Here is a 244,899-nt window from a genome sequence, read left to right as displayed (position 1 = left end):
TGGCTCTCACCCCCTCACTGGCTCTCCATGCTCGTTGGCCCCTGGCCCCCCCGTGACCAGGTCGTTCCCTCTCCCAGTGTCCGTGGCAAGCTGCTTGGGCTCCACGATGTCACAGTGGGGGGGGGGGCAGGCTCAGCCCTGACCGCCGCCACTGGGGGTCCTGCTGTAGGACCCACCTGGCCACTTGGAGGAAAGGAGAGGACAGAGGCCCATCGGGGCTCTGAGGAGCAGGGAGAGTGGGGCCCACGTCTGTCTATGCAGCTCCCTTCAGCCTGCCGCTGCTGGAGGAGGCCACTGTGTGCAGGTGCCCAGGTGGGCAGTCCAGGCCCTCCTGGGCCCCCCTGCCACTGCGGAGCACGGGCTCCAGACACAGCCCCCGCAGCAGCAGGCCCTCGGGGAGACGCTCCCCACCACATCCGCTGCTGGGCCGGGGACGCCTCAACCCCCTCAAGCCCAGGGTCTCCAGGACTCAGACTCCTGCGGGGGAAGGTGCAGGCCGGCTCCCAGCGTCCCCCCAACAAGCACACCTGCCCCAATCTTGAGACTCCCCTGCCTCGGAGAGGGGCTGGGGCACGTGGGCCAGGATCCAGTCTGGCCGGGGACTGTCCAAGGCAGAGCGGGGTGGCACTCGGTGCTCCGTGGCACACAGCAGGGTCTGGCCGTGCTGCTCTGGATGCTGGGGCACAGGCAGGGAGTGGGGGACAGTCCCTGCAGCTGCACATGGGCGGGGCCGGCCTCGGGCTCAGCCTGTACCACGGAGCCTGTGCTGGTGGCCCTGTAGCTGGTGGCAGGGGTGTAGCTGGTGGGGGGGTCAGGGTCCACAGCCAGCCGAGGGCCCACAGGCTGCTGAAGGAGAACAGCTCCCACCCTGGCCCAGCACGGCCTCCACCCCGCCCAGCACAGCCACCGTCTGCTGTCCTCCCGGGGGGATCCCTGGTCTGTGCACCTGTGCGTCTTCCCGCCCGATGCAGACCGCATCGTCACTGTCGTGGACAACCCAGCAGAGGTCACACACTCTGCCGACATGTGCTACTGAGCAGATCCTCATCACAGAAGGGGAAAGGGAGGCGCAGACAGGACCCAGGGTGGTGCGGGGCCTCCCCCCGGCTGCACCTTTAGGGTCCACCTGCGCTCTTGCTACTGACCGCCCCACCTTTGGTCATCTGCCTCCAGCCTCCCAGATTCGTTCCCATGGCTGCTGGGAACCTCTCACTAACCCTGTGGCTCGTCCGGGGGGACCTGGGGAGCCTGCACACAGGTTGCACCCCCAGCACCCTGGCCTGAGCCTCCCTCCTCTCCTCCCTGGGTCACCACTGCACTAGCCTCTTGTTTTCGTCTCCCTCTGACACGCCTACCCAACCCTACTGTCCGTCCTCAACACAGAGGGCAGCGGAGCCTTGTGAAGTGGTGCCCACAGCTCCAGCTTAAGCCATGGGAAAAGCCAGAATTACTCAGTAAAAGCCAAAGTCCTTTGGGGGCCCTGCCAGGCTTGGCCTGACCAGGTCCCAATCCCCTCTCTGTCCCCACCCTCCCTGCACTCCCCCTGCTCAGCCAGCTCCAACCTCTTTCCGTAGAGTAACAGACACTCCCTTCCTCAGCACCCAAGCATGGGCCTGTCCCTCTGCGGGGATGGGCCTCTCAGAGCCCCCGGCTACCACCCCCTGGCTCCCCTCAGCGCACTCTTCTTGGTAGATTTAACTTGACCCTAAAGTCCCTAAGGATTGGAGCGCATTGAGGGCTCAGATGATTAACTGTCTGTCTTTAGCTCAGGTCATGACATCAGGGTCCTGAGATGGAGCCCCCCACTGGGCTCCCTGGTCAGCAGGAAGCCTGCTTCTCCCTCTCCCACTCCCCCTACTTGTGTTCCCTCTCTCCCTGTGTCTCTCTATCAAATAAATAAATAAAATCTTTTTTTTTAAAGATTTTAAAAATTTGTTTGACAGAGATCGCAAGTAGGCAGAGAGGCAGGCAGAGAGAGAGAGGAGGAAGCAGGTTCCCCGCTGAGCAGAGAGCCCAATGCGGGGCTCGATCCCAGGACCGTGAGACCAGGACCCAGAGACCATGACCTGAGCCGAAGGCAGAGGCTTTAACCCACTGAGCCACCCAGGTGCCCTAAATAAATAAAATCTTAAAAAAAAAAAAAAAAGTCCCTAAGGTCCTTTGACTTGCTTGGGCCCCATCCAAGGCCCCCACCTCCACTTCATAGTTTTCGTTTCTAATGATTTTTCTTGACGTGAGCTCGGTAAATTGCGTGGGCTTCCTGTTCTACACCCTGCCTGCCCATGTCTTCTCTTGTCCTAGAGCAGATCACCTTTCACACACTGTCTCAGGCGTGTCTCGCACCCCAGCCCGCGGCCAGGCTCCAAGCCTGTGCCAGAGCAGGTCCCACCGCGACCAGGGGGCTAAGTTTTCCAGGATTTTTGTGGATCAGCTGTCACACTGGTGACCGCTGGGAACCCGCCGTGAGGGGCAAGTCTGTAACACCAGCAGGAGCGGAGTCAGCTCAGGGCTTCCCCAGCTACCCCTGGTCTTGCGGTGGGCCAGCGCGCCATGGGTCGGGAGGGAGCATTCTCCGAACCACTGCGGGTCTGGGGAGGGCCACGAACAGGGCCTCCAGGCACTGCGGCCCAAACCGACCGGGCTGCGGCAGTCCGCCGGCCCCAGCAGCACTGCAGGAGTCCCGGGAAGAAGCTGACTTGACCTACGGCCGCGGCGATGACGCGGGGCTGAGAAGGCCACCTTCACCGTCCGAGAGGATGCGGTGAGGACGCAAGACATAGCAGGTCTAGTGTGGTCTCAGTGACTTGGCGGGAGCGGGGCGGGGGCGCTCAGCGGGGAAGGCCCGCAAGTTTAGGAGAGCCCGCACGAAAGGGCCAGAGAAGAGGGAGAGCGGGGTTTGAAGACCAGCGCAGCCTGGAGTCTCGGGCAGCGCGTCCCAGGCTCCGGAATGCACTTCCAGCTCCCCGAACCCAAGCGGCCAGGCCGGGCCTCTGCCTCCAGGGTCTTCAGCCCCCGCGGCCCAAGCCTGCCCTTCCGCGGACAGTGGGGGACGCCGGGCGCCGCCTGGGGCTCGGAAAGGAGCCAGCACGGCGGCCACAGCGGGTACGACCCAACCGCGAGCAGCCCAGAGCTCCCGGTGCAGCCCCGGCCCGCAGCCCGGCTCCACCGCCTCCCCGCCCCGCCCCGCCCCCAGGCCCCGCCCCGCCGCCCAGGCCCCGCCCCGCCCCGCCGCCCAGGCCCCGCCCCGACACCGGGCCCGGCTGCGTCTCCGCAGCCGCAGGCCCCGCCCCGGCCCCGCCCCGGCCCGGCCCCCGCCCAGGCCCCGCCCCGTCACAAGGCCCCGCAGCGTCTCCCGAGCCGCAGGCGCAGGCCCAGCCGAGCCGGCCGCCGAGCGGGTGCGGGTGTGGGTGCGGGCGCAGCGGCCATCGACCGCGCGGTCGCGCACCGGACACCGTGCGCACCGTTCCGGAGGCGCCCCGCGAGTGGTGAGTCCCTGGCCCGAGCGCAGCGGCGCGGCTACCCGCTCGGCCGCTGGGCCGGCCGCCCCCGCGCGGGCTCTGCGCAGCCGAGCGGCGTCGCGGAGGGTCAGTCGGTAGGTCCCGCCGGGGCGCCCGGCCCGCTTGGGCCCGGCGCGGCGGCGGGCGGCGGGCGGGCGGGCGGCTGGCCGGCGGGCCGGCGGAGTAGGGGGCGGGGGCGGGGGCGGCAGCGACGAGACCCGCGTCCCGAGCGCCCCCTGACCGGGCAGCGGGACCCATCCGCCCTCGGTGCGGGTTCCGTGGCCGCCGCCCCCATCCGCCTCGCCGTCTCGCCCGCTTTGTTCCCCCGCACGCCCTCTGGTCGCTTCCATCCCCCACACGCCCCCGCACCCCGCTGTTCCTGGCGTGCCCTCCTGGCAGGCGCCCCGACAGCCGACCCAGGCCTGCTGCCCCCCACCTTGGGAGCGAGGGACGGTCCGGCCTGCATTTGGACAAGGGTCAGGACTGTCGCTGCTCACAGATGGCCTGGGGATTTCCTGGGATAGAAATAGCCTCGGGCTCTGGCCCCTTAAAGCTGCTTAAGGGGAGGGCGGCGAAGGGGAGGTCCGGGCGCGCCTCCACACCTTCCTGACCGCGCCCCAGCCCCGACCCGTGCTGAGCTCTGACCTGGGAGACTCCGCCGCCGCGGTCACAAAGCTCCCCCATTTGCTGTTAAGAAACAACCAAAACCAAAAATCGCGGAGCTGGCGAAGTCATCCTCTTGTCTGTCCCCTCCTCCACTTTTGGGGTGGTCTTAGAACGGCCTCTTCCAAAGCCCCACAGCCTGCCAACCACTCCTCCATGGCTTTGCGGTCCTTCTGCTCACGGGTTGCCAATGGCCCTGGGGGCAAAAGTCATGAATGCCCCCTTTTGTGTCCTGGTTCCCTGCAGCAGGTGGGGCGGGGCAGCGGTGGCTGCTTCCGGGGACTTGTCACTGCGGGGCTGACTTTTCTCTCTCTCTCCTCTAGGGGGAGACCACAGAATCTGAGGCCATGCCCCATGAAAAGAGTTTCTTGGTGTCTGGGGACAGCTATCCTCCCCCCAACCCTGGATACCCTGGGGGACCCCAGCCCTCCATGCCTCCCTACCCTGGAGCCCCTTACCCACAAGCCCCTTTCCAGCCTTCTCCGTATGGCCAGCCAGGGTACCCCCAGGGCCCCAGCTCCTACCCCCAAGGTGGCTACCCGCAGGGCCCCTACCCCCAAGGGGGCTACCCCCAGGGCCCTTACCCTCAAGGGGGCTACCCTCAGGGGCCATATCCACAGAGCCCCTTTCCCCCCAACCCCTATGGACAACCACAGGCCTTCCCGGTACCGGACCCTGGCTGTGAGTATGAGGGGTGAAGCTGTGGGGGGAGGGGCAGGGGCTCCAGGTGCCCAGTTGAGCTGCTGACCCAGCTCCCCGCCCCCCCCCGCCCCTCAGCACCTCAGCACGGAAACTACCATGAAGAGGGCCCCCCATCCTACTACGACAACCAGGACTTCCCCGCCACCAACTGGGACGACAAGAGCATCCGCCAGGCCTTCATCCGGAAGGTGCGGAAGGAGGCTGGGGGCAGGGGAGGGGGAGGTGCGGAGGCCCCTCACGGCGGGCTCTGAGCCGGCTCCCACCCTAGGTGTTCCTGGTGCTGACCCTGCAGCTGTCTGTGACGCTGTCCACTGTGGCTGTGTTCACCTTCGTCGGGAAGGTGAAGGGCTTCGTCCGGGAGAACGTGTGGACCTACTATGTGTCCTACGCTGTCTTCTTCGTCTCTCTCATCGTCCTCAGCTGCTGTGGAGACTTCCGGCGCAAGCATCCCTGGAACCTTGTTGCCCTGGTAACCCCAGCGCCCGGCCTGCCCCTCCCCCAGCGTCCTCACCTGCTGCCCCCCTCTTTGCAGCCACAGAAGGGTGGGGATGGGGCAGGGTGGGGGTGGGGAGCCGCTGCCCCCACACGAGGCTCTGTGTCCCCACAGTCGATCCTGACCATCAGCCTGTCCTACATGGTGGGCATGATCGCCAGCTTCTACAACACTGAGGCGGTCATCATGGCTGTGGGCATCACGACGACGGTCTGCTTCACGGTGGTCATCTTCTCCATGCAGGTGAGGGGCTCTTGAAGGCCAGGCTGCTGGCCCCGCGGGCCCAGACGCCTTCCGGGCCGGCACCCAGACCCCTGTCCCCCCCCCCGCCCCGTACCCACAGACCCGCTACGACTTCACGTCGTGCATGGGCGTGCTGCTGGTGAGCCTGGTGGTGCTGGTCGCCTTCGCCATCCTCTGCATCTTCATCCGCAACCGCATCCTGGAGATCGTGTACGCCTCGCTGGGCGCCCTGCTCTTCACCTGTGTGAGTGCTGGGGGTGGGCGAGGGGGGGTCAGGGGGGGCCAGGGGCGGGCCAGAGGGGCAGCGAGGCGGCAGGTACGTGTCCCTCACCGGCCTGCCCTCCCCTCCAGTTCCTGGCTGTGGACACCCAGCTGCTGCTGGGGAACAAGCAGCTGTCCCTGAGCCCCGAGGAGTACGTGTTCGCCGCGCTGAACCTCTACACCGACATCATCAACATCTTCCTCTACATCCTCACCATCATCGGCCGCGCCAAGGAGTAGCCGGAGCTCGGGGCCCCACTCAGGCGGCGTGGCGGGCCTGGGTCCTGGCCCTGACGGGGCAGCGCCGTCACACCTCCCCTTGCGCCCCCGCCTCCTGCCGGCCACAGCCCAGGACCGAGGGACCCCCCTCCGACCCTCCCATGTGTAACTGCAGATTCTCCTGTGTGGACCTGCCGTGGCCAGCATGGCCCCTTCTCGCCCTCCGGCCCCGCCCAGGGCAGTGGGGCCCGGTTCCCAGGCCGCCACCTGCTCACTCACTGTTGCATGAGCCGTCTGCCAGCCCGCCCCAGGGTCCGGGGGCCACACCAGGTCTTGGGGAGAGGGTGCAAGCCAAGGGGTGAGGGTGCACGTCTCCCTTCCCGTTCCAGCACCCCCCCAAGCCTGGCCTAGGGTTCCCCTTCCCCTACCCCTCCCCCGCCCTGGAGCGCTGCCCTCTGGGGGCCCTGAGGACTGAGGGCCTTGTCCCCCCCGCGGAGCCCTGAGGGCAGAGAAGATGAGGCTATTTCAGGGGGAGGGAGGCCTTCCTCTGTCTTGCTGTCTTTAAAATTCCAATAAATGGGCCCTTGTGCTCTCCACGTTGTGATCCCTCTCCTGGCCGCGTTTTCTGGGGAGGGGAGGAGCCTGCGGGCATCGCCAGGGTAAAGGGAGCAGGAGCAGGAGAGCCTGCTGGGGGGGGCAAGGACAGGGAGAGCGGCCAGGCCGCCTCCGTGCACAGTGCACTGCCCTTCCCGGCGCCTTCCTGAACTCCGTCTGAGGTACCCCGCGGGGACGGGGGCAGGGACCCGAGGCCTCCGGAGCTTCATTGTGGCGCCGGGTTTGCAGGGTGGTGAATGGCCTGACCTTGCCACTCGCTCCTGGGAACCGCACAGCGTGGCGGAGGGTCTTACGGGTCCCCTGGGTCTAGGGACAGCGTAGGTGACTGACTGGCCCCAGAGCAGACTTCCCCCAGCTCTGCCCATCAGTGGGCACCTGATGTTGCCCCCTGGGCCTGGCTCAGACAAAGCCCTGCAGATCGCTCTGCTCCCCATGAGGGGCTGCAGACTGGAGCCTCTTGAGGGAAGCTGGACAGACTCCGAGGGCTTGGCCCCCTCAGCCTGCCTCTAGCACCTTCCCCCAGCCTCACCTCGGTCCTCTGTTCTACGTGCCCTCCTGCTGTCTCTCCCAGCCGGGCTCTAGGGGCTGCATTCCGAGGCCAGCCAGAGGCCAGCCGGCTGTCCATACCCTCGTCCTCCCCACAGAGGGGCCCCTGCACTGTCTGGAGTCCAGCTCTGTCGGGGGACCTCCCTGCCCTTGGTTGTCTGCGGCCTTCCCCCACAGGACCCCCACCTCCTGAAGCTCGAGAACCCTCTCCCAGGGCCCCTTGCCCCCCCCAACCCCACCCATCAACCCAACCCTACAACTGACCTATGACCCCAGTGTCTCCAAAGGGACTCACTGCCCACAAGCCAACGTCCCTGCCGAGGTCTGCCAGCACCTCTGCTGTGTCCCCCGCCCACCGTCCATTCTCCCCACAAACCTGCTGCTGACGTGTCCTCTCCATCCATGGTCTCTGCCCCACCGCCCCTGCCAGAACCAGGGCTGTCTTCTCTCCTCCCTGCCCTCACCCGCCCCTGCACAGAAGGCTGCCTCGTGCTCACCCGTCCACTCACACCGCCGGCCTGCTTCCTGCTACGTCTATTTCCAAACGCAGATCACCCCACCCCCATCTGCTTCAAACCCTCGAAGAGTTGCTGGTGGAGGAACTGCACATTCTTGGCCTGGCCCATGGGCCTGCCATCTGCCACTGGCTGCTTAGCTGGCCTCCCACTGTCCCCTAGCCGCTCAATGCCCAGGCCTGACCTTGCACCGCCTGAGACCCAGGCAAGCCCGACTGCTCAAGGCACGGACGCACGCACCCCTGGGCCCTTCCTGGAGTCCACCTCGCTGCGCCCCGTGGCTGCTGCTGCACCATCTCCCTTAGCCATGTCCACATGCTAAGCATGAGGCAAGCAGTACAGGTCCCCTCCCCGCCCCTCCCCTTGGTGGCTGGCTCCTCGAGCAGGGGCAGCTCCCTGCCCAAGACTCCCTGCCTGGCCTGTGGCCTAGGCATGCCGGCGTCTGGTCAGGGTCCGCTCACAAACCCACCAGGGACCCGTACTGGAAAGAGCCCCAGAGTGCTGACATGCTGGGGGGAACATCGGTCATGGCGGGGAAGCTCAGAATGTCGTGAGTGCCACGCGCAAGGACAGTTTCCTCGAGAGGCTCCAAGAACACAGCCGGGCTCTCGGCTAAGCCAGCCCTGGGGCCGGCTCCCTGGGGATGGCCAGGGTCCGGACGTTGGTGCAGGAGCGTGGCGAGGGCCGACCGGCCAGGGGACAGGGAGAAGAGGCGTCTGCCGCCAGAGGGAACGCCAGGGCCGCACACAGCTGAGGCCCCGAGGTAAAGGGGTCTCTGGCAGGGGAGCCCAGCAACAGAATATCCAGGAGACGGCGTGGGGTGTGAACAGGTGAGGTGAGCGGGGAAGGAACCATGGAGATGTGCGGAAGAGGGGAGTCGGAGCAGCTATGGGCCTGCGGCCGCGGCGCCAGGAGGCGGCCGGGGGCGCCCCAGAGGGACCAGGCTAGGCCCGGGGCAAGGCCAGCACCACATCTCTTTTCTTTCTTTCCTTTTTATTTTTTGTAATTGATTGATTTTGTCTGAGAGCGAGCGAGCCTGCTGGGAGGGGCGGGGGGAGACCGTGTCAAGCAGACTTCTTGCTGAGCACGGAGGCCTAGACGAGGCTCGATCCCACGACCCTGAGAGGATGACCTGAGCTGAAACCAAGACTCAGACGCCTACCCGCCTGCGCCCCTCTACCGCACGCAGCCCTGCTGGGGCATTTCTGCTAACCCCACCCAGGTTAGAGAAGGAGAGGCAGCTTGGGACCGGAGCTGTGGAGCCGCGTGGAGAAGGCGCTCGTGTGGGCTCGGGGAGCAGCTGGGGGTGAAGCGCTGTTGCTTTTCCAGGTGAGGAAGGAAGCAGCCTCTGACCTGGGGGGCAGGCTTGCTCCTCTGCGCAAAGCCCTCGCGCTGCAGGAGCTGGCCCAGCGCAGACCCAGGCGCTGGTGGCCTCCTGGTGACAGACAATTTCATGCCACACCCGTGTCACAGCAGGCGGTCTGGAGTGGGTCCCCTCCGTGACCACATATGGACACAGACAAGACATAGCGTCGTCCAGGCGCAGGAGACCCACGGCGCACGGTCCTGCTTACTGACAGCTTTCCTACCTCTGGCCTGTCCTTCCAAAGAAGAGGTGTTGAGACACCCAGGCCCAGGCCACCCGCTTTCCTGCCAGCATGCAATCTGGAGTGTCTTCCCAGTTCACCGGAGTGAGCCCAGCCCTCTCACAGGTCCTCTCTAGCACCAGTCCTGTGACCCCCGTCACCTGCCCATCATGACCTGTCCATCGCCAGGGGTCCCCTCAGCGCAGTGAGCGGTAAGCCCAGCCCAGTGGGCTCAGTAGGCTTCCATTGGAGGGCACCAAAATGGCTACTAACTATACTGAGGCCAAAGGCGGCTAATGTTTTCTTCAACCAAAATGTCTATCTCCATAGGCCATCGTCACATCCATTCTCCTTTTCAAGATGAAGAGACACAAAGTGTGCACACCTCCATCACACTCCTTGCCAAGGAACACGGCCGTGCTGCACAGAGTCATACTGGGAGGCTGGCCCAGGACACCTACTTGCAGAACACCCAGGCCAGCACCCCAACCCGGGCCAGGTACACCATAGGTCAACTGTGGAGTCAGTGAATGAGCTTCATGTCCCGGAGCCAGGGACAGAGTGTTAAGACTTCAGGACCACGGCTCAGTTTCAGTGCTAGTGGGAAATCGTCCTGGGAGTGTGGACAGCAAAACTCAAAGCCCAGGAGAATGCGCAGGTCAGGGGAAACCAAGTGGAAGGAAGACACATGAAGAGTCTTGAGTGGTCAAGGCCTGGTGTGGAAACCCGAGGATGGGCAGCCCCAGAGTCTGCTGTCCTCCAGGGAAGCGCCTGGGAGTGGTTTGAGTAAAGGCAGGAAGATCAGTAGTGTCTGTCCTGATGGCACAGGCGGAGAGAGCCCTAAACAGAGAGATGTACCATGTTCATGGATCAGAAACCTTAACAACATCAAGGTATCGATTCTCTCCAAATTGATACAGAAATTCAACAACACCAATCAAAATCCCAGCAGGCTTTACTGTATATGGAAACGTATATGGAAAATCTTAAAACGTATATGGAAATACAAAAGATGTAGAAAATGCAAAACAATTTTGAAAAGAAAATAACAAAGTTGGAGAACCCACACCATCTGATTTCACAACTTAGCGTAAAGCGACAATAATCATAGGGAGGAACACGCGGGTCAGCGGAACAGAGCGCGGGATCCGGAACTAAACTTATGCACACATTTTTTAAACAGATGGGAATGGGAAACTGGGTACCACGATTAAAGAAAAAGAAAGAACCTCGGCCCGTACCTTATATCACACACAAAATTAACTTGAAACAGATCCTAGACTTAAATGTAAAAGCCAGATTAAAAAAAAAAAAAAAAAACTTTATTTAGGTGAAGACTTAGGTGATATCATCAAGTCCCTAGAGGAAGCAGATTTCTCAGCTAAGACACAACCAACATGAACCACTAAAAAAAACCTTTGATAAACTTCAAAGCTTTTGTTATTTAAAAGACACTGCTAAGGAAATGAAAAGGTAAGCCGCAACTCGGAGAAAATACTTGCAATACACTTGTTTGACAAAGGCTTGTGTCCAGACCAGAGAGGTGCTTCTACAGTTTCATAATTAGAAGATGCTTAACCGTAGTTTCAAAAATGGTCGAAAGACTTTAGGAACCCTGTAAAAAAAGAAACACAAATGGCCAAAAAACACATGTGAACGTTTTCTTTTCTTTCTCTATTTTTTTAAGATTTTGTTCATTTGAGAGAGAGCACAAGCAGGCTCCCCACTGGGCGGGGAGCCCCGTCTGGGGTCACGACCTGCGCTAAAGGCCGACGCTTGACCTATTGAGCCACCCAGGCACCCCGCACAGGAATATTTTCAATGTCATTTGTCATCAAGGACATGCAAATGAAAGTACAATTAATGCCAGTCCACGTTCACTAGAAAAGCGAGAACGGAAACATTTACAATAACAGGCACCGGCGAGGACTCGGGGCCGCTGGCGGAGGAGCGCGATGGTACAACCATTTGGGAAAACAACTGGGCGGTTTCCTGTAATGTTAAACAGTTACTTACCACAGGACCCTGCAGAGCCGCTCCGAGATTTTCATCCAAAGACTGGAACACAGTTACTCACAGCGGTTTTATTCGTAATCGCCAGACTTGGACGTGACTGAAATGCCCACGAGCAGGTGAACGGAGAAGCCAGCCGTGATGGCTGTGGAGGGAGCCCTCCTTGGCCATGAAAAGCAGCACAGTCCCTACACACGCCGCAGGAGTGGGTCTCTAACCCACACGCTGAGCGGAAGGAGCCGGACACTAACGGACACTGAAATACTTACAGGATGATGCAGGTGGAGGTGGGGCTCGCTGGAGCGCGGCACACGGAAACTCTCAGGGTGACGGGAACGTGCGGACGTTGCTGCAGCAGCGGTCACGCGTGTGCAGGACCGTGACAGCTCACGAAGCGCAGGATGGTGAGATCCCGCCCCACGTCAGGCTCCCTGCGCAGCCCCTTGTCTGCTTGATGTCCCTTCTCCCTCTGCCTCTGCCCCTCCTGGCTGGCTCTCTCGAAAATAAATAATCTTTAAAAAGAAAAACTCAAATTGTTCACTTAAATTGGGTACATTTTATTGCATGAAAATTATACCTCAATAAAGGTGACTTTTCTTTAAAAGATTCTATTTATTTATTAGACAGAGAGATGAGGCGAGAGAGGAACGCAGGCAGGGGAGCTGCAGAGGGAGAGGGGAAACAGACCTCCTGCTGAGCAGGGAACCCGCTGCGGGGCTCGATCCCAGGACCCTGGGACCATGACCTGAGCCGAACTTCACTGACTAAGCCATGCAGCTGCCCCTAAAAGTGACTTTTAAAATATGACTGTGAAGGGGGTGCCTGGCTGGCTCAGTCGGTAGAGCGCGTAACTCTTGATCTCGGGGTTGTGAGTTCGAGTCCCACATTGGATGCTGGGTGTGGAAATTACTTAAAAATAAAATCTTGGGGCCCCTGGGTGGCTCATGGGGTTACACTTCTGCCTTCGGCTCGGGTCATAATCTCAGGGTCCTGGGATTGAGGCCCGCATCGGGCTCTCTGCTCGGGCAGAGAGGGCGCGCCACCGAAGAGGAAGCAGAAACGGCCATGCGCCGCCCCTCAGTCCTCCAGTCCTCTCTCTGCCTGCCTCTGCCTGCTTGTGATCTCTGCCTGTCAAATAAATAAATAAAATCTTTTGGGGGATGCCCTTGTGGCTCAGTCAGATAAGCGTCTGCTTTGGCTCAGGGTCCAGAATCGAGCCCCGTGTCAGGTTCCCTGCTCGGTGGGGAGTCTGTTTCTCCCTCTGCCTCCGACCCTTCCTCTTCTCAGGCTCTCTCTCTCTCATTCTCTCTCTTAAATAAATGAATAAAATCTTTTAAGAATAAAATAAAATCTTTTTTACTTTTAAATTTTTTTTTATGATTTTATTTCTCTATTTGAGGGTCGGAAGGAGAAGCAGCCTCCCTGCCACGCAGGGAGCCGCTGCGGGACTCGATCCCGGGACTCCAGGATCATGACCTGAGCTGAAGGCAGTCGCCCAACCAACTGAGCCTCCCAGGTGCCCAAAATAAAATCTCTAAAAAATAAAAAATAAATGACTGTAAAAAAATGATAATAAAATAGGAATGTGGGCAAAAGATGAACAAAGCCCTTCCTGCTTCAGCTTGGAGTCCGACCGGCGGCGGCCTGTCCGGCTGCGTTCGTCGGGCAGCCGCACGGAGGCAGAGTGCCAGGGCCTGACCAGGCAGCGTGGCCCGCGGCAGCCGTGGCCGCCTGGGCCGGGAGGAACTGCGCGCGGCTCTGAAGGCCGGAGCTGAGCTCCCTGCGAGTGGAAGTCCCGGAAGCCGCGTGTGTGGAGCCGTCCCAGGACACGTGACTCCCGGGAGGCGGGAGTTTTGGGGACCAGGCACCTGTCACCCCGCCCAGTGTGGACCTCAGCGGCTCGCGTGTGAGCTGCCCTGTGGGTCTGGGCACATCCACTGGCTGGCTCCGAGGCTCCTTCAGAAAAGCGACCGCGGGCTCCGTCTCCGGCCCCGTGAGCAGGCGACAAGCTCCCGGTCACCTCACGGCTGAGCCTGGGTGTTCCGCGGGCCAAGACCCCCTCGACGGACACCGCGACGGGCGCGCCACCGAAGAGGAAGCAGAAACGGCCACGCGCTGCCCCTCAGTCCTCCAGAAGAGCGAGGCCAGGCAGGGCCTGGCACAGGTGCTTGCTGACGGACTGACTGGCATCCGGCCCACGCGGAGACCCCAGGGAACATCCGCTCAATTGGAAGAAACCAACACGTGTGAGGACAGCAGGTGTCGGGGAGATACCCGGCGGCGGCGGCGCTGCGGCTGGGAAGCGGGTCCGTCGGTCCATCGAGCTCTCTTGCGAAGCTTCTACGACCTGGAGCTGTGCTCCGAGGCTTCCCGAGCTCGACCCTTGGGCAAGTCCTCCCGCAGGCGCGCTGACGGCTCCCAGGGCGGCCATCTGGGCAGCCGAGCCTCTGAACAGCCCCGGCGTCTGCCCACGAGACGGTGCTCGCACGGAATGCAAGGCTCCTCCGACCCTGCTCCCCCTCGCGGGCAGCTCAACTGAAAAGGTCTCAGGGAGGTAAAAACGCATCTGGAAACAGAAAGACCGCTGGCGGCACCCTGAAGGTTTGGTGTTTCTCGGCAGCGACTCTGCCCCGTCTACGCAGGATGGCGGGACCGCGCAGTCTCCGCCCTGACCCCAAGTCCTTGCGAGACAGGAAGAGCCAGCACAGCCTTGCCAGTGTGGCCCCCTGGTGACAGCCACGGCCCCGCCACAGCCCCCTGCAATCACCACTCGGGATGAGGTCCACGTTGCGAGGGGTCCCCAAGGCCTCTGCTGCCGCCCCCACCGGCCTCCTACCCGCCCCCACTGCGCGCGCTCGCCGCGCCTCACTCCCTCCACTCCGGGTCCTGGCACGGTCCCCTCAGAGGCCCACCTGACATTCCTCTAACTGGGATGGGGTGGTGAGAAGTCTTGCCCCTGGAACGCTCCCCTGACCCCCAGCAGCCAGGCCAGGCCCCCTCCCTCATAGGCCTCGCCCACCGCGTGGTGGCTCCTGTGCGTTGGTCCGTCTGTCCGACTCCACTATAATTTTCCGTAGCTCGTGGGGTACGACCATGGCCACCTCAGTGCCCAGATGACATAAGGCACGAGACCGGCGCTCAGCACATGCGGCACTCGCTGTGCGGCCTTGCGAGGAACAGAGCAGGCGGCACTGCCTGAGCCCACTGAGGGGTACCTGCGGGAGCCGGGAGACCCCTCGAGGGTCTGCGACCCCAGAGGAGACAAAGCAGCCTCCCACCGGTGACTTGCTCACGGCCGCCGATCTTCCAGAAGGTTTTTTACCTCGTGTGAAAGAAGACGGTGGTTTTCCACTTCCGACTCACAGCGCCACTGTCTTGGTTGAGACCTGCATCGCCTCCCAGGGAGCCCCGGCCTCTCGGTCACCAGCCGCCCCGTCTCCAGTCTTGAACCAGACAAACATCGATGGATGGACGTCACTCCCAGATTCACGCCCTCCGAGAGCGGCCCAGCCGGCACTAGTCTGAGCGGCGGACTGCGGCCAAGTCCCCTCTGGCCCTGGCCTTGCTCCCATGTGTTCACCCGCCACCACACCATCCCCCGACGACAGTGAGCTGAGGGCATATGTCCCCCCTTGACACTCGAGCTGCTCAGTATAGGGCTTGGCCTGAGAAGCAGCTGAGAGGGGACCGGGGAACCTGGAGGGGACCGCAGCTCCTGCCAACATCTGACCGCCTCCTCCTGGGGGTGCCCTTTCTGGCAGCGTCTCCAAGTATCCGTCCACTGTCTGCCCTTGTCCGTCGGCCCATGGACGCACCCGTTGGAAGGTCCCGGCCTCTGTGCCCCTCCAACCTTCCACCAGACTTCGGAGCCCCTCGCAGCCCGCCCCCGGGCCTGCTCCCTCCTCTGCCTCCTCCGGTGCAGGCCCCTCCCCTCAGGATTTCATCCTCCTGCAGGTGCCCCCACCACTCTGCTGGATCAGGCACCCCGTGTGTGTGCCTAGGGTTTCGTGCACATCTGCACAGGGCTGGGACAGGCCCAGGTCACGGGTGGCTGGGCAAAGGGGCAGACGGGGAGGTAGAGGGAGGACTGCGGCTCAGGGAGGAATCCACGGCTTGTGGCTGTTAAGGGACTGCCAGAGCCATGCAGCCTGAGGAGGGGGGCTGACCAGCCAAGAAAACCCAAAGACTGGTGAGAAACTCAGGGCGAAGGGCGGGCCGCCAGCCCTTCATCAGCCACCGATGGTGGGAGCCGAATAAGCAGGGTGGGGGGCAGGTTGCAGACACCGGGGCGTGGTGTCTACTGGAAGACCAGCGCTGCGGGAGGAGGGCGTGGGCTTGCGGCTGGAGTTGGGGAAGTTGTGACATGGGGCAGGGCGAGGCCCGGCATGGCTGGGGCCCAGGGACTCGGAAGGAGTCGGAGGACAGAGCGTTTTGCGGTCCGTTCAGCGCATGTGATTTTTGCTGTTCTCACATTTCTCTGGGACATATTTGCACATAAACAAACCAAACCTGCCTTATGCTCCAAATGCTCCCACAGACACGGATCCCACTGACACCGGGGCGCTGCTGACTACCCAGGATTCTCTCGCTCAGCCCAGCAGTACCAGGGGGAGAGGCTTAGGGCAGAGCTGGAAGCCCAGGACCAGGGGGTGGGGCCGCAGTCCGGGAAGGCTGGGGCCGGCCTCACCTCAGCCTCACACCCCCAAGCCTGTCACAAGACCTTCGCCCCGAGCTCCGCTTCCTCCCCACCAAGCTGGTGCCACCAGCAGCCCTGCTCTTACCAGAAGCCTAGAGGCTGTCCCTGCTTTTGCCCACACCCCAGATCTCTCCGTCTGGCCACTAAACTTTGCTCAGCTTTCCCGGCCTCCACGGCACCGCCCATGGCTGCTTGGGTGACCACAGTGACCCCTTCCTGCCCAGCAGCTCTTCCCCACCAGGCCATCCCCATGCTGCCTTCCTGGACTGCGCAATGGCCCTCAGGATGGAGAGGACCTTGGGGCCATGCTCGGGGCCTGTCCCTACCGCCCCTTCCTCTCGGGTTCCACCAGCAGGTCCTTTCGGGGAGGCCTGCCCTGCAGGCCCGAGAGCCCTCCCCACCCAGACACCCCCCCACCAACTCCTCCACAGGCATCCACTTGGGGTGCTGCTCAGGGTCAACCCGCTGGAAGCCGCCGCTAGGCTCCCCCCACCCTGCACAGTAACCCCATGTCCAGCTGCTCCCCACACTGGGCCAGGGCCACAGGGCACAGACGGTGCCTGGACACCGTAGGTGCCTCTTCTAGTTTTTAAATGTTTTATTTCACCCCCAGTGCGACACATCGTGACTCTAAGGCAGTGTGGCCACGCGGCCACGGCTCGAGAGCCGGGGTGCAGAGGACAGACGTGCTGGTACCCATGGGGCACGTCAGTCAGATGTCTTGCGCGTGTAGACATTTATTTTAAGGAACGGAATCTTAACGTTGCCCATATCCCAGGCCAGCAGCCTGGACACTCAGGCTGGTCTCCAGGACAGCCCCGAGGCCACCACCTCCTTCCCTGGAAAACCCTGGCTTTCTGCTCTGAAAACCTTCACCTGCTGAGACGAGGTCCCCCCGTGACTGAAGGTGACGACCTTGACTTACAATCCACAACTGTAGGTGTTAATCCCTCTACAAAATGCTTCCACAGCAGTGTCTGAGCCAGTGTGTGACCGAGCACGTGCGCACCCACCCACACTGCTCAGTTCAACCGGCCCGGATGCACGAACCCCAGGAGCCCAACAGGGCGGCCATGCTGGGTGTTCCAGGTGACCAGAAGGCCATGGGAGGCGTGTTTTCCCACGCGGGAGGAGGGCCTGTGAACAGCAGAGAGGGGTGAAGGGCTGCGGGCCGGCCCCCAGGGCCCAGGTGACTCTGCCAGGATTAGGGTCTAGGGCCTCGGCGGAGGGTGGGGGCGGCCCCATTGTGAGGTCCCAGCGGAATGCTGCAAACCCGTCCGCACCGCACCTGTCAGGAGCGCACCCTTGACCTCGACCTGGGTCTCACTGTCCTGAGCCAGGGGTGATGCCTGGGACTCTGCCTCACTGGACTGCCAAGGTGAGGCCTGCCGAGATCTGCACGTAGACCGCTCTTCACGAGGGGCGCGGCGCAGACACACAGGTCCGAGTTCTCGGAACCTGACAGTCTGACGAGGGGCACGTCGTGGGTGCTCTAAGGCCCACAGTCTGGAAAATTCAGGAAGTCAGAGAACAGGGGTGGGGGTGCAGAGGGCTGCCACGGGGGACTTGGACTAGGGGAGCCTGAGTCACCAGAACTGGCAAATCTAAGCTATAGGGAGCCAGATGCTGGGACAAGGGAGCCCCTGGACCAGCAGTTAAAGGCTTTGAGCCCGAGGGTTGGAAGAAAGTCTGGCCACTGTCCAGGTATCCAAGGTAGAATGTCCCCAGGAGAAGGCTGACAGGCTTAACCCAGGCATGCCCGACCTCCCAGGAAAGGGCCCCTTCGCCAGGAAGGTGGGCGATGAGCTTTCTTTCTAGATTTCTGCACTGATCACCTATCCTGCCATGCACTTGGGCCTGCTGCCGGCTGCTGGGGTGGTGCCCAACCCCCAGGCTCACAGCAGCCCTGGCAGCTCCGGGCACAGTGGGCAGGGGGAGTGCCGTGGGGATGGCATGGCCGCAGGGGAGGCTGGAGACAGAGGTGAGCTTGCTGGGCTGCAGGAAGCTGGACAGAGCAGGCGCCGGTGGGGCGAAGGAGGCCCGACAGAGAAAGGGTCCGTGCATTCCAGCTAGGGAGGGCCAGGGCACAGCCCGGAGGCATGGAGAGCAGGGGCTAGGAGAGGCACAGCCTCTGACCTCACAATACCCAGAGCCCACTGGGCCCGCCTTGTAACTTGCAAAGTCCAGCGGCCTCCTCCAACCCGGGCACGGCCCGGGGCCCTGGGCAGCCTCCAGGCGCGGCGCCCTCCCTCGGGCGCCACCTGTCCCGCCGCCCCGGGGCATGTCTCTACTCACCAATTATGAGGGGCTTCGGCACCAGATCGAGAGGCTGGTGAGGGAGAACCAGGAGCTCAAGAAGCTGGTGCAGCTCATTCGGGAGAACCACGAGCTCAAGACGGCCATCAAGACCCAAGCAGGCGGCCTGGCCATCAGCGGGTTCAGCTCGGGGCTCGGCGAGGCGGCGACCAGCCCCCCTCAACGCCGGGGAAACTGTAAGACGGCAAGGGGGCGGGCGGGGTCTCGGGAAGCCCCAGAGAGAGGGCACAGACAGTGGCACGGGGCTGGGCCCTAGAAGGGGAGGGAGGGCACGCACGCAGGGCCACGGGATGGAAGTGCCACCCACCCCAGTGGTCCGTGGTCAGAGCCCCGCCACTCCTCGCCCCTCCGCCGGACTTCCAAGCAGCCCCAAAGACTGTGAGTGTCCCAGCTCTGGAATCCAAATGTGCTACCCTAGCGGGTCCACCACGCCACCCCGGTGGGCCTCCCTCGCCCTCCACCCTCCCCCGCAGCACCCCCATTCCTCTGTGCCCGGGGGTGGCCCGGAGGCAAATGCCAGCCCAAGTCCAGGGGCCAGGGTCAGAGTCCAGGACAGGAGCTGAGGTCTGGGAGCCATGAGTATGTGACCGAGCCCTGGGACCGCAGAACCTCTCCCGGCGGGGGGCGGGGGTGACGGGGAAGAGGCCGAGGAGCCACGGGGTGTGCGTGGGGACCGAGCCAGGACGGCTCCCGGGGAACGCGGAGCGGCTGGGGCTGTGATAGGAACAGGGGCTGCGGGCAGGGCGGAAGCCGGGGCTGAAGATAACAGAGGGACACTCTGGCGGTGGCCACCGCGCAGGGTGCGGCCGTAGGGGTCGGCGGCTGACAGCGCATCAGCGAAGGGGACACAGGGTGCTGAGCTGGTGACAGAGCCCTGCAGCTGTGACACCCCACGCTCCCTCCCTGCAGCAAGCCTCCTGTGCCCTCTGTTCCTGTCCCTGGCCCCTGTGGCCCCCGGCAGGCCTGGAACCACCCTTGTTCCCTGAGAGGAGGCCTCGGCTTTTCTCTGCCCACGAGGCCTCTGGAGCCCAGCGGTGGACCCCGACACTCAGTGGTAGTGGTTCTAGCAAGGTCACGGGCGGCTTTCCAAGTGCCGCATCCTCTACACCTCTGCACGGACTTCGGGACTGACAATCCCCCTCCTGCGCCAGCATCTGACCCCGCATGCCCTCAGGGCCCAGCGCTCCCAGGCTGGCCCAGGCCTGCCCTCCCCCCCGCTGCCCGCCCGCCACTCTCGCCCGCCACACCAGAAGTGCAGCTCCCTTCACGGGGAGCCTCGGCCACCCTGCACTCAGCTCAGTCCCAACCACAGTGTTTCTGACCAAGACCTGGCCTCTCCAATGGGACGCTAGACCCCATCGGGTGTGCGCTCCTGCCCCAACAGTCCAGCTTCTGGCTCAGAGCCCCTTCCCCTTCCCCTCGAAGCCTGCCACCTCGGACCCCTTCCCTTCGGCTTCCCTGCAAAGATAGCACCGCAGGCAAAGTAAAGACCAGGGGAGGAGCAAAATATAAGAAACCCCAAAGTTTAAGAAAAAAGTAAGCCTAGAGCTTGATTCTTTTTTTTTTTTAAGATTTTATTTATTTATTTGACAGAGAGAGATCACAAGCAGGCAGAGAGGCAGGCAGAGAGAGAGGAGGAAGCAGGCTCCCCGCTGAGCAGAGAGCCCGACGCGGAGCTCGATCCCAGGACCCCGGGATCACAGCCCCAGCAGAAAGCAGAGGCCTTAACCCACTGAGCCCCCCAGGCACCCCTAGAGCTTGATTCTTAAAAGAACCCTTGGACCACCTCCTGAAGGTCCTGGCTTAGGGGGTTAGGAGGGCTAGCCCCACGCGACAGGAGGGCCTTCCAGGACTAGTGGCAGCTCACGCAAAGGGCAGGGCCAGGGGCCTGCGCAAATGTGAAACCAGAGCGTGGTTAAAGCCCAGGCTGCGTGAGTGTGCGTGTGTGCCCGTGAGTGTGCGTGTGTGCCCGTGAGTGCGTCTACCTGCAAGTGAGTGTGTGTGCCCATGAGAGTGTGTGTCTGTACCACGAGTGGGCGTGAGCGTGCGTGCCCGCGTGTGAGTGTGAGTGTGTGTCCCGTATGAGGGTCTGTGTGGTCGCGCTCGTGCGCGCGGGGCTGGCATGGCCCTGAAGGTGATCGCGTAGCAGGGTCAGCAGAGGTCAGATGAGTAAGGACAGTGGGGACCAGGCTCCTGGACGCAGCAGTGCCCGGCAGCTCCTGGCAGAGTGGCTGCGTCTGTGCTTCGGCCGCGGTGGGAAAGGGACCCGAAGAGCTCTTGCCGGAGGGTGAGGCAGGGAGCCGGGGAGCTCTTGCCGTCATCCGGGTGTGAGGCGGGGGGGACAAGGAGCGGCAAGAAATCAACTTGAGTCATTCAAGAAAACAAAGAGCTTGGACATGAAGGATGAAGAGGGGGTTCCAGCAGAGGTGGTCACGTCACGGGGGCTGGGACCCCCTGCGACTGCAGGTGTCCATCTGCTTGCCTGGCCAGGGAGCGCCCCCCCGTGGCCTCACGGGAATTTCATTCTGCCTGCTCCCCTGCTCCCCTGCTCACTCCTTGTGACTTGCCTTCCTCCTGGAATGGGGTTCTTTTTTTTTTTTTTTTAATATTTTTAAAATTGATTTATTTGACAGAGATCACAAGTAGGCAGAGAGGCAGGCGGAGAGAGAGGAGGAAGCAGGCTCCCTGCCGAGCAGAGAGCCTGATGCAGAGCTTGATCCCAGGACCCTGAGACCACAACCTGAGCCAAAGGCAGAGGCTTTAACCCACTGAGCCACCCAGGCGCCCCATGGAATGGGGTTCTTGATCTGCGCTTGTGAACGCAACCCCCAGTTCCTCTTCCTGGGATCCCCTGTGCTCTGTGTCCTCCAAAACCCAGGGGTTCCTAGCTCTGCCCTCCCCCACCCCCCGCAGAAGGTCCGCAGAAGCAAACACAGCCTGGGCTGGTAGGTACCCCTGAGCAGCATGAGACCGCCCGGCTGGGAACGCGTGGGACACCTTCAGGAGCAACCACAAATCTGACTCTCTGGGAGATGGCAGGGCCAGAGGGAGACGGTTCAAGAGAACTGATCGCCGAAGCCCCAGCAGGGGTGAGGCCAGCTGGAAGGGGCAGCAGAGCCGGCCCAGGAGAGATGCATGGAGCGGAAACCTCAACGGGCAACGTCTCGGAGGCACAGCTTCAAGGGGACAGAGCATCAGCAGAGTAACAGGTGGGGGGAGGTCAGGCAAGACACGTGCCGAAGACATGGGGGGCCTCTGAGGAGCCGGTGGGGATGAGCCTGCTTAGACTTGAACCCCAGTACAGACACAAGAGGCCCACACGGTGCGGGCAAGAGCGAGGCGGCCGGAGGGAATGGGAGCAGAGGGGCCTGGCCGCGGGCGGGCGGGGGCTGGACAAGTTTCGCAGCCAAGCTGAGAGAGAGAGAGAGAGAGAGACAAGGCAGAGACGCAGAGACGGGAGTTTGTTACCCGGAGGCGGGAAGAAGCCAGAACAGCACAGGAAGGTGCCGAAGAGAATGGGGCACTTCCCAGAGGGGAGGAGGACAGCTCATCCCCTGCCCTGGATGGGACGAGGGCCGGAGGCCGAGAAAGCTCCAGAACCATGGCTTCGATTTTCCTTGTAAAAATGGCATTGTCTGCAAGCCAAGATGAGGAAGGTCTGAAATAGAGCGAGCACGACGGAAGAACTGAGGGGGAGCCTGGTCCCTCTGTCTGGCTGCGTAGGGAGCTCCGGGGCTGGGGGCATCTGTGGATCCTAAAGGCAGCGGCCCCAACCTGCCCCAGGAGCACTTGCTGGGGACAGGGGCGGGGGAAACCGAGCTGCTGATGGGGAGAGAAGCAGCATTCCGGCCTGCCGGTGTGCACAGCTTGGCATGCCGTTCTGAGCAGGGCAGCGTGGGTCATCGGAGCAGGGGGCCACGACACTGCAGCTGTGGGCTCGGGATCGCAGGCAACAGACAGGGGCTGAGCGGTTCAGGCCTTGGCCCCAGCGAAGAGCCAGGACGCGATGAGGATGGCCTCCTGCTCCCACCCTCCCCCCTGGGGTGAGCCGGCCTGGATGGGAAGTCGGGGCAGTGCGAGGACAGACGGAATGAGACCCCGCCAGTGCTCAGGTGACTAGAACAGGGGCGGCTCCTGCCCCACTGGTCGGGCGAGGCGGATCCACACAGACGTTTTAAGGCCCAGACAGGCCATAGGGCCGGGAAAGGCTGTGGGGCGGGGCTGGGGGCCGGGGAAGGGCTCTCTTGCTCTTCCTACCTGGACCCTCCCCCCACTCCCCCTCCACCTATGGCCGCCCCCGCCCCCACGGCCTGCTGCCCCTGCCGTCCTCTCTCGGGGATGCAGGCTGCTGGAAGCTTCGGGAGGCAGGGAGCGGCCTAGTTCGGGTGTCCAGAAGGGCCCCGCCAAACCAGGGGCTGCCTTCCCTCTCAGGGCCTTCTCCCACCGCCCGCCACCCCTCACCCCAGGACCCCTCCGTCCTCCCTAAGAGCCCAGCCAGCCCCCCCGAAACCCTGCTCACACTCCCTCAGGACCAGGTCCCCAGGAGCGGACGCTCAGCATCCCAGACCGTCCTCCCAGGACCTGTCGCCCCTCGGGACCCGCCAGCCTGTCATCAGGGCCTGTCATCAGCCCCCTCGCTCTTTCCCCCTTCCCGCCGCCTCAGCCCCCTTGGAACCGTCCGAGCACCGTCTAGGGCCCCTGCGCTCGCCGGCCGCCCGTCTGCGGGCCCAGCCGCCCTCTCCGTTCTCCCGCGTCGAAAGTCTCAGCCCCGGCTCCGGCCCCGCCCCCTCGCCAGCCCCGCCCCACGCCAGCCCCGCCCCCGCCGCGGACTCCGGCACGCTGGGGGCGGGGTCCGAGGCTGGAGGGCCCGGGGCGGTGGGCGGGGCGGGGCGGGGCCCGTGGAGGAGGGCTGCGGCGGCGGGCGGGGCCGGAGGCAGAGGGCGGGGTCGGAGGCGGGGTCGGCAGGCCGGGGGCGGGGCCCGAGGGGGAGGACAGCGGCGGTGGGCGGGGTCGGAGGCCCGAGGGTTGACAGTGGGCGGGAGGCAGGTGTGCCGCGACCTTCCGCCCCTCCCCCGCCGCCACCCAGTCCGCCCGCCCCGAACCCGCGACCCCAGTGGGGCGGCGGCGCGGAGCTCGGGCTTCCGCTGGGAGGAGCGGGTGGGGGGCGTCAGACGTCGTCTAACTTGGATCGTCCCAGGTAACACACTTCCTGGACCCTACCTGAGTCTTACGTGTGAAACAGATGAAAGGCGGTGAATCTAAACCTCTCCTTAGGGTTCTAACAGCGCACCCAAACCTGGGAGGGTTCGCCCCACAAATCTAAATCTATTAAATACAATTTGCGAAGGGGTGCAGGGGGCTGGTGGGTGGCCCAGGGGTGGAGCACGTGACTGGTCTGGAGGTTGTGAGCTTAGCTGCCTGTTGGATGTAGAGATTAAAAACAAAATCTTAAAAAAAAAAAATCCCTCAGGACCTGGGTGGCTCAGTTGGTTGGACGTCTGCCTCCGGCTCAGGTCATGATCCCCCAGTCCTGGGACGGAGCCGCATCGAGCTCTCTGCTCCAGGAAGCCTGCTTCTCCCGCTCCTGCTCTCCCGCTCTCTCAAATAAATAAAATCTTAAAAAAAAAAAAAAATCCATCAGGAGCCTCTGAGTGGCTCAGTCAGTCACCCTCAGACTCTTGGTTTCGGCTAAGGCGTGGTCTCTGGTGGTGGGATCTGCGGGGCGCTCTGCTCAGGGACGAGTGCCCTGGAGAGTCTTTCCCTCTGCCCCTCCCTGCATGGGTGCGTGGTGCGCTCTCTATGGATTTTTAAAAATCAACCAATTAAATAGAAATTTTAAGAAGAGTAAACATCACAGGTACATTTCGCGTTAGAGTACAAAGATGTGGGCCGGAAACATCTAGTGGTTTTTTTTTTTTTTTTAAGATTCTATTTATTTATTTGACAGACAGAGATCACAAGTAGGCAGAGAGGCAGACGGGGGGAGCGGGGGGCTGAGCAGAGAGCCCGATGCGGGGCTCGCTCCCAGGACTCTGGGATCATGACCAGAGCTGAAGGTAGAGCCTTTAACCCACTGAGCCACCCAGGCACCCCAAATGTCTAGTTTTTATTTAGAGGCCAGTACTTGGCATACGGTGTCCTGTTAGGCTCAGGTGCACAGCCCACGGATTCCACACTTCCACACAACCCCTGTGCTCCTCACAACAGGTGCACCCCTTAACCCCCATCCCCTCCTGAACCCATTCCCCACCCACCTGCCCTGTGTCACCACCAGGGGGTTCTCTACCCTTAACAGTCTGCTTGTCGGTTTGCCTTTCTCTTTCTTTTTGCCTTTGCTCATTTGTTTTGTTTCTTAATTTCACCCATGAGTGAAATCAGATGGTGTTTGAGATGGAAATCTCTCAAACAGCAGCCAGTTGCGGACCCCTGGCTCACATCATGGCTTCAGTGTTACTGGTGCTCCCCAAACTCATCAGATATTTCTGCCAGGTGGCTCCTGGGATTCTCATTGGTGACCCCGATGGGTTGCAAACCCTATGAAGCCCGTGTCTGTGGCTGTAGCCACAACAGTCGTCGCCCTGAGCAGCGGGACATCTGCTCCTCCGTGATCTGTGGATGCATTTAATCGGCCTCTGAACCATGAATGTTTTTCTTGCAAATCTAAATGCCTGTGACCCCAATGAATCATTTTTAAAATAACAACTTTATTGGGATGTAATTCACATACCATGCAATTCACCCATTTAAAGTGTGCGATTCAATAGTTGTTCATATACCCATGGGTTTGTACAAAGATCACCAAGATCTTAGAACATTTCCATTGTCCCAGAAGGAAACCCTTCAGCTATGATACTCCTACCACCTAACCCTCCACAACTCTCAGCAGCCATTCGTCTACTTTCTGTCTTTACAGATTTGCCTATTTCTTACACAGGAAATCATATATATGTGGCTTTTGGGTCTGGTTTCCTCCACCCTGCACAGTTCAGGGTTGCCCATGCTATAGAGTGAGTCAGGATTTCCAGTTCGTATTCGTTGTTTGCTGTTGTTTCATGGATGAATAATATTTCATTAATGGATAGGCCACATTTTGTTTATTCATTCAGCAGCCGAAGGACTCTAGGGTGGTTTCCTCTTTTGGGTCATTATGAGTAACACTGCTATAAACATCCATATAGGAGTTTTTGGGTGGATTTATGTTTCCATTTCTCATGGGTGTGTATCTAAGAGTAGAATTGCTGGGTCATATGGTGACTATATGTGTAACTGTTTGAGGAACTGTCAGGTTGTTTCTCAAGGTCGAGCTCTCTTGTTCATTCCCACCAGCAATGTGCAAGTGTTCCAATTTCTCCATATCCTTACCCATACTTATTATCTGATTTTTTTTATAGCCATCCCAGTGAGTGTGAAGTGGTTCTGATTTGCCTTTCCCTGATGCATAATAAGGCTGAGCATCTTTTCTCTGTTAATTGGCCATTTGTATATCATCTTTGAGAATGCCTGTTCATGTCCTTTGCCCATTTTTAAGTTGGGAAACTAATTTTTTTATTATTGAGTTGTAAGAGTTCTTGAAGGATTCTGTTTAGATGTCTCGTACCTAATGTGTGACTCGTGAACGCCTTCTCCCATTCCATGGGTTGCCTTTTTACTTCCTTGATGGTGTCCTTTGAGACACAGAAGCTTTTACATTTGATGTAAAATGTATTTCATTTGTTGCTCACAGTTTTGGGGCCACATCTAAGAATACATGGCCAAATCCAGGGTCATGAAAATTTTCCCCAATGTTTTCTTCTAAGAATTTTACAGTTTTAGTTCTTACATGTAGGCCTTTGATCCATTCAACTTTTGTGTATGTTGTGAGGCAAGTGTCCAACTTCATTCTTTTACACATGGATTCCAGTAGTCCCCTCACCATTTTTCGAAAAGATTATTCTTTCCTTCATTGAATTCTCTTGGCCCCCTTGTTGAAAATCAGACCACAGATACATGGGTTTATTTCTGGGCTCCTATATTATTCCATAGACCTATATGTTGCTCACTATGCCAGGGCCACATAATCCCGATTGCTGTAGCTTTGCAGTAAATTCTGAAATCTGAAACTGAGTCCTTGAACTTCCTCCCTCCTTCCTTCCTTGCTCTCTTCTCTCTCTGTCTCTTTTTTTTCTTAGGTAGTATAAGGGGAGAAGTGCAGGGTGACTAAGTGGCACCTGTAACAATGGCTTCTTGCTTTTAAAATGTGCCTTTGGCCATTCTGGGTCCCTTGCAATTTGTTGTGAATTTGGGGATCGACTTGTCAGTCCCTACAAAGAAGTCAGTCTGGATTCTGACAGATTGCACTGACTCTGCCGGTGAACTTGGGGAGTATTATTGTCCATGGGATTCTTTCCCATTTACTTAGATCTTTAATTCCTTTCAAAAATGTTTGCAGTTTTCTTGGGGAACCTGGTTGGATCAGTTGATTAAGCATCTGCCTTCCGCTCAGGTCATGGTCTCTGGGTACTGGGATGGAGCGCTATGTCCAGCTCCCTGCTCTGCTGGGTGGCCGCCTCTCCCCATGCCCTCCATTCATCTTGTGCTGTCTCTCTCTCAAATAAAAAAAAATCTTAAAAAAGAATTAAGTTTCAAGACATCTTGCCACACATTCTATAGGGTGTCTCACGGGCATAGATTTAAGCAAGAAGCCTGGAGACTTCCGAAGGAATGTAAGGATGCTTCTGGGAGTCTTAAGGAGGGTAGATTTAGCCATGTGTGCTAAAGACCACTGGAATGTCTGTTTTGGGGGGGGGAAATCAATAATAAAGATTTATGTAGTCAACATCACTCATCTTCAGGGAAATACAAATCAGAACCACACTGAGATACCGCCTCACACCAGTCAGAAGGGCTAAAGTCAACAACACAGTAAACAACAGGTGTTGGCGAGGATGCAGGGAAAGGGGAGCCCCGTACACTGTTGGTGGGAACGCAAGCTGGTGCGGCCGCTCTGGAAAACAGCATGGAGGGTCCTCAGAAAGTTGAAAATTGAGCTACCCCATGACCCAGCAATCGCACTACTGGGTATTTATCCAAAGAATACAAAAACACTCATTCGAAGAAATGCATGCCCCCCAGGCTTGTAACAGCATTATCTACGATGGCAAAGATATGGAAGCAGCCCACGTGTCCGTGGACAGGTAAAGGGATGAAGATGTCTCTCTCTCTCTCTCTCTCTCACACACACACACACACACACACACACAGTGGAATATTACTCAGGCATAAAAAAACGACATCTTGCCATTTGCAACAATGTGATGGAACTGTAGAGAGTATTATGCTGAGCAAAATAAGTCAGAGAAAGACAAATACCATATGATTTCACTCATTTGTGGAATTTAAGAAACAAACAAGCAAATGGAAAAAGAAGGAAAGAAAGAAAGAGAAAGGCAAACCAGGAAACACAATCCGAACTCGAGAACACACTGGGGGTCGCCGGGGCGGGGGACAGTTGGTGGGGATTAGGGCATGCACCTGTCCTGACGAGCTCCAGGTGATGCCTACAAGTGTCGAATCACTACAGCGAGCCCTGAAACTCATCATGCGGTCCGTGTTAACGACGCTGGAATTAACATTTAAAACCTAATAAAAAAGATTTGTGTAGTAGAATTATTTGTCATGGGGAAAATTGGAATCAATTTGATTGCTCAAGGGTTGGAAGAGGCTCAAGGAAGAGAGGCGCCTGCGGGACCCCGGGCCACCACCCTGAGCGAGGGTCTCAGAGAGAAGGGTTGTGCTGGAGGCAGTCCAGGAGGAAGACAGGGAGGCCAGACGAGGCCGCCTCCTCTGGGTACGAGGTTCTGCAGCTAAGAACGGAGTTTGCTTTTTTTTTTTTTTTTTTTTTTTTACGATTTTACTCATTTATTCGACAGAGAGAGACAGCACAAGCAGGCAGAGAGACAGGCAGAGAGAGGGGGAAGCAGGCTCCCCACTGAGCAAAGAGCCTGATGTGGGGCTCGATCCCAGGACCCAGAGATCCTGACCCGAGCCGAAGGCAGATGCTTACTCACTGAGCCACCCAGACGCCCCGGATTTTACATTTTTAATGGTTAAAACAAAATCAAAAGAATGCTATTGCCGGACATGCCAAAAGTCCACGAAATTCAGACATCAGTATCTCTGAATCGAGTTTTGTTGCCACAGATCCACGTTTGTCTCCGCATTGTCTGCAGCCTCTTTGCCAGTCCCTGGCCCGGCCGAGTGTCAGCACAGAGACCGGGGGGCCTGCAAAACCCGGAATATTTACCACCAGCCCTTGATAGGAAAGGTTCTCGACCCCTGATCTAGAAAGTCTTCAAGGCAACACGGAGCTCTGTACTGCGACCACCCGCTGGGGAGGGGACGACCGCGTTTCTAATCCTGGCTCCGTTCCCTGTTCTCTACCCTGAGCTAATGGCTCTTGGTAGCAGTTTTCAGTTAAAACCTTCCCTGCGCCCTCCCCCGAGCTTCTGCACCCCCAGGGGCCTTCTCCCCCACAACAGAGGTCATTCAAGGGCACTGACCTCAGGACCCCAAGGAAACGGCCTCTCTGGGCTCTCTGCCTACACAGGGACTAGAGCGTGAGGGCCCCAAGGGCCCAGCACCCGGGAGGTGAGGCTGTCCCCACAGCAGCAGTGGACAGGAGGCCGGGACCCACTGCTCCCTGCCGGGGGATGGACGGGGCAGCAGGGCAGCCCGGGGGACCAGCCACCAGGAGACCGCGGGCAGCTGGGGAAGGGCCCTCTGGCTTGGTGGCAGGTGGGTGTTCAGAGAAGTGGGCCCGGAGGAGCAAGACTCCTTCATAAGATGTGGACAAAGGGCCGGACCCACATGAGGGATCTGCGGAGGCGCCCCACAGACCGCCCCCAAAGGGAAAGGACCATCATCTGGGCGGCCTGGGAGAAGAGGCTCAGGGTTGGTCTGCTCCGCAGAGGGAGACAGCACCTGGGCCCAGGCCCCTTCCTCGAAGAGCCCGCCTGGGGTGGGTCTCAGTGTTTTCTCTGTGTCCCCCAGGTGTGTTCCTGCCCCCGTCCCCGGCAGCAGCAAACGAGCCTCTCCTGGATGAAGTGGGGATCATGACTCTGGCACCCCTGGCCGACATGCTAAACAGCCCGCAGCCCGGCGCCACGGCACGCCCAGCCACCAACCCCCTGACCGGCCCCCTCAGCCCCCTGCTGCCTGGCCCGGGCTCTCTGCCACAGAGCGGCACGCTCACCAGCCTCCTGACCGGCCCCATGGCGGTGTCCCCGGGGGGCACGCTGACCAGCTCCCTGGGCCTGCCCTCAACTGGCCCCCTGACTCCGAGCGGCCACCTGACCGGCCCCATGGCGGTGTCCCCGGGGGGCACGCTGACCAGCTCCCTGGGCCTGCCCTCAACTGGCCCCCTGACTCCGAGCGGCCACCTGACCGGCCCCATGGCGGTGTCCCCGGGGGGCACGCTGACCAGCTCCCTGGGCCTGCCCTCAACTGGCCCCCTGACTCCGAGCAGTGCCCTGATGGCCCCAATGACAGGCGCAGTGGCCGTCTCTCTGAGCAGCCCCCTCCTCACCTCCACAGCCGCCCCTCTAGGTGTCTCTCAGAACCTTCTGGCCAACCCCATGGGCAATCTGGTGCTGTCAGATCCGCTCCGGGGGTACCCTTCCGGACCCCATCCCTCGGCTGGAGCAGGGCCTGTCGCCACCCCGAAAGGTAACTGGCTCGGGGAGGGACCACAGCTCCCCTCCCCACGGCCAGGCCAGTCCTTGGTCCTGCTCTGATCCGCCTTCTCTCCTTTCTGCCCCACCACGTCACTAGTCCCAATCTCCACTGAGCATCCCCAGCCGACCCAGGACCTGGAGCCCTTCAGCATGACGTTTGTGGGTTCACCCATCCAGGCCTCCACCCCTATCGGGACCAGGGGCACACCTGACCCCATGACCACCTTCTCCTACAGCAGCTCAGAAGCCCAGCCCCAGCCCAGTGCCCCTCAGGGACAAGCGGGTCCTGCATCTGTCCCCACTACCCCAACCCCCTCTCCGACTGCCGCAGTCCTCGCCCCTACCCCTGCTCCCGCCCCCCAACCCACCACCAACTACACTCCCTCGAGCACCACCCACATTGTCCAGTGCCCCCCTCAGTCTCCCACCCGGGGACACCACCCTCCCGCCCAGCCCTTGCCCACACCCCACTCCCCTCCACGAAATCCCCACTCCCCGCCCCGAACCTCGTCCTCCCCGGCTACAGTCAGCGATGCCCGGGGTCCACGTGGCATGGAGACATCTCGGAAAAGCATCCTAGAGCTGGAACGGAAGATGGCCCATCGAAAGGCCAGCAAGTTCCCGGACAGCCCCCGAGGTCAGTGACACAAGTTCAGCATGAGGGGGGTGGTCTCCCCTGATGCCTGATGCCCTTATAGACCTCCCTGGCACTAGCCTGGGCTGCTGACCATGGCCACTGACCAGTCCTTCTCCCCTTGCTGTCCCAGAGTCAAAGCAGCTAGCCTGGGAGAGGCTGGTGGGGGAGATTGCCTTCCAGCTGGACCGCAGAATCCTGTCCAGCATCTTCCCGGAGCGTGTGCGGCTCTACGGCTTCACTGTCTCCAACATTCCAGAGAAGATCATCCAGGTGAGTGGCTCCCACCTCCCACTCAGAGGACCTGCCCCCTCACCTGTCAGGGATGGGGTGCATGCTGGCCTTGGAGGAGCTGCTGGGGGGCCCTAGACTCTAACCCGGGCAAGACATCAGAATCCCAGGCCCCCCTGGAATGGAGGAAGCCTGGCATTCCGTCCGAGTGGCCTGAGGGTGTCCAGGGCATCTGGTGTCAGGAACCTGTGGCCTTGGCCTCGTGGCCTCCCCAGAGGATAGGGCAGAGGACGGTCCTGACCACGGTTGGGACAGCCCTCTCCTCCTTCGCCCCTGCGATGGCCTCCAGATGGCCAGCCCTCACGCCCAGGGGCCCTCCCCACACTAGCCGAACTGACGCTTTCCCCGCCCCACTGGTAGCCTCAAGGGTCGCTATGGTGGCAGAGGGGAGGCAGGTCCCGCAACCTGTGGGCAGCTGGGGGCCTCAGGCCACGCTCATTCCAGTATATTCTTAGCATGCCGTCACTGGTCACTGAGGCCGTTCCTTCCGTGGAGGGACCCGAACCACAGCGCTTCCCGAGGTGCTTGGGCACGTCTGCCTTGCCACACCGCGCGGGCGCTCGCCAAGGCAGTGGGACAGGAAGTAGTCATGGGATGCTGTGCTTGGCTGGATGCCCAGAAGTGCGTCCCAGAAGGAGGGACAGTGCGCCCCTCCCCTGCTAACGCGCCAGCTCTGGGTGGGACCCCGGGCCAGGATGGGGGAGGAGGGCCATTCCGGCTTTCTTTGGAGAACAGCCCTCTGTGCTCCCGGCCGCCTTCTCTCCGGCATCTTTATCTCTAGACTACAGACCTGGCGTGTAGCCCGTGGGAACAGTGGCCCACCGGCTGCTGGTGCGCGGTCCCCGCTGGCTGTGAGGGAGCCTGTTTGTATTCAGGTTTGAGCTTCCCTCTTCCTTGACTCAGCGTGTCCTGGGGTTGGCTTTTTCGTTTTCACGTGGTCAGAACTATCTCCTTCCCTCGGCAATGACCGGGGCTGCCGGGGGCCACACACTTGGCACCCAGGCTCCTGAGAGCGGCCCCACCAGAGCCCACCTGCAAAGAGGCTCTGGGCGCTGGGCAGATGCCGCCTGGCTCGGGGCCGGGCAGACCCTGCCTGGCTCGCCCTCCGAAGAGCCCATAGCAGGCTGAACGCGTCTGGTTCCACCTGAGGAGCCTAGAGATCTGCCTGATCTCACGGCCACCCATCCCGCCTGCTTGGCTGGCCCACTGTGGGCTCCTACCAGCACCCAGTTCCACTTTGCCCGGATTTCTGTTTCCCTTCCTCCGAACATCTTGTGTTTCTGCACGTTGGACCCGGCGTTGGTTGTTGCTAGAATCCCTCGATTCTATCCAGACCCACGAAACCTGCTGTCCTGGCAACCTGCTGTCCCACTAAACCCGAGCTCCAGTCCTGGCTCGCTGGCTTTGTGGACACTGTGTAGTTGGCCGCCGACAAGCTCTAACAGAGCCTCATCACTGAACGGGGTCTTGTGGACTATTTCCTCTGACCCTGGCCATCTGCTTTAAGGTTCAGTGGCCTATGCCATCTTTTAAGCTCAACTAAAAGTTGTCCCAATGCCCAGACCTGTCACCTCTTCTGCCCAGCTGCAAAGGCCTTCTGCTGGGGGCGTGGCTCTCAGCCTTCCTTTCGGGTCCCAATCCTAGCAGACCAGGAGCCCAGCCGCACCCGTGTGAGGGTACCTCGTGGCGTACCCCCCCACCCAGGGCCCGGGGCCCTTGGTGCTCTCTGGGGCCCCACTCGCTGGCCTGCACACATGGTTTTGGTTTTTGCGCAATGGTTTGTTTCCAGGTGCCAAACCGTTGGTCTGGTTCTCACGGCCTGTGTATCATGTTGGCCCTTCCGTGCACAGTCATATCGTACACTACTTAAAGGAAGCAGCGATGGGACAACCTCATCATGCTTCCCACTAGGTAGGAACACACGCTTCGTGTCTGCGTGATGTGTGCTGTGCGTCCAGACTTCTCACCTTCTCAAGTCCCAGGTCTTGGTTGCAGGGAACAGAAGCCACACGAGCTGATGTAACCAGGGGCTTTGCTGTCAGTGTTTAGGTGAGAACCCGAAACTGGGCACAGATGTTGGTACCGGGTCCCAGCTGCCGCCTCTCCCCAAACCCGAGCGCACCTCGCCCCTGGGCCTCCGCTTCACCACTGCCCCACCCCCCGGGGGCAGAAGCACAAGCGCTTTGGAAAGAGGCACCGCGAAGCCCGAGGACGCCCTCAGCACCTGCCACGTCATGTGGGGAAGCTCTCCCTCATCCTCATTTACGGAGAGCTCCTGGCGGGCCCTCCGAGCCTTGAAGAAATTGGTTTCTTTCTAAGAATGTATTTTCTCTTTCATTGAAAAGATCGCATGAGTTTTCCCTCCCGGTTCCCGCATCTCGAGGTGCGGGGAAGGCATCCCGGTGGTGAACGCACTTCCCCGGTGGTGTTACGTCCCGGGACGGCGTTCGCGGCGGCTCAGGACTTGGAGGGCACGCCCGGGCGCCGGGACGCAAACGCAGCGAATTCTCCGCCGGACCCTGCGGTCCAAGTCCCGGCAGGTCGGGGGTCGGGGCCTCCCGGACTCGGCCGGGGTCGGGGCCCCGCAGCCGCAGCCTCACCCGGTTGGCTCGAGGGTAATGACGTCAGGCCTGGCTGCGCGAGCGCGGTCCCCCACCCACCCCGCGCTTCCCCCTTCCAGGGAAAGGGACAGTCCGGCCCCTTTGCCCCGTCTGGTCTTGCTGACCGTCCCTCCTGAGCCTTAGGAGTCCGTCGGTCCGTCTGTGCGTCCGCGTGGCCTGCGTCTCTCTCGGGCTGAGCGCTCACGCGGTCCCACTTCACGGCTCTCGCTGGTAAATACCCTCGGGGCGGAGAAGCGCCCTCCAGTCCGGCAGATACGCCAGTTTGCCACCAGCGGAGCGTCGGGAGCCAAAGCCCGGCGGACCCTGGCGGAGGGAGAGGGCGCGGAGGTTTGCGCGCGGCCGCGGAGAGGCGGCCCCCCCCCCCCCGCAGCGCCCCGGGGCGTCGCTTCCCCCCCCCCCCCCCCTCCGCCCGCCTCCCGCGGCCTCGCCCCAGGTGGGCGGCTGTGCAGGTAGGTGCGCGTAGTCGCCAGCTGCGGCGCTGCCCTCCCGAACCGCGGCGTCCGTCGGTGCGCGTCTCCCGTCTCCGTCATCCGACGGCCCTTCCGCCGCCTCGGTAGTGCGGGTGTCTGAGCGCTTGCCCTCTGCTCCGAGGATGACGCCTGAACCACACGACTCCGTTACACTTGCTGCCACCTCCCTGTCCCTGAGCACGTGGCCAGTGTCGGAATGGAGGACTGGGTGGTGCGCCCCGGGGCTCCGTCCCTCCAGGTGCGCGCGTGTTTGGTCACACCTGTTCCCTCCTCCCCCGCTGATCCAACACCAGGCCCCCCGCTGATCCTCCTCTCAGGAGGTTTCCCATGGACACATCTGCACCTACACTTAACTACCCCGGGCCAACCTGCGGCACCCTTCTGCGCCACAGCTGCCCTTCCCCTCCATGTAGTCACTCCCACTATGGGGCATTCAGCGCCTACCAAGTTCATGCCAAGCAGACCGTCTCTGCCCTCGGGGAGCTCACCGGCGCCTGGGAGGCCTTCGATAAGTAACAAAAGACATTTATGCTAGAGGTTGGGGGGGGGGTGATTCACGCTGTGAGGGTGTGAGAGCGCCGGGCTGGGTTGGCCTGGCTGTGTGTCCCCCCTCCCCCGCACTCCCCGTACTCTGGCTCCTATATCGTGGGAGAGCCTCTCTCTCCTCTATTCCTTTGAAACACAATTCTGCTCAACGCGAGAGCCCACTGATGTGTCCTGCGGAACTGGGGGCCCCTTGCGGTGGGGCAGAGCAGCCCAGATGCTGTGCTCATCACCCCTAGAGACATTTCCTTTCATCTTCAAAATAGCTGCCAGGCAGTCTGGTTTCCCTCATGTCATAGCAGGGAAACAGAGGCTCAGCCCCAGTACGGTGAGAGAAGCAGCCACTGAAACCGGCTCTCCCGCGTGGGCCCCTTGCTCCGTGCCCCGCCTCCTGGCACTTCCATGCTGTGCACACTGTTCCTTGTCCCGGAGGTTCCTTTGCTCCGGTTGTCCTCATCCTTCAGGCACCAGCCCTGCCATCCCCTCGTCTGCAGCGCGTCCCTCCCCAGGCTCCCCATGGCAGCCTCTTCCTGCCCGGTCTTTTCATCACTATAAACCCAGAGGGCTTTGCTTGGACGGGAATCCTATCACCAGCGACAGTGCCCCACGCAGGGGACGGCTGAGAATATCTGTGGGATGGATGGACAGAATCCTCACCCTCTCTTGCGCTTCTGTCCATCTCCTTATACGGTCAGCATGATCTTTTAGAACCACAATGCCAATGGACCAGAAATCTCTGACCCATTAGGACAGAGCCTTCAGCCACACTCTGCTCAGCCCTGCCTGCTTCTCAGTGCCCGGAAGGTGTGGCAGGGACCCATGCCCACGGCTCCCTGGCTTCCGTGGGGTGCCTTCCTGCTCTTCTCACTCACTCCTCTCCCCTGTCCCCCCGCGGTCAAGGGGCCACCTCTTTGCGGCAGCTCTGGCCTTGTCTGTGTGAATGCACCCGCACTCCTCCCCTCTGTCCCGTGCTCTGGCGGGGTGGGTGCGGTGGGCCCCCTGCCGACTTCAGCTCCAGTCTGGAGCTCCAAGCCCCCAGTGCAGCACCCAGGGAGCGCTCAGCCACAGCCCCAGGGTGAGTAGAGGATGGGTCCTGACATCCCCAGGGGGCCTAGGCTTAAAGCTGTGCGCCCCCCCACCCCGCTCTGGGGCATTCAGCATGAAGAGTCACGTGCTCGCTCAGTTTGGCCGAGCTCTTGCCATCACCGACACGGGGCACGGGAACAGTCAAAGGGAGGAGAAGGCTTAGCAGCCTAGAGGAGCCTCGAGTCCAGGAGCCAGGCTGGTTCTGCTGCTAAGTGTGCACCCAAAGTCCAAGCACGGGGCTCTGGGTGCGTCTGGAGAGGTCAGGGGTTGCTTTAGCTGAGCCCAGCCGCCGTCCGAGTGCTCTGTTCACATGACCAGAGGGGAGGGCAGAGGATTTTCCTGGAGGGGGTGAGGACCCAGCTGGCACTCAGGACCCAGCCTGGTGTGTATCCAGGGAAAGGCTGGAAGGTGGGGCCGCGGCCAGTGCGGGGGGCTCAGGCAGGGAGAGACCCCCTCCAGCTACTTCAGACCTGTCATTCCCGGGGTCTGGGCACGGCCACGCCTGTGATAGCTACATCATTTGCAAGACTCGGTGCAAATGAAAACAGGGCTCCTTGTTCAAAAATTATAAAGAACTTCAAGATGGCCACAGCAGAGCATTGGCTGGATGTGGGTCCTCCTGAGCGGGGGCCCCGAGTCAGTGTGCACGTCACGTGCCCCAGAGGCCATGGCGGGAGTGGAGAGGAGGCGCTGACTTCCCGCTTCCTGGTGAGCTGCTGCGGGACAGGACGCAGTCACGGCCTGGTTGGGGGGCACAGGGGCCCCTCCTCGCTGCCAGTGCCCAGGAGGGGTCGCAGAGGGGCAGCAGGCCCCCTGGTGCCGACAAGGAGGGTGCTTGGCTCGGGGCCTGGGCGGTCAGTTCCGCATGAGGGCAGGACAGGGCCTCCCTGAAGGAGGGGTACGGGTGCTGGGTGCTGGGGAGGCAGCGCGGGGCGACAGAGAAGCGACCTGGAGAGGCTGGGGAGGTCTCAGGGCAGGGAGCCAGCGGGGTGCCTGGGCAAGGCCCCCAGGGGTGTGGGCCCGCCGGGACCCCTCCTCTTTCCTACACCTCCAGGCTCCCAGCTGAGCTCTCTGTGGGCTGCTCCTAGCCTCAGCTCCAGAGTCCCTGCTGGTGGGGGGAGCAGGCCGCGGGGAGGGAGTCTGGGGAACTCTACCCTGCAGCTCAAGACCCTCCAGAGCCTCTCCCGGGACCTCCAGGCCCCCTGCCCCCAGCAGCTCCCGCACCCACAGCCACATCTGCCCCTCTCCTGCCCTGTGCCCGTGCGGAGCAGAGGGGCCTGATGGCCGCTGTCCCCTCAGGCCTCCTTGAACCCCAGCGACCACAAGCTGGACGAGGAGCTGTGCCAGACCCTCACACAGCGGTACGTGAGCATCATGAACCGGCTCCAGAGCCTGGGCTACAACGGGCGGGTGCACCCGGCGCTGACGGAGCAGCTGGTGAACGCATACGGCATCCTGCGCGAGAGGCCAGAGCTGGCGGCCTCGGAGGGCGGCTCCTACAGCATGGACTTCCTGCAGCGCGTGCTGGTGGAGACCGTGCACCCCAGCATGCTCAGCGACGCGCTGCTGCTGCTCTCCTGCCTCAGCCAGCTGGCGCACGACGACGGCAAGCCCATGTTCATCTGGTGACACGGGCCCGCGCCCACCCGGGTTCACTACGCCCCGCACCCTCGTGCAAAGCCATTAAAGCTTCCCACGGATGCTAGAACTCGGGGGCTGCCGCTCCTCGGGGGTGGCTGGCCAGCACCTCACTCCCCGGCACCCCTTCGATCCTGCCTGCTCTGGGGCTCCATGCCCAGCCCGGGGGCTCTTGCGTGGCAGCTGTTAGACTAAGGGGGGGCATGTTCAAAGGTCCCAAGGCTTCCCTCACCTGGCAGTGGGGCGGGGGGGGGGGGATGGGGGGGGACTTGGAAGGGAAGAGCAGGAAGCGCTGGGCCAGGAGCACTGTGCTGCGCGGGGGTACTGAAGCCTGGTGCAGAGTCAAAGGCAGAAGCGGGAGGAGACAGGACGTGGGTGTGGGAATCCTGCCCTCTGCACTGGCTGGAGGAGGGGAGTGGGAGAGGCGGCAGGGAGAGCTTTGGACCTTCCTTGAGGGCAAGAGGGTGTTAGATGGCGGGGAGGGAACCAGGAGAAAGTAGCCCAACCCCGAGCCCCGGGTCAGCCCAGGGAGATGTGGCCAGCCACAGGCCCAGGGAGAGGAGGCGGGCTCCACAGGGCTCGTGGGGGGGGGTTGCTGAGCAGGAGAGGGCGGCGTGGAGCACGGGCAGAATGGGAAAGGGGGCGGGGGGCGGCAAGACAGGACAGCTGTGGACAGATGGGGAAGGGCCTGTGGGCAGTGCTGGAGACCAAGCAGTGCAGACAGGCTGCTGGTCCTTGCCAGGGTGTGTGTGAGAGATGCGGAAAGGGCGGCGGGGCCGGGCGGGGGGCGGCGGCGGGGTGGGGGGCGGCAGCCTGCAGAGCCGCCTCTGGCCCAGAAGAGGAACTTGAGAGGACGGGCCTGAGGAAGGGGAGGGCCTGGGCTGTGAAGGGAGAACGAGGGTGGCTGAAGCGGCGGGAACGCGGACCCCCGCAGAGGTGGCTCCTGCGGCATCCGTGTGCGCCCGCCAGAGGACTCCAAGGGGCCAAGGGACTCAGCCCCCAGCGAGGAATGCAGGAAGGAGAGGGTCATGGAGTGCACCCAGGAGCCCCCTGCCTCTCTGCCCTCCCCACTCCCAGGCCTGCTACTTCAGGGAATCCAGCCAGACCCCCAGGACAGGCAGGGAAGGACTGTGCGTATAGGGATGTGGAGATCCATAGATAGAAATCTCGCTCTGTCTGCCGAGAAGGCCCAGCATCGCGACACACCAGTAACAGGGAACACAGCCAGCACCAGATTGTGGTTTCTAAAGGCAATCAGGTTTTCCTGGAGAACTGGGAGTGGGGGAGGCAGGAAGCCCTGCACCTCGCCGCCTGTAGGCTTAATGGCAGCCCCGACTCAAACTACAGGGCAATTTAGGAGCAAACCCGGGAGATGAGGGGGGTGGGTCACAGCTCAGATCAGAAAGTGGGGCCCAGGCACCCGCTCTAGGAGCGCGAGGCAGCAGGTCCCGGGAGCCAACCGAGCAGGTGCGAGAGGCTCTCCGGATGGGAGCTGTTTTCCCTGTGGCTCACGTGCCCCGGGGGGAAGCGGCCGCACAAAGCCCAACCAACGGTCCCTTACCCCGAGATTGGAAGCTCCTTGGGGTGGGGTCACAGAGCCGTCACCACGGGGTCAGGCCTCTGGGGAAGCTCTTGGGACGCTCAGCCGGAGCCTCGGAGTCCGTCCCCCCTCTGGGGTGGGTCTTTGAACTCAGCGGCTGGACGTTGCAACAGAGGCAGACGGGTGGGGGTGGGGCGGACCCTGCAGTCGGGGCGGCCCGAGGGCCCTCGCAATTCCGCGCGGACTCGCCGGGAGGAGGGAGGGAGCGGAACGCAGCAGGCCCCGCGCTCCCTTCGCCAGCCCGCCTGCGCCGGCGAGGACGGCGCTCCGCTGGGTGCAGGCTGCTCCCCAGCCCGGGTTCCCGAGCCGCAGCGCTGGGGGTTCTCCCGGCGGCCTTCAGGGGAGGGCGGGGCCGGACGGGCAGGATCGGAGGCGTGGCTGCGAAACCGGGGTCTCTTTCGCTTTCCCTTTTGTCCCCTCCAACCGCCGCCGACACTCCGCGCCGGTGAGGAGCGCGCGGCTTCCCGGGCGCTCCGGTTTCCGCCCGCGCCCGCACCGCCCGGGAGCACAGCACCTTCCCGGCTCCGCGCAGAGGCTGCGCCACGTAGCCTTGACCCGCGACTCCCCTGCAGCTCCCGCGGACGCACCAACGAATCGATTCGCACGCTGGAGGCGACGGAGCCGCGGGGTCTTCCCGAGGCCAAGAAGTCCCGCGCGCCATGCAGTCCCCTCCCGACTGGCCCCCGACGCCCGGCACCCTGCGGCCCTCTCCCTTCCCGCACCCTGCCCTGCACGCCCTGCACCGCCTGGCCCGAGCCCTGCTCTTTCCGGCTTACTGGGCGCTGGACCAGCTGCTGGGCTGCGGGGCGCCGCTGGCGCGCGCGAACCGCCGCCGCGCGCTGAGAGCGGCCGCGGGCGCCGTGGGGGCGCTGCTGCTGCTGCTCCTGGCCGGCCTGCCCCTCGCCCTGCCCGGCCTGCTGCTCTGGCTGCCCCTGCAAGCTTGGCGCCGCCCCTTCTGCTACCGGCCCCCTCCGGAGTGCTGGACGCCCCCGGCGCCCTGGCGCCCCTCCGCTGAGCCCGCGCGCTGCTTCGGCTTCCTCAGCGCGAACCTGTGCCTGCTGCCCGACGGCCTAGCGCGCTTCAACAACTTGCGGCACAGCCAGCGGCGCGCCGAGGCCATGGGCGCCGTGCTGCTCGCCGGCCTGCGGCCCTCGCGCTATGGGACCACGGGCTGCAGTCCGCCAGGGCCGGGGACGCCCGGTGGGTCGCTGATAGCCGCGGTGCCGGCGGGGCTGGACTTCGTGTGCCTGCAGGAGGTGTTCGACCTGCGCGCGGCGCAGCGCCTCGTCCGCCGCCTAGCGCCCTATCTGGGCCCGGTGCTGTACGACGTGGGCTCCTTCGGCCTGCAGCCCGGACCGCACCTCAAGCTGCTCGGCAGCGGGCTGCTGCTGGCCTCGCGTTATCCGCTGCTGCGCGCCGCCTTCCGATGCTTCCCCCACGCACGGCGCGAGGACGCGCTGGCCTCCAAAGGACTGCTTTCCGCGCAGGTATAAGCCCACCGGCCGCGGGGAGAGGGCTGGGCGTGGGGTCGAATAGGCGACGTTGCTGGGCGGTCCACGGTGTTGCAGGCGCAGGTGGGCATCCTGGACGGGCGCCGCATCGTGGGCTTCCTGCACTGCACGCACTTGCATGCGCCGAGTGGTGAGCCCCGCGGACGGGTCAGCACGTGGGCCAGCGGTCTCCCCTCTCTCATCCTGGCGGCGGCGGGTCCCAGCCCTCGTCTTTGTCTCCGCTCCCCCCACCGTTTGTCCAAGGCCCGAAGCACCGCGAGCCGGGTGGTGGAGTGCCCTGCTGGGCTCGCAGGTCGGGGCCGGGCGGAGGCCGGGGTGGGGTGCGCATCCAGACTCAGCCTTCCTCCCCCACCCCCGCAGGGGACGCGCCCTTGCGCTGCCAACAGCTGACGCTTCTGCTGGACTGGATCCAACAGTTTGAAGCCCAGAGCCGCCCGGGGGGCGATGCCGTGGCCTTCAGCGTGCTTCTGGGTGACCTAAACTTCGACAACTGTTCTTTAGGTGAGGGGGAAGCCGCAGGGGGCGGGATCAGCGCCTGGCCCCGCCCACCGAGCGCTGGCCTCGCCCCCGCAGACCACGCAAAGGAGCAGGAGCACGAGCTCTTCAGCCACTTCCGGGACCCTTGCCGGCTGGGCACTCGCCGAGAGCAGCCCTGGGCCCTGGGTACGGCGCCGGCGCCCGGGCGGGGAGCGGTCCTAGGGAGGGCTCTGGGGCCTCGGCGCCCCCCGATGACCGCCCTCTCCGCCCCGCCCCAGGCACGATGCTGAACACCTCCACCCTGCGCCACTCGGTGGCCTGCTCTTCCGAGATGCTGCGGAGGTGAGTGCACACCTGGGGTCCGGCACCGCCCAGCACGGAGGGGAGCCCTGGCCTCTGGCCGTGATGACACCGCCCGTCCTCAGGGCCCTGGAGCAGGAGGAGGGGCGCCACCGCTACCTGGCAGGCCCTCCAGGCGAGGGCCCCCGGACTAAGCCTTGGCGGGGCCGGCGCGTGGACTATGTCATGTACCGGGGAGTGGCCGGAGGCCCGCTGAGCCCAGTAAGTGGCAGAATTCAGGGCGCTGGGCCGGCCGGAGCTGGGGCGACCCCTCAGCCTGACTCCTGCCCCCAGGAGGTGGAGCACGTGACCTTCAGCACCGCCCTGGCGGGGCTCACTGACCACCTGGCCGTGGGACTTCGGCTCCGAGTGTCTGTGCCCTCCTGACGCATGCACGCAGGCGCTGGCCCGGGTGGAAAGATGGACACGGAGGCAGAGCGTGAGCCTGGCCAGTTGCCGCGGGGACGGGGCGCCTTAAGAGCTGTTTATTGTGGGGGCCGTGCCTCACACTGCCTCCTGGGCCCTGCGGTACTCGTAGACGCTGCCGCGCTCGGGGAAGGCTGGGGGCTGCTGGGGCGACCCCGGCGGCGGTGGCGGCGGGGCGGGGTCATCCGGGTCCCCGTAGCCCCCACCGCCCGGTGTGTGCAGGCAGAACACGTCCTGTGGAACAGGGTGACAGGCTCAGCGCGGGCATGCCCTCCCCGCCAGACTGCCTCCCGCTGCGGCCCCAGCCAGCCACCCCTCCCTCCACGGCGGCCCGCCTGGACCACGGAGGCCCAGCGCGCGCCCTCTGCCCTTCAGAAACCAAATTAAATTCAGTTTCCGGTCATCTTTGCAACTCTGCTCACTCTGCGGAAGGCGGATCAATGGGGGGCTAGCGGGAGAAAGAAAGGATGGGGCGCAGTCCTTACCCCGGGGTACACGGGCACCGACGTCTTCCCCCCCAGATTCACGGTCCGGCCGTCCTTGCGGATAAGCAGGTTTAGGCCACGCGCGCCAGGCTCGCCGCCTGCCGGAAGAGGCGAGGTGAGGGCAACCCACGGGGCCAGGAGGGGAGGGACAGGGGAGGTTGGTGGGGAGACAGGAGGACACCCGGCCGCAGGGGCCCCGGGGGCAGGGGCTCGGGCCGCTCACCGTGGAGGCCGTAGGGCCGGAAGGCTCGGCGCTCGGTCAGCACGGACAGCAGCGCCTCCTCGCGGAAGAGCAGCTCGCGGATGACGCCATCGCCGCCCCGGAAGCGGCCGCGACCCCCAGACCCCAGCCTCAGCTCGAAGCGGCGCAGGATGACTGGGTACCTGCCCGGGGCGGGGACTTAGTGCGGCCGGCCCCGCCCCCGCCCCGCCCCGCCCCGCCCCGCCCCCGCCGCCGCAGCGCACCTGCTCTCCAGGATCTCCGGGTCGGTGATGCGCGTGTTGGTCATGTGGCTGTGCACGCCGCTGCGCCCGTGCCAGCCGGGGCCCGCGCCCGCGCCGCCGGCCACCGTCTCGTAGTAGCCCATGTGGGCATTCCCCAGGGTCACATTGTTCATGCAGCCCTGGCAGGGGCAGGTGGCATTTGCACTGGGCTAGAGGGGCACCGCCCGCAACATGCCCGAGCGCGCCCACCCACCCGCCGCACCTGCGAGGCGGCACAGGCCCCGAAGGCCCGCAGGATGACGTCCACCACGCGCTGGGACGTGAGCACGTTGCCGCCCACCACGGCCGCTTCGGGGGACGGGTCCAGGATGGAGCCTCTAGGAATCACCACGCGCACCGGCGCCAGGCAGCCCTGAGGGGAGGGGCCAGCTCTCAGGGCGCTCGGGGAATATCCCCGCGCCTACCCCGAGATCAGCCCTCTGTGGGGTCGCCTACGCCCCCAGGACGGTTCAGGGCGACAGCACACGCGCACGCGCACCTGGTTAAGCGGGATGTCGCGGCCCACCAAACAGCGCAGACAGTAGATGAGCGCCGACAGCGTGATGGCCCGCGGGGCGTTGAGGTTGCCGAACACCTCCGGCCCGGTGCCGCTGAAGTCGAACACGGCGCTGCCCTGCCCGCGGGGGTAGTGGAGGGGTCAGCCGCAGCCTGGTGGCCGAGCCTCCCAAACCCTCCTCCGTCGGCCCGCCGCCGCCGCCTGACCTGACTCAGGTTGATCTGCACGCGCAGGCGGATGGGGGAGCCGTCGTCCATGTGGTCCTCTGCAGACACCTCCAGGGGCAGGCCCCGGGCCTGCCGGGAGGTTCCGAAGGCCCGCAGCATGTCCCGCACGGCCAGCTCTGCGTTTGCCTGGCAGACAGAATGTTCTGTGGGCAGTCATACATCTTCCAGATGGTGCCGGCGCCCCCACCTCCCCACCCAGCTGCCCCCTGCCCAGGCGCGCTGGGCCCACCTGAATATGGCCCATGTAGGCCTGCACCACGTCCAGCCCGTACTGCCCAATGAGCTCCCCCACCAGCTGGATGCCTTTCTGGTTGGCTGCCACCTGCGCTCGCAGGTCGGACAGGTTGTCGTGCAGGTTCCGAGTTCCGCTGCAGCCGGGAATCTTGCCTGGAGCCCGCAGGGCCTCAGTCACCGCTGGACAGAGGAGGTCACCACTGAGACCCCCGAGCCCCCGGGGCTCCCTGGTGCCCCGCTCCACACCAGCCTCACCTCCACTGGGCACTGTACGGGGCACCCCATGTTGGCCCTTCACGGGCTCTCCCCCAGCCCCCTCCCATCTGCTCAACCTTCTCCTTCCCACACTCCAACCCCCCCAAGGTACCCCAGACGAGGACAGGCAGCTTTGCCTGTGACCTCATAGGAGCTGGAGGCTCCGGGGGCTGGCAGGGGCTCCTCCCTCAGCAAACCCTGCCTCCGTCTTTAATTCTCCCTGCCCCGGGTCCCCGCCACCTGCCACCCCCCACCACCTGCCACACACCCCCTTCCCTTTCTGGCCTTCCCTCCCCTCTTCCATGACCCTCCCCCAACCACACTGCCCCACGGGGTGTGGCTCTCTCCACCACTGTGAAGGGGTCTCTCTGTGCCTCGTGTCCCCCCAAACAAATCTGGGAGCCCCAGAGACCTCTCCCTAGTCTCCCTTGGGCCCTGGCCACTGCGTCCTCTGTCATGCACCTGCTCACGTCCCTCCCATGATTCTTGCCCCTTGCCCTCTGCTCCCCACACCCCAACCAAGAGGGTGGCCAGGCCTGGGTCACTCTGTGTGTGTGACAGCGGCCTGCAGCTCTGTTGCTCTACCCTCCACCCTGCCCACAGCACGTGCCCTCACTCTGGGATGCCCCCCTAGGCTCCCAGACCCCTGCCGCCTTCACCAGCTGTGTTTGCCACTGCTCCTGTGTCCTGGGCCACACTGCAAACCCTGCCCTGATTTCCATGTAGCTGCCCTGTGCCCGCCTGTTGTCGAAGCCTCCCTCCAACCCCTAGTTGTCCAAACTTGACTCCTCGCCCCGTCCACCAATCCCCCCCAATGCCAACCTTGATCTCGGAGACAGTTGTCCCTACCGTGATGCCTGCTGCCCACCTCGAGGGTCAGCACCACCCAGGGCAACCAGTGCAGGCCCGCTGAAGCCCTTCACAGCCACCCCTCCACCCAGTGTCTCAGACCCAAGCCCAGGAAAGTTCTCTAAGAGCCCGCAGTCCTTGGGCCCTGCCCTCACCGCTCTCTGCAGCCCCCAGACCCAGTGCAAACGCAGCACAGACTAACCACTGTGGGCCACTGCCTACTTTGTAACAGGTTTCTCTCCCTCCTTTGGCCAGTCCCATGGGTATCCTGGCCAGCTCCCCACCCCCAACATCACTGAGGCCTTCCTGGGCCCAGGCAGAATGTGCCTCAGAGCCTCTGGTCATCTCTGAGAGACGGTCTGCAACCACTGTGGGGTCGTGACCCACCCCCCAGGCTCAAGGCAGGCCTGGGCCGCTAGGCAGTGTCCCAGTATCCCCCCTGGCCTGGCTGTCAGGAGCAGCCCCGCGTCCAGCTCACCAACTCCGGCCCTACCCCACTCACCCTCCTCCTGGAAGACGCCCCCCTGGACGAGCTTGAACGACAGAAAGACAGCGCCCTCCTGCTGCAGTGTGGTGGAGTGGGGTGGCATGGAGCCCGGCGTGATGCCCCCGATGTCGGCGTGATGCCCACGGCTAGCCACGTAGAACACGGGCCGAGTCTGACCTGGCCAAAACACCTGGCGGCACAGAGCGAGCGTCAGCTGCTCGGCCAGCCTCACCCCCAGGGCCGCCCCAGCGGAGGAGGTCCTCACCGGCGTGATGACGGTCAGGTCCGGCAGGTGGCTGCCCCCGGCGCTGGGGTGGTTGCTCAGCAGCACGTCGCCAGGGTGGAGGTCAGCCCCCAGCTGCTGGATCTGAGGCCAGGAGACAGCCCAGGGTTGGAAGGGGCAGGGGTTGGGGGGGCCAGGGAAAGCAGGGGGGAACCCGCCAAACCTGGAACTGCACGGTCTCCTGCATGGCACCCAGGTGCACGGGGATGTGGGGGGCATTGGACACCAGCCCCCCATCTGGCCCGAAGAGGGCGCAGGAGAAGTCCAGGCGCTCCTTGATGTTGGTGGAGATGGCTGTTCGCTGCAGGATGCGGCCCATCTGCTCTGGGGGCACAGAGTGACGGGCAGCCGCTGGCCCCACCCCCAGTGCAGCCGGCCGACGCGCACACCAGCCAGACGTCGACCTGCCGCCTTCCAGGGGCGCCCAGGGTGGCAGTGGCTCATGTGCACCCAGAGAAGCCGCAGCCGGGCCACGATGCCCATGTGAGGGCCACCCCCTTCCTCTCCATCCTGCCTGGAGCCTCACCGAGAACCTGAGACCCCACCCGTCCCCCTCCAGCGTGCCCAGCACAGTAGGAAGCCAGTGCCCAGGCACAGGACTCAGGCGCAGCCCCAGCCCTGAGACCCCACCCGTCCCCCTCCAGCGTGCCCAGCACAGTAGGAAGCCAGTGCCCAGGCACAGGACTCAGGGCCTCGAGCAGCCCCAGCCCGATCCCGCAAGGACAGGTTCACTAGGCTGAGCCCACCTCCTGTCCACAGACCCCATGGCTGCCGGTGGGACCTAGGTACTCACCGGTGCCGGGGGACTGGCCATCCCAGCGCTGGGCCTCACCGCCCACCTTCCCCTGGGTCACACCCGCCTCTCTCCACACACCCCCGAGGGCCATACCGCCTGCTCCCCTCTGCCCTGGACACACTCTCCTACAGACGGGGGCAGCCACTGACCAGCAATGCTCATGAAGCGGTGTGAGAAGATGGACAGGTGGATGGGGTCAAGCTGGGCCCCCACTGTGCTTGGGGCCTCAGCCCCCACAGAGATGCGGATGTCCCCCGTCTCGGTCACCTCTGCCTGACAGCCCGGTTCCACCAGGATCGTGCTGAGGGCAGGGGCACAAGAGGCTGGAGGTGCCACGCCAGCGCAGAGCCCCCTTCCCAAGTTGACACCACACATCCCCAGGCTGGGCCCACGTCCACCCTAATGGGACCCTAGAGTCCCCCATAGTCTGTAGTCTCGGGCCCGAGAACCCTCCACCAGGACCCCGAGCTCCCTCGAGCTCTGGCAGCTGTGCCCCCAGCCCTCGCAGCCATGGCCCCACCCTCACCAGGCATCAGCCCACCTGTTGCTGTCGATGATGAGGCAGGGCCCCTGAAGCTTGTGCCCGAAGCCCAGCTCTCCCAGCAGGTACACGGGGGTTTCCTGGTACCCCCCCTCAAAGTAGCACTGGGTCATCTGAGGAGGGGGTGCTGAGTGCGCTTCCAGTGTCCAGCTCCCTGCTGGGTCTCCCCGCCCGCCCACGCCTGGCCCCACGTCCCTGTGGGTGTGGGTGTGGGTGTGGGTGTGGGTGGGCGGGTGGGGGGCTGAGTGCGCTTCTGGGGTCCGGCTCCCTCCTGGGTCTCCCCGCCCGCCCACGCCCGGCCCCACGTCCCTGTGGGTGTGGGAGGTGGGCAGATGCAGAGCCACCCACCTTGTCCACCCGGGGAGGCCCAGTCTGAGCTTTGGCCACATCCTCAAGGCGAAGGCCACTTCGGCCTGTGCCCCTCACGCGCACGTCGTCCACCACCACGGGCCGCTCAGGGATGACGAATCCAAACTCCCTCATGTACCTGCATGTCCCCAGCCCCGAGGGAACTCTCAGAGCAGGGCGGCCAGGCTGGTGGGCCTCCCACCAGCGCCCCCAGGGACGCGCGGTTGCCAACCTCTCCACAAAGGCGGCCCCAAAGTCGCCAGCCCTGGGCGAGCGGGCTGTGGCCGGGTGCTGGTGTGCAGACACCATCAGGGCGCAGTCGGTGCCCTGGTAGCGCAGGTGCAGGAAGCTCTCAGTGCTGATCTGGGACCTGGGGCAGGGGCCAGAGGGGCGCTCACACAGGGCCGCCTAACGGGACTCCTGTCCTGCCTTCCCCAGCCCTCCTTGACCACTGCCCCATGGGCCCCAGCACCATCTGGGAAATCGGGCGGTCAATCCACCTGGGGGGCGGGGCGCTGGGATACAGGCCTTGGCCTGGCCCGGTGCCCCCCAGCCCGCCCCTCGCTCCCCACCTGGGAAAGCCCTGGGCCCGCAGAGCGTCCACGCACTGCTCCTCCAGGCAGCTCAGCCTCTGGTCCAGCTGCATAAAGGTCTCAGGCGCATAAGGCAAGGAGCAAGGCTCCTGGGCCTCGTGCACCACGTCCGCCAGGGCCAGTCCCAGCGCTGACAGCAGCCCACTGTGCCTGTGGGACAGGGACCTCGGCAGTGTGAGACACCTCCTGACGCCAGCGCCCCAGCCTAGGACACGGGTGCCACTCCCACACGTACCTGTGAATGTGCACAGTGTCCATGCCCAGGGCCCGGGCAATGGCACAAGCGTGCTGCCCACCAGCTCCCCCAAAGCAGGCCAGAACATGGGCCGAGGGGTCATGGCCTCGTGCCTGGGAAACCAGAAGGGGGTTGGTGGCAGACCCTAACCCTGTCTGGCCGCCCAGCCCTCCCCCCGCTGGCATTGCCTGAGTGGGAGGCACGGGAGGGGGCGCAGGCATGGAGGGAGCATACCTGCGTGAGTGCGCGGATCGGCCGACACATGGCCTCATTGGCCACACGCACGAACCCCATGGCCACCTCCTCCAGGCTCAGGGGAGAGGCTGGGCAAGGCCCGTTGGTCAGGAAGCTGTTGACCTCGGTAGCCACAGCCTCCAAGGCCTTTCGGGAGGCCTCAGGGGACAGCGGCTGGTCCTCTCCAGGCCCAAAAATGCAGGGGAAGGAGGCAGGCAGTAGGCGACCCAGAACCAGATTGGCATCCGTCACTGTCACGGGCCCCCCTGGGAGGTGTGCAAGGGGTGGGGGTTGGGGGGTGGAGACGGGGCCCAGGACTGGGCAGCGGGGGCTGGGATGAAGGGGCGGGGCGGGCCTGGGCAGCAGGGGCAGGGCCCTGGCCGGGCAGACAGCAGCTCCTACCTTTGCGGTAGCAGGCGGGGCCGGGATGGGCTCCTGCAGACTCAGGCCCCACCACAAAGAGGCCGGACCTGGGACAGGGTGGGCTGCACTCAGAGGTGCCCTGGGAGGAAGGGCTGGGGGGCCCAGCCCAGGGGCAGGGGCTGACCTGAAAAAGAGGCGGGAGCCCCCACCCGCCGCCACTGTGTTGATGTCCAGCTGGGGGGCCTGGAGGGTGACACCCGCTGTGCTGGCCTCAAAGACATGCTCGAACTCTCCAGCATAACGGCTCACATCAGTGGACGTGCCTGTTCGGGGGAGGGACACGAGGAGTGACTCACAGACGCAGACACCCACGCACTGCCTGCCCCCCCACCCCCGCAGCCTTCCTACCTCCCATGTCAAAGCCAATGACAGGCTGGCCGCCTTCCACCCGGTAGGTGGTGGCCGAGTAGCCAACCACGCCCCCCGCGGGTCCAGACAGCACAGCGCGGGAGCCGCTGAAGGAATCCGTGGGTGCCAGGCCGCCGTCCGAGCGCATGAACAGAACCCGCACGTCCTGGGGTGAGCAGGTGGCCAGTGAGGGGGAAGGGGCCGGCTCAGGCTGGGGGTGGCTGGGAGGAGGTGGGGCGGGGTGAGGGGCTCACCTTGAGCTGGCCCTGGAAGCCGCGGCGGAAACCCTGTACGTAGCGCTGGATGGTGGGTGTCAGGTAGGCATCGGCACAGGCCGTGTGCCCCCGAGGCACGATGCGCACCATGGGCATGGCCTCCGAGGACAGGGACACGTGCGTGAAACCCAGCTCCTGGGCCAGTGCGCCCACCTGCTGCTCGTGCTGCGCCCACCTGCAACAGGAGCCAGCAGTCCTTGCCTCCGCCCGCACCTCCCGCCCGCCCCAGCCCCCGCAGCCCGCACTCACGTGTAGGAGTGCATGAGCACCACCGCCAGGCTGCGGATGCCTCGAGCCAGGAGCCCCTCCAGCTTCCCGCGCAGACCCCCGAGGTCCACGGGCTGTTGCACCTCCAGCAGGTCCCCTGTGCGGCCTGCCGGGAAGCCCGTTACCACCCTGTTGGAGGCCCCGGAGGCAACCCCGCACCCTAAGCCGGGAGGCCCCCCGCACCTTTGACAGGTGTCCCGGCACCGGGCTCCCCGCGGTACAGCACCACGCGCTCCTCCACCTCCAGCACCTCCTCGTACAGAACCTCAGGCATGGGCACGGCCTGGGGGCAGGCAGAGACTCAGAGGTCGCCCAGGCCTGAGGGTCCTTGCTGGGGCCCTGCGTGGGTGGGGCAGTGCAGGCCAGGGGATGTGTCCCAACAGGCCCAGGAGACACGGTCAGACAGGGCGGCCCCAGCAAGGCCCACCCAGGGGCCGGCTCCCCACTCCCAGGCACCTGAGTGTAGCCAAGGGCCCACCCCCACAGGGGCAGCTCCCTCCACCAACCGCGAAGGGGAGGGTCGGGAGGGTGGGCTCCTACCCCTCACCCTGTAAGGTCTGTCTTGTGTCGCTCCACACCCTAGTCCAGGACAGGGCATGGTGGCAGACAAGAACAGCACTACCTGTGAGCACTCTGAGGGCTTGGGGGACACAGTGCCTGCCACGAGTGCTGGAACCTCCCCTCTGCCTATCAGTTGATGGCCTTGGGCCAGCACTGACCAAGGACATCCCTCCCCAAGGGACCATGGCATCCCCGAGAAACATGAGCTGCTGGGCCCAGCCACCAGCTGGAGCGGGTGAGCTCACCAGATCAAAGAGGTCCTCTCGGGCCTGGGTGCCCACGTGCAGCAGGTCTCGGAAGCCACGTGTGACCAGCAGGGCCACCCGCTCCCCGCGCCGCTCCAGCAAAGCGTTGGTGGCCACTGTGGTGCCCATGCGGATGCTGGCAATGCGACTGGTGTCCAGCGGCCGGTCCCGGGGCAGCGGCATGCCCCCCTCCTGGGAACCCCATGGTCGGTGTCAGGCCTCTGGGCCCCAGGTCCCACCACACCCCGCCTTCCTGCCCTGGCCACCTGCTCCAGGATGCGGCGGATGCCTTCAGTCGGTGCGTCTGCATAGTTGGCAGGATCTTCTGAGAGCAGCTTCAAGACCCTCACGTGCCCCCCGGGGCACTGGGCAAAGACATCTGTGAAGGTGCCTCCCCGGTCGATGGCAAAGTGGAAACGCCCCTCGGGGCTGCCCATGATGATGGGGCTGGAGTCCAGCAGCGACTCTTCAGCCGGTAGTCCGGGAAGAACTGGACGGAGACCGCCGATCAGGCCACAGGCCCAGCAGGGCATCGGCGGGCTGGCAGCCTTGGGTAGAGATGGGATGGGGAGGGGCAGGCGGGGCGGAGGGGGGGGTTCCAGGTCCCGAAGGAGCCCTGGGCAGAGCGGGAGCTGCAGACCCAGCTCAGAGGGCAGGGTGGGTCCGGCGGCCTAGTGGCCTGCATTACCTGGCTCCCAGCGCGCCCGGAGCAGGTCTTTCGGAGGGGGACGCGCCACGGAAGCCCACGGGCCGGGGGGCCTGGGCTCTTTTGGCACGAAGAGGCACGGGGGCCGGGGGCGGGCGGGGGAAGCCCCACTCGCAGCTGCGCGACCTTCGGGCCCGGGCCCTGGGGGACGCGGGGCGGGGCCCGCGCAGACGGCGGGGCGGGCCGGGGCGGGGCCGAGAGGCGCGGAGCGGCGGGGGTCGCGCGGCCGGGACAGGGCGGCGAGGAGAGGGGCCCGGGCGCGCGGGTGCGGGGCCCACCTGGCGGGTCGGCTCCGAGCGGTCGGCGGTCTGCGGGCCCCGCGCTCCCGCCCCGCCCCGTCCCGTCCCCTGCCCGGAAGCGGAGCCCGCCCCCCGCACGACCGGTCCGGGCGCGCACGGCCCTCCCGGTTGCGTAAGGCTCGGCTCGCCGGGAACCGCCTCCCTCCTCCGCCAGGAGCCACCCGGGGACACGGCGGGGCGCGGGGCGGAGCGGGGCCAGGCGCGGCGCGGTGCTGGCGCGTCCCCGGCCTCCGGGCACCTCCGTTCCGCCGGCCGTCAGGCCCCAAGCCGGCCCAGAGGTCGCCGAGCCTAGGAGCCCCGGGGCCCACTCCGGGAGCCCCGGGGCAGGGAGAGCAGAACGCGCGGCAAAGAAATGCCAGCCCGAGCTGCGCTGGCACGAGGCGGCTCCGCCGCGGGAATGGGGCCAGGGCGCCGGCGGGAAGGAGCGCGGGTGGGGGGGCGCGCCCTGCAGAACCCCTTGCTCCCCGCGTGCTTGCAGATGCTGCGGGCAAGGGCCCCCTCCCCAAGCTATCAACACCCCTGCTGCCCGTCCAAGGCTAACCCCGCCGCAGCTGAGGCTGGAGCAGCAGGACCCCCACAACATACGGGCTGATGTCCCAGAAGCTGCGGGGAGTGCCCTGAGGAGGCAGACGGCTCTCCCACGCTGGCTGTTCCCCAATGGCAGAGAGGTGCCCGAGCTTGGAGTGGGCTCAAACTGTGCAGGGACTGGAGCAGGCCTTTCCCACTCCCTAGAGGGAACAATGTGTGTGTGCCGTGGAGGGGATGGGGGGGTGTCTCAGGCAGAGGGGACAGCGGGTGGAGAGGGCTTCACCTCATGTGCCAGGCCGGGTAGCCAGGCCAGCAGGGCCCCCCCAACACGCTCCCCTGTCCCCTAGGAAACTTGCCAGCCCTGCTTGGTCCCTGCAGGTGGGCGGGAGGTGGGCCGGGTGGGGACCACAGGCTTTGGGGTGCACCCCAGGCTGCAGCAGGGAGCTCCCATCTGCCTGCAGGCCTTTGGCAGCCTCAGCGTCCCCTTCCATGTGGTGGGGGAGGGAGGAGACATGGTTTTGAAAGAACTGGACCCTAGATTCAGTGACTCAGAGCAGTGCCCAGGTCTGCTCACACCTTCTGCTGGTGGCCCATGGCCTCCTCCACCAGCCCAGGCTCCAGAGGGTGTCTCCCCACATCCAGCCCTGCCTGGGCCAAGCGTGGAGGACTTGAGCTCCCACACCTCCCCCGTCCCTCTCGCCCAGCTGGGGCCCCCCATAATCAGTACAGCCACCACGCAGGAGCTCTACCTCTGCTTGCTCTGAGCAAACCACAAGGTGGTGGTCAGCAGCTCCCTTTCAGTCAGAACCCCCGCCTGCGTTCCCGTACAGCAGCTGCCCGGCGGACAGCCCATGCACTCGTCCACATGACTGGGTGATCATCCCACCAAATCCCCCACACGGCCTCTCCGACTGGGCCCTCAGCTGAGAATCTATCCGGAGACTTCCACGACCCACATCCTCCACCACCTGGGCAAGCCTTCTCAGTGCCCCCCAGCCACGCCCCCCTCCCCTCACACACCGCACCATCTTCCCCTTGTGGCTGGTGATCGTCCTCGTCAGCGCACACCTGCTGAAGTCCCCACCCACGCCCTTCCAGCAGCGCCCAGCGGCTCCGTCCCTGGGCTGCGCCTCCCCGGCGGGGTCTATCCTCCGCCCCACTCGTGTCCTGGCTCTCTTGACCTCACCTCCACTGAGATCATAGCTGGTAAGACCAAAGAAGGTCCCAGCCATCCCAGTGCCCGGTCCCGCTCTGACCACCCCGTGCGTCCCCCGTCCCCCAGCTGTGTGTGTGGGAAGCACCTACCGTGATGGGCTCCTGACTTGCTCCCCGACTTCCTCCTGCCAGCCTCCTTCAGCACACTTCTTGATGCGAGTGTTCCGAGGAGGGCCCCTCTGCTATGCCCTGAATGGCGTCCCCTCAAAATGCGTATGTTGGAGCCTACCTACCCCACACCGTGATGGGGTTTGGAGGCGGGATCTATGCGAGGTGATGAAGTCATGAGAGTGGGGCCCCAGGGTGGGATTAGCGCCCCTGTAAGAAGAAACGGCTTGCTCTCTCCAGAAGCTGCAGACGCGCTAGACAGCGGCCAGCTCTAAGCCAACAGCAGAGCCCCACCGAGAGCCCCGCCAGCACCCTGAGTTCGGACTCCCAGGCTACAGGACTGTGGGAAGCAAGCTGTTGCAGTGACCCTGCCTGCAGCGTTTGGACAGAGCAGCCCCGAGTGTAAGTCCCAGCTCCGGTCACACTGTCTCCCCCGTTGTTGCCTCAGGTCCCTCAGCAGCAGGGATGGAAGCCGGTGCCAGGACTGGCATGCCCCCTCCCCGTATCTCCCTGTGGATCTGCACAGCCAGAGGCTTCCCTGCAGCATGGTGCCTGTCCCCATGAGACTGGGGTCCCCTGAGCCTGCCCGCACCAGGGACAGTGCCCTACTTACAGAGCTGAGGCTAAAGCCTGGGAGCTGCCCTCACCCACCTCCTCACCTCAGCCTTCAGGCCCCTGACCTAGCCAAGCCTGTCACTTCTCAACAGGAGAACGAACCTCACCCACCCCATCCCATCAGGCCGGGAGCCCCAGAGGCCCAGATCCTGCGGTCAGGTTCCTTCCGACCTGCAGGGCCTTCCTGGTCCTCGCCTGCCCTCCCCTTCACCAGCGCTGGCTCAGCACGACGCCTCAACACACCCAGCTTGCTGCCACCTCAGGGCCTTTGCACAGACTAACTCTCAGCTCAACCCCAGCCTTGTGGCTCCCTCACTTGGGTCCAGCCCTGCTCCAACACCACTTTCTCGCGGCTGCACTTCTTCATATCGGTCCCCCAGCACCTTCCATTCCTGACAGGCTGCTGCCCTTGGAAGCAGGGCTTACCCCACTTTCCAGGCTCTTGGCACAAGTTGACGGAGTGAAGCTCCACAGGCCCTGGCGCTTCTCACCTCTTTCGGCATCCTTGAACTTGATGGTTCTCCTCCGGGACGGCCGGGGGCTAGCAGCCACCTCAGCTAGGATCCCTGAGCTGCAGAAGCCCAGGCTGCTGCCCCGGTTCCGAAGCACCAGCTTCAGCTCCTGGTTTTCCTGGATGAGCTGCACCAGCCGCCGCAGCTCCTCGTTCTCCTGCGCCAGCCGCTGGATCTCCTGCCGCAGGCCCTCGTAGCTGCTCAGGAGGGACATGCCCGGCATCAGGGGCGGCAGCTGCCAGCAGCTGGCGGGCTGGCCGGGGACAGTGGACCGGACCCCGTCATTGTGAGGTCAGTGGCCTCCCTGCCCCCGTGCCTCGGCCGCATTCCGGGGCCTGGCAGTTCCGATCGCCTTGAGTAGGGCACACCTGACCGCTGACCTCTGACCTCTGGCCCCTGACAGCCCAATGACTCGGGCCTAGAGTCCCTCTAGGAAGCCCCTTCTGCAGGGGAAAAGCTGCTTTTTTTCTTTAATTTAATTTAGCTTCAGTTAACATATAGCGTATTCTCCATTTCAGACGTGGAGCTCAGTGAGCCATCAGTGTCCTACAACACCCGCCGCCCACCCGCCCGCGCCCCCTTCATGCCCATCCCCAGCCACCCCGCGCCCAGCCCTCCCCTCCAGCAGCCCTCTGTTTGTTTCCTGTGGTTAAGAGCCTCTCATGGCTTGTGTCCCTCTCTGGCTTCATCTTACTTTATTCTTCCTTCCCTTCCTTGTTTCTTGAATTCCTCCTATCAGAGAGCTCATGTGGGCCTGCCTTTCTCCGACTGACTGACTGCGCTCGGCACGGTACTCTCCAGTTCCATCCACGTCGTCGCCAATGGCAGGATTTCATTTCTCTTTTCTTTCTTTTTTTTTTTTTAAGATTTTATTTATGTGAGAGAGACAGCGAGAGAAAGCATGCGGGGAGAAAGTCAGAGGGAGAAGCGGACCCCCGTGGAGCCGGGAGCCTGAGGGGGGACTCGATCCCGGGAGTGCGGAATCATGACCTGAGCCAAAAGCAGTGGCCCAACCAACTGAGCCACCCAGGCGCCCAAGATTTCCTTTTTTTTTTTTTTAATTTTATTTATTTATTTGACAGAGACCACACGCAGGCAGAGAGGCAGGCAGAGAGAGGGGGAAGCAGACTCCCTGCTGAGCAGAGAGCCCGATGTGAGGCTCGATCCCAGGACCCTGAGATCATGACCTGAGCCGAAGGCAGAGGCTTTAACCCACTGAGCCCCCCAGGCGCCCCCCAAGATTTCCTTTTTGATGGCTGCATAGTATTTATATATATGTGAATATATATTATTAATATTATATAATTATATATATTATTAATCTTAAATATTGTTAAATTAAATCAGATACTATTAAATATATAATACTAAAATATTACATATATTAGAGAGAGAGAGAGAGACACCACATCTTCTTGATCCATTCATCTGTTGATGGACATCCCGGTTCTTTCCAGTTGGGCTATTGTGGACGTTGCTGCTGTAAACATTCGGGTGCACGTGCCCCTTCGGATCACTGCATTCGTATCTTTACGGTAAATATCCAGTAGTAGGACTGCTGGGACGTAGAGCAGCTCAATTTTCAACTTTCTGACGACCCTCCATGCTGTTTTCCAGAGCGGCCGCACCAGCTCGCGTTCCCACCAGCAGTGCAGGAGGCTCCCCTTCCTCCGCATCCTCGCCAGCATCTGTCATTTCCTGAGTGGTTGATTTTAGCCATTCTGGCTGCTGTGAGGTGGGATCTCATTGTGGCTTTGATCTGTATGTCCCTGATATCGAGTGATGTGGAGCACGTTTTCATGCGTCTTTTGGCCATCTGGAGAAGTGTCTTCTTTGGAGAAGTGTCTGTTCACCGGAAGCTCCTTTATCCCAGCCTGGCGCGGACGTGGTGCAGGAAGAGGGAGTCGAGGATCCGGGCAACCCCACTGCCGCCAGCGGCAGCATCTCCACCTGCCGGTGCCTGTCGCGGGGCTGGGTGGCCAGGCATGGTCCACAAGGCGGTGGCAGCCAGCACGACCTCGGAAGGGGCTGGGAGAGTGAGCGTTCCCGCTGCCTAAAGGAGGGGGCTCTTCTGGCCTAGCGGCAGCAGGAGCCACACAATGAAAACCGGGGAGGCCAGAATCCAGGGACAGGGGTGAGTCAGCAAGTGCATCAGGCCGGGGCTGAGCCTGGGGCAGGGGTGGGGGGCAGTGCACATGGAGGCCAGGGGCCCTTGGGGAGACAGCGGAGACAATGTCGTGGGAGAGGGCGGGGCGCGCAGCAGGGAACCCCCGGGAAAGGGCTGAAGACAGCAGATTCCGGGTGGCATGGGAGCCCGCGTAAGGGGAGCAGTGAGGTTCACAGGTTCGAGGCCATGAAGGACTTCCTTCCCTCACCCGGGCGCTTCTAATGGGGTGGCTCTGCGCTTTGCCTGTCCTTCCCTTAGTTACAAGGAGTATTTATCTCACATCGTCATTTCCTTTCTGCGGGTCTGCTCAGGGCGGTTTCCACTTGTTAACAGGCAGGTTCTGGGAACAGCGAGCTCCAGGGAGGGGGGTGGGGGCTTCACAGTGCCAGCCGTGGAGGGGGCCGCCTCTGACAGCTGTGTTCCAGGAGATGGGGCAGCGACTGCCCTAAAGCTCGATGGACATGATGACAATTTTAAGAGTTCCTCTAACTAGGAACTCCCCGAGTCTCAGGGTTATGGAGGAGGGCATTTCTGCCAAGACTAGAGACCTTGGCTCAAAGGAATGACAGGCTCAGGGCAGTGAACCTCCAGCCCAGCTCCTCTCAGAGCGGCAATGTGGCAGGCAGAATTCAAAGGCCCCCAAGGATGCCTGCACTCCTGGACATACCCTGTGTAATCCAAGAAGGGAAGGGGCTTTACAGCCACAATAAAGTTATTTATACGTAATTACAGGAGGCATAAAGGGAGATTATGTGGGGTGAGACCTACTGAATCAGGTGGGCCCTTGGAAGAAGAGGTTCCTTTCTAAAGGAAGAGATCATAGCGTGAAAGACGTTCCGTGCAAGGGAGACTGTTTGCCGCAGAAGGGCCACATGCCAAGGGATGTGGCTGCTCTGTGGGAGCATATCATAAAAGACAGAGAAAACCTCCAAAGTCACAAGATAAAAATGACTTCTTGCACGTGAGGAAACCCAGTAAGATCAACACCTAACTTCTTGACAGAAACAATGGAGGCAGCAAACAATGACATGACACTTCCAGTCCTTCTTTCAATGACTTGAGCAAGAATCCTAAATTCTGGAAAGTGACCTCTGGGAAATTAAGGTAAAATAAAGGCAGTCCATGACAAAGATGGAGAATTTCCTGCTAGAAGACCTGCCTTACAAAAAAATATTTTAAAAAGTTCTTCACAAGACGGAGGCATGGAAGGTCCAGAACTCGCCTCCTTCCAAGGACGCAACAAATTCACATCTACATGTGGAGGGGCCTCCTCGGAAACAGCCCTCAGAAGTGGACGAACAGAGCCTCCGCAACGCAGGACAAAAAGAGACCTGGGTACACGTGGGGCACCTGGGTGGCTCAGTCGGTTGAGCATCTACCTTCGGCTCAGGTCATGATCCCGGGGTCCTGGGATCGAGCCCCACGTGGGGCTCTCTGCTCTGCGAGGGGTCTGTTTCTTCCTCTCTCTGCCTCTCCCCCTGCTTGTGTGCAAAGGAAACCATCACAGAAAGGAAAAGGCAATGTCCTGAACAGGAGAGGATATTTACAAGTCCCCCACCTGATATGGGGTCGATATTCGGAATACACAAAAACTCATGCAACTCAACAACAACAACAAACCCACCAAGCAACCTGATGAAAAAACAGGCAGACACTTTTCCCAAGACATGCGGACGACCAACAGACACATGAAAGGACATTTGACATCAGCCGATTGTCAGGGAAACGCAAAGCAAAGCCACAGGGAGACGTCACCTCCCGCCTGTTAGATCAGCGCGTGTGGGAAACACGGGGAAAGAGCAGGCGTGGGCGGCCGCGTGGGCGAAGGGAACCCTCGTGTGCTGCTGGCGGGTGCTAACCGGTGCGGCTGCTGCGGAAAACAGCACGGACTTTCTCAGAAAAGGAAGACAGAAATGCCCTATGACTCAGGCAGTCCACTCCTGCGTATTTCGGAGAAAACAGAATCCCGGATTCCACCCGCTGTCTGCACCCGGGGTGGGGTGGGGGGTCCGAGCAGCACCATCGACACAGTGAGACACGGCCCGCCCGCGCCCGTCGCGGAGGAGCGGACAGAGGGGGCGGCTCACACCCACACACTGTCTCGCTCACTCGCTCGCACACCCACACACTCACTGGCTCACTCACACTCTCGCACACTCGCTCGCACACACCCCGTAGAGCATCACTCAGCCAGAAACTAGAATGAGAGGCCGCTGTCTGTCACCACACGGATGGCCCTTGAGGGAGTGACCGCGCGGAGCCAGAGGAGGAGGAAGGAACGTGGGATCTCGGCACACGCGGAAACAAGCTCAGGGAGACGGGCCCGCCGGAGCCAGCCGCGGCCCGCGTGGGGCGGGATTGGGGGGCGCAGCGAGTCGGCTGCAGCGGCGGTGGCCTCCCGGTGGGGACCCCGCTGCGGTGAGCGCGGGTGTGAGACAGGGGTCGCAGGCTCACTCAGGAGTTTGTCGACCAATTTTACCTCCATTTCAGCCAAAGGAAAAGTCCTTAGGTGAGCAGCGGTCCCCTCTGACCGTCGCTGAGGTCCAGGTCCCCGGTGCGGCCGGCAGGGCCCTGGGCGACGCCCCGCTGCGGCTTAGGGAAGCCACTCACTGGGCAGCACCGCGGACGCCACCTGGAGCCCAGCACATGCTGTCCTCTTGACGGACCGGCGCCTCGAGGCCAAGCCGGGGACCCCGCGTGGACACACGGGCGCTGAGCCTCCCAGCCCCCACGGAAGCAGGCGTGCCCGCCTTGCCAGAGGACGTGTGGCCGCTGACCCAGCAGCCACACGGAGACTCGCCCGGGGCCCTCCCCAGGAAAGGAGGCCCAGGCATCATCCCTTGGCGTGGGAACCGGCGCTGTCCCTTATTTTGACCAGAAGAATGTGGCTGAAGTGACAGCACGCCTCCATCCAGCCTCGACCTTGAGGGCCAGGACTTCCGGGACAGCTCGGTGACCCTCACTCTGGACTTGGACCAAAGGGCGCGCAGCGTGTGTGGGAGGTGGTCTGCTGTCTGGGCCGGGCCTGCGGCAGGACCTGGCACTGGTACCAGAACCTCCCCGCTCCCAGCCCGGTTCCCAGTCCTGGAGGCTGCACCACAAGGGCCCGTGGCCAGCCGCTGGGCGGAGGGGCCTGCCGGGTAGGACGAGCCAGGCCTGCCATGCCCCAGCACCCACCGGCAGAGCCGGGGCCGCTGCTCCCGGAGGAGCCGCCTCCCCCGCACGCTGCCCCCGGGAGGAGGCGGCCTGGACGTTGGCGCTGATGGTGGTATGTCAGGGACGTGGAGATCATCTCGGCGACAGAGGACGGAAAGGGTCTCAGCACAGGCTGAAGGCTTGAACCGCAAGCACCACGCTATGGGGGCCGAAGCTTGGGCGGAGTCTCGGGGATTAAAATCGAGGTGTTCACAGGCAGGTTCCTTCCAGAGGTTCCGGGGGAGAATTCTCGGGGCGCCGCATTCCTGTGCTTGTTGGTCTCTGTCCCCACCGTCACTCGCCTTCTCTTCTCTAACCGAACCCCCGTCCGCTTCCATCTCGCAAAGACGATCGTGATGACATCGAGGGCCAAGACAGTCTACCCGTCTCCACTGAACCATATCCACAAGCTTCCTTTTGCCCTAGAAAGTACCGTTCACAGCTTTCAGGCCTGGGCTCTGGGTCTCTGGAGGGGATTCCTGTTGTGCCCCAATAATGGGTCCGTGATCAAAGGAGCGAGACTGATACAAAGCGAAGGTCAAGCAAAGCTTTATTTCATGCCAAGCGTCAGGAATCTAACCGAATGTTCGGGGCTACACCTCTTCCAAGAGAGGGCGACCCCTCTCTGTTTCACAGACTGGCTTCGAAGGGCAAAGGCCATGCGGTCGGGCCTGGCCACGCACAGGTGACCAATGAGATTGTAACACACACAGGAAAGTCCACCGTGATGCAGGTGACCAGTGGAGTTACAATTGACCCTAGTAGACATTTGACCCAGCCTATCACACCTTGGCTGGGATTGGCGCCAAAAGGGCTCCCAAAGGGCGGGGCCCATACTCCTTGGTAACCAGGGAGACAGTACGCATCCCCCACTGATCCGCTGTCTCCACCTGGCCTGACCCACCCTTGTATCTGGGCATCGTGACCTGGAGCTGGTTTCTAGGACCTGTTTTTAAGTGAATCCCCCGTGGGAAGGGGAGCAGGGACAGTTTAACTTTAATGAAAGCCTTTTGCTAAATAGGTCCTTACAATTCCTCAGCCCACCACACCGCAGGACACGAGGCCTTCTCCAGCCACACAAGAACGGTCAGCAGCGATGCTGCCTCCCTGGCCGGGGGAGCCTAAGCCCCAGCTGTGCTGACCCAGACTGGGCTCCTAGGAAGCCAGGCTTCCATCAAAGACGGGGTGGGGTGGGGGTCAGTAAAGCTCACAAAGCAGCTCTACAGGGTTCCCCCGTGAGCAGCACTGGCCACTGGGCAGCACAGTACTGGCTGAGCCTCATCTGGAGGGCCCAGCAGAGGAGTCCCACGGGCCTGCACCGCTGAGCTCGTGATGTGGGACTCACCATCGTCCCAAGTCCCCCATCAGCCTAATGGAAAAGTGACCGTCTGCGGAGGGCCCTGCACATTCCCAGCTGGTTACTGGCCCCCTGGTGGGGGGGCCACCATTGGGATATGTCTGTGCTATCTTCAGGGGTCAGGTCTCTGGGGACAGGCTCACTGGGACGTCAAGAGGCTCACCCCTCATTCACACAGCCCCTTCCCGGGGCAGGGGGGCTTGGTAGAGCGTTTATAAGGCCGCATTTTGTAAAATCTGCAATAGTAAAATAATCACCATCAGTTCAAGCTCCCTTCCCATGGCGACGGCCCCTGTGCTGCATGAGCTGGAGGGGCTGCTTGGAAAGAGGGCCTGGGCTGCGTTTGCGGGGGGGTTAGTGGGAACAGCCACTTCCTGGAATCCCTAAGCTGTTGCCTCCAGGGACACACCTGCCTCCCTCTACGCTGTGCGCCGGGGCACCTTGGGCAGCTGAGTTGGCCAATGGGTGTCATCAGTTCAAACCATGTCTAAGGTTGTTTAGTCACAAACAAGAAAACCATGAAGGCCCTGAAACTTCAGGGCTCACATGTACACGAAACTTGACAGAGGGCTCCTCAAATTTAATGATCCTAAAAACTGACACCCTATTACCCACAGGAGCTGTTCCCTGAAAATAACTTTTCTAAGCTATAGTAAAAAGAAGTTTTAATCAAACATGTTAGAAAAGAGACTTCTCTCTGTATGTACACATCACACAAGTGTTGTCATTTTACTTGTAGTCATCTCCACACCCAATGTGGGGATCAAACTCACAGGCCTGAGATCAAGAGTCACGTTCTCCACCAGCGGAGCCCGCTGGTGGTCACCCTAACAGGCCATCAGAGCGTGCATCCAAAAAGCATAAGGAAAGCGTGTTAGAGAAATATTTCAGAAGGGAAATTCATGACATTATGTGGGTTCCCTGTGTTTTGTGATGTTTGTGATGCTGCTCAACTCTGAACAATTTATGCTACGTGGTAGGGTTTCTTTTCTCACTCTGTTCGCTTGATTTCGGACACATGACTTCACCTTCTGTTTTGGGAAACAGCACTCTGCAGGAAGGAGGCACACAGCAGGGCTAAGAGCGCTCTCCTTTGTGAGATGCGCTCGCTCCCGTTAGCAGATGCGCTCGCTCCCGTTAGCCGGTCCCTGGGGGCTTCAGTCTGGGGACGGTTCCGCCATTCCTGAGGAGTGGCTCACTGAGCCTGCTCTGCGCAAACCAGTACGAGGGCTTGTCCCGCGCTCCGGCCTTCCTCGGCCCTCTGGCGTCGGGGTACGTGCTAGATGGAGGGCGCCTCCCTGCCCAGCCTCAGTATGGAGTCTCCCACGCACTGTCACCCCTGGATCCTGGGGGGTATAATGTGTTGTGTGGAGAAGGTTCTGGAAGCTGTGCTTGGTTCCCTAACTTTGCCACATGAACCTTACTCCTTTGCTGATTTGGATCACTGTCCTTTCTCTGTAATAAATCTCAGGCTCGGGGCGCCTGGGTGGCTCAGTGTGTTAAGCAGCTGCCTTCGGCTCAGGTCGTGATCTCAGGGTCCTGGGATCGAGTCCCGCATCGGGCTCTCTGCTCAGCAGGGAGCCTGCTTCCTCCTCTCTCTCTCTCTGCCTGCCTCTCTGCCTACTTGTGATCTCTCTCTGTCAAATAAATCAATAAAATTAAAAAAAAAAAATCTCAGGCTCGAGTTCAACACCTCTGAGCAAGTTGCCGCGTCCGGAGCAGTCCTAGGGTCCCAAACGTAGCCCCCAGATCTGCATACGTGTGAGCCGCAGCCCTGGATCTACCCATGGGTACAGCACAGGGTCAGAGAGACGGGGCAGGAGTGGCCCACTGAAGTGCTCGTGCTGCCGGGTTGGAGGTCTTAGTTCCCGGGGGGCAGAGGGGCACTCCCACCAAGGGACACAAGAAAGGTTCCACTGGCCTGGGGGGAGCAGCCACCACCCGGCCACTTTGGGCCCTGGGCTCCTTAGGCCCCGGACCAGTATCACGGATTGTCCTGGGCAACTAGTGTCACTGCTTTGCAGGAGAGTGTGGGACACCTGCGGGACTCCCACCTGCACCAGTGGACAGCCACCGCGTCACTGACCCGATTAGAAGGGGGACAACACAGGCTCAACCTGCTGAGGGGAAAAGCCCCAGTCACCCCCCCGCCCCCAATAACCAGCCAGAGATCTGAGGGTGGGTGGATGGCAGGGGGTGAGTCCCGAGGACGCCGGCCATCCCGGCCTCAGACGGGGGCAGGTGCAGGGGCGTGGCTGGCTCCCCGCCCTCACGCTGCATTCAGCTCGGAGACCCCCTCGAAGGGGACACTGTGCTGGCAGGACTGGGCTCTTGCCTGCTGCAGTGTGTCGGGCCTACCTGCTCTTATGTCCTGATGTTGGTCTGGCCTCTCTTGAGGGTCAAGGCCGGTGTTGCCCTCCCTGGAGCCCGAGCAGAACTTTGTGACCACCTCCACCCACAGAGGCTGCTGGGAATAACACTATACGATTTCCGAGGCTTGGTCTTAAAACAGCGAATGTGCCTACCTTGTTGTCTTCTGAGGTCAGCTGGAGGTCACCTTCCAGGAAGCACTGGCTGCGCGGACAGGCCATGCCCTGGCGCCGTCTCCGGTCCGGATCAATAGCCGGCATCAGTCACCGAAGACATGGAAGAGGAAGCCCTCAGGACCAGAGCTGTCGCCATCTGCCGTGCCCACCAGCAGGAAAGATGCTGAGTGCAAACCACCTCGATGGGCCCAGACAAGCCCCAGGACTGCAAGACTTAATGACATGATTATGCTTTGTTACTCGATGTGGCTGAGGTTACCCAGCATGAGACACACAAGCCCCGCTAGACCCGTCCTGGAAGCAGCAAGCACGTCTTCATTTCGAAGGGGAACAAGGCCCATTTTATTTCTTTACTTATTTTACTTATTTTGAAGATTTTATTTATTTATTTGTGAGAGGGAGAGAGAGAGAGCACACAAGCAGGGGGAACAGCAGGCACAGCAGGCAAGGGAGAAGCAGACTCCTCACTGAGCAGGGAGCCCGATGCAGGACTTGATCCCAGGACCCCGGTGATCATGATCTGAGCCGAAGGCAGGTACCCCCCCAGAAGAGAAATTATTAAATTTCCTACTATCTAGAACCCATTGACAAGTCCTTGGAACAGGCAGAGCGACTTTCCTCTAGGGGCTCAGCTGCCTCGATGCTGACACTTTGCTAAAGGCAAGAGGCAATCCTAGCCCAACCCCCAGGATCCCGTAAGTCTACTTCAACATATAAAAATTTGGGGTGCCTGGGTGGCTCAGTGGGTAAGCATCTATCTTCGGCTCAGGTCATGGTCTCAGGGTCCTGGGATCGAGACCCACAGGGAGCCCCACGTTGGGCTCCCTGCTCAGTGGGGAGCCTGCTTCCCCCTCTCTCTCTGCCTGCCTCTCTGCCTGCTTGTGATCTCTGTCTGTGCCAAATAAATAAATAAATAAAATCTTCTTTAAAAATACTGATGCATAGTTTGTATTGTACACGTGCAAGCTCATATTCTTTTTATTTTTTTAAGGATTTTATTTATTCATTTGGCGGAGAGAGAGTGCACAAACAGAGAGGAGAAGCAGAGGAAGAAGCAGACTACGTGCTGAGATCCCTTGGCAGGACTCACTCCCAGAACTCCAAGATCATGACTTGAGCCAAAGGCAGAAGCTTCACCATCTAAGCCGCTCAGGCGCCCCTCATATTCTCTTTAGATAGTAGGAAAGACGTTAGGGTTGGAAGGACCTGGCCAAGAAAGAATTCTTTTTTTTTTTTAATTTATTTATTTGACAGAGAGCAAAAGTAGGCAGAGACGCAGGCAGAGAGAGGAGGAAGCAGGCCTCCTGCTGAGCAGAGAGCCGGATGCCAGGACTCTGGGATCATGACCTGAGTGGAAGGCAGAGGCTTTAATCCACTGAGCCACCCAGGCGCCCCAAGAAAGAATTCTTGAAATGTCTTTGGTGCAAAAAGGTGGTTTTATTAAAGCACCGGGGTGGGATTGGGGGCAGGTACAGCTGCACTGGGGTCCTGGGGAGGGGCCCCTATATACTTCCAAGTCGGGAGGGGTTAGGGAGAGTGCGGGCCTCCCAGGTATTTTGGGAACAAGGTTTCCAGGACCCTGAGGGGGCAGCTCTAGCGAGGAGAAGGTCATGCACTACTGTTCCGTGAAAACTCAGTCCTGAGACCTTTCGGATGTCTCTCGGTGCGTGTATGCTTGCGGCGATGATGGCCACCATGTATCTTGGGGTTTAGAGATAAAGGAAGTTTCCAGAGGAATTTTTATGTTTTTATTTTTATTTTTATTTTTTTAAAGATTTTATTTATTTACTTGAGAGAGAGACAGTGAGAGAGAGCATGAGCGAGGAGAAGGTCAGAGGGAGAAGCGGACTCCCCATGGAGCTGGGAGCCCCATGCGGGACTCGATCCCGGGACTCCAGGATCATGACCTGAGCCGAAGGCAATCGTCCAACCAACTGAGCCACCCAGGCGTCCCGGTTTTTTTTTTTTTTAAGACTTTTTATTTATTTGACAGACAGAGATCACACGTAGGCAAGAGGGCAGGCAGAGAGAGAGGAGGAAGCAGGCTCCTGCTGAGCAGAGAGCCCGATGCCGGGCTCCATCCTGATGAAGTTCTAGAACCTAGGTGAGGTTCGGTGGGCTGAGTTCAGAGCCGATGACCAAGAAAGAATTCTTGAGACATCTTTAGTGCAAAATGGTGGTTTATTAAAGCATAGGGACAGGACCCGTGGGCAGGAAGAGCTGCTGCTGCCCCGGGTTGTTGAGGGTAGGCAGGTTACACACCTTGTGGTTGGGGGAAGGTGACGGGAAGGGAGGTTTCAGCAGAGTTTTCATATGTTAAAGAGGGCCTACAAGGTGCGGGGGTGGGGGGGCTTGCCCTTGTGGCTTGATCAGTGTCGTCTTCAGGTCAGCCATTAACATCAAGATAGTTGGGAGATCCTTGGTGGGTGTTACGGTCCTGCTGTCACTGACATTCCCTTCTACCTCAGCCTCCTCCAGTTTCGTTTATGGTGGGCAGGGAGACATGAGGGCTTCAGGAACCGAGAGTTACTTGCCTCCGGAAATCTGTGCTGGTGATAAGGGAACCTCCCTGTTTGTAGATCTCAGGACATCTGCAGAGCAAGGGAGACTGCTGTCCCGCAGGATTGCGACCCCTGCAAGTCAACTAGCTACCGTTGTACGGCGGTCAGGGGTGCCTGAGGAAGGCCACACAGGTTACGGAGGGGAGCGGGTGCAGAGGGGTGCGAGGCGCCAGCTTCTGCTGTCCTCAGCCGGCCTCCTGCTCCCTCATCAATCCCAGGACCCCGAGACCATGACCCCAGCGGAAGGCAGAGGCTTAACCCACTGAGCCCCGCAGGCGCCCCACTAAACACCGAAGTGTCAGGACAAAACACAACGCAGCCTCAGCTCGGGAGAATGAATGCACTGATGGCTGCAGAAGAACGAGAAACCATCAGAGACAGGACGCGGCTTCCTCCGAGCTGCGACCGCCCACCGGACCCACCCGGAGCCTGCAGGCAGGCCCAGCGGCAGAGAGCGGGCGGCAGCCCGAGCCCGCCGGTCGCAGGTGCAGGCGCGGGGCGGGGCGGAGCGGGCGCCGGCGCCGGCGCAGGCGCGGGGGGGGGCGGGGCGGGGCGGGGCGGGCGCAGGCGTGGGGGCGGGGCGGGCACGACCGGCGCAGGCGCAGGGGCTCGGTGGGGGCGGGGCCAGCGGGGCGCAGGCGCGTGGGGTAGAAGCCGGGGAGGGCCCGGGCAGGACGAGAACCGCCCCCACGACGAACCCGAGGGGGCGCGACGGGGGCGGTTCTTTCCCGAGCCCATCTCCACCTCTGGCCGCCGTGGGCCCGCTCCCCACAACGGCCGCAGGCACCGTCTTCCTCCCCTGGCTCAGCACCGCCGAAGATCCTCGGGGCCGGAAGGGAGGGAAGCGGCGCCGCGGGGGAGCGTCGTTTCCCAGGACCAGAGGTGGGCGGCGGGGGGCCGCCGGGCCCCCTGGGGGAACCCTAGTTCTCCGGGGCCGAAAGTGGGCGCCGGACCGCCGGAAACCGCGGCGCCGGCGGCCGGAAGTGCGGGTCAGAGCCGCCGGGAACAGTGGTCCGGCGGGAGACGGAAGCGCGGCCCGCGGCCCGGCGCCATGGCGGGCCTAGAGCTCCTGTCGGACCAGGGCTACCGCGTGGACGGACGCCGCGCCGGCGAGCTGCGCCGGATCCAGGCGCGGATGGGCGTGTTCGCGCAGGCCGACGGCTCGGCCTACATCGAGCAGGGCAACACCAAGGCGCTGGCGGTGGTCTACGGGCCGCACGAGGCGAGTGGGGCGCGCGAGCCGGGCGGGGCCGGGGCCTCGGGGGGCCGGGCCGAGCCTCGGGGGGCCCAGCCCCTGCTCGGGGCCGCCGCGGCGCACTCGGAGTCGAAGCCGGAGCCCCTGCAGCGTGCGGCGGCGCGTCCCTCCGGCGCACGACCCTGGCCGTTCCGCTGGCGCCGGGCGCGCCCTCCGCGCCCCTCCGCGCCGGCGCCGTCCCCGGGCTGCACCTGACTTGCGTGGCGAGCGGCTCCGCGGCCACCCGCGCTTCCCTGCCTCTCCCTGCCCGGTCACCGCGGGCGTCCGTTCCGGGAGCCCCTCGCTGGACGCCTCCGTGGGCCGTCAGCGCCCTGAGGACGGGGCCGGGAGTGAACCTCCCGGCTCTACCGCCGCGTCTCCATTGCCGGAGAAGGGAGGAGCGAGGCGGGTTTGCGGGGCGGAGGGCTGCTCGCGGGGAGGCGCGGAAGGACTCCAGGGGGGACCCGGTCGTCTCAGGGGAGCAGCAGCTCGCCGCTCGGTCGGTCGGGGACACTGTTGAGGGTTTTATGTCGCCCGCGGCGGGGAAGCTTGCGAGGCAGCGGAGCAGACGGCGTCGGAGCTGGGCTTTGCGAACCTAGCGGCTGTCGCTACCAGTGGAGAACGGCCGGGAGGGCGTGAGGCAGGGAAGAAACGGGGAGGCCTGGCTAAGAGAAATGCTGTCCAGGCGCGGTGGTGGCTTAGAGACTGGCCACGCAGCCCTCCCGCAGGCTGCTTTGCAGGTAAAGTAGGAGGGTGAGAGGGAAGCTGAGGCCTGGGTCTGAGCCGGAGGAAGGTGTAGTGGGAGCTGGGGAGCAATGAGCCCGGCTTACGTGCCCTTCCTCCCCCAGATCCGGGGCTCCCGAGCACGAGCCCTGCCAGACAGGGCCCTGGTGAACTGTCAGTATAGTTCTGCGACCTTCAGCACAGGTGAACGCAAGCGGCGACCCCATGGGGACCGTAAGTCCTGTGAGATGGGCCTGCAGCTGCGCCAGACCTTCGAGGCGGCCATCCTCACACAGCTGCACCCACGCTCCCAGATTGATATTTACGTGCAGGTGAGCAAGCAGCAGCCGCCAGCCCCGGGAGGGAGAGGGGCCCGGGCGGGGAGGGTTTGGGAGCCAGGGTTCAGGAGCCTAATGGACGGATGCCACGGGGGCTACTGCAGGTGCTGCAAGCAGATGGCGGGACCTACGCAGCTTGTGTGAATGCAGCCACGCTGGCAGTGCTGGACGCTGGAGTACCCATGCGGGACTTTGTGTGCGCCTGCTCCGCTGGCTTTGTGGACAGCACGGCCCTGGCGGACCTCAGCCACGTGGAAGAGGCCGCTGGCGGTCCCCAGCTGGCCCTGGCCTTGCTGCCGGCCTCAGGCCAGATTGCGCTGCTTGAAATGGATGCCAGGCTCCACGAGGACCACCTAGAGTCGGTGCTGGAGGCCGCTGCCCGGGCTGCCCGGGACGTGCACACACTGCTGGACCGTGTGGTTCGACAGCATGTCCGTGAGGCCTCTGTTTTGTTAGGGGACTGAACATCTGCACCCCCGCCCCCCGTTCCAGAATAAAACCCACACACAGTGTGCTGAACTTTGATCTCCCATGGCGCTTCCACACCCTCAGAGCCTGGCCTGGTGCTTGCAACCGGCGGGTGACTCGGGACCGTCCCTGTCCCCCACACATGAAGGACCTCCTGCTTGCAGTGTCAAGAGTCACAGCCCAAAGAAGGGGGGGGCGTGTCCCAGGTCAGACAGAGCAGTTGTGCCAGGAAGGGCTCAAGGCCGCTGAGCAGTGAGGTGCAGCCTGGCGTAATGAGCCCAGCCATCAGACGGGGACGGGTGTCTGTCCCGCCAGCACATCTGGGGCCCGCCATGGCGATGTGGGGGCCATGTCTCACATCTTCCGGACTGTGGCTTGGACCGAATGGCCCCTTCCACCCTAGGAGTCCTTTGGGCCTACATAGCCCCAGACTCCAGCAAAAGCACAACAGATCCAAGTTCTCACCTGGGGGAAGGAGGCAGGTCTTCTCTCCACACCTGCGCCCCGAGCACCAGCCCCTGCAGCCCTCCCCGCACACCTCCCGACCTGAACTGGGGTGCTCCCCGCTTTTGCTCCACATACCCCAGCTCCTTTGAAACCCGTTTTGACCAAGAGTACCATCTGCACTTTGCTGCCTGTGGTCATCTGACCCTGATGACCTCGGCGCTGCGTCCCCACGGGGATGTCCCTTGCGCACTCGCTGCCGTTAATGACCAACATCCAGAGGAAAGAGTCTGCCGACGCCCCGGTCTCAGTCCCCGCGCCCCGGGGCGCTCGACCTGGCTCTGCCCCGCCAGCCCGGGCGGCCGCCGGTCGCCGCGCGCGTCCTGAAGGCGCGCCCTCCCGGGGACCGCGCGGCGGGGCGGGCGGGGAAGCGCACCGCCTCTGCTCGGAGCATGCGCGGCGGCGCGAGGGCCGTCGGGACCGGAAGTGCGGGCGGGCGCGGAGCGGAGCGGCGGCCGGACGGGAGCGCGGCCCCGGGCCCGCGGCTGGAGCTGGCGGCCGAGCGCGGCCCCGGAGCCGCCCCTCCCCGCCATGGGCCTCCTGTCGGACCCGGTTCGCCGCCGCGCGCTCGCCCGCCTCGTGCTGCGTCTCAACGCGCCGCTCTGGTGAGCGCGGGGCCCGGGGCTCGGGGGGCCGGCGCCCCCGTACCCCCGCGGGCTGCTGGCGCCCGCGTCTCGGCGCCCACGGGGCTCGCTCGGGGCGTCGGGCCCGCGGCTCAGCTCCCCCGTCCGACGTCCGGAGCGCCTGGACCCCGGGGCCGGGTCCCTCCGACACGCCCCTCCGTCCCCGGTGCAGCGCGGGGAGGCCCGGGGCCGCAGCGCGCGGACCCGCTAACGCTCCGGGGCGCCGTCGCCCCCTCTCCCCGCAGCGTGCTGAGCTACGCGGCGGGCGTCGCCTGGTTCCTGGCGCTGGCTTTCCCGCCGCTGACCCAGCGCACGTACATGTCGGAGAACGCCATGGGCTCCACCATGGTGGAGGAGCAGTTCGCGGGCGGGGACCGTGCCCGGGGCTTGGCCCGAGACTTCGCGGCGCACCGCAGGAAGTCGGGGTGAGCCGCACAGCTGCGGGCGTGGGGAGGTGGTGGTGGCCAAGGCCAGGGAGCTCTGCCGAGCGGCTCTCCTTGTGTCCCTAGGGCTCTGCCAGTGGCGTGGCTGGAGCGCACGATGCGGTCAGTGGGGCTGGAAGTGTACACGCAGAGCTTCTCGCGGAGGCTGCCCTTTCCTGATGAGACCCACGAGCGCTACGTATTGTGGGGGACAGGAGTGCCTGGGACCAAAACGCGCCTGGGGAGGGTGGCTTGGGGCCGGGAAGCCCGGCGGTGGCATGTCCCGGGCCCGGGAAATCCCTGGTGGGCAGTCTAGGGCGACGAGGGAGGGCAGCCCTCCGGGGTAGGGTGGTGCTGAGTCTTCCCCATGCCGTGTCCAGATGGTGTCTGGTACCAACGTGTACGGCATCCTGCGGGCCCCGCGCGCTGCCAGCACCGAGTCCCTGGTGCTCACCGTCCCCTGTGGCCCGGACTCTACCAACAGCCAGGCAGTGGGGCTGCTGCTGGCACTTGCTGCCCACTTTCGGGGTGAGGCTTGGGGGCTGCTGCGGGCAGGGACGGTTTGGCCCCTGTCTCAGGCCCTGCTGACCTAGTTTTCGGTGTCCAGGGCAGATTTACTGGGCCAAAGACATCATCTTCCTGGTGACAGAACAAGACCTTCTGGGTACAGAGGCTTGGCTGGAGGCCTACCACGACGTCAACGTCACCGGTGGGTCGTCTTGCCCCGGTCCCTCTCTCCAAACCGCTGTCCTCGGCGGCCCTCCATAGGCAGCTCCTTCCCCTGCTCCCACAGGCATGCAGTCGTCCCCTCTGCAGGGCCGGGCGGGGGCCATCCAGGCAGCCGTGGCTCTGGAGCTGAGCAGTGATGTGGTCACTAGCCTCGATGTGGCTGTGGAGGGGCTCAACGGGCAGCTGCCCAACCTCGATCTACTCAACCTCTTCCAGACTTTCTGTCAGAAAGGGGGGCTGCTGTGTACGCTGCAGGGCAAGGTAAGGGGGGCTGCCTTCCGGGGAGGCCTGGGCTTCCCACGGGCTCCTCTCTGGGGGGCTTTTCTCACCCTGCCCCCAAACCCTCTAAGCTGCAGCCCCAGGACTGGACATCCGTCGACGGGCCGCTGCAGGGTCTGCAGACCTTGCTGCTTATGGTTCTGCAGCAGGCCTCCGGCCGCCCCCACGGCCCTCATGGCCTCTTCCTGCGCTACCGTGTGGAGGCCCTGACCATCCGTGGCATTAACAGCTTCCGACAATATAAGTATGACTTGGTGGCAGTGGGCAAGTAAGTAGCTATTGGCCCCCGCTTCCATGCTTGGGGTCGGGGAGGGGGTGGTCTGGGGGGGCCTGGCTGACCATGACGCTGCCCCATCCTGGCAGGGCCCTGGAGGGCGTGTTCCGCAAGCTCAACCACCTCCTGGAGCGCCTGCACCAGTCCTTCTTCTTCTACCTGCTCCCGGCGCTGTCCCGCTTCGTGTCCATCGGCCTCTACATGCCTGCTGCCGGCTTTCTGCTCTTGGTCCTTGGTCTCAAAATATCCTCTGAACCCCCGTCTGCGTGTGGCCAGCCCAGGTCCTCTCCACTCTAGGCTGGGGAGAACCCTCCGTCCTTGGGGGAGTGGGAGTGAGCCCTGGGTCTGCTGCTGGGTATGTTCCATCACACCTGTCGTCAGGATCCTTGACTAGACCACGCTCTGGAGCTGTGGATGCAATTGCATGAGGCCGGAGTGGGCCCCGAGGAGCCTAGGGGGGCCACTGGACCTAGCCCTCCCGTCCTGCCAGCACAGGTGATGGTTCCCCCCACTCTTGCTCTTGGGGCGGGATTCCAGGCGAACGTCACTTCGGCAGCTCAGTCTCGATAGGTGGGGTGGTGGGAAGGACCCCTGGGGCTCCCTTGGCCCCACGGCCCACCTCCCGTTGTCTGTGCTGTTGTAGAGCGTCGGGCTGGCCTCGCTGGTGGCGCCCTTGCTGATCTCACAGGCCATGGGTCTGGCCCTCTACATCCTGCCGGTGCTGAGCCAACACGTGGCTACCCAGCACTTCCCCGTAGCCGAGGCCGAGGCCGTGGTGCTGACTCTGCTGGCCATCTACGCGGCAGGCCTAGCCCTTCCGCATAGCACCCAACGGTGAGGAGCTGGGCTGGGGGAGGGGTCGGGCACCCTGGCCACACAGGCCAGGCATCTGAGCCCCTTGTCCTGCAGGGTGGTGAGTGCACAGGCCCCAGACAGAGGCTGGATGGCACTGAAGCTGGTGGCCCTCATCTACCTGGCACTGCAGTTGGCCTGCATCACCCTCACCAACTTCTCGCTGGGCTTCCTGCTGGCCGCCACCATGGTGCCTGCTGCCGCGCTCACCACGCCCTCCGGGCCCCGGTACGTGCCTGCCTGCCCCTCCCCAAGCCCAGGGCCTGCGCTGCTTCCCGCCACCATGCCCTCAACGGGATGCCCGTGCCCCCCCTACCGCCCGCCCCGCCCTGAGCCCCACCTGGTGCTGCTTCTCCCCCCAGGCCCGTCTACGCTGCCCTGCTGGTGCTCACGAGCCCAGCAGCCACGCTCCTGGGCAGCTTGTTCCTGTGGCGGGAGCTGCAGGAGGCCCCGCTGTCCCTGGCCGAGGGCTGGCAGCTCTTCCTGGCGGCGCTGGCCCAGGGCGTGCTGGAGCACCACACCTACGGTGCCCTGCTCTTCCCCCTGTTGGCTCTGGGCCTCTACCCCTGCTGGCTGCTCTTCTGGAACGTGCTCTTCTGGAAGTGACATGCGGCTCACAGCCCTGCAGCGTCAGGACTGGGGTGGTGAACCCCTGCGTTGTCTCCTTGGGAAATAAACAGTTTTGTTTCAGCTGCCCTTTGGTGCCGCTGGCCAAGTGTCTGCTGTCCATGTGGGGCCCCCCAGCCCCTGGGCGAGAAGCTCTTCAGGAAGGCTTGGCCTTCCCAGATACTTCCTTCTCGGAGGGCCCTGCTGCCGGCAGGAGTGAGGGCGCGAGCCCCATGAGCCTCAGAGGAGAGCCTCGGGTGGACACTGGGCTCAGGACCTGGAAACGGCCCGTGCTGACTCTGCCCGGCCCCCGCCCCACGAGCGTCACGGTAGGAGGCAGGGTGCTGGGTAGGAGGAAATGATTGGGGCAGGGCTTGGGGCCTGAGGCGCTCTGGGTGCCCAGAGTCCACACTGCTCCGTCTGCAGTGCTGGAGTGGAAGGGGCAAAGGGGCCGGAGCTGGAGCCCTGCAGAGGCCTGTGGTGTGGGCGGGGCACCTCCCGGGGCCAGAACCTCTGTGTGGGTCTGGAAGGGGCACCTGCTTCCTTGGAGCTGAACCAGACCAGGCCAGACGCCCCTAAGAACCAGGGCCCTGGAGCAGTGGGCAGGCCACGGGACCCCGGAAAGGAGTTGGAAGGTTGGTGTCTGTCCTGGAGGGAAGAAAAAAGCAAAACAGATTCGTTAGCCATGCCAGGGCCGCATCCACTCCCAGGAGGGCCTCTGCCGGCACCTGATGGGGTGGGCAGAAGGCAGAGCGGCCCCACCTGCAGAGCGGGCTCAGGACCAGTGTCCTTCAGTGCCACACCCGGAACAGTGGGGCCTGGGAAGGCCTGTGGGGAAGGTCTAGCCCCCAGGGCGTGCTGGTTGTCTGCTGATGGGCGCCTCGGTGTCCAGCATGGTGAGGGAAGGCGCTGGAGAACCCACGGGCGCGAGCAGCCGGTCGCTGTCCCACGATCCCGCGGGGCCTGTCGGTCCTTTACTGTTGAATGGGCTGTTCTGCTCCTGAGGCTTGAGAGAGCAGTTGCGCCCGCACCCCCTGGCCACCTCCCCGGCTGGCTTCTGTTGAGTGCCCTCTCGCAGGTCAGGCACCGCTACTCTGGCCTCGCGTTCTTCTGAGTCGCACAGACCTCTCTGCTCTGTCTTGGTCTCTGCCGTCTCTTCCTCTGTTTCTGCCGGCCGGTACCCAATACAAAATCCTTTCTGGGCCTTTCAGCCAGGCTTTGGCCTCAATCGGCCATTTTTTTTACTGCACTTAGTCACTTAAAGTACAAATCTTGAAAACACATTAAATCATGGAACATACAAGTGGGGTCATCTCCGTTGTGCTCTGAACCTACCTGTGCACACAGAAGATTTGAAACCATGGGAACAACAAAGTTGACTTGTCAGGGAAGCTTAATTGTTTTTTTAAGATTTCGTTTATTTGACAGAGATCACAAGTAAACAGAGCAGCAGGCAGAGAGGGGGAAGCAGGCTCCCCGCTGAGCAGGGAGCCCGATGGGCTCGATCCCAGGACCCTGAGATCATGACCTGAGCCAAAGGCAGAGGCTTTAACCCACTGAGCCACCCAGGTGCTCCAGGGAAGCAGAATTTCTGTTCTAATTTTCAGTAATGTCATTTGTATGATCCTCTTTTTTTAAGATTTTATTTTTATGGGGCGCCTGGGTGGCTCAGTGGGTTAAGTGCCCGACTCGATCTCAGCTCAGGTCTTGATCTCAGGAGGTTGTGAGTTCGAGCCCTGCGTGGGGCTCCATGCTGCACATGGAATCTGCTTCAAAGAGAAAAACAAGGAACTGTCAGGCTGTGAAAATGTAGGTCAGACATACAGAATCTCAGGTCATAAATGCTTTTATTTTGATGGTGCGGCAGGGTCTGCGACTGTGTCTAGTTCTGTCCTCCGTAGTCATAGACCCCAGTTTGGATTCTTGTGCCTGGAGGCATGGCCTTGTGACTATGCTTTGGCCGGTAGGATAAGAACAGAAGCTTCCAGGTGAGCACCAGGCAAAGGCCTCACCCAGAGACGCCGGCCTTCTGAGCCGGATCCGTTCTCCTGCCCTTGCGAATGTGGAAGTGATGGCTGGAGCGCGTCTGCGGCAGGAGGCCCGGCAGGAGGCCCAGCCGGGGTGGGGAATGCAGGGAAAGGAGCGGGCACTTCCCAGCCGCCCAGAGGCAGCACAACCCCGGTGTGCGGAGCTCCCGTGCCGTGGAAGGGGGAGCAAACTTCTGCCTCACGTAGCACTGTTACTCGGGGATGCTTTCCTCTAGTTCCACGAGTTGTGTCTTCGCACGGTGTCGGCTTTAGGCTTTATTCGGTCCTGAGGCGAGGGTAACGTAAAGCGGGTGTAGGATTCCGGACTCAGTGACATTTCACCCTGGGACTGACTTGGCTTCTTACACGGCACAGCACAGACAAGATACCAAGGGGGCAGGGAGTTCACCAACCGAACCCCAAGTCCGTCTGCAGGCGGCGGCTGAGAGGGGGCCGGGGTCTTGCCCTGGTCCACCCTTGGCACTTGCTGCTTCTGTTCAAGCAGGGGCGCATCTCAGCCCTGTTTGGAGACCAGCCGGGCGAGGCTTGGGCAGCAGCTGCCTTTCTGAAGCGGTCAGGCTGAGGGGGTCTAGCGGTGTCTGTCTGGAGAGTCTGACGTTTGCTGCTAAACCCTCCCTTTTCAAACGGATCTAAAGGGTCTGGGGCCTGCAGATGCCCTCGGCTACCGCCGGTTATCAGTGCTGGACGCAGCAGGATCTCGTGGCTGTGGTACCTTCAACGGCTTGGGCATTGCCAGACACAGGTTCCTGCTTGAGTGAAAGACTTCGTCTTGCTCTCTACAGTGTTCTACAATTTTGTTGTTGCTGAAAACTAGACATTTTAGGGGCGTCTAAGTGGCTCAGGTCATGATCCCCGGGGTCGTGGGATCCAGCCCGCAGGGGGCTCCTTGCTCAGTAGGGAGCCTGTTTCCCCCTGCTGTGCTCTTTCTGACAAAATCTTTAAAAACAAGGAAAACTAGACTTTCTAAATCTTTAAAAAAATATTTATTTGTCAGAGCGCGCGCACAAGCAGGGGCAAGGGCAGGGCCAGGGGCCGAAGCCGGTTCCGCTCCGAGCAGGGAGCCCGGCGCGGGGCTCGGTCCCCGGACCCCGCAGCAGGGGCCGAGCCGAAGGCCCACGCGTCGCTGGCTGGGCCCGGGGGCGCCCAAACTAGACATTTTAAGTCCTAGGATGTGGCGACGCTGGGAATCGGACTCCAAGGACGCGGCAGCGGCCGGTCGGGGCTGTCTGCGCCGGGAGGGGAGAACCGGCTCCGCCTGGCCTGCAGCATCGGCCCTGCGGAGCCCCGGGTCCCCCTTCGCTCGGCCCTCGGGTCGGCTCGCGGCCGGCGGACGTGCTCGGACAGCGGCAAGCGCTGAGCTCCCGGCTCTCCCGGCAGCTCAGCGCCCCGCGGAGGCCGCCCGCGAGCCCTGGGCCGGGCGGGCCGCACGCCTGCCGGGCGCTTCCCCTCGCGGAGCGCCGAGCCCGCCGGTCCCCCCACGGAAGCCCCGGGGGCGTCTTCGGGTCGCGCGCGTTCGTCTCGGGGCCCTTTCCTGCTCCGGCGCGGCCCCGCGGGGGTGCTGCTCCCCGACCTCCGCGCTCCGCGGCCGCCGGCGGCTCGGAACCCACCAGCCCGCCCGCCGCCCTCGGCCAACGGCCCCAGGGCACAGGCTCGCCCGGGCCGGGCCCGGCGCAGGGGGCTCCGCGGGGGGCGTTCAGGGCCGCAGACCCGCTCCGCAGCGACTCCGGCGGGGACGCGGCTCCGCCCTTCGGGGCCAGCGGCGGCTCCAGCCCGGAGAAGGGGCGACGCCTCCGGGACCGCTGTCCGCCCGCAGGCCTCGGGCGGGTCTCCAGACCCGTCGCGGCGAGCGTCCTGCTGGCACGTGCGGGGCCGCGAGGCCCCGGCCCTGCGCTCCCACCGACGGCCGGCGCCGGGCTTCCGAGGGCCCGGTTTGCCCCGACGGCTCCCGGCGATCACGTAAACCCTCGTCGGGCGGATGAGGGCGAGCGGTGTCCGCGCCTGGGCGGGGCCCCCGGCCCGCCGGCCCTGCTCGCCCCCACTCGGGGCCCGGACCCTGACCCGGGCGGCAGACAACGCTGCGCGGAAGCGCGCGACCGGCGGGAGGCGCCCGGACCGGGAAGCCGCGGGAGCCGCCGCCGCCGCCGCCGCCGCCTGCTCGGGCCCCGCCCACTTCCGGTCTCCGCGAGGAGCGCGGCTCGGCGGAACCCCGCCCCGACGGCCCGGCCCCGCCCCCCAGGCTCTCGCGACATCTGGGCTCTGGGACCGCCGCGGGGCCTGACGGGAGCAGCCGTCGCGCCGGAGAGGGCCAAGATGGCGGCGGCGGCGGCGGCTTCGCTTCGTGGGGCGGTGCTGGGCCCGCGGGGCGCGCGGCTGCCGGGCGCGCGGGCCCGGGGTCTGCTGTGCGGCGCGCGGCCCGGCCAGCTCCCGCTGCGGACGCCCCAGGTGAGCTCTGGGCGCGACCCTGTCCGCCGAGGGGCCCCGCAGCCCTTGAAGGTCACGGCGGGGAGGCTCTGGGCGCGGGCCGGGCAGCGAGGGAGCGGCCTCGACCTCCCGGCGCTTCTGTCCCGGCCGCATCCCCGCCGCCTGCCGTCCCGAGGACCCCGGGAGCAGGACCAGGCGGCCAGCCCTGCGAGCAGCAGAGGCGCCCTGCGCGGAGCGTGGGGGGCGGCGGGGCGGGCTCGCTGCGGGCTGGGGGCTGGGGGCTTCTCCCGGAGGGCGCGCCCGGGCCCGCTCCTGCGCCGGCCTTCCAGCTTGGGCCTGCGTCCTGAAGTGACCTCAGCCTGACCTCGGACGGCTGCCTTGTGACCTTGGCCTGCCCCGGCACCCTTGCTCGCATCCACCTCGTCCCCAGCCCTGGAGCCCAGCAGCAGCCTGGCACCTCCTCCCCGGGTCCGAATCGCGGTCGCGGAGCCAGCGCGGCGGGGGCGGGGGCGGGGGCGGGGGCCGCGGTGCCCCGCAGGAGCGGCGGGCGCTGCGTGGATGAGCGGGAGAGGTGGGCGCCGAGAGGCAGATCCCCAGGCAGGGCCGGGTGGTGTTCTGGCAGGCGCTGAGCGGGGCTCTTGCAGGCAGTGCCCTTGTCGTCGAAGGCCGGTCTGTCCCGGGGCCGGAAAGTGATGCTGTCAGCGTTGGGCATGCTGGCGGCAGGGGGTGCGGGGCTGGCTGTGGCCCTGCACTCTGCCGTGAGTGCCAGTGACCTGGAGCTGCACCCCCCCAGCTACCCGTGGTCCCACCGTGGCCTCCTCTCTTCCCTGGACCACACCAGGTGTGCTGCTGGCCGGCTGCGGCCGTTTCGGGGGGGGGCCGGGCGGGGTGGAATCCTTGGCGCCCGTAACGCTCCTCCTCCTGCAGCATCCGCAGGGGCTTCCAGGTGTACAAGCAGGTGTGCTCCTCCTGCCACAGCATGGACTACGTGGCCTACCGCCACCTGGTGGGCGTTTGCTACACGGAGGAAGAAGCGAAGGCGCTGGCGGAGGAGGTGCGGGGCCCAGGGATGAGGAGGACCTGGGGCTTGGGGTTCCCGCCGTGGTGGACAGCAGGGTTGTGATGGGCTCTTCGTGGCAGGTGGAGGTTCAGGATGGCCCCAACGAGGATGGGGAGATGTTCATGCGGCCCGGGAAGCTGTCTGACTACTTCCCCAAACCATACCCCAACCCGGAGGCTGCTCGAGCAGCCAACAACGGGGCACTGCCCCCTGACCTCAGCTACATCACGCGGGCTAGGTACGTGGACTTGCTGCAGAAGGGTGTGGGGAGGGGGACAGAGGGCATCTTGTGCCCGGGCTCAGGAGGCACGGATCTGCTTCTAGGCACGGTGGCGAGGACTACGTCTTCTCCCTGCTAACGGGCTACTGTGAGCCACCCACCGGGGTGTCGCTGCGAGAGGGCCTCTACTTCAACCCCTACTTTCCTGGCCAGGCCATCGGCATGGCTCCTCCCATCTACGACGAGGTCCTGGAGTTTGATGACGGTGAGAAGCCCCCCTGCCTCGGGATCGGCACGCTGGGTCCTCCTCTTCCCACTGCCAGGGATGCTTCCCGTGTGGGCCGTGCACTCTCCTTGGCTCAGACACTGTGTGTGGGGGTGTCTGGCCAGCTTGTGGGCAGCCTCCACAGTTGCAATTAGCCCAGACCCCTGTGTGCTGGGGGCGAGGGGTTCTGGTTCCTTATGAAGCCTTGGTGAGGACCCCGTCTCTGCCCTGTGGGGTCGGGGGGTGCTCCAGGGCTACCCCAGGTTGGGTAGGGACCCCCAGGGGCAGCCCTTACCACTTGTCCTTGGCCCAGGCACCCCAGCCACCATGTCCCAGGTGGCCAAGGACGTGTGTACCTTCCTGCGCTGGGCATCTGAGCCAGAGCACGACCACCGCAAACGCATGGGGCTCAAGGTAAAAAGGTTGGCTGTGGGGGAGGGGCTGGGAACTGGGCAGGGTTCCTTTCTGCTTCCTCCGGCTGAGCCTGCCTCGTCCCCAGATGTTGATGATGATGGGCTTGCTGTTTCCCCTGATCTACGCCATGAAGCGGCATAAGTGGTCAGTCCTGAAGAGCCGGAAGCTGGCATATCGGCCGCCCAAGTGACCCTGCCCCGTGTCTGCTCACTGTCTGGTCTGGATAGGCCCTCCAGCCCAGGAGCCACTCTGGACCTGTTCAGGCCTCAGCTGGCCCTCTTGAAAAGCCCCAATTTCTTGGGTAAAAGAGGGAAGGAGCCAGGAGACCAGGTTCCGGCTCCAAAATCTTGTCTCCATGATGGAAATAAATTAAGTTTCTCAACACACAGGTTTGAGCTGCTGTGATGGGAGCAGTTTTCACGGGATTCTGGGACTGCGATCCTTGGTGTCAAGCTCCCGGGGATACTCTGGGGGGTGTGGCCAGCATTGCCGCGTACAGAGCGTGGGACAGGAAACAGCTGTTAGGGAAAGCTGAGTACTCGCTGAGCTGAAGAGGGCCTGGCTCGGCCACACGAGGCCTAGGGGTCTGGTGGGGTAACCGGCCCTGCGCCAGTATGCTTGGCTTTCCTCCTGAGGGCAGCGAGGAGCCCTTGGCAGCAGTTCACCTGGGGAGGGACCTGGGCTCCAGGAGGAGCTGCTGGGGAAGGGAGACAGCCTCTAGCCATGCGGAGAGCAAAGTGGGCGGAGGCCGCCCAGAACGTGCTTCTGGTCTCTCAGCCCTCGCAGCCGGGCAGCTGGGACAGCACCTCCTGGCAAGCCGCAGGGTGCCACAGGGCCCTGCCTTGGGGCTCCTGGCTTCTGAGCCTGCCTTGACCCCAGGAGGATGTAAGGAGCACCTGGCTGGAACAGCCCATGCGTGGCAGCCAGTGTCTGGGAAGCGGGGGAGCCGGGTGGGAGGAACCAGAGCACATGCTTGAAGGTTTCTGGGTGGACAGGAGGCCCGGTGAGCGTGGCACTGGTGGGAACTCGGCGTGCCCGTGGGGTCTGGGAAGAGCTCAGACCCATGCTTCTGGCATCCCTGGGGTTTGGAGTCCCCAGGACTGGCGAGTTGGCACCAGGACCTGGCCAGGTCACCTCAACCAGCTGAGGAGGGCCAGGCCCCATCCCTGGCAGCTTTTATCCCGTGGGGCTGTGCCCCGCCCCTGCCCCCACCCTCCCAGCAGCCCAGTCTGCAGAAAGGCGCAGAGATGCGGCACTTGGCTGGCTCAGAAGTGTCTTTAATGACTCCAGACTGCCCCTCCCCAGCCCTAGCGCTGTCCTAGGTGAGCAGTCAGCAAAGGTCCCCTGCGAGTTTCAGGAGGGGGTCCAGGGGCCTCGGGCCTGGAGGGACTGCGACATCCTCTCTCTCTGGGACCTGGGGCTGAGCGAAAAAGAGGTCATTCTGCGTGTTCTGCCGTTCTGCCGCCCTGCCCCCTTGCCCTCCGCTGCCTCTGGTACCTTTGGCGGCTGCTGGGCAGAGGCTGCAGAAACGGGGTCCCCAGTGCAGGGCTTCTGGGTGCTGCACATCTCACAGCCAGGTCGGCCGGGGGCGTTGATGAACGTGCAGGAAGGGCAGGACCAGCTGGGCTGGGAAGGGGGTGGGGGCAGAGGTGCTGCGCCTCCTTCCTTCCAGGGCCCGGAGAGTCCCAGGCCCACCCTGCCCAGCCCCTTACCCACCTGAAGGGGGCTGGGGAGGCTGGAGCTGGCAGGCTGCGCAGCCCTGGGCACCCCCAGTGACGGAGGAAACAGGCGACTTAGTTCCCCATCCAACTTCTGGGGGCCCTGAGGGCTGCGTCCTGCAGTAGACGAGGTGGGGCTCAGGGGTGTGTCCGGTTGCACCTCGCCTTCCTCATCCCGTCTGTGTCAAGGACTCACCTGGGGCTTCTCGAGGGGCTGAAAGCAGGTAGAGGAAAGCAGGATCCCCATCCCGCCGGACCCCATAGGAGGCAAGGCTGCGCTCCGGCACACACAGGCACCGCCCGATGACCCAGCGCTGCACGGCCGGTGGGAAGCCAAACTCGGAGAACACCTGGGGCCAGAGCATCAAGTCACTGAAGGTCCCCTACCCCCAGCCGGGTTCTCCAGACCCCATGCTTACCTGCTCTTGGAGGGTCGCAATGGTGCAGTGGGGGTGAACTTGCAGCGAGACGTGGGCAGAGGATGCAGCATCCTCAACCGTGACCTGCAGCCTGGGCCAGAACACGGGTCAGGGGGAAGGAGGGGGGTCCTGGAAGGGCTGGGGGGGGCGGAGTGAAGCGGCCCTCACCTGACAGGGCCGGCAGGGAAGCAGGCCTCCTGGAGCTGGACACTGAGGGCCACGTGATGCTGGGCCAGGATGGCCGCAGCCTGGGCTGCCCCCTGCTCATCCCCAGCCTCGATGGCCCGGGCCAGGCGCCGCACCAGCTCTTCTGCGGAGAGAGAGAAGGCCATCACAGCTGAGCAGACCGCCGCCTCCAACCCCCTCCGCCACCTGCCTTTACCTTTCTGCACAGCGTCTCCCGGGCTCCAGCAAACATCCACCTTGGGTTGTGGGGCCTGGAGCGTGGGCGCCTCAGGGGGACTGGGCAGGGAAACGGGGCACATTTCTGGGCCCAGGGCTTGGGACGGGCTGCCTAGGAGGGAAGATGTGGGGGGGCTGGGGTCTCCTGAGATCCAGCCCCGAAGCCGAGTTCCTACACAGGCCTCTGCTCTCTGACCTCAGGCTTCTAGGACATTTGCTACCTCCTCGCTCACCGCAGCCCCCGCCAGGGCTCTTGCGCATACGTTAAGTCAGACTCCACCTTGGTCCTCACTGACCCCTAAAAGGTCCCTGCCAACCCCTCACAGCTGAAGCTGCACTCGGCTTTTCCTTGGGCTCTGGCATGCTTCTGGGCTGTTCCGTCTCGCCCCACCTAGGCCTGTCCACCAAAGAGGCCCTGTCAGGCCGCCAGGGATGCTCCCTTGGCCTCCCAGCAGAACCAAAGCAGATCCTCAGAAGGTGCCTGCCCCTTCCCGCTCCCCAGGAGCCCTGCAGTTGCGAACATCCCCTCTTGGTGCCCTCAGGGACAGCCACCCTCTCTACTGGCTTGACCATCAGCACAGCCTGGGGGCCTCCACTGCCTGCTCAGGGCGCCCTTACAGAGCTGGCCGTGCTGCTGTCTCCCCTCCTCACTTCCACCTGAGGCCCAGCCCACCCCTTGCTGATGCAGCTCCGAGGATGGCTTCAGGCCCTCACTGTTGAGCCATGGGCCCCATGAGAGAAACAGGGCTCCTGCGCCCCCAGGCTGAGGCCCAGCCCAGCCTCGGAGTCCCAGAGGTCACACACACACTCTTGCCTGCAGGCTATCATACCTGCTGCTTCCCGGCCACATGGGTGTGAAGATCACACTAGGATCTTCCAGTTTTACTCGTGTCACCTCAATGAAGCCCTCCTGGCCACCCTATTTAGAACGGCAAACCCCATGGGGCGCCTGGGGGGCTCAGTGGGTTAAAGCCTCTGCCTTCAGCTCAGGTCATGATCCCAGGGTCCTGGGATGGAGCCCCGCATCGGGCTCTGCTCAGCAGGGAGCCGTGTGTGTGTCTCTCTCTCTGCTGCTTCTCTGCCTACTGTGTGATCTGTCAAATAAATAAATAAAATCTTAAAAAAAAAAAAACTGCAAACCCCACCCTTCCAGCACTCCCATCTCCTCCAACATCTGATGCAATTTTACTTATTTTTCCCCCCAACTTACATATATATGTGTGTGTGTGTGTATATTTCTTGGGGAAGGGGAGAGGGACAAAGGGAGAGAGCAAGCATCTCAAGCTGCTCCACACTGACTCCACACTGACCGCTTAACCAGCTGAGCCACCCAGGCACCCGCCAACCTAAGTATTTTTTAACTGAGGGGCCCCTGGCTGGCTCAGTTGGTGGGGCATGTGACTCTTGACTTGGGGTCGTGAGTTCAACCCCCATGTTGCGTACAGGAGTTACTTAAATAAATTAGGGGCTCCTGGGGGGCTCCGTTAAGCGTCTGCCTTCTGCCCAGGTCATTTTCCACGGTCCTGGGATCGAGCCCCACATCGGGCTCCCTGCTCAGCAGGAGTCTGCTGCTCCCTCTCCCTCCACCACCGCTTGTGCACTCTAATACAACGTTCAAATAATGATTAAAAAGGAAATAAACCTCTGCACCTTATGAATGTGTTTGGACCGATACACCGGGTTCCATCAGTTCTAAGCCTACAACACACTGGTTCCGCAATGCTACGCTCAGGGCAAGCGTACGCTTACGTATTTTACATGCCCGCCTCCCCTCTAGAAATGCAAGCTCCGAGAGCGCAGGGTCTGAAGTGTGAGTCACACGAACTCTCCAAGGCCTGAAGCACTTAGTACAGAGCAGGTGCTGAGTCCCCAGCAGGTCAAGGGATGGACAGTCTTCCTCCCTCCGCAAGTGCTGTGCCGTCTGGGCCTCTCTCGGGCCACACTGTACGGTTTTCTTCTTAGCCCTCGGGCAGCGCTTCTGATACGTTGATGGCCCTTTCCTCTGCTTGCCGCACTGCCCGCCTGTTGGATTCTCTCGCTCCTCCCTCCTAGGGACCAGGGTTGACCTCTTCAGAGCCCCACCCCCAGCCCAGATCCTCGCAGCTAGCTCCTCTCCCCTCCGCACCCTTGCACACAGGCCCTGTCTGGGAGCTCCCCAGTAATTCTCCCTCCAGCTCTGTGTCTCAACCATGAACTCCTCCACTCAAGTGGCCGTAAGATCCACCCAATTCCATCTGCTAAGCATCTCTGGTGTCACTCTTCCCTCCAGCCCTATCTGCGCCGCCCGTACAGAAACACAGGTCTCAACCTCGGATCTGAGCCCGTCACAATCCCACTGAGTACACATCCCACTGCTCCAAATGCCGTCCGTCTGACCCACACCGGAGGGCCTCCCTGCTCTGCCCCTCATGCGTCTGGTACTCCAGGCTCCAGCTTTTCGGCTTGGGTGCCTTTTCTCCACTCTCTCCCTCCGGGGAGCCTTCTCAGGACCCACCAGCGGGTAAAGTGGGCCCCGCTTTCGCACCGCTTCCCCCATCCAGGCCTGGGGCCTGGGGCTACTCCTGTTCTCTCCCAGCACCCACGGCCCCTGCCCAGGCGAAATGAATCCCACTCCAGAGCACTAACCATTCTGTCCCTCCATGGTGGCGCCTCGGACTAGCGCTGCCCAGCGCTGAGCCTCCTGGGGGTCGAGGAAGTGCAGGCTGAGGGTCCCAGGCCCTCCCGGTGGAGGCTGCAGCTCATGCTGGCTGGGGCCTCGGACCGTGTAGCAAACGGACTCCAAGGGCCACTCCAGACTGACCTGAGGAGGGGCAGAGTCCAGGCTCAGGGTCTCCCGCCAGCACGCACTGCGCGATGACCCAAGGAACCCGCGGCACGTCTGCAGGCCACTGACCCGGGCCTACGCCCCTCCGCACGCCGCCCTCGGAACCCTCACGGGACGCCGCTAGAGACGGGCAGCACGGCCCTGGCCCCCGCTCTCCAGACGAGGAGCCGGCCACAAGGGCAAGCCAAATGCTCAGGGAACCGGCCCCGGCTCGCGGCCCGCCGCCCCCACTCACCGCCCCGGGCCCCGCGCCCAGCAGCTCCAGCCGGAAACGCCCGGGCCGCTCGGGGTCCGCGCTCAGCTGCAGCTTCCGCAGCTGGGCCGGGGCGTCCGGCCCCGCGCCCAGTGGCCTCACCGCGGCGCGCACAGCCAGGAGCACGGCGGCCGAGTCCGGGTCCGAGGGCGGCGCCATCTCCGGTCCGCCCCGGCCCGGCCCCCCGAGCCCGCTTCCGTGGGCTCGGGCGGCTGAGCGCCTCCGCCGGCCGGAAACTGAGGCCGCGAGCCTGGGGTTCCGGCCGGCGCCAAAGCATCGGAGCCCGCGTCGGAGCCTCCTGCCGTCCCCAGGATGGACACGCCTAGAGGCTCGGCGGGCCGGGACTGCAGCCCGACAGTCCGGTCCCCCGGGCCGCGCCGGGCGGGAGCTGAACGCCGTTCCCGGCTCCTTCCGGCCCGCCCTCCGCCGCCCTCTGGGCTGCCCGACCCGCCCACCCCGCGTGAGTCCGCCAGCCGCTCCGGGGAACGCGGGCTGACAACAGGGGCGGGACGAGCGAGGGCCGCAACCAATGGGCATCAGGGAAGGAGGCGGGTCCTCACGGCTTGAAAGAATGACGGACAGGCACCTCAGCCAGTAGAAGTGGAGGCTAGGAGTGACTGGCGGGAGGCGCCCCCAACGGTTATCCGAGCTCTCGATCCCGGCGGCTGGAGCGGGCCATTCAGGGGCGGGGGCGGGGCCTCGCGGACGCTTGTTGTTGTCCGGCCCGGGGAGGCAGAGGTCGCTCGCTCGCTCCTTTGCGCTTTCGGGCCTTGTGTGGCGGTCGGCGGGCAGGTCGGTCGCGGGAGTCGGTCGCCGTGCAGGGGCGAGGCTATGTCGCGGTGGCAGCCCGGCAGGGCCGGCAGGGCCGGGAGTAACGGGACGTCGCCGCAGAGCCTCTTCCCCCGGATACAGTGCGGCTCGAACGGAGGCCGCGGCGCCACCCTCCGGTCCTGAGGAGCTCGCGCCGCCCGGAGCCCCACCGCCTTCTTTCCCGCGACGACGTCCACCGGCCCGCCCCGACCCGGCCGCACCGAGCGCTGCGCAAGCAGGTAGGTGTCCGCCCTGTGCCGGGCGCCGAGCGGGGGCCTCTGGAACTCCAGCCCCCGGCGGACTTCGCGCTGGCGCGCGTGCGCGTCCCAGGCGCACGGCCCCCTGGGATTTGTAGTTCCCCGCGGCTGGCTTGGGGTTTTCCTTCGCCCCGGCGGAGGCGGGTGAGGCCAGGCTGACGCTGGAGCGCCCTAGCTGCCGGCCGACAGGCCCCTCGGAGGTCGTGCTGCCTGCCTCTGTTCCTTGGTGTCCGAAGAACTAGGCGCCCTTGCGGAGAGGAGCAGGGAGGCTTTGGGGTTCCCTCTCCACCTCGCTAGAGGTCCCGTCGCACAGGGAAGGGAGCTGCGTCCGGGTGACCGCTGGCCCCCAGCCCCCGGTGTGCTGGGTCGCGACCCGGTGCAGGTCCTGGCCGTAACTGAGGCGCTTAGCCCGAGGTCCTGCTGGAGTCCCGTGCCTTCCTGGGAGTCCAGGGACATGAGCTAGCGAGCCCTGCCGTGAGCAGGAGCCCTGGTTCGCCCCCGGGTACCGGGGCGGGGAGAAGCGGGTTGGCTGAGCTGGAGCCTGGGCCGGTCACTCTCGGGTAACAGGATCCAGTTTCTCTCTCCTGCCAGTGCTGAGGGCTCAGGAGCGAGCGCAGGAGGGACTCAGCGTGTCACTAACGGCCCACTTACCGGCTAGGGAGGCCAGACGCTCGGCCCCAGGGCCAAGATACTCAGGGACTGTCTCCCATCCTCAGACAGCACTAGACCCTCCGACTGCAGGACCCCTTCCCCAAGGACATGAAGCTGTTGGAGAACTCGAGCTTCGAGGCCATCAACTCACAGCTGACAGTGGAGACTGGAGATGCCCACATCATCGGCAGGTGAGGCTTGGGCTCCGTGGGGCCTCAGAGGTCAGGACATCCTGGCCCAGACTTGAACCTGCGGGGTGGCATGCTCCATGGTCCCCCTCGCCCTTTGTAGGATCGAGAGCTACTCGTGTAAAATGGCAGGAGACGACAAGCACATGTTTAAGCAGTTCTGCCAGGAGGGCCAGCCCCACGTGCTAGAGGCGCTGTCCCCTCCCCAGACCTCGGGCCTCAGCCCCAGCAGGTGAGCCGGGGCAGAGACTGCCCACTGTGGGCTGTGGGGGGCGGGCCCGTGCCGGGCTGAAGCATTTCTCCGTGCAGACTGAGCAAGAGCCAAGGTGGTGAGGACGAGGGCCCGCTAAGCGACACGTGCAGCCGCAAGACCCTCTTCTACTTGATCGCCACGCTCAACGAGTCCTTCCGGCCTGACTATGACTTCAGCACCGCCCGGAGCCATGAGTTCAGCAGGGAACCCAGCCTCAGCTGGGTGAGGGTCAGGCTAGGGGGAGGGGCTCGCAGCCCCCCCCCCCCAGCTCTGCTTACTGTGCTTCCTACCTGCAGGGGCCCCTGGGCTCGGCCCGGCGTGTGCCCTCTGTCCCGCACCCTGAGTCAGTCCCGACTGTGACCGTCCTAGGTGGTTAACGCGGTGAACTGCAGTCTGTTCTCGGCCGTGCGGGAGGACTTCAAGGCCCTGAAGCCGCAGCTGTGGGACGCGGTGGATGAGGAGATCTGCCTCGCCGAGTGTGACATCTACAGGTGGGCCGGCGTCCCTGCAGGCGGGCCCTGGGTGTGCCCCCCCCCCCCCCCCCCCCCCCCCGGGCCTTTACACCACCTCTTGCCCCACACTCCCCAGCTACAACCCAGACTTGGACTCAGACCCCTTTGGGGAGGACGGCAGCCTCTGGTCCTTCAACTACTTCTTCTACAACAAGCGGCTGAAGAGGATTGTCTTCTTCAGCTGCCGCTCCATCAGGTGGGCCCCCGTCCGCCGCCTCCCCGGGCTCCCATCTGGCCCGCGCCCCGCTTCCGCAGCCCTGCCCACCCCACTCCTGACTTTCTCCTTCCCGGACACTCTCCCTGGGCTCGGCAGCGGGGCCGGGGGCAGGCGGTCCTAAGACCAGTCCCCGCACCTCCCCCAGCGGATCCACCTACACGCCCTCGGAGGCAGGCAACGAGCTGGACATGGAGCTGGGAGAGGAGGCGGAGGAGGAGGAGGAGGAGGGCGGCGGCGGAGGCGGTGAGGGCGGGCCCGAGGAGACCAGCGCCATGGAGGAGGACAGGTGCGTGGCGGCTGCTGAAGCCAGGGCTGGCCAGGACAGAGTGGGCACGCCTCTGCCTCACCCCCTGGGTGTTGGCTCCTCTGAGGTCCTTGTGTGCCACCTCCTGCCAGGGTCCCGGTGATCTGTATGTGAGGATGAGGAGCAGAGGTCCAGCTTCATTCAGCTTCAACCAGTGCCGGGAACTGCCCACTCGAGGGCCCCCAGGGCCTCCCCAGCTGGTGGTCAGCCCCTGGCTCTGCCACGGCTCCGGCTCCGCCCCAGGCCACGCCCACCCAGCCCTTTGGCTCCGCCCACAGATGTCTACCCCGCCCCCGCCCCTCCCACCACAGGCTCCTGCTGCCCGAATTGTGGTTGGCCTGGACAGCGCAGGGCCTGGTGGGAAGAGCCACTGCCCTGCCCCCGGGACCTGACACAGGCAGGGACAGCTGGACTACAGAGTTTATTTTTGTATTTTGTGCTGGATCAGGCATGGGCCTGCACACTCCAGCCCAAGGGCCTGAGATCCAGTCAGCAGGCCCCTGCGGTCACCGCCCTGGGCTTGGCCAGCCCCTGGTGCCCACCGGTACCCACCCTCCCTTCCCCCGCCACCTCGCCCGTTGGGCAGCGTGCACTGAGTGTCACTTTGCTGCAGCTGTTTGTTTCCAATAAAAATTTCTGTGACTTAGTGGGGACCTAACCTCTGTGCTATGTTGGGGGTGGGGTCTGCGTCGAAGGTGGGGTCGGGGCGTCTGGTAGCCTAGCAACGGTCTTAGGGGCAGTTGAGCCGCCCGGACCTGCTGCGGCTGGAATGGAGACTGAGATGTCAGAGGCGGACAACCCCTATTCAGCAGAAGGCGACAGCCTGCTGCTGGACCCGGACCTGTACGATGCGGACACCTACGATATTCCGGATCCAGGGCTGCTCAAGGAAAAGAATGGTGAGGTGGCCTTGCCCGGCCCCCCTCCTGCCCCCCGGGCCCCCCCCCCACGCCCGCACGACAGCAGGCCTGCCTCGCTGGGGCGGGAGTTCTGTCTGCCACGGTGCCACACTACCCAGGCTGTCCCTGGTCCCTGCGCTGGCTGCAGCCTCCAGAGTCAGGGCTGCTGGAGCACAGGGTGACCGCGCTTCCACTGCTAACCCGCAGAGCTGTTTGCGGAGCCCATGCCACGGCTTTTCACCAGCAGCTCATGGTGGCAGAACCAGACTCCACGTGCTCGTGCCCGCCAGCTGTGGCTGCTTCTCCGTGGGGGCCTCCATGACTTCGTGGAAAAGGTGGGGCTTGCCTGTGGGCCCTGCCTGGAGGCCTCTTTCCTGGACCATCTCTTCGCCCAGATGTCCCTAGTACGCCCTCAGCCCAGATCCCTCGGCTCCCAGAGGCAGGCGCCCCACGCTCCAGCCACCCGCCCCTACCTGTCCACTGATCCTAAGCCTGCCGTCCTGGCCCGCAGGAGAAGAGAAGAGAGCTGTGTGTGGCGCGTTTGACCCATGGGCTGGAGCTGCTGCGCCATCTGAGAGTGGCAGCTGGGCCGTGCTCGGTGGCACAGGACCCCGCAGGCGGACGCTTCGTGGTGCTGGACAGTGCAGGCCACCTGCACGTGCACAGGGAGGACGGCTGGGCTGACAAGAAGCTACGGGCCCCGGCCATGCTCACGGGACTGGTGGCAATGCAGGGCCCACAGGACACCACGAGCCGCTTTGTGGGTTGGGGCCCCGAGGGGCTGGCCATCCTAAGGCCTGACCTCAGCCTGCTGTGGCTGAGTGAGCCAGGGGTGGCCAGGGGGCCAGGCCACGAGCCCATCTGCGGTCTGCCAGTGCCCAGCCTGGGGCTGCTGCTAGTGGCAGAGGCAGGTAGCAGCCTGGTGCTCTGGGAGTTCCGTTCGGGGGGTCGCCGCCTGGTGCCGCGTGGGTCACCTCTGCAGCTGCCACCAAGTCCTGCAGGGACACTCACCCGTTTGGTTCTGGGACCCCCACATTCCCACCAAGTCCCATGCTGCTTCGCGGCCTACGGCTCAGCCGTGCTCACCTTCGATCTGCACACCTGGGCTCTCGTAGATGTGCGCCAGGACCTGCACAAAACGTGAGGGGCACCTAGGGACCGGGAGAAAGGGTGGGTGGCAGTCCCGGAGGGCAAGCAGGTCATGGCAGGGGCACAGCAGCTCCCATGCCAGGAGGTGCTGAGCGGGTCAGGGCCTCCTCTTCCCCTTCAGCACTATCTGGGATGTGGCCTACTGCCTAGAGGTGGGAGCAGTGGTGACAGCCTCTCAAGACAGCACAGTGAAGGTGTGGGAGGCGGACTGGCAGATCCGGATGGTGTTCATGGGCCACACAGGTGAGCCGTGCCGCCGGGGCCTTGAGGCTCGTTATCTCTCCGTGCCGTGCCCGGCCAGCGGGAGGAGCTCGGGGCTGTCCGGAAGCTCTGCCAGCACCAGCCAAGTGTTCCCGCGCTGATCGTATCCCGGGCTGACCATGCGCCCAAGTGACCCGTGCCCCTCCTACAGGCCCAGTGACCGCTCTGGCAGTGCTCCCGAACACATCCCGGGTGCTTTCAGCCTCGCGGGATGGGACGCTGCGCACATGGGACCTGCAGACGGCGGCACAGGTAGACGAGGTGGCGCTGGGCCCGGGCGCCGCGTGTGGGCTCGTGACCCGCCTGCTGGCGCCCGCTGGCCCCGGCTGGCCGGTGCTCTCCCTGAGCACCGGCGGCGTGGACCTGTGGCGCCTCCGCGAGCTCTACTCACCGTTGGCGCAGCTGTCCGCACCGGTGCTTCACCTGCAGCTGGTGCCCGCGCTTCCCGCGTCCGCGCACCCGCTCCTGCCGGCGCGCCTCGTGTGCGCCTGCGCCGACGGCTCGGTCTACCTGGTGGCGGCGGCGACCGGGCGCACGGTGAGCGCGCTGCTGCTGGAGCCCGACGACCGCGCGGCCTCCGTGCTCTACTGCCTCCCGCGCGAGGCGCTGTGGCTGCTGACGCGCGCCGGCCACCTGGTGTGCGCGGACGCGGCGCGCTGCCCCATGCGCGTGCTGCGGCGCGTGTGCCCGCCCGCCACCCCCGCGCGCAGGCCCTGCTGCCTGCACCTCTACAGCCACCTCACGGACCCCGGCGGCGCGCGGGCCAGCTGGCAGGCCGTGTGCCGGCGTGCGGGGGAGCCGGGCCGCCGCGACGCGCCGCGGGCCTGGAAGGACAAGAACCGGTGGGTGCCCGGGCGCGCGCTGGGGCGGGGCGGGGCGGCGGCGCCCGCGCCGACGGAGATGTCCTGCGCAGGTACCTACCCATGCTGGGGCACACGGATGGCACCCTGTCCGTCCTGGAGTGGCACAGCTCGAAGACCGTCTTCCAGACCGAGGCGCATAGCCCGGGCCCCGTCACCGCCATCGCGTCTACCTGGAACAGCGTCGTGTCCTCAGGTCCATATCTCCCCTCCCCCTCATAGCCGGCCTGGGGGTCCCCGCCCCGCCCCGCAAAGGCCCAGCCCCGGCTCCCGCCCCCCCACCCCCGCAGGCGGAGATCTGACGGTGAAGATGTGGCGCGTCTACCCCTACGCCGCCGAGGAGAGCCTGAGCCTGCTGCGCACCTTCTCCTGCTGCCACCCCGCCGTGGGGCTCTGCGCGCTCGGCCGGCGCATCACGGTGGCCTTTGAGGACCCCGACAGCGCCACCTACGGCTTGGTGCAGTTCGGCCTGGGCGACAGTCCCCGCTCTGATCACCGGCCCCAGGATGACCCTACGGACCACATCACCGGTGAGTGGGCAGGGCAGGAGTAAAGCCCGTGGGGCTGCGGGGCCCTGGTCCCTCACCCGAGCCCTGGTCCCTCAGGCCTGTGCTGCTGTCCCTCGCTCCGCCTGTACGCCTGCTCCAGCCTGGACTGCTCCGTGCGCATCTGGACCGCGGAGAACCGCCTGCTGCGGTGGGCTGGGGCTGGGAGGTGGAAGGGGGGAGGGCTTGGGAGCCTGTGGGTGGCCAGCTGGGCTCCTCCCTCTCCCCCAACCAGAGCCTGGAGGCTGGACAAGGAACAGGGCCTTGCCCCTGCCAGGATTTCAGCTTCTGACTTTGCGGAGCGGGGCTGGACCCTGGCCCTCGACACCCCTCCAGGCTCCTGCAGCTGAACGGCCCCCCTCAGGGCCTGACCTTCAGCAGTGATAGCGGGGACCTGGTGTTGGCTCTGGGCTCCCAGCTCTGCCTGGTGTCTCACAGGCTTTACCTGCCCACATCGTACCTGGTTGAGGTACACGGCGAGCACGGGATGGGCAGGGTGGGGCCGCCATGGGCAGACAAGCCCCTGCCCCCCAGGCCTGCGCTCTAGGTTCCTTTCTCCTGCTCAGAGCCTGTGCCAGAAGGTCCCTGATGTGGTGCCTGACCCTCCACTGCCACTGACCAGCCAGGAGTCGCTGACCTCCACCCAGCTGCAGAGGCTCGCCAACCTCCAGGGGATGCCCGGTCTTAGGTCTGCTGGCGGCCCAGCTGAGCTGTCCTGCAGGCCCCCGCCCACCTCCCCTGAATCAGGGCCTGGCTGTGTGACCCCAGCACAATGCCGCAGAGCGCTGGGGCCACTTAGCCCCCATCCCCTGCCCCCCCGCCCGCCCCGTGAGCCAAACCCAGCCCTGACAGCTGTCCTCCTGCCAGAGGCCTGGCCGGCCCCAGCCCCAGCCCCAGCCCCGGCCCCGGCATCTCCCAACCCACCTGGTGAAGACACTCAGTGTCGCACCTGTGCCCATCCTGTCTGCAGCCCGGACTCATCTTCCGTCCATCACCAGACAGCGACACCTCCGCGGCCAGTGTTGGAGGAGGTGGGACGGAGACTGCCCCTCACCATCCCAACCGTGCACCTGGCCACGGCCCAGGCCACTCCCATTCAGTCCTTGGGGGACACCCCGGGGTCCCTGGGGTTGTCTGGGAAGCAGATGGCAAGACCAAAGGAGGAGTCAGCTGACCCCCAGCCCCTCCCGCAGGACTTGGAAGCCCTCGCTGCCCGGGACCGAGACCTGCAGCAGCTGAGGCTGGGCCTGGGGGTCCCCGCAGCCCCCCACCCACCCCCCTGGCAACAGCGGCAGGAGGCCTTCGACAACTACTTGCGCCTGATCTATGGCCGCAGTTTGCTGGTGGGCGTGGGCCTCCCTTGGGCTCAGCCTGGACTCCAGCCCCTCCCTTCACCCAGGGGCTCTGACTCGGCCCATCTCCCCTGCGTCCCTCCCAGGACGTGCCTTCTGGAAGAGAGTTCCGGCAGTGGAGCACCACGACCCTCACTGTGGAGAGAGAGACCTGGGACGTGTGCACTGTACGCAGAGTGGCCAGCGGTCTTTGGCAGCCGGGGGTCTGCGCTGAAGGCCCGACGGCGCCCACAGCCCTCGCCCGACAGGAGCCGGGAGCCATGGGCCGGCACTTTGCCCATCGTCGCCGAGTCCCCTTACCTACCCCAGCCACACGCCGGAGCATGCACAGCAGGGCATCCCAGGTAAGGCCTCCCGTCCCTCCCACCTCTGCCCTGACCCTATGACCCTGCTGCCACCCCGTGACGACATCTCTGTCGCCCCAGCTGCTGGCCCGCTCCTCGCTGAGCAGTAACCTGGGCCTCAGTCTGGACCTGCAGCTACAGTGGGAACGACTCCGAGGGAAGAAGCCTGTAGTCCCCGACTCCCCACCCCTCCACCTACAGCACAGGGTAAGGGGTCTGAGCTCCCCAAGAGCGGGGCTGCAGGGGCACTGAGGGCCCGTGCTTGGCTCTGAGCCCTCCTCCTGTTCCCAGGTCCCCCTCTTGAAGAAGAGGCGGCCCAATGAGCCTCTTTCCAGTCTCCGAGGCTTTTTTCCTGCCACCATTCGGCCCTACAAGGTGAGAGCCCCTTGCTCTTCCCAGACGTACCTCCATCCGGGGGTGACCTTCTGAGGCACCCCATCTTCCCTCCGCTGCAGATCTTGTGCTCGGATCTGACCTGAGAGCCGTGCCCACCCACAGCCCTCCACTCACCTCCTGGCCGGCCCAGTTTGGGCGCTGCTCTTCTCTGGGGACCGGCTGCCGGAGGGCTGGAGATTCCCAGAAAAGGCGCCAGGCCAAGCCAGAGCCTCTGCCAGTCGAGTGTGCCCGCACACCTCCCTGGTTAGAGTACCGGGCGGGGCCTGGACGGACTTCATCTGGAAGACCGGAGTCTTCTCCGTTTAGAGGAGTGAAGTCAGTGGGAGCTGGTCTCGTGCTGTCCACCACCTTCCCAACCTCTCCCACCCCAGACGCCCAGACAGGCCTCTCTCCAAGCACATTCTGGCACTGCCAGCTGCCATGGCAGGTGCCGATGCTTCCCGTAGCTGAAACCATCTACCCAAACCCTCAACATCCCCCTCCAAGTTCCTACCACCAACCCCCATGCTTCCTTTTTTTTTTTTTTTTTCCCAAAGATTTTATTTATTTTTTTGACAGAGATGACAAGTAGGCAGAGAGGCAGGCAGAGAGAGAGGAGGAAGCAGGCTCCCCGTGGAGCAGAGAGCCCAATGCGGGGCTCGATCCCAGGACCCTGAGATCATGACCTGAGCCAGAGGCAGAGGCTTAACCCACGGAGTCACCCAGGCGTCCCCCCCCGTGCTTCTTTTAGACATCCCTGTTCCAGGGCTGAGGTCCCAGTCCTGTGTGGAGTGGGGAGGGTTGTCAGGTTCCCCAGAGGCCAGCAGCTGCCCAGACTTCCTCCACAGTCGCCACAGTTGAAGGCTCACTGACTGTCCTTCCACCGGATTGCTAAAGGGTCTTTTTGCCCATGTGCGTGTCTTGGGTGTCGACTGAAGAAAGAGGCAGGACTGAGGTAAAGCAAAAGCACTTACCTTGGGTCTTAGAATTGCAACTTGGGGAGCACAGATTCCGGAGCAACGCTGATCAAGTCCTGCCGAGGAGCAGAGCCAGGGGCCAGCCTGAGCGACCAGGAGGAGCCCTAGGAAAGTCACACAAGTTCTGGGGGATACAATCACGTTGCGCCGTACTGGTTTTGTGAGTGCTGTGCTTCGGTTGTGGGAAAAGAGCTTTTGCGGGGCACCGACTTTTCTTTAGGATTTTGCTTTTAAGCAATCTGAACACCCAGTGCAGGGCTCGAACCCACAACCCTGAGACCACAGGCCACGCGCCCCACCCACGGAGCCCAGCAGGGGCCCTGCCCAGGGTTCGCTTCTTTTCATCAAGAATGCAGGGGCTGGAGCGCCTGGGGGGCTCAGTGGGTTAAAGCCTCTGCCTTCGGCTCAGGTCATGATCTCAGAGTCCTGGGATGGAGCCCCGCATCGGGCTCTCTGCTCAGCGGGGAGCCTGCTTCCTCCTCTCTCTGCCTGCCTCTCTGCCTGCTTGTGATCTCTGTCTGTCAAATAAATAAATAAAGTCTTAAAAAAAAAAAAAAAACGCAGGGGCCGCATCCTATGTTCAGTCTTGGCCCAGTTCCTTATAATTCCTCTTTCAAAAACAGGATGAAGTTTTAATTCCGAGCAGTCTCTAATGCTCGGTGGTTTCACGCAAGTTGGCACAGACGGGGTGTGCCCCCCGGCAGGTGGAGCGGGGCACGCGCTCGGGGTGCTTGCCAGGCAGCCTCCACCACCCCTGGGGTGGGGCGGCCTTCAGGTTCTCAGCCCCCTGCCCTGTGCTGCCCCAGGACTTGCGGCGGCCCATCGGCTTCCCCGGCAGCGTGCCCAACTCGGTTGTGCTGTGCCAGCTGTGGCTTCAGCAGGAGGTCAGCAACCCCGGCGCCCTCGCCCAGCTCACCAGCCACCGCAGGCCCAAGGCAAGCAGGGCTGGGGGGTCCTGCCCTGGGCTCTGCAGCAAAGGGCCTGAGGCCCCGCCCCGCAGCGAGCCAGAGGCCACCTGTTCTCTCTCTCTGCAGCCAGGAAGGCACCAGGACGACCTATGGCAGCTGTGGCGCATCAGGCAGCCGGGTGCCAAGGGGCAGCAGGACCTGACCCAGTGGCTGGGGGAAGAGGAGCAGGAGGAGCGCTCCCTGGACTGGTTCTCAGACTCCCTGAGCCCACACGGGGAGCTCTCTGAGTCCGAGGAGACGGAGGCTCAGGTAGGCGCCTGGCTGGGGACTGGGCTGCAGAGGGCCCTGGAGGGCGGTGCGTTGCGGTTGGAGAGTAGGGGCCTGCAGCCGCTGCCGCCCCCGCCCCCCGCAGAGCTCGGAGTACTTGACCCCGAAGCGCACGCACTCTCGCACCCGCACCGCAGCGGGGCCCAAGACCGGCCTTCGCCAGCCTTTGCACTCCTATGGGCACGCGCTCCGGGAAGAGCGCTCCAGGTATCTGCCCAGGCTCCTGCATTTCTTCGTCGGCCAGAACTGGTTCAAAGAGCTCTTCCCTGTCTTCACCTTGGAGGTTCGGGGGTCTGGGGCACCGGGGAAGCCCGGGCGGGCGGGAGGGGGCAGGGCCTCAGCTCGCGGCACCCGCAGGCCTACCCCGAGGTGGGCACGGCGGAGGGCCTGGCCTCAATGTTCATGGACGCGCTGTTCGAGGCCTCTTGGACGGACCGCGTGCACGTCTTGAGGGCGCTGCTGAGGCTGCTGCCCGACCTGAGCAGAGACCTCCATAACCGGCTGCAGGGCCTCCTGGTGGGCCTGCTCAACCTGGACCAGCCCCCCAGTCTCGAGGTGCGCCCCAGCCCCAGCCCCGCCCCGCCCCACCGGCCCGCCCCGCCCTCCCGACCCGACGCCCTCTGCGGGGTGCGCGCAGGACCCGACGCAGAAGGAGTTCGTGATGCTGGCGCTGCAGCTGCTGCTGGCCTGCTCCCTGGAGTCGCGCGAGGTGGTGCTGGAGCTTCTGTCGTACTTCCTCTACTCGCCAGACTCCTGCCGGTGAGTCCCGCTTCCCGCTCCAGCTCCCCGCTCCAGCTCCCCGCGCGCGGGGGAAGGCCTCCGAGTCAGCGGCTCGCACCTGTCCCAGGCCCGAGCTCAGGAAGCTGCTGGACGGGCTAGGCCTTCAGGACCCGCAGGGCTTCCTGTTCAAGGAGATGATGACCTGGGTGCGGGCCCCGGACGTCGACTCCAAGGCTGCCCTGCGCAAGCACTGCTGCCACAAGCTGGAGGAGATGATCCGAAGGCTGCAGGTGCTGACGGGCAGGGTGGGGCTACTGGCCCCGCCCCCCGCCCCCCGTCCCCCGTCCCCACCCGCCTCCACCTGCTTTCCCCAGGTCTTTGAGGGGGAGGGGCAGGGGACCCAGGTGAGGCTGGCCAGCTCTCTGCCCTGCTCTGTGTCTGTGCCTCATGGGTCCTCTCCTGTCCCCAACCCCCCATTTCTGGGGCTCTTCCTGTTCCCCCCCCCAGGAAGGAGTCTGCTGCCAGGTCTCCAGCTTGAGGCCTCTGTGCTGGGGGAGGGGCAGCCTCTGCCTTGGGCTGGGGGTGGGGCATCAGCAACCAGTTCTTTCCCCCACAGATGCGACGCTTGCAGCCTTCCATGGCCAATTTGTCAGAGATGCTGCCGAAGGTGTCCCAGACTGCGGTGTTTCTGCCTCCTCCCAAGGAGGCCCTGGCACGGATCTCGGGGCTCGCTGGGTCAGCTCCCGTCTCGGGGACAGCCCCGGTCCGTTCCTGGGTGTCCTCTCTGGTGGTCTCGCCCCGGGAGCTGGACTCAGTGGTCGTCCAGTCCCGAGCCAAGCTGATGCCTTCGCCAAGGCGCCTGGGGCGGACCAAACGCGGGCTCTCGGAGGCGCTGTCCCACTTCTGGCCCCCCGAGATCTGTGCATGCACCTCAGCACCCGACGTGCTGCCGGAAGAGCTGCCACCACTGGAGCAGACAGACTGGTCCCGGTCACAGATGCTGGACCTGGGGACCATCGACGCGCTCAACTTCTTCTGCAAGCAGCTGCAGGCACGGGCTCAGCTGCAGGGTCTCCCGCAGGAGCAGCTTGAGAGGCTGCGCCCGAGCCCGTGCCCCCTGGAGTACAACACAGTACTGCCACAGCCCCGGGAATGCTGGTGAGGGGGCCCCCAGGCTGCGACAGGGCCTGCGAGGTTGGGGGGCCACTGAGGGGCCGGCGGGGCCAAAGCTCCCTCCTTACCCCTCCAGGCACTATCCCATCCTCCGGCTTCAGGAGGCCAAGGTCCAGAAGTCTCCAGTGAGACTGAGGGGTGAGTGGGGACAGGGGTAGGCTTGGACCCCAACGTCTCCCTCCACCCTAGCCGGGGTCCCAGTGGCCATCGGCCCCATCCGGAGACCTCACTGTCCTGCTGGCCTGCAGGCTGGAAGCGGTCCCGGTTCTGGGTGAGCCGAACTGTCAGCGGCTCCATCCGGATGCTGAAGCTGCCCCTGCCGAGGGCAGAAGTCCAGCCTTTCCCCCCAGACTGGCCCAGGCCCGCCCGGCCACTGCCCCCGCTGCTCCTGCAGCCGGCCTTGCAGCGCTACTTCCTGCCGGAAGATACGGACCCCGACAGCTACAGCTGACCAGGCTACAGGCCCAGGCTCTTCCCTCCCGCACGGAGCCAAGATGTGGCCCTCCAGCCAGTTGCTCTCCCCTGGAAATAAAGTCTAGAGGTTGTGGCCAGAGAAAGGGGTACCGCTCTCATCTTTGGGGGCCGCCTGTGTGAGCAGGGTGGTCTCCATGGTGTGACGAAGCTGCGGGCGGCAGGCCAGGAGCTGGGGCTGTGGTGGAGTCTGGCGTAGCCAGCCCCCAGTGGGGCAGCATTCCCGGTGGGGTGGGAGCCGGGAGCATGTGGCCATGTCCCGGCATAGGGACTCAGCCTATGTTTATCAGTAAGTCGCTGGGGTCAGGAGGGGAGTGGGGACTCACCGGCCAGTGAGTGGCCAGGCATGAAGGAAATGGGAGGGTCTAGTTGGCCACACGTGGGTGTGCATGGAGGGGTAGGGAGCCTGCAGTCCTTCGCTGCAGATTTCAAACTAGGTCTGTTGGTGCTTTGCTACCCTTGGGCTGGAAGGGAGCAGTGATGGGTCCCATGTGCTTTAGTTAAGCAGCAACGGAGGAGGGACGCCAGGGGCTCAGTCTTTGAGCATCTGCCTTTGGCTCAGGTCATGGTCCCAAGGTCCTGGGATCAGGCCCTGTGTTGGGCTCCCTGCTGGGTGGGAAGCCTGCTTCTCCCTCTCCCACTCCCCCTGCTTGTGTTCCCTCTCGTTGTGTCTCTCTCTGTTAAAGTCTTTAAAAAAAAAAAAAAAATAGAAGCAATAAAGGGGCAGCATCGTTTGGACCCTCCTACCTCAAAATTGCCACGAAACCAAACTTGTACGCAAAGTGCAGGGCCTCGGGGCCTCGGCTTCCTTCTGAGCTTCCAGACCTCCCTGGGCACTGGTCCCACAGCTCGTGGGACACACGGCCCATATGTGCACTTGCTATAAGGTCTGCCTTTGCTTTGATTTTTAAAGATTTTTCTATTTACTAGAGAGAGAGCACAAGTGGAGGGACAGAGGGAGAGAGAATCTGAAGCGGACTCTGGCCCAAGCCCAGAGCCCAGCATGGGGCTCGATCTCATGACGCTTCGACCACAATGCAAGCAGAGACGGGTGCCTGACTGACCAGTGCCCCTGGGTCTGCCTTTGTGAAGGGCTGTCTTAGGTTTCACACCTAAGCAAAGCAACCTTTTGGGTGGTCAAACAGGGGTTTCTTCCCTCTGGCTGTTTTCAGCCTCCGACTTTAGAAGTTTTTTTCTCCATGGCGTTCTGTATAGACTTTGTCTCCCATGCCTTCTGCACAACTACCAGACTGTGCCGGGACTTTTGTGAAGGGGTTGCCGAGAGAGGGGCCCTGTCCTAGGCCGAGTAGGGCACCAACTGCAAGGTCTGGAGAACTGAAGAGGTGACATTTGTACAAAAGGATCCGCATCTGCTAAAACAAGGACTGTGGGGCCCATAGTGTCTGCTTCTATGGGTATTTCCTTTAAATTACAAAAGCAATAAATTCCTTTAAAAATACCAGCGTGTGGGGCGCCTGGGTGGCTCAGTGGGTTAAAGCCTCTGCCTTCGGCTCAGGTCATGATCCCAGGGTCCTGGGATCGAGCCCCACATCGGGCTCTCTGCTCAGCAGGGAGCCTGCTTCCCCCTCTCTCTGCCTGCCTCTCTGTCTACCTGTGATCTCTGTCTGTCAAATAAATAAATAAATAAAATATTTAAAAAAATATATGAGTAAATTTAAAAATAAATAAATAAAAAAATAAAAATACCAGCGTGAGAAGCACCTGTCTGGCTCAGTGGTGGAGTGTGCAAATCTTGATCTCAAGGTCATGAGTTCAAGCCCCATGTTGGGTAGAGCTTAAACTAACAGAAGTAAATTAGGAATAGATAACAATGTATTAAAAAATACCAATGTGAGGGGCACCATGGGGGCTCAATGGGTTAAAGCCTCTACCTTCGGTAGGGTCATGATCTCAGGGTCCTGGGATCGAGCCCCGCATCGGGCTCTCTGCTCAGCAGGGAGCCTGCTTCCCCCACCCCCCCACCATCTCTCTGCCTGCCTCTCTGCCTACTTGTGATCTCTGTCAAAAAAAAAAAAAATCTTTTTTAAAAATACCAACATGAGAAAGTGGGGCAAATTTAAACAAGTCAAAAAACCCCACTCACTTGGGACACCTGGGCGGCTCAGTCATTACGCTGCGCAGGTGTCCCCAGAGCTCTTTCTCACATCACTTACAAAAGTAATGTTCAGAGGATTCAAAGGTCGCAGTGTAGAAACCAAAACCATAAATATATCAGAAGGTAATTTAGAAAAACATTCACTTAGAATACTCAGAAGGGAAAGATAGACATATTTGTAGATTAAAAAAAAAAATTATGTGAAGGGGCGCCTGGGTAGCTCCGTCAGTTAAGCGTCTGCCTCCATTCGGGTCATGGTCCCAGGGTCCTGGGACCGAGCCCCGCATCGGGCTCCCTGCTCCGCGGGGGGCCTGCTTCCCCCTCTGCTGCCCACCCCTGCTTGTGTGCGCGTGTGTGGGTGCACGCCTGTGCACCTACTCTCTCAAATAAATCTTTTTTAAAAATTATGGCAAAAGAGATGATAAAACTAGGGACAAACCTCAAAGTGAATTGTGTATTTAAATGTAAAACTAGGAAAAATGTAGAAGGAAATATAAAAGCTCTTTGGACTAGTGACTGATGAAGCATTCCCAGGAGGCCAGAGACAGCGTGCATGAAAGAAATCAGAAAGTTGGGCTTCATCAAATTTTAAAACTTCTGCTCTGGGAAAGGCCCTTTTAGCAGGACCGAAAGACAAGCCATGAATAGGAAAAAATGCCTACAAGTGGCCCGTCCACAAAGAACATCTGTAGAAACCGAACCATCCCCCCAGAAAATGGGAAAAGCAGCAGACATTTCACCAAAGAGGGGACGCTCCAATCACTAGCCAATTAATGAGAAACGCAAACTAAGCCTAAAATTAAAAAAACACTGACATCGCCAAATGCTGGTGGGGATTCAGAGCCACTGGGTCTCCACACGTGGCCTGCAGGAATGGAGCACGGTCCAGACGCTCTGCAAAACCATTCGGCAATTTCTCGAAAACTGAACATACCCGTTGGGACAACTCAGCACTGACCCCAGGGAATGAAGATCTGTGCCCGTACACACACCTGCACGACAGTGTTCTCCCGCCTCACCCTGGAAATGACACGAAGGTCCTTCAACAGGCAAGTAGCTGCTCGCGGGGATGTGCACACGGGGGGCACTTGGGAGCGACAAGAATGAAGAGGCCGACAGGCGCGACAGCCTCCTGAGGTCATCTCCCGTGTGATTCCATTTCTGTCACACTCGTGATGTGACAGAGTCGCAGGGAGGAAGGGGGGGGTTGCCGGGGGGAAAGGTTGGAGGTTGGGGGCGCGTAGAGGCTCTTTGGGCCGTGCCCCTGCTCCCCATCCTGACGGCGGCTTCGGTTCCGGGAGCCTCCCCAGGGCATAAAGCGGCGTAAACCACACACACTCCTTGGTCTGGAGCCTTGCGAGCTGCACGGGGCATCCCGCCGAGGCTGCCGGAGGAGCGGGGTCTGTTTAGGAAGTAGATTAGAGGTCACAGGAGGGAGGCGAGCGGGGCAGGGCGTGCTCGCAGGTGACGGGTTCGGAAGCAGCCGGTGGTGGCGGTTGCACAGCACCGGGAGCGTGACTGATGCTGCCTCCCGTACACTCCGACCTGGCTTAGCACTTGGCCGGCTCCGGCGGTGGAGCATACCACTCTGGGTCTTGGGGTCACGAGTTCAAGCCCCATCTTGGGCGTGGAGCCTACATTAAAAAATGGTTTAGGGAAGCCTCAGTGGCTCATTCGGTTAAGTGTCTGCCTTCAGCTCAGATCATGATCCTGGGGTCCTGGGATTGAGTCCCCCATCAGGCTCCCTGCTCAGTAGGGAATCTGCTGCTCCCCCTGCTTATGCGTGCTGACAAACGAATAAACAAAATCTTAAAAAAATAAAAATAGGGACTCCTGGATGGCTCAGTGGGTTAAAGCCTCTGCCCTCGGCTCAGGTCATGATCTCAGGGTCCTGGGATTGAGCCTCACATCGGGCTCTTGCTCAGCAGGGAGTCTGCTTCCTCCTCTCTCTCTGCCTGCCTTTCTACTTGTGATCTCTGTCTGTCAAATAAATAAATAAAATCTTAAATTTTTTTTTTTATTTATTTGGCAGAGGGAGAAGCAGGCTCCCCGCTGAGCAGAGAGCCTGATGTGGGAGTCGATTCATGACCTGAGCGGAAGGCAGACGCTTCACTGACTGAGCCACCCAGGTGCCCCTCAATAAAGTTCTTTTAAAAAATACCACAGGAGAGGCTCCTGGGTGGTTCAGCCAGTTGAGCACCCTACTCTGGTCATGATCTCTCGGTGGTTTGACTGAGCCCGGTGTCCACGTCCTGGTCATGATCTCTCGGTGGTTTGACTGAGCCCGGTGTCCACGTCCTGGTCATGATCTCTCGGTGGTTTGACTGAGCCCGGTGTCCACGTCCTGGTCATGATCTCTCGGTGGTTTGACTGAGCCCGGTGTCCACGTCCTGGTCATGATCTCTCGGTGGTTTGACTGAGCCCGGTGTCCACGTCCTGGTCATGATCTCTCGGTGGTTTGACTGAGCCCGGTGTCCACGTCCTGGTCATGATCTCTCGGTGGTTTGACTGAGCCCGGTGTCCACGTCCAGCATGGAGTCTCCTTCAGACTCTCTCGTCCTCTCCTCCCTGCCCCACTGTCTGTACTGCCTTCGGCTCAGTCATGCTCCCAAGGTCCTGGAATCGGGCCCCACAGCAGGCTCCCTGCTTGGCGGGGAGTCCGTTTCTCCCCCTCCCACTCCTTCTTCTTGTGTTTCCTCTCTTGCTGTGTCTCTCACTGTCAAATAAATAAAATATTAAAAAAAAAAATTTTACAGCACCTGAGTGGCTCAGTTGGTTAAGTGACGGCCTTCCGCTCAGGTCATGATCCTGGAGTCCCAGGATCGAGTCCCACATCGGGCTCCCTGCTCGGCAGGGAGTCTGCTTCTCCCACTGATACCTCTCATGTTCTCTCTCTCTCTCTCAAATAAATACATAAATAAATAATCTTGAAAAAAACTTTATAAAATTTTTTTTGCCCAATAAATAAAATCTTTCAAAAGAAAATTAAAATAGGGGCATCTGGTGGCTCAGATGGCTAAGTGTCTGCCTTTGGCTCAGGTCATGATCCTGGGGTCCCAGGATCGAACCCCTCGTCCGGCTCCCTGCTCATTGGGGAGTCTGCTTCTCTCTCTCCCTCTGCCTCTCCCCTTGCTCCTTTCTATCTCTGTCTCTCAAATGAGTAAATAAAATCTTTAAAAAATAAAATAATACATAGGACCATCCTTGAAGGTTCTTCCAATGGCCAAATTTTGGATCACAATAATGAGAGTAAAATATTCTATTTCTTTGAATAAAATAAGACTCCATGAGGGGCACCTGACTGGCAAATGACTCTTGATATCAGGGTCATGAGTTCAGCCCCACACTGGGTGTGGAGATTATTTCAATAAATTAACTTTAAAAATAGAAATGAAAATCCATGAGTCTTCACTGACATACACAAGTGAACAAAAAGAGGTAAAGAGAAAGCTTTCTCCTCTACGACAGACAAAACACTAGTGAGTGAAATGTGCATGAGGAATGCACTATTTACATATTCTCAATGTACTGCCCCATAAAACATTTACTAAAGACAAAGAGAAAAAAGTAATCTAACAGTGAAGACTCCTGGGCAATTCCCCTTACGTAATCAAAATAAACATCTCCAGTGTGGGGACAAACTGCCCAACAAAAAGCCCTCAGCCTCATCTCCATAGTATTTCTTTTCTTTTTCTTTTTTTTAAAGATTTATTTGAGAGAGAGCAGGAGCAGGGGGAAGACAGAGGTAGAGGGAGAACCAGGCCCCCACTGACCAGGCAGCCAAGGGTCTCCGCCCCAGAACCCTGAGATCTTGACCAGAGTTGAAGGCAGATGCTTCACGGACTGAGCAGCCCAGGCTCCCCCCTCCTTGGTGTTCCTGCCAACCTGAATCTAACCATGAGGCAACCAGACAAGTACAAGTTGAGCAACATGTTACAAAGGAGCTGGTCAGTGTCCTGCAAGCATCAAGGGCATGAAAGTCAAAGACTGAAGTGTAGCTCTCAGTTGAAGGAGACTGAAAACTTTGCTAAAAGGTCATTATTGGGATAACTGGGGTAACTTGGGAATTTGAAGTGTCTGGGTCAGAGGTATGTGGAAGCTCTTGTTGAGACGTTTTCAACTCTTATGGGCAGCAACTGCGTGTCTGAGCATGTGGTTTCCTTGGAGAGGTGGGCATTTCCTCGGACTTGTCTATCGTCTTCCTCAGTTTTGGGCAAGGGGCTTTCACACAAGGTTCGGCTGGCAGTGAGCCTATGAAGTGCTGGTCGGTCTCACTTGGGGGCAAATCCCGACTCCTGGACCTTATTACCCACTGACTTCAGGGACGTGCTGTTCCCTCTCAATGGCTCTGCCAGCCACCATTTTCCCTACAGGCTTTGTTCTAGCCCTTAAGAGTGAAACAAAAATAATATCAACCTACTAAGGGGCTTATAACCTATGCAGAAGTACATAGCATGACTCACGAGGTGAGGGATAGATGAAGGAAAAATCTTATATTAGAAAAGGTCTCAAATCAATGATCTCAGCCTTTACCTTAAACTAGAAGAAGAGCACATGAAACCCACAATAAGCAGGAGAAAGGAAATAGTAAGGTCGATGTGGACATTCATTAAATCAGAAAAGAAAACAGAGAAATAGAGGAGTCCAACAGGATTCTTTACTGAGATCAACACAATGGACCAATCGGCAGGAGTGAGAAGTCCCACACCGTCAGCGTCCGGGAGCTCAGCGTCCGGGAGCTCAGGCGGCACCACTACAGACGCTACCGACGTTAAGGGAAGATTACGAACTACCTCACGCCAACGAGTTTGACACTTGAGATTAAATGAACCAATTCCTTGAAAAACACAAAGTACCAAAAGTCACTCAAGACGAAAGCGGCTCCTGAATAGGATTTGTGGTCGAAACAGCTTTCTAGCAAGAACATGTCGGCTTCGCTGGGTGGCGGACCCGCCCGTCCGTGAGCAAAGGCCGGTCTCACGAAGTCCTCCGAACACGGACGAAGAGGGAACGCTTCCCCGTCCCCCTGAGAAACCAGGGCGTGATGTGAAGACTGCAGACCGGGACGCGGAAACTCCACAATGTTAGCAAACCCCGAGCAACAGCGTACTCAAATGCAAGCGTCCCCGCGACCGGACGGCGGCCGCTCGGGAAACACGGGCTGCTCTAACCTTACAAAGTCCAGGCAAGTCGTTTATGACGTCACTCTTCCAGCGACGGGAGCTCCCTCCCCCAGGGTCTGGCCGGCCCGGGGACCGGGGTCACCCCGGGGATTCCCGGCTTCCGTCCGCGCGCCGGCCCCGCGCCAACCCCGCGCCGGCCCCGCCCCGCCCCCGGCCCCGCCCCGGCCCCCGCCCCCGCTGTGGCTGGGCTCCGGGACCACAATGCCCAGGGCCTCGGCGTGGCCCCGCCTCCGCACGCCGACCCCGCCCCGCGCGCACAGTCGACAGCCTCTGATTGGCGGCAGCAGCTTCCGCTCCCCTGATGGGCGGGTTCTCGGCGCCGACGGCGGCGTGGGGGATCCCGAGGCCCCGGCAGGCATGGGGGAGGCTCGGACTCGCCCCGGAGCGTCGGCTGATGGGCTAGCTCCCGCAGGGTCGCCGATGCCGGAGGCCGGCGTGGAGGCGGAGGTGGCGAAGCTGCTGCCCTTCCTGGCGCCCGCGGCGCGGGCGGACCTGCAGGCGGAGGCGGTGCGGCACGTGCTGGCGCTGACCGGCTCCGGGCCCGGTCGGGCGCTGCTGGCCGGCCAGGCGGCGCTGCTGCGGGCGCTGGTCGAGCTGGCGGCGGCCGCGGCCCCGGCCCCGGCCCGCGACGCCGCTCGTGCGCTCGTCAACCTGGCTGCCGAGCCCGGCCTACACGGTCCGCTCCTGGAGGCCGAGCCCGCGCTGCCTGCCCGCCTGCTGGGCCGCGCGTTGGACCCAGAGTGGCCCTGGGCCGAGGAGGCGGCCGCCGTGCTGGCCAACCTCAGCCGCGAGCCGGCGCCGTGTGACGCGCTGATGGCCGCGCTGGCGGCTGAGGAGCCGGGAGGGCCAGGCCTGGAGCGGCTGGTGCACGCGCTGTGCACGCCCGACTACAACCCCCGGGCGCCCCTGCATTACCTGGGGCCGGTGCTCTCCAACCTCAGCCAGCGTCCCGCGGCGCGGGCGTTCCTGCTGGACCGCGAGAGGTGAAGCCCGGGGCGCCCGCGGGGAGGGGGTGCGAGTGAACGGGGCCGGCACTGAGTGGTCCCTCCCCCCAGGTGCGTGGTCCAGCGGCTGCTGCCCCTTGCCCAATTCCCAGACTCCTCGGTGCGCAGGGGCGGGGTGGTGGGGACTCTCCGAAACTGCTGCTTCGAGCATCGTGAGTGGTGATGGGGGTGGAGGGGTTGCGGTTGGGGGTGGGCTGGGGCAAAGAGACCACTTGGACCCCCCCACCTCGACTGGCTCCCATTTCTGTCTTCCCCTAAGGACACCACGAGTGGTTGCTTGGGCCCCAGGTGGACATTCTCCCCTTCTTGCTGCTGCCCTTGGCTGGGCCTGAGGACTTCTCTGAGGAGGAGATGGAGCGTGAGTGGCTTTGGTGGAGCCTCAGGGGTGGCTGGGCAGTGGGGGGAGGGCCCTAGGGGTTAGGTAGGCCACAGATCAGGACCCTTCTTGAAACCTGCCAGCGGGAAGATGCTGAGCACAGACGGGACTGACAAAGGCAGGGTCCAGCTGCGCAGTGCAGGCAGCAGCAATCCCCACACCCACCTCTAGGGCTGCCAGTGGACCTGCAGTACCTGCCCCCAGACAAGCAGCGGGAGCCCGATGCTGACATCCGCAAGATGCTGGTGGAGGCCGTCATGCTGGTGAGCAGGGGTCCTGTGCCAGTGCCACCCCCCAGTACCCCCACGCCTCAACCTCTGTGTGTCCTCTGCCCTGTTGTAGCTGACAGCCACGGCTGCTGGACGCCAGCAGGTGAGGCGCCAGGGAGCCTACCTGATCCTGCGTGAGCTACACAGCTGGGAGCCGGAGCCTGACGTGCAGGGGGCTTGTGAGAAACTCATTCAGGTGGGCGCAGCATGTGTGGAGAACAGGCATGGATGTCTGGGGGGTGGGGGAGACGGCAGCTGCTCACCTCCCTCCCCTGCCGGCAGGTGCTCATTGGGGATGAGCCAGAGCCGGGCATGGAAAACCTGCTGGAGGTACAGGTGCCTGAGGATGTGGAGAGGCGGCTGCAGCAGCTGGACCACCAGGAGCGGGAGCAGCACACCCGGGGGCAGCCAGAGGAGCTGGCCCCGGAACCACAAGCAGAGGGGGCTACACCCACCTGAGGCCCTGGCTCCCCACCCCCAGCTCCAGGCCCACCTTGGCCAGCCCATCCGTCCAGGCCTTCCAGACCAGGTCTTCCTGCAGCCACCTGCCGGCCTCTGGGTCTCCTTGCTCAGAGCGCTGTTCCCTGCTGAAAGGCGTAGCTACACTTAACGCTCAGGGTGGGGCGTCTGGGACGAATGTGCGGTAAACGTGGGGGGTCAGGGCGCTTCATGCCCCGTTGCTTCCTGCAACACAGGTTGTTCAGACCAGCGCTGGTCAGACTGAGCTAGTCAGGCTCTGTGACTCTCAGGCACTTTTGGAGACAGCCTCCCGGGCTGGGCAGAAACCAGTACAAGCCTGAGCAACCCCTGAGGGCACTACAGAGGGCGGGGCATCCAGGTGTAAGCAGGGCCTTTTGCTGCCAGTCCCACCCGGCACCTTCCATTCTGGGTCCTTAGCTAGCCCTGCCTGAGATCCAGCCTCAGAGGACTGACATCTTGTGACTGTCACCAGCCGCAGTCTGTCCTGGGATCTCCTAAGGCTGCAGCCCCTGGTTTGTCGTTGGAGCACTTGCTGGGTGCTGTCTGCCTCCTGTCCACCATCCTGCTCCGCCTGTGCTCCGAGACTGCCCTCAGCCCCAGCCCAGAACCGCTGTGACCAGCTACGCCGGCATTAACTACGCTCTAGCCGTGGCCAGTTTCCTTGACTTGCACGGCCCCTTGCCTCCCCGGTGCACCTTTAGCCTCGCTCCTTGCCCAGCCTTTTTCCTCAGCACCCTCTGTCTCCTTGGAGCCCCACTGGGTCCAAGAAACTTGTATTCTGCAGCTGCCAAGCCTGGTAGGCTGTCCACATGGCCCTCCCCGTGCCCTGCTCCCTTCCTGTCACCGTCTCTGGGGTAGGACTCCTCTGCACTCTGGCACAGGAGTGCAGCCTGACGCCCTGAGTGTTCCAGCACCCTCTCTCCACGTGCCCGCAGTCCTGTCACTGCCTCCAGAGCTGGAGGTCCACTTTGGTTCCTCCCATCAAGCCTGGGTGCATCACAGAAACCAGGGGTCTCTTTCCTCCTGTATTTTTCTCCTCCTCCCTATTAAAGCTGTGATGTGGAGGCGTGTGGACTCGTGCACTCGTGTTCTCCCCGGCTGGGGAGCGCTACCGGCTTCCCCGTGGCCGGCTGCCCCTTCCTGCACTGACACGCCTGCGTCTCCTCCATAAAATAAATGCTTTATCTGGCCTCGCCTGGGCCTACCCATCCTGGGGTGCCCAGGCAGTGCTCAGGCGTGGTCCTGACGGCAAACGTGGAGCTCAGGGAGGCGCCCACCCCCAGGCTGGCTACCATCATGCTCCGGAGCTCCCGCTGGGCAGATCCTGCACCTCTTCTTGGGACTCCCTCTGGGGGCTCAGGCGTCAGGCCAGAAGCATTCCTCCGGTGAGTCCCCCCGTGCTGGGGGCGCCGGAGCTGCAGGAGTGACCTTGGACGCTCTGTCTCCGCCAGGCTCCGTGGGATGCAGGGTTGCGGGCAGCTGTGACTTGGCTGGCTTCACTGCAACCGACAGCCAAGGGGAATCTAGGGGCGCTGAGTGGCAGAGCCCCCGCCCACCCCGCTGGGGCCCCGCCCACCTGGCGACCAGCGGAGCATGGTGCAGAAGAGCGCATGCCTGGCTGGCAGCATCCAGCAGTGGGCGGCCACTTGTTGCAGGTCCAGGCGTGCGTGCGGCCTTAGCTGTAGCAGGCCCCGGATCAGGTCCTGGCACTCTGTGGGCAAGGGCTCGCAGCTGTGGCCTCCCGCTGCCCACTCTCTTGCCCGTGCCCATGGCTGTCAGCAGTGCTGGACAGTTTAGAAGACGTATCCCGTGCAGTCACCCGAACGCGCGCAGAGAGTCCGTGCTTCTCCAATCAGGAGATGGAGGCACCGAGAGGGAAGGAGGTGTGCCCTGGGCCGGTGCAGAGCTCAGAGCCCCGAGATGGTTGCTTTCCAGACGAGGAGACTGAGTCTGTGTCACCCCCAGCACCGCAGCCCTCTCACCTCTGTGCTGCCCTCCACTTACCGCCCGGACTGGGGGTGGGAAGCCAGCTCAGCCCCCATGCCCCCGCCACTCCCCTCACTAGGCATAATGACCGGTCTCCGGACCCAGTCTCCCCCTAGGATTTTATCTGAGAGAGCATGAGCAGGAGGAGGGGCAGCGGGAGAAGCAGGCCCCCCCACTGAGCAGGGAGCCCAATGCGGGACTCAATCCCAGGACCCCAGGATCGTGACCTGAGCCAAAGGCAGACGCCACAGCGAGGGAGCCCCCAGGCGCCCCTGGACCCAGAAGTCTCTTGCCAGGACTTTGGGAGGGACCCGTGCTCTGGCTCACCTGGGGACACGCCCGGCCTGAAGGCAGGGCCTCGGCCCATGAGGTGCAGCACGCGGCGTGGCCGATGCTCCCTGAAGGGCAGCTTCCCGGACACCATGGCATAGAGGATGATACCCCTGGGGACACGGGCGGCTCAGGGCCTGCCCCCCTCCCGCCCTCCCACGGTCCTGCCTGTGCCAGGGGCCACTCACAGGCTCCACAGGTCGGCCGGCTCCCCGTGGTACTTCTTACTCATGAGGATCTCGGGGGCCGCGTAAGCCACAGAGCCGCAGAAGGTGCTCAGCAGCGAGTCCTTGAGGCCCGAGCGGTTGGCGAAGCCAAAGTCTGCGGGGGCGCGTGGGGCGGGGGGGCGGGCAGGAGGGGAAGGGACGTTGGGCTCGGGAGAGGGGGCTGTGGGGCAGACGCAGAGTGGGTGCGTGTCTGAAGCACAGGTGGGGGCCAGCGTGGGGCTGGGCCTCCTGGGAGGGTCAAAGGTCAAGGTAGGTTGGGGTCAAGTCTGAAGCGGGCGGGGCGCCTGGCCGGCTCAGTCAGCTGAGCAGCCCACTCTTGGTTTCCGCTCGGGTCACGATCTCAGGGTCCTGGGATGGAGCCCAGGGTCTGCATCTGGCTTCACGCTTAGCCTGGAGCCTGCTTCAGGATTCGCTCTCTCCCTCTGGCCCTCCTCTCTCTCGCTCTCTCAAATAAATAAACGGGTCTTTCATGCCACAAAAATTGAAAAAAGCCTGAAGCAGTCGAGGGTAGAGGCTGGAGTCCTGGCTGGGACAGCGGCTGAGCGGGGCGGGCCTCCCGGAGAAGCTGAAGGCTGGGGCCGTGAGTCAGGGTGGGTTAGGGCAGGGGTGGGGCCAGGCCACAGGCTCACCGGTCAGCTTTAGGAGGCCCTGGTCGTCCAGCAGGATGTTCTCACACTTGAGATCCCTGCGTAGGGAAGGGGAAGCAGGGCTGGTCCTGGGCTCGTTGGGCCTCTCCATGCGGGGGGTCAGGGGAGACAGGTGGTGAGGGCACCCCCTCACCTGTGCACGATGCCAGAGCTGTGGCAGTGGGCCACGGCACTGACCAGCTGCCAGAACAGCCCACGGGCCTCCTCCTCTTCCAGCCCTGGGCGGCAGCGGTGGCCGGACATGGCGTTGATGTGCTCCAGCAAGTCCCCGCGGGCTGCCAACTCCAGCACCAAGTAGGAGCGCTGGCTGTTGTGGTAGGTCTCATAGAGCTGCACCTGCCAGAACCTGTCCCCAGCCTGCCATCACCCAAGGAGGGCTTGTCCAGGGCACTGGAGCAGGGGCTCTGGGTGGGGCACTGGGTGGGGCTGGGCCCCAAGCATCAGGGTCCCTGGTGGGAAAGGGGGTGCTCCTGGGCAGGGTGGGCACGGGCCGTGTCGGGGTCTCTGCCTACCACGTTCAGGTGCTTGTAGGTAGCGTTGAGGGATGATATCTCACGGGGCAGGAACTTCTGGGAGAACTCCACAGGGGCCTTAGCCGTGGAGATGATCTTGATAGCCACCTGCAGGGGTGGAGGGTGGCCCTTGTGTGTAGGCCACAGCCCCGGAACGGACACGGGAATAGGCCCCATGTCCTTGGTGCACACTGCTGAGCTTGACTGGGGCGAGGCTGGGAAGCAGAATCCTTGGGGGTCTAGAGAGACCTTCCCCTTCCCTCCTGGCTCTGATATGCTCCAGGGGTTCTAGAGCTGGGACCAGCTTGCAGGTCCTTGGGAGGACACCAGAGCAGGAGGGAGCTGGCACAGCAGGGAGGTACCTCAGTGGGGCCTGGGGCATGGGGACCGCTGGGGCTGGCCTGCCGTCTGCACCCATGGGAGGAGATGGGCCTGCCTCACCATGGCATGGTGCTTGCCTCGCAGGTCGGAGGCCAGCTTGGGGTTGTGCCGCATGCGCTCATGTGTGGCATAGGCCAGGTAGACTTTGGAGAAGGCCCCAGAGCCAATCTTCCTGGAAGACAGCAGGTAGCCATTGTCCCTGCATTCGCGTACCTGCTCCATGAAGTTTTGTTGGTCCAGCTTTCGCTGGGCACTGCCCTTCATGGAGGGTGGGGTGCCACGGGAGGGGGCGAGGCCTTGGGTGGGAGGAGCAGGGGGCAGGGCAGAGGCCTGACAGGGATTAGAAGGGTAGGGCAACAGGGCCGGAGGAGGCTGCTGGGCCCTGGGGCTCTCAAGGCTGCACCCCTGTTTCTGAAGTCTTTCTGGGACTGGGGCAGAGGCAGGGGAGTGACCAGGGCTGAGAGCTCGGAGTGGGAAGCGAAGGCAGCCATGGACTAGTGTGGGTCAAGGCAGGCTCTGGGAAAGCAGGGGCAGATTCCAGAACGGAGGTTCTAGAGCTGCTCTTGCATTGTGCCCTCAAAGAGGGGTGTTCTGTCCCCCAGGGCCTGCCTTCTCTGAGAACGTCTTGCTGGAACTATCCTCATCCTGCATGGGGCCCGCTCCTTGTGGGGTGAGAATCCCCAAGGCAGTGTGAGGCCTTATGTGGCTAGTCACAAAAGACCCGTCAAGAAGTGTGTGGGGAGGGTGGGCGAGGGCAGGCAGGGATTCTAAGCAGACAGAGAAGGGGAAGGAAACCCAGCGTGCGCTGGCGCGTGCCCCTCTTCCTTTGCGAGTGTAGTGTGGAGGCCGCCAGGTCCGCTGACCCTGGCCTTGCCCCCAGAGCTCTCCTCAGACTGACGGCCCATCTCCAAGGCAAGCAAGGGTCTCCAGTCTGGGCTCTAGGAGAGGAAAGCCAACACGACCCCTGACTTCTGGCCTGCAGAGCCTTCTGGGGGCGCTGTTGCCACAGGGAGTAGCAGATGACGTTAATGAGCATCTACTGTGTGGCCGGCGCGGAGTGGCCACACCCCCTCAGTCCCTGCCTCCCGGCTACGGACCACATCTGACACAGCCGTCCCGCAGTAAGGCATTCTCATCCAGGATCGCAAACCACAGCCAAGTTCTACGGGTGAGAATTTGGCCCATCGAGGTGCACAGATGTGGTCTCTCCGCTCCAAGCTAGCCGGCTTGGTGGCTGCTGGGCTGCTGTCATGCAGGTGTCCTGGGAGGGCCTGGCTCTTGGTGGAGAATTGTGACTGTCTGTGGCCCTGGCTTGTCCCTGTAGGGATCTGCAGTGGTCATGGTGTGCCTGTGGCCGTAAAGGCCTGGGAATGGTCTGGTAGGACAGATACGTTCTCCTAGTCCTGCTGGGTGAGAGGGGGGTGAGCTGCTTTAGAGCAAGGTTTGTGTCATGTGTTCCCTCGCTCATCCACGTCCTTGCTAGTCAAACTGCCTGGGATTTAGAAAATATGGACAGACTTTCTGCGTTGCTGATGTGCAGGTTGGGTTAGAGAAACCTCTGGATTTCAAGCAGAGGGGTTATTACTCTGGTGTTAGGGGGCTGGTGCAGTGAAAGGGAAGATGGTGGGCGTCCGGCCAGAGGTGTGTGTGCCTCCGCACTGCTGCTGGGGAGCCTGGGAACCGTGTTGGCTGTCACCTTCCTAGCTCCCACCAGTGCCAGAACAGAACAGGAAGCCACTGAGAATCGTGTGGAGACATGCAGGACCCAGAACGGTCACCAGCTCTGCGCACCCTCCCATTGCAGAGTCTTTCATGACCTCCTCCTTCACTGCCATTATTAGATGCATTGAGCCCCATCATGTGCGGGGCTTGATGCCGAACACTTGGAAGCAAATCACACACATGGGCCTTTCTCTCCTAGAGCTCACAGACAGGAGACGGGCATCAATAGTGTAATGAAATGACAGCTGTGATGTTTGGTGGAGCAGTTTGTGCCCTTGGGGAGTGAAGTCTGGCTAAGGCTGGGGACCGGACAGAGCCAGCAGGGCTGCTGCGCACTGGCCATGTCGGAAGGCAAGGCTCGGGGCAGGAAAGTGAATCCTTCAGATGGGACCTTTGAAAAGGCCTGCCTCCTGCCCTAGCAACTTCTGCATGCTGTGTGAGGGGCCTGGGGGGTGGTTGGGGCTCTTCCCAAGGGACCAGGCCCCATCTGCAGAGCATCTCACCGTCAGCCTTCTGTCCCTGTCTTCTGGGCTCCATCCCTGCAACAGAAAAAGGGCTGAACTCCTTCCCTCTTGGGGATGGGAATGTCCCTCCCCTGCACTGTGCAGCTTCCACCCTGCCCCAGTGTGTGCCCAGGGCCGCACGCTGCACCCTCAAGCCATCAGCCACAGCTCGCTGCAAGTTGAAGATGCGGGCTAGGCCTGGACGTAAGGCTGCCGACCACTTCCTTCTCAGAGGGCCCTTCTCGCTTCCTGAGCTGCGGCGATGCCTGCAAACGTGCCCAGATGACTTCAGCCTGCGAGGCTGTGCCCGAGCCGTGCCTGGTGCAGATCGCAGCCCCCCGCCCGCCGCTTCCCTCGGAGTCCGATCCTCGTCCCCCGTCCCCCGGCGGCGCCACTTGGCAGCGCTTCGCGTGTCTTACTGTTGCCTGTTCCGCGCCCTCTGCAGCGCCCCGGCTCATCCCGACCCCCGGTCGGCCCACGGAACTCGTCTCTGCTCGCTCGGGGGTCGGCGGCCGCAGCGTCTCCGGGGGTTGGCCGGGAGCGCCGCGTGTGCGTTCCGGCGTGAGCGGTAGCGGAGCGGGAGAGGGCCCGCGTGTGTCCAGGTCGGGCCCACGGGCGTGGGTCCCTGGACAGGCGCGTGTTTGCGAGGGGCCTGGCTCTGAGCGCAGTGGCACGCCGAGCCCGCGAGGCCGATGCGCTCCTGCGTGCGGCGCGGGGTCCGCGCCCGCTTCCCCGCCAGGTCAGTGTCGGCGCGGACAGCAGCAGAGAGGCGGAGGGCGCCGGGCGCCGCGCGGGAAAGCCGGACGTGCACGCCCTGCGCCTGCGCACTGACCGGCCGCGTTCCTTACGGCCGGCGGGGAGGCCGTGCTCGCGCGCAACGGTCGGGAGTCGAGGTATCCAGACGGCCGGGGGGCGGGGCCGAGCGTGAGGCGGAGTTTGCGCACTCCCGCTCGCAGGGGCCCCGGGGGCGGGGTGGAGAGAGGGAAAGCGGGAGAGGGACGCGTCTCCGGCCAATGAGCGCGGAGATGGCCTGGGGGCGGGGCCGGGCTGCCGCGCGCCGAGCCGCGGTTGGCGGAGGGTGGCGGGGGCGGGCTCGGCGTGCGACCCCGCCCACCACTCGGGGCCCGGCAGGCTGGGAGGGCGGCGCCCGGGCCGGGGCGGCTTCTCAGGTAGAGCGGCGCCCGGGGACCGGCGTGCCTCGGGGGGGCCGCGGCCGGAGAGTCCGGGGTCCGCGCCGTCGGCGGGGCCTCGTAGGAAGCCGCGTCGGGAGGCGCCTCCCCAAGGTCAGCGGGCGAGCGCGAGGAGGGTCCTGGGCGTCGCGGGGCCGAGCCCGCCCCTCGGCCGGGGCCCAGGTGCGCCCGGCGCGGCCCGGGAGAGGCCCGGGAGCCGGCCGCGCCCCTCCGGCCCCACCCGGCGCGGGCTGCGGGGGCCTGGGGCGCGCCCCGGGCGCGGCGGACTGTCCTCCAGGGGAAGCGGAGCCTGAACTCGGAGACGCCCCTTCCCGTTTGCTCGCGGGCGCCGGGGCAGGCGGTCCGGCGCACGGACCGGTGCGTCCGGACGCCGCGGGGACCGCTGGGCGCAGCGGCGGGGCGCGAACCGGCAGGGCAGGGCGAGGGCCAGGTGGTGCCGGGCCAGGCCGGCCCGCGGGCCCCGGCTCGGAGGCCCGGGTGTCGCGGCCGCCGGCTTCCTGCAGCGCCAGCACAGCGGCCGTGCGGCGCCAGGGCCGGAGGACGGGGCTCCGTTCGCGGCCGCGCGCGTGCGGCCCTTCCGCTTTGCCAGCCCGGTGGAGGGGGCGCGGGGCTGGCCGGCTCGAGAGCCGTGAAGTGGGTCGGAGGGGTGGGGTGGGGGCGGCGGGTCTGGTGGGGGAACCGGAGGACTGGCCTTGCCTGGCGGGCCGGGGCGGGGAGCGGGTGGGGTTGGGGTTGGGGTTGGGGTGGAGGCCGGCGCTGCGGGCAGTCTTGGAGGCCGGGACCACTTCTGGAAGGGATGGGGGGGTGGAGAGGCGGGTCAGGTGTGGGGAGGGAGACGCAGGAGCAGGACGGGTGATGCTGGTTCCTGGCCCGACCCTGCGTGCGCGGTGATGCAGGAAAGAGGCCGGCGTGTTGGGGCCGGGAGAGGTCGGGTGAGGCTGGGGCTGTTGGGTTTGAGGGGTCGGGATGGAGAGACCCAGCGGGCACTGGGCCCCGGGAGACCCATGTGGGAATGGTCAGTTGCGGGACCCTCCAGCAGTGGCTTGATGGTGGCGGGGCTGCATCTCACGCCTGTAGTTCTGGCGCCCGAGGGGTCTGGGGATGCTGCTGTCAGCAGGGTCTTGACTTCCAGGCCTCAGGCTCTTGTGGTTCAAGTGAGCAGGTGTCTCTGGTCTCTCTGTGGTGTCCGAGTGGAATGACCTGAGTTGAGCTCCCTGGGTTACCTTGAAACCAATATTCAGGCTGCCTTGCTGGGACCTGCGTCTCGCTGTTTCTCACTGCCCAGGGCTGGTTGCCGCCTCCCGAGGGACAGCCGTAGATCAGAGGTGGAAACTGGGGGGCTCATGCCTGCCTGCGCTCCCCGCTAGTGCCATGTGCAGACACGGTGTCTGCACTGAGGCCAGGGTCTGCTGAGCCCAGGTAAGCAGTCCGGTGGCGGCGAGCGTGTGACCAGCTGCTGCAGACCTCGTGAGCCTCTTCCGTGGGCTGAATCATTCCGTCTCCTGGAGGTAGGTCCCAGAGAGCCCCTCAGGGCATACTGGCCCCGGAGTTACGGGAACTGGGATTTCTTCACTGAGCTGGAGGGCCACGTGGCTCTGGGGGTTTCCGTGTCAACCCAGTGACGCAGCTTGGGACGGCTTGGGTTGAGAAATAGTGTTCCTGAGGGACGGTGAGCAATGGACTGTTGAACTGCCTTCCCCAGATCCTCAGCCCAGATTCTTGTGGGTGACTCTGGAAGTGGATTCTTCTCTGGCTCCGGTACTGGAAGAGAGGGTCCTGGGGCCTGCTGCAGGGCTGGGTCATTCCCGTGACCCCACACGGTGGCCTGACCCTCAGACAGGCGCGTGGCTTCCTCTGGGCAGTGGTGTCCGTGGCCGCCTCGCCTCCCATGTCTCCTCCTGACCCACCTTGGGCTTGGAGCGGCTGGCCCAGCACCTCTGTTAGCCTCTGCCATGTCGCGTGGCAGCCCTGATACACGTGGGTGTCCTTCAAGCCAAGGGCTTGGACTCCGCGGGCTCAGACGGCGCCTGGTCGGCTTCCTAGGTGTGGTGGAGCGCCTGTCCAGGTGAATGAGGAGGAAGCTGCTGCTTCCCTCGGCTCCGATGTGTAGGATGCAGGGAGGGAGGCCCCCCTCGACCACGCCTTTGACCTGTGCTGGTCTGCGCCACAGCACGGGCGGGGAGTGGAGCCTGGGGGAGCCGGTCCTGGGTGGTCCTGCTGTGCCAGTAACAGCCACTAACGAGCAGTGGGTTCCTCTGCTACTTGCTGGGCTCTGTGTGCTAGACCAGACGGAGCCTCTGAGGTTCTGGCTGGGCAGTCCGTGCTCGGCACACGCTTCCTGCAAGATGCAGGGCGCCTTCGGGGCCCAGACTCTTCCTTGTCCCTGCACCGTCTTCCCCCACGGGGCCTTTATCCTGGTTTGCCTCCAGCGACCTGCTCACGTTGGCTTGTCTCCGCAGAGAGCAGTCTGTGCTGTCTCCGCGTGTCCCGCGTCACACACAGGTCACCTGGCCTGCGGCCGTGGTGCTGACGGGACCTCTCCCGCTGGCCTTGTTTGGCCACGCGCTTCACTTTTCCACCGGGCGGTCGAGTTCTAGACTCTGCAAGCTCCGCTCCCTGCCCCGCTCCCTGCCACGCTCCCGTGCTTGTGCTCGCGTGAGGGTTTCAAAACGGGGGTGATCCCGTCACGGGTGTGACTGTTTGGGCCGGTGGCAGGCGCCCCACAGGCTCTGCTGGCCCTCACCCCCGGGACGACCGCCGGGCTTGCCGTGTGCCAGGCTCCCGCCGTGCAACCTCGTGTGTGTGTGACAAGTGATTTGTGCTGTTTTGTCGCTTATTGACCTTCTGCTCTGGTGGTCGGACCAGGTGTGTGAGCACGTACGGTTGTGCACAGAGGTGTAACTGTGCACACGGTTGTCAAATTTTGACTCAGAAACTTGACTTTTTTTTTTTTAAGATTTTATTTATTTATTTATTTGAGAGAGAGATAGTGAGAGACAGCATGAGCGAGGAGAAGATCAGAGAGTGAAGCAGACTCCCCGTGGAGCTGGGAGCCTGATGTGGGACTCGATCCCGGGACTCCGGGATCATGACCTGAGCCGAAGGCAGTCGTCCAACCAACTGAGCCACCCAGGCGTCCCTTGACTTTTTTTTTGATAGTTAAACTGAACAGTGTTTGTTAATGTGTCTGGGTTTTTGTGTCTGGCGAAGCACGTCCTTTCCTGATTTAAGACTATAGAAGGTTTACGTGTGCTTCCTACTCGGACTTTAACATTTCATCTTTCTTTTTTTTTTTTTTTCTTTTTAAAGATTTTATTTATTTATTTGACAGACAGAGATCACCAGTAGGCAGAGAGGCAGGCAGAGAGAGAGGGAGAAGCAGACTCCCCGCGGAGCAGGGAGCCCGATGCGGGGCTCGATCCCAGGACCCTGGGATCATGACCTGAGCTGAAGGCACAGGCTTTAACCTACGGAGCTATTCAGGCGCCCCACATTTCATCTTTCCATTTAACTCTTATGTGCATCTGTGCAACGTGTTGGGATAAGGAGAGGTGTGGGGAGGCTAGTGTGTTCCCTGAGTGTTTGATTTGCTGTTTCAACACGACTGATCGACCGGCCTGTATGATTTAAAACTCCGTCTTTCTTGCTTAATGTTTTCTTCCTTATTGGTGTTCATTCCTGGCATTTTTATATAGTTCCATTGATCTAATACACTTCAACATAATATAGGACAAATCCTCCTCTTCATATACTTTTTAAAAATTTAACTGGATGTTCTTTTTTTTTTTTAATTGGCTATTCTTGTACATTAATTCTTCTATATGAATTTTGGACCATTTTATCAAATACCCTCCAATATCCTGTCTCATATATTTGTAGATTCAGGAAAATTGAGCTCTATATTATTGAATCATATGGGAGGATTTTGATTCTATTCCTTCCATGAACAGTTTTTGGTTTTTTTAAAGATTTATTTATTTTAGAGAGAGTGAGCAAGTTAGTGGGGTTGGAGGAGGGGCAGAGGGTGAGAATCTTACAGCGGACTCCCCACTGAGCTTGGAGCTTGATTCCAGAACCCACGAGACCATGACGTAAGCCAAAACCAAAGTTGGCACTCAACTGACTGAGCCACCCAAAACTGGGCAAAGACCCCATCAAAAAGGAGAATTTCAGACCAATACCTTGATGGATACGGCTGCCAGGATTCTCAACAAGATCCTAGCTAGGATCCAACAGTATATTAAAAGGGTTATCTGTCTTGACCAAGTGGGATTTGTCCCTGGGATGCAAGGGTGGTTTAATATTGCAAATCAATCAATGTGATAGAACCCATAAATAAAGACAAGAACTGCATGGTCCTCTCAATTGATGCAGAAAAAACATTCGACAAAGTACAGCATCCATTCCTGACTAAAACTCTTCAGAGTATAGGGATAGAGGGAAGACTCCTCAACTTCATAACATCCATCTATGAAAAACCCACAGCGAATATCATTCTCAATGGGGAAAACATGAGAGCCTTTCCACTGAGATCAGGAACACAACAAGGGTGCCTACTCTTGCCAGTGTTGTTGCTCATAGTACTAGAAGTCCTGGCAACAGCAGTCAGACAACAGAGAGAAATATAAGGTACTCAAATTGGCAAAGAAGAAGTCAAATGCTCTCTCTTTGCAGATGACATGATAATCTATGTGGAAAACTCATAAGACTCCATGCCCAAGCTACTAGAACTCATACTGCCGTTCAGTAATATGGCAGGATACGAAGTCAATGTACAGAAATCAGCTGCTTTCTTATACACTAACAATGAAACTGTAGAAAGAGAAATTAGAGAATTGATTCCCTTTACAGTAGCACCAAGAATGACAAAATACTTTGGAATAAACCTAACCAAAGAGGTAAAGGATCTGTACTCGGGGAACTACAGAACACTCATGAAAGAAATTGAAGAAGACACAAGAAGATGGAAGACCATTCCATGCTCATGGATTGGAAGAATAAACATTGATAAGATGTCTATGCTGCCCAGAGCTATCTACACTTTCAATGCCATCCCAATCAAAATACCAATGGCATTTTTCAAAATGTTGGAACAAACAATCCTAAAATTTGTATGGAACCGTCAAAGACACTGAATCACCAAGGAAATGTTAAAAAAGAAAAACAAAATTGGTCGCATCATGTTGCCTGATTTCAAGCTATATTACAAAGCTGTGATCACCAAGACAGCAAGGTACTGGCACAAAAACAGACACATAGACCAGTGGAACAGAGTAGAGAACCCAGATATGGACCCTCAACTCTATGGTCAAATAATCTTTGACAAAGTAGGAAAAAATAGCCAATGGAAGAAAGTCAATCTCTTCAATAAACAGTTCTGGGAAAATTGGACAGCTATATACAGAAGAATGAAACTTGACCATTCTCTTACACCAGACACAAAGGTTAACTAAATGGTTGGGAGATCTCAACGTGAGGCAGGAATCCTAGAGGAGAACCTAGGCAGTAACCTCCTTGACATTGGCCACGGCAACTTCTTTCAGGACCTATCTCCAAAGGCAAAGGAAACAAAAGCAAAAAAGGAGTTTTGGGACTTCATCAAGATAAAAACCTTCTATACAGCAAAGGAAACAGTCAACAAAACAAAAAGACAACCCACAGAATTGGAGAAGATATTCACAAATGACACTACCGACAAAGGGCTGATAGCCAAGATCTATAAAGAGCTCCTCAAACTCAACACCCCAAAAACAGATAATCATGTCAGAAAATGGGCAGAAGAGATGAACAGACACTTCCCCAAAGAAGACATACAAATGGCTAACAGACACATGAAAAAGTATTTATCGTCATTAACCATCAGGAAAATTCAAATCAAAACCACATTGAGGGGCGCCTGGGTGGCTCAGTGGGTTAAGCCGCTGCCTTTGGCTCAGGTCATGATCTCAGGGTCCTGGGATTGAGTCCCGCATCGGGCTCTCTGCTCAGCGGGGAGCCTGCTTCCCTCCCCCTCTCTCTCTGCCTGTCTCTCTGCCTACTTGTGATCTCTCTCTGTCAAATAAATAAATAAAATCTTAAAAAAAAAAAAAAACCACATTGAGGTACCACCTTACACCAGTTAGAATGGGGTGGGAAATGGGTGGGCCGGGTGGTGGGCATTAAGGAGGGCACGGACTTTGGGGAGCACTGGGTGTTATATGCGAACGATGAATCATCAGCAAAAACTCTTGAAGGTACTGTATGGTGATTAACATAACACAATAAAAAAAATAATAAAAAAATTTAAAATAAGGGCGCCTGGGTGGCTCAGTGGGTTAAGCCTCTGCCTTCAGCGCAGGCCATGATCCCAGGGTCCTGGGATCGAGCCCCACATCGGGCTCTCTGCTCAGCGGGGAGCCTGCTTCCTCCTCTCTCTCTGCCTGCCTCTCTGCCTACTTGTGATCTCTGTCTGTCAAATGAATAAATAAAATAATTAAGAAAATTTTTTTAAAGTAAGATTTATTTTAAAGTGAGTGAACAAGTGAGTGGGGGGAGGGGCAGAGGGTGAGACTTACACCATCTTCCTACTCAGCTTGGAGCTTGATCCCAGGACCCATGAGATTATGATCTGACCCAAAACCAAAGTTGGACGCTCAACTGACCGAGCTACCCAGGTGCCCCTGAACAGGTTTTTTTTTTTTTTTAATTAAAAAAAATATATATATTTATTTATTTGACAGAGATCACAAGTAGGCAGAGAGGCAGGCAGAGAGAGAGAGGGGGAAGCAGGCTCCCCGCCGAGCAGAAAGCCCCATGCGGGGCTCCATCCCAGGACTCTGGGATCATGACCCAAGCTGAAGGCAGAGGCTTTAACCCACTGAGCCACCCAGGCGCCCCCTGAACAGGTTTTTTAAAAATGCTGTGCACACTGAGGATGAAAATCAAAACGTTTTCCCTTGCTCTTGGTGCACTGGAAATGGCAGGGAGACTGGAGCCTACCATTGGTTATATTTCGCACTGACCCCATATACATCACGTGAACAAAGGGTTGTAGGAATATCGGCTCACTTGCTGGAAGGTTGGGCATGTCCTGGGTGAGGTGTGGGAACGGGAATGGGCTGTTGAGTGAGTGGGAGTCCCCAGTCAGAGAGCCTGGACACGGCATGCTTGCAGAGGACAGGCAGACGCGAGGTGCTGAGAGTCCAACCCAGGCCTGGGGTTTCCGGGTGGCCAGGACACCTAGAAGGTAAAGGGCTGAGAGGGAAGCGTTAAGGGCTTCAGGTGTAGGCTGACCGGCCCGCGTGGGAGGTGTTGGGTGCTTCGGGCAGCAGGAGGACGGGTAAGCAGCGCTGTGGCATCGTGCTAGCATCAGTGTTGGCAAAAATCCTCACGCTGAGCATGGAGGAAGCAGGGCAGGGGGAGTGGCCGAGGCGGGTTGGCCAAGTGAGCGGGTCCTCAGGAATAGGACCCCTGCAGGGGAGTAGGGCATCTGCTGGCTTGTGTGAGGGCAGAAGTAGCAAGAGGAGAGCACTGGGGAGGGGTACTGATGCATTTTACCGTGTGCCTTGTCACTGAGCGGTGTGCCTCAGTGCCATTCATTTCATTCCCTGAGCAGTATATCCAAAGAGAGGAAGTTTTTTGGGGGGCCTGGGTGGCTCAGTCGGTTAAGCTTCCCTCCAGCTCTTGGTTTTGGCCCAGGGTCTGGGGATTGAGCTGAAAATCTGCTTCTCGCTCTTCGTCTGTCCCTCCCCTGGCATGTGCTCTCTCTCTGTCTCTAAAATAAAAGAATAAGCATATTTTAAAAAATATTTTATTTTTTTATTTGACAGAGAGACAGTGAGAGAACACAAGCAGGGAAGCGGGACAGGGAGAAACAGACTCCCTCCGAGCGGGAGCCCGATGCAGCGCTCTATCCCGGGACCCTGGAATCATGACGTGAGCCAAAGGCAGATGCTTAACAACTGAGCTACCCAGCCTCACCCCCCCCCCCCACTTTTTTTTCTTTTAAGAGAGATAGAGATAGAGCACACACAGGTAGGGGAGGGAGAAGCAGGCTCCTCGCTGTCCTGGGCTTGACCCCAGGACCCGGGGATCGTGACCTGAGCCTAAGGCAGACACTTACTGACTAAGCCTACCCAGGCGCCTAATAAATACAAAATTTATTTTTAAAAAAACAGCAGAAGTTTTTTGATGAATTTCAGTTTATCAAGTCTATTCTTTTTCCCCAGAGCACTTTTGCTTTTGGTATTGGTCCTAGAGATTTTCTTCTGCTTTTTACCCCCCAACCCCAAAATTTTCTGGACGGGCTGCGTGTCGGTGCTCGGTGCTGTTTGTCGGAAAGACGGTCTTTTCCCCACTGCATAGACGTCGTACCTCTGTGGAAAATCAGCTGGCCGCGTGAGTCGTGAAGTCCAGTAGTAGAAATCCTCCAGTCTGGTTTGGTTTGGTTTCAGAATTGTTCTGGCTGCTCTAAGGCCTTGCACTTCCATACAAGTTGTAGGGCTAGTCCCCCAGTTTCTACAAGAAGCCTGTGGGATTGTGAGTGGGATGCATTTAATCTGTAGATCCATTCAGGAAGAATCAGCGCCTTCGCACACTGTCTCTCCACTTACTTACGGTTTCCTTAATGTCTCCCAGCGGCGTGGGGCGCCTGGGTGGCCCAGTTGGTTAAGCCTCTGACTCTTGGTTTCCTCTCTGGTTGGGATCTCAGGGGCCCGAGGTGCGGCCCAGCGCTGGGCTCCACACTCAGCGCTTTACTTGTCCCTTGCCCGCTGCCCTCACCCCAGCCATGTGTGCGAGCTCTCTCTTTCTCTCAAGTGAACATATAAACCGTAAGTGTGTGTGTGTCCATCTCAGCAGTGTTTGATAGCGTTACTGTCTAATACATCTCTTGTCAAATTTATTTTCTAATATTTCATATTTTGGCAGGGTGGGGGAAAATATTTCATATTACTTGACTCAGCAAATGGCACGAGTTCCAATTTTTGATTGTTTATTGTTAGCAAATAGAAATACAGTTGATTTTTAAAAATTTTTTAAAGATTGATTATTTATTTATTTGACAGATTGAAAGCACAAGTAGGCAGAGAGGCAGACAGAGAGAGAGGGAGAAGCAGGCTCCCTGTTGAGCAGAGAGCCCGATGCGGGGCTCGATCCCAGGACCCCGGGATCATGACCTGAGCCAAAGGCAGAGGCTTTAACCCACTGAGCCACCCAGACGCCCCATCTTCTTTCTTTTCTTTCTTTTTTTTTTTTTAAGATTTTGTTTATCTGTCAGAGAGAGAGAGAGAGAGAGAGAGCACACACAGGCAGGCAGAGAGGCAGGCAGAGGGAGAAGCAGGCTCCCCGCGGAGCAAGGAGCCCAGTGTCGGACTCGATCCCAGGACACAGGGACCATGACCTGAGCCGAAGGCAGCCACCCAACCAACTGAGCCATGCAGGCGTCTCTTAAGATTTTATTTCTCTGAGAGAGGTAGAGGGAGACGCAGAGGGAGAGGGACAGGCAGACTCCGTGCTGAGTGCAGCGCCCGATGGAGGGCTCAGACCCATGACCTGAGCTGAAATCAAGAGTCAGACACTCAACTGAGCTACCCACGCACACCTGAGCATCTAGTTTCTTAAGGTAGAAGATCACATGGTTCTTCTTTTCTAATATAGACATTAGTGCTATAAATGTCCCACAAATGTTGGTATATTTTTTCATTTTCATTCACTTCAACTGCCTTGTAATTTTACTTTTGATTTCTTTTTTGCTTCATGTATTATTTTGAGGCACATTAAGTACTTTTAAAAATACTAATGGGGGGGCCCCTGGGTGGCTCAGTTGTTAAGCATCATCTGCCTTTGGCTTAGGTTGTGATCCCAGGGTCCTGGGATTGAGCCCGGGATGGAACCCCGCATCAGGCTCCCTGCTCAGTGGGGAGCCTGCTTCTCCCTCTCCCATTCCCCCTGCTTGTGTTCCCTCTCTCGGTCTCTCTCTCTCTCTGTGTCAAATGAATGAGTGAATGAATGAATGAATGACTTGGGAATATTTCAGATAGCCTTCTCTTATTGATTTTTAATTTAATTCCATTGCAGCCAGAGAACATACTCTGTATGACTTGAACTCTTTTAAATTGACTGAGATTTGTTTTCCTGCCCAGAATATAGTCAGTTTTGATAAATATTCCATGTACTTTCAGAAAAAAACATATTCTACTGTTAATGAAAAGATGGTTGTGTAAATACTATGTAGGTCAAGTTGGTTGACGGTATTGTTCAGGACTTCTCTACACTTAATGATTACTTTTACAGTTGTTTCGCTAATTATGGAGAAATCAGTTGTTTTGCTAATTATGGAGAATCTCCACTACAATTTGTTTAAAAGATTTTATTTATTTATTTATTCGTCAGAGAGAGAGAGAGGGAGAACACAAGCAGGCAGAGCAGCAGGCAGAGAGGAGCAGGTCCCCACTGAGCAAGGAGCTGGACGTGGGACTCAATCCCAGGATCCTGGGATCATGACCCGAGCTGAAGGCAGCAGCTTAACCCACTGAGCCCCCAGGCGTCCCTCCACTCACTGTATTTGTCTATTTTTTCTTACATGTTCATTAGTTTAGGCTTTGTGTATTTCGAAGTTCTCCTATTAGGCACATAAATGTTTAGGATCGTATGTCTCCGATCTATCTTGTCTAATATTGACATAGTCACTCCAGCTTTCTTATAACTTGCATCAGCCTTGTCTTTTACCATCCTTTTTCTTTAACCTTTTTATATTAGCAAATGCGGCCTTTCTCGTGGATTTTTCTAGTATATGAGACAGACACAGTCATAATAACTATCTAAATGTTGTTTACTGATTTTTCTGCCTCATTTCTGGTTCAGTTTGTATTTATTGATTCATTCCCATTGTGGGTTGTATTTTTTTTGCTTCTTTGCATGCCTGGTAATTTTTGATTGGATGCCAGACATTGTTATTTTACCTTGTTGGTGCTGGATTTTTTTTTTAAAGATTTATTTATTTATTTGATAGACGGATCACGAGTAGGCAGAGAGACAGGCAGAGAGAGAGGAGGAAGCAGGCTCCCCGCTGAGCAGAGAGCCCGATTTGGAGCTCGATCTCAGGACCCTGAGATCATGACCTGAGCCGAAGGCAGAGGCTTTAATTCCCTGAGCCACCCAGGCGCCCCAGTGCTGGATATTTTTGTGTTCCTATTCTTCTTCTTTTTTTAGATTTTATTTATTTATTTGAGCGAGAGAAAGAGATAGTGATAGGCAGGACCAGCGAGAGGGAAAAGCAGACTCTCCACTAAGCAGGGACCCAGATGTGGGGCTCCGTTTCAGAACCCTGGTATTAGGACCTGAGCTGAAGGCAGACGCCCAACTGACCCCCCCCACCCCCAGCGCCCCTGTTTATTATTCTTGAACTTTGTGCTGGGATGTAGCTGAGTGACTTAGGAACAATTTGATCTTTTCAGGTCTTATTTTTGGCTTTGTTAGGTAAGACCAGAACGGCACTTAGTTTACAGCTCGTTTTACTTTGTACTGAGGCAAGATTGTTTTGAGCGTTCTTCCCAACACTCTGTGACTTGTGGTGTTTTCTGTCTGGCCGCTGAGAGCAGCCACGTGCTTGGCCTGTTGGGAGTTCTGGGGATTGTTTCTGCTAATCCTTCCAGGTAGGTTTTCCCTGACTTTTGGTAATTTCTTCTTAAACATGGTGCTTGTATTAGTTTTCCTCTGCTGCTGTAACAAATTACCATAAACTTCATAGCTTAAATGACATATATTTAGTACACTAAGGTTCTTGAGGTCAGAAGTCTGATGTGGCTCTCACCAGGCTAAAATCCAGGAGTCAGTCGGGCTGTGCTCTTTTCTGGGTTCTCTGGGGAAAATCTGCTTCCTGCTCTCAGCTTGTTGGCAGAATTCGGTTCATTGTGGTTGTAGGAACAGAGTCCCTGTTTGATCACTGCCTGTGGACTGAGGGACATATCTGACTTTTAGTGGCCGCCCACGTTATGTGGTCCGGAGCCGCCTTCCTGTCTTTTTAAAGCCAGCTGTGGTGCGTTGGGTCCTTTCCGCACTGGGAATTTCTCCTGCGCTTTCCACGCAGTCCCTGGACCCTGCTGGGAAGGCTTCTCTGCGTTCGCGGCTTCCGCAGTTGGGCTGGTCTCACCCACGTAATCCCTCCAACCACAGGGTTTGTACCCTTAACCCTATCTGCTGAGTTCCTTTTGGCACAGTCGGTAACGTAGCCACAGGTTCTGGGGGTGAGGACATGGTCGTCTTTGGGGACATTATTCTGCCACCCAGCATTGACCAGTAAGTCAGCTGAGTGACCAAGGTCTCTGGAGTTCTTGCTGGTACCAGAGTCTGCAAACCGGCAGGACCTGGTCTCCCAAGATACTCCCAGTGTGTCTCAACTCAGGTGTATTGCTGAGTCCTCCTGATGCCTGGATGCACCCCCGGACAGTGAGCTGGAGTGCTCAAGGGCTCCTGGCCTTCATGTCCTGATGTCCGTCACCGAGGTGACTGAGAACTACTGTTCCTCTTGAGTTGTTTGGGTCAGGAGAGCAAATTGGTGCGTTCCTCCCATCTGGGCTAGGAGCTCATGTCTCATTATTGTTTCCTTATTTTTTCTTCTGTTTGAGTTGGGTGCAGTTGGCCTTTTGCACTTCTCTGAAGAGCGCTCCAAACCTGCTGATCCCAAGTTGGTTTACCCTGGTTCCTTCCCGGGTGGTGGAGGGAGGTGGCCATGGCCTCCACAGGGTGAAACCTCTGCTCCAGAGACTGCAGCTTGCCCCCGTGGCTTTAGGCCACAGGCCTAGCACTCGGGGTCTAGGTTCTGTCCGGCGGTGCGCGGCCGCCTCTGGCAAGTATCTCTGGGCTCTTGTGGCACTTGCTGCCGGCGAACCTCACACCCCGCCCAACAGCCGTGACGTTTCCAGCCCTTGATGCTTGGGGTTTGCGGTTTTTGCCTTCTTGCTCTGCCACAAATGAAATGTGTGTTTCTATGTCTTGTTTCCCTTGTTACTTTTAGATGCTTTCCAGGCAGAAAGGGGAAACACCGTGCTGATGCCAGCGTCTTTAAGCTAGTCTTCTCCATCTGCTTTCTAGCTGCTTGTGATTCCTGGAGATGCCTGATTTGCTAATTTTATCTTGTTTTCTAGTGCTCTTGTGGATTTACTTTTTTAAAACTTGCATCCTTGGGACATCTGCTGGCTCATTCAGTAGAGCCTGTGACTTTTTTTTTTTTAAGATTTTTCATTTTAATTATTTGACAGAGAGAGAGAGAGAAAGCACATACAAGTAGGAAGAGTGGCAAACGGAGAGGGAGAAGCAGACTCCCAGCTGAGCAGTGAGCCCGATGCGGGACTCAATCCGAGGACCCTGGGATCATGACCTGAGCTGAAAGGCAGACGCTTGACCCACTGAGCCGCCCGGGCACCAGCAGCAGCTCTGGATCTTGGGTTGTGAGCTTGAGCCCCAGGCTGGGTGTAGAGAGATTAGTTAAAAAGAAAATCTTAAAAATATATAATAAAAGAAAAACTTGCATCTTCTCTGTCATTTCTTTGAGGTTTTGTTGGGAGGGACGTACACTTGAGGTCATCTCCCTTCCTGCGCCGGAGTCCTCGGGCACGCTCGTTCCGCCACCACGCTCCCTGTGGTTTCTCACTTCGCTTCTTCCCTTTTGTGTCTCTAGCGGGACGCGCGTCGCTCGTTAGGGGCAGTCACGGCAGCCCCTCTGGCATCTCCGTCCTTTCGCGGCTGAGAGGTCATCCGGGGCCCAGCGTGCAAGAGATCGGTAGAGGGCGGGCGGCGTGGCCGGCAAACAGCAGACATTGCGTTAGAAAGCCACCGGCGACGGTGCTGAGGGCCGACGGCCCCTCTGACCTTAAGGGCCCTGGAGAGTGCAACGTAGGCCTCACCCTGTGACCCTGTGGAGAAGAGGCAGAGGCCCTTGCACACTCAGGGACTTGGTCCCATGAAGCCTGCAGTGCACCTCTTTTTTTGTAAGATCTATTTTATTTTATTACTATTTTTAAAATAATAATAATAAAATAATAAAAATAAATAATATTTATAAATATAATAAGTATAAATATAAAGAAAAATAATATAAATAAATAAAAATATAAAATAAATAATATTTATTTATTTGACAGAGAGACACAGCGAGAGAGGGAACACAGGCAGGGGGAGTAGCAGAGGGGGAAGCAGACTACCCCCCATCTGAGCAGAGAGCTTGATGCGGGGCTCGATCCCAGGATCCTGGGACCATGACCCGAGTCCAAGGCAAACGCTTAAGGCCTGAGCCCCCCAGGCTCCTCAAGATTTATTTCATTCAGAGAGAAAGTGGGCGAGGGAGAGGCAGAGGGAGAGTGAGGGGAGCCTCAGGAAGACCTCCACGGAGCCTGAAGCCCGACTCGGGGCTCGGTATCACCACCCTGAGACCGTGACCCACACCGAAACCAAGAGTAGGTCACTCAGGTGCTCCGATAGCTGCACCTCTTCATGCCATGGGCCGTTTGGACGGTCGGTGTCTGCTGGCAGGGAACCTGCTAGATCCCCGTGCTGCCCACCCAGCCTGTCCGAGCCACGACGAGGCTCGTTCTGTGCCCTGCTGGGATTCTTGGCTCGGTGGGTCCTGAGCCTGCGGTGATCAAGGTCTTGGCGCAGGTTTCTCTGCCCACACAGACTGCTCCTGACGTCTGCCTTAGGTGTGCCCCTCTCCTCTGCACAGCTCAGGGAGATGCCGTAGGTGGAAGCAGTACCGCCTTTGCCCAGGTCACCGCGTGGGGCTGACGTCACCCTGGTGGGGCTGCCGGCGTGGGGGGGGCAGAGGACAGCTGGCAGCTGTTGAGGGACGCCGCCTCCTGTCCTCCGTGAGTGGTTCTGCCCCGCTGTGGCAGCTAGCTCCCACGGGAAAAGGCACTGGGATCGTGGCGTTTTTCGATGGGTGGTTTTTGGTTTTTTTTTTTAAATTTTTTAGGGAGAGTGCATGTGAGTGGGGGAGGAAGGGGGGCCGGGGGCCGAGGGAGAGTCTCAAGCAGACTCCCCGCCGAGAGGGCCCGACCTAGGGCTGCATCCCGAGAGCCCGGGATCATGACCTGAGACGAAATGGAGAGTTGGAGGCGAACAGGCCGGGCCCCGCGCCGGCGCCCTGAGGTCATGTCTCTCGGTGGCGCAGGCGTCTGACCTAGCCGCTGGGTTTTTGCTTCCTCGAGGTTTGGGAAGAAGCTGTCCGCGCATGCCGTGGGTGAGGCGGAGGCGAGATGACCGAGTCCTATGTGAAGAGTGAGTGTGGGGGCCCCGCGGGCAGGACGCAGGAGCACCTGGCACCGGGCGGCGTCTCTGGGAGCCACGAGGGGCCTGGGCTGCTCCCAGGCGGGGCAGCTTCGCACCTGGCCCCGAGCCCGTAGCGCCCGCGTTTATAGCAGCCGCGGTCCAGCGGGGGCAGGAGTCGTGGGGCAGTCAGGGCCTGGGGAGTCAGGGCAGGCTGCGGCTGGCCAGAGCGCCCTCGGAGCGGACAGCCCGTGGGTGCCAAGCAGACCCCGGTGGCCCAGGGGGTGGGAGGCGGCGCCCCGGGGGTGGAGGGTGGCGGCAGGCAAGGCGGCGGGAACGCGCCGGGGAGCGAGGGGCCGGCGTCCTGCGGTGGGAGGCCAAGGCGGTGGCTGGCCGGGCGGGCTGCGCCTGAGCGTGCGCGCTGGGCTTTGTCGTTGCAGAGCTGGCCGCCATCCTGCTGGACGCCATCACCGACAAGGACCCTCTGGTGCAGGAGCAGGTGTGTGGCGCCCTGTGCGCCCTGGGAGAGGCTGCGCCGGAGGAGGCGCTCGGCGCCTGTGAGGAGTACCTGCGGCAGCATGAGAAGGTAGTCCCTGCCCAGCGGGGCCGGGCGCGGGGGCGGCGCCTGTAGGTGGCGGTGGGTCCGTGGCTGTGCCGTCAGTTGCTGTGGGCGGAAAGCCGCATTCCCTTGAGGTGGGACATGTCCAGGACAGATGAGACCCCTTGTCTTGTGGCCAGCGCCTTGGCCTGTGTGGGGGCACCGGCTGGGGGCGGTGCCGCGTCCAGCGGTCACACACAGGGGGTGTGTTGCTGTCCCCGGTCAGTCACTGGCCAGAGACTGAACCGCTCTCCCTGCCAGGGTCTGTGCTGTCCCCCAGGGAGAGAAGGCCCCTTGTCATTAGCTGCAGTGCGACGAGTGTTCTGCGGTGGGGGTGGAAGTCGGGGCTGCCCCAGGAGACGGGGCCTTTCCCTCACCCTCCTGCTGCCTGCTGGCGGGGCAGGGGCCGGGCAGGGGCGGCAGACCCCTGGGGACCTGTGTGCTGCCTGTGCCCCGGGGGGACCCTGTCGGTGCTGCCGGAGCGCCTCCGAGCCAGCGCTCCTCCTGGCCTCACTGCTGTCTGCTGGGTCTCAGCCCCGTGACGCTGTGACGCTGCTGGATCCCTGTGCACTGTCTCTCTTCTGTCTCAGCGTGTGGTCTGGGCCCTTCCCGGCAGGGGAAGGCACTTCTGCAGCCTCCAAAGACTGTTTCTCTTTGTGTGATTTGACCCCCAGATGTGGAAAAAGGGATCTCTCTGCAATGGGAGGTCATTCTCTCTCGTGTCTCGGGTGCCATCTCCTGGGGGAGCAGCTCCGTCCCCCGAGCGGCCACTGAGCCAGTTGTTCCTGGGTGTCTGTGTTGGTGTAGGACACTAGGACTGCCCGCGGGCGCCGGGGTTAGAGGTGCACCGTTCTTGGTGCGAGAGCACGCTCCCACGCTTGGGCACCATGCACCCCTCGTGGCTCTCCCGTGGCTCTGTGGAGCTTCGTGTTGACGTGCTGGGCGCCAGTGCTCTTCTCAGTGGCGCAGAAGGGGCCGGCCATGATGTGCTGGATCAGCGTCCGATGGGACCGCAGACCAGACCGGGGCCGCCCGGCCGCTTGAGGGGCTGGCCCAGGAGCGCTTACTGAGGGGCTACAGGAGCCCTTGTGAGTTTTAGTGACTCGTCGCAAAATTTACGTGGGCCTCATGCTTGTCGTTCTCTAGCTCACTTATGATTTTATCCCACTCCTAGCCTTTCCGTTTCTTTAAACAACTTCAAAATAAAAATCTTTGCCCACATTTGCATATTTGCGGTAAACGTGCGCTCAGTGGGAAGCTCTGTCCCGCGGAAACGTGCTCCTCCGGGCGCCTCTGTCCCCCGAAGGCCACTCCAGGGTCGGCCGCTCCTGTGCTGCATCCCAGCCGGGCTTCCTGGGGCCTCTCCCCGGAGGGAGCGCGGGCAGGGTGCCCATGGGGCGCTCAGGTAGGCCTGGGGAGCGACTGCGGGAACCGAGGCAAAAATCACCATCCAGGTCTGTCAAGCGCTTACTCTGACAAGAGCAGACTTGGGCTTGTCGCAGCTGCGGAGGCCGGGAGTCGCAGGACACCGTGCTGGCAGCTCCCGTGGGTGGCGGGGCCCACTTCTTGGTGTACAGACCGCTGTCTCCTCGTCATGTCCTCGCACGGCAGAGGGGAGTCGGGGCTTCCTGCGGTCTCTTTAGCAGGCAGTGATCCCCCGTGGGGCTCCACCCTTGTGACCTACTCAGCGCCCGAAGACCCTGCTTCCACGGCCATCCTCCGGGGCTCGGTTCCCTCACAGCCGTTCCAGGGGCCCGTCTCTAGCAGTAGAGAAGCCCAACTTGCCAGTGTGACTGACGCTTTCTTCTCTTTGTTCTGCTTTTTCGGGCTGGTTTCAACGTCATGTGCTCCCATCTGGCTTCCTCTAGAATCTCATCCTAACGTAAGGGACTCGTAACCAGCCACTTGTCAGCTCACTGCAGGTCTCCACACGGAGGCTGTGTGTGGCCGCAGCAGGCAAGCCCGGGTGTGGGTGTGGGTCCCAACCCACCGGGCCACTGGGCTCGAACCGTGTGAACCCACCTCCCCCATGAGAAGTGGAATGGATTCTCTGGTCACGCAAGGGACTTGAGAGCCCAATGTCAGAACACAAAGCCGCAGCGGCCACTGCTGCAGCCGGAGGGGGTTGCCCGCGGTGCTGTTAGTCCGCCGCGACAGTCCGAGTCTGCTGGAGGGAGCAGCTTTGGGGTCAGGGCCTTAGATGGCTGTGGGGCTCATCCTGTGCCCTGGGACCACCCGTGAGCAGGGTCCAGCCTACACATGGCCTGGGTAGCCAGGTCAATCTCTTTAGCAGGTGTGGTCCATTGGGGGGAAGAGACAGAACAATGGGTCCTCTGGAGACCCGCCACATGGCTATAGAGCCCGAAGTCTCACACACGCCCACCCTGGGCCCGGATCGGCAGCAGGCAAGCCCAGTGCGCCGTCCCCGTCTGTCCGTCTGTCCAGCTCAGTTCCTGCTGCGCTCAGATGACAGAGGGGCTGTGGTTTTATCCCTGGGCGCGCAGGGCCTGCGGAGGCCTGACGGACAACCTGTGTGGGAAGTGGACAAGCCGCGCTCTGGTATGACCGGCGCTCTGCCTGTTGGACTTCCCAGAGCAATGGAAAATGCGGGGGGGGGGGGCACATTTTCTTAAAAATGAGCCGCTGTTGTCGTCTCTGTCAAAATCCCAGTGATGTTTTTTTGCGGAAATAGGAAAAGCCGCCATAAAATTCCTCTGGAGTCTCAGGGGACCCAGGATAGCCCGAAGAGTGTTAAAAGAGAACAAAGCCGGGAGCTCACGCTTCTTGGCCTCCGAACCTGCTGCAGAGCCCCTGGAGTCAGACAGGGCGGTGGGGACGGGCCTAGAGACAGACTCGTAGATGAGCGGAATAGGACTGAGAGCCCAGGAGAAAAGCCTCACGTGTGTGGTCGGAGGCAAGGGAAGAAAACCGAAAGCTAGAGCTTTCCCCCGGAAAACTCGGGCAGATCATGGGATGTGTTGGTATATCTAGAGATGTTTATGATGTGTTGGCTTTTTTCAGGAGCAAAAGTCATGTCCATTCCTGGGGCCCACCCTGGGAGGGAGCTTGTGCTCCGGACTGAGCAACGGCCCTGGCAGCCGAATGCCCCTGCTTCCCTAGGCTCCTCCAGCCCGAGTCGTCTCTCTACCTTGCCACTTTGTCTCTGGTCCCACAAGCTCAGTCCTGTCCCAGCGCGGGCCCGGGTACCACCCACTGCAGAGTGCTCCCACCTGCCACCGGGATGCTGCGTTCCTGGGGGTGGGCGAGTCCTCAGGAAAGGCCAGTGGGGGTCTTCCCCTGCCCCCAGCCAGTGTCTTGTCCTCGCCTCCAGACTGAGCGCCTGGGGGCTCCTGGCTGGATGGAGTCTTCCACGTGGCTGGGCTGGGCTCCTCTCCGCGGCCTTGTCATCACAGTAGGGTGTCTGGGCTTCCTTGCCCTGGCCCTCCCCCTGGCCCCCACCTGCAGCTTCGCAGTCGGGGCGAGGATGAGCGCCCGGTGGCGTCGCCGCTGCGAGGTGCAGACGTGGACGGTGTCTGGGCCAGTGGCTGGGCTCGTGCAGGGCCCGCCCGGAGCAAGGAGAAGCCCCAGTGGTGGCTGGGGACGGCCCCAGGGGCGCAGGGGCCGGGCCGCGCCATCATCTCCCGTGTTAGTCTTGGGACCCTTGGGTGTGTTTGCCAGTTTGGGGAGGACTGTGACAGACGAGGCTCCCTGGGGTGGGAAGGGCCCCAGAGTGAGGAGAGGGCCCTCGGGTGGAAGGGCCAGCCAGTGGTCTCTGACAGGCACTCCCAGGGAGCCCGGAGGATGCCTGGTGACAGAGACCCCTGCCGTGATGGGGTGTCACGGGGCAGTGCAGCCTCTGGCCGGGAGATCCTGGCCACAGCGGGGAGGGCTGTCGTCACCCCTCGTGAGTCTCGCACAGAACTCTCCTGGCACTGCTGACAGTCAGGGGCCCCGAGTCCCTCTCACGGTCCTTGCTGGGTGAGGCACTAAGGCGCTGGGCACACGGGGCGCCGTCGGGTGTGCTCCTTTCCGCCCTGCTGGGGCGGCCGCAGGTGCTTTTGTCCCGAGGAGCCCTCCAAAGAGAGCAGGAGGCGTCAGCAGGGTGCCTGGGTGCTGGGCTCACCTTCCAGGACCTTCCTCCATGGTCTCTCTCTGCTCAGCTGGCACACCCTTACCGGACGATGATCCTGAGGGCCGTGGAGGTGCTTGTGAGCAGCCACATCGGTGAGCTGGACAAGGCTGAGGCCAGGGCTGTCACCCTCCTGGCTTCCAGCGAGATGACCAGGGCGAAGGTATGGCTGCACCTGTGTGGCTTGGGGCAGGAAGCTGCTTCCCTAGAACTCCCTACCAGGCGCATCAGGAATGCGGTCACCCATGACTAGGGGTGGCGATCGAAGCAGAGAGCAAAATTCCTAAAGTCTCCGGGCAGCTGTGGGGGCAGGGGGGCCTGCATCCCAGTTTTGGGGGGTGCTGCTGGGCTCCACACAGGGCCTGGCTCCCAGTGCCGGCTCCTTGCGGTGGGAGTGGCAGGTGCTTGGTGGCCTCTCCTGGGTGGGGGAGGGGGTCGCGTGTCCTTCGTGAGCTCAGGGCGTCAGTGCGCATTTGGGGGGGGGCAGGAGTTGGTCTGTGACTGGCAGCGGGCCGCCAGCGACGTCCTGGTGGCCGTCGGAAAGCGCTTCGTCAGCACGGTGATGGAGGAGCTGCTGAGCAAGTTCCAGCCCGGGGCCCTGCCCCACTGCTCCGTCGTGCAGACCCTTGCCAACCTCGCGGCCTCCAACGGTAGGTGCCGCTTGGCCCGCCTCCGCCTGCATCCCGGAGCCTGTCGGGAGGGCCTCTGCACCACCTGGCCCAGGCCCCCTCTGCCTCTCTGGGGGGGCACGGGGAGGCCAGGCCGGGGGAGGCGGGGGTGGCGGGTAGCCCCTCACGCACCCCCCCTTTTGCAGTGTTCGGCATGGTGCCCTTCCTGACGTCCATCCTGAGTACCATGCTACCCATGCTGGGCATGGCCAAGCACGACGCAATGAGGGTGGCCTTCTGCTGCGGTAAGATGGGGTCTCTGAAGGCGGGCGAGGCCTCCGGGGAGGGGACTGGGAGTAGCCTGCCCTCCACCCCCAGCCTTTGTGGAGGGTCATGAGTCCTCTGGGCTCCAGGAGGAGGTTCAGGGCACCGGTAGGTGCCCGCAGGCGTGTGGGTAGAGCTCGGCCTCGGCCTCTGGCTGCTGGTGGGGACCGCTCTACCTCACTGGCAGGTCCCTGAGGCCCAGACCCTTGTGGGGGCGCGGGAAGAACCCTCCCCAGAGCCGCAGGGGCTTCCCGCTTTTCTCCATGTTCAGTGCTGGGCGCCTCGGAGAGCGGTCTTCACTGCGCTCCCACCGCCTCTGCTGCCCTCCGCGTGGCTGGGCGGAGGCTGGGCGTCCCTCCACAGCCGCAGCACCGCCGTTCCCAGCTCTGGCACCGAGGGGAGGGCCGGGAGCGCCGGCTCAGCCCAGACTGTCGGAACAGGACTCTGGTTAGGAGGGTCCCGGACATGGCTGGTGACGGGACAGGGTCAGGGGCCGCCCGGAGCTCAGCTGAGGGGTTGCTGGCTCTTTGCCAGCCGGCCTTGTCCTGCTGTTGCCACTTGGTGCCCCGCAGGTGGGCTGGAGCCTGGGAAAGCTGCCGGCCTGTGCGCACCTGGGGGCTTTCGAAGCAAGGGACTGGAGCTTTGGGACCTCGCCCACCCTGCTCACAGTGGCTTTGGGTCCCAGGTCCTGGGATGGGGCTCCAGCTTCTGCCGCCTCCTTATGGCCCCTTGTTCACGTGTCACTTGTCCCTGCCGTGGTCTCCTTCCTGCCTTCTCGGCTCCTCCTGCTGCACATGATGCCAGACTCCGGGTTGGGCACGGAAACTCTCCTTGACGCGGTTCTGGCTGAAAAGACAGCTTGAGACAGGATCCCGGGGACGCTGAGCCGGGATCTCCTCTGAGCAGGGACGCGGGGCGCGACACAGAAGGGACAGGCCGTGTGGGGTGTGGGGGCTTGAGCCCCGGGTGTATACTTAGAGGTGCGGAAGACAAGGCAGGGCGTTGGGAGGCCATCCGGGACGGGTGCATCCAGGCTGAGCGGGAGCGGGAGAAGAGCCCCAGGGCCCAGTAGCGTCCGCCCTGCGCAGCTCCTCGGAAGGGCGCGTAGGTCTGTGGCCGCCCGACTGGAACAGGAGGCTGACCCGCAGTGACGGAGCCCTGATCTCTTCCCCGTGGCAGTTTTTACTCCGTCTGTGTCTTCTCTCACATGTGAAGCGGGCCGGTTTCAGCAGCAGACTCAGCCGTAGGACGTCCCCGTAGCAGGCTGCGGGCCTCCTGTCCTGGCGGGCAGGCCTGTGTCCCCTGAGGACGATGGTCCTGGGCCAAGCACAGGACCTGTACGCGCTCGGAGGCCCTCCCTGGTTGAGTTCCATGGACCCTTGGGCCGGGGCGGGAAGAGCTGGGATGCGCAGAGGGGGAGCTGGTGTTCCCCAGAGGCCGCGTGTGCGAGGGGCCCGGCCATCCCTGCCCGACAGCCAGATTAGCGCCTGCGGGGACACGAGAGGGGAGGGGAAAGCCTGGGGGAAAGGAAAGGTGCCACTAACCCCTCGGGGAGGCGGGAGAGGGGAGCAGAGTGTGTTGCCGTGAGGCAGCTGCTGCCAGAGAGCACAGCTGCGCTTTTTGGGGTGACAGACACAGTGACAGGGGCAACCAGAGATGGGAGAGGAGGCGGAGGAAATCCCCAGAAAACAGCAAAAATGCAAACATACGGAAGTAGAGAAGGAGGACTGGCATGACGTCGTGGTCAAGCAGACCCTGTCGGAAGAGCGCACGGGGCAATTGGGCACGGGGGCTGCCCAGGCCTGGCCCGGGGCGGGGGTACCAGGCCGCAGGGCCCTCCGGCACCCACACCGAGACGCTTTGTGGGGCGGCCCCTCCCCCGCGCACAGGAGGGTGCTGTGCACCATGGACTTGCACACTGCCCAGAGGCCATGTGCAGGGCCCCGTCCATGGCCAGGGGAGGCCCCGGACACGGGCAGGAGATGCAGGAGGTGCGGGCTGGCGTGGCTCGGGCTGGCTGCCCTCCCCTGGGGGAGGTGGTGTGGAAAGCTGCAGACCCGTCTCGCATGAGGGAAAGGTCCGCCCCAGTGCTTGCTTCTGGAGGAAAGGAAGTGGAGGTTGGGGAGGGCATAGAGAACGGCTGTTTGACCTTCGTGTGTGTGTGTGTGTGTGAGTGTGTGTGAGTGTGAGTGAGTGTGAGTGAGTGACAGGTAAAAAACCTAGTAATAAAGTGGGGAGGTTGATTTCTGCTTCCGGGAACAGAGTGGTCTGTCACCCTGAAAAACCTCGCTACAAAATGCTAAGAAATGCCGGTCAGCCTGACAACCGTCCTGATGATGGAGCTCAGAGAGGCGAGAGCACTGGGGGGCAGGACGAGAGCGGACTCTGGCCCCGCTCCCCGTGGCCAGCAGCCGTGCGGCAGGTGGGGGCGCATCTGCCTGGGCCAGACCCTCCAGAAACCCGGGATGACACAGAAGGGCTCTAGGACATGGTTTTCTCCTGAAGTTTTTTTATTTTTTAAAATGTTTTATTTACTTGAGAGAGAGAGAGGGCACACAGGCAGGGGGAGTGGGAAAGGGAGATGCAGACTCCCCGCTGAGCACAGAGCCTGGACTCGGGGCTCGGTCCCAGGACCCCAAGATCATGACCTGAACCGAAGGCAGATGCTTAACGACTGAGCCAGCCAGGTGCCCCTCTTCTAAAATTTCTTTAAATTCTATTTCTTGGGAACTCAACTGATGGCCCCTGTGTACACCAAAGCGTTGGGCTCATTCTTTGTCGGACTGGGGAGCCCATGATGGGAAGTTAGCCGTGTAAGTCGGCCACGTGAGAGCTGGGCTGGACAGGCTTGCGGATCTGCCGGCTGAGGCGGCAGCTCCCTGGGGGTCACCTCCGAGGGGGCCTCACAGACTGGTGCGGTGCCCTCCCCACAAGGCCTGGGAGTCATCGGCCCTCCTGGCCACTGCCCGGCTGCTCCACTACCCAGCCCTTAGAAGGGCCACACGGAGCGGGGCTACACGACGGGGCCCTCGCTCGGCCTTCCCTTGACCCAGTGTCAGCCCCTTGCTGACCACTCCTAGGCCTTTGTCTCTGCCGGGACTCGCCCGCCCGGATGTCCACGAGCGCAGTCACCGTGGGAGATGCGGCACGCTGCCCCCAGCCTGCCCCACCCCAGCCTGGGCCCTGTGACCCCGGTAGAGTGAGTGGCACTTGTGGCTCTGGGAGGGGTGAAGGGGCACGAGGCCTCTGCCTTTTACCTTACAGCCGGCTGCCGTGGGCCCAGCGCTATGAACGAGACCATCTGGCGCTGGTTGGTACCTGTGTGGGTTTCCCGGAGCCACTGTGACACAGTACCCCAAATTAGGGCGCTTCAGTGAGAAAAATGGGGGGCAGGTTGGCTCTGTCTGTGGAGCATGTGACTCTTGGTCTCAGGGTTATGAGTTTGAGCCCTACTTTGGGTGTAGGAATTACTTAAAAATAAAATCTTTTTGGGGCGCCTGGGTGGCTCAGTGGGTTAGGCCGCTGCCTTCGGCTCAGGTCATGATCTCAGGGTCCTGGGATCGAGTCCCGCATCGGGCTCTCTGCTCAGCAGGGAGCCTGCTTCCTTCTCTCTCTCTCTCTCTGCCTGCCTCTCAGTGTACTTGTGATTTCTCTCTGTCAAATAAATAAATAAAATCTTTAAAAAAAAAAAATAAAATAAAAAAAATAAAATCTTTTTTTTTTTTTTTTTAAAGATTATTTATTTATTTATTTGACGGACAGAGATCACAGGTAGGCAGAGAGGCAGGCAGAGAGAGAGGAAGGGAAGCAGGCTCCCCGCTGAGCAGAGAGCCCGACGCAGAGCTCGATCTCAGGACCCTGGGATCATGACCTGGGCCGAAGGCAGAGGCTCAACCCACTGAGCCACCCAGGTGCCCCTTAAAAGTAAAATCTTAAAAAAGAAGATAAAAAGATAAAAGTATTCTGTCATGGTTCTGGAGGCCAGAAGTGCGAGATAGCTGTCGCCAGCGTTGGTTTCAGAGGCTCTGCTCCTTGGTCCCCCGCCCTCCGCCAGCGTCTGGTCTGTCTGTACCCTGCTGCCACCGCGCTGTCTCCTCTTTGTGTCTCTGTGTCTGTGTATTCTCTTCTAGGGACACAGTCATGTACGATTTAGGGCCCAGCATACCCCGCCATCGCAGCTTAAGCAGTCGTATCTGCAGAGAGCTGCTGGATTCTGGGAAGGACATGGGTGTGGCCGCTGTGCTGGGGGGGTGCCTTGCAGGTGGCTGGGGGCGCTGTTGTCAGGGTAACCGGCGCCCTCCCCCCTCCCCCCTGCAACAGCTCTGCAGCACTTCAGCGAGAGCATTCTGGAGTACCTGGCCGACCTGGACCAAGCCCCAGACCCGACGGTCAGGAAGGACACCTTTGCCGCCGACATGCTCAGTGCCTACGACATCCTCTTCAACCACTGGCTGCAGAGCCGCGAAGCCAAGGTGGCACTCGTCAGTGTGTCAGGAGCCTGGCTGCTTCCCCCACCAACGGGGGACAGGTCCTGGGCTGCTGTCCACACAGGCTTCAGTCCCTTCTGTGTCCTGCCCTCTGGCTCGGGATGGGGGTTGCATTGGGGAGTGGGGGTGCCCTGTGCAGGGTCCCTGCAGAATACAAGAATACGGCTTGTTTCCTGCCCTCCTACCCCTCTCTGCTGGACGCGGCTCATCGCCGGGGGTTGGGGGGCGGTCTCCTTCACGGCCTCCCTCCGTGGCCACTGTCCAGACCCCGGCTGTGTGTGGTCACGCTGACCTCTCTGCCTCTGGACCCCTCTCGGACCCGCAGTCATGTGGTAGCGGGGCTCTCCTCACTTCCCGCCTGGGTTCTTGGTGGGCGGGCCTTTTGCCTCTTCTCCACTTGGGTCAGTGGTTTGGGCCTGAGTGGCATGATTCTCTCGCTCTCAGCTCCGGCTCGCTGTGGTGGAGGCCCTGGGCCCCATGAGCCACCTGCTGCCTGGCGAGAAGCTGGAAGAGCAGCTGCCCAAGCTCCTGCCTGGGGTCCTGGCCCTCTACAAGAAGCACGCGGAGACCTTCCACGTGTCCAAGGTGCGCACCTGCACGCCATGGCCTGCGCAGAGCTCTGTCCCGGGGACTGGTCCCCAGCTGGCTGGGATGGGTGGGTGTAGCACCTGGGAAGGGTGGCTCAGGGTGCTGCTGGAGGCCGTGGTGGGTGGGGCCCGGTCACACTTGTCGCTGCCCTGCCCTGCCCAGGGGTCCTTCACTCGGCTATGCTGCCTGTCCCGAGACTTGCCCTCCTCTCTTAATTCTTGACTTGGACGTAGGTCTCCCTTACCTGAGCCCTGGAGTGGGGTCTTTGTGGCCAGGAGGTGGGGCTGGGGGCTTGAAGGAAGACCGAAGGCGCCTATCCTCTGTGTCTGAGCAGAGCCTGGGCCAGATCCTTGAGGCCGCGGTGAGCGTGGGCAGCCGCACGCTGGAGCCGCAGCTGGACTCGCTCCTGGCCGCCCTGCATGCTCAGGTAGGGTGCACGGGACGGGAGCGGGGAGGGGGGCACCTGTGGCTGCGCAGGCTGGGGCTCCACAGGAAGGGTGCAGGGGGGCACCCTGGGGACAGGGCTGGTAGGACGGGGCAGTTCCTGGTGCTGCCCGTGGCCAGCCCTTGGGTGCAGATGCCTGCTGAGCCGTGCAGGGGGCAAGAGTGGTGTCCAGCCGGGCAGCACTGAAGTTGTGGTGTTCCCTGGGCCACGGGTGTGACACCCGGGTGAAGCTCCTCCCCGGCAGGAGTGGGCCGGAAGGCGGGAGAGAGGCCTCAGATGGCCTGGGGGCATCTGCCCTGGCTGTGGGCCACTGTCCATGGAGAGGGAAGGGCTCCTGAAAAATAGCAGGGCTGGGCTCCTGTGGGCCCATGAGCTGTGCAGCCCTGTCTCTAGGTCAGAGGAGAGATGTGGAGGTCCCGGGAACAGAGGCGGGTGGGTGGAGTGGTAGGTAGTCCTGTCCACAAACTCTCTGAAAGAGGAAAGAGGGGCATAAAACGAGAGAGAGGAGGGGGCGGACATGGGTCTCCTTCCTGCTCTGCAGCCCGGCGGCCCCTCCCACGGCACCTGGAACACAGGCCTGGCCCCACCTGGTCTGCCCAGCCAGGGGCAGGGAGGGCTGCAGTAAAGAAATTGAACAAAGGTAATGAACGTGGAAAATGGTGAAATGGATAGATTCCTGAAGAAATGAAAACGTCAAACTTGGCAGAAGAAAGAAAACCCAACTAACCCAGCAAGTGGAGACCATCTCCCAAGGCCTCCGGAAGCCAGCACACACCGGGCCCACAGGCTCTAAGGTTGGGTTCTGCCCGCCTCCTAACTGCCGTCCCATAAACGTGGGTCGGAAGACCAGGCAGATTCAGAGCTGCCTGAGGGAGTCCAGTCAGTGCCGCGCAGGGGCTGCGAGGCTGTGGTTTGAGGCACACATTCGAGCTCATGGATCCCACCCTCTCCTCCCTCGGCGGGAGGGACGGAGAAGCTGCCGGACGCTCCCTCTCAGAAAGCCACTGGGGAAAAGAGCCTAGTGCCTTGGCTGACACAGAAAAAGCTTCTGTGGACGTTCAGCATGACCACTGAAAGTCCGCGATAAAAGGCCGGGGAGGAGCATCTTGAATCCTCAGAGCTCCTGCGCCCACGTCCCAGCATACCGCCTCGGGAGTGGGACACAGGCACATTCCCTTAGGATCAGAGCAGGACCCCCCCACCACTGTTGGTGGAGCCTGGAGCCAGTTTTGACGGCGAGAAATAGAAATGCGGGGCGGGAGGCTTTGTGGACCGTCGCCCAGCCTCCCCGCCGAGTCCCTGGCCCTGCTTTGTTTGTCCCCGTGGCGCCCACTGCCTTCTAAACCTACTGGACGCCTGACTGCCTGCCACTCGCCGCGCCGCTGCTGCCGTGGAGGTGTTGCCTGTTTCCACGGCGGCATCTCTGCCCCTGGAGCCCCACCTGTCACTCGTAAGCTCTCAGTCTTTGTCTTGGGACGAGCGGTTCCGTCCTCGAGACATCCACTCGTGTCCGAACAGAGTCAGTACGCAGACATTAGAACCTGGGACCACCTGTGCTCCTCAGCTAGTGACAGGGTGCCCCACTAGACAGCGGCCAAAACGCACTGCAGGCCGTAGCAAGAACGTGGTGCACAGTGCCCTAGAGCTGAGGTCACCAAGAGTGTGGACACCCCGCAGAAAACAAGTTAACTGTTCCGAAAACCTCCCGGTGAGAAGAGGGACCGCGGCACCACTCGGACCCGCAGAGCCGGGGCGCGTGGATGGGGGAGACAGGCGCGGAGGCCCAGCAGCAGACACGACATTTCCTCCTGCCTCGAAGCTGCCTGTTCATGTCTTCTGTTCTGTTGGGTTTTCGGTTCCCGTACCAACCAGCCCTCCGTCCTGCGTGTCCCTCCTGCTCCTGCTTTGTCCGTGGTCCTGTGGTTCTGTTAGGGATGGACTCTGCCACCAAAATGATCTCGTGTTTCCGTGTCATGTACCTGTCTTCTCTGTTGTGCCATGGGTTTGGTTAGGGTTAGAAAAACCTTTTGAATTCTGCAAGTCGTTTTCCAGATCTTCCTAGCACCCAGTGTACTTTTATTGTTTAATCCGCCTGGACCTTATCTTGGGAAACCGTGAGTGAGAGTCCGTCTCCTCTCCAGAGGCCTGCGTGGGCATTAGTTACTTCTCGCCGTGGAGCTAGTTGTTCCGAAACTTGGCGCCTTCCCACTGTTACTCCACAGCCACTGTCGGTGCAGGATCCGGGCATGGTGCAGCCGCGAGGTTCTGGTTCAGGGTCTCGTGTAAGGACAGTTAAGGCTTGGCCGGGGCTGGGGGCTCTGCCTCCACCAGGCTGGCGGCCTTGCTTCCAGCTCAGCGGCTCTCCCCAGGGCTGCTTGCCCGTCCTCACGACCTGGCCGCTGACCTCCCCCAGAGGGAGAGCCTGCTGCGGTGCCTTTTGTGACCCGATGCCTTTCTGTACAGTGGGAAAAGCAAGGAGCTCCCTGGGAGGCTGGGCCACTGCCTGCCCCTTGCCCATGTCCCCTAGCTGTCTGAACGCCAGCGGGGTCCAGCATGGGGCAGAGCCCGCGGTCCTGGGGTTTCGCTCCGTGCTGTTGCGTACCGCCCTGCTCCTGCCTCAAGGTTGGGCTGTACTGAAGAGTTGCCGCTGGGCCTTCTGCATGGATGCCCTGTGGGCATCCTTTGCCATGATCCTGGCCCGGGGTGGGAGCGGGGTGCCCCTGCAGAGCCCAGCCCCAGGTGACTGCAGGGGTGGGGGTGGGGACAGGCTTCCGCATCACGGGCCGAGGGGTGGTGGACCCTAGAGATGCAGCTACCAGCAGCTTCAGTTTTTAACCAGTGCAGCAATTTTTAAAATTTTTTTTACAATTTTGAATGAATCAGCCCTAGGTGTTTTGGTTTCCAGGGCTTTCTATACTCTAGAGACCAGTGCCCAAAGGAGGTGTGACGCTGGCTCCTGGCTCCTGGCGGGAGGGAGCCAGGCCTCAGCTCCCCTGACGCACGGGGGCCTGCTGTGTGTCTGCTGTCCCCGCAACCAGCCGCGGGGCGGAGGCTTGGGTCCCTGAAGCAGCCTCGGATCCTGGGTGCACGCGTCTGTGTCGCCCCAAGAGGGTGCTGGAATGACCTACACTGGCAGGCTCCGATGCCCGCTGTGGGGCAGGCAGAAGGCACGGGCCCAGATGGCCTCTTGGGGCCCCGCAAGTGCAGGAGCACGTGCCCTTCCCTCCCGACCAGCGCGGCCCTGGGAGGCAGCAGCCTTCCTCCATGACTGGTGTCTGTCTTCTGTCCCATGGAGCAGATCTGCGTGCCCGTGGAGTCATCCAGCCCCTTGGTGGTGAGCAACCAGAAGGAGGTGCTGCGCTGCTTCACCGTGCTGGGTAAGCCGTCCCCCTCCTGAGCCCTCTGCGGCCGCGGCCGTCTGCTCCCCGGGGCGCCTGGGCGCCGCCCGTGTGCCAGAGGCAGCGTTGCTCAGGGCTTGGAGTGGAGGCGCTTTCTGTGCCCACCTGTCCCTGGGTCCGTGTGTAGCTCCGGAGTCTCACCGTGGAGGCCTGGCTGGGCTGCAGCGCCCGCGTCCGTCCTCCAGGGCTCTGGGTTTGCACACGCCAGTGCCCGGCAGGGAGCGGAGACGATTACAAACCCTTTCTTTGGATGTTGCTTGCCCCGCAGCTCGCTGTGCACCTGACCGCCTACTGGCCTTCCTGCTGCCCAAGCTCGATACCAGCGGCGAGAGGACCCGCCTGGGCACGCTGCAGGTCGTGAGGCACGTCATCAACTCGGCCGGTGAGCGTGCGGTGGGGCAGGGCCTGAACACGGCAGGTGCTGTCCGTCTTTCAGGGGAAAGGAACGTCTTGCTGGTTTTTTTAAGATCTCATTTATGGGAGGGGGCGCGAGCGAGCAGGGGTAGGGAGAGGGACAGGCAGGTTGCCCACTCAGCACGGAGGCCGACCCAGGGCTCGATCCCATGACCCTGAGATCATGACCTGTGCTGAAACCAAGAGTTGGGCGCTCAACTGACTGAGCCCCCAGGCACCCCTGCCTCTGATTCTTTTTTTTTTTTTTTTTAAGATTTTATTCATTTGTCAGAGAGAAAGAGCACAAGCAGGGGGAGGAGCAGAGGGGGAAGCAGGCTCCCCACCGAGCAGGGAACCCCAATGTGGGGCTCCATCCCAGGACCCTGGGATCATGACCTGAGCCGAAGGCCGACGTTTAACCGACTGAGCCACCCAGGCATCCCCCTTTCTCAGACGCTTAAAAAAAATTTCCCTATTTCCTAACTCTCCAAAATTCCAAACTCTTTGAAAAATACCTTTCTGCCTGGCAGCAAATGCCCATTGTAGACGTTTGCCTTTGATGGCTGGCTGGGACACTGGGCCCCTGCGCCCCTTCCCCGGGCCAGACGTGCCCTGCCTGCCCCTGGCCTGATGGCTCAGACATGTCCTGTGTCACCTGTCCTGGCTACCCTGGGGGCCCCGTCAGAGAGACCTGTCTCTCAGGTGTGGGTCCCTGGGCAGGGCTCAGCTGGCTGTTGGGCAGAACACCCGTTAGCCTGCGGGTGTGTCTCTGACCCCCTCAGTCAGACGGAAGGCTCCAGGCTTCTGCTTCTGAGACTCCCGGAGCCAGCAGTGGGCTCGTTCTGTGTCCTTGCTGGCTCTGGTCAGTCTCACTTCAGCCATTGTGGTCGACGCGCGTCACGTCCCGCTCTGGTTTGTTTTGGTTATTTTAAAGATTTACTTTAGAGAGCGCATGGAAGCGAGGGGAGGGGCAGCGGGAGAGGGAGAGAGACACCCCTCACTGAGTGTGGGGTCTGACTCGGGCTCAGTCTGCGACCCCAAGTTCACGACCTGAGCCGGAACCGAGAGTCAGACGCTTGACCGACTGCGCTCCCCGCGCACCCCCCTCGTTTTGGTTTTTAGAAAAGTAAAGCCCGAACTTAGTTCGACTTACGGTGAGAAACTCGGTTCTAGCTTGCTGATCTATCCTAAGTCCTGAAAATGCGTCTTTTCCAGGGATAGCTGCATCTTACTCTTGTTCTCGTCCCCTGTGCGGACACCGATGTGGCACTCAGCACTGTGTGGCGCTGGGGTGAAGGGCCTGTGGGTGACGCAGCCTGTCTGCGGGCCAGGGCCCCTCGCCGCACTGCAGGCCTCACTGATCCCAGGAGCTGCAGTGCCCCCCGTACTGGCTGTGTCCCCCCCCCCCCGGTGCCAGCTGTGCCCCCCGCATCCCCGTGCTGGCTGTGTCTGCGGCCCTGTTCACGCCTTGGGCACCTGCAGAAAGGCCCCATCATGGTCTGATTTGGAGGTGAGGGTAGGAAGGCTTCGCGTTAGCATGAACGGCAGGTGTAGGACGCACACCCAGCTTCGGGTGAGCTGGGGCCCTACTCTTTCTAGAATTTCTCAAATTTTGAGTTAAAATACTATGAGTAAGAAGTTGGGCCCGTGATTAAATTCCTTTGAGCCGTGACCCAGGAGCCTTTCTCGTGTGGGTGTGCCCTGCCGCACCCGCCAGGTCGGCCACACGAAGGAGGCTCTTGCTTCTTCTTCCTTCCCTGTCTCACTGGCCTCAAGCTTCGGGCCTGGTCACCGAAAACTGGTGCCAGTCTGAGTTTCCACACAAGTGATTCGGTCTGTTTGCCTCGATGCCCAAAGGATGTGTATTTTTTTATTTTAAATCCAGAAATTTTATTGGCTATGTTGGCTGTTCTGGGGGTGATATTTTTCCCAGATCTGTCAAGTGCCTTTTCAGTATGTCGTTTCAAATCTTATTTTGCCTCAGGCTTTTTATTTTTATTATTTTTTTAAGATTTTACTTATTGGGGCACCTGGGTGGCTCAGTGGGTTAAGCCTCTGCCTTTGGCTCAGGTCATGGTCCCAGAGTCCTGGGATCGAGCCCTGTATCGGGCTCTCTGCTCGGCAGGACGCCTGCTTCTCCCTCTCCCACTCCTCCTGCTTGTGGTCCCTCTCTCTCTGTGTCTTCTATCAAACAAATAGATAAAATCTTAAAAAAAAAAGATTTTATTTATTAGAGAGAGTAAGAGAGAGCAGAAGCAGGGGGAGCACCCCTGGGGTGCCTGGCAGGCTTAGTCAGAGGAGCACGCCACTCTTGATCTCGGGGTTGTGGGTTTGAGCCCCACATTGGGCATAGAGATGCCTTAAAAATGAAATCTTTGGGGCGCCTGGGGAGCTCAGTGGGTTGAGGCCTCTGCCTTCGGCTCAGGTCATGATCCCAGGGTCCAGGCTCTCTGCTCAGCGGGGAGCCTGCTTCCCCTCTCTCTCTGCCTGCTGCCCTGCCTGCTTATGATCTCCGTCTGTCAAATAAATAAATAAATAAAATCTTTTTTTTTTTAATTTAAAGATTTTATTTATTTATTTGTAAGAGAGAGAGAGAGCTCAGGCAGAGTGGCAGGCAGAGTCAGAGGGAGAGGCAGGCTCCCGGAGGGGCAAGGAACCCGATGTAGGACTCGATCCCAGGACACTGGGATCATGACCTGAGCCGAAGGCAGCTGCTTAACCCACTGAGCCAGAGCCACCCAGGCGTCCCAATAAATAGATAAAATCTTAAAAAAAAAAAAGAAATCTTTAAAAAACTAAAGTGCTCTCTCAGCGTGTGCCTTGAAGGGTGCCTGTGCTATGGACACTTGTGTCTCTGTCCTGGTTCCTGTTGGTCTCAGGGCCACTTCCTGACGGCCGCCTTCAGTCCCCACTTTCCTGTCAGGAGACAAAGGCTGACCTTGCTGGCCGTCCGGTGGGAGAGGGTCCTCAGAGCAGCAGCATCAGCACAACTGGGAATGTGTGGAAAGTGCCCACGTGCACCTGCTGACAGGCTTGTCGGGACTGGGGTGCTGGTGGATGCCCCCAAACCTGCTTCTGCCTGACTTAGGACACTTCCGTACCTGTTGCCCTAAATTATCTACCGTCCAGCTTCTTCTTGGGCAAAATAGTGTTATTTGGGAAAAAAGTCACTTGTCCCCCAAGGGAAGTGGGCGGGCTTTGCTGAAGTGCCGTCCCCTCCCCGTGCTGAGGACCAGGCTGTGGCCAGACCCTGGCGATGGGGCACTGGGCCTCGTGGGGGAGGACGGGCCAGCCAGCCTCGGTCCTGGTGGGGAGACTGAGCCGGCTGTTCGTTTCTTGCAGCTTCTCAGATGGAAGTCAAGAAGCCCTTTATTCTGTCCTCCATGAGGCTTCCTCTTCTGGACACCAACCCCAAGGTAGACGGTGGGGCCGGCCGGAGCTCGGCTGGGAGCAGCAGCAGGAGGTGGGCCGGGCTCGGGCGGGAAGTCCTCATCGACTCAGCCCGACCTGGACATCAGAGGGAGGACGTGGGTGTGGGTGCTGCTGAGCCGCCAGCCAGGACTCCTTACACGGTTGACCACGTGGGAAGGGAGGCAGGGGTCCCCGAGACCCCGTGGGGTCCGCTAATTCGCTCCAAGGGCTCCCAGAACTCACGAGAGCGGTCAGGCTCCCGGTTAGGCTCATCGCAAGGAAAGGACACAGACTGCCCTCAGCCAGGGGCAGGGGCGCGCGGGCAGGGCCTGGGAGGGTCCGCACCGCCCTCTCCCCGTGGAGTCGCGGGCAGCGTGTGCTCTCCCGGCCCGAAGTGCGGCTCGCACGAGTGCTGCCGGCCAGGGAAGCCCCCGCCTCCCCGTCCAGGGTCTTCGTCCGGCTCCCGTCACGCTGACCTGGTCGTCTTCCTGCGTGGCCGACCTCCGTCTCCAGCCCCTCGGGAGCCCGAGCTGACACCGTGTGGCCCAGAGCCCCGGGGAAACAGGACACTAGACTGGCCCGTCCCAGCAGCCAGGGACAGGGTTGACCCTACTGACCCTTACTGGGGCCCCGTAGTCAGGCAGGCCTGCTCACTCCCGGGTCGCGGGGTCCCCCTGCCCGGCCCCGGGGGATTGCTGCAGACTTGGCGCTCATCCTGGGCAGCCTACTCTTTGGGCCCTTCCATGAGAGTTTTGGAAACTACCGACGTGGACCCCCAGGCACTGAGGCCACGTCTGTTGCGGGCCCCACGCATAGCCCCAGATTTCTTCCTGGTGCTGTTGCGTGGGACGCCCCTGAAGGGCCGCCCCTCGGGGCGTGCACGTGATGGGGGATGGCGCGGAGCTGTGAGTGGCCAAGGAGGCTGGGGCAGTGACATTCGCCCCGAGGTCCAAAGGAGAGAGGCCTTTTGAGGAAGGATCTCAGGGGTGGGCGGCGTTGGACTGGCAACTGTGCCTGTGGCTCAAGGGGAAGCCCGGGGGCGCGTGGGAGGCGCCAGCTCTGGGGGAGGGGTTTTCGGCCTTTGCTGACCGTGGCTGTGCCTTTGAGCCACCAGGTGGGGCCATTAAGTGGGGCTGGACGGTAGGTTCAGCTCCCAAGGGGGTTGTGGCAACAGCGGCTGATTCAGGGTCCTTGTGCTGGAGGGGGGCGGTGGAGCGGAGGGTAGGGCCCCTGAGAGGTACCAGCCCTAAGAGCAGCAGCCCTGCAGCTCGAGGCGGGGTGAGTGTGGGGCAGGGGGGACGGCACATCGGGAGCCAGAGGAGCAGGTCTCACGCCCAGGGAGGGAGGGAGGGAGGTGTGGGGCAGGAGGAAAAGGGACCTTCTGCTGAGGCCACGACGCCTCTGCAGGCTGCCGAGGTGGCCACGTGTGCAGCTGAGGGGCGGGCTGCGGCACAGCTGCAGGCACAGGTGCCGAGGAGGGCCGGGTGTAGGTGCACAGCAGGGGCGTGTGGCACAGATGTGGGTGCAGGAGCAGGTGCAGGCAGAGGACAGGGCAAGATGCCATATCCCAACTGGGCTGTCGCGGCACCGTCCAGGGCTCCCCCCTCCCCGGCTCCTCCCTGACCTCCCTCGGTCCCGGGCAGGTGAAACGGGCCGTGGTGCAGGTGATCAGTGCCATGGCCCACCACGGCTACCTGGAGCAGCCCGGAGGAGAGGCGATGGTGGAGTACATCGTGCAGCAGTGTGCACTGCCCCCCGAGACGGAGGTAAGGGGGTGTCCCCCACCTGTCCACTCTGGGGCTCAGAAGCTGTCGGCCTTCTGGAGGCCGTGTGCCCGTCAGAACCTGCGCAGTCCCAGCGGGGGCGGGGGTCTCAGCCCGTGCGCTGAGCGCCTCTCTGCTTTCTGCGCTAGGGCCCCCCTCCCTCAGCTCCCAAGGCCCCGCAGAGAGATGCAGAGCACATACCTGGTTCTCTCTGGGGCTTTTCTGTTGAAAAAGTTACTAAGCAAATCCAAGTTTCTTCTTGAGGGAGAGCAAGGTAGATGACAAAAATGCAGGCATGACTGGGTGGTTTGTCCCTGTGTCCTGGCCTTGAGCCTGCCCTCGGCCTGGTCTCTCGGGCCCAAGTCAGCTCAGAGCTGCGTGACCCCCGCAGAGAGCTCCGCATTTGGGCGGAAGCACTGGAGTCCAGCCAGAGCGAGAGGACGCTGCTCCCTTGCTCCAAGAGCCGCTCGGTGGGCCCTGGGAAGGGCCGGCTCGGCACTGTTCCCGGGCCTCGGGTGGCCAGGTCTCCCGTGCTCCAGCCCGTTTCGGCCTCCGCGTGTTCACAGCCGCTCCGGGGCCTTTGGGCTTACGCTGAAGAGAATCAAGATCTCTGTTTTAGTCTGTTACTAACCAGTTTTGGGGCATTTATAGATTTCTTTCAGGGTATTAAAATTTTTCTAGGTGATTACTTTTTCATGGCCATCGTGGATTTGTAATTTCATTGTGTTGTCTTCTGTGAATCTGGCCAGGTTTATTCCTGCTTTTAAAGAATTTGTTGAGAGGGAGTGCCTGGGTGGCTCAGTGGATTAAGCCACTGCCTTCGGCTCAGGTCATGATCTCAGGGTCCTGGGAACGAGCCCCAGCCCCGCATCGGGCTCTCTGCTCAGTGGGGAGCCTGCTTCCTCCTCTCTCTCTGCCTGCCTCTGCCTGCTTGTGATCTCTGTCTGTCAAATAAATAAAATCTTTAAAAAAAAAAAAGAATTTGTTGAGAGGGACACCTGGGGGGCTCAGTCGTTAAGCCTCTGCCTTTGCCTCAGGTCATGATCCGGAGTCCTGGGATTGAGCCCACTTCGGGCTCCCGGCTCCACGGGCGGCCTGCTTCTCCCTCTGCCTTTCCCCCTGCTTATGTTCTCTCTCTCGCTGTCTCTGTCAAATAAACCAAAACGTCTTATTGAAAAATATATAGAGAGAGGGGCGCCTGGGTGGCTCAGTGGGTTGGGCCTCTGCCTTCGGGTCAGGTCGTGGTCTTGGAGTCCTGGGCTGGAGCCCCACGTTGGGCTCTCTGCTCCGCGGGAAACCTACATCCCCCTCTCTCTCTGCCTGCCTGCCTCTCTGCCTACTTGTGATCTCTGTCTGTCAAATAAATAAAAATAAAAAATCTTAAAAAAAAAAAAAAGAGAGAGAGAGCTTGTTGAGGGGGTGCCCGGCTGGCTCGGTCAGTGGAGCAGGCAGCTCTTACTCTCAGGGCTGTGAGTTCAGGCCCCATGCTGGGTGCAGAGATGCCTTAAATAAATAAAATCATTTTAAAAATGTTGACCTAACAGATGATCAGGCTCTCAGAGTTGTTCGTACTTGTGCGGGAGGAAGCTCTGTCTGTGTTCAGAGCGTTTTTTTAAAACTTGCTATTCAAGGCCTAAACGTGTCTCTTCTCTCTACTTGACCTTTGATCTCTCCGGGAGAGGTGGGGGGTCTCCGACACTCATTGCATTTTGGCCATTTCTCTCTGGTGTTCAGTGTTTGCATGAGTGGGAGGCTCGGACAGAACGTGTGGCCAGCAGGGTCAGTGTTTTGCAAGGGAGCGTCCTAGGGAGGCAGGTGAGGACGCAGTGTTGGCCGAGGAGCTGTCCCCCGCCTGAGGCTGCGGGAGCTCTGGCCTGCTCTGGCGAGACCGTGGCGGTTTCCGTCATTGCCACTCGGGCGCGCCCGTGTCTGCGGACGTCAGCATGGCCACAGCTGAGGATAAAGTGATTTCTTACAGAGTCTGTGGCGCGCAGGGAAGGCTCATGGTCGGTCTCCGTTGTCCTGGAGGCTGGAACTGAGCCAGCTGGGCCCATTTCCTTGAGCACTGCCAGTGCCCAGTCTGTCACTTGCCCACAGTGGACGGGTGTCTCCTGTGGTGGCTGGGTTGGGTCTGCCCTGTTTGCGTGCTGGCTACGTCCCTGCCGCCCAGAGCCCACAGCAGTGCAGGCTTTGAGAGCAGAGCAGGACCATCCCATGCGTGCTCCTGCCTCTCCCTGTCACCCCCCCACCCCGGCCGTAGAAGCTGGGTCCCGACAGCGAGGACCTCACCGCGGACAGCGTGCGGGCCATCAGCATCAGTACCCTCTACCTGGTCAGCACCACCGTGGACAGGATGAGCGACGTGAGTGCGTGCCTGCCTCGCGGCCTGCGCCTGGGCTCGCCCGGATGGCTGGCCACCCGCCCCGGGCACCTGACCGACCGCTGGCCTCTGACCTCGTGGCCCAGGGACTCTTGAACTCCGGGGCGGGCTCCTCTCTGGGCCACCTCCCCAAACCGCCCCAAGCCCCTGCGGGGCCTGAGGGAGCCCCTGGCTGCGTTGGCCCCGGCGGCCAGGACTCCTGAGGCGCGGCACCCAGACCGCCGCTCTGCTCCCCAGGTGCTCTGGCCCTACCTGCTGGCCTTCCTCACCCCCGTGCGCTTCACCGGGGCGCTGACCCCGCTCTGCAGGAGCCTCGTGCACCTGGCCCAGAAGAGGCAGGAGGTGGGAGCCGAGGCCTTCCTCGTCCCGTCCAACAGCAACGGTGCGCCCTGCTCCCTACCACCTTCTCCTCACCCCCCATCGAGCCCTCGAGCCCGGCCTCTTCCCGCCACCCAGCCTGCCTCCCAAGTGCCCGCACCCCACGGGGCGGTCAGGGCCTGGGCTCTGGGGGCGGCAGCCTGCTGAGCACGTCTCCCTCCTTTCCAGTGGCCCTCCCCTCACCGTACGCCGTCACCACGAGGCTGCTGGTGAGCATCGCACAGCACGCTGTGCCGGCCCCGGCCCCTCCCCGAGCCAGCACAGCTCCCCGGGGGACTCGGAGGGGGTGGGCTCGCCCTCGGTCCCTGTGTCCCTGGCCTCATGCTGTCTCACAGCGGGGCCGGTCGGCCACACCCCGTGGGGCTTGGGGGAGCTGTGTCCCGGAGCCCTCCTCACCTCCCCGCCACGGGGTGGCCTTGCGGGGCTCACGTGGGGCGCGGTGGCCCCTGGAGCACCTGGAGCTGCCGCCTGCACTTCCATCAGACAGTGGCCTCCCAGCCCTACGTCGGGGACGGCCGCGGGGCCGCCTCTCTGCGCCTCTTGAACGCCCTGCATCGTAGCATCCACCCTCTGCTGGGGCAGCGCTGGGCAACCACAGTCCCCCCGTTGCTGGAGCACCTGGACGGTGAGGCTCTGGGCCGCGGGGGCCCCTCCACCTCTGATCCCGTGTGTGCCAGTTTGCGTCCTGGGTGGCTTTTGGGGACCAGAGTTTGTTACGTTGGCAGAAGCGGCCTCCCCTGAGTTTCAACGACACGGGGGCCGGAAAGGTGTCCCTGCTGGGTGTCACCCAGGAGGCTCTGGGCTGTGCCAGCTGCTCGGCTGTCCCAGACAAAGGATGTGGCCTCTCTGGAAGGTGCTGGGCAGGGACCTGGGACTGGGTCTCTGAATTCCGCCCCTGCTTGCGGGGATGGGCCAGGCTGACCGCTTGACCGGTCCTTGCAGAATTTACCGAAGAAACCCTGTCCCAGAAGGAGTGGGAAGAAAGGCTGCTTGCGGTGAGAGCGGGCAGGGCGAGGGTGCGGCCTGGGTCTGCCGTGCAGGGCTGTCGCGGGCCGGACAGCTTGGGGCAGGGGATGCTAGTGGGAGGCTGCCCCTCTAGGGTCGTGATGCCGCCTTGACCTCACAGGGCTGGGGGTGGGGTGGCTGGTGGGCGTCTCCGGGGCGAGGACTGTCTGCCGCCCTCACCACTGCTCAACCTGATGGGACAGGCCACCGTGTCCCAGGGGCTCCGAGCTTCTGCCGGAGGCTTCTGTCCTGCCCTCTGCCAAGGCCAGTGCGCCTTTGGCTGCCCAGAGGGTGCTCTGCAGAGGCTCCAAGGTCATCTGCTGACCATGTGGAGCTGTGGCATGGGACCACCCAGGGTCGCTGCATGTGACGCCCCTGGGTCTCAGTCCCCTCCCCAGCCAGCCCACGAAAGGGCTGCGTTCCTGGCCCCTCACTGCCGTGGCTTCTGCCCACAGTTCCTTCGGGACACGCTGGCTGTCGTGTCTGACAACACGTGGATCTGCCAGCTGAGCCTGGAGATGTGCAAACAGCTGCCTTGCTACAGCGGGCTGCCCCAGGAGAAGGTTCGCAGAGCAGGGGTGTGCGGGGGGAAGGGCTTCTGGGCGTGGCCCTTAGGCTCCCCAGTTCCTGTGCCTTAACTCTGGGGGGGCCTTTCTGCCTGAACATGTCTCCAGTGGCCTGCGGGCCTGACAGAGCCCCCGCGGGCTGGCTGGGAGATGCGGGAGCCCAGTTTCCCCTCCTCTCGCTCCTCAAGTCGCTGCCCAGAACTCATGGGGTCTTCACAGCGGCCACTGCCCTGGGCTCCCGGCAGCCCCGGGCGCATCTGGTTGGGCTCCAGCGCAGCTGTGCCCCTCGGCTCTCTCGCAGAACTTCCTGTACAAGTGCGTGGGAACCGCGCTGGGGGCCGCCTCGAGCAAGGACGTGGTGAGGAAGCAGCTGCGGGAGCTGCTGGAGGCGGCGGGACACCAGGAGGAGGCTGAGCGCGAGGTGACGGCCGTGCTTCCCGGGAGGCCCCGCCGGCCCCACTCGGCGCGTGCGTGTGTGCTCACGCGTGCAAGGCCGTGCCTCTCGGGCCGTGTGTGTGTGAGCACCGTGTTCCTTCCTGGCCCTGTCCTCGCCCAGGTGTGAGCGCACCTGTGTGCCTCCTCAGGGCCTCGCCTGCTGCTTTGGGATCTGTGCCATCTCTCACCTGGATGACGTCCTGGCCCAGCTGGGGGACTTCATGAAGTCAGATGTGTTCAGAAAATCCACGGGCATTTTCAACATTTTCAAGGTACAGGGGTCGGGGTGACAGCTAGGAGGGCATCTCAGGTGGGACTGGCCTGGGCTTGTGTCTTGGCCGTGATTTGAGGTCCTGGGGGCTGGGCGTTCCGGAGCTCCCTGGGCTCGGGGTCCCCTGCAGGTTGAGGGTGGGGCGGGGAGGCGACATCTGGTCCACACCTCCTGTGGGGGGGCTCTTAGCTGACGACAAGCGGTGGGCAGCCCTCTGCTAGCCACGGACTCTGACGGGGCTGCCGCTTTCTGGGGAAGCGTGACTCAGGAGGCACAGAGCACGGTCACCCCCACACCAGCCCTTGTGGCCGGGTTTCCTGTCTCCGGGCGCCTGTTGCAATTTTAGAATCTGCGGGGCCCCAAGGATGGAGGATTCCAGTGCAGCCACTGGAGAGCGGATGGGGACCCAACTCTGGCCCTTGTGTTGCCTCTCATCCCACTCCGTTCTGCGCGGTCCCTGACTCGGGCCTTTCCCTTCTGCCACATGGTCCCCAGCCGGCCTGAGCCCCGCCTGCCTGTCCTGTTCTGCTGTCCCCGCCAGAGGAACTCTGGGGGGTCAGGTGGCGCCATCCACCCCTCGGCGACGACTCTGACGTTGTTGGCCAGCCCCACCCTTCTTCCAGAGGGACGGGGGAATCTGAGCGCGTGAGGCTTCCTGCGGGGGCCGAGGGCTCTGGCTGAGGCCCCGCCGCTCCCCTGGGCCCTTAGGAGCGCAGCGAGAACGAGCTGGAGAAGCTGAAGGGCACCGCGATCCTGTGCTACGGGCACGTGGCGGCGCGGGCCCCCCGGGAGCTGGTGCTGCCCAAGGTGGAGTCGGACCTCCTGCCGAACATGTTCCGCTACTTCAGCACCAAGGTGGGCGCCCGGCACACCGCCTGCGGGGGGGCCGCCGCGGGGGCCGCGCGTGTTAATCCCTTTCACTTTCGTCGTTCAGGTTCTGGGAATAAAGGTAGAGACCAAGGTACAGTGTGTGGGAGCTCAGTGCGGGCTCTGCCTCTTCTCTCTTCTCGGGGCGGGGCTGGCCGTGAGCTTCAGGGACAGAAGCCAGGGGGACAGGCCCCGGGGCTCCCTGCTCCCAGTCCGCGGACAGAGCTTTCCGGAGCCCGGCCCCACTGTCCGTGGAGCATCTGCTCCTCTTGCGGCCCGGACGGGGACCCGGGAGTTAGAGCCCCGGCCTGGGCCTGGATGGTGGGTGGACGGAAGGGTGGCCTTCTGAGCGGCTGGACGGCAGGCCCGCAGCTGGGGCTCTGCTCCCTGACGCTCACGGGGCTCACCTCTCGGTGAGTTCTAAAGCCAGTGGCGACGGTCAGACTCTCTGGCCTCACTAACACACCTGCTCTCTGGGACCGCTGGCACTAACCTGTCACACCTCCGAAGGAGCAGTCGGGCTTCTCCCTCGAAGAACGGGCCCTCTTGGATCTCCTGGGGCTGGCTGGGGCTAGGGTATTCTGACGGTCATTTCTTCTTCTGGCCCTTCATGTCCCCAGGACAGCACCCCTGCACCCCCTTTCCCGACCATCCCCAGAGGCCGAGTTGGTAGGACAGGCAGGGCCACGCTCCCTCCCGGGGGCTCTTCTCGGGCGCGCTCGCTTCCCTCCTACCTTGACAGACCCCTGCGGGGGGCACAGAGCACGCTGTTGGCCAGGGAGAGAGCTGGAGGCCCAGGGGCTCCGTCCCAGCCCCCTGATCCATGTGGCTTTGGGGAAAGCTGGAGGAGGGCAGGGGGAGAGTCCCTCAGGAGGAGCGAGTGTGGCTGTGGGCGGAGGGGAGGGCCTGTGGTGCGGCCTGTGTCGCCGTGAGCGCCAGCCATTGTGTGTGCAGCCCTGGGCCCCCACGTCGGGGCAGAACCGTGCTGTGGGGCGGGCGTCAGCGGCCTCCTGCAGCCCAGCGTCCTTCCAGGACCCGGCTCTGAAGCTGTGTCTGGTCCAGAGCGTGTGCATGGCCAGCCAGGCCATCTGCAGCAGTGCCCAGGCCGGCTCCTTCCACTTCTCCCGGAAGCCAGAGTTGGTGGCACAGATGATGGTGAGCTGGGGCCAGGGGTGGTGTTGAGGGTACTGCTGCAGGCGGGGAAGGTGGGCCTGGGGAGGGCACATGCAGTGAGGCACCCCAGCCCCCACTCAGCACAGCCTGAGAAGCCCACACCAGGCCGACCGCTAACCAGGGGGAAAGCAGGTGCTTTGACCCAGGGCTGAGTCACAGGCCTGGCCCCCAGGAGTTCATCAAGGCAGAGCCCCAGGACTCCCTGAGATCACCCATTCGGAAGAAGGCCATGCTTGCCTGCACTTACCTGGTGTATCCTTTTCTCTGGGTGCTGGGGGGAGCTTCAGAGGGTGCCGTCTGTTCCCATGCTCTCTAGACGAGGGGTGCGGCCGCAGGGCAGGATGCGGGGTGGGGCGCGGGGCTGGAGAGGCCTCCGGCCCTTAACTGCGGGTTCAGCTCCTTGGAGCCGGCGCTGGAGGAGCAGATGCGGGCCGATCTGACGCGTCGCTGTCTGCACAGCGTCCTGTCCGTGCTGCCCAATCCCGAGGGGGAGTGCGACCACCAGGAGGTACTGCCCTGCGTCTGGGGGGCTGGGACAGGCTGCCGAACGGGGCAGGGTCACTGGTGTGGCTGGCCTCCCATCTCTTCCTAGTCCCTGTACCTGGATACCATGCGTGCCCTTGAGGATTTGCTCACCAGCCTCCTTCAGCGGGATATGACCCCCCAGGGCCTGCAGATCATGGTGGAGGTGTGCAGTGGGAGTGCACTGCCGGGGGGGACGTGGGGGGGGCGCGGGGGTGGGCACCCCACCCGGCAGCCTGCCCCTTGGCTGCTTCTCCCGGCTCTCCCTGCCACGGGGGCCCTGGGGAGTTCTGTGCTCTCTGCAAGTGTGTGGTGTCGGGGGAGGGTCTTGAGCTGGGGGCAGCACCCCTCCTTCGTGGGCAGGTGTGCAGATGGGCTGAGCCCAGATGGGAGCCTGTACTCCCCTGCCCTCCACTGCACGGCACTGGGATGGAGAGAGCCCGTAGCCCCCGGGTGGGAGCTCTGGCCGCCTGGATCTCCAGGTGGCAGAGAGGGCAGGCACTGGCCAGCCGCCCTCCTCGCTGCCTCCCGGCAGTGGCAGGGGCAGGACTGACGTGCTTCAGGGAACAGCCTGGCCCTCTCTGGGCCTGGCTCGCTCTGGGCCCACCTAGGGTAGCCATGTCCGTGGAAAGGGACAGAGTGGGAGGTAGAGCGGGTGACCTGCCCTGACCCGACCAACGGGCCCTCGCAGCCGGGGAGGCTGGCCTGGCGGGGATGCTGAGCGGCCCGCGGCGCACAGGCTCCTGCTTCCCAGGCGAACCCCCGAGCTGGCACCGACGTGAAGCTCCTTCTTCCACAGCACCTGAGCCCATGGATCAAGTCCCCACGGGGCCACGAGCGGGCGCGGGCACTGGGCCTGAGCGCCTGCCTGCTGCGGTACTTCCTGGACCACCTCCGTGTTGGCGTGAGTGCCCGCTACAGTCCTAGAATATTCCTGCTGTGATTCTGGATTTTGGTAGGAACCGCATGGAACTGACGTACTGACGTGTTGGGCGACAGCATCTTTTTTTTTTTTTTTTTAAGATGTTTAGCTTATTTATTTGAGAGGACTGAGCAGGTGAGAACACGAGCAGGAGGGACAGACGGGAGGGAGAAGCAGGCTCCCCGCGGAGCAGGGACCCCCCTCCCCCCCCGCCGCATGCGGGGCTCGATCCCAGGACCCTGAGATCATGACCTGAGCCAAAGGCAGAGGCTTCACCCACTGAGACCCCCAGGTGCCCCAAGAGCATCTTTTAATAATGGGTCTTCCCCGAGGGTCCCCCAGAAGCAGGGCCCATGTCTGTGCAGCACGCGTGCTGGGTCGGAGGGCTCCTGGCTCTTGTCCGAGTAGCTTTCTCTGCTGTCGCTTTTACGAACTGCTTGTCGCTGGGATGTCCGAGAAGCATGGACTTGCGGGTACTTAGGAGGTGGCTCGTAAGATTCTTGGGTCATTTCTAGTGAGTTTTAGTTAGCGCTCTTCAGAGGGGCTGACTGTCCTGCCCTCCCCGCCCTGTGCCTCCGAGCCCCTGCCGTGCTCGCGCTCCGGGCCGCGCTGACAGTCCCCCTGCTTATTTCTGACCGCGTCCTGGTAGCATCTGAGGATGCTTCCTGTGGTTGTCTCTCGTGTTTGCTGCCACACCCAAACGTTCCTTCTGTACTGGCCGGATCTGCCGTGTGTCTCTCGCTGGCTTCTGCCTCCCGCGTGTGCCTTGGCAGGCTTCTCCCACTCCCGATTCCTTCAAGGCCTGCTTTTCACGTAATCCCGGTCCACTGGAGTTCACTCTTGTGTGTGAGGCGACAGATGTGTGACCTCGCTGGGCGGAACAGCAGCTGCCCACCTCCCCGCCCCCTGCGCTCTGCCCAGCGCCCCACCTCCCTCTGCTGGACACTCACTTCAGGTGGCAGCGGGGACGAGGGGCCCTTGAAGAGTCCTGTGCTTCCTTAAAGCATGGGCAGGGACAGGGCGGGGTGGGGGGCAGGGGAGGCAGGAGGCCGAGAGGTGTGTAAGGGCCGTCACCAGGCCCAGGGCAGGCAAGGCCATTTGCTTAGAGCAGAGTGGGCAAGGCTCTGTTATCTGAGGAGTGAAGATGGGACCCTAAAAGCTGGGGCCAGGACCCAGCGAGATGAAGCGGGGGGTCTCTCGCAGCCCCTCACCCGACAGAGCTTGCTTTCTCGAGGAGAGGACACGCCACACCTATCAGCCAGGATCGGCAGAGCTGCCTCCCTCTGCTGTCTTGTGGGGACTCGCCTCCTTCCCTCCTGACTGTCCCTCTGTCTGCACACACCTACGTACCCAGCCCTCCTCCGCTCGGGGACCCCTCCTCCTCCAGGGCGTGGGGAGGAGCCACCAAGGGGCTGTACTGGCCACTCTTGCCCGTATCTGGATCCAGGTGTTACAGGGGGCACCTGCCCACCCGTGGCTTCTTCGGGGTCCCGTCCCCCTCTCTGCTGTCCCCCGAGTGCCTCTGCAGGACCCCCTCCACCTGTCTCTCCAGGCCCTGGTGCCCTTCCACAACCTCGGCCTCCTCATAGGCCTCTTCTCCCCTCGCTGCGCGGACTTGTGGCCCGCCACCCGCCGGGAGGCCGTGAGCTGTGTCCGCACCCTGCTGTACCTGCAGCTGAGCTACGACGGTGAGCCCGGGCTGGGTGCAGGTGCTGGGGGCCGAGGGGCAGAGTCTGGGCCCTGGGGGCTGCAGAGGTGCCTGCCCAGCTCCACTCTCCAACCTGCCTCTGTAGGCTTCGCCCGCGACTACCGGGACGATGTGGTTGAGCGACTCCTCACCCTCAAAGACGGCCTCGTGCACCCCGACCCTGACGTCCTCTTCCACACCTGCTACAGCATCGGCCAGGTTACCCGTGGGAACAGCCGCCCAGGGCAGAGGGGCAGCACTGCCTGGGGCGGAGGGTCTCTCCGAGCAGTCAGGACCTTGCCTGTTGTGGGCTCCTCAGGGCGCTGGTGCAGGGCACCATGGGGCTAGTGGGCACGGTGCGGAGACTGGGCACAGAGGCAGGCGTCGCTCAGAAGATGCGCTCTCAGGCACCACCGCTGGCCGGCACTGCTGCCCTCTCCCTGGGGCCTACCCTCTGAGGCCCAGCGGCAGCGGCATGGTCAGGAGCTGCTCTGAGGAGCAGAGAAAGCTGCCCCAGCCTCCCCCAAGAGCCCCCAGGCCAGGGCTGGGCTCCTCTTCCCTTTGATAGCCAGAAATGGCCCTCGGGGGTCTGGAAGCTGTCTCTCCTACAGAAGGAAGAAGGGAGGGGTTACTCAGTGAGCGCAGGCCTCGGCAGGCCCGGGGAGGGTGTGGGTGGCTGGGGTGAGACGGGGCGGATATCCCGCCACCTTTCTGCCCATGGCTCCTGTATGTGTGCTTTTGTGACCTCGTCCAGCATGAGCACTGCTTCTGCACTTGAGCATTGAGCCCGGGGACAAGGAGGGGACTGTTGGGTGGGATGCATTACCCTCTGCCCTTGACTCTGGTCTGGAGAGTTCCAGAGCCACTGTGCCCACCGAGACACCCCCGCTGCACCCCCCCCACCCCGCATCCCAGCTGCTGGTCAGGAGGGGCCTCCAGGAGGGCGCTCTGACCCGCCTGCTGTGCTGCAGGGACCACCTTCCAGGGGCTACGCAGGCCCTGGGGGCTGTGCCCATGGCCTGTGGGGCATCAGTGTGGACAAGGCTCCCATGTGAGCCACCACTGCCCCTGGTGCCCGGGACAGGGTAAGGAGGGCTGGAGGAGGGGTGTGAGCAGCTGGAAGTGGGGCAGCCCTTGCCTCAGCCCCAGACCCCAGGGTGTTGGGTCTGTCTGGAAGGGCGCTGGCCCCCACCCTCGCAGTTGTTCTGACCCAACCGTCCTGCTAGATCATTGCGAAGCGCCTCCCGCCAGAGCAACTCATCAGCCTCTTGCTGACCATGTTTGAGGGGCTGGGCGACCCCGACAAGAACTGTTCTCGGGCCGCCACCGTCATGATCAACTGCCTGCTGAAGGAGCGAGGCAACGGGCTCCTGGAGAAGGTGCGGGGGCGGGGCCTTGCTGGGCGGGGCCACGGTGTGGGCGGGGCCTAGCCATTGATGTGGGTGGGCCTGGGGGCGGGGGCGGGGCCGGCGGCCTGCTGCCTGCGCTGGGGCTCCCGTGGTCCCGGCTCCTGTCCCCTTGCCCTGCCCGCCTGATAAGCAGAGGGTTTTCTCTTCCGGTTGAAGACAGGTGAGCACTGGGCCCAGGTGACTGCTGAGGAGTTGAGGGGGAGGAGGGAGGAAAGGGAAAGAAGATGCAGGGGTAAGGTGTAGGAGCCCTTCAGCGAGTGGGCGCTGGGTGGGCGCTCTGGGCAGGACCGGGAGAGTCCCGCGGCCAGCTGCCCCAGAGAGGCCATGCGCGGGACACTCAGGTGCCGCCCGCTCCGCCGGCCCGTGCGTTCACCCTGCCTCTGGGCCCCTCGGCGGGAGCTCGGTGGCTGTCGACGCAGTGGTTCACTGTGTGCACTGCCAGCTGCTCTGTGTCGCGCGCCTACCGGCAGGCCCCTGTAGGGGTGAGGCGGGCTCCAAGGGTCCGGGGGGGCCTGCCCTGTCCTGCGCCTGGAACGCATGTGAACAGAGGACTTGTCCAAAGCACCCAGCCCCGGGAGTCCCCCCCAGACGAGCACGCGCAGAGCAGAGCACCTGTCCGTCTCCCAGCTCCTGGTCCCTACCCCGGCACCCCACAGGGTGGCACGGAGCACAGCCGCCTGCGTGCAGCGCCACCCAATGGTGACCTGGGAGGTCGTGCATGTTGCTGCCTCGCTCAGTCCTGCCTCACTCCTGCCGGCGAGCCGTTGGTCCCTCATTCTGTCCGTCCCATCCCCTGGCCTCAGTTCCCAGTCTGGGCAGTCTTTTTTTTTTTTTTTTTTTTTTTTTAAGATTTATTTATTGCCAGAGATCACAAATAGGCAGAGAGAGAAAGGGAAGCAGGGTCCTCCCTGAGCGGAGAGCCCCGTTTGGGGCTCGATCCCAGGACCTGAGCAGAAGGCAGAGGCTTTAACGCAGTGCCCCAGTCTGGGCAGTCTTGACGCGAGCTGTCCGAGCTCAGGTTCTTTGACTTGAGGGTGCGTGTCTGTTGGGGACATACGGGGGGAAGGACTGGCCTGCAGGAGAGGCCCCTGCGGAGCTCTGCCGCTGGCTTTCCAGGCAGCCCCCCTCCCGCCAGCAGCAGGTGGGGCCCCAGCGAGCCCCATGGTGTCCAACTCCGATGCGCACCCTTTCTGCCGTGCGCGCAAGGGCTCCGGACGCGTTCAGTCTGCGTCTCTCTGGTGGCCGATGCAGTTGAACCGTTCACCCGTGTGTGCTGGCTACTCGGGGGTCCTCCCTCGTGAAGACACCAGTGTTCTGCCCACGTTTCGTCTGGGGTGTCTGCGCTTTTACTGGTGGTGGAAGTACTTTATCCGTGCAGGGCACGCGCTCTGTTTTGGAGGCCGGCACACACTGGGGCGTGTGCACGCATCTCAAACACTTTCTCAAGACAGCGATGGAGGAGCGCTGGGCAAGGCCGCGGGACAGCGGAGCCGGCTCCCAGTGAGGGCTGCAGCGGGTGCGGCGGGTGGCAGAGCCTGGACCTGGAGGAGAGCTGTGGCAGGGTCGGGGAAGGGGTGCAGCCATGACAGGGCCTGCCAGCTGGAGGTCTGGGTTGTAGTTCGCGTCCCGCGGGGTGCCAGCTGGTACTCCGGACTGGTTTTACCGTCAGTTCCCGCGTGATGAATGACGGTGGGCGTCTCCTGGTGCACTGGTTGGCTGCGCATATGTCTTCTTTGGGGACGTATCTGTCTGTGTCCTTGGCCCAGTTTAATGTGCTGTCGTTGGATCTGCCATTGGGTCGCAGAGGCTGCACGTGTTCTGAGCGCCGGCATGGCATCGGGGATGATTTACAGACGTTCTTCCCCATTCTCCAGGGTTCCTCCTCACTCTGCTGACTGTGTCATTTGATGCATGAAAGTTTTGTTTTTTTTTAAAGGTTTTATTTATTTGACAAAGACAGAGGCGGAACACAAGTAGTGGGGGAGGGAGAAGCAGGCTGCCCACTGAGCAGGGAGTGTGACACAGGTCTTGATCCCAGGACCCTGGGATCACAAACTGAGCTGAAGGCAGATGCTTAACGACTGAGCCCCCCTCCCCGCCCCCGCGCCGTTTGTTTTCTTTACAAGAAAACTCTAAACCCAGGGTGGGGCTTGAGCTCATGACTCTGAGACCAAGAACCGCGGGCTGGACGAGCTGAGCCAGGTACCCCTAACGGGAGTTTTTAAGTTTGATGTAGTCCTATATTTTTGCCCACTTTTTAAAAAGATTTTAATCTACTTATTAGAGCAAGCACAAGCAGGGGTAGAAGCAGGCTTCCCGCAGAGCAGGGAGCCCGATTCGGGGCTCGATCCCAGGACTCTGGGATCACAAAACCTGAGCCGAAGGCAGAGGCTCAACGACTGACCCCCACCCCCAGGTGCCCCGATATTTTTGTTGTGGTTGCCTGTTCTTGTGGGTTACAGCCAAGAAATCATTGCCAAATGCAGTGTCACAAAGCTTTTCTTTTTTCCTAGGAGTTTTCTAGTTTTTGGTCTTGCTACTCACAGTAGACCCAGGCTCCTCCCCACGGGCCCCTCACCCCAGGCTGGCGGGCGGGTGCTCATGCTGCTGCTTTTTCCACACTGTCCTCTCCAGCTCAGGCTCACAGACAGGGCCCTTCCCGTGCCTCCCTCAGGGAGGGGTGTTCCTGACACCCGGGCCCGCACTGTGAGTCTGTGGCCACCAGAGGCTCATGGGGGCCGTGGCACACCGGCCTCTTGTGCCCACGGATGCCATGGTGGGCCGCTGTTTCCGTTCCTGTCCTGGCAGAACTTGGCGGGGGGACATCCTGGAGACGCCAGGACGCTGTTAGAGGGTCAGCTTCTCTGACATCAAATCAGAAGATGGGGTCCTCGGGGGTGACGCGTGACTGGACACAGTATGAACTAGGGCACATTGGACCACTGAGCACAGAGGGCAGGACAGAGCAGCCTCCGCAGGCTCCTGACCTCCGTGGTACTGGCAGGCAGAGAAGGGCCTTGTGCGGGTGGCTGGGAACGTGCAGGGGAAGCCAAGGGAGCAGGACAGCCAGACGTAAACAGCGTGGGGCTGGCACTGTGGCAGGCGGCCCGTGGCCCGGCAGCTCCCTGCGGGCCTGTGCCTGGAGCAGTGGACCAGCCGCGGGAGTCGGACGCTCACAGCGGCACAGTCCACAACAGCCAAGTGATGGCCACGGCCTACACGGAAGTGCGACGCGTGCTCCCCACACAGCGGGTGCGGATTCAGCAGCCGAGCGGAACGAAGCTGAAACCCGCTGCCTGGGCACCGCCCGGGAAACGTCTGCAAAACTCAAGACACGAGACACCAAAGGCCCAGGGTGTGAGTGCACAGCTCCGACGTTCGCACGGCCGGCTGTGGGGCTGCCAGGGGCGGGGAGGGGTGGCTGATGCACGTGAAGTTTCTTGGGGGTGACGGGGACACTCTCGGATGGGCGAGTGCGGCTGCCTGACGCTCTGGGCACCCCAGAGACCCCCGAGTTGCATACGTACAGCGGGTGGGCTCCGTGGCGAGTGGTCCGGTCTGCAAAGGCGCCAGGAGGAAACCACGGAGCAGGAGAGCGAGAGCCGGGGCGCAGGCGCGGGGGCGCGCAGGCGCGGGTGGTGCAGGCGCGGGGCTGGTGAAGCTGAGCCAGAACCACTGAGCAGGCCGAGCCCCACACGGTGGGCCGTCAGAACGCAGACCCCCATCCTGGGACAGGACGGGGCTGGCTCACCGGAGCCGACCCTGGGCCGAGAGCCTCCGCGGCCCCGCACTGGGGTTCTAGGTGCTGAGCGAAACAGGCAGCAGCGAGGAAAGTATCAGAGACTGGGGATAAACCCACCAAACCAGTTGGAAGGAAACACCTGGTGAGTCGGGGCAGAGAGCCAGCACCCGAAGTGAGCGAGGGGGGAGAAGCCACTCGCTCCCGCGCCCGCAGAACCGCCCCGCGGCCCACGGGCTCGCTGCCGGGACCAGCGAGGGACACGGAAATCAGCTGGGCCGGCAGCTGTGGTCGCAGCCCAGCGCACGCGCGGGCCGTGTGTCCAGGCCGAGAGCCTGGGAGAATGGAGCACGTTGAGCCCCGGACTCGGGGGCTGGGGGTTCCTGTGGACGCTGCTGCACACCCGCGGGAACAAGACCCCAGACCCAGCTGGTGTGGAAGACACCCCTCCCGGCTCAGCACGTCTTCACTGCTGGGGCTTCCCCAGCCGGCCTGGAGAGGACGCGGCTCCCTGTGGCGGGGCCCCGGCTGGTCTAGAGGACAGTGACAGCCGTGTCAGTGGGAGGACAGCCCTGGCGTGAGTGTGCTAATCTGCCTTCTGTACCCAAAGTTGTAAAAGAATGTTGTCATGGTCACGAGTCTTTTGAGAAGTGACAGTGACGGCACCTCCCCCTGCAGCCCAGCCAGGGGCCTCTGGCTTGCCCACACGGGCGCAGGGCCTCCCACGTGCCCCACGGGCCCTTGCTGGCCAGCGTGGGCCTGGCCTGGAACATTCCACCGTCATAGCTGTGGCCAGGCCCTTCTTGCTGCTCCTCCTCCCGGGCACCCAGGAGGGGCCAGCTGTCCTCGTCCAGGGGACCGTGCGCCTGCCTCCGTCTCGTCTGCTGTCCTCTCAGACCCGTGGCTGCCACTATGCAGCCTCCAGCGTCGTGGGTCCCCGTGCTTGGGGCCAGCGCCTCCTCCGCATCAGCCTGGGGACCCACAGTGACGAGGCCATGCCCAGAATAGGGCCTGCCGGGCCAGGGCTGGGCAGGGGCACAGGCCACCCGCGGTCGCACTCTCCCTGCTGCTGCTTGTACCTGACGGCCCCTCTGGCTTCTGGGATGACGGCGGCCAGCCATGCCCCAGCACAGCCCAAGAGCCAGCGTCCGCGTCCTGGTCCTCTCTGTCCCAGTGCAGCAGTCACCTTGTTGCCTGGTGCGGGCGGCTGTGTGTGCTGTTCCAGGGGCCGGAGGCTGTGTGTCTCTGCCCAGGGGTACGAGGGCCCCACAGGAGCTGGTGACCGCCATGTGCACCCCAGTGGCCTCCCATGCTGTGTGCGCCCCACAGACCTCCGGCCCGTGTGCACGTGGTACCTCCAGCCCCTTGCTGGTTTCTCGGATGCTTGTTACTTCCCACATGGAATCCAGGCCCTCGCTCTCGGGCCACAGCGACCCCACCGGAAGGGGCCAGGCTCTTGCCTTCTCCCTTCGGTCTGGTGGCCGGCAGTGTGATCTGTGGGGCTCCCTCCCCATGACCCCGCTGAGTGGGGCTCACAGCCAGCCGCTCTCCCCGGGGCCCCTGCCCTGCGGGCACCGGAATGTCTCGGGCTGGGGGTGCGGGCCCAGGGCCTGACCTCCGCGGCCCACTGCCTGCAGGTACCTGAGCTTGTGACCGTGCTCCGCTCGAAGCTGCCGGACACCCGGGAGGAGGCCATCCTGCAGGCCGCCCAGCACAGCGTGTACCTCCTGGCGTCCCAGCACTGCGCCGCCGTGGTGGCCAGCCTCCTGGGCAGCCCCCTGCCCTTTGACAGGTACGTGGCGCCTGCCAGGCTGTGGGGGGGCTGGGGTCCGGCCGCGGGGCTCCAGGCCAAGGCCCAGCTCAGACACCACACTTGAGGGTCCTGCCTGTCGCCAGCCCCTCCTGCGTCAGTGCGCACAGCCCCTTGCTCTGCTGGGGAGGGTCCCCCACTCGCACTTCCCGCTCCTGCCTTTGCTACTGGGGAGGCCTCTGAGCTCCCGTGCTGGGGTCCTCCGTGCCCCATGCGGGGGTCCGCACACCCCCACCCCCAGCTGGCAGGTGCTGTCCTCTGCCCCGTGCACTCTCCTCTCCCTGACTTGTGTTGGCTGTGTCTTGCTGAGGCGCGTGGAGCCCTGCTGCCCGGTTGGGGTGCCTCTCTTCCTCAGGGACGCCCCCGACGTTGGGGTACATCGTCGGACGTCCTGTCCCTGTCAATCTTGTCTGCCTGGCCTTGGGACACGGATGACTGCATTTCACGGCTGGCGTGACGGGAGCCCCGCCCCCCGCGACCACTTCTCCGCCTCTTCTGATCTTCTTTCTTGTCTTCTTTTAGCTTGACTGGGACTTTTTTGTGAATTGGTTTTGCCCCTGAATTAGTCCAGAAGTCATACCCACCCCCTTTCTGTTCTTCTGGTGGCGGCCCCGAGAGTGACGCTGTGTGCACGGAGCCCGGCTCACGAGCACTCCCTCGGGCCTTTGCACGTGGGGCTCCTTCTGGGCATCTGCATGGACAGGGACCCGGAAGGGTCTGGCTGTGGCCGCGGCCCGCCAGCCGCTCCACTCCTGCGGGCCCCGCCCTTTGCTGGTCACTCATCCCATGGCTTCTCCTTTCGGCCGTGTCACTGGCACCACCCACGGCCCGGACGGGGGCAGGGAAGTTGTCCAGCCCCCAGTAGTGCCCGTGGGCCCCTCACCTGAAACTCCCACGAAGCGTCCCGCCACCTGACTGCTGTCACTAGACATGCTCCGCCCCGTCGTGAGCGCAGATAACAGAATCCGCGCAGAAACCCTGGCGTTTCCTGCCGGCTTCCTTGACGAGCCCTCGGTCTCTGCTCTGGAGCACACCTGCTGGGGGTGGTGCTCAGGCACAAACGCCCCCCCCCAGTTTATGCACAAGAGCAAAACTGTCCCAGCCCAGGCATCTGCATGGGGTAGCTGTGGGCCCGATCCGGCCAGCAACTGGTTTTTGTCCAAAGTGTGAGCTCACGATGAGCTTACGAGTGGTTAGGAAAGGAAATCAAAATAATAATTCTTTGTGGCTTGTGAAAAATCATATGAAATTGAAACCTGTCCATAAGCAAAGTGATTGGAACGTGGTACGCTGCTCCCTTCCATGGCAGTGTCCACAGAGGCCCTGTGTCTGGGGTCAGAAGGGTGCTGGGCCCTGTCCTGGACACAGGTGGATGTGTCCACCATGCCCAGCGCCTCCCTGTGTCCCCATCGGCACGCCACACACTCCCTCCTGCTGGGCACGCGCGTTTGGCTTGTGTCGCTTTCCTTCTGCGCGGTGGGTCCTCGGCGTCTCCCCGCTGAGAGTCTGCGGTCTCCGGCTCTGGCATGGGCAGGTGCCCTCGCCCGGCTGCCCTTGAACGTTCTGTGGAGTCGGGAGTCTGGTTGGACAGGTCTTTCTGTGCACGGGTTGGGGGCCGGGCCAGGCTGCTGCAGGGCCACTGGAGGCCGCAAGTGTCCGTCCTCGGTCCTGCACAGCCCACTGGACCTTCCGTCCCTTTTCTCTTGGAGACCCATCCCCCTCTTCCTCACCTCTGTCCCTCCCGGCTCTTGGACTGAGTTCAAGGGGACCTCTCCTGGCCGGGGTCCCCGGTCGCCATGACCTCCCGTGTCTCGGGGGAAGGGCGGCGCCTGTTCTTTCCAAATCGCTCTTCGGAGCGTCCAGGTCCCACCAGGGGTTTGAAGCAGGTCTTCTGTGCAGCCCGAGGACTGGGTGGCTTTGGGGCAGTCGCACTCCCAGGGTCTGGTGGGCCCGGCTCGCTCTGGCCGAGGCCTGCAGAGTGCTCTCTCCTCCGGGAAAGCCTCTTGGGGGGCCTCAGGGCCTGTGTTCATGTCGCCCCATTCTCCCTGTCCTCTGTGGCCTGCTGCTCGCCTCCCAGACCCCCAGGGACAGGAGAGATGCAAGGTCAGGGGGTCGTCTCCCGGCTGGTGAGAGTGAAGGCCCGCGGGCGCGTCGGAGGGCCCCGGTGTGCGGCCGGCAGGGACCTGGGGGTGACTGGCCTTCCGCCCTGTTCCAGCCACACCTGTACTCTGTGGCGCGCGCTGGCCGTGGAGCCCGGCCTCACCACGCAGGTCCTGGGGCTGCTCCTGGACAAGATGAGCAAGGACGTCCCGTTCAAGGAGACCCGGACCTTCCTGCTGAGCAGCTCCCCGGGCCGCGAGGCCACTCTGCTGCCCCTTGCGGTGAGTGGGGTCCTGGGGCTGCCGCGTGGGGCCCCGCACGGCCTTCCCCCTGCTCGTCGAGGAGGCCGGGGGAGGGGCCGTGTTGCTGCCGGCAGGAGGACCCCACAGGTGGCCCGGGTGCCACCCTTCAGGCACCTGGCAGCTAATAGGGGTGCGGGCGCCAGCCCCGCTCGGAGGCCGAGCTCGTTAAGGCCCCACAGGTGTTGGTCCCCAAGGGCACGGAGTCCGTTTCATCCTGCGGAAAAACGTAAGCCCGCTTGGCAACGTTTTCAGCAGTAAAGCAGCTGTGAGAATTCCCTCCTCCTCCTGCGGTGGGACCGAGCGCAGATGGCGGAAGGCCTGTCCCCAGGTGGCCGCACTGCCCTCGTGCCTGCCTCCGGCCCCTGATGGCCCAGCTAGGCTGCAGCCTTCCCTGGGCCCGAGCTCTCCACGCATGCCAGGGTGGGCCGCGGGCTGGGCTGGTTTTGGGGTGCAGGGCCCAGCCTTCACGGCCAGCCCCTGAGGGAGGACTGAGCCTGACGCAGCCCCTGTCCCCAGGCCACGTGCGCGCTGTACGAGGTGATGAGCACGCCGGCGTCCGGGCCCGCGGTGCTCGGGCTCTACCCCCAGCTGTTTGCGGCGCTGCTGCAGCGGGTCAGCTGCACCGTGGGCGTCACGCTGCCGCGGACCCTGCAGGCCAAGGAGAGGAGGAGCACGGCCTCTGCTCCAGCCCCCAGGACCCTCGAGCCCTGCAGGTAGGCGGGCCCCCTCCCCCACTGCCCCCGACACTGTGGCACGAGCCCGTGTGTGTGCACGCATGTGCAAGGGCACCCCGCATCCTGGCAGTCAGGGACAGGACCGGAAGTGCAGGCCAGGCCTTGGGGGCTTGACTCGGGGCCTGCTTTGTGTCTGGGACACTGGCACTTCCCCCGGGGATGATGTCCTGGGTCCCACAGTCGGGGCTGGGGCGGTGGGGGAGGCAGCTGCTGTTTGCCCATGGCCTGCAGGGGCTTGTCGGACGCTCAGGTAGGTCCAGAGTCCTGCCTCCTCTAGAACGTGGGGCCACGGGGCGAGCCCCCCTCACAGCCCCACGTGTGCCGCCTCAGTCCTGAGCTCTGGGTTTCTGCCGCCCTCCCAGCCCATCAGGGACCCCCTTCGGACGTGTCAGACGCCCCACCCCACGGAGAGGGCTCCTCCCCTGCAGCTGTCACCGGGCTGTGGGAACCTTGTGGTCTCTACCAAGTGGGCCCGGGGTCCTGGGGCAGGAGGCCAGCGGCTGGAGCGGCCTGCCGGCAGCGGTCACCAGAGCTGGTGCCGGGACACCTGCCTGCCTGACCTGGTCTCATTCCTGCGCCCTCTGGGGAGGCACCTCAGGGCTCCAGGTGACTGCTCCAGGCCACAGGGCGACACACGAAGCCCGAGGAACAGTGAGCTCAGGCTACCTCCCTACCCACTGCAGGCCTGCGGGGTCAAGTGGCCCCCGGGGGTGCAGCGGGCAGCATTTGCTTGTCCCCTCCTCTCGGCCCCACCGGGCTGCCCCACACAGGAGCCACTCACACCTTTTGCCAGAGACCGTTCAGCAGAGCCTTCGGGTTCTGCGCAGACCAAGCGGAAAATGTGAATGGACTTGGCGCCTTGGGCCTGGCGCACCGACCCCGCTCCATGGCCTGGGAGCTGCAGGGCTACAAGCTCCCATCAGGCTCCCCAGCTGCCACCCCTGAGCTGAGGGGTGCAGGGCCAGGCCTCGGAAGTCTGACCCCAGGAAGGACCCCATCTGTAAGAACCCTCGGCAGCAGGGTGGACAGGCCGTGGTGGCGCCTCATCCGAGCAGCTAGCACACTTCTCAGGCAAACCTGCGTCCGGGCACTTGGGCTTGGTCACGGCCCGTCGGAACTGGAACTGGCCCTGAACAAGCCGTCTGGTCACAGAGCCCCTGCCGCTCGTGGAGGCCTGGCGGGAACCTGTGGCCGGACACCAGCGTCACGTGCGCTGCCTTAGGGGCGAGGTGGCCACTTGCCGGGAAGAGGTCAGCCCTGGGGAGGGCGGGAGGTGCTGTGGTCCCGGCGCCGCCTGTGCGCCACCCCCCAGCCCCGGTGAGCACGCTCGGGGCTGCAGGCATTGCCGCGGGGCTCTGCTGAGACCCAGGCCCGCGGGCTCCCTCCCCTGTCGCCTGCCTGCTGCCGGCCCCCAGTGCTTCCCAGTCAGCTGGGCAAAAGGCAGTTGCTAAATCCCAAATGCGCCCTGGGGGCTCCGGCCGCTCCTGCAAGGGAGACTGGAGAGGCCGGTGCCCGCAGGGCTGGGTGAAGGCGGTGGGCACAGCTGTGCCTGCCATCCCCCCGGCTGGGCCGCCCGCCCGTCCTGGCCTGTGGGCGGGGTTGCCCTCCTCACCTGCCATCCCTAACCTGGGTTCTGGGGTCTCCCGGGGAGGGTGTGGCTGTGCACCTGTGAGCATGGGGGCTCGTTCTTGGGGGCCTGGACCCTGCTCCTCTGGCCGCTCATCTGAAGACCCCTCGCAAGTCAGACCCTGACCCGCTATATGCTTTCTATGCTACTTTCGATAACTTTCTATGCTTTCTTCTGTTTCTTAATTAAATGGAGGTCATCAAGGAAACTGAAAAGCTCTGTAGGTTGTGACACGAACAGTGCCGCGAGGCCTTGGGGCCACTGCCAGCAGCGACCCCCCACCTGCCCGTCATGGGGTGGTGGTCAGAGGGTCCAGAGCCACCTCCTGGTGCCCAGCTCGAGATGGGGGGAACTGAGGGGCCCCCCAGAGGGTGCTGCTGGCCGGGTACAGGCCAGGCAGCCCGGAGACATCCCCCCGGCCCAGGAGGCTGAGCCTGTGTATGTGGGGGGCCCTCTGGCACCCGCAGACCCATCCGCACATGTCCCTGTAGCTCTGCCGTGGAGGCCCTGCAGGCCATGCTGCTCCGGGGCGGCAGCCAGGACGTGGTGCAGTGCATGGAGCTGGAGGGAGGCTGGCAGCTGCTCAGGACCTCAGCGGGGCACGAGGAGGGGGTCGCCCGGCTGGCCAGGTTCGGCTTGGGCTGTCTGGGGCCCTGGGACCCCCACACATGAGGACCAGGGCCCTCTGCCCTGCTGCACAGCTGGGCTGGGGACCTCCTCTGGGTGTGTGCAAGTGGGCAGGCCACCAAGGCAGCTGTGCGGACAGCTGGGGGCAGGGGGCGAGGGCCCAGGAGGGGAGGCAGGGGCAGCCCTGGACGTGGCAGTTGGGGCAGGGCAGCCTGAGGCCCCAAAACTCACAGTGTGTGGCTGGCCTCCCTCCCTAGCGCCATGGCCAAGTTTGCGGGTCCCCGGCTGCCCCTGGTGATGGCGGCGCTCGTGGGCACACAGGGCAGCACATACGAGATCCAGCGGGTCACCTCCACAGGGTTTCTGGCCGAGGTAGGGGTCACCTGCTCCAGATGGCCACGGGGCCTGAGGGCGGGGGATGCTCTGCCCCACCCGTGGGAGGCGGTCCCACTGTGCGCCCATGAAGAGAGGCCTTGGCTGTGGGGTCCTCGCTGGGCCCTCTGCGGGGGCGGGGCCCTCTCCCCGGCCCAATGCATCCCTCCCTCTGCAGCCCTTTTGTGGCTGTGACCGTGCCAAAGACGGGCCCTGAGTGAGCTGGGTCAAGAGTCAGAGACCAGAGGCCTTGGCCACATGCACTGCTCCCAGCAAGTCTGGACCAGGTCTGGGGTGGGGACAAGGCCCCGGGGGGTCAGTGCAGTGGGCGGGGCGGTCACGGCACCTCTGCTTCCAGCTGCTGAACAGCAACGTGGTGAATGACCTAATGCTCCTGGAGTCGCTGCTGGACAACCTGGCGGCCCGGCAGAAAGACCCGTGCGCCAGCGTGCGGCGGCTGGTGCTCCGAGGCCTGGCCAACATCGCCTCTGGCTCCCCGGACAAGGTCAGGAACACTATGTGGGTGCTGCGGTTGGGCACGGGGGCGGGGGGCCAGCGGGCACCACCATGGGGACGGGTCTGCGGGGCGAGGGCTTCCTGACCTGGGGCACTGCTGAATGCGGGCACCCCCCCCAGGTGCAGGCCCATGGCCCCCAGCTCCTGACGGCTGTGCTTGGCGGACTGGACGACAGGGATGACCCTCACAACCTGGTGGCCCTGGAGGCCATGGTGGGCCTGGCAAGACTGCTGGACCTGATGGAGCCCCAGGACCTGCACCCCGTGCTGCCGCACGTCGCCATCCGCATCCGGCCCTTCTTCGACAGTGTAGGCTGGGTGGGGCAGGCGAGGGGCCCGAGGCCTCACATTCTCCCCCGCCCCCCCCACGCCCGTGGCACCTCCTCTCTGAGCCTTAGGCCCTGGCTCTACCCTGCTACCTGGGCCCCACAGCATGGGTGTCACCCCTGTGCCCCCTGCAGACCCTCTAGAGTACGTGCTGGAGCCCTCCCCGGCACTGCCCCTGTCCCACGAGGGCTAGTTCTTTCTCGGCAGCCCCTCTCCACCCCTCCCCAGGTGCCCGGGCAGGGCATGTGCCCATTACACAGGGACAGGGAGGGCGGCATGGGGAAGGGGCCTGAGGCCCGGGACTGGCTGACGCCGGCCCGTCCACACCCCCCCCCCCCCCGCCCTCGCAGGAGAAGATGGAGCTCCGTTCTGCCTCCATCCGCCTCTTCGGGCACCTCAACAAGGCCTGCCACGGCGGGGGCTGCGAGGACGTGTTCCTGGAGCAGGTCGTGGGCGGGCTGGTGCCTCTGCTGCTGCACCTGCAGGACCCCCAAGCCGCCGTGAGCAGCGTGAGTCTCCCGCAGGGGCCGGGCGGGCCGGGCTCTCGGTCGCGGGGACTCACCCGCACGACCCGCAGGCCTGCAGGTTCGCCCTGTGCATGAGCGGCCCCAACCTCAAGTGCGAGGAGCTGGCCGCGGCCCTGCAGAAGCACCTCCGGGAGGGGCGGGGCCTGCACTTCGGGGAGTTCCTCAACTGCGCCTGCAAACTCCTGGTGAGGGCCGGGCCGGGGCGCGGGGGCGCCGGGGGCGCGGGGGCGGGGGCGCCGGGGGCGCCGGGGGCGCGGGGGCCCGGGCTGGAGGCCGGCTCATGGCCTCTCTGCAGATGCACCACCTCCCAGACCTGCTGGGCCGCCTGGTGAGCACCAGCCTGTTCTACTTCAAGAGCAGCTGGGAGGACATCCGCGCCGCCGCCCCGATGCTCACAGGTGAGCCGCGCCCCCGCGGGCCACGCCCACCCGCCTGGCCCGCCCCGACCACGCCCCTAACCCCGCCCCACCGCCCAGGGTTCCTGGTGCTGCACGCGGAGGCGGAGCACTGGCCGCAGGTGGACCTGGAGCCGCTCACCGCAGGTCAGCCCCGGGCAAGCCCCGCCCCCACCCCACCCCCAACCTGTCCGGCTGCGCGGGGCCTCACTGACCTGTGGGCACCAGGGGGGACTAAGTGATTTTCCTGGATTTCAAGGATTTTTCCCCTGTCACTGGTGACCTCATCGTCTCTAGTAGTTCACGGAAACTTCTTAACTGTTCCAAAAGAGCTTAAAAAACACTAAAAAAGGAAAAACTATCTTTCCGTTGGCTCTCAGGCGCTCCCGGCAGAGGCCTGTCTTAGGAGGGCGGTGGGCGGGGGCGGGGGCGGGAGGGGGCGCGCACCGGGAGAGAGGTGGGCCCAGGCGGGGGCTGGGGGGTGGGGTGTTGGCAGCCGCCCTGGGCTCAGGGCGTCCTCTGGAGGCTGCAGGGGCAACCCTTGGCAGCAGCCCGCTGTCCCCCCCCCCCCACTCGGGTCCCCCAGCGCTCCAGCTGCTGCTCAAGGACCCAGCCCCGCTGGTGCGCGTGAAGGCTGCCGAGACTCTGGGCCGCCTGGGGAAGTTCGCCTGAGGCTCCCGCCGCGACAAGCAGCAGCAGCCTGGGTCTGACCGCCCTGGGGCGCCCCAAGGAGCCCCCTGCCCGACGCGGAGTCGGGACCTGCCGGTGCCCCCCCCACCACACGGGTCCAACGCCTGCCCTTCTGGAGAGGCCACAGGAGGCCAGCGCGGGGCGGGGGTGGGAGAGCTAGCCGCTGTACCCCCCACTCCGGTTTCCAATAAAGCCATTGGGTCCTCAGCAGGTGGCGTGGGAGTGCCAGTCCTCCAGGGGCAGCGGGGACCGCCTGCACCCTGTTTAGGAAGACAAGCGGTGGCGGGGTGCAGGTCGTAAACCCCGAATCAAGGTCACACAGCAGTCGGAGGGGGAACACTTGTATTGAGGGTCCTGAGCGCACACGTGCCCCACGGACGGCCTAGCTGAACAGGCGGATGGTGCCATCGGCCCCTGAGGAGAAGACCCACGGCTGGGTGGGGTGGAAGGCCACGTCCAGGACCCCCAGGTCTCGGGTCGGCACATGCCCCCGCAGCACCTTCACCGGCACCAGCAGCGGGTTCTGCAGCAGGTCGCTGTGGGGGAGGAGCAGAGAGAGGACTCAGGCGGGGAAGCGCCCCTCCCCCCAGCCTGGCAGGGCGCGTGGGGCTCGCACTCACTTGTACACCATCCCGTGGCAAACGGTGACGCTCCCGTCGTCGGAGCCAGACGCGAACAGTGGGTACCGCGTGTGGAAGGCCACGGCCCTGAGGGCCTTCTTGTGGTGCCTGGAGGGCAGGGGCCGGTGAGGGCTCGGGAGGGCCGGGGCGGGCCCGCCGGCACCCCCACCTGCACCCCCACCCCCACTCACCTCAGCACCCTGTACGGCTCGCAGGAAAGGTCCAGGTCAAACCACACAAGCTTGCTGTCGTAGCTGCCACAGATGACGTTGTCTCCTGGGGGCGGAGGGGCTGGTGGGGACCCGCGGGTGCACGCTCCCCTGCCCACGCGCCCACCCGCCCGCTCTCACCTGCAGGGTGCACGGCCCCCCCGTGCCCCGCCTCCCTCACCTGCAGGGTGCACGGCCAGGCTGGACACCCACTTGCAGTTGGGCCGGAGCTTCTTGGTGAGCTCCTGGCGCAGCAGGTGGTAGAGGCGGACGGCGCGCTGCGAAGCCACCAGCAGGAAGGGTCGCAGGGGGTGGAAGGCCACGCACTGCACGCGCCCGGGGCTACGGCGGAAGGGGCTCTGGCTGCGGCGCCGGCTCAGCTGGTGGATCAGCACCTGTGTGTGCCCCGCGGCAGCCAGCACCACGGCCATGTAGTCCCCACGCCCGTGCCAGGTCACCTGGGTCACGGGCTGCAGAAGGCAAGGCTGGCTCAGTTGCGCCCTCCCCAGCCCTTGGCCGCCCTAACCCCACACGCCCCGACAGCCCCCACACCTTCTCGTGGCAGATGCGCAGCCGCAGGCCCCCCTGGCGCTCCTCCTCCGAGGCCTCCAGCCAGCGGGCGGGCTGCGCCGCGGGCTCCTCGGGGGGGACAAAGGCGCTCAGCAGCTGGTCCGTGCTGCCCGCCACCAGCCGGTCCCCCAGGGCCGGGTTCAACAGCAGCACTGAGTCCTCTCTGCAGGCCAGAGAGACATGTGGTCCCTCAGGTGCAGCTCTGCACCCGTGGCCCCCAGTGCTCCCCAGGCCACCCACTTACACCGCCACGGCCACTAAGCAGACGGCGGGGCGAGGGTTCCAGGCGACGCTCTTCACCACGCCCCCCACGGGCACAGTCCTCATGCAGCGGGCAGTGGCCACCTCCCAGAGCCGCACCGAGCCGTCATCGGAGCCTGAACACGTGAACAAGGCCCTCACCAGCTGCCCTCCCGCCCCCCAGCAGCACCCCAACCCCCTGCTGGCAATGCCCCCACCTCAGGCTCACCTGAAGCCAGCCACTGGCCATCCGGGGAGACACTGAGGCAACGGACAAGGTTGCTGTGGCCCCTATAGACCTACAGAGGAGGATCAGTGAGGAGACACCCCTCCGGGGGCTCCCCCCACCTGCCCCACGCACTCACCAGGGCCTGGCACGTGGGGAAAGGCTGCAGGTCCCGTGGCCGGGGCAGTTTCGGGATGAGGTCTTCAGGGTCCACGTTCACCTGGGCCAGAAGAGCACAAGGTCACCCCGCCCCACGTGCTGTGCCCCCCCCCCCCCGTCTCCCCCTGCGCACCGCCCCCCGCCACACACCCGCATCTTGCGCTGCCGCGGGCACAGGTAGAGGTCGAGGCAGCGCTCGAAGCGCTCCTGGATAAACCGACCGTAGGCGGGCACGGCCCGCAGGCTCGGGAACTTGCGGGGCAAGAAGTCGAGCTTCCTCTCGCCCGGCTCCTGCTGCTCCCACACCAGGCGCTGTGGAGACAGGGGTGAGCTGGGGGCCCAGGGCCAGGAGCAGGGGCCCAAACCCCCACCCCAGGGCGAGGCCCACCTCCTCTTCGCTGGGCAGGTACTCGGGGGGTGGATTGTAGGACTCTGCGTGGCCGGGCAGGGCCAGCTTCGGTGCGGGCACATGCATTTTGTGCCGGCCCAGCACGGCGTCCGGGTCCTCCTGCGCCCAGAGGTCGTAGAAGCTGGGCGTGTGGTCCCGGGGCCGGCGCGGCTGAATCCAGCCCATCTTGATGGCGTGCACCATTCGAGAGACCTGCGAGGCCGGGGCCAGTGAGCGAGGGTGCGCGGGGACGCGGGGGTGGAGGTCTGGCCGCGGCAGCGGAGGTCTGGCCGGCGGCCGGCGCCTACCTTCTCCTTCTCCACCAGGGACGGGATGAAGCTGCGCTTGTCGGCGGGTCGGTTGGTCACCGGGTGCAGCATCAGGTCGCCGCTGAAGAAGTCCACGGCCGGCTGAGGGCACAGCAGACGGGTGGGCCCGGGCTCTGCGGCGGCCCCCGCACACCCAGGGCGAGCCGCTGCTACCCACCTCGTACGGGTCACAGCTCCTGTCCCCAAACTGGCCGCTCTGCAGCCGCCGCACCAGGGCCACCTGCTCGTCGGTCAGCCTCACGTCGTGCCCAGTCATCCGGTCCCGCACCGTGCGCCTGGGGGGTCGCGATCAGAGCCGAGCCCGAAGCCCCCCACCCCGCCCCCACTGGCCCCGGCCCGAGGCTGCGCACCAGTAATCGGGGTCATCCATCTTGTCCAGAAACTGGTCCAGCTCGTCACGGGTCCGCAGCGGCTTGTAGATGCGCCTGCCGTCCAGGTCATAGCCCACGTGAGGGAAGTCATCATACCACGCCAGAGGCACGTTGCCCACCGTGTTCCGGATGTCCTGGGGCAGCAAGCCAGGCTGTCAGCGTTGGGTGCCCACCATGTCCATCCCTCCCTGCAAGCGCCCCAAGAGTCATAGGCCAGGGCGGGGGGAACCAGTGAGAGCAAGGGGACGGGCCTCGAGGCTGCTGGGATGGTACCCAAGCACCCTGACACATGCCCTCTCCCTGGGGTGTGACGTGGCACGGTGGCCAGTGCTGCCCCCCCACCCCGGCCCTCAGAGGCGCCGGAGTTGTACCTTCACATTTTCCACTGAAGTGGTGCCAACCCCAGAGCCTCCCCCCAGATTCCTTGGCCAGGACTCTGGGCAGCCACAGACAAGGGTGACCTCATCGCCCATGGGCTCCCTCCCCTGGTGGGGGCCTTAGGCAAAAATGGGTAGCCACGGGCAGGGACTCAGGGAAGACCCTGCTAACCCGCTCCAAGGGGAGACAGAAGCCACTGCGTTCTGCCCTGCAGGCATTTGTGGACGCCCCCCCCAGCCCTCCCTGATCCTGCCCCCCCCACCACAGCAGCCACATTCCTGGACACACATTCCTGGTCGAGGCCCCTGCCAGCCACCACCCTCTCTCCGCCCAGCACAGAGACTGCTGCCCAGGCGGCTGCTTCCTGAACAGTGGCCACAGGGGGAGGGGCCCAGAGGAGACTGAGCACAGTGGGGAGCCCAGGGGCCCCTTGCAGGAGCACAGGACCCCCTGAACTCGGCCCCCTGCACCTGCCTGCCCTAGTCAACCAACTTCTGTGGTCCCAGCGGGACCATCCTTCGGGGACACCTCCTGTGCCCCTGGCCTTCCTTCTCTGCATGGGGGTGGGGGGGCGCCACCCCTGAATCGGACAGACCCCAGAGCGAGCACCAAGGGAACAGCTAGGTCGCCCCACAGCAGGGCACAGCGCGAGCCGGCAGAGAGCAGGGTGTCAGGCAGAAGGCACAGCCTGGGCCACAGCTGGAGGGCACGGCTGACACCGGGAGGCTGGGCCACCCAGTGACCCCACGCACACCGGGGGTGGGGGCAGCCTTGGATGGTGGGGTGAGCTCCAGCCCCGCAGGGCTTTGCGCCCCTCCGCACTCTGCCTGCCACAAAAGGCCCAAGTGTACACAGGAGCGAGAGAGACCAGACAAACAGGGTGTGGCCCGGCACCAGGCCAGGGGAGAAGACCTGCCTGGGTCATGGGTCCCACTTGACCCTCCTGCCCCCTGCTGAGGCAGAGAGGGAGGGCGGCAGAGCCCCCGCACGCGGCCCCCCAGAAGGGGACTCCCACTCCCCCACGGCCCCCAGGGACAGCGAGATGCTCCAGGCTCCTTCAGCGTGGCGCAGGAAGGCAGAGAGGGACGAGGGCCCCTGCTCCGCGCGGCCTCCGGGGGCTGGGAGGCGGGGAGGAGGGCGGGCCGGCGCGGGGGAGGGGCCGCCGCCACTATAAAGGCCCGGCCCGCGGCCCCGCTCCAGCCCGGGACGCACACGTGCGCGCGGCGCCGCAGCCGCCACCGCGGGCCCCCGAGACCCGCGCCTCCCCGGTCTCGCCTCCCCGGCCCCGGGCGGCCGCGCGGCGGGCGGCATGCGCTGCGCGAGGCGGAGCTGACGGCGCGCCCGCCGGCCCCATGTCCTTCGCCATGCTGCGCTCGGCGCCGCCCGGCCGCTACCTGTACCCCGAGGTGAGCCCGCTGTCGGAGGACGAGGACCGCGGCAGCGAGAGCTCGGGCTCCGACGAGAAGCCCTGCCGCGTGCACGCCGCGCGCTGCGGCCTCCAGGGCGCCCGGAGGCGGGCCGGGGGCAGGCGGGCGGGGGGCGGCGCGGCGGGGCCCGGGGGCCGGCCCGGCCGAGAGCCCCGGCAGCGGCACACGGCGAACGCGCGCGAGCGGGACCGCACCAACAGCGTGAACACGGCCTTCACGGCGCTGCGCACGCTCATCCCCACGGAGCCGGCCGACCGCAAGCTCTCCAAGATCGAGACGCTGCGCCTGGCCTCCAGCTACATCTCGCACCTGGGCAACGTGCTGCTGGTGGGCGAGGCGTGCGGCGACGGGCAGCCCTGCCACTCGGGGCCTGCCTTCTTCCACGCCGCGCGCCCGGGCAGCCCCCCGCCGCCGCCGCCCCCGCCGCCCCCGCCCCGCGACGGCGAGAACGCCCAGCCCAAACAGATCTGTACCTTCTGCCTCAGCAACCAGAGAAAGTTGGTGAGTGTGGCCCTCGGGGCAGCCACGGAAAGGGACCAGGAGAGGCTGTGGCGGCCTCTGCCTCAATATCACCCTAGCTACCCACACCTGCTGGGCAGAGACCCTGGCCAGAGGCCGGCAGAGCTCCCCACCCCCCACCCCCAGCATCACCTGTGACCCAGTGTGGCCCTGGGGTCCGGGGGGCGGGGAGCACAGGAAGGCCCAGCTGGGGCTGGCAGGGCCCGGCCTTCCTTGGGCCTTCTCCCCTCAAGTCCCCAGGGACACATGTGCCCATGGGGACCAGACAGGGCCAGCCATCGCTACATGGGAGTCTGGGAGGCGGAGAAGACACCAAACTAGAAGAGGCAGGGGGCCAGACCAGAACTGGTTCAAGTAACTCTGGCCCCCCCAGCCCTATCCCGGAAGGAAGGGGACTGACTCCCCCTCCCCCATCTGTTTGCCCTACCACAGCCCCTGCCACTGGCCTAAAGCCTATGGGGCACCTGCTAGCTCTCCCATGGCCCTCGCCCACGCCCCCGGGGCTGCCCACTCAGACCCCCGGGGCAGCCCTGGGCTCTGCAGACAAGAGGCTGGCGGGAGCCGTGGGGGCCGTGGGGGCCGGGGGGGGGGGAGGACCACGCTGCGGGAGCGCTGGGAGCGCTGGCCGGCTGATTTACAGCTCTTGCTGTGCTTGGTGGCACCGGAAAAGCAGGGTGAGCGGGAGAAAATGCGGCGCGGCTTTCCCCGGTCCCGTTTCCTCTCCAGACGGCACGCGCGAGCTCCTGGGGCCTGAACATCTGGGAAATTTAATTTTACAATTTCGGCTGTGCAGCAGCATACTCTCTCTCCTCCCCAAACTGCACGGGGAAGCCGGGGTGAGCGTGGAAGGGGGTGCGTTCGGCACCCGCCACCTGAGACAGCACCCCGTGGGGAAGCCCAGAGGCGCGGGCTGGCACCGGGTCTGCGGGCAGGCCCTGACACTGACCCTCCCCTCTGCAGAGCAAGGACAGAGACAGAAAGACGACGATTCGGAGTTAGAGATGGACACCGCTGGGCTAGCCACAGAGAGCTCCCGTGGACCGGACTCGGGCACAGGCCTCCTGTGAGGGTGCCCAGCGAGCCAGCCTCGCCTCTGGCTACGGCGGGGCCAACGGACAGACAAGTGTGCGGGACTCTGCACGGGCCCGATGGGCCCAGGCCCACCAGAACCTTCCGTGCTGGCTTCCTACCTGGGTTTTCTTCTGGTCACTACATGCTGGCATCTTGCGTCTTTGATACAATAATATAAAGTCTGGAAACTTTGTATAATTAAAAACAAAACAGTATTGTCCAACCGTGGAAGCACACTGTTCTCTTGAACGGTTCAGAACCCAGCCTGAGCCCAGCCCTCACGGCTCTCCGCGCTCCGCTCTCTCCAAGCTCAGTCCTCCCGGGGGGCCAGAGCACCCATCGTCAGGGAAGGCCTCCACCCTTCGGGGGACGGGTCATCCCTCCCAGGCCTGAGGCAGAGCGAGGCACCTCCCCGGCGCCCGGGGGCGCTGAAGGAGACAGAAGAGGGAGAGGGGGCAGGGGAAGGGCAGAGGGAGCCACTGCCACGCCAGTAGGGCACCGGCCAGTCTGGCCTTGTCTCCGAGGGCCTGCCGGGCACCCAAGCATCCCTGAAGGGGTGAGGAGGGCAGAGCTCGCAGCACAATCATGCCAAGTCTCCGGGCCTCAGCCTTTGCCCAGAGACCCACAAAGCAGACGCCTGGGGGAGGTGGAGTGAAGGGCGCTGCCCGGCACGGCAGGTTTCCCAACCTGGGTAGGCCTAAGGGTGCGAGCCACCTGCATTCAGCCCTGAGTGCCCACCCCGAACCCCCACACAGGGCTCTGAATCCCACCCCTACTGGGCTGCCCTGGCTCCCCCACCGCCACAAGCAGTGACAGGAGAGGAGCTTCATGACCCCGCCCCCACCCTGCGCGAGGCCCCGCGTGGCCCCCTGCAGCCCCCCGCCCCCCGCTGCACCCCACCCGGCTCCTCCAGAGGCCCCACCTGCTGCGGGCAGGGTGGTTTCAGGCCCCTCCCGAGCTGTACGCAGCTGGCTGACCAGTAAAATCCTGCAGGTGACAATTATGCTCTGCCGGCACAGCAGAGAAGAAAGGCAGGGGGCGGCCCTCTCTGAACCCCCTCCCCCCTCCCCTCCCCCTCATTGGGCCGGGGGAGGGGGGGGCAGCAGCCTGACTTCCGGCCAGGCCAGACCACAGAGGGAATGGCCGAAGGCGCCAGGTGCCAGCCGTGGGCCCTCCCAGCCCTCAGCACAGGCTCCAGAGGCCCCCACTGACCCACCCTCCTGGGTCCCCAGGGAGAGGCCAGGTGCTGAGGCCCACGTGGGCACCCCAATAGGGCAAGGCCAGAGCTGCCCCCCTCCTCTGCACTGAGGGGCTCCCGGGAACTGCGAAGCAGGAAGCAGTGGTGTAATTTTGGAGGAAACTCTCAAAGCCAGAGCCATTAAGGGCCAGAGGGGGGGGGCTCTGTCCAACGTGATAGAAATATAACAGGATAAAAAGTCGCCATGGCAGGTTCCACTCCGAGAGAAACCCAACCCCAAGTTTCCTTTCCCTAATCCTGCAGGAGCCCACAGCCGGCCGGAGGAGGGGGGAGAGGGCAGGCCCTGCCCGAGACGCGAGGGTCCAAACTGGGGGGGGGGGGTGGCTGTGAGAGCCCCCGGGGGAAGTGTCGGTGGGGGGGAGGGCAGGTGCACCCCAGGCCTCTGGGCCTGCCTCCCCCACCTCACTGCGCACGGGGTGATGTTCTGTGGGGAGGGTCTGTGGCCCCCCCACCTACTGTAATCACACATCCACACCGGAGCCTGGGGGGGATGTAAACCTCCCTTGGGAAGCCCCGCCAAGATGACGAGCACGCAGTGGGCGCCCACCTCGAGGCCACAGAGCGGCGCGTGTGAACGGGGAACACGTACCACCTGAGGCCAGAGGACGGTGAAGAGGGAGGGGCACCCCCCGGAGCCCCATGGCTGCGGGGGGGGGGGGGCAGGAGGCCTCCACAGGAGGTGCTGGGGCTCGGGGAGGCCTGCGGGAGAGGACAGGCCCGCTGGGATGGGCCCCCGGGGACCTAGCCTGTCGGGGCCCAGCATGCACGGGCCAGTTCCCCGCGGCCGGGCCTGTGACTCCCAACAGCGGCTGCAGCTTGGCCGACTTGGGCCTGGGCAGCCGGCCCAGGGCTCCCTGAGCTGCTCCGGTAGCAGCGATGATGCGGCGGCGAGGGCCTGGCCCGCCAGCCAACAGGAGGGAGCAGAGGGGGCGGGGGAGGAGCACTCCGTCACCCTTCACTGCTCCAGAAATTCAAACCAGACTGGGGGTGGCGGGCCGGCCGGAGACAGGCGGCCCCATCTGAGTCCACTCGCTGAGGAGCCGCTGGGTTGGGGGTGGCAGGTGCTCCTTGCCCCCCACAGGCCCTGCTTCCTTCCCAGAACGCTGGCCTCGCCTTCCACCAGGAGGGACAAAGACCCAGGGCTCCCCGTGTGTGTGCCCCAGAGGCAGCTGGAAAGGAGGGGCTGGGCCCGCGCCCTGGGCCAGCCGCCGCCGCCACTGTGGGCCAAGCTGGGCTGGAAACACTCTGATCGGCCCCGGCTGTCAGCTCCCTGTCCCCAGCCCGGGGAATGAGCTGCTGGCGGCCCCACATGATTCATCACCAGGCCTGAGCCCGTGGGCCAGCCGGCCCCCACCCTGCTCAGCACCTGTGGGCTGCCAGGAAGCACATGTGACCCGGGGGTGGGGGCGGACAGCACCCCCCGACCCCTTCAGGTCAAGCACCGAGCTTGGAGGCGCGGGCTGAGGACACAGACGCCCCCGTGCTCTCCTGGCGGGGGGCCACTCTACCCCAAGGACCAGCCTCTGAGAGGGGGGGCCAGCGGGGGTCCCCCACCCCCCAGACTGCACCGGACACCAGCAGCGACTGGTCGATGCGTCGCTGGCTGGGGTTTTTCCGCTCCCGATGAGCCCCTCCCCTCCCCCTCCCCAAAGTGGCTGCAGCTGTCAGGGCCGCAGATTGCAACTGCAGGTACGCTGGCCGGCTGCCCGCCGCCCTCCCCGCCGCCCTCCCGCGTCTGTCTGCGAGGGAGGAAGCCGGCCCACCTCTGCAATCCTTCACTCTCTCCTCGTTCTGCCTCTCCACCTGTCCCCTGGGAGCGCGGGGTCAGCCGCCCTCGCTCAGGCTCGCTCTTTTCCCTTGCCCCTCTCCGATTACAATGCCGGCAGTGTTCGCTTGGCTCCCCCTGCACGAAGCTCCCGCCTGTCTCTGAGCGCCACTCAGCCTTGCTGAGCCCCGGCCTCTCCGGCCTCCTCCATGGGGCTTCATCTCGGCCAGAGCCCCGGGCGGGAGAAGGCCGGGCTGCGTGCTCCCCCGCTCACCTGCTGCCCCAGCACCCACGGAAGGTGCCAGCAGGACGAGGCCCGGTTCACAGACCAAAGGGGCAAGGCCAGGGGAGGACCCTAGCAGGGGAGCAGCTAGATGGGCGGGGGAGGGGGGCAGGTGGGGGGCTCAGCGCCGCCTTTCCACACGTCCTCCATCAGACCACCGCGGCCATTTGCCGACTCAGGTAGCGGGCACACCTGCCACGGCCGGCCCAGACACCGGCGCCCGCCCCGCCCCTCCCTCTCCAAGGTGCTGCCGGCCAGGCCCCCCCAAGCCATCACACGTGCCCTGACACAGGACCCCTCGGAGCCCACTGCCTGGCCTCCTCCATGACTGGGGGGCAGCAAGTGCAGCCTCCATGGGAGCTGGGGCGCTCCCTGCCCTCAGATCCCCCTGCCCCCCCACCCACCCCGGTCAGCCCCAGGGTCCAGTGAGCATTCCCACAGGGGCCCCCTGACTCTTCGCTACGTACAGGCAGTGGCTCTCTCAGAAACGGCCCCGGGGCGCTGGGGGTAGGCACAGGCCCACCTCTGTGCCGCAGCAGAGACCGGTTCCGAGACCCACGGGTCAGGCAAGAGCTGCTGGTGTGAGGGCGCCTCGAGCCCCCCACCTGCCTCTGTCCCCATGCCCAGCCCTGCAGGATCTCACTCTGGAGGACTCCCCTGCCCCGGGCCCCAGCCCACGCTGTCACCACCCCTCCCCCACCTTTCCTACAGAAGTCCCCCCGCCCCCATCCCCATCCCCAGGGCGAACCCCCCCCAAGGCCCCTGTCCCAGCTCCCACCCACCTGCCCGGCTGGGCCCCGACTGCCAAGGAAACTGGCTCCAAGTGGGCACAGAGCCGGGACCTCCGCCACCCACGTACCCCAACAAATGGGGGGGGACACAGCTCTGAATCAGCCCCACCTCCACCTGCCCGCCGCTGCACGGGGCCCCCAGCACGGAGACCCTGCTCTGTCCCAGAAGGCGTGCTACATCCCTTATAGGGACGGCTGCTTCCACCACTGCACCCCCCACCAGCCCCCACCCTGCCCTCCCTGCCGGGAGGCTCTCTCCCTGCGGAGAAGCACCAGGCGGGCTGGGGCAGGCACAAGGTGGGCAGGAGGAAGGCACCCCCCACCCCCAGTCCAGGCACCCGCGGCTCCAAGGGGCACTCTGCGGTCACAGGCGTCAGGCCCGCGGCGCCCTGTGGCCACCTGCAAGGCCGTGGGTCGGACCAGCGGGAAGGGGCAGACTCGCAGGCCGGCGGCGGGGGCGGAGGGCCGACACGAGCGGCTGAGCGCCGGGCGCTCTCCACAAACAGCCCGAAACCTGAGCCGCGAGGCTCCCGCTGCCAGCAGCGACGCAGGCGCCCTGAGCGCGGGCGGCCAGGATGGGCGGGGCGGCGGCCCCGGGAGGAGCGGGAGGCCGCCAGCGCTGGAGGCAGCTGCCGGTTCAGTAGCTGGGAGAGGCCATTAACGGCCGTTTGGCGAGAGAGCAGAGGGGATGGCGGGCTCTGGATACAGACAGGCCTGGGCCTGTCCCCGCGGGATCCCAAGTTACTGTGAGGCCAGGGCGACTGCGGGGCGGGCTCGGGCTGCGGCCCCACCCCCGCCACCCCCCAGCGGAGGTCCCGCGGGAGGAGGGGGGCAGGAGGGTGTCGGGTTGGGATTTCGGGGGCTTGGATGATGTGCCTCCCCACCTCGCGGCCAGGGTTCACAGCCAGCCCTCACTCTCACCTACAGGCAGCCTCAGTTTCTCCCCGCGGCCTGAAACAAAGAGGGGCCCAAGGCTGCGAAGGCCGTCAGCTCCCACCCCCAACACCGCCCCACCTCCCTGGGGTCCAGCGGCTGGATGAGATCACGTCTGTGAGGTGCCGGGGCCGTGGGAGAGGAGTGGGGTGGGCACAGCCTGCGGCTGCTCGGCCTCCCCCACCAGACCCAGCAGCACTTCGAGCAGACTCGGGCCCCAGTGCGGCTCGGGGTGTGAATCTGGGGACTGAGGAGTGCAAATGCCCAAGAACGGGCCTCAGACGATCCAACTGTCATCATGAGTCAACATCTAGGGGCCCCAAAGCTGGGCTTGGAAGAGGCCAGCGGCCAGAGGGTCCAGAAGCCCCAGCAGCCCCCAGCTCAGGCCTCAGCCCCAGACTCAGGGAGTGGCAGGGCAGGGCCCAGGGAGAGGGAGGCCGAGTGGCACTTGCACCTCACCTGATGGCCGCCACGCCACAGCGCCCACGAGGCTCTCTCCCAGGACCACCAACCCTGTCAGGCCACCACTGCTGCTGGCCAGAGCCTTATGTGGGGTCCAGACACCACTGGCCACCTCCAAGAATGCTGCTGGGAGAAGGCACTGCCCTAACACCATGGGTGTCCCCAGACCGTGGACCCTCACAGGCTCCAGAAACACCACGACACAGCCACGGGGCCACACAGCCTCCGAGCCCCACACTCCGAATCACATACCCAGCGGGGCCTCTTCCCCAAAGTCCACCGCGCTCGCCTGGACTGCAGAGACACCCACGATGTGAGCATGGAAGACACCAGCGCCCACGCGCGCCCCAAGCACCCCAGGCACATGTGCGGCTCTGGGGAGGGAAGCATCTGTCAGGCCTGGCAGAGCTCCTGAAAGATGAGCTCTGCCGCCCCCTCGAGCCACCGGCCGGCTGTGCTGGCAGAAGCTGGGGAAGGCGGGCACCCGGGCCCCCTCCTGTCACTCAGACATATGGGATAGTCATCGCCGGAGGAAGCAGCCCCCGCAGCCCCCACCGGCCCGGAGCCGGCAGGGCCAGGCCGCAAGGAGCCTCCCTGTGGGCAGGCCCAGGCCCCTCCCCCACTCCGCACTCCATTTACAACCATCATTGATTTCTCAAAATACCAAATATAAAAAAGTAGCCGACAGGATGTGGCTGCCGACAGCCAGAGCCCCTGGGAGGGGGAGACAGGCAGGGAGGCGCACGGCCCCGGCCCCCCCTCCCCATGCGCGCCCGCTGCTCCGGCCAGGAAACCAATTTATTTTGTTTTGTCTCTGTTCTCTGAACGCACAGAGACCAGATCGGGCGGGCAGCCAAGGCTCCTGCAGCCGCTGCCAAGAGAGCGCGAGCGTGGGGGTGGAGGCCGAGCAGGGGAGGGGGCTCGAGCCTCCCCAGGCCCCAGGACGGCCCCCCGGCCGCGGCAGGAAGACTGCTGTCCCCGCGAGGTCCGCATCAGCGTCAGCGCCGCCGCCTCCTCCTCCAGCCAAGGCCGCTGCCCACGGAGGCACACCTCCGGGCGCACACAGTGGCACAGGGGCCGCGGCCCTGCCAGTGACTGGGACGTACTTGGGAGAGCACGCGCAGGAGGAGGACAGCCACCTCGAGGCTCAGAGCACCTCAGCTTCCAGCCCTCCAGAGCAGCAGCCCAGGGAGCAGAGACGGCCTCCAGCCCACACGCCGGGGCCTCTGCATGCCAGACAGGGCACCACGCCTGCCCCTTCAGACCCTGAGCTGGAGGGATGGGGCCCACAACAGTCCGCACCTCAAGGACACCAGGGAGGGAAGGGGCGGGGCACCCAGAGGCCGCCCACCTCCTGTGCGAAGCTGACAGCAACGCTGCCCTCCGCACTCAGGTCTGTCACCACGGGGGCCCAGCACTGCCCCAGGCTCTCCGTGCCCACCGAGCATGAACTCAGCCTCCACAGAGCACGAGGGACCCCAGCATCAGCCGGCCGCCCTACAGACACCCCTGGGGGTTCGTTGCGTCACGTCCACCCCGCTTCCTTCCAGAGTGATGACGCACACTAGCAGACGTTCATCCCCAACCCTGAGATCGCCCTTCCGGACCCCAAGCGCAGCCCCTCACAGCAGCCTGACTCCCCTCTACCCTGGGCAGAACGGCGCAGCTGGGGAAGGCATCCCCCTGCCCCCCCCGGACCCTCGTGGAAGGCCAAGCCCGGCCCCACCTCCTCATCGGAGCTGTCCTCTGCATACTCGTCCTGGCCCTGCACGCTTGCCACCTCCGTCCTTGGGGGAGGGCTCCCAGCCTGTAGGAGAGAAAGGAACAATGGTTATGTCAGGGTGCTGATGCCCTCTGACCTCGGGCAGAGCCCGCGCTCACAGTCCCCTGCCCCCTCCTGATGGCGGTGGCTTGGCAAGAACACACTGTCCCTCCCCTGGTGCTGCGCCCAAGGTTCCCACCACCCCCAATCTCTAAGCAGCTCCAACCTGGTCCTGGGCCTTAAGACAAGATGAGCAACACCCCAGGTCTATGTGAGCCTGTGGGGCTCCACCTGAGGGTCTCTCTCAAGGGCCACACTCATCACCACACGCTCCCAGGAAGGGCCCCAGGGAACAGCTGACACCTGTCCAGGCAGGAACAGGAACAGTCGGCAACAAAGCCACCCACTGAAGGCCCGGCCGCCCCCACACCCTTTAACGGAGAAACCGGCTGCAGGGTTTCTGGCGCGACTGCCTGAACCCAGCCATGCCGGGCCCCAGGGAGCCCAGGGTCAGGGAGCACAGTAGGCGTGGTACTTCATGGCAGCAAGTAAGAGCCGGGCAGGAGTGCTCCCCATACCTGGCCTGGTCCCTCTGGACAGTGTGTGGCACCTGCTGCCAGCCAATGTCATGGGGCCACAGCCAGCCCTCCTGAGACAAGCCCCCTCCCCCAGGAGGCCTCGGCGTCCATGGCAGCTGGGAGCCCCATTCAGCCCAGTCAGCCAAGGGCCCAGAGAACACCAGGAGGACGCGACCCCCAGGGTGACCCCAACGCACGGGATCAGAGATGGGAGCCCTGGAACATATACACCCTAACCTGGAAAACAGACCCTTCCCTCCCAGGGTTGGGGGAGTCGGACGTACCGGAACCCGGACTGATGGGGAAAACAGCCCTGCCTTTCCCTCCCGGGCGCCATCAAGTACTTGGGAGCAGGGCCCCTGAGCAAGGCACCCCCGCCAGAGCCCCACTCCCCCGACAGGGCAGGAGCCAAAGGCCTGCGAGGTGGCTCTTCCTCCGGCCTGGTTTTCCCCTCAGCATAAGGAGGGTGGGAGATTAAGTTTTTCTCCAGGCCAGGAACAAGGCGGGATTCGGTTTCCATGTCTCCCCCACCCCCGCTCCCCATGCTGCACACGCTCTGGGAGCCCTGCCCACTGAAAGTGGGTCAGCGCGGCCTCATGGGTGCAGGGCGTGGGTCGGGGGCAAACAGGGCAAGGCCTGAGCTCCTGCCCCCCACCAGGGCCCCAAGCTCTGCTGCGTCCTAGCCCACAGGGAGCCCTGCCCCGAGCGGCAGCCAGGGGACACACCTGCCCCAGGCCCAGGGCCAGGCAACAAGTCTCCTGAGCAAGGGGGCACCAGCCCGCCCCCTGCTCTCCACCAGCTCGGAACTCCAGACAGTCCCACACCACCTGCAAATGCGGCTCAGGCCACGGTGGTGGGGTCCTGGCAGGAAATGTCCCAGCCCCTCGACCTCCAGGATGCCCACGTCGCGCCATGCTGGGTGTGGCTGGCCCCTGGGGCAAGCGAGTGCACATGCAGGGGGCCTGAGACAGGCAGGCCCTCCCCCCACAATGAGGGGTCCCCCCAGCCCTCAGTCTCCCCCGCAGAAGCGCTGCTGCAGGGGACACGGTGGCCGCCAGGGGGCAGCAGAGGGCAGCCCAGCTCCAGGAACCTGGGGAGGCTCAGTCAGCCCACGTGCCCACACACACTTGCCCCTCTTGGGTACCAGGCATTTAAAGAGGAAAACCTCGGGGGCACCTGGGTGGCTCAGTGGGTTAAGCCGCTGCCTTCGGCTCAGGTCCTGATCCCAGGGTCCTGGGATCGAGTCCCGCGTCGGGCTCTCTGCTCAGTGGGGAGCCTGCTTCCTCCTCTCTCTGCCTGCCTCTCTGCCTACTTGCGATCTCTGTTTGGCAGATAAATAAAATCTTTAAAAATAAAAAGAGGAACACCTAAACAGAGCGTGCGGCGCGCCAGGGGAACAGCTCTTGCTTCTCTGCCCAACCCCACGACCACCAAACACCAAAGCAGGGGCCCCCGGGGGTGCTGCCTGCCTCCAAGGCATCTTATCACAACCGCCGGCGCCCTCGAGTCGCCAGCAACAGCCCGGGCTCACCCAACCCCACCGCCCCCACCCCACGACAGCAGGGCCCCTCCACCAGCCCTTACGAGCAGAACCCTGCGAGCCCGCGGCAGCCCGCACGACGCTACCAGGCCAGAGCTTGGCACCCTGCACGGCCTTCCTGTGGGGTGCAGGGTGCAGGAGGGAGAAGGGGAACAGCAACCAGCACAGCCTGAAGGCACAGCGGGGCACGCGTCCAGGGCAGGTAAGCTGGCGTGCGCCCGGGAGCCATGCTGGGAGTCAGACCGTGGCTGGTGACCCGTGTTCACCAGGGTCCGGTGTGGGGCAAACACTGTGTTCGCCAAAGAGCATCCATGGCCCCCGTGGCCTGCTGCAGACCCCCAGGCCAGCCCCCAGGGCTGCTCAGCCACCTCAGGGACATTAGACTGAGAGCGAGCAGACACTCAGTTTCTAAAGAACATTCGCCACGGGGGCCTGCAGAGCCCAGAGACAGCCCGAGCTGAATTCAGACCCCCCCACCCCACCAACTCGTTCACAAGGGAAAAGGCAGGGGACTTGGAGGAGGAACAGGACTGTTCCCAGAGCAGGAGCCGGCCCTGCTGGAGGAAGCGCTGCTCACGTCCAGCCGGTTTCACGAATCCCAGAGACTTTTCCACGCTGCCGGCGCCCCGTTCACAACAGACGAGTTTAATGGGACTCGATGCCACCACAGTAAAGGCTGCGTGAGGACAAGGTTGGGGGGGGTTGTACACAGTGGCAAGAATTTGGCTGTTTCATGATTTCCTTTTAAATTTTCTTATTTGGGGACACTGGGCGGCTCAGTCATTAAGCGTCTGCTTTTGGCTCAGGTCATGATCTTAGGTCCTGCGCCCTGGGGAGCGGGCGCACAGGTGGGCCAGGGTGGGCGTGCTGGGACAGCGTGCTGGGACAGCGGAGCCTAAGGAGATGCCCCTCTGAGATCGATCCTGCCCAACCCCCAACCACCCCCAGGAGAGAGCAGAGAGAGAAAGGGTCCCCCCCACCCCACACAGCTCCTGGGCTCCCGCACTGGGAGCCTCCTTCGGGGAGGTGCGTGCACAGGGCTCTCCGGCTGGGGCGGAGTGTGGGGGCGGGGGCCGCAGGACGTGCCCCGGGAGACCGGCCCAGCAGAAAGGGACTCAGGTCCACAAGGTCATGGAGTGCCAGAACAAAGAAGCGGGCGGCCAGTCCTGCGGTGACCGGGAGACAGGGGCGGGTGCTCTGAGTGGAAGCCGAGGAAGCAAGCAGGCCGAGGGAGAAGATGTCATCCTGGCGGGTCGCCCGGGCAGTGCACAGGCCCGAAGCCACACGCAGCCAGACGAACAAGCGAATGTGCCCATCGCGAGCGGCCCGCGGCCATGGACCTCCCCATGAGCGCCCTGAGCCCCCAGACAAGACCCCCACAGAGAAAGATGGGGACCCCACAGCCCCAACCCCTGAGTACCTACCAGCCCCCCAAATACATGGTGCTCTTCCTCCCCGGAGCTCCCGGCCAGCACCTGGCCAGGGCACCAGCCCGCCTCCGGCCCTGACTCCGGGGACCGGTGAGAACACGAGTCATTGTCACACCGCGAAACCCAGGGCTACTGGGCCACAGCACCAGAGATAAGGGCGACAAGGAGAGACAAAACGGCACCTGGTTCCCCACACGGGAGACCCCAGCGCGGGGAACGGCAAGGACCCTGCTGGTCCGACCCCTACGGGGGCCGGCAGGTGCACGACCAAGGGAGCGTCTGGACCAGGGAAGGACACTGCGGATCAGGAAACAAGGGGTTAGGAGCAAGTCCCAGGACAAGAGATCACAAAGAAAAACGGTTAAAAAGAACTGAAGGAGACGGCTATTCCTTCCCCACAGACCCGCAGGCCCCCGGGGGGAGGCCTTGGGGGCACCTCCCTCCTTAGGTCCGCCCCAGCCTTGAGCTAGAGCCCCCAGGGAGGGGAGAGGAGGGCAGGGCTCCGGGAGGGCCTGCAGGCCCCGCTGGGCAGAGACACCCGAGTCTGGGAGGGGCACACACCCCACGGGGCTGCGGGGCCTTCTCTGACCTGCAGAGCCCGACCTCCGAGACGCGACAGCGACGGAAACTTCGTGCTCTGGGTGTTCTCAATGCTGCTCAAACAGGCCTCGCAGAAACACGGGGAACAGAGGCCCCTTTCCTAATGTAAGAAAAAATCATAAAGCAACAAGAGAGCACATTTCCCATGTGTCAGGGTAGGAAAAATAAAGACTTTTAACCACACACCGTCCTGGCAGGCCTGGGAGGTGCAAGTATCCCAGCACGAAGCAGCACTTTCCTTCCACTCAAAACGCCCTGGCTTTGACCCGGAGATGCTCCTGGGACCGCACTCCCAGAACTGCCTGCCCGCGCGAGAACGAGCACCACAAGGGGACTCCCAGCCCCAGGGGTGGTCAGGCCGCGGGCCGTGCACACCACAGACACCAACTGGCAAGGACAGCCCTCAGAGGCAGAGGGCAGGAGTCAGGAAGCAGACGGGCGTGACACGGATGGGGGCCTGGCTGTGCAGGGAACCCGGGAGACCCAGGCAGCCCTCACGCTTACGCCGGAGCAGGAGGCAGGACAGAGCAGGCGGGACAGCCCTCAGGAGCTCCGAGCAACCACTCTGCTGGATCCGTGATGCTCGTCCCGTGACCCCACACAACACTGAAAAAGAAAGTGCCGGGGGTGCGTGGGGGTGCTGGGTGGCTTAAAGCCTCTGCCTTCGGCTCAGGTCATGATCTCGGGGTCCTGGGATCGAGCCCTGCATCGGGCTCTCTGCTCAACAGGGAGCCTGCTTCTCCCTCTCTCTGCCTGCTGCTCTGTCTACTGGTGATCTCTGTCAAATAAATAAATAAATAAAATCTTTGGGGGGAAAAAAGTGCTGGACATGTCTAGATCCCTTCCAAAGACCCAAGAAGAAGTGGAGAAGGAGCTCACAGACAGTGACACCCAGGGCAGCCTGGCACCCAGGCAGCCATGTCTCCCCAGGGCAACCCTGGGCACCTGGGCCACGTAACCCCATCTCTCTCCCATGGGAAAGGAAGGTGGAGATCAGGACAGTGCCCCAGAACGGGCCAGTGATCACCTGGCCTTCCATTTTCATCCCTGGGCGGCTTCAGCAGGATGTTCCTGCCGGTCTGGGATGGCCTGTGGCAGACACACCTAGAACCCAGGGCTGGTGGGGCAGGGTCCCCTGACAACGACCTATCAGCCCTGTCCCTCCCAGAACAGGAAGGCAAACCCTCCAGCTCCCTGTTGTGGAGGTCACTCAGTGGACTGGAGGGCCTGGGCCTGGGGCATCCCACTCCAGTCCGCATCTCTCCCGGCAGCTCTCGGCCTCAGGCCCTGCATCCCTGATGTCAGCCACAGCCCCACCAGGAGGCAGGGTGCCCTTCAGGCATGTGCAGGAGAGTGAGAAGTCAGGGAGCTGGGTGGTGGCCTGCCCACCCTTGGAAGCAGCGGAAGCCTTGACACAGGTTAAGGGGGAGAGAGTGCAGGGGAAACAGTGACAGGAGCACCCAGTGGAAGAGAAGTTAGGGGCGAGCCCCACAGCATGCTCACCGTGGGCGGAAGGAAGAGCAGCAGAAGCCCGAGCGGGTCCCCCCTTGCAGAAGTAGCTCACCCAAGACCGCCGTCCGCCAGACCACACAGGCGGCTGTGGCCAGGAGCCAGAGAATTCCAGGGGCTTTCAGTTCCAGAGCGGGGACAGCAGGCGGGGACCCGGGCCCAAGTGGGAGTCACCGCTGGCAGGGGCCCGCAGGACCGCAGGCGGCAGGGAGACACTAGTTCTAGAAGCTGCTCAGTGGAGGGGTCGGCTTCCGGCTATGAGGCTGCACGCTAGTAACAGGGCTCAGGCCACGCGGCGGGGAGCCAGCTCGACCCAATGGAGGGGCGTGGGTGGTTTTGGGGAGCAGCTGGCAGAAAGGAGAGCTGGGGAGCTTGTTCCACTGAGGACTAGGAACCCCCAGCTCCCACCTGAGTCCTCTCTCTTGGCCTAGAGAACCTCAACCCTAGTAAAAGGACGACCGTGCACTAGAACAGAAAACACCTCAACGGGGCTACCCGCAGCCCTCAATGAAAGCACAAGGAGGCCAGAGACATGAACGGCCACGCAGGGCAGCCCCGGGGCTCTGCAGAACTCAGAACCCCTCCTGATTCGTAGGGTTCCCAACCAGGATGACCCACAGGAGACAGGGACGGTCCTCAGAGCCAGGGCGTGAAGCGGGAGGGGCCCAGGAAGCGACCAGGCCCCAGCACTGCACACAGTGCGGGGGCTGCAGTCCTGGCCCACCAGCAGACCCAGAGGCAGCCTGGCCCTCTCTGAGAACTGCGCCCTCCGGGAGGCCAGAGCCAACCTCCCCAAACAGAAGTCCGTGCCCTCCTTTTGGAGAAGGGAGGGCTTTAGTCTCCACCAAATGGACCAGCAAGCCCACCCAGAAGGCGGCCCCGCGGAGAACACGCAGCTCTGCGGGCCCACAGCTGAGGGAGGTGGGGGGGACCGAACGCGGCCACATCCACAAGTGTCCCTCGCACTGAACCCCAGGCCGCAGTCTCTTGAAACACTTGCACACATCACCTAGTTCAGAGAACTTAAGCCGAAATCTTTTAAGGGGGAGAGGGGCAAAGGGAGAGAATCTTAACCAGGCTCCAAGCCCAGCACAGAGCTCCAAGCAGGGCTCACCCCCATGACCCTGAGATCCCAACCTGAGCCAAAATCAAGAGAGGGTCACTTATCCGACCGAGACACCCATGCACCCCAAACATAAAATTTTTATTTAAAAAGTTATTTAAGGGACACCTGGCTGGCTCAGTGTATTAAACATCTGCCTTCGGCTCAGGTCAAAACCCCAGGGTCCTGGGATGGAGCCCCCTGTCCAGCTCCCTGCTCAGTGGAGCGGGCAGCCTGCGTCTCCCTCCCCTACCCCCTGCTTATACTCGTTCGCATGCTTTCTCTGTGACAAATAAATAAAATCTTTAAAAAATAGAAAAGTAGGGACGCCTGGGTGGCTCAGTTGGTTAAGCAGCTGCCTTCGGCTCAGGTCATGATCCCAGCGTCCTGGGATCGAGTCCCACATCAGGCTCCTTGCTCGGCAGGGAGCCTGCTTCTCCCTCTGCCTCTGCTGCCATTCTGTCTGCCTGTGCTTGCTCTCTCCCCCCCCTTCTCTGATAAATAAAATCTTTAAAAAAAAAAAAATAGAAAAGTAAAATAAAATAAAAAATTATTTAAACTTTTTTTAAGTACGCTTCACGTCCAACACAGAGCTTGAACTCATGACCCAGAGATCAAGAGTTACATGCTCTACCTACCAAGTCAGCCAGGTGCCCCAAAAGTGATTTAATTTTTAAAAAATTACTTTTAGGGCACCTCGGTGGCTCGGTTGGGTCAGCATCCGACTCTTGAATTCAGCTCAGGTCATGGTCTCAGGGTCCTGGGATCTGGGTCAGGGAGACTGCCTCCCACTCATCTGCGTGCACATGCCCACACTCTCTATAAAAAATAAATTTAAAAATTATTTTTATAACTATTTATAAAATAAGATTAAAAAAACCCTTTTTAAAATAAAAAAGTTAGGGGCCCCCTGGGGCACCTCAATTGTTAAGTGTCTGACTCCGGACCTTGGCTCAAGTCTTGCTCCCACAGTCGTTGAGTTTAAGCCCTGCGTTAGGGGCCATGCTAGGCGTGGAGCCTGCTTTATTTACTTATCTGTCGAGATTTTATTTATTTATTTGTCAAAGAGAGAGAGAGCACTGGGGGGCACAAGCAGAGGGAGCGACAGAGGCCGAGGGAGAAGCAGGCTCCCCGCTGAGCAAGCAGCCCTACAAGGGATTCAATCCCAGGACCCTGGGGTCATGACCTGAGCCAAAAGCAGGCAGGCATTCAGGGGGCTGAGCCACCTGGGCGCCCATGGAGCCTACTTTGAAACATAAACAAAAAAATACTTAAGTGTGGGGATGCGCCTGGGTGGCTCAGTCGGTTAAGCGTCTGCCTTCCGCTCGGGTCATGATCTCAGGGTCCTGGGATCAAGCCCCGCATTGGGCTCTCTGCTTGGCTGGGAGCCTGCTTCTCCCTCTGCCTCTAGCTCCCCCTGCTTGGGCGGGCGCACGCGCTCTCTCTCTCTCCCTCTCTTTAAAACTTACGCGTGTGGACCCTAACCGCGCAAGGAGGAACGACACACCAACAGGGCTACTAGCGGAGGCCGCCCACGGGAGCAGGGGCTGTGAGGAAGAACTTCCACTCTCCACTGAGTAGCACTGATGAAAGAGTGAATTTCTCTCAAGGAAGGTATATTTTATAATTCTAAAAAGTTAAAAAAAGGAGGAGAAACAGCTACCCATCATCCCCCAAACCACAGTCAGCACAGCTCACACGTCATCTCTCTGTGCGCACGGGCAGTAGGACTAGATCCTAAGTGTGCAGAAGGGTTAAATCTGGGGGTTCGGTAGGTCAAGCGTCTGTCTTCGGCTCGGGTCAGGATTCCAGGGCACCGGGATCGAGTGGCATGTGGGGCTCCCTGCTCTGCAGGAGCCTGCTTTTCCCTCTGCTCCTCCCCCTGCTTGGTCTCTCTTTCTCTTTCAAATCACTAATCTCAAAAAAAAAAAAAAAAAAAAAAAAAGGGCGCCTGGGTGGCTCAGTGGGTTAAAGCCTCTGCCTTCGGCTCCGGTCATGATTCCAGGGTCCTGGGATCAAGCCCCGCATCGGGCTCTCTGCTCGGCGGGGAGCCTGCTTCCCCCCCTCTCTCTCTGCCTGCCTCTCTACTTGTAATCTCTCTCTCTGTGAAATAAATAAAATCTTAAAAAAAAAAAAGTCCTTTCTTCCTAGGTAAAAGATCAAACAAGCATGGCTTTTTGGTTTCTATTATGGGAGATTTCTGCATGATTCAAGGTCCTAAACTTCAGAACACCAGACCCATTGAAAATACAAATAGTTATAAACTAGTTTCTAAAACTTCCAAAGAGCGAACAGTGTATTTTAGCTAAATTAAACTTTTCTCGTTTTTCTCATTTGAGACAAGAGGGAACTGCACTCGTCCCCTCGTCACAGGGACAGACATAAGGCCAAAGCCTCAGCCAGCAAGGCTCCCTGGGACGAGGCTCAGGTGTCAGGAGGCTCACTCCTGTGTCCGGTGAGCTCTGCCTCCAGGTAGTCCTGTGCACATGAAGGCCCTACCTCAGGCTTTGCCCCCAGGAAACCCAGCCTACGGCTGAAAGCGGGCTGAGCTCCATGGAGAGGTGACATGAGAATCACCTGCGGAGGAGGTCCGGCATGTGGGTATTTGGAGTTCTTGAGAACAGAGCACATAACTGTAATTGAAAAACAAGCCCTAAGAAAGACGCCTGAGTGGCTCAGTGGGTTAAAGCCTCTGCTTTTGGCTCAGGTGATGATCCCAGAGTCCTGGGGTCGAGCCCCACATCGGGCTCTCTGCTCAGCAGGAAGCCTGCTGCTCTGCCTACTTGTGATCTATTAGCTCTCTATCAAACAAATAAAGCCCTTTAAAAAACAAAACAAGAGAACAACCCCCAGGAGCTCAAGAGCACTGCAGCTCTAACCAAGTGTTCCACTTGGCCCCAAATGTGCCCAGAGGTGCATCAGAGGAGGGATGTGGGCCTTGGGGTCCCAAGGACACTTGGGAGAAAGCAGTGTGGGGACAGGCCCCCAGAGAGCCTAAAGCCTGGTGGTCACTTTCTTTCCTGGCCACCTTCACCTAGAGAGGACAGCCTACCACAGGCTCCTCACTCACCCACCTGCACCTGCTGTCCGGTGGTCTTCTCCGTCCCGCCGTGGCCCTCATCACTGCTGACCCCATCCTCTCCCTCTGCTGGGTCGTCCTCACTACTCTCGCTGCCGGAGTCTTCCAGGCCTGAGAACACACTCTCCTCGCTTTCAGACAGGCCAGAGTCGCCGTCATCCCGGAGGCTGGGAGCAGCAGCACAGGCGAGAGAGGACTGCGGGGAACACAGTGTTGACTGTCGATGACAGCCAGACGCCCCCAGGCCACCCGCCACCCGCCAGGCACCCTGCTGACCCATGGCTCTCATGGCCAGCCTCCAAGGCCATAGCCCTCAGGCCACAAGTGTCTACCTCCACCAAAACCATCCACCTAACCCAGGTGGAACCTTCCTCACTGTCCACCTCCACGGACAGCACGGCCACCTGCCCCTGGAAGGGACATTTAGTTTCCCGCATCTCGCAGGGAAAGGAGTTTTCCCATCTCGGGGAGCTCAGTTCCCACATTTCCGACCCAGGCTCCCCATCCTTCGCACCCCACGCTGGCAAAGCCCAGAGCTGTGATGGCGCGGGGCCAGAGGCTGAGCCCGCAGCCGACCGGATGGAGCCGGCAGCGGATCAGCAAACTGTCAAGGGGGTCGAACAGCGACAGAAATGGTCCAAGCCTGGCTTCAGAGCAAGCGTGACCCGCCCTTCCCTCCCCCGCTTACCTGATACCATCTCCCCCAACCCTACAGGACTCGACGCGCGGGCGGAGAACCTGTCACTGCCTTTTAAGACGAACAAGAAGCTGCAGACCTCTGGGAAGCCGCTGAGCCCGGAGCCCGCACCTCTGCGCGTCCCGGGTCTGGACCGGCCTCAGCTCTCTGGCGGCAGAGCCGCTGCCCGGCCGGACCGTCCGCGGCCCAGGAGCCCGACACCCGCGGCCCAGGAGCCCGACACCCGCGGCCGGCGCGGCCCTGCGCCCGCGGGAGGACGCGCCGGCGGCCGTGAGCCCCGGTTCTTCCGTCCCACAGCACGTCCCGCGCCGCAGCGGTCGGGACGCGGGGCCGCGGCTTCGGGAGGCCGCCTCTCGGCCCGCCGCGTGCCCCCCGCCTCCGCCTCCCCCTGCGGCCGCGCCCCGCGCAAGGGGTGCTCCGGGCCGAGGCCGCGCAGGGCCGGCGACCCCGCCCTGCTCCTGCTCCCGGGCCCGCCGCGGGCGGGGCGGCCTCGCGGGGGGCGGCCCAGCCAGCACGTGCGGCCCCGGGCCCCGCCGCCCGACCCCGCCGCCCGGACCCGCGCCCGGACCCGCGCCCGCTGTCACCTCCTGCGGCTCCGGCTCCGGCTCCGGCTCCGGCCCCGGCCCCGGCCGCCGCTTCCCAGGCCGCGCCCCCGTCGCCGCCGCGCGCCCCGCGTCCCGCGCGCCCGCCATGCTGCCCAGCCTGTCCCCACCGCGCCGCCACTTCCGGCAGCGCGGGCCGCGTGGGGATGGGGGCGCGGCCTGTGGGGTCAAGGGGCGCGGCCCGCCCCGCCCGGCCCGGCCCGACTCGTGGGGCGGGGCTAGCAGGCGCAGGCGCACGGCGGCAGAGGCGCAGGAGGGGGCGGGGCGGACGGGACGAACAGGGCGGGGCCGGCGTGCGCGCGCCCGGCCGACGCGAGCGGGCGGCGCCGGCGGTAGCGCGCCCGTCGCAAGATGGCTGCGGCCATGCTAGGCCGCGGGGCCGTGTGTGCGCAGCGGGCGGCGGCGGTGGCGCTCCCCCGGCGGCAGGCGCGTTGGCGGCACTAGCCCGGCCCTCGGCCCCCTTTCGCGGTCGTCCTCTCCGCTTCTCCCCGCGGAGCCCGGTATGGATCTGCCCGTGGGCCCCGGCGCGGCGGGGCCCAGCAACGTCCCGGCCTTCCTGACCAAGCTGTGGACCCTCGTGAGCGACCCGGACACCGACGCGCTTATCTGCTGGAGCCCGGTGAGGGGCCGGGGCCAGTCCCCGGAGGAGTGGGACGCGGAGGCGGGACTCAGGGCGGGGTTCGCCGGGAAAGCGTGCGGGGCTCGCTCGCGTCGGCCCGGCCGCGCCGAGTGTCCCCGGGCTGGGGAGGAAGGGCCGCCGCGGTCTTTCGCTAACCGTCGGCCGGTCGCGGAAGTGTGCCGGGCCTTGGCGCGGCCCCGGGGCTCGCGGGCGATCATTGTGCCCGGCTGACCCTCTGGATCTTCCCCGAAGAGTTCCCGGGGTGCTGGGGCGGCAGCTTTTGGGACACCAGGACGTGGCGCGCGGGCTGGAGGGCGTTGCTCCCGTGCAAAGGCGAAAGGAAGGAAAACAGAAAGTAAAACGTCATAAAGTTCAAGTGGGTCGCGAACCCCTGCCCAGAGATGCTGAAGCCGGGTTTCCCCCGAACGGCTTTGATTTTCGGGCCTCGCAGGGCGTCTTTATCCCGCCCCTGTCTTCAGTTGCCTGGCAGCAGGCTTGTTTACAAGGTTTGACCCTGCAAGACCGGACAGCTCCGGCTTTGCCGAGGTAAATCAGGGAGTGTTTGGCGTTGAATATCGGAATCTGCTGTTCCCCATCCTGGGGTGTCCTGTCTGGGGAAGGCCAGAGCCGAACCCCGGCGCTGGCAAATGGGTGACCTGAAGGACGGCCACCCTGGTCACGCAGAGCCTGTGGGTGCCTCAGATATGTTTGACCTCTTGGGGGCCGGAGCGCTGGCTTTCTCAGACTTTGCTAAGCACTTCCCTCTCGTGCTCTTAAGCCGTTAGGAATGAAGAAATGTTTAGGCTGAAGCTAACTCCTGGGTTGTCTGTTTGCCCAAGCCCTGCTCTGCCTGAAGACTGGAGATGAAGAGACTGGGTCTCACCAGCGTTCCGAGTGGGGACCCTTTGTCAGTCTCAGTGACTTAGATGTGTGGGCACTCCCTGTTTCTGGGATGACGGGCCAGGACCCTGAAGAGGAGGAGTGTGCTTTCCCACATGCTGCGGAGTCGCCGCCGCCCCTCTTCCCAGACCTCAGAGTTCTCTAGCCGGAGCACGTGACCCCACATTTCTGGCTTCCTTTACCTTCCTCCTGCCTCTTTTTCCTTCCCCTAATCAAGGAGGGGGGTCAGAGATGCCCTGGGATATTCCAAGCCTGATTCTGCTAGGGTGATCATCCCACCCACCTGCTAGGGTGCCCCTTAATCTGCTTGCTTTTCTGCTTACAGACTGTTAGGCATGTGGGTGAGGTGGCACCAGGTTACTCTCCAGGACCTGCAGCCTGTGTTCTGGGCAAGGCCTTTGAACAGGAACAGTCAGACCTGACAGCTTTCACTTACAGTGGCTGCCCATGAACCCTGTTGGTGTGGGGCGGCAGGTGGGAGGGAATCAGATTCAGGGGAGAGAGGGGGATGGGGAACTGGCTGGCTGGAGCACGAGTATTTGACCCTTCCCGGTCTATATGCAGGTCAAGCAGGACATAGTGGTAGGGCTGGGACTAACAATGAACCCAGAAACCGCACAGTAGCTCAGTAGTGGAAGGAAGCCCTTCCCAGGCTGGGCAGGGTCCTGGAGAGCTGCCTGGCTCAGAGGCAGGAGATGGTTCTGTACCTTGGCTTCTACCAAAAAAGTCCAGACCGGGTCTTCTGCAGACTTGTGGCCTAGAGTCTGGCTCTCAGAGGCCTTAGAAAGCTCTGACGTGCTTGCTTTTGGTGTCTTCCCCTTCGTGTTGGAAGTTTTCTCACAGTTCTACCAGGAGAAACACTATGTCTCGGACACCTGGGTGGCTCAGCTGGTTAAGCAGCTGCCTTCGGCTCAGGTCACGATCCCGGCGTCCTGGGATTGAGTCCCATATCGGGCTCCTTGCTCAGCAGGGAGCCTGCTTCCCCCTCTGTCTCTGCCTGCCTCTCTGTCTCTCTGTCTGCCTGTGCTCGCTCTCTCTCCCTCTCTCTATGACAAATAAATAAATAAAATCTTAAAAAAAAAGAAAGAAAGAAAAAAGAAACACTATGTCTGATCTAGGGGATAAGGGGCAGTCACAGGTATGCTGGCTGATTCTCAAGGCTGAGTAAGGTGGGGCAGGGGTCCGGCCCCAGAAACCCTCCAGCCAGTGGGGCCGCCTCCCACTCCCGAGACTGTTGAGCTTCCCCTGCCCAGCCTGAGGGACAGACCACAGGTTGCTGCCCCAGAGAGTTGTGTTGGCTTACTGACCCTCAGACCCTCACAGTCGAAGATGCACTGGGCATGGCATCTCACTGAATAAGCAAGGGTCTTTAGAGATGCAGCTGCCCCCCAGACAGCTCCTGCAGGACCCTGCAGCTCCTGCTGCTGCCAGGAGGGAACTTGGCCACCATGAGCACAGCCTAAGGGTGTGCCACAGCTCCCCTGACCTACACCCTGTGCCTCCCACGCCCACTGGGACTGTCCATGAATCAGGCCTTTCTGGCCTAGGGATCAGGGCCAGATGAGCCTGGGAGGTGCCTGATGGCAGAGTTTAAGGACGCACTTATTTTTAGGGCCTCTTGGAGGCCAGGGGGCTGGAGGGAGGGGCTTCTTAAATTTGGGGCTTTGGCGCTTTTCTGGCCCCACTCTCGCCCAGCCTGATCAGTGCAGTTCCGTTTTCTTCGGGAGCCAGAGTGCAACTAATAGGACTGTGTGGAGCAGACACCGAGGAGCTGGAGGTCACCAAGGCCAGGGCCTGTCCCAGGTAGCCCTTGTACGTGCAGTGGTCAGAGGTCACCCTGGAGGGGCTGGGTCTCAGGGTGGGGAGTTGGGGGCACGGCACTTCCTGCAGTTAGCTCATCAGCTACCTGAGAAACCCCTTGAATTGCCCTGGTCACACTGGTACACTCAGAGCTGGCTATGGGCCATTTCCAGAGTTCCCACGACAGGCAGGGACACTGAGAGCCAGGTGAGCCCCCGCTCCTCCCCCCAGCCTGCTGAGCTCCTTCTCAGACAGCTAGCTGGCAGGACCCAGCAGGCCCTCTGGATCCTGCCCTTAGGGCTCTGTCATCTAAGCCAAAATTTTGAAGGAGCACCACAGGTTACCGCTCCCTAGTGGCAGGCTGGGCAGTGGGCTGCAGGGCCTCCCCGAAGCACACAATTGCCTCTGCCGAACAGTAGCCCAGCTGTGCTCCTTCAGACCTCCCCTGCAGCAGGAGGCTGTGCCTTCTTGTGTGTCACTTCTCCATCCAGGGCCGTGCAAGGAGGTGACAGCTGGCCATTCTGCGGAATGGAAAACTGAGTCTCGGGCCCCCAGATGGCTCAGTCCGTTAAGCCTCTGGTTTTGGCTCAGGTTGTGATCCCAGGGCATGGGGATCAAGTCCCGCATTGGGCTCCCTGCTCAGTGGGGAGCCTGCTTCTCCCTCTGCTTCTCTCTCTCTCTGAGTGGGTGAATAAAATCTTTAGAAAAAAGAAAGAAAAAATTGAGTCTCAAAGACATCAGGAAACTGAACAGAGAAAGCTGGAGATTGGTTAAGCCAGACCTGAATCCACCATCTTCTTCTTTTTTTAAGATTTTATTTATTTATTTGAGAGCGACGAATCCTAACCACTAGACTACCAGGGAGCGTCTGTTTATTTGAAAGACAGAGATCACAAGCAGGCAGAGAGGCAGGCAGAGAGAGAGGAGGAAGCAGGCTCCCCGCTGAGCAGAGAGCCCGATGTGGGGCTCCATCCCAGGACCCTGAGATCATGACCTGAGCCAAAGGCAGAGGCTTAACCCACTGAGCCACCCAGGCGCCCCAATCCACCATCTTTCTGATGACGAGCAGCTGTTTCCCTGTCTGCCTTTGCCAGGGACTCCAGATTTCCTGGGGGCAGCAGGGGAGCCCCACCCACGCCTACAGGGTCAAGATGCTGCTTACCCCCACCTGTTTTGTCAGTTAGACCCCAGCCCCACAGCACTGCACGTGGTTGGTCAGGATTGGATTTGGGATTTTTACATGAGCCCCCTCACCCCTTCGTAGAGATACATGCAGACGGACGGACAGATGGACGAGACTGGCAGAGACCTATAAATGACAGACTCTACACTGTGGTCTCCCGAATCTGTTTCCTCCCGCCACCCCCTAGGGGATGAGGTCGACCCCGGGGACATGGGTCCAGGAAGGGGGCTGGAGGTCTGGGCCGTGGTGGCCTCCTCAGAGAGGCCAGAGCCTAGCCGTGCGCACCGGACTCCACAGGACCCATGTATGTGCTCATAATTCTTTATTCGAGGACCTGGAAGGCGGCAGTGGGACAGACCCACTCTAGAATGTGCAAAGAGCTTCCATCGTGTATGGTGTGGGGCTAGGCCAGAGACCTCACAGTCCGTGGGCCCTGGAGCCTGCAGCTCTGGTTGCAAGGCCCCCTCCCCGGCGGAGTGGGGCTGTCTTCACAGGTGACATGCTTCCCAGTCCTGGCGGGATAGCAGCGGCCACCACAGACCCCTCCCCTCCTGACCCTGAAAGCCACCAGCCTGCTTCGGCTCCCGGGCCTGGAGGTCTGAGCGCAGGGTGCCCGCGGCCAGAGATGAGGGCTGTGCCAGAGATGAGGGCTGTGTCGGTGCCTGTGTCGCGGGAACTCACGACCGTTAACGTGCGCTGAGAGGAAAACAGGACAGGACGGTGCGGACGGCCTCAGACGCAGATAAGGACAAAACCAGGATGGGAGAGGAGGAGGAGGGAGCCTCGCTTCCTCGCGGGAGCTCACACACCCTGTCACCTCCCCCTGCAGCCTGGATTTCTCCACTGCGGTGGCCGCATGCGCCCTGCTCCAAACGCCGGATGGCGGGCCCTACAGTGCAGTCTGCCGGCCGCAATCAGGAGACTAGAGCGCCTCACGCCGACTAGTCTTCGGATTGACATGGGGGGAGCAAAGTGTTCTGGGCAGAGTGCAGCTGGTTCCCCTCATGGAATTCGGGGGTTACTAACCCTCTGAGGTCGTGGGGCCCTTTGAGAAAATACTCAACGACAGAAACCATCTCCGTAAAACACCTACCTGCCTGCAGAATTTTGGACTCATTTTAGGTTGGTCCAGGTGGCGTCAAAAGTAAGGCCGGACGGGGCGCCTGGGTGGCTCAGTGGGTTAAGCCTCTGCCTTCGGCTCAGGTCATGGTCTCAGCGTCCTGGGATCGAGCCCCGCATCGGGCTCTCTGCTCAGCAGGAGCCTGCTTCCTCCTCTCTCTCTGCCTGTCTCTCTGCCTGCTTGTGATCTCTGTCTGTCAAATAAATAAAATCTTAAAAAAAAAAAAAAAAGAAAAGAAAAGAAAAAGTAAGGCCAGAGGCTTCAGACTTGGTAGCTGTGAAGAAGCGCATCCCGAACAGCCGGCTCAGGGTCGAGCATGCACCTCTGGGCCTGGAGGCTGTGGGTTCGAGCCCTATGCTGGGTGAAGAGTTTACTTTAAAAAGAAAGAAAAAAGAAGGAAGGAAAGAAGGAAAGAGAAGTGCATGTCCAGATTAGGGCAGGGCCCAGCAGCCAGCGGCAGGGCACTCCCTTCTTCCTGCTTCTTCCGCATTTCTGATCACAGGCTTTGATTATGCCCAGGGAAAGCTAAGACCACCTCCAGGACTTCCTCAGGGGCAGCAGAGGAGGGACTTGAACCATGAGGCAGGGACGTGGAGCGGCGCGCCCTGTGATGGATTCACCAGGAAACCTCTGAAACCCCTGATGGCCCTTAAGTAGGGCTTATGGGACACACTTAGTGTGGCTTCACCCTTGAACAATGTTCAGGATTGAAAACAGGAGGGACAGGTAAGCCACACGGGTGCCCAGACTTTGTGTCCAGAGGCAGTTTTCGGACTAAGAGCCCAGACTTGGGAAAAGCTGGTGCAGCTGGAGTTTACCCGGCCCGGCACCAGGGACGGGAGAGGTCCAGGAGTCTGTACGCGAGCCCCTCTGGGCCTCCGACAGACGGCTGGTCCCGCCTGCCGGTGCGACGAGACCTGTGAAGCTAGCCGGAGAACTCTCCAGAGAAGGAACAGCTACTGAGGAGAGCTCACAGAGGGCCTCGAGTTATCCTGAGTTCACAGCCGGAGCGGAAGAATCACACTCAGCTTGCAGATCACTCAGCAGAGACGGAACGAGCCAGAGCTTGGAGCTGTGACTGAATTAAGAAAATCGGCCCCAAATGCGGCATCATCGAGTTTAAAGAGAAGCCATGCAAGGATCAGACTGAGCCACACAGACACTCTCAGGAGGAAACTGCAAAACCCAAACACGACATAAAGACCCTCGTGTCAGGGGCCCTACCAGAGTGGACAGATGAGTCAGGTGGGGAGTGCATCCTGTGACCGAGAAGGGGAGAGTCGCAGCAGGGTTCCCAGGGATGATGAGACTAGCCCACAAAGTCATTAAAGCAATTGTAAAAGTCTTCTGAGTGCTCCGAGAGGTAAAGCAAGCCCGTGAAGACAGAGAAAATGTCATAGAACAAGTGTCCGTGCAGAAGGGCTCCCCACTGTTCGTGGAAATCCCCGCTTCGGCGAGGCGCCGCACATCTCCCCACCTGCACGTGGCTTTCTTCCGAGAAGCACAGTGGGGACGGGTGGGGGCGACTGTGGTGGGGACACCTGAGAGATGTGGCCTCTCGGTGCGCGTCCTCGCCTGCCAAGATGAGAAGAGCACTTAACCTCTGTGGCCTTCCTCCAGACGCTTACATAATTTCAACTAGTCATGAGGAAAAGACAGGACGAGTCGAAATTGAGGGACCGTCTGCGGACGCTGGCCCGGTGCTCCTTAAAACCATCAGGGTCCACAGAAAGCAGGACAGTCTGAGAGACTGACTCTGTGAGAGGAGAGTGAGGAGGCTTGACAACCCAGTGTAGTGTAGCCCCTTGGGTGGTGTCCTGGGACAGGACAGAAGGCAAAAACTAAAGAGATCTGAATAAAATAGGGACTTTAGTTAATAAGGCCCAGGCATGCCCCTTTTTTGGAAGTTCGTGTGAAGCCATCCTGCTTTTAAAAGAGACCTGCATCCGTGCCTGTCTCAGCTAACGGAGAGATTACTCTGGGGTGTGGGAGTACTGTGGAATTTTCCATATTCAGTAACGGTCATTGTTTGCTTTAGGAATTTCATCTTACAAAAGATTCCATAGGAACTCTGCTTTCAGATAGCAGGGGAGGCCTGGCTGCAGATTCATTACCTGCGACAGGTGCACAGCGTTAATGGTGCGCAGGTATGAGAGCTCTCCCCAGTGCTACCGCAGATCTGAAGTCGCTCTCAATTCCCAAGCTGATTTGTGTAAGTCGGTGCAGGGGTCAGCCGCAGCCCAGCTACCGCAGAAGGAAAGATGACTGAACTAGACTGATCGGAGAAACTGCTCACAGCGCTGTCCAGAGAAGACGAGACGGCAGGCGCTGAACAGAGCCTCATGGGGACGACAACACACAGCCTGACGACACAGAAGCGGATTTCCTATATAAAGGGGGAGGGAATGCTTAGACATAACCATGCAGATTTTTGGAAAGCTGCGAACCTGTGGTTCCAAGACTTCCAAGAACTCCAGGAAGGGTAAGCACAAGAAAGTGTACCAGGTCATGTCACTGTCAGGTTGCTAAAAACAGGGGATAAAGAGAAAATCTTCAAAGCAGCCAGGAAAAAGAAAGGGAATTGCACAAAGGGACATAGAACGATTCTGACTTCTCAGCAACTCTGAGGCTTGAGGCCAGAGGGCAGCTCCGTAGACGGGAGTCTGGTCAGCTTTCGGAGCACAGCGGAAGTGCGTCCGTGGGGAGGGAAGAAAGACAGCACGACCGTCTCGACAGCGTAACGAGAAACGCTGGACAGACTTGACCCGCACTTCACGATGACCGCTCAGCAGACTCGTGAGGGCAGTTCCTCAGCCCGCAAAAACACCTGCAGAAACCTACACGTGGTGTTGTATTTAAAGGTGACAGGGCGGGCATTTCCCCCAACACTGGACGAGAAGGCTGGGAAGTCCGTTCCTACTGCTCCTCTTTAACAGTGTGTGTGATCCGCTGGTCGGGCGATATAGCAAATAAGGAAATAAAAGACCACAAAATTGGAAGGTGAGATGTCACACTGTCTCCATTTATAGAAAACACCATCATTGACTTAGAAAGTCCCAAGACATCTACCAGAAAAAGTTGCTAGAACTCATAAATGAGTTTGGTGAGGCCAGGAGTTTGAGGGTAGTATACAAAAACTGAATCTAGTTCTGCACACTAGCAATGAACTGTTGTTGAAAATGGAGGTGTTTGCAGTGGCCTCAAAAAAAGACACAAAGAGGCACATGAGTGGTTAAGTGTCTGACTCTTGATCCCGGTTCAGGCCACGATCTCAGGGTCATGCGATCAAGCCCCGCATTGGGCTCTGCACTTAGTGAGGAGCCTGCTTGGGAGTCTCCTTCTTGTGCACCCCACCCCCGACGCTTAAATAGATAAATAAATCTTTAAAACACATGCGCAGATATTTAGTGGTTGTATTGCCGATTGCTGTGTAACCAAATATCTTAAAACTTAACTGCTGAAAACAAGAAGCGTTCCGCAGTCCCTGAGAGTCCCAGGCCGACAGGAACTCGCGGCCCGCACACAGGGTGTGGTCGTTGCAGGACTCACTTGGGGAAGAGCGACCCGCCTCCAGGTTCACTCGGGTGTTTTGTGACAAGTAGCTTTTGGCAGGAGGCTTTGATTCCTCACCACGTGAGCTTCTCCTTAGGGCTGCTACAGCAGGTCGGCCTGCTTCTCTCAGAGCAAGGGATCCAAGACAGCAAGAGCCCCAGGTGACGTCTGCAACCTGTTCTCAAATACCGTCACACCTGTTGAATCCTGGTCACAAAGAACAACCCTGGCATAAGCCCCACGTTGGGTGTAGAGATTACTTAAAATTAAATAAACTTTTAAAAAGTTAGACAAGAGGCGCCTGGGTGGCTCATGAGTTAAACCTCTGCCTTCGGCTCAGGTCATGATCTCAGGGTCCTGGGATTGAGCCCCACATCGGGCTCTCTGCTCAGCGGGGAGTCTGCTTCTCCCTCCCCCACTCCCCCTGCTTGTGTTCTCTCTCTGGCTGCCTCTCTGTCAAATAAAATCTAAAAAATCTATTTTTTCCCAAAACTTAAAAAAAAAATACTCCTCCAACTAATGATTTTTAATCATTAATGAGTTTTGCAACATCACTAGATACAAGGTCAACACACAAAAATAAATTGTATTTTTTTTTCAAGATTTGAGAGAAAGATACCACATGCATAAGGAGGGGGGAGGAGTAGAGGGAGAAGCAGGTTCCCCACTGAGCAGGGAGCCCGATGCGGGGCTCGATCCCAGGACCCTGGAATCATGACCTGAGCCGAAGGCAGACGCTCAACCCACTGAGCCACTCAGGCGCCCCATCAATTGCATTTCTAATGAATGACAGGAAGTTGGTTTTTGTTTTGTTTTTGTTTTTTTAAACTTCGTTTACAACTGTTCAGGGGAGGGGGAAGAGTTCTTACAGAGAAGTCTGGTAAAACATGCAGGGATCGTCATGTCAAGACTTAAGAATAATAAAAACACTTAGGAAAGAAACCAAGTTGACGGGATGGCATACCATGTTCGTGGACTTTTTTAAAAGTGTAATTGGGGGGCGCCTGGGTGGCTCAGTGGGTTAAGCCGCTGCCTTCGGCTCAGGTCATGATCTCAGGGTCCTGGGATCGAGCCCCGCATCGGGCTCTCTGCTCAGCAGGGAGCCTGCTTCCTCCTCTCTCTCTCTCTCTGCCTGCCTCTCTGCCTACTTGTGATCTCTCTCTGTCAAATAAATAAATAAAATCTTTAAAAAAAAAAAAAAAAAAAAAAGTGTAATTGGGAAGGGGACGCCTGGGTGGCTCAGTTGGTTGGACGACTGCCTTCGGCTCAGGTCATGATCCCGGAGGCCCGAGATCGAGTCCCGCATCAGGCTCCCAGCTCCACGGGGAGTCTGCTTCTCCCTCTGACCTTCTCCTCGCTCATGCTCTCTCTGTCTCTCTCTCAAATTTAAAAAAAAAAAAAAAAAAAAAAACGCAATTGGGAAGTTCTCCCTTATCTCCCGGGATCCTTGTCCCGGGCCTTCCTCATGGTGCTCCATTTACACAGGTGTTGGTGCAGCTGAAGGGGCCCCAAGCGTCTCTGAGGCTCCGTTCAGGAGCTCAAGCGTCTCTTGAGCCCCTTTACAGGTTCTCTGTACTGTGTTCTCTCTGGCCTGCTGCTGTCGTAGTCTCCATCCATTGTCCAGTCTGCCTACTGTTTCTCCTGCCAGTTCCGTGCACTCTTGGGCCCTTCTGGGAAGTGTCTCATCTTGGTTGTTGTGCTACTGAACTTGGGAATTTCTGTCTGACTCTGCTCTGTGCTTCCAGTCTCTTTACTCTTCCTCCCCCTTTAGTGAGGCACAGTCCCCTCATCTTCCTCGACTTTATGATTTTCTTTAATTCTCTAAACATACTTACAACGTGTTGTTTGAAGTCTTGGTTAAATCTGATGTCTTGTCTCTCACGGGCTGTTTCTGTTACCTCTTCTCTCTTCTCCCTTGTGCATGGTCATATGTTGCTATTTACATGTCTCATTTTGTTGGTAAAGCACATTTTGGGCCGTGCAGTACTCCTGGACGCCCACCCCCACCCGCACCCCCACCGCTCCTGTGCTTGTTTTTGAGGCTTGCGGGCTTGTAGGTTAGTAAGGTCTGTTTCCTCTCTGGTCTCTGTGTGGGTTCACTGTGTCGGGGGGTAGTACACCCAGACCGTAGGCTCCATGCTCCGCCTGATTGTTTCGTTGGTTCTGATGGTACCACAGGACACAGACTGTCCAACAGTCTGGTCCAATTACATTCTCGCAGTGCAGCCTTTCAGGTCTGTCTGAGATTTGCTCAGACCTGCGAGGGCTCTTAGCCTGTGGGAACAAGCTGGTTGTGGTTGAGTTTGTTTCTCTCCTTTGTTTTTTGCTTGTTGTTTGAAGAGTTATTTATCTACAAGAAAGAGGGAGCATGTGTGCGAGATTTGGGGAGGCATGGAGGGAGAGGGAGAATCTCCAGCAGACGTGCTACTGAGCAGGGAGCCTGCCATGGGGCTTGATCCAACAACCCTACAGTCATGATCTGAGATGAAATCAAGAGTCAGACAGATGCTCAGCCGAGTCACCCAGGTGTCCCTTGAGCTTGTGACTCTTAGAGCTGTGCTGTTCTCAAGAGCAGCCTTAGGCTTGAGCTTTCTACACTTTGTTTCACATAAAGTGAGTTTGTTGGGGGAAACCTTCAGAGCTCTCTTTCCTTTGGACTGCCTCTCTCCTGGGGCCTTCTGAGCCAGTGCTCCGGGCACTGGGCAGGGCAGCGGCCTCTCCCAGCACGGATGCTATGCCCCGCATGCTGGCTGGAGGTAGGACTGTCAGGGGTTCCATATGCTCAACCTCCCATGCCTGGGGTACAGCCTGCATTATTTGGATGGGGGCAAAATGGAGAAAACCCCTCCCCAAACTCTTGGTTGCAATCACCGGGAATTTAGCCTCTTTACCTAGACAGCATGAGAAATCCTGGTGGCCTTCCCCTCTCAGTGAAATACAGTAAACCTTGACTGGAAACGGAGCAGAGGGACTGCCAGCTTCCCAGCTGTGCCCTCCCAGGGTGTAGTGTCAGTCAAGGTGAGCTGCAGTAGGAAGGGAGTGGCTTGCGGCTGAGGTGTCACAAGCTCACTGTTCTACATGGTCTTCGTAGGGTTTCTGGAATAAATGTTTTCATTTGCTGTACGCTTTTAGGACAATTTCCAGATACTTTAAAAGATTTAGGGGCGCCTGGGTGGGTCAGTGGGTTAAAGCGTCTGCCTTCAGCTCGGGTCATGTTCTCAGGGTCCTGGGATCGAGCCCCGCATCGGGCTCTCTGCTCAGCGGGGAGCCTGCTTCCTCCTCTCTCTATCTGCCTGCCTCTCTGCCTGCTTATGATCTGTCTGTCAAATAAATAAATAAAAATTAAAATTAAAAAATTGGGGGCACCTGGGGGGCTCAGTGGGTGAAAGCCTCTGCTTTCAACTCGGGTCATGATCTCAGAGTCCTGGGATCAAGCCCCACAGAGAGCCTGCTTCCTCCTCTCTCTCTGCCTGCCTCTCTGCCTACTTGTGATCTCTGTCAAATATATAAATAAAATCTTAAAAAAAAAAAAAAGATTTAAGTAACCTTTGTTTCACTTGGGAGTGGTTCAGTAGATCTCCTCACACTTGACATCCCAGAAGGAGAAATTTTTCCTTCCTTTTCAAAGGGTGGTTTTGCTGGATATAAAATTCTTGATTCACGGGTTTTTTTCTTTCAGCCCCTTTAACTGTCATCCCACTGCCTCTGGCCTCCATGGCTTTCGATGAGAAATCAGCTGTTAATCTTCTCCAGGCGCCCTTGCGCATGAAGTCTGTTCTCCCTTGTGGCTTCCAGAGGCCTCTCTGGGTCTTCCTGTCCTGCAGTTTGATGACGAGGCTTCTAGACACGGCCCTCTCTGAGTTCACCCTGCTTGGGGTTTCTTTAGCTTCCTGGACGGTTTTCCTCAAATTTGAGAAGTTTTCAGCCCTTCTTCCTTCTGTCCTCTCCTCTCCTGCTGGGACCCCACGGTGCATGCGCTGGTGCCGGCTAATACCCCCCAGTCTCTGAGACTGTCCGTTTTTCTTCACTGTCTTGTCTTCTCTTCGACTGGATGCTCTCAGGGGCCTGTCCCGTGTGCTGACTCCTCGCCTGTGCTCGGATCTGCTCCCAAGCCTCTCGTGAGCTTTAGGCCCGAGCTATTACGCTTTCTCAGTCAGAATTGCTGATCTGCTTTATATTTATGATTTTTATTTTTATTGATGTTGTTTGATGAGATATTCTCATGCTTTCCTTTCTTTCTTTCTTTTTTTTTTTTTTAAGATTTATTTGTCAGAGAGAGAGCGAGCGAGCACAGGCAGACCGAGGGGCAGCAGTGGCAGAGGGAGAAGCAGGTTCCCCGCTGAGCAAGGAGCCTGATGCGGGACTCGATCCCAGAACCCTGGGATCATGACCTGAGCTGAAGGCAGCCGCTCAACCAACTGAGCCACCCAAGCGTCCCATGCTTGCCTTTATTTCTTCAGACTCAGTTTCACTTTAGCCTTTGAACGTGTCTGAAATGCTGATTTAAAGTCTTTGTGTAATAAATCCAGCTTCTGAGCCCCCTCAGAAATGGTTTCAGCTGATCGCTTTTTTCGCAGTGTATAGGCCGGGCCTCGTTTCTTTGCAGGTTTTTTGTTGTCGTTGTTGTTGGAAACGAGACTTTCTGGTCATGTAACGCCATGTGTTTTCAGCTCTCAACATCAGTTTCCCTCTCCAGGGCTGGTACCGTTACTTGTAGTTGTTAGTAGTCATTTGTCTTGTGAGTTTTCTGCACTAATTCTGGGCAGTGTGTGGTCTTTGTTGTTTGTGACCACTGAAGTCTTTCCTTGGTTAGCATTGTAGCGAAGGGGGTAGAAATTTCCTTTAATGCCTGGAACCCATAACTGCCCCATTCTTTGGAGTTTCTGTGTATGTATTGGGGTATGCCTGCCGTTGGGGACCCTTGAGCTCAGCCTGGGGCGCAAGCTTAGGGCGTTTTTAGGTCTTACCCTGGTTCTCCACACGGCCCTGCACATGCATGTGACTTCTGGGTTTCCAGGAATATTTTGGAGATTTTCAGAAGTATCTCATTCTCCAGCTCTTTCTTCTTTTTTTTTTTTTTTAAAGATTTTATTTATTTGACAGAGAGAGATCACAAGTAGGCAGAGAGGCAGGCAGAGAGAGAGGAGGAAGCAGGCTCCCCGCTGAGCAGAGAGCCCAATCTGGGGCTCGATCCCAGAACCCTGAGATAATGACCTGAGCCAAAGGCAGCGGCTTAACCCACTGAGCCGCCCAGGCGCCCCATCTAGCTCTTTCTTGTACACTTTCTGGTTAGTTTGTTTTTTACTTTAACTGTTATCCTCTGACTTAGACAGTCACAGAGTTTTAAAATACACTCTTGGTGTTATCAACAAGCATCCCTAGGGAAAAGCCTTTTTATATTGGCAGAGTTTTGGGTCAAGTCAAGCAAAGACACCTTTGCAAGTGGAACCGCCCAGGTGACTGTCAGAGCAGTAAAATAAGAGTCCTCTGGGAGTGGGGCTCGAAGGAGCCCCAGCAGCACCCCGCAGCGTGGCTCTCAGGGTGCTGGGGTTTGGGGATCTCGGCTGCAGGACTTGCCGGCTGCAGGAGGGCCGGTGGGAGCAGGGCAGCCTCTCAGACCCTCCTGCGAGTGAACCACTCTTCTTGAATAAATGCTCCCTCATGTTGCCAGAACCCTTCGACTGTCTTTGAGAGTTCTGGAAAAGTCCCTCTGACATTCTGGGCAATTTTCCTGCTGCTACGTTGGAGGAGAGTGCTCCGAGGGCCTCCCTCTGCCTTCTCCGCCCCTCACGCGCTTACCTCGGAGCTGCTTTCCGTGTGCCCGCGCGTGTGGACGGGCCGGCCTCCTGCCCTCGTTGGGCACCCGGGGCTCTCTCTATTTTCGGGTGCCCCTCTGGCACCCTCTCTGCCAGGGAAGCTGTGCTCAAGGTCTCTCTTGGGCTCACACCCCTCCCCGGCCGGGCTGCCCTCACCACTCTGTCGCTGCTCCAGGGCCCTGAACCTCCTGGTAGCTCCTGGGTTTAGGTGTGAAAGGGGTTGGAGGGCACGAAGTAGCGACCCTGGGGTCTCGGACGCCCGTAGAGGCATGGACTTGCGGTTCTGAACACAACTCTGGGTCTCCCTCCCTAGGGACTCGGGTCAGCCTCCCCTTCTCTTGGCCGCCTTGTTCTGGGGTCTGAGCTGCTCGTGGCGAAGTTCGCTGATGAAAGCAAGAACAAGCTCCCTAGAGACTGGGTGTGGAATGCTCTGTGTTTGGGGAACCTCTGGAGGCCTGCGGCGGGGTTTGTGATGGCGTCCGTGATGGGGTCCCTCCACGCTCTGGCTGTGCAGGGTAGCGGGACCAGGCTCGCCCTGCTGACAGGCAGCCCAGCTGTCCGGAGCGAGCCTCCCGCGTGACTCGGTGGCATGTCTCCCAGCAGAGCGGGAACAGTTTCCACGTGTTCGACCAGGGCCAGTTCGCCAAGGAGGTGCTGCCCAAGTACTTCAAGCACAACAACATGGCCAGCTTCGTGCGCCAGCTCAACATGTGTGAGTACCCACGCCCCCGGCTGCAGCCAGGGAAGGGGGGCGCCTGCACCATGGCTCTGAGCGGCCAGCATCCTGCGGGCCTGAGCCCCGAGTCCTCAGGGAAGATGTGAAACCACGTGCTGGGGAGGGCGTGTCGCCTGGGGGAGTGGGGTCGCCCTTAGACCCAGACCACCCGGTGGCTCCCAGGCCTGCCCCTCTCCTGGGGCCAAACTGCGCCAGGCAGAGCCCTGCTCTGGGACGCTCTGGGTGACCCTTAGCAGGGCAGGGGCCGGGCTGTCATTGGGGGTCTGGTCCCCAGCCTGAGGCAGAGCGGCCCCCACCCCGTCATGTGCAGACGGCTTCCGGAAGGTGGTCCACATCGAGCAGGGTGGCTTGGTCAAGCCGGAGAGGGACGACACTGAGTTCCAGCACCCGTGCTTCCTGCGCGGCCAGGAGCAGCTCCTGGAGAACATCAAGAGGAAAGTGACCAGTGTGAGTAGCCGGCCTCCCTCCCGGCCTCCGCAGATCTTCCTCCAAGGGACAGGGATGCCGCGTCCCCTCGCTGTCCTGCGGGCCTATCCACTGCCCACGGCAGCTCGGTGGCCGCCCGATGCTCTGGTCTGGCTCCACCGAGCCTTTTCCTGACGGGCCCTCCCTTCCTGCTTGTGCATCTTGGGCTGCCCTTGCCCGTTCCCCCATCAGCCACCACAGCAAAGGTCCCTCTCCGGACCGCCAGCCCCTTGGCCTCGGCGCAGTCCGGGGGGCAGTGGGGTGGGGTCCCCCCAGTGACTGTTCCCCTTGGGGACCCAGGTATCCACGCTGAAGAGCGAGGACATGAAGACTCGCCAGGACAGCGTCACCAAGCTGCTCACCGACGTGCAGCTCATGAAGGGGAGGCAGGAGAGCATGGACTCCAGACTCCTGGCCATGAAGCAGTAGGTTCTGCGCCGCAGCCTACGGGCGGGGAGGCGGCCGGACGAGGGGGCAGGGAGCAGGCAGGAGAGGGGCAGGCCTGGGAGCTGGCCTCTTGCCACCAGCCCCGCCTCCCACAGCTGTGACACGGGCGCCCGGGCTTCTGCCCTGCGGATGTAGGGTTAGGTTTGGACTCGTGCTCACTCCGAGGGAGACAGCGTCTGACCGGCTTCCTGCCCCAGCAGGCAGAGCCGGGCTCCTCCCGCTGCCTCCCGCCTGGGCACCCTGTAGGCTGGGGTGGAGGGTTTCTTCCCGGCTCTCACGGTGTTGGCTGTCCCGCTGGTCCCCAGCCCTGGGGCACGTTTGGCCACCACATAACCAGTCCTGTGCTCCTGTCCTTAGCCAGGACCCCCAAGAAGGCTGGCTTGAGCCTTTTCCTATGCACCTGGGGGGACCTCTGGAACCACAGCCTGGGGTGCCTGTCGTCAGCTTAGCTGTGTGCGGCCTCAGACCGGCCCAGGGGGCAGGGCCTCATGACTCCGGCATCACAGGAGAGGCTCCTGGGCTCACACTGGGGTCCAGCAGAAGCCACTGGCTGTGTGACGTGTGCAGAAGGGGGCCGGGGGAACTTGGCCTCCCGGGACACGGGTGCCTCTCCAGGTGAGGCCAAGGGGGTCAGTTCCGTGTCAAGGACACGCTCGGGGGGCTGGCTTACTAGAAGGGCAGGCCGTAGCCTGCTCACAGCCCTGCTTGCCCCGTTGGGGAAATGGTGCCCAGGTGGCCCTTTCTACTCCTTAAAGTCACCCGTGAGCCATTTCCAGGCCTGGGGAGCACCCCCGAGCCCCTCAAAGGCACAGGATGACCTCCATAGGCCACTCTCCAGCCTGAGAGCTGGGCTGGCCTCCCCCCTCTCCTCAGGTTCAGTTGGGGCAGAGATGGTTGGGGGGGCCCCGATCCTGTGTTCTGCCTAAGCCCCCCAGCCCTTGCCTTAGGAGCCCGCTCCACCGGACCCCCCACCCAGACCGTCTGTATGTCCTCCCCCAGCGGCGTAGCCGAGCACAGGGGCCGCGGTGCCCGTTCCCGCCAGGCTCCCAGCCCCTACACCTGCCCAGGGCGCGGGAGGGGGCGCGGGGGGGTAGCTGACCGCCCCGATGTGTTCCAGCGAGAACGAGGCCCTGTGGCGGGAGGTGGCCAGCCTGCGGCAGAAGCACGCCCAGCAGCAGAAGGTCGTCAACAAGGTGTGCGGCGGGCCTGGGGGGCGCCCGTTGGGCCCCGTCCCCGGCCGGGCTGACTGTGCCTTTCTGCTGCCCACACAGCTCATCCAGTTCCTCATTTCCCTGGTGCAGTCGAACCGGATCCTGGGGGTGAAGAGGAAAATGTGAGGCGTGGGGGGTGCCCTGGGCCTCCCTGTCTCCTCTCGGCTGAGTGGCGGGTGGCCGTGGCCCCGGGGAGGCGCCTGACCCCACCTCTTCCCCCGCCCCGCCCCGCAGCCCCCTGATGCTGAATGACGGCAGCTCGGCACATTCCGGGCCCAAGTACGGCCGGCAGTACTCCCTGCAGCACGTCCACGGCCCGGGCCCCTACTCGGTGAGCGCGCCGTGCCGCGGGGCTGGCCCGGGCAGGGGTGGGCGTGCTGCGGCTCCTGCCACATAGGCCGCCTCCCTCCGATGGCAGGCTCCCTCCCCGGCCTACAGCAGCTCCAGCCTCTACTCCCCAGATGCCGTGGCCAGCTCCGGACCCATCATCTCCGACATCACCGAACTGGCCCCCAGCAGCCCCTTGGCCTCCCCGGGCGGAAGCGTAGACGAGAGGTGGGGGCCGCGTCCTCTTCCCAGCGGCCGGGGCGGGGGGAACGGGGGCGCCCACAGAGCCGGCTGCTGACGCGTGTGCTCCCCGGACGCAGGCCACTCTCCGGCAGCCCCCTGGTGCGCGTCAAGGAGGAGCCCCCCAGCCCTCCTCGGAGCCCCCGGGTGGAGGCGGCCAGTCCCGGACGCCCGTCCTCCGTCGTGGAGACACCCCTGTCCCCAACCGCCCTCATCGACTCCATCCTGCGGGAAAGCGAGCCTGCCCCCGCCGCCCCCGCCGCCCCCCTCACAGATGCAGGGGCCCGCCACCCCTCACCCTCGCCCCCACCTGCCTCGGCCCCCGAGAAGTGCCTCAGCGTAGCCTGCCTGGACAAGTGAGTGCCACCCCCGCCCACCTGCACTGCGGCCTCTGGAAGCGCAGCCGGGCCTCCAGCCAGGACCGTCCAGGAGGTCGTCAGGCTGCGGGCACGGGGTCGCCGGGGAGGCGCCTGCACATCTGCCCTGAGCCCAGAGCTCGCTCGTCCCACGTCCTCACGGCCTCAGGAGCCTAGGGTGTGTGGCCTCGCGGGCCTGTTCCACCTGCTCTCTGAGCTGCCCTGGCTGCTGCCGTCACCCCTTCCTGCGACAGGCCGCTGCCCTGTCCTGCTGGCCAGCAGAGGGCTCGCCCCAGAGGCCAGGCGAGCAAGGGCGGGGGGCACGGAGTCCACCGGCCCCCACCTGCAATCGGGGGGCTCTTGTCTTTGTATCTTGCAGTTTGGCTCGCGCTCCACAGATGTCTGGGGTCGCCCGCCTCTTCCCCTGCCCCTCCTCTCTGCATGGCCGAGTCCAGCCAGGGTTAGCGCCGTCCCCACTGGGGAGGGAGGAGGGCTCCGCCAGAGCTCAGGCCCCTCCCCAGCCTCGGACCAGACCCTGGCCTGGCCGTGAGCACTTGGCCCTGCCTGGTGAACAGGTGTCCCAGGTCTTCTGCAGCAGGGGGCAGCCCGCCACCTACCCCAGGCTCTGGGGCCCAAGCCAGTGCCCCAGGTCACTGACCAACAGAACTGGGGCTCCCAGCCTGGCAGCTGCCACCCATGCGGCCAGAGTCCCAGCTGCTGTGCTGACCCGCTTCCTCTCAGGGCGGGGCTGGGCCCCGTGGACACCTCCCAGGACCAGCCAGGCCACCGTCCTGTAGCACAGGTCCACCAGGTGGCCCACCGCCTTCAGACCCACGCCTCCTTCCCAGCACGCACCAGGGCAGAGACCAGCCCTGCGTAGCCGGCCCACGGTTCCCTCGCCCCATCCCCCCGGTCCTGCAGTGTAAAGGCAAGACCTCGTGGAGCCTGAAAAACTGCCCCCAGCTATTCTGAGCACTGAGCCCCTCCTGGGCCCTCCTGCCATCTCAGCCCAGCCCGCATGGCCTCAGCTACCCTCCCATACACGTGCCCCGGGCCCACACCAGGGAGGGCGTGACGGGGGCCCGGGTTGGGGGGGTGCAGCTGAGGGCAGCCCCCCCACCCCACCCCCGGGCTGGTGTGTGTGGGCACCGGCGGGAAGGCATCTACCTGGGGGTGCCTGGAGCTCCGCTTGACCCGCCCCGCCCGCTCTGGCCAGGACCGAGCTCAGTGAGCACTTGGACGCCATGGACTCCAACCTGGACAGCCTGCAGACCATGCTGACGAGCCACGGCTTCAGCGTGGACACGAGCGCGCTGCTGGACGTGAGCGCTGCCCTGCCCCGTCCCCGCCCGCGCCCAGCCCCCGGCGCAGCCTGACCGCCCTCCCTTCCCCGCAGCTGTTCAGCCCCTCGGTGACCGTGCCCGACATGAGCCTGCCCGACCTGGACAGCAGCCTGGCCAGCGTGCGTAGGCAGGGCGGGGACAGCAGAGGCGTGGGGGCTGGGGGGGCGGCGACGGGGGGCCTCACTCCGCCCCCTCCTGTCCTGGCAGATCCAGGAGCTTCTCTCCCCCCAGGAGCCGCCCAGGCCCCTTGAGGCTGAGAACAGCAGCCCTGACTCAGGTGAGTGGAGCCCCCAACCCCTGCCCTGCCGCCCACGTGCCCTCCAGCCGGTGCCCTGACCCCGCCCCGCCCCCAGGGAAGCAGCTGGTGCACTACACGGCGCAACCCCTGTTCCTGGTGGACCCGGGCTCCGTGGATATGGGGAGCAGCGACCTGCCCGTGCTCTTCGAGCTGGGGGAGGGCTCCTACTTCTCGGAGGGGGACGACTACACAGATGACCCCACCATCTCCCTGCTGACGGGCTCCGAGCCCCCCAAAGCCAAGGACCCCACTGTCTCCTAGAGGCCCCAGGAGGAAGGCTGGCCGAGGGGCGAGGCGTGGACCCCGGTCAGCAGCAAAGGCTGACAGCCACACGGGGACTGACGGCACTGCTCATGCTCAGTCAGGATTGGATTTGGGATTTTTACATGAGTCTCCCTCACCTCCTCAGTAGAGATACACACACACGGACAGACGGACGGACGGACGAGACTGGCAGAGACCTATAAACGACAGACTCTACGCTGTGGCCTCCTGTGTGTGTTTCCTCCCGCCACCCCCCAGGGTGGGCCCCAGGGACATGGGTCCGGGAAGGGGGCTAGAGGTCTGGGCCGTGGTGGCCCCCTCAGAGGGAAGGTTGATGGTCAGAGCCTAGCCGTGCGCACCGGACTCCACAGGACCCGTGTGTGTGCTCACAATTCTTTATTCGAGGACCTGGAAATGGGCAGTGGGACGGACCCACAGGAGCGCCCTTCCCAAGACCTCCCCACGAGGGGACTGGGGGAGCGCGGGCGGGCGTGCTGGAGCCTCCCCTGGCCGCGGAACCCTGCTTGTCACTGGCTGGTGCGGGAGCAGAGGAGAGGTGGGGAGGGGAGGCAGCAGAGCGGCCCAGGGAGGCCCTCTACCCCTGACTCCATCACCACGAGAGGAGGCGGGGACCTGAGGCTGGGCAGATTCTGGGTGGGTGGGAGGCAGCATGGCCCTTGAGGCCCAGGCACCCCCTCACCTGCCTTGTCAGACCATGTCTGTGACTGGGGCCCACAGAGCCAGACATGGCCTCGGGGTCTTCGATAGAGCCTAACGCACCAAGTCAGGTGGGAACGGGCTCCAGGCTGCCCCCCATCAGGCTGCCCCCCCAGGCTTGGCAGGTAACAGTCTGGGAGCACACCTTCCTGAGGGCCGCGCTCAGGCGTGCATGTGAGCTGCCCAGTGCGACAACTAGGTGGGCGGGGCCCCAACCCAGGGCACCTGAGAGTCCCTCCTGGGTGCCAGGCAGGGGCAGAGAGCTGGCGTTCAAGCCTTTGCATGGATGTGCTCAGGAGGAAGACCAAAGTTATGGGTCAGGCCAGGCCACCTGCCTCCCCCCAAGGGTCCCGGGACTCAGCCACCGTGAGCATCACAGCCTAAGAAGGGTACCAGCATGCGGTGCCGCCAGGCCAGCCACTGGTTCTGATTCTTGGCCCTCGGGCACACTCTGGACCTCCAGCCTGTGCCCCGAGCCAAGGTCCCCTGCTGGGAAGTCCTTGGGCATCATCTTCCAAGGCCCCAGCACAGGGACCACAGAGCTCTGAGCTGCCCCCCCACCCCGACAACGCACACACACGCCAGGTTAACAAGGGCAGTGACAGGACAGGACATGTGACCTCAGCCAGGTCCTGCTGGGCGGTGGGGGTTGCCGCCTGTGGTAGAGAAACGAGTGCCGGGGAGGAGGAGTCGACCTCAGGGGCACTGTGGCTTTGCTCCTGCCCCTCCAGCCAGGACACAGCCCCCCACCCCCGAGAGCACCACTAGCACCCCACGACCCCCGCAGGCTGAGGGCACCACTCCAGACAGCACTTTATTGATCCCCTCAGACCCCTGGGCAGGGTCGGCACAGGTTCTGGGACACTGGGCTGCCGTCCCTGAGTAGGGCAGGAAGGAGCCCCATAGGGGCAGAGAAGCCCTCCGGACAGCCAGGCCCCCTCCCTGGCACACAGGTGGGAGGGCGGGCTCCGGCCATGGGCAGTGAGGCGGGAGGAGGAGGCCACAGGCCCGGCCGTGGAGGAGCTCAGGCCCCGGCCACGGGGGCCTCGTAGTTGAGCACGTAGTAATCGTGGACGTACATGAGCACGGCCACCGGCTGCCCGATGATCAGCGTCAGCCACACGGCCGCGTTGCCGTAGTTGCCCTGGAAGAAGCGGCTCACCAGCCAGGCCAGAGGGATCTGGAGACGCGGGCCCAGGTCAGCCAGCCGCCACGGAGGACCCAAGGAGAGGCCCAGGGCCGCGGGGGGCGGGGGGCAGGGGTCACGCTCACCTGCGCCATCATGCCTGTGAAGGCCCAGAGGCGGAACATGTGCAGAGGCACGCTCACCAGGTACTGCAAGGGGGGGCGACGGGCGTCAGCCACCGCCACGGCCACACGCACCCAGGGGGCCAGGGACGGGGCTGACCGGAGTGACGGGCGGCATGCGCCTGGGGGACAGGGACAGAACGGGCTGAAGCGGGGGGCTGCACGTGTGGTCGGTGGTGGGGCACGGGGCACGGGGCTGGTCGTGCCTGCAGCGCGCTCACCTCGTGGAAGAAAGCCGAGGCAAAGAACACCCCGGTTCTGGCCAGCCACTTGCTGCTGCCCCGGCGAAGCATGGGCTTGTAGAAGTGTCTGCAGAGGGAAGGGGCCGTGGGCCGGGGGCTGGGGCTGGGCCGGCGCACACAGCTGCCCGCGACCGCCCCCACCGCCACCCCTTGCCTGCACCCACCTGAGGCACCATTTGTGCACAGGGATGTTCCAGTTCTGCCAGAAGTAGGTGACGGACTCCGAGTTCCTGGGCGTGGGGAGCAGCGGGTGAGCCGCTGGCGGCCGCCGCCGCCCACCCCAGCCGCACCCCCGAGGCCACCCACCACCAGTCCCGGTAGAACTCCCGGTCTCCGAACTGCATGAGCTCAGCCACGGCGTTCATGCAGGAGTGAAAGAACCAGTAGAAGAAGATGAGCCAGATGAGGTGGTTGGGGACCTGCAGGGGGAGGCAGGGCCGGGTTGAGAGACGTTGCCCCCGCCGGCCCCCCTGCCCCCGTCCTCCCCAGGCTGCTCACCGCCAGCTTCAGGAGGCGCTCGATGATGCGGGAATAATCCATGTCCTGCAGAGACAGAGCTCAGCGGGCTCCCCGGGCGGCTCCCCACCTGCCCTCCACCCCAGCCCGGGGGAACCTGAGCGCTCACCTTGAAAGGCTTCATGGAGTTCTGGATGGTGGGGACCATCCACTGCAGAGGGGGGCACAGCGTCAGCGCCCGGGGCCACCCGCCCCCCCTCCGGCCCGGCCCTGCCCGGCCCTGCCCGGCCCTGCCCGGCGTACCTGCTGGATCAGCCCCACCTGGAGCTGAGTCAGAAACAGCTGAGGGAGGAAGCAGAGGGGAGCAGGCTGAGCCCCTGCAGCCCAGGCAGCCCCCCCAGCCCACCCCCGCCCCCTTCCCCGTGGCCAGCTCCCACCCTCACCATCTCCAGCAGCCGCCGCAGCAGGAAGCGCTTTCGGATGCGGGGCGAGCGGGGGAAGTTGAGCTCATAGCACAGAGTCGGAGCAAAGAGGAAGTAGTACAGATCTGGAACAGGAGGCTGGGGCTAGCACCGGCCAGGCCGCGCCCTGCTGACCCTGTGCCCCTGCCCTCCAGCCAAGTCCCGGGGGCGTCCTCACCGCGATAGGTCAGGTTGTCCGGGTAGCTCACGGTGCGCGGGGCGGCTCCCCCGCTGGCCTTCTTACCTGCGGAAGCTTCAAGCGAGGGGGGCGGGTGAGGCCCTGCTGCTGCCCAAGTCTGGCCCCGGGACAGGTGGCACGAGCTCTGAGGCCCCAGCCCTGGGCAGCCCCTCACCAGCCTTGGCCCTGGCCTTGGCCCTGCGTTCTCGGCACCACAGGTTGACATCCCGGTAGGAGAAGAGCTTGAGGAACAGGATGGTGTACACCATCAGAGCCAGCACGGAGCCCACTGCAGGAGAGGCAGGCTCAAGCCACAGCCCTCCCACACAGCCGGCGGGAGAGCCACAGCCACAGCCCCTGCAGGCGGAGGGCCTGGGTCTCTCCTGCGGGCCTCGGAGACAGGCTGGGACACGGGTGAGATGAAGGGGGGGCACACCTGGAGTGATGGACTCGAGCAGCAAGGCCACGGCCGCCGGGAAGCAGAGAATGCTGGCCAGGTTGGCCACGTGCAGCAGCAGCCCTGCCTGCTCCGTCAGGGCGCCCTGGGGTGGGTGAGGGGGACCAGGGTGCTCAGTTGGTGTCCCACGCCCTAGGCAAGGCGTCGCCCTGGGGAAGGGCTACCAGGCCTGGGGCACAGCCCCTCCCAGGAGAGCCGCACACAGCCCCAGTGAGCAGAGCAGACCCCTGGGCAGGGCAGGGGTGGGAGGGCTCTGCTTACCACTGCCAGGCGCTTCTCCACCTGGAACGCAGCCACAGCAAAGACATTGGCCACTGAGGATGTAAGTGTCACAGGGCAGGTTCAGGCCCCGGTCAAGCCCTGTCCCGTCTCCACCCGAGGCCTTCCTTGGCTCCCAGCTCACCAATAACTAGACACAGGGCGGGCCAGCTGTAGGGGTCCTTCAGGAACAGAGACACCACCTGGATGGGGTCCACCAGGATGCCGTACCTGGGGATCGGGGGGTGAGGCCTGAGCAGGTGGGGAGGGGCTGCAGGGGTGGGGCCAGGGCCCTGGGGAAGACACTCACTTGATGAGGTTTTCTAAAAATAACCGTGCATTGCTCAAGATCTGCAAGAGAGAGGAAGGGCACAGCCCCATTAGCCCCGGCCACGGGGCGCCCCACCCCCCAGCTCCTCTCAGTGCCTATAGGGGCAAGAGCCCCCGGTCCCGAGGGACACATGCACCCTGTGAGCCCAGGCCTGTCTGGCCCGCACGCCAAGCTCCCAGACTCACCACCCCCCTCACCCCCACTAGCGCAGGGACAGGAAGTCCTTCCGCGATGCCCCCTTCACCCCAACAAGAGGGAATCGACCCCAACACCGGACACCAGGGTCTGCAGCAGCACAGACTGACCCGCTGCCTCACAGCCCCCATCTGTCTCACTGAGCTGGCGGGGGCCCCAAGGCCCAAGGCAGGGGCAGCCACTCCTTGGGGAGTAGGGGGGAGTAGGGAGAGGCAGCTGACCGGAGTCCTCAGGGGCCGGGCAGCTGAAGCCCAAGTGCCCCTTGGTACTCACGCTCCTGCCCCAGTAGCGCTCCAGGCCCGGGCACGTGGCTCCAAAGGAGCTCCCGAGGGACAGAACCCCCACGGAGATGGGTTCTGTCTGGCTCTGGCCTGGGGCTGAGGAATGGCTTCCCTCTGCAGGCACGAGGGTCTGCTACTCCATCCCATAAGGTACAGACCCTGCCGAATGCCCCAAACTCGGGCCCTGGCCATGGCTCGTGGTAGATTCTGAGGAAGAGTGATGCCGGGCAGCGGACGCCGGTGGGATCCCTTACCTGGGTGGTCAGGGAAGGCTTCACAAGGAGGTGAAAACCCGAGAGACACAGGGGCCCTGCCACCAACCCGGCCTGCCCGCCACAGATGTGCCGTCACCACGCCTGGTGGTGGCCTGTCCGGAAGGCCCACAGCAAGCCCGCAGGAGCCGGAGCTGCCAGGGGACCGCGCGCACCCCCAGGCCCAGGCCACAGAGGGAACGGCCCAAGCAGCGCCGAACACGGTGCACATCCCCCTCCAGCGAGGGCTGGGAGAGGCGCCAGCAGCAGAGGAGAGGTTCTGGGGCTGCGCCAAAGGGCCAGGGGGGCCCACGGGGTTGCAGGCAACAGGAGTGCCGCCTGAGCTGCCCAGGGCCCACCCTCCAGGGCTGCCTCTACGAACCCCAGGCCGGGAAGGGCCTCCAGAGGCCAAGTACACACTCCTGAGGGTCTGGCCGGCATCTGCCCACTGTCCCCTCGCTCAGCCGGCTTCCCCCACTAGACTGCACCGCCCTTCCCCCAGCTCCACGCGGAGCCGCCCGGGCCCATGGGCAGCGAGGATGTGGGTGCGCCTGGAGCCCCTTCCACACGGGTAACCGGAGGAGCCACACCTGAGACAGGTGGCAGTGTCAGGGCAAGGGTCAAAGGCCTCTGGCCACATCAGCCTGAGTGGTGAGGGCTGGGCCCAGACAGGCCCTTGCCCCGTGCCCCTCCCTGAGGGCCACCCCTTGGCCCAGGGCGGAAGGAAGGGAGGCAAGGGCCCCGTGTAACCCCTCCCTGCAGGCCGCCTAGGACCAAGGCTGAGGGAGAGAGGCTCGGGGCCTTCCGAGTCAGGGCCTGGAGCGGCCAGGCTGAGCCCAAGAGCCACCCGCTCAGCCCCGCCCCCTCCGCGGGCCAGGCCGGCCAGGGGCTCCACACCCACAAGCGCCATTCAGGACAGAAGCAGCTGCCTGACCCCCAAGACCACTCACACCGGTCGCGGCTGGTTCAACAGGGACGCGAGCCGACTGTGTGGCCAACGCAGGGGCCGCTGCCAGGCCCCGCTCCAGCCCCGGCCCGACTCACCAGCATCACCACACACCAATTCAGGATCCCGCGGTAGTTGCTAAAGCCACTGTCGGAGCTGAACAAAGAGTCCTGCAGGCGGTGGCACCTGGGGCGGGAGACGACCCTCTCAGAAGCAGGCAGCGGACAGGCAGGGCCGGCCCCACCGGTCCCGGAGCTGCGAGAACCCCGCCCGCCTCCAAGCACAGGGCCAGGTCGGGCCCGGCACAGAACCCAGAGCCAGCCTTGGGGTCTGGGGCCCAGGCCAGAGCAGACCACAGGCCCTCCCTCGGAGCGACTCCGGCCCCCCCAGCCCAGCGGGACAATCCGCGCCCCACACCGCCCTCTCCTCTGCCCACACATCCTCCTCCTCGCTCGCCATCACAGAAGACCCAGGCAGGGCCAGGCGCTCGGGACCACCCAGAAGCCGGCCCTCCAGGTCGCGGGCAGGTCCCGCAGCAAACAGGAGCCAGACAGCCGGCCCCGCCTGGCCCGGGGCTGCAGAGAGCTGGAGCTCCCAGGCCAAGAACCCATCCTCGACTCCCAGAGGCCTCTGGCTGCCACCCTACGCTACAGCCACAGATGCTGACGCGCCCGAAGGAACATCGAGGCCGGCCCACCAGGCAGCCGTGTAGAAGGGCAGGCAGGGGCTGAATCTGCCTTGCTCCGCCCGTCCCACCGCCCAGCGCACCAAGGGGTCCCCACCTCCAACGACTTCCCCCCAAGGTTTGGCCCATGCAGGTTCCAGTGTCAACGGGGCCCCAGGCCAAGAGCCAGCTGGGCACCTGGACTCACACGCACTTTCCCGAGGACAGGGCCCCTCAGACATCTGCACAGCCTCCAACTATTGCTGAAGAAGTATCACCTGTTCCGCGTTATAACCACAGGGTCAGCACTGGGCTCCTGCCCAGGCCGAGGGGGCCAAGAAAAGCACACCCAGGGGCCAGGAGGCAGAGACCTCCCCAGAAGCAGGAGAGTTGCCACCCACGAACGGGGTTGGGGAAACACAAGCAGACCCTCACATCCCTGCCTGGTCCTCAGAGTGACGCAGAAGGGCCACAGGGCCTGGGGCCAGGCCCAGACCCAGTTCCCGGCTCACTCCGCCTGCCCCACCCCGCCCAGCTGCCAGGCCCCCAGGAAGCCTCACACGGCATTGAGCAAGGCCTCCAGTGTGGTAAGACGCGAGGCCAGGCACGCCCCTCCTCTCCCGTGGACAGGCATCTACACCGCTTGAGGCCCCCAGGCAGGAGAAGTGGACTCAGAGGCATACACAGCAGGGGCGCCGCAGCACAGATGTCCTCGCGGGGCTGACCCAGCCTCCATCACAGGCCTTGCCGTGGGTTAGGGTGGACACCGGGAGGTGAGGGGCTGGGCAGGCCGAGGTGCTACTCAGCCGTCTGCAACCTGGCCAGAGGCACAGTCCACGCCGCACCTGGTCCTCCAGCCTCCCCGGCTCACAGGTCTCCTTGTGTCCCTCTCCCATCTGTCCTGGGCCTTGCAGGGAGGCCACAGGAGACCCTCTCTCCCCTGAGACTCTGCACCCGCCTTTCTGCAAGGCAACCAGAGGTCCGAGGCCCCACTCCCCAGACTGGACAGTCTCTGGGCCCGTCTGCTAGATGAGGCCTCCCCAGCCCTTTTGCCAAGTTTGAGCCCATGCACTAGCACTGGAGCTGTCCGAGGGCCACCTTGTGCCACAACCTGCCCCCCGTCCGCACGTCAACACCCACCCAGCGAACATGTCACAACAACAAGGCCCTGTCACCAAGAAGACCGTGCTGCTTTTATTTTCAGCAATTTTGAAGTGGCCGCAATCTCTCAGCATCTTGGAGATGAAGACAGGGCTGGGAAATGGGTGTTGTTTTCCAAACCGGACACCAAACAGCATCATAAAAGCATACTCCGATCCCGGATCCCAGCTGTCAGGCTCTCAAGGCCTTCCCCAACCTGCCCGCAGCCACTCCCTGGGTCCCTCCACAGGGCTCCTGACCATCCCCAACCCCAGGCAGCAGAGACCCAGGAAAGGAAGCCCACCACGCACCACAACCCGCAAGGCCCAGCCTTGCCGTCCGAGTCAGCAGTGGGCCAGAGGGCGGTCGGGCGGGGTCTGGCACAACACCCAGAGCTGGCTCTGCGTCGGCCTCTCCCCTACTACCCAGGCCGCCCACACCTCTGCCCTCTAGCGGTTCCACATTCGCTCCCCAGGTCCGCTCAACCAGCAGGGCCACTGGAACTCGTCACCTGTGTCACCTCACTCAACCCTCACTTGAGCTTTGGGAGGCAGCCTCGAGGGGAAGCTAAGGTTTGCCGAAGTTTACTTTTTTTTTTTTTTTAAAGATTTATTTATTTATTTGACAGAGAGATCACAGGTAGGCAGAGAGGCAGGCAGAGAGAGAGGAGGAAGCAGGCTCCCTGCTGAGCAGAGAGCCCGATGCGGGGCTCGATCCCAGGACCCTGAGATCATGACCTGAGCCGAAGGCAGAGGCTTTAACCCACTGAGCCCCCCAGGCGCCCCTGTTTGCCGAAGTGTAAAGCCTGCCCGGGGCACAGCCCCCAAGTGCGGATCACACCTGGGGACCACGAGGTTCAGCTTCAGGGCCAAGCAGAGCAAAGAGGGGACAGAGTGTGCGCTGCCCTCCCAGCTCCCCTCCTGGGCACTTCCTCCAGCCGACCTCTGCGCTGACCCTTGGGATACAAGAGGATGCACGTGCTCCCCACAGCTCGACACGCTGCTGGGGAGGAAGAAACAGGACATCCCAGGAACCAACACCGGGGGGGAGCCCTGCCCAGGCGGCCCTGCCTGGAGTGCCCAGGAGCCAAGGGCCAGACGGCCCGGGCACGGGCACTATGTACGGCGCCTCCTCCTTCCTGCCACACAGCTGCACCCTACCCTGGCCGGAAGAAATGAGTTCACACCCAGAGCCTGACCCCCCTTCCCAGGCCAAGGTGAGCAGGAAGTATAGGGAGGGGAGGAGGCCGGAGCCCAGGGCGTCAGGAAGAATAGGGAAGGAGAGGCAGCAAGCAGGGGCGCCTGGGGGGGGGCTCAGGTGGTTAAGTGTCTGCCTTCGGCTCAGGTCATGATCCCGGGGTCCTGGGGTCGAGCCCCACATCGGGCTCCCTGCTCCGTGGGGGGCCTCTTTCTCCCTCTCCTCTGCTGCTTCCCCTGCTTGTGCCCTCCTGCTCTCTCGTTCTGTCAAATAAACAGACAAAAATCTGAGGTGAGGGGAGTGGACAAGGAGAAGCCCAGGGACCAAATCCCAGGACAGCCAGAGGAAGGCCTGAGCCTGTCGGCCCCCTGGGGCCGCCCGACATCGGGGCCGGAGGAACAAGCACACTGGCCTGCGTGACCCGGAGACCAGGAGGGCCCCAACGGCCAGCTCCCCTTCGGGCCCTGGGGCATCTCCCGCTCCTCTTCCCAGGGGCCCAGACTCTGAGGCTGACACTCACGTGGCCCAACTACCAGGAGCACAGGCGGGGCTTCAGGACACCTGGCCTTGGCAGAGCAGGGAAGTGACTGCCGATCCTGGGGCGGCACCGCGGCCCGGAGCCAACACCCCCGTCTTACAGAAAAGGACACCAACTCCTGCCACCGCCGCAGGAGACGGTGCAGCCACAAGCCCTGACCCCTGGAGGGCAGCCGGCAGAGGGGACTCCAAGGCCCCCCTGTCCTTTGGAGCCTCCTCGGCACTGCCCCGGCCCACGGGGCGCAAGCACCCCTCGGGAACAGCTCGGCGCCTGCCACAGCGCCTTCACAAACCCGGGCCTGACCTTTGCTCCTGCGGAGATTATCTTATCTCCGGGTGGACTGTGAGCAACCCAAGGGCAAGGACCCCAGCCACCCTCAGCCGCCCTCTGGCCGCGGTGAGGAAAGCCCCTGCTCCAGTTTGCAGGGACGCAAACCCTTGCCGCCGACCCCCGCCCTCTTCCTCCTCGATCACCTCTGGCCCCAAAGGCGATTCCAAAGCTTAAGCCCGGAGGACCCGGGGCCGGAAGTGGGAGAGGGAGGCTGGAGGTGGCGTGAAGGCGCGCCCTGTACCTGGCCCTCCAGGTCCTCCCCATCAGCCAGGCTTGCTCCCCAACCACTTCCTGTCAGTCCTTCAGCCAAACAGGGTGCCCACCTGGGGGCACGTCGAGCCCCTCTCCTGTACCCCAACTGGGGGTGAGGGTCCCGATGCGGGACCCAGCTCCGTCCCTGCAAGAAGACACCTGTTCTGGAAGCCGAAGCCGGGGCCCAGGCCAGCCAGGCTCTGGGTGACGGAGGGACCCCCATGAAAGCAACTCTGGGGACACAGCCCTGCCCCTGTCCCTCAGGCAGCCCCAGTCTCCCGCGGGCTGCCCGCCCGGCAGGGCCACCGTCCTCGGCCGGACGCCCAAGCGCCCCTCAGGAGAGACCTCCCTGGCTACCAACCACCCGCTCCCACCCGGCCCCTTGCACACCGGGAGAACCGGGTCCGGGCTACTGCGGAAGGCGACGTGCGGGACTGGACGCGGGCTGCTGGCGGCTCCCCTCTGCACCCGCGCGCGCGTGACCTTGGCAAGGGGCTCCTGGGCCCCAGCGCCCCCGGCCCGGGACCCCGGGGGCGCACCTGCCCACGCCCAGTCCGGGAGCCAGGCTCGCGCTCTCGGAGCCCGCGCGGCTGCGGTCGTGCCCCGGGCCCTGCGGAGGGTCCCGGGCCGGGGGCCAGGGCTGGGGAGGGCGCCGCGCTACCTCAGATCCCAGTGGCCGCTACCCACGTCGGAGCCTCCGTCCTCGTCCTTGGCGGGGGCCGGGGCCGGCGCGGGCGCGTCTCCCGCGGGGCCCTCGTCCCGCACCTCTTCCGCCGCCGCGGGCCCGCCGCCGCCCTGGCTGGAGGGCCGTGAACCCGTCCTCCGGCGCCGGGAGCCGCCCGCGCCGCCGCGGTCGCCCATGGCCTCCCCCGCAGCCGGCCCGACAGAGCCGTGGCCCGCCGGGCTCGCAGCACCTAAGGCCGCGGCTCCGCCTCCAGACCCTCGGCCAACCGCCGCCACCGCCCCCTGCCGGACGCCGTAGCCCGCGCGCCGGCCCCGGCCGCCAATCAGCGCGCGCCCTCCGGGCCGTCCCCGGGCCGCGGGCTCGTCACTCCGGGAGCCCCTCACTGGCCAACCGCCGGGGCGCGCGCCCATTTGTAGTCCGCGGGCGCGCGGGGCACCCTGGGAGTCGTGGCCGCTCCGCGCGGGGCACCCTGGGAGTCGTGGTCGCTCCGCGCGGGGCACCCTGGGAGTCGTGGCCGCTCCGCGCGGGGCACCCTGGGAGTCGCGGCCGCTCCGCGCGGGGCACCCTGGGAGTCGTGGTCGCTCCGCGCGGGGCACCCTGGGAGCCGCGGTCGCCGGGTACCCCCGAGAGCACGGCTGCGGCCGGGCGGCCCGAGGCGGACCTTGTTCCCCCGCGGGCCCCTGCGTCTCCACGGAACGCGCCAGGCCTCCTGGCAGCGCCGAGCCTCCCCCCCCCCCGCTTCCTGCTGCTCCTCCCGCTCTGCCCACGCGGGGTTTCGCCGCTGCCCGGCCGGGCGCGGAGTGCGGGGTGTGGACGACTCACGAAGGACCTCGCGGTCGCGTCCGGCCCCGCGGCCGTGACCGTGCGACCCGCCTCGCCCACCGCCCAGCGTGTTGGCCCCCGAGCGCACGTCAGGGCGCGCTGGGGTCCCTCGAGTCCCCCAGTTACCACCGCAGAAGCCCCTGCTTTTCCTGGGCTCACGCTGTTCAAGCGAGCGCCAGACGGAAGGTCGGAGCCGAGGAGGGCCCCAGGCCCCACGGCCCCGGGACGCCCGCCCTGCCGACTGACTCCTCGTGGAGGTGCCCGGCGGGGATAGGAAGGTGTAGCCCCCAACTCCCATCCCCGAGTGGCCAGGCCCTGGCCCCCGGCCCTCCCGCCCCGGTCCACAGACCTGCCGGGCCTCCCGCGTTTCCACCCGGGCTAGTTTTGCCAGGGTGTAGGGAGCCTGGGGTGCCGGATCGCGGGGGCCCAGAGGCTTCCGTGTCCTTGCACGACCGCACGGTGCAGCCCCCAAGTGGGCAAGTGCGCCTCCCACCTTAGCTCGACTCTCCTCTCTGCACGGGGCGTGTCGTGGGAACGTCTAGGATTTCCGGGTGCGGGGTTAACCGGGGGCTCAGGCCGGGTTTACCCAGCAGCAAAACCCACTAGCCGTTCTCTCCTAAGTTGAGCAAGGCCGACAGGAGTGCCTGTCTAGAAGCAGATAAACCGAGAGGGAGGTTCAGCCTAAGGCTAGCGGCCTCTCCCAGTGCCCTGGCCACTGCCTTCCCGCTGGGCTCATCCGTGTTCCACCACCTTCACCACAGTGCCTGGGCCCCCTGATGCCACATTCCTGCTGCCACTGGGCCATCTGGGACTGATACCAGCCTGGCATCTCTACCTGGCAGGCTTACCTGGCAGATGTCTTGGAGTCACCTGCCAAAGGGGCTGCCCTGATTGGGCAGGAGAGCCCCTCCCCCGGGATTATGCAGCCCCACCTGGGTGAGTCAGTTTCAACCTCCTCTCCTGTCCGGTCTTTCAGAATTCGCACCCGTTCACTGGCTGGCCTGGGCCAGGCAGAGGGAGGCCTTTCTGAATACTGATCCCAAGGGGAGGCGAACAAAGGAGAGCCAGCAGCGTAGGAGCGAGCCCTGGGAGCTCTGCCACGCGCGCCCACGAGTCTCTGCGTGCCTTCTGGCTGTGCCGTCCTCCCAATACAGAGCCAAGAACTACAGGGCCCGCCCAGGCTGTCGGAGAAGATTGATGACTCAGGCTCCCAGTAGGCCTGGAGAGGCGGGGTGCCGTCATCATAAAGAGTGAAGAGTCACATTGGAAGCGGCCGCCTGTGTCCACGACCCGCTCCAAGCCATTGGCGGGCCTGTGTCAGCAGGAGCGAAGCGACCAGAGTGGACAAGGGATCACCAGGGAGGACCAGTCCAGCAGGGCACTGGAGCAGAGCGCGGGGAGAGCAGGACAGCGGGTCACCAGGGAGGACCAGTCCAGCAGGGCACTGGAGCAGAGCGCGGGGAGAGCAGGACAGCGGGTTGATAGGCAGTCACGGGCCATGAGAGTAGCAATAAGGACAAGCCTCAGAACCTGGAGCGGGGGAAGGGCCCAGAGGGAGGCAGGGGGGCCTGTGCGAGGGAGGGGGACATGGGGGCCTTGGAAGGGGGAGGCAGTCAGCACTGGAGCTACATACGACGCCCACAGCATTCCTCAGGGTCCTGGGGAAAATGAGACCCAGGGTGCCAGGGGAGAGGGGAAAGGTTAAGGCAGGTGGGGTTGCTTGGTGACAAAGGGGTCCAGGAGGGTTGTGGAAGAAAGCTCCGTGGGGATTTCCCGGCCAGGGGCAGCAACTGATTAGGGGACCAGAGGCCAGGAGCCTTACAGGCCTGACTGGAAGAGATGCAGAGCTTAGAAGCTCAGCCTGTGGCAGGCCACTGAGGCCTGTGAAGGGTCTGGCCCACTGGGACACATGGGACATGGTGGTCAGCTGTCAGGGCCGCCCGTTCTCTGGGATGTGAAGTCCTGTCCAGGGAGATCCGTGGAGATTGCGGGTCGGACTTGCTCCAGGCCTCAGGGAGGCGGCTTCCTATCTTCCACCCCATCGCCCCTCAGACTCCTGGAGCAGCAGAGACGGCCCGTCTAGACCCGGAAGCCGGGAAGGAAGGAGCATTCCTCACCCACGCGTGATGGCTGGTGTAGGTACATGGGGTATTGGGGACAGGCTTGTGTCAAAGGCAGGCCTTGGAGAAGCTGTTCTCCCAGAGCCTGACTTTTCATATGCAAATTGAGCTCTGAAGCCCACCCCAGCCCCAGGACTGTGAAAGTCAAGGGTCCCTGGGCAGGAGCATCTGCACACAGACCTCTCCCAATACCACGGGCTTTCACTCCTGAAGTTTTTACTGCTGACAGTGTTCCCCAGAAGAGGGCATCCCCCTCCATGTGAGCCCCACCCTAAGCACGCTACAGGCCAACTTCCTGCAGGTCAGGCTCCCCTGCTGTCCATCCCGATGGATGAAGTCTGGGCAGGCCTGTCTCCTGCCAGGGTTCACACAGCTGGCCCTGGGATCATTTGGTTCAACTGCATGACTCCAAAGACTGTGGGCCTCTGGCTCATGCCTGCCTACCTGGGTGTCAGGAGGCATTGCTGGGGCAGGGGTCCCTGTCCTGGGCTGTCCCTGACCAGCACAGTCCCGCCCCTCATCTCAGTTTGATTCATCCAGCCTAAGGCTCAAGGCCTGTGGGTGGCTGTGGAAGCCTGTGTGGTCCGTCCAGAAGCAACACGGGTCAGCTGTCCATGAAGGCCTCCGCAGACAGTGAGGGTTAGGGCGTGGGCAGCACACAGCAGCAAGGGGCCGGACCCTGCACCCCTACTGGCCCCCTTTCCTCCACTGGCACTGAGGAGGGTTTGTTGCGGGGTGTCAGGTCCCAGGGCCTCCTGCTGGGAGAGCAGGCCATAGGTCTGCAGCCCTTCCACACCTACTCCGGGGACTCCAGATCACTTCTGGCCTGGCCTGACTTCAGGCTGGAGACCCTTAGCTCCCTCAGTTCCAGGCACAGAGCCGATTAACCTGCCACAGGACAAATGCCAACTGCTTTTGGGGGGAATTCTCCCACAGCTTGGCCTGTCAAGCTGGCCCTTTTGGGTAGAAGAGAACCCTCTTGCAAAAGGGGACACTGGTGCGCCCTGACAAAGGCAGTGCCCGGCCCTGGGGCCGCATGGGCCGGCTGCCATTCCCAGCACTGTACCTGCACCAGCCTTACCTCTGGGACCCAGCACGACTGGGCAGCCAACCCCCAGACATCCCAGCGCACCCGTGGCATGGGCCCAGCATTGGATACATCAACCCGACACTCCAAGTTCTATCAAGAGTGGCATTTATTCTCCTCGTGGAGGTGCGGCGCTCCGGGGAGCTGGTGCTATTGTGCTTAGGAAGGAGGTCTGTCCGTCCGTCCGTCTGTCCGGCCGGCCCAGCCCCAAACGGGGGCGGAAGAGGGGCGCGGCCCGAGTAAAAATCCCGGCCTGTTCCGGGTGGGTGGGAGTATGTACAAGGCGGCGGGGCACAGGCGGGGGTGGGGGCGGGGCAGGCCGGCGGCCACAACCCCCACCCGAGGGCCCCCGCATCTCGGGCCCTACTCATAGAATCAGTACAAAATAGGTGCTACCTAAACGTTCCTTCTACCTGAATTCGCTAAGTCGGTTATTGTGCTGCTTAGTTATGGGGGCGGGAGGGGGCCCATGGCTTTCCACGGCGGCAGGGTGTAGGGAGAAGCAGGAGACCGTGGCCGGCCCATGGCCCTCTGGCCTTCTCCTTAGGTAGGTAGACCGGCGTGTGGGGGTAGGGTGGAGCGCCGGTGTGTGCGTGTGCATGCGGGTGTGCCCAGCACAGGAGGGCAGGCCCCAGCCTGGGTGCTGTGTGGACCCCGAGGTGTGGTGCAGAGGGTTTGGGATGCGGGCCCTGCTGTGCTGGGCCCTCAGTCCACTCCTGCAGGGGCTGCTCTGTAGCAGCTTGGTGCCGGTGGGGAGGGGGCTGACCAGGTCATACACTCCAGCGCGCACCTTGTGTCTGGCCTGGGGCTCTGGCCCCATACAGCAGAGCCCAGGGTGGCCAGAAGATGGAAGGACTGAGAGTTGGTATGGGTGGCCTGGTCGCGCTGGGCCTTAGGGCCCTGGGTCTGTGCCACCTGAGCTGAGAACGCCAGGTGCGAGTCAAAGGGAGAGCCCAGTTGCACCCAGCAGTGGCCCCGGGCTGGGGCAGGGAAGAGGTGAGGAGGGTTAGGGTTGGGTCTAGGGATCAGGCCTTCCTCTGCGTAGGCAGCCCTCCTGGGCCCGCCCAAACCTGACGGACCCCTGTGGCGAACACGCACCCCTGCAGGTCGCTGCACCCCTGGCTGACTCTGCAGCGGGCCTGGCACAGAGTAGGTAGGTGATGGATGACTGAAGGAGGGGTGTTGGGGGCAACCACCCCGCCCCTGCCCCTGGAACTGTTACACCCGCAGGGCTCTGCCGTGGGGGAGGAGGGAGAAGGAGGGGAAGAAAGTCTGCGCGTCCGGCCCCGCGCAATGTCCCTGATCTAGGGGCCTATGGGGTGGATAGGGCAGGGGGATACCTGATTCTCAGTAACTCTAGAGGCGGCGGCAGCTTCGCATGCAGTGCGCATTATTGCTCTATAGTCGGCATCGGACTAACTAAGAGGGAGAGGGAGCGGGCAGCCCCGGGAAGGGACAGGAGGAGGGTTGGGGCTGCATGCAGTGACGTCACAAAGGCGGCGGCCAATGGGGCGGGCCCTTGGGGCGGGGTCGCCGCCGAGGCTTTGGCATAGACGGGCGAAAGTTGGCAACAGAGTGGGGGCGGGGCCTGGGGCTCGAGGGTAGGGCCCAGGTAGGGGCGGGGTTCAGGGGCGGGGAAAGTGATCCCGGACATCCCGAGCCCCCGGCGTCGGCGGGAAGGATGGGGGCCTCAGCGCCCCTTCCCTGACCCGAGTGCAATCCGTTCATAAATAAAACGTACAAATACAGAAAGAAAGAAACCCGACGCATCCGCAACCCCCCCAGGGGGCTTTACCCGCAAAGCGAATACAGAGAGGTGTGTAATGGGCCGTGCCCAGGCCTGCCTGCCGGGCCCCAGGATCCGTCCTCCAACACCGAATGCCCGGGGACGAGGGAGGGGGGCCCCGGGGCAGGGCGGGAGTGGGGTCTGAGGAGGTCGGATAAGTCCATGCGATTCGATATGCGTCATTATTATTCGTTATGAAGGACAGAGCCCGGGAAGCTGGGCTGGAAGAATTCGGATTTGGCCGAGGATGCGAGGCGAGCGCGGGAGAGCGGCTTGGACTGAGGCCCCAGAAAGAACCGAGGGAGAGGGGTGCCGCCGTCCGCCTCTCTCCCTGGTCCCCAACGCGTGTATCACTCCTGGGGTTCAGCGAAGACTGAGGAGTAGGGACGCCTCTGCAGAAACCCCCCTCCTGCTCCTCTCCCGGTCTGCTCCCTGGACGTCTAGGCCGCAGGCCTGGCCCTTGGAAGGCTTGGGAAAGGGGTGGGGAAGACCTGAGTCTCTGCGACGCGATCCAGGGGCGCAGAGGAGGGAGGAGGGGGCTGCTGCCCACCTCACCCCACCCCCGTCTTCAGAGACCTAACTCGGAGATGAGGTTCGGTTCTGGGTCTCCTCGACCCTATTGCTGGGAAAAAGCCTGGGGCACCCTGGAGGGGAAGGGAGGGGGTTCGGGGTGGGTCTCCCCTCAGGACCCTATTGCTTGAAGGGGCCGACAGGGCCCCTGGCGGGCGGGGCGGGGCCGGGCCCCCTCCCTCTATTGCTGTGAGGAGGGGCCCGCCCTCCGGCCCCTCCGCCCGGGAGCTGGCGGAGACTTCCCTGGGGGCCCGTATTGCTGAGAGCCGACCCGGCTGGGCTGGCGGAGGCGCCGCCGCCCTAGGCCTGCACGGGACTGAGCTGCGGCGAAGCGGCGGGCGCCTGGGCCGCGGGGCCGCCCCCGCCAGCGCCGCCCTTGAAGCAAGCCGACTCGTAGTGCTTGTTGAGATAGGACTTGAGCGCGAAGCTCTTCTTGCAGCGCTTGCACTGGAAGTGCTTGAAGGCCGAGTGCGTCTGCATGTGCGCGCGCAGGTTGGAGCGGTCGGCGAAGGCCTTGCCGCAGTGCGCGCAGCCGAAGGGCTTCTCGCCTGTGTGGGAGCGCATGTGGCCTTGCAGCAGCCAGGGCCTCGAGAAGGCCTTGCCGCACACGCCGCACTTGTGGCGCAGGTCGTGCGTGAGCAGGTGCATGGCCATGGCCGGCATGGACACGTACACCTTGCCGCACGTCGGGCACCGCCGCGCCAGCTGACTGTCCAGGCTGCGGTGCGTCTGCTTGTGACGGCTCAGGTTCGACGACGTGGCGTACGTTTTCCCGCACTCGCCGCAAGCGTGCCGGCCCCCTGCGCCGCCAGCCCCAGGCCCCGCGCGCGCCTCCGTGCTCACCCCCGCGCGCGCGCCGCCCCGGCCCCCGGCCCCCGACCCCGCGCCGCGCGCACCCGCCCCGGCCCCGCCTCCGCTGTCGCCGTCGGGAGCTGCCGCGGAGGCCGTGGAGGGAGCCGCGGCGTTGGCGGCCTTACGGCGCGAGCGCCCGTCGGTGATGAAGAAGGCGTCAGCCGCGTAGCCCTCGCTGACCGCCGCGTCGCCGTTGATGTAGCCGCCCGCGGCGGTAGCTAGCTCCGGGCGCGGGGTGGGAGGCGGGGCCGAGCCCGCGGCCGCCGGGCCCAGTTCTCCACGCACCGCCGCAGCGTACATGGGCTCTGGGGACGGCCCTTTGAGCAAGGCCGCCTCGGCATCGCCATCGTAGACGGAGGCGGGCCCCGCGTAGTCGTTGAGGTATCCTGAGGGCCGAGGCGGGCGAGCAGACAGAGGGAGGGGGAACCGGGCAGCGGGCGAGACACACACGGGAAGGCGGACGGCGACACGGGGTCCGGGAAGAAGGGAACCAGAAAAAGGACAAAGGAGAAGGGGCCGGGGGGCCGCGGGGCAAGGAGCATGGGGGAGGCAGGGAGGGAAGAGAAGAGGCGACGCGTGAGACTGGGCCGGGCCCCGGCTCCGCCCCCGCCGCCCGCCCCGCCCTCGCAGGGGGAGGAAAGAGGCGATTCCTCGGGCGCGGCTGCCCCCCCTTCCGCGGAGCCTCAAGGTCAGGGGGGAGGGGCGGCTCTTCCCTCGCCCTTCTTCCTCCACTCTCCTCCCCCTCGGGTTCTCCCCACTTCAGCAGTTTTCCCTGATTATGCAACACACTGCGGACCCGCAGCGCACAAAGCCGGGACCGCCCACCGAGGGACCCCGTCGCTCCTGCCTCGCCGGGTGCCCACCTGCTCTTCCCCCTGGCACCTAGAACTCGTGTCCAGGCTTGATGCCCCCCTCCTTGGTCCCCTAGGCCCCCCCACAGGCCCTGAAGACTTCTCCCTCCTGCCCCTCCTACCCCCTCTAGCGCCGCCTTCTTCCCTCCCAGGTCGTCTACTACTCACTGGACTCGACCCCCTTCCCGTTCCAGCCCTACCTTCCTCCATCTACACTGCTTCTTTCCTGACTCCGTTAGGTCATCCTGCACCCTTCGGTCCTACCTTGTTCCACATAGCCCTCTTCCCCCAGGCCCTAACCCCTTGTAGGGGCCTTCCCGAGCCTCAGGATGGATGACAGGGAGTCGCTGTGTTGGAGAGTGCCAGGGCACCCACCAGGGGACACCTTCACTGGGACAAGCCGCAGGCAGGCAACACATTCATGCCAGTAACTGCAGTTGTTCTCAAGGTACAAGATGGATCTCACAACCTCAGAGTCACAAGTGCACACACCACACGATGCAGCCTCTGGCTTCTTCAGGGTTACACTCTGCTTCCCAGCCACCATCAACCCTGGAGTGTCCTCATAGGGTGGGCTGCACGCTCACCAGCATACCACCTACTCACACAGGGTCACACATGCAGCCACCCTGGACACACTGTCAGCCAGGGTCGCCAGTCACATGGGTGCACAGCGGCTTCAGAGTCACATGGTCCCATGTAGTGGCACACAGGCAGGCACACACTCATACAGGGTCACACACAAGCAAGCGCACGCAGTCACATGGCCGCACGCAGTCACATGGGCGCACACAGGCGCACACACGGGCTCACACTTGTTTGCCACCCCACACTGCTGGCCCTCCCAGCCCTCCTGCCTGCATGTTAACAGTTGTCCTTGAACTTGGGCACCTCTCCACAAAGAGCCTCCCCCGAGGCCAGCACTTAGGACCTGCCTACATCCTCCTCCCTGGCCCTGCTTGCAGGGGAAATACTGCAGCTCCTCTGCTGGTGCCCTAGTCCTGACAGGTGGCGGCCCCCAGTGGACCCATGCCTACTCCCGGGAACTCACAGCACTCTGTGGCCCTAGCCAAAAAAGAGAGGATGATGCTCAGGAAGGCCCAGGTTTCTGGGTGTGGGTCTGCATGCATGGCAGGTCCTGTCCTATCAGCAAGTGTCCATACGCATAGCCAGGGTGTGGGTCTATGCCTACCTTCGGGTACTTCCTGTTTCCCACCCTTGCTCCCCACCTTCTCTCCTGCATTGACACCCTCCCTGATTGGCCTTGGCCTTGTTCTGGCCTGCTTCTGCGTTCCCCTCTCCCACCTTCCTCCACAGTCCAGCTTCAGTCACTGTCTCCTTCTGGTTCTGTTCCCTCAGGTCTATTTCCTGGAGCCCCTGACCCTTCCATCCCCATACTCTGGTCCTCTACCCCTCCCAGCATTGCCCTGGGCCCCTTGCTGTCCCCAGCCTCAGCCCAGCTCGCACCTTTCTCGTGCAGTCGCACTCCGAGGTCGCTGCGGGCGCGCCCGTAGGAGCTCTCGAGGTCCGCCGAGGAGAACGTGTCAAGTTTGACCTTCTTGACCAGGAAGGATCTGGGCATGATTCCTGCGGGGCTCCGGCGCTGCGGGCCTGCAGAGCCGGGGCGCGGGGGGGCTGCGACCGCGGCGGGGCCCCGTCACCATCCGAGGAGCGGCGGAGGCAGCAAGGGTCCCCACTCTGGCCTTTGGATGCTGCCGCTGGAGTGCGGTCCTGTCTTCCTCCTGCCTTCCTTCCTGCCCTGCGTTTCCTCCTCTGCTCCTCTGAATTCCTCCTCTTTCCTCTTCTCTTCGCTTCTCTTCTCTTCTCTTCTCTTCCTTCCTTCCTTCTTTCCTTCCTTCTTTTCTTCCTTCCTTCCTTCCCTCCTCTGGTCCCGGCTTCCCAGCCCGCAGTGCCGCCCCTGGACAGGCGGGGGAGGAGGCCGGGGGGTGGGGGGTGGGGAAGGGGGGAGCGGCTCCGTCCCGGGCCCGGAGGCTGCGAGTGGGTGCAGGGCTGGCCCGGCTCCGCGGCCCCCTTCCCCTCCCCCCCACCGCCGCGGCGGAGCTTCAGTCAGCGACCCCCCATGCCCCTGGGGGTGGAGACGCCGGGCCCGGAGAACGCGGCGGCGGCGGCAGCGAGAGCGCCAGCAGCTTCAGCACCGCGGCCAGCGCCGGCCCGGCCAGCACCTCGGCCAGCGACCGGGCGCGCTCAGCCGCGGCGGGCGGCGAGGGGCGGGCCGCGGGTGCTCGGCCGCCAGGCGGGGGTCCTCGGCGGGGGTCTCTGGGAGGCTTGCTTTATTGTTCTGCAGCCGGAGCGAGCGGCGGCGGCGGCGGCGGCGGCGAGCGGGGGGCGGGGGTCCTCGGGGGGAGGGGTGCGCAGGGAGGGCGGGCCGAGGGAAGGAGAGAGGGAGGGACGGGGGCTCCGGGGGCGGGGCTCAGCGCTCGGACAGCTCCCGGGCCCGGCCTCCTGCGCCCGCGGCAGCCTCTGCCTGCGGCCGGGCCCAGCCTCTGGCTTTTAAAGCCCAGAAGCTGAGGGAGGGGGAGAAGGGGAGGGAGGAGAGGCCGGCGGAAATGGCTGCGCGGGGCCGGGCCCGGCCAGGGTCTCCTGGGAGGGGTCTTGGGGATGCCGCGGCCCCCGCATGTGTGGATGTTCCCCGAGCAGCTTCGGGAACGGAGGCCCAGCGGTCTGCGGCATTGTCGTGCGTGGGGGAGAGGGGGAAACGGCCCCGGGACTCGCGAGCCCCAGACTTTGGATCTTGTGGGGAGGAACGCAGGGCGGATCCCAGGCTGGTCCAGCCCGCCTGGCTTTCGGGTGCGGAGGCTGGGGATCCTAGGGGCCGGGCGGGGGCGGAGGGAGGCGAAGGAGCGAATGCTGAGGCAGCGAAAGCGCAGTGTGGAAGCGCGGCGCGCGCCCCGTGCCGCAGTGTCTCCCTGCCACTCGGTCACCCGGGCTGACCTCGCGCCCGCTGGAGAGGCCTCCCTCACCGCCTCCCCCCTCCGCCTCTTTCCCCGGGGGCTGAGGTCGAGCGCCGCGGCGACGCAGCGAACGGGCTGTGAAGCGGGAGAGGGGCTGCCATGCCCTTGCTCTAGAAATTCGACTTCGTGGTGTTTTTGCACCCTTCCGCGCGGCTGCAGCTCCGCCCGGCGGCTCCGCAACCAGGCGGATAACCCTTCCCGAGGCCGCCCGCCCGGAGTTTGCAGCCCCCATGACGTCAGCCCCAGCCGCCAATGGCCGGGTGCGGGGGTGTCGGGGGCTCCAGGCCGCACAATGGCCGCGCGCGGGGACATATGTCCTCAATTAGGGCCCGGAGCTGCCATTGTCCCCTCCCTCGCCTGCGCCGGGTGGCTCGGGAGTCCACGCTCGGAGCGCGCCTCCGCGCGACCCGCTGTCACTGAGGACCAAGGTCGCAGGGTGGCTCCGGGGAGTGTCCGGGCGCGGCCCAGCCGGGAGCGCGTGCACGGCGGGGGCGCGCGCGCGCCCGCCGCTACACGCAGTGACCTTGTGCAGGGCGGCGCGGCGGGACCGCGGGCCCCGGCCGGGAGCGCGCGGCGGGCGGGCCGCCCCGGGAGCGCGCGTGCGGGGGCGTGCCTGGAGGGCTGAGCGCGGCGCCCCGCTTCCTCCCGCGGCTCGGCCCGGCAGGCGAGCAAGTGTGGGTGCGAGCGAGCTGGCCCCGCGCGGGGGGCGCGGCGGAGACCACAGGCCCGCTTTGTGGCCCTGGCCGCGGCCGCGGCTGCATATCCATCTTGCGTGGCAGGCGTTCCCGAGGGGCGGGGGCGGGGCGCCGCCGCCCCCTTATCGCGGAGTC

At 62.8% G+C, this 244,899-nt stretch overlaps 18 protein-coding genes and 2 long non-coding RNA genes across 55 annotated transcripts; 12 read left to right on the top strand and 8 right to left on the bottom strand.

Moving 5' to 3' along the window:
* The first annotated feature begins 3,327 nt into the window (after positions 1-3,327).
* Positions 3,328-6,678, top strand: GRINA (glutamate ionotropic receptor NMDA type subunit associated protein 1). 3 transcript variants are annotated; one of them, XM_045074203.1, is made up of 7 exons: positions 3,328-3,592; positions 4,484-4,841; positions 4,938-5,050; positions 5,131-5,331; positions 5,470-5,598; positions 5,699-5,842; positions 5,950-6,678. In XM_045074203.1, the coding sequence occupies exons 2-7, from the start codon at positions 4,508-4,510 to the stop codon at positions 6,097-6,099; spliced, it is 1,071 nt and encodes a 356-aa protein (XP_044930138.1). In that variant the 5' UTR covers positions 3,328-3,592; positions 4,484-4,507; the 3' UTR covers positions 6,100-6,678. The 3 variants fall into 3 exon arrangements, with proteins under 3 accessions (XP_044930138.1, XP_044930137.1, XP_004779505.1); XM_045074202.1 differs by having other exon boundaries at positions 3,329-3,485; XM_004779448.3 differs by lacking the exon at positions 3,328-3,592 and adding an exon at positions 3,765-3,973.
* Positions 6,679-17,338: 10,660 nt separating this feature from the next.
* Positions 17,339-37,350, top strand: SPATC1 (spermatogenesis and centriole associated 1). Of its 2 annotated transcripts, XM_004779439.3 has the most exons (6): positions 17,339-17,427; positions 18,370-18,541; positions 29,394-30,068; positions 30,174-30,713; positions 30,844-30,983; positions 37,021-37,350. In XM_004779439.3, the coding sequence occupies exons 1-6, from the start codon at positions 17,395-17,397 to the stop codon at positions 37,348-37,350; spliced, it is 1,890 nt and encodes a 629-aa protein (XP_004779496.2). In that variant the 5' UTR covers positions 17,339-17,394. The 2 variants fall into 2 exon arrangements, with proteins under 2 accessions (XP_004779496.2, XP_004779495.2); XM_004779438.3 differs by lacking the exon at positions 17,339-17,427 and having other exon boundaries at positions 17,504-18,541.
* Positions 37,351-39,362: 2,012 nt separating this feature from the next.
* LOC101675923 (sphingomyelin phosphodiesterase 5) lies at positions 39,363-42,115 on the top strand. 5 transcript variants are annotated; one of them, XM_004779440.3, is made up of 7 exons: positions 39,368-40,446; positions 40,528-40,600; positions 40,831-40,971; positions 41,044-41,133; positions 41,226-41,289; positions 41,373-41,508; positions 41,581-42,115. In XM_004779440.3, the coding sequence occupies exons 1-7, from the start codon at positions 39,619-39,621 to the stop codon at positions 41,671-41,673; spliced, it is 1,425 nt and encodes a 474-aa protein (XP_004779497.1). In that variant the 5' UTR covers positions 39,368-39,618; the 3' UTR covers positions 41,674-42,115. The 5 variants fall into 5 exon arrangements, with proteins under 5 accessions (XP_044930115.1, XP_012904897.1, XP_012904899.1 ...); XM_013049445.2 differs by having other exon boundaries at positions 39,366-40,446; positions 41,373-42,115; XM_013049444.2 differs by having other exon boundaries at positions 39,367-40,446; positions 40,831-41,133.
* OPLAH (5-oxoprolinase, ATP-hydrolysing) lies at positions 41,727-54,662 on the bottom strand. 3 transcript variants are annotated; one of them, XM_004779441.3, is made up of 27 exons: positions 54,361-54,662; positions 50,665-50,888; positions 50,399-50,590; positions 49,776-49,875; positions 49,575-49,698; positions 49,305-49,500; positions 49,051-49,216; positions 48,827-48,965; positions 48,682-48,749; positions 48,280-48,545; positions 48,046-48,158; positions 47,790-47,960; positions 47,450-47,587; positions 47,218-47,356; positions 46,870-46,982; positions 46,478-46,629; positions 45,696-45,856; positions 45,515-45,616; positions 45,265-45,439; positions 43,654-43,838; positions 43,404-43,550; positions 43,180-43,314; positions 42,904-43,053; positions 42,663-42,820; positions 42,421-42,581; positions 42,198-42,295; positions 41,727-41,946 (listed from the first exon to the last, which is right to left on the bottom strand). In XM_004779441.3, exons 1-27 carry the CDS (start codon positions 54,602-54,604, stop codon positions 41,791-41,793), a joined length of 4,173 nt encoding a protein of 1,390 aa, XP_004779498.1. In that variant the 5' UTR covers positions 54,605-54,662; the 3' UTR covers positions 41,727-41,790. The 3 variants fall into 3 exon arrangements, with proteins under 3 accessions (XP_004779498.1, XP_044930052.1, XP_004779500.1); XM_045074117.1 differs by lacking the exon at positions 54,361-54,662 and adding an exon at positions 51,383-51,489; XM_004779443.2 differs by lacking the exon at positions 54,361-54,662 and adding an exon at positions 51,087-51,286.
* Positions 54,663-67,095: 12,433 nt separating this feature from the next.
* Positions 67,096-69,021, top strand: EXOSC4 (exosome component 4). Of its 2 annotated transcripts, none has more exons than XM_045074212.1 (3): positions 67,096-67,429; positions 68,290-68,496; positions 68,607-69,021. In XM_045074212.1, exons 1-3 carry the CDS (start codon positions 67,259-67,261, stop codon positions 68,964-68,966), a joined length of 738 nt encoding a protein of 245 aa, XP_044930147.1. In that variant the 5' UTR covers positions 67,096-67,258; the 3' UTR covers positions 68,967-69,021. The 2 variants fall into 2 exon arrangements, with proteins under 2 accessions (XP_044930147.1, XP_004779494.1); XM_004779437.3 differs by lacking the exon at positions 67,096-67,429 and adding an exon at positions 67,470-68,181.
* An 886-nt stretch (positions 69,022-69,907) lies between these two features.
* GPAA1 (glycosylphosphatidylinositol anchor attachment 1) lies at positions 69,908-73,349 on the top strand. Of its 2 annotated transcripts, none has more exons than XM_045074156.1 (12): positions 69,908-70,079; positions 70,343-70,522; positions 70,607-70,718; positions 70,900-71,047; positions 71,127-71,228; positions 71,313-71,509; positions 71,674-71,795; positions 71,891-72,044; positions 72,201-72,296; positions 72,445-72,635; positions 72,711-72,881; positions 73,016-73,349. In XM_045074156.1, the coding sequence occupies exons 1-12, from the start codon at positions 70,006-70,008 to the stop codon at positions 73,257-73,259; spliced, it is 1,791 nt and encodes a 596-aa protein (XP_044930091.1). In that variant the 5' UTR covers positions 69,908-70,005; the 3' UTR covers positions 73,260-73,349. The 2 variants fall into 2 exon arrangements, with proteins under 2 accessions (XP_044930091.1, XP_044930090.1); XM_045074155.1 differs by having other exon boundaries at positions 71,599-71,795.
* A 782-nt stretch (positions 73,350-74,131) lies between these two features.
* On the top strand, positions 74,132-80,071 carry LOC101674608 (collagen alpha-1(I) chain). The gene is made up of 9 exons (XM_045074062.1): positions 74,132-74,155; positions 75,943-76,015; positions 76,470-77,749; positions 78,373-78,569; positions 78,656-78,782; positions 78,869-79,026; positions 79,113-79,273; positions 79,587-79,687; positions 79,773-80,071. The coding sequence occupies exons 1-9, from the start codon at positions 74,132-74,134 to the stop codon at positions 79,875-79,877; spliced, it is 2,226 nt and encodes a 741-aa protein (XP_044929997.1). The 3' UTR covers positions 79,878-80,071.
* Positions 80,072-80,943: 872 nt separating this feature from the next.
* SHARPIN (SHANK associated RH domain interactor) lies at positions 80,944-85,774 on the bottom strand. Of its 3 annotated transcripts, XM_045074172.1 has the most exons (9): positions 85,286-85,772; positions 84,852-85,026; positions 82,207-82,338; positions 81,993-82,134; positions 81,825-81,915; positions 81,602-81,755; positions 81,404-81,522; positions 81,185-81,313; positions 80,944-81,107 (listed from the first exon to the last, which is right to left on the bottom strand). In XM_045074172.1, exons 1-9 carry the CDS (start codon positions 85,460-85,462, stop codon positions 81,018-81,020), a joined length of 1,209 nt encoding a protein of 402 aa, XP_044930107.1. In that variant the 5' UTR covers positions 85,463-85,772; the 3' UTR covers positions 80,944-81,017. The 3 variants fall into 3 exon arrangements, with proteins under 3 accessions (XP_044930107.1, XP_044930106.1, XP_044930108.1); XM_045074171.1 differs by having other exon boundaries at positions 81,185-81,522; positions 85,286-85,773; XM_045074173.1 differs by lacking the exon at positions 82,207-82,338 and having other exon boundaries at positions 81,185-81,522; positions 85,286-85,774.
* Positions 85,775-85,994: 220 nt separating this feature from the next.
* MAF1 (MAF1 homolog, negative regulator of RNA polymerase III) lies at positions 85,995-89,141 on the top strand. The gene is made up of 8 exons (XM_004779434.3): positions 85,995-86,352; positions 87,087-87,212; positions 87,313-87,441; positions 87,519-87,684; positions 87,832-87,953; positions 88,051-88,170; positions 88,337-88,477; positions 88,588-89,141. Exons 2-8 carry the CDS (start codon positions 87,130-87,132, stop codon positions 88,607-88,609), a joined length of 783 nt encoding a protein of 260 aa, XP_004779491.1. The 5' UTR covers positions 85,995-86,352; positions 87,087-87,129; the 3' UTR covers positions 88,610-89,141.
* A 92-nt stretch (positions 89,142-89,233) lies between these two features.
* WDR97 (WD repeat domain 97) lies at positions 89,234-98,938 on the top strand. Of its 3 annotated transcripts, XM_045074093.1 has the most exons (24): positions 89,234-89,394; positions 89,602-89,729; positions 89,906-90,534; positions 90,665-90,786; positions 90,956-91,646; positions 91,718-91,860; positions 91,955-92,194; positions 92,270-92,360; positions 92,546-92,678; positions 92,776-92,897; positions 93,180-93,240; positions 93,403-93,552; positions 93,648-93,905; positions 93,987-94,112; positions 94,197-94,280; positions 96,064-96,192; positions 96,292-96,474; positions 96,578-96,775; positions 96,850-97,047; positions 97,130-97,251; positions 97,340-97,502; positions 97,829-98,370; positions 98,462-98,523; positions 98,634-98,938. In XM_045074093.1, the coding sequence occupies exons 1-24, from the start codon at positions 89,265-89,267 to the stop codon at positions 98,834-98,836; spliced, it is 4,908 nt and encodes a 1,635-aa protein (XP_044930028.1). In that variant the 5' UTR covers positions 89,234-89,264; the 3' UTR covers positions 98,837-98,938. The 3 variants fall into 3 exon arrangements, with proteins under 3 accessions (XP_044930028.1, XP_044930027.1, XP_044930029.1); XM_045074092.1 differs by having other exon boundaries at positions 92,776-93,240; XM_045074094.1 differs by lacking the exons at positions 97,340-97,502; positions 98,462-98,523; positions 98,634-98,938 and having other exon boundaries at positions 92,776-93,240; positions 97,829-98,186.
* Positions 98,939-106,321: 7,383 nt separating this feature from the next.
* Positions 106,322-109,348, top strand: HGH1 (HGH1 homolog). Its single transcript, XM_004779508.3, has 6 exons — positions 106,322-107,138; positions 107,211-107,311; positions 107,419-107,517; positions 107,707-107,798; positions 107,878-108,000; positions 108,087-109,348. Exons 1-6 carry the CDS (start codon positions 106,357-106,359, stop codon positions 108,261-108,263), a joined length of 1,374 nt encoding a protein of 457 aa, XP_004779565.2. The 5' UTR covers positions 106,322-106,356; the 3' UTR covers positions 108,264-109,348.
* A 107-nt stretch (positions 109,349-109,455) lies between these two features.
* LOC101672246 (testis-specific serine/threonine-protein kinase 5-like) lies at positions 109,456-114,586 on the bottom strand. The gene is made up of 8 exons (XM_013049459.2): positions 112,428-114,586; positions 111,987-112,094; positions 111,608-111,810; positions 111,457-111,512; positions 110,789-110,921; positions 110,598-110,713; positions 109,861-109,995; positions 109,456-109,783 (listed from the first exon to the last, which is right to left on the bottom strand). The coding sequence occupies exons 1-8, from the start codon at positions 112,629-112,631 to the stop codon at positions 109,641-109,643; spliced, it is 1,098 nt and encodes a 365-aa protein (XP_012904913.1). The 5' UTR covers positions 112,632-114,586; the 3' UTR covers positions 109,456-109,640.
* Positions 114,587-115,673: 1,087 nt separating this feature from the next.
* MROH1 (maestro heat like repeat family member 1) lies at positions 115,674-176,754 on the top strand. Of its 12 annotated transcripts, none has more exons than XM_045074103.1 (43): positions 115,674-115,761; positions 130,965-131,034; positions 131,463-131,608; positions 135,781-135,912; positions 136,237-136,399; positions 136,564-136,662; positions 141,002-141,153; positions 141,613-141,753; positions 142,091-142,183; positions 145,500-145,578; positions 145,868-145,981; positions 149,335-149,408; positions 151,047-151,169; positions 153,427-153,528; positions 153,784-153,928; positions 154,093-154,133; positions 154,408-154,549; positions 154,867-154,919; positions 155,385-155,492; positions 155,797-155,916; positions 156,080-156,202; positions 156,910-157,056; positions 157,136-157,162; positions 158,101-158,223; positions 158,414-158,493; positions 158,638-158,749; positions 158,834-158,929; positions 159,563-159,667; positions 161,238-161,373; positions 161,479-161,591; positions 162,599-162,751; positions 168,158-168,312; positions 170,546-170,711; positions 171,249-171,445; positions 173,585-173,722; positions 173,978-174,092; positions 174,451-174,597; positions 174,729-174,917; positions 175,286-175,444; positions 175,513-175,647; positions 175,758-175,860; positions 175,939-176,004; positions 176,444-176,754. In XM_045074103.1, exons 2-43 carry the CDS (start codon positions 131,013-131,015, stop codon positions 176,527-176,529), a joined length of 4,920 nt encoding a protein of 1,639 aa, XP_044930038.1. In that variant the 5' UTR covers positions 115,674-115,761; positions 130,965-131,012; the 3' UTR covers positions 176,530-176,754. The 12 variants fall into 12 exon arrangements, with proteins under 12 accessions (XP_044930038.1, XP_044930043.1, XP_044930046.1 ...); XM_045074102.1 differs by having other exon boundaries at positions 115,702-115,875; XM_045074104.1 differs by lacking the exon at positions 115,674-115,761 and adding an exon at positions 129,304-129,749.
* Positions 176,755-176,872: 118 nt separating this feature from the next.
* BOP1 (BOP1 ribosomal biogenesis factor) lies at positions 176,873-201,571 on the bottom strand. 2 transcript variants are annotated; one of them, XM_045074123.1, is made up of 17 exons: positions 201,428-201,571; positions 200,142-200,342; positions 194,446-194,556; positions 190,273-190,353; positions 179,639-179,793; positions 179,446-179,563; positions 179,268-179,369; positions 178,960-179,172; positions 178,722-178,883; positions 178,552-178,632; positions 178,416-178,485; positions 178,191-178,323; positions 177,929-178,109; positions 177,558-177,846; positions 177,359-177,443; positions 177,168-177,275; positions 176,873-177,083 (listed from the first exon to the last, which is right to left on the bottom strand). In XM_045074123.1, the coding sequence occupies exons 1-17, from the start codon at positions 201,533-201,535 to the stop codon at positions 176,930-176,932; spliced, it is 2,352 nt and encodes a 783-aa protein (XP_044930058.1). In that variant the 5' UTR covers positions 201,536-201,571; the 3' UTR covers positions 176,873-176,929. The 2 variants fall into 2 exon arrangements, with proteins under 2 accessions (XP_044930058.1, XP_044930059.1); XM_045074124.1 differs by lacking the exon at positions 194,446-194,556.
* On the top strand, positions 181,228-183,277 carry SCX (scleraxis bHLH transcription factor). Of its 3 annotated transcripts, XR_006604937.1 has the most exons (3): positions 181,229-181,965; positions 182,710-182,819; positions 182,944-183,277. XR_006604937.1 is itself a non-coding variant. In XM_045074213.1 (2 exons), exons 1-2 carry the CDS (start codon positions 181,390-181,392, stop codon positions 182,752-182,754), a joined length of 621 nt encoding a protein of 206 aa, XP_044930148.1. In that variant the 5' UTR covers positions 181,228-181,389; the 3' UTR covers positions 182,755-183,277. The 3 variants fall into 3 exon arrangements, 2 of the variants coding, with proteins under 2 accessions (XP_044930148.1, XP_044930149.1); XM_045074213.1 differs by having other exon boundaries at positions 181,228-181,965; positions 182,710-183,277; XM_045074214.1 differs by lacking the exon at positions 182,710-182,819 and having other exon boundaries at positions 181,236-181,965.
* A 176-nt stretch (positions 201,572-201,747) lies between the features above and the next one.
* On the top strand, positions 201,748-222,338 carry HSF1 (heat shock transcription factor 1). 7 transcript variants are annotated; one of them, XM_045074175.1, is made up of 14 exons: positions 201,748-202,064; positions 217,036-217,147; positions 217,482-217,618; positions 217,937-218,061; positions 219,201-219,276; positions 219,355-219,416; positions 219,529-219,625; positions 219,713-219,849; positions 219,942-220,217; positions 220,597-220,677; positions 221,434-221,539; positions 221,614-221,679; positions 221,792-221,837; positions 221,914-222,338. In XM_045074175.1, the coding sequence occupies exons 1-14, from the start codon at positions 201,948-201,950 to the stop codon at positions 222,117-222,119; spliced, it is 1,644 nt and encodes a 547-aa protein (XP_044930110.1). In that variant the 5' UTR covers positions 201,748-201,947; the 3' UTR covers positions 222,120-222,338. The 7 variants fall into 7 exon arrangements, with proteins under 7 accessions (XP_044930110.1, XP_044930111.1, XP_044930113.1 ...); XM_045074174.1 differs by having other exon boundaries at positions 201,749-202,064; positions 221,768-221,837; XM_013049431.2 differs by having other exon boundaries at positions 201,750-202,064; positions 217,039-217,147; positions 221,768-221,837.
* Positions 206,255-207,176, bottom strand: LOC123390335. Its single transcript, XR_006604943.1, has 2 exons — positions 207,041-207,176; positions 206,255-206,643 (listed from the first exon to the last, which is right to left on the bottom strand). It is a non-coding gene; the product is annotated as an uncharacterized LOC123390335 (long non-coding RNA).
* On the bottom strand, positions 216,851-219,291 carry LOC123390333. The gene is made up of 2 exons (XR_006604940.1): positions 219,183-219,291; positions 216,851-218,206 (listed from the first exon to the last, which is right to left on the bottom strand). It is a non-coding gene; the product is annotated as an uncharacterized LOC123390333 (long non-coding RNA).
* Positions 222,339-222,503: 165 nt separating the features above from the next.
* On the bottom strand, positions 222,504-233,354 carry DGAT1 (diacylglycerol O-acyltransferase 1). The gene is made up of 17 exons (XM_045074162.1): positions 232,986-233,354; positions 228,302-228,389; positions 226,510-226,550; positions 226,345-226,430; positions 226,203-226,255; positions 225,921-226,026; positions 225,660-225,773; positions 225,485-225,559; positions 225,289-225,392; positions 225,149-225,187; positions 225,015-225,056; positions 224,888-224,932; positions 224,696-224,808; positions 224,554-224,619; positions 224,369-224,456; positions 224,112-224,174; positions 222,504-224,019 (listed from the first exon to the last, which is right to left on the bottom strand). Exons 1-17 carry the CDS (start codon positions 233,183-233,185, stop codon positions 223,864-223,866), a joined length of 1,479 nt encoding a protein of 492 aa, XP_044930097.1. The 5' UTR covers positions 233,186-233,354; the 3' UTR covers positions 222,504-223,863.
* Positions 233,355-237,131: 3,777 nt separating this feature from the next.
* On the bottom strand, positions 237,132-243,934 carry SCRT1 (scratch family transcriptional repressor 1). Its single transcript, XM_045074205.1, has 2 exons — positions 242,565-243,934; positions 237,132-240,632 (listed from the first exon to the last, which is right to left on the bottom strand). The coding sequence occupies exons 1-2, from the start codon at positions 242,677-242,679 to the stop codon at positions 239,695-239,697; spliced, it is 1,053 nt and encodes a 350-aa protein (XP_044930140.1). The 5' UTR covers positions 242,680-243,934; the 3' UTR covers positions 237,132-239,694.
* Positions 243,935-244,899: the final 965 nt, after the last annotated feature.

This window comes from Mustela putorius, unplaced genomic scaffold (assembly GCF_011764305.1).
Source record: "Mustela putorius furo isolate JIRA1106 unplaced genomic scaffold, ASM1176430v1.1 tig00537303_pilon_pilon_pilon, whole genome shotgun sequence".
NCBI classification, from domain to species: domain Eukaryota; kingdom Metazoa; phylum Chordata; class Mammalia; order Carnivora; family Mustelidae; genus Mustela; species Mustela putorius.
Note: the sequence above shows the minus strand (reverse complement) of the source record. Positions and strands in the feature narration are given on the sequence as shown.

Excerpts from the sequence above, each read along its gene's own strand:
- MROH1 (XM_045074103.1), top strand. The coding sequence starts at position 131,013 with ATGACCGAGTCCTATGTGAAGA. Across the intron at positions 131,035-131,462 it reads GACCGAGTCCTATGTGAAGA|AGCTGGCCGCCATCCTGCTG; the intron begins GTGAGTGTGGGG and ends TTGTCGTTGCAG. Across the intron at positions 175,445-175,512 it reads CCCAAGCCGCCGTGAGCAGC|GCCTGCAGGTTCGCCCTGTG; the intron begins GTGAGTCTCCCG and ends CACGACCCGCAG.
- SHARPIN (XM_045074171.1), bottom strand. The coding sequence starts at position 85,462 with ATGGCGCCGCCCTCGGACCCGGACTCGGCCGCCGTGCTCCTGGCTGTG. Across the intron at positions 85,027-85,285 it reads TGGGCGCGGGGCCCGGGGCG|GTCAGTCTGGAGTGGCCCTT; the intron begins GTGAGTGGGGGC and ends GCCCCTCCTCAG. Across the intron at positions 81,916-81,992 it reads TTCCCTGCCGGCCCTGTCAG|GCTGCAGGTCACGGTTGAGG; the intron begins GTGAGGGCCGCT and ends GTTCTGGCCCAG.
- OPLAH (XM_004779441.3), bottom strand. The coding sequence starts at position 54,604 with ATGCCGGGCATGTCCCTCCTGAGCAGCTACGAGGGCCTGCGGCAGGAG. Across the intron at positions 48,750-48,826 it reads GGCTCCCGCCTCTTTTTCAG|GTCCGGCCTCTTTGTGGTGG; the intron begins GTCAGCCCCTGC and ends ACCCTGTCCCAG. Across the intron at positions 43,551-43,653 it reads CCTACATGGGCCATATTCAG|GCAAACGCAGAGCTGGCCGT; the intron begins GTGGGCCCAGCG and ends TCTGTCTGCCAG.
- WDR97 (XM_045074092.1), top strand. The coding sequence starts at position 89,265 with ATGGAGACTGAGATGTCAGAGGCGGACAACCCCTATTCAGCAGAAGGC. Across the intron at positions 92,195-92,269 it reads CCCTACGGACCACATCACCG|GCCTGTGCTGCTGTCCCTCG; the intron begins GTGAGTGGGCAG and ends CTGGTCCCTCAG. Across the intron at positions 98,524-98,633 it reads GTCTCCAGTGAGACTGAGGG|GCTGGAAGCGGTCCCGGTTC; the intron begins GTGAGTGGGGAC and ends GCTGGCCTGCAG.
- SCX (XM_045074213.1), top strand. The coding sequence starts at position 181,390 with ATGTCCTTCGCCATGCTGCGCTCGGCGCCGCCCGGCCGCTACCTGTAC. Across the intron at positions 181,966-182,709 it reads TCAGCAACCAGAGAAAGTTG|ACGGCACGCGCGAGCTCCTG; the intron begins GTGAGTGTGGCC and ends TTTCCTCTCCAG.
- SPATC1 (XM_004779438.3), top strand. The coding sequence starts at position 18,331 with ATGTCTCTACTCACCAATTATGAGGGGCTTCGGCACCAGATCGAGAGG. Across the intron at positions 18,542-29,393 it reads CCCTCAACGCCGGGGAAACT|GTGTGTTCCTGCCCCCGTCC; the intron begins GTAAGACGGCAA and ends TGTGTCCCCCAG. Across the intron at positions 30,984-37,020 it reads TTCCAGAGAAGATCATCCAG|GCCTCCTTGAACCCCAGCGA; the intron begins GTGAGTGGCTCC and ends CTGTCCCCTCAG.
- MAF1 (XM_004779434.3), top strand. The coding sequence starts at position 87,130 with ATGAAGCTGTTGGAGAACTCGAGCTTCGAGGCCATCAACTCACAGCTG. Across the intron at positions 87,442-87,518 it reads TCGGGCCTCAGCCCCAGCAG|ACTGAGCAAGAGCCAAGGTG; the intron begins GTGAGCCGGGGC and ends TTCTCCGTGCAG. Across the intron at positions 87,685-87,831 it reads GGGAACCCAGCCTCAGCTGG|GTGGTTAACGCGGTGAACTG; the intron begins GTGAGGGTCAGG and ends TGACCGTCCTAG.
- LOC101674608 (XM_045074062.1), top strand. The coding sequence starts at position 74,132 with ATGGGCGCCTCGGTGTCCAGCATG. Across the intron at positions 74,156-75,942 it reads GCGCCTCGGTGTCCAGCATG|GGTCTGGGGCCTGCAGATGC; the intron begins GTGAGGGAAGGC and ends ACGGATCTAAAG. Across the intron at positions 79,688-79,772 it reads GCAAACGCATGGGGCTCAAG|ATGTTGATGATGATGGGCTT; the intron begins GTAAAAAGGTTG and ends CCTCGTCCCCAG.
- LOC101675923 (XM_013049443.2), top strand. The coding sequence starts at position 39,619 with ATGCAGTCCCCTCCCGACTGGCCCCCGACGCCCGGCACCCTGCGGCCC. Across the intron at positions 40,447-40,527 it reads AAGGACTGCTTTCCGCGCAG|GCGCAGGTGGGCATCCTGGA; the intron begins GTATAAGCCCAC and ends ACGGTGTTGCAG. Across the intron at positions 40,601-40,830 it reads GCACTTGCATGCGCCGAGTG|GGGACGCGCCCTTGCGCTGC; the intron begins GTGAGCCCCGCG and ends CCACCCCCGCAG.
- GPAA1 (XM_045074155.1), top strand. The coding sequence starts at position 70,006 with ATGGGCCTCCTGTCGGACCCGGTTCGCCGCCGCGCGCTCGCCCGCCTC. Across the intron at positions 70,080-70,342 it reads CGTCTCAACGCGCCGCTCTG|CGTGCTGAGCTACGCGGCGG; the intron begins GTGAGCGCGGGG and ends CTCTCCCCGCAG. Across the intron at positions 71,796-71,890 it reads GACTTGGTGGCAGTGGGCAA|GGCCCTGGAGGGCGTGTTCC; the intron begins GTAAGTAGCTAT and ends CCATCCTGGCAG.
- HGH1 (XM_004779508.3), top strand. The coding sequence starts at position 106,357 with ATGCCCAGGGCCTCGGCGTGGCCCCGCCTCCGCACGCCGACCCCGCCC. Across the intron at positions 107,139-107,210 it reads TTCCTGCTGGACCGCGAGAG|GTGCGTGGTCCAGCGGCTGC; the intron begins GTGAAGCCCGGG and ends CCCTCCCCCCAG. Across the intron at positions 108,001-108,086 it reads CTTGTGAGAAACTCATTCAG|GTGCTCATTGGGGATGAGCC; the intron begins GTGGGCGCAGCA and ends CCCTGCCGGCAG.
- EXOSC4 (XM_045074212.1), top strand. The coding sequence starts at position 67,259 with ATGGCGGGCCTAGAGCTCCTGTCGGACCAGGGCTACCGCGTGGACGGA. Across the intron at positions 67,430-68,289 it reads TGGTCTACGGGCCGCACGAG|ATCCGGGGCTCCCGAGCACG; the intron begins GCGAGTGGGGCG and ends TTCCTCCCCCAG. Across the intron at positions 68,497-68,606 it reads AGATTGATATTTACGTGCAG|GTGCTGCAAGCAGATGGCGG; the intron begins GTGAGCAAGCAG and ends GGGCTACTGCAG.
- SCRT1 (XM_045074205.1), bottom strand. The coding sequence starts at position 242,679 with ATGCCCAGATCCTTCCTGGTCAAGAAGGTCAAACTTGACACGTTCTCC. Across the intron at positions 240,633-242,564 it reads AGTGCGACTGCACGAGAAAG|GATACCTCAACGACTACGCG; the intron begins GTGCGAGCTGGG and ends CTCGGCCCTCAG.
- DGAT1 (XM_045074162.1), bottom strand. The coding sequence starts at position 233,185 with ATGGGCGACCGCGGCGGCGCGGGCGGCTCCCGGCGCCGGAGGACGGGT. Across the intron at positions 226,431-226,509 it reads TTTTTAGAAAACCTCATCAA|GTACGGCATCCTGGTGGACC; the intron begins GTGAGTGTCTTC and ends CCCGATCCCCAG. Across the intron at positions 225,057-225,148 it reads AGGTGGGGCTGATCCAGCAG|TGGATGGTCCCCACCATCCA; the intron begins GTACGCCGGGCA and ends CCCCCTCTGCAG.
- HSF1 (XM_045074174.1), top strand. The coding sequence starts at position 201,948 with ATGGATCTGCCCGTGGGCCCCGGCGCGGCGGGGCCCAGCAACGTCCCG. Across the intron at positions 219,626-219,712 it reads ACGGCCCGGGCCCCTACTCG|GCTCCCTCCCCGGCCTACAG; the intron begins GTGAGCGCGCCG and ends CTCCGATGGCAG. Across the intron at positions 220,218-220,596 it reads AGCGTAGCCTGCCTGGACAA|TTTGGCTCGCGCTCCACAGA; the intron begins GTGAGTGCCACC and ends TGTATCTTGCAG.
- BOP1 (XM_045074123.1), bottom strand. The coding sequence starts at position 201,535 with ATGGCGGGCGCGCGGGACGCGGGGCGCGCGGCGGCGACGGGGGCGCGG. Across the intron at positions 178,884-178,959 it reads ACCTGCCCAGCGAAGAGGAG|CGCCTGGTGTGGGAGCAGCA; the intron begins GTGGGCCTCGCC and ends CTGTCTCCACAG. Across the intron at positions 178,633-178,721 it reads CGCGGCAGCGCAAGATGCGG|GTGAACGTGGACCCTGAAGA; the intron begins GTGTGTGGCGGG and ends CTTCTGGCCCAG.
- GRINA (XM_045074203.1), top strand. The coding sequence starts at position 4,508 with ATGCCCCATGAAAAGAGTTTCTTGGTGTCTGGGGACAGCTATCCTCCC. Across the intron at positions 5,051-5,130 it reads GCCAGGCCTTCATCCGGAAG|GTGTTCCTGGTGCTGACCCT; the intron begins GTGCGGAAGGAG and ends CTCCCACCCTAG. Across the intron at positions 5,332-5,469 it reads CCTGGAACCTTGTTGCCCTG|TCGATCCTGACCATCAGCCT; the intron begins GTAACCCCAGCG and ends GTGTCCCCACAG.
- LOC101672246 (XM_013049459.2), bottom strand. The coding sequence starts at position 112,631 with ATGAAGGGCAGTGCCCAGCGAAAGCTGGACCAACAAAACTTCATGGAG. Across the intron at positions 112,095-112,427 it reads GAGGCAAGCACCATGCCATG|GTGGCTATCAAGATCATCTC; the intron begins GTGAGGCAGGCC and ends CCACCCCTGCAG. Across the intron at positions 110,922-111,456 it reads GGGCCTCCTAAAGCTGACCG|ACTTTGGCTTCGCCAACCGC; the intron begins GTGAGCCTGTGG and ends GCGCCCCCGCAG.